Genomic DNA, 288,358 nt, shown 5'->3' with positions numbered 1-288,358 from the left:
GTTGACGTCAGGCAGGCGGCCGGTTGTAGCATCGCGGCTTCACAACTCCGAACAAAACCGCACATGCAGGTATGAGAGAATAACCTTAAACAACAGTATTACAGTATTGTTTCGACATAACAGTCAGAAACCTTTTAACTTAGTCTTAATATTGCCATCACAATGAGTGTGTACCATTTAACCCGACAGTTGACCTGCTAAGTCAGTTCAGGGTGACCACAAGAAAACTTTTATAGGTCTTTGTGTGTCTTACATATTTAGTTGTTAGGACTAATCTAAATACATAAAAGCGAAAAATGTTCACTACTCGAAAAGTACTAGCTTTTATTAAGATGAATTTGGCCGGAAGTTACATTGTGATTTAGAGACGTCCAATAAGATAGTATTTTTGAAAAATGCATCCCTAAAGTGGTGAACGCGGGTAAAGCTGGTTTGAAATAAGTTATAAATATGATTAAATTACACCCATATAGTATATAGTCCATATTATAGATGGGAGGTCAAACGAACTAAAATTATTAATAAAAAAAATAATAGCTTTTGCTTGCGACTTTATATGCAGGTAATAATTCAGTTTTTATTTGTCCCGTTTTGGTGATGCTGTTGTTGCTCTGCTATTAAGGTGTTTACTCCCTTAGTCGTCTCATACGATTTATAAAGGAGTAATAGAAATAAACGTTTCCTATGTCTAGTAGGGGGGTACCACACACAGAACGCATCATTTTGTATCCTAATTGCAGATTACGTCAATCGTCGGACGATAGTAGCTTTATAGAAGTAATATAAAACACTCCAAATACTATTTTACGTCCTTCGCAGTTTATGCAGCTGTAACTCCCCGAAGGGTCACTTTTACGACTTTTGTCGCGAATCTCGGAAGAGAAACGATGACTATGTTAACTGAAAAAAAACTATAGACCTATCATTTATTGATGTATGTAATTTTTCATTACTTTTACTAGCTGTTTCCCTCAGCGAAAATGTATCGGGTGCGTTTGTCATACGAATGCCTTTATTGTCCATGAAGACATTTGAAAAAGGTAGCCTATGTAAGTATTCCAAATTTCGTCAAAATCGATAGATAGTGATTTAGCCGTAAAACAATGACAACATACAGAAAAACTTCTCGTTTATAATATTAGTATGAAAGTATGGATTAAGTACTTGACAGTCTGCAACCACGATTATTGTCTTGTCCTCAAATCGGTCATTCTATTTTAATGACACAAACGTACACATAAGTATAAGTTTACACAAATCAATTTTAAAACTTAACGAAGGCATTGTTTTCGTTGGAGTTTAAAAAATAATTCCGAAGTGCCATGAGTCAGAATCAGACTCCGACAAAAGTATTATAATTCCTAACATGCGGCCCATACATTTTCTTTCCTCTCATAAGCTGGCTTTAGAATCTGATCTGTGACATGAATACTAACAAATAGGTATATGCATCATTTCAATATATTATGTACTTAAAAGGGTTTTTGTTCTTTTTCAAACACGTGAATGTGGAGTGGATTTTATCAATATCAACAGCCATTTAAACGATTATGGATAAGGATATCCATAGGTAAAAGGAGTGATGGCAGTGGGATTTTGTGATATGCATATTTTTCACTTTGATAATCATTTTGGAACATGCATTGACCTCTAACAATTTTTTATTTAACTAATTTAGCTTATTTCCATTGAATTTCAAATTTTTCCGAATATTTATCTTTTGATCTTATCTATTTTTTATCCTAACTTATCCGATTTCAATGCTACGAAAACGTCAAGTTCTTGAATTTGTCATTTATGCTTTGGGTATATATTTCTTAGATCTTTTTAAATGAATCTTTACACATAAATTACATCATTTTGTCGTTTTCTTCAGACTTATTTGGAACGTAATTGGCTTTCCATAATGTATTTATTTATGAAAAGAAGAAGAGTTTAATATCCCTAAGTACTCTAACTTAAGACACCAAATTCGCCAAAAAATACAGGCCATATCCAAGTCGTTTAACTTATTACCGACCGCAAGTTTTCTCGTTAAATTTCGGAGACTCGTTCAACCCAAGTAATAATTGAATTAGGATAGGTGCTTTAACATTGCATTATTTTTAGAATATTTTGGTTTATTTGAATAAATAATTGGAAAAATACCTCTTGAATCACTCTAATAACCTGCATTGAAATATGGTGCGTAGTTTTAAAGATCAATAGGGACATACTGACAACGGGAAACTAGTTTGTTTTGTACTAAGTACATAAGTACTACGCCATGTAACTAGATTTAGCATACTTATTTATAAACGACAGAACTTCAATTGTTTTTGTCTTACAATCAATTTACTACATAATTTGCAAGGTTATAGAAGTTAACAGAATAGTACTACATAAGTACTTTTAGAATTACTTTCACATCCATCAACACTCTATATTGGTTAAAATTCAACGAAATTGCTTGTCATAAAAGACGCACTGATAAATCTTACTTCCTATCAGACGCCATTGAACAGTACAAACAGATAAACAAACAAATGCGAACAATTTGTTATATTGATACAGCTTTATCGTAATGGATTTTATTGGCTACGGATTTCTCCTAAATCGAGCACACTGTAAAAGGTCGTTGAACTGGGATTCCCAAGATATTTCAAGTAAAATCCTTGTATGGAGTATAAAGCTATACAATCACTATATAACATGAAAACCAAACTCACTTCCCTGTTCATGCTTAGATCTTTAAAACTACGCAATGGATTTTGATAAGGTTTTTTAAAATAGATAGAGTGATTAATGAAGAAGGTTTATATGTATATAAAATGCATAATGCTGCACTCGTGCGAAGCCGGGACGGGTCGCTAGTTATAAATAACTTTGTTGGTCATGGATCATAACTGCTTCCTCCAATAAGAAGCAATAGCAGTTTATCCTTGAGTTCAGATTTTGTTCAAGACTTTTCTTTTCCTTTATGTATTATGAATATAGTTCTGTAGTAATGAGGTACAGTGGGCAACACAATTGAGTATCCGGGGCTTACTGTCCTCCTTAATCATAATCCAGTACAGAACCTGAACTGATCTGCATCGCATATTCGTACCATCGAGTTAATTTTGAATACTAATGAGATTCCTAAATTAAACTGCGCTGCATTTGAATCGTTCCGTATAGGTCAAATAATCGCGTAGTCTATACTAAAACTTTAAATCCATAGCAGGAATTTTAGACACGATATTTAGACACGAGACGCAAATTCGTAACGAGAACGCAATTCCTTAATTCCAATGTTGTCAAAGCAAAGTTCAAAATTTATTCAAGTAGTTTACGAAATTATTAACGGGTGCTTTACTTTCAGGCTTCCGGATTATTAATGGTAAAACGTATTCGCGGTAAGGACTTGGAAATTAAATTATTAATGCTTAAATTATAAATTATTAAAGCAATTAGCGGATTCTGGGCTCAAGAAGGAAGGAAAGAAACCAGTAAAACGTTTAGATGAGAGAGTAATTTCTCGATAGGCAAAAAATAAATAAATCGGAAGAGTTAGAAAAACATTTATATTTTTTCGGGCCTTACAATAAATGTTCGATAATTAAGTAAAGATTGTTTTAATTAAAAAGTTCATTCAAAACTGATTGCATCCGTATTCTTCCGACGAAACCACATCCGACTTCTCTATTCATTTAATTTTAATCAAATAAATCTTGTACTAAGTAAAATATGCACATTTCTTTCCCGAGATTAAATTTTTTTGCAAACGCCTGAAATGTGCTAAAGAATCCATTTTTATTGGACCCGGAATCCGGGTCATGCCGGTAAATCTTAACATACCCCGTGTTAAATTAGCAAACCCCGTTTTAGCAATTTATTTTCTTGGCAGCAAATTCTTTATCGATTGAACCGACTGAACAAATTTATCAGGGAGGAAAAAAATGTCGAATAGATAACTCGAAAATGTTATGAATTTAATGTGGCGTGTAAAAACTCAAAACAAAGATTTTAACAGAGAGCACTAAAAATAAGTATAATATTGAATCCATTAAAGGCATGTGTTTACTTTATTAGAGCCTCACGATGACTGTTCAATAATTAAAAAAGAAAATAACACAAATAATTCAATTCAAAAAAGAAATACAACTTCGCGATTCACTTTAATTTCATATAATTGTAAAAGTTAAATACAAAAATTGTAACCTGTTTAGGAGTTGGGAACAAGTTGAAATGTTTGGGGCAGACTGGCGGGGAGTAATATATGCGGGTCCGATTGGCCCCGACCCCGAAGTTCCGTTGTCATGTTAAACCCAATGTGTCCATTTTGTGTGTTGGCAATTTAGCCAAAGCCCCGAATACCTAATTTCAATTGAAACTATAAACACAATAGGTGAATGTTTGTATTCGCTAGCAGTAGAACATTTTTTTTTTGTGAAAATAGGTATATAATAAAAAAATGATTCTTTTACATAACAGGAATTTTTTAAATACTTAAAAATAACTAGCTATATTTTGAACGGTCGTAACTCTTATAGTAATAGTATAAATGAAGGGCGTTGATTGGCTGTCTGTTCCCATAATATTCTTGAGAGTGATGGGCAGTAATGAGTTTTGCCTGCAGCGGTCGAGTCAATCTAAGTTTGGCTCTGCGTAATATTTGATATGTAAATTGGACATTTTGACTATAGTTTAGTGTAGGGTTTTCATGATAAAGGCGTACATGAATATATAATTGTAAATTTGCCGCTATACAGTATGATTTTTAAATACCAGCATAATTTTCACAATATATAAGTCTGTGCTCGTATTTACAAACGTGGAATACATCAAATTTCGTAAAAAAAATGTAGTAAAAGTCGAATATATATTTTCTAGATTCTATACTACATTTAAACAGCTGATTACTTAAAGAAATCTATAGACAAAAAATATTTTTTTTCTTTGTATACCTACTCAAAAAATGTGATGGTTTAATTTCTGAATAATTACTTCGACTATAAAAAATATCTATAATAATTAATATTATGACAATAAAAAATCATATTAGGTAATAAGACTTAAAAAGTGTTTGAGTTACAGCAACGTAATAGAGAAAAACGTCTAGGACCTTATTTAGAACTTGGAAGGTCAAAGACCTTTTGACTACACTTTTTCCCAGCAAAGGAATCCTTAACTTTGATGTCGAGAAACCAAGAATCTAGAACTTTCTCTCTACGATCTCATTATTTATTTCTTAAGAAAGCGATAAAAATTAAGGCTTCAAGTTCTTTTGATATCATTATAGATTTCTTTAAATATGAATATAAAAATTCACTATGTTGAGATAAAACTACGTACCTACGTAGTTTTTACCTACGTAGTAGCTACGTACCTACGTAGTAGCCTAATTTATACCATCTTGACTCAAGTGGAAAACCAATACAGACAATAGGTACAGATTAGAAATGTAAAATATAGGTACCGGTATTTTACGCCGATTGATCAATTTCTTATTAATGTTTCACTAAACACTAACAGTTTCGAAAAGATTGCCTCACTTCTAATATCAAGCTAACTTTTTTGAGAATGTTCAATTCGATGACAGACATTTTTATAGTGACAATAATTATTATGTATGGCAAAATCATGGAATTAGTAGGTACTCCATCTAGTACCTACCTACTAATTCCATGGGTAAAATGCATAAGTACAATTACGTTGTTATTGATAATCTGATATTTTGAGAATCTCTTATTACTCGAATAAAAGTATATCAAATACAGAAGAAAAAAAAGATTTTTCAATTTACCCATACAAAATATAAAACTTTAATTTTTCCAATGGGGATTTAGAGGATGTCAGTCAATGCAAAATATTGAATGCATCAAATGCAGTCGCTGCAGCAGAGTCCATTGATTGCGTTTCTTTGTCGGTTCAAATTGATGTTCGCGGCTGCGGCAGAAGGAAAATAATCGGGAAAAACATTTTTTCACACAAGTTTGTACTGGAACGTTGATTTTATATCGGATTAAAAAAAATACTTTCGAACAAATATACCGACTTCTCTTCATACACAATCCTAAAATAATAATGTGCGTGTGATCTGATCTGAGGGCCCACGTCTTGAAATTCTATGAAAATAATAGTGCCTTAAAATGTGATTTTTCCTAAATCATTATACTTAATAACTCATATCTCTTATAATTCATAACTCTTGTCTCAGTTGTTGTTGCATTTACATAATATCTCTGAGTTCAGTATGCCTCCTGACGTCTTCCAACTCTCTCCACTGCGCTCTTCCCCAATTAATTTTGTCTTCCCATCTCATGTGCTGCCCACCTTGACTTCATTTGGAGTATCAATCGTGAACTTGTCCACACAAACTTACTTGACAAATCACTATTTCGTAGCATACAAACACTGGTTAGATTACGTTTAGTAGGTATTAAAATTAACTAATATCAGACTCTTCTCAATAATAATTTTAATTACAATACAAGTTCTAATTTCCATTCAGTTCTAGTATATTTATGCATGACGAGTAACATTATTTTCTCAAATTAATCCTCAAATCTCTTTATTATTCCGGCGATGTCGGTTAAACGAGATTGGTCGTCTCTCATCTGAATTTCCTGGTTCCAAGCAGTGGCGTAGCTATTGTAGATATGCCCTGGTGTACAAAAGATCTGGAACCCCCACAAGGGTTTAGTTTAGTTTAATTGTTAGTATTATTGTGTGAAATTAAAATAGGTAATACGCTCTGGCGTTTCGTTCCGTTCTAAAATGGGACTACTCCCTATCCACCCGTGACGATGTGACTAAGGGACACGTAGTCTTGGCATCTGAGCATTCCAAAGGAGAGCATACATCAGACAGGCGGCCAAAGGTAAAACCACAGCCGAATCATCGAAAATTTTACGCTTGTTTTTGATACCAGGTTTCGCAATGTCACAGCCTCAAATGACACCGGGAACACGAGAGACAAGTGAGAAAACCATAGCTTCTGGTGCAAATATATCTAGAGCCCTACCCCGACTAAGCTGTTTTTTTTTTTTACTATGTAATTAAATAAATAATGTGCGTAAAAAGATCGCTAGTCAAGCAAGGTCACTTGAGCTTGCGGGCCCCGGTGCATGGCACCGTCTTGTCTTAAGATAGTTACGCCGACAGCTCCAAGTGGTATAAGGAAAATATTATGTATTTCTCGGCAAGACTGATGAGTACATAATCTCATTCGACAAGGAGTGTCGTATGTGAATATATTTTTCGTTTGTGGTAGCTCTTAGCCCATAAAGGTTTTGCCTTGAATTTTAAAATAAATGTAGGTATATGATTTGTATATGTATACAATATAATATTAGGATGAATGTTCAGTGATTTAAATAAATAATCAAATTGGAACACAATCATTCGATATATAAATGTCGTGTACAATTCGTTTTCGAATAACTTGATAGACAAGAGGGATATACATATAGGATATACATCATATAATTTAAGACCTGTGAACCAAAAGATTCATACGATTCCTACTTATGGTTTGTATACCAATCTGACTCACGTATGTTAGTTTTCAATTGACCATCGCTCCTACTCTAGACTGCCATAATTTACATAATTTCAAATTTTTTTGATTTATTTTTATGCTAACCCGAGACGAGAGTAAAAAAGAACACGCGAAGATGACAGAGATATACAAAATACACTATTACACAGTCTTGTTAACATCTAAAAATAAAATGTTCGCAATATGCGAAGCTTAACGCGCAATTCACACGATTCTGATGGATCGCTGTTTGGCTACCTGTTTATTTTGCCGCCATAACCGTGTTGACACTCTGTTCACAGGCCCGTGTGTGATGGAATTGAACCAATATTTCACTATTGGATTGCATACTACCCAGATTGAATGGCGATCGATTTTTTTTTCTAACTGCGTAGAATCTATTTACAACATGTATCATAATTTTCTAGTCTATTTTATAGAGAAATGAATAATGGAAAAACATATTGCAGATCTCTCTCTCTCTCTCTCTCTCTCTCTCTCTCTCTCTCTCTCATCTGAGCGTTTAATACTTCCCAGTCATTAAGCGTTGGAACCCAAGATTCACTTTCCTACTTTTTGTCTCCACACAGTCGTCGGCATCCTTAGTTGTCAAACCAGGTAAATACCGTCAATTTACAACACGAATGTATCTCATGAGTTTGTAAACTGACGAGAAATTGTAAACTTTAAAACTGAAATTAATTTTATGTGAAATTGTAATTGTAATTTGACGCTTGTTTCAACAGTTTATAATATCCATGGCAAACATTTAACTATAAAATAAATGTTGATTACGGTATTTTATCATCAGCATTGTGATTCTAGATTTATTTACATTATTTAATCACAAAATATTTCTAGATTTATAACGTTATTCACAAAATATTTTTTAATTTACATGTTTATGTAAATTGAAAAATATGTATGTATGTTTCCATTATTTTGAACCATATGTATGCCAAAACCTCTAGCAACTCCTTTAATGGTCATGATGTACAATTTGTATTGTTATTTTAAGTTACTTTATCTTTAAATTTGATTTAGGTTGCGTTGTAACTATTTGAGGCGCATATTCAACTGAATGAAGGAATAGTGAATAGTTCGATTCCAAGTGTGCCTTCGTCGCAAGCTGTGACGTCACCGGTACCGTCGACGTCACACAGTAACCTATTTACTTGACCCTCGTGTACACTTTGAACTTTTCAAGCCAAATTACACACGATCGTAAAGTTTTAATTTTACATTCGCATGACGGTGTGTGTGACTGAATTCACTTGTTTCGTCATAAAATCTAATTTCTGAAACGATATCCTAACTAATATTATAAATGCGAAACTAAGATTATTTGTTTGTTACCTCTTCAGTGAAATATTTATATATGCATATACTAATCTTATTCAAATTTTGCATATTGTAGTTTGAATTATGGAGAAGGACATAGAGCACCTTTAATCTCGGAAAGATAAATGTTCCTGTAGAAAAATTACGCGGGCGAAGCCGCGGTCAAAAGCTAGTAAAAAGTAAGTATGTACAACCGATCCGAAAGCGAAATATGTTTTTAGAACTGTATGATAATATAACAAGTATATTTGATCCGACAATTGGATGAGACATTTGTCAATTTATTTTTACAGCAGCAATTTCTCACACCCACGACCACACTGAGTCTTCACATCAAAGTCTGGAAATAAATTTCCTATACACCGAACTATATTAATACTTATTCCTTTCTTGTATTTTGTGACTAGTTATTTTCAAGTTGCCTAAAGGCATCTGACATGACTTACGAATGCCGCTATCAAGTGTCAGTCGCTGAATATTTAGTTCGTTATTGTAGCAGTGTGCAAGATTCTTCACAATGTTTTCCTTTACCGGAAGCAGGTGATGTCTATAAATACTGCTACACATGAGCATTAGTCCAGAGACCTTTCGATCACAGGCATGAGTCTTAACCACTATACCATCACCGCTTCATCTCACAGCAACTCACCTCCAAACTAATAGTCTTTCGCCAGTTACTGATCAAATCAATCACATCTAACGTCATAAAGTTCAGTCATTAATAGTTAGGAGCTCGGAACTTCGGGACCCTTTACTATATAACTTTATCATAATTAAATGTGTTAAAGTGATAACATTCGTGTATCAGAATTTGACTTTGCAAAATAATAAGACAGAGCTACAGATAAGTAATTAATAATATATGTATTACATATGTACTCTGATATAATACAATAAGCAACAAAATTGTACAAAAATGTGAATAAAATGAAAATACTCGTTTCTATAATCCTATATTCTAAAATACACAAGATTGAATCTTCTCTTCGTGTGTGTTAATTGCTAAAATTAGTGTCAGATCAGAAATTATATTCAAATCGCCTCGATCAAGTAAAATTCACAGGTTTTAATGAAATCTGGTATCGTGGAAAAAACACAACGTAAGAAAGAAAAGCTTTATCGGCAAAAAAAAACACATTACAATAATAAGATACAAAAATGAAATCGGTGCCGAAAAGGTGCCAGCTCCGCTGATACTCAGCTGGGCTTTTTAATTTTAAATAAAATAATACAAAAAAAAAAAATAAAACATATACCTAAGTAGTAAAATAGAAAAAAAAATTGTAATCTTGAAATTCCTACAAGAATGGAGCCTCTACTTACTTGATCAAAGAAACAAACTTTTTTACGTGAAATCAATCCCTTTGAATTATATTTTTAAATATAACAATTATACTTTTCCTCTGTGGCCTTGTTAGTCGGCTTTACCCACTTTGTTTTGACTTGTACAACGATGTTCTCCTAATGAGGCATTTCGGGCTCGAGCGTGAACCTTCGTGGAAACGAAACCATTTGGCAACTGTGCCCTTAGATGGGACAATTTAATTGGTGTTCTTTTTTTCTTTGCGGTAAAAGATAAAGCCTACATTAAGCTTAAGTATGTCTGTCTCGTTCTGTCAATTCCAAATTTTGTAACGTGCGATAGTGACAGAACATACTTTATCTAAAAGTATGCTTAGTATTATGATTTAATTATTCACATTTTCTTCGCGGGTTCGCATTTCGAACAGTTCGCATAAATTCGGGGCTGTGAACGTAAAAAAATCCTTAAAATTATGAAAATTCAGCTGTAACTACCAGTCGCCTGCCAGACGTCAACCCTCCTTGGGAACTCTATTGGTGCCTTTCAGCTGCCAAGGTAATTTCCCTCAGTCGCCTCGAATGACATCCAAGGGAGAATATGGAGTGGTCCTATTCTAGGGCGGAACCACAAAGCTTTGCTAAATAAATATTTAACAAATAAGTCCTTTATTAAAGTCAAATACTTATTGAAAAATTATACAAAAGTATTTTTTGATTCGGTTAGCAGATTATTTTTTATTCACTGATGAAGTTATTACATTGAAATACTTTGAAATCACAATTTCGTTATACATTGAGGAATCCTTAACTTCGTTATCCTCGGACATAATATAATTTTTTGGGGGAAAATAAAATTTTCAGCAAATTTTCATCAAATACAATGAAACCTAATTTATCTTTGAAATTTTATTTAATATATTATATTGATTTTATTTACAGTACACAGATAACCTGAAAATATTCATTGTAAATTCGTAAATTAGCCTGTATTTCTGCCGCATAATATCACGGTATGGCCGTACCGTCTTGCGTAGAACCGGGAAATCACGTAGTAACAAATGTCGGGGATGCCGTTCTGGCCTGGTCCTCGTAGAAGAGGCAAACTCAAGAACTGGATAGCGTGACAATGGTCTAACAACTAGACCACGACCGTAAAAAGTAAAGATGAATATTTAGAAAGCGGAACCTCGGCTTCGTCGCTCAACAGCTAGGAAAAAATCCGGAAAACACTCAGATGAGGTATTTTACATATTACACAGTGGCTTAGAAACATAAAATCATGTTTCTTCTAAACGTTGGGGTTCATTTAAATCATATATGAATGCTTGTTTTATGACAATGTCATCAACATACAACACAGTAACAGTCTTCAGTTAAGTTATTACTTAACTGAAAATCAACGCGTTGCTCCCCGAGGAGCAATATTATCGTTGAGCCGTGACCATTTTGTATTGCTGCAGCACACGTACACATAACTTACTTATACGTGTTTAACTGTGCTTCTAACTATTGTACTTGTGTTATTTTTTTTGTATTTTTGTGTGTGTGTTCTGTTGCTGCGAATAAAGTTTTTTTATCTATAACTGAAGACCTTACCAGTTATTTGGTATTATTGTGTAGTAACGCATTCTTATTTTGTTTTTTTTTTCTTGCTTAAATATAACAAATTGTCTTAATTCACCAGAGATATTATAATTTTAAATCTGCACTAATATCATTAGTGTTTGTAAGTAATCTCAAGAACTACTTAACAAATTTCCATGATTTTTTCATCAGTTGGAAGCTACATAAATTGAATGACACAGGGTACAACAGTAGCAAAATGCTAGAATGCAGCTGGTAGGTTATGTTTTTGTTTCTATTTTTTAGAATCTGGTCTCAACTTCCTTACTACAGAAGAATCATCGAATGAAATTGTTGTCATGTCTTCAGCTTAAAATCATAGCCACACACATTCCCGTAGAATTTTATAGGGATACTCGACACGGAACTTTGATATTATTTACGATACGCAAAACCCCAGCCTTTTATGAGGGATCGTAAAACCTATAAAGTGATGTGGTGAAGAGAAAGTCACGCATTCTCACACGTGTCGAGATATTTGGATGTTATTAAGTTTATTTACTGCTTGCCGTTTGGTCACACCTGTGCACCATTGTGTTTATCCATACATACATAAATACATATACCGAGTTATAATCTCTTGATCTTGACAAGACTGATTTTCAGTTTTTTAGTTTAGTTACATACTATTCTGCTATTCTGTCTCTTTCTCTACCTACCTCTTATACAGGCTTTTATCATAAATTTGCAAAAAAAATATTACTCACATAGAAAAGCTCTTTAAGCAGTTTTAATAAGAATCATATGACATTGTGATATAAAAACGTGACAGAATTGACACTCTGTTATACCTAAAATTAATTCATTAGATACATATTTATATATGTATCAATTATGATGTGTCAAATCAACTTTATTATTTTATGAAAATAAATGTCAATCGTCAAATTATTTAGTCCATTTAGCTTAGCTGTATAGTTTCGTTTTCTTTGGCTATAATATATTTGAAAAAAAGGCTACCAAATAATTTGGAATAATATAGAAAATCCATGTTCCTGCTGCTAACAACCGACCTAGAACCCAGGAACTTTATGCCGCGCTCAATGTCAAAGCCAACATTTTATTCCATTTACTTGCACGCCTCGGAATTTTTATTGGCATTTAGTTCTTTACGAGCGACCCTTATTATAGTTCTAATCAAGCATTCCTCCACGGATTAAGTCACCAATACCATGGATTCAATGCGAATCCAACCAAATTCTATTCATAGGTATTTATCAATACCTACATACTTTTTATAACAATAGAAAATAATATAGTAATCATTATGTGATTATTTTTTCCGAAATACATATATTGTAATATAGGCATGTAATAATAAGTAAGTAGATATTTTACCAATTTACAATAAATCATATCAATATGACATTTTCAAAAAATACGCAACTACTATTTTCTCTGGTATCATTAACATGAAAATAAATAATGTTATTACTTCACAATAAATAAATTCAATGCGACATTTTTAAACTATTTATGTAGTTAATATGTACACCAGTTTTAATGGATGTAAATAATCTAACGTTCCGCCAATATTTCAAGTAACTGTTACACAATTTTCAAATGAACATTAATGCATAAATTGCATCATTTCTAACAAAATACACGATAATAAAATTTCAAGTAAATATCATAGAGGGTGTGAGTATGTTTGTGTAAACATTGTAGACTTAAGACCATTGAAAGTTTAGCTTCAACTTAGTTTACGAGCTCAGCTAAAAAAATTACAGTCTAATCATACATAGGGACAGATAGCGAAAAGCAACTTTGTTTTATACTATATAATATAATTATATATTTATGTAAGTTAAGACATTATGTTTTCTGAGTACTTATGTAGGTATTTTCCATATTAATCCTAAACTTCAAACTGATTGTACTATATTCTATTGACAAAAGTACCCACAATACAGGCATTTCAATTTACACAAGGGGCTAGGTATTTCAAGGTTGTTTCATCAAAACATTATATGTTATAGTCTATAGACACGAGACCATTGAAAGTTTAAAATATATAATAAACAAGCGGCCCGTCCCGACTTCGCTCAAAAAAGGCAAGTTATATATTTATGTAGGTAACATATACATGACAAAACTTCTCAAAAGATTTTTTTAGGACATGTAAACTGTTCGTTAAAATATTATTGTGCGGATCGTAGCAGTTTCAGCAGATCGTAAGATATACCCTATGTAATATTCCAAGACACTTTCTAGCCGTGTATCAAATTTCAGCGAAAACCTTGCAGTAAATTTAGCGTGATAGAGTTACAGTTTTTCTAAGCTTCTTTTAAACCTCGTAACGATTTTTTATGCAGAGTTCACTGTTATTCAGACAATTAGTCGCTAGTATTATATAATTCTTTATTTAATAATTAATGAATTCTTTATTCATTTAATTAAACATATATTAATAATTCTTGTACTGTCTACTATTTAAACAACGAGAAAGTGTCACAAGATTTAACAACCTTATTTCTTTAATTTTTCAAATCCCAATCCTAATGTAATTTTCAATTACCTATTCATCTAACACAGAAAATTTCGGACAAAGGAAGATACAATCTAATTTTCTTCCTGTTTATTTTTACGGAGCGTCTTTTGTTTTAAGAAGGTACTTCTCCACAGTTGTTAACCATAACAACCAGACGTGGGCGCTGTAAAAGATAATTCGTAATTAGCGAGTTGTATGTCTGACCCAACCCTTGGACCCGTGGATATTAAAAACCATCCTCCGGAATTTCGTATGAAGTGGTTGAAAATAATCGCTAACGATCCTTTTAAGAAAACATCAAAGATTGCTCGAACAATAAAGTAAATTAAAAAATGTAAGGCAAGCGAATGCTAAATAAAATTGAGTGGACACAGAGATGAAAAAGATGAAAAAAAAATTTCATTTTCATAAGTTTTTCAAAGTAAAGAATCGTTCCTTTCAGAAAAGTAACAATTAACTGCGTAGTACTGTAATTTAACCGTCATTGACAGATCTAGTCTCAGACAACACTAAACAAAGACATCACTATAATGAGCAGAGTAAATAGTGGACTGTAATCGGTTCTAATTTATCTTGCCTTAAGGGACAGGAATTAAGGAAACACCCTGTTTGGCCCTCCTTTATATCATCTAGGATTTGTGCGTTACACAGCAGATTATTATAAACGTTAACAATTAGGCCTTAACAATTTCGCACAATCAAAATAATAACGTCTGCTCGCTGTCATTCTGGACGTTGTGTCCTGGAATAAACACAAGTTATTTTTAAAATGTTTTGGATTTACAACGGGTTAAAAATATGTTGAATGGCGGCTGTTATGCTCGCAACTAAGTGTTTAGAGTCACCGGTGTTCTAAACGACACGGACCCAAGAGAAGTAATATTGTATTTGAACTAGCGGCCTTATGTTACACCTGAACGTTTCGTCCCTGTGCCAAATTTCATCTAAATCGGTCGAGTAGTTTTTTAGTTTAACCATTACAAAATATAAATCTTTTTTTAAATTATATAAGTCAATGAAAGTGAAAAGTCGGGAATCTTGCGACTTACTTCGGTCATCTAATATTATAAATCCGAAAGTCTGTCTTTCAGTCTGTCTAAAACCACTAGGTAGATTTTGTTGAAATTCGAAACAGATATAGTTATTGACCCGAGGTCAAATAGACATCAAATAGACAACCGTGGGTGGAGCGGCACGCAATAGCTAATATCTTTCTTATAATCTTGTCCGATCTTATAATGTTGTTCCGTATACTTTATATAAATACGCAAAAGAAAAAGTTTAGGAGCTTTCATTGTTAACAACCTCCAAGTATTAAAGTACCGGGTCCATTTTGATAACATTGCCCTGATAAAATAACTTTTAATGATTGTTATTGCAACTTTCGTGTTTGACGTTAATATTTTCCTTTATGTATTTTTTATGGTTGTTTTTCGGCAATCGAAAGTGTATTTAGTGGTAAAGTTGAGTAAAGTAATAAGGAATAAGCGGATATATCATGAAAATTATTCTTCTTTTCGTTATAATATAAAATTTAGATTTATTTACATAAAAATAGTAATAAATCCATACATACCTATTATAAAACAAAGTCCTCTGCCCCGTTTATCTATCTGTCAGTGATAAACTCAAAAACGACATCACGTATTTTTATGTGTTTTTCACCAATAATTATTGTGATTCCTGAAGAAAGTTTAGGCGTAATTATATGATTTTACCTAAGTGAAGCCGGGACTAGACGCTAATATATAAATAAGTACTAAATATGAACTCTCTCATCTGAGCGTATTCCTGGTTTCTTCCTCAGCCGTTGGAGCTTGGAGCACAATTCGCTTTTCTACTTTTCTATATAATTGCTTATATTAATAATCTCCCTATTTGTTACAATAACAAAATAAAATCATCTACCTAATTACTAACTAAAAATCTTGATATTCAGGATGCTCTCACAAAATCTGTTTTATTATATTCACGAGTCCAATTGAACATGAAAACGCATTTACGAAGCTCTCGAACATCCATCATGGAAGACAAGGAGCACGTATCGTTTTTCACATTCAAATTTACTACGCGGTATCAGAACCCAAGGCCTAAAGTGTTAACGGATATTACACATATTGGAAAGTCATCTCACATTAAGATGTTTGGAAATTTAATCCTTCCTATTTCAGTATTATTTGTCGGTGTTATTACTTAGATATACCTCTCTCTTTCTATCCTCGCGCGTTCCCATTTGCGTTCTGGGATGTGATGTAAAGAATTATTATGGTTTAAATAACTAGAGATATTATTTGAAATAAAACCATAATGAAAATAAATTAATGCTCAGTATAAAATTTAGTATTGTATTAATTATTTGACAACATTTCTTGACTATATATTATCAGCTGCATTTCATAGCCAATAATAAAAACGTTACCTTATTTAACTTATAGAAGATTTTTTTAATCTCTCAAGTGCGCACCAGTTTTAATTGAAGCTAAGATTCTATGTGAATCTAAAAATCAAATTGGATATTCCTCCGAGCCCTCGCTGGCAAATCGACGATACTCCGCCATTTTATTTTACAAACGTCGACAAACCTTAATACCTATCTCCTCGAGGGCGTTGATGATTAAAATCGATAGACATGTTCTCAGGTACTTGACATTATTACAAAAATCAATATTTTTTGTATCCGGTGATTTATTTCTTTTTCTTAAAAAAATTATAAGTAGTTAAATGGCATATAAAAGATCAAAGAAAGGCAAAACAAAATTAAATTTCTCACTTAATCGTTTTAAGAATATACTTTATTTTATTAGATGGTGGAATATATTATTTTATTATATTTTTTATTGCTCTCTGATTACGCTCCTTACCTCCGGCTGAAAATGTAGGTGTATGTTTTACATGCTCTGCTATCTTGAAATGTTCAAGTAATATTTTTGAACCTTCAAAACTATTTTTATATATATATTTGAGTGGGTTCTAGCAATTCAATTTTGATAGATTTTTTTTTATAAAAAAAGTTATTTCTCCAAAGCCCAAACAAGATACATATACATTATTAGGTAAATAAATTCTTAAATATCGTTACAACTTCATCAATATTGCGCCCACATATCATCATGTTTTGACTCAAATTATAGAACAAATAAATAGGTATGTGTGTGTCTTATCTTTAATTTTTAATCTGTGGTCATCCCTTAAACTGCTGACTTTCTTCCCAATTAGTTTATTCTGATCTGTATTTTGTAAAAATAATTAATACAATATTTTGAGAAAGAAAAAATATATTTTTTGTTACCTTCAAATTGGAATTGTTTTGTAAAATTTGAAGCGGTTTTTGCTTTCTGTAATTATAATTAGGCACCCACAAACAGTACGGCTCCGCCTTTTGATCTTTTGAAAGTGTATCGGTTTTTTGAATGAATATGTTTCGATATATTCCTTGAAATTACGTAAATGTGGAAAAATAATGCCTTTCATTTGACTTTACATCTTCATGTTAAAACGTCGTCTAGAGTTTTTGTTTCTATATCCTTACCACTTACTCGAATATATTTATTCATCAAGTAATGTGAAAATTATATAATAAGATATATATACTTTTAATAACCTACGACGCAAATGTACATTTATAGAAACTTTTAAAGAAATTAGATGATAAATTGCCTAAGAAGCCAAGCCATACCTTCCCGCGTATTTTCAGACCCAATTTCTTCTGCATGTCCCAGTTTGATTCATGGTCTAATTCCTGTAATCTATTGATATATTATTCTAGAGACTTTTAAGCCTATTCAAAATTTTATAATATCCTATCTACGGAATTGGCTCTTTCTGCTATGCGAATTATAAATCTTTCTTATCGCTTTTTATAAATATTAATTGTAAGAGAATTTAATTATTCACTGAACTACCTACTAACTACTAATCATATAAGGCCGTATTCTATTACTTCATAACCTTTTTCATAGAAAAGTTTATGAGATACCATAGAGATATTAGATTAATTTCCTAACTAGATATATGAATAATTACTTAAATTATTCCAAGTAGCAATAGTTTTTTCTAGAGGTACAAACAAACGAAATTATTTCACATTTAAATTTATTAATTTAATCAAATGCAGCAACGTAACACACAGTGTTTACAATACAAAGGAACTCGAAACTACATTAAATAAGATTCCTTGAATACACATTACACATCCACACGACGAAATAATGTTTATTGAAAAAAAAGCTTTAATGCGACCACAGTAGACATACTTCACATTGACAAAGCCAGAGCTGTAAACGAGCTGGCAACGAGCAATCCGCTAATTTGTCGTCGATGAAAAGTATGTCTACAGTGGACGTTTTAAAGCTCTTATTTCAATGAACACAATTTTACCGAGTAGGAGTGGTGTCGAATTGGACTACGACCTTATGATAAAACTTGTACTTTCTCAACAATAATATCACAAAATAACTCTTAAGTCACACCAAAATTAAGGTTATACAACACTATTAAAATTACGTCTTTTAAAATACATGATATATAAATATTTCTTATTATAAAGAACATTTATATAGGTAATTGCAATCATAACAATTTAACTTAAATAATATATATCTTATTATAATGTATCTTAAAATCTTTATGTTCAGTATGGAAATTATTATAATGTACAATAGACAATTGTCTACGTTTTTTATATTCAATGACTTTTTATAACTGAATTCATTACGTTGATAAATAAACATTTTATATATTTTTCATTTATATCAAAAATCAGCTACGTGGTATACAATTAAAGCCACATTACTTAAAATATACTTTTATACAACCAAAGTAAACTATAGACGATGAGGGACAAAAGATATCACTGTCCCTTTCCTCCTCTCATATTTCTTATACGCTTTTATCTTTCTTCTATGAATGAAATGGAAAAAATGACGATGTCTATAACAAAATTAATAAATTATGAATAAAACTTTGAATAATTAGAATTATAATCCTTATTGAGATCAAACACTTTCAGAAACTTAATTATCACAGTAACAGAGTTATTAAACAATAACCAGGCGAATAGTATGATTTAAAATAAGTTAACATACGATATTTAGGTGCCTACCTAAGTTTTAATCAGTTGCATGAAGTTTGTCGCGAGCGCGAATCATCGAATTTGTAAATTGGGTCAAACTCCATCAACTCAATTAATTGAATCTGATAATTTGTTTATCTAAAACAAAATGTACTTAAGTAAATATATAGATACGATGGTGGAGCCTATGAAACTAACAGAGAGACAATATACATAATAGGTACCACTTTTTTTAGGCTCGGTACCATAAAATGTTCAACACTAACGATTCCAAAAAATACATTTAATATTTTATTATAAACTAGCGGCCCGTCCCGGCTTCGCTCGGGTAAAAGTGATTCAAGTGGAAGGTTTAGGTTTACAATTAATTATAAATTGTAAACCTAAACCTTCCTCTTGAATCACTCTGTTAAATAAACCGTTGCATAGTTTTAAAGATCTAAGGTACATAGGGAGAGACAGCGGGAAGTGACTTTGTTTTATATAAAGAAGATAATGTCATATTTTTTACTAGATTGGTTTAAGATCGGCTAACATTAGAACATCGAAAATAAACTGGCACAATACATACTTCTTTTCCAAATATTCTATCAAATATAACTAAAGTAGATAGAAAGAACACGCAAAGACATTACAATCTTAGAAAAGGCAATTTTGGGGTACATTCATTATATCGTAAAGACTTCCTAGAATATGACTGATTACATCAAAGTACCTACATCGGTAAGAAAGGTATGGAAGTATAAAAGATCAGTAAAAACACTACAGGGGCTAAAGTGTATAATACAATAGTATTAATTTTTAAATATTTTGTCATAGACACATAAAATTCTCACTACATCTTTCTGATGGATCGCTTCTGCGATTATCTATATAAGACATAATATATTATAATATTAAGTAACTATTATTACAATCTTACTAAAATTCGGAGGGTCATTGGTCACCCACTATAAACTATATTTTAGTTAACACACAATTTTAATAGTTCTTATAATAATATCTAGACTAAAAATCAATCATCTATGTGCTTGGCACAAGATATATTTAATAGATACTTTACAATAAAATCTACAATGTCTCGTTTATCCAATATTGGCTTAGACCGGACTGTAAAACAGTAAGCGTAAACTTTCATTCATTCAGTCTTTAGGTTTTGCTTTACTTCCATTCTCGTTGACGACGCAATTGTTAAATCTATTTACTACATCCCTTACTTTGCCTTTACTAATTACAAGTTCCTTATCGTAAGTCGGAGTAATGATTTTTCTTTCATTTCCATTGCAGACAGATTTTGTACTCATGACAGAAGCAAAATTAGCGCTCTGTGACTTTCTGAACTCTCTGACAGCGTTATCTATGTTGTTTATTAGATCTTTTGCAACGAATGTTGCTATCTCATGCTTGATACGATCTCTTTCGTTTAGCAATTCTATGGGTCTGTGGTTTGTAATATCTTTTGCATCGTTCCTATCCGGACTCTGACTGTGTGTGAGTGAATGCGAAGCAGGACTGTCTGGACCTTGGAATGTGATGCTAGGATTATTTATAATCCCTGTTTGAATGTGATTTGATTCTTCCTGCGACTGACTATAATTACTTTCTTCTTTCTCGCCAATTAACCAATATGTTGTCATTTTTCCTTTACCCTAAAAACAGTAAATACGTTTTAGTATTTTCCAATAATTTATTTAATGTTCGGAGGTTTGCAACTAAAAAAAAAATTAATAACGTTGTATACATACCTTCATAGTGATCTCTCCTCTGCATTCTAATACGAAACAGTCGTATAGGTCTAGGACTTCTTTTGTTTTTGGACTAACATGGATCTTAAGTGCTTCTCCGTGAGATTCCATTCTCGAGGCCGTGTTAACAGTGTCACCGAATAAACAGTATCTTGGCATTTTTAGGCCTACTACTCCCGCCACACAGGGACCTGTATAGAAAAAATGCTTCATTTCATCGCTTCGTAGCTTCGTAGGACCACCAAACGTGGATTTATTATTATGCAAAGATAGCAAAATTCTTATTTACAAAGTGAAAAAACTGTACATACATAAATTTAAATGAAATTATGTTAAGTTTACAGCTTTTTACAGACAGCTTACTAGCAGTTTTTCTTTATTTAGTGAATATTTAGAGGTCCTTGTTTGGAAACCTCACTACATATTAATTTTCCTTCTCATCTGGGAAAATAAATACAATTTTGATCTAATCTACTTTGGAATCATTGTTGTTGCGGCTCAGCGGTCAATACTTTTAACCACACAGTCATTGAGTGATCCAATTCGAATGCGGGACAAGGCACACCATTAATGCATATTAATCGCGTACCTGTATGCATACCAATCCTCAGAAGCAGTCGTTCCCCAGGCCTATGAGGCACAGTCTTCAGTCTCACCGCCCTGAGCAAAGCCAGTGACATACGAGCGATCTCCGCAGCGTGCCGGTTTCCGTTCCTCATTGGTAGACCCGACACCACCATGTAGGCATCGCCTATTGTCTCCACCTATTGGACACAGAGATAGGTTTACGCCCAGTATTTTCACAATTTCTTCCCAAACAGTCCGGCGCATTGCCAACCCTGATTCCACCATATAAGTATCACCTGTTGAATATACCCACTCAATACGTTCCCTTCTACCCCAATAATGACGTAATATAACCCATAACTGACCCAGATATGGAATGACGTTACAAGAGAAAACCATTTGGCGTAGATATAAATAAAACGTTGCCATTACGTGATCATATTTTACTTATTCTTTTATACCTTCATCAAAGATTTTTACGATATATGATGTCAATGAACATTTCTCAGTATTGGCGAATAGACCACTAACTTCCACTACATATAACTTTTCATAGCTATTATTCCCTAGGGGCTCCGACCCATCTTGAAATATATTTTCTGAGAGCAAGGGTCGAACCACTTTATGACTATGATTGGGTGCAGGTAGATTAGCTACCTACTAACTTTTAGGTAAACCTTCTACAGAAACAATTAGATTGTTTTACGCATGATATTGTCTTAATTTGAAACTTTAAACTGTGGAGGTTCTTTATAGGATTAAAACTCATATGTGAACCGAATACTCCCAGGCTCGAATCCTCCTCATGTCGCATAAGTTTGTTTACAATCGGACTCATGTATGATGATAGTTCTCGTCTACCACTACTTGCTTCTGGTGAGGGAAACATGGAGTGTCAGAAATTTGAAATACGACTATAAGAACTATGTAATCTTCCGATTTAATTAATCTAAATATGTATCTATTATGCGAGTACTCTCTTATTAAACAAATTGTCTAACAAAGCAATTTTTATAAGGTTTCCTGTTTGAAAAAGAGACATCAAAGGGAATATTTTTTATCTAAGTAAACTCAGTTATGTATACTTTTGATCAAAAAAATTGTACTTCGAGTAGTAGAGGTATAATCAAAAATTAAAAATTTTAATAATTAACCAAAAAACTTTTCTTTCAACTTTTCTTCATAACTATGAATCTTTGAAGTTTGGATGTGTGTTACTAAATAATATTATTTTAATTGATCGCATTTTGATATAATTTGGTACATGATTAAAATTCTCACAAGAACAGAATCCCGGGGCGCAGACATTATTTAGTCATGTCACAAATGTCCTGGTCATAACATCTCTCCAACTCTCTTGTCGGAGCCCAGGACCTGCTATATTCAGTGTGAACATTGACATTATTTTGTCTACCGGCTTAGTCCATGATACTTAACAACTTTTCGTACGGAAGGATCCCCGAAATCGCGAAAAAAAAAGTATAGATCAGGTGATTTTTATCACGATTTCGCGAATTTTGACCGGTCATCCTGTAGTTCGTATCCTATAGTTCGTAATCATAACATCATACCTTATAAACATCAAAGTTCTCGATGATAGAATCAAAGCTAGTGTACAGGTCGTTCAGCAGGTCGACGACCTCAAGCGGGGTGGACTCGGCCGAGAGCTGCGTGAAGCCGATGATATCGCTGAAGTAGATGGTCACTTGGTCGTACGTCTCGGCCATCACCGGCTGGCCCATGATCAGCTGGGATGCCACGGATCTAAACATTAGTATATCATTTATTTCTTTCCCTCTCTCTCATCTCCGCATGTTCCAGGATGCGTTCGGGGCTGTGAAGTCGCGAATCCCGGAGTCACGCTTCGTGCGAATGCTATTGTTGCCATGACTTTGTCGATTAAATACGATTACGTACTAACAAATGTAGGATACAGTAGCCACGCTACGTTAAAAATAAGCATAACATATTACTATAAATTTTGTTGGAACGTTATTAAATCCAAATCAACCGCCCATCTAGCGCTATATTAACACAAAAAATATTTTTCTCATAATCTTCATAATCTCTCGCTATAATAAGTTTCCTGGTTACTTCTTACGAGCGGAAGACTGTTCCTTAGTAATAGGATTACGGTTTACAGCCTGTAAATCCGTTGGAAATCGCGACTATAAAGCTGGAAACACTGATTATAAAGCTTCAGCCGTATCTCGTAACGTCGACAGTCTTCTGACATCGTAAAGTATTGGAACTAAACTGTAAGTATTTGACAGAGAACATTTAGATTTTATTACTTTACACTTTTCTTAATATTTTTTTAATAAAAAAATTAGCCTACAAAAGTAAAATACACCTAAATATTTCTTAAATACATACTTAGTGTAAAAGTAGGTTGCATCAGCCAACTATAACCTGCGCAAAGTAATTTTTTTCAGTGGCGCGCTGATTGAAGTCAACGTCAAAATTGACTGGTGCAACTCACCCTAAGTTAAAAAAGGATATAGTAAACCATTTTAAACATTCAACAGAAAAATCGGACCGAAGGATATACACGCTTTACATTTATTTGACCGACAAACATTCGGATAACGAACCCTGAATGCCGGACCAGGCAACTTATTCAATTTATTAAATCAAACTTAACATATATCTGATGACAGAGTAATTTAACATTGTACAATTTTTCACATAATTCATACATGAATTATTACAACTTACAAGAGTAATTTACAGTGAATATTACCTAACAAAAATCTTAGATTTTCCATAATGATCAGCTTTAAAATCGATTTCTTTAGAAAACAACTCCGTTTCATTGCTAGTACAGTAAAAAAACAATATGTACAATGTAGACAGTATCTTACTTGGGCAGCAGTTGGTAAAGGAGTTCTTCACATTTCCTCTTCTCCTCCAGGTAGTCCGACGTGCGTTCCTCCACCAAGGCCTCCAGGTTATTGGCGTACTGCTCCACCTGAGTCAGCAGCATGTCCAAACGGGTCGATGTTTCGCAGTCCCTGACGTCAAATATATATCATGATCTTTATGTGATGCAAGTGTCCTTAAAAATGCCTCTGCTACCTTAAGAAAAATCTCACGCCATTGACAAAATAATCGGTTTAGTGCAGATTCTTCGGGCCTCGTTTGTACTTGTGTAAGTTAATTTTCAATTTTTTTATTATTTATGTTTATCTGTCTGTTCAGCCTTCACAGCTACAGACAGATAGACATACGCCACAGTGAGTTAAGGGAAGTTTCAGACAATCCAGAGCCTTGGAGTAGTAAAGTCCAAAAAAGTCAAATATCCCGAGATATTTTTATCCAACAAAATGATTCATTGATTCTCTTTTATCCACAAATTCCCTAACAACCAACAAACTGGAGAAAGTTTATATTTAATTCTGTATGAATTTTTTTGTCTCTGAAATATTTCAGTCTTCATTAGTTTCTTCATTTTTCTGCCTACATTTGTTTCATTGCCCATATTATTTGTTATTTCCGTCTTGAAACTACGAGTACACAGAGGAAAAGTAACAGTATCACTTTATCCGAAATCCAAATTATTAAATTCAAAGTAAATGCAAAAGAAAAAATAATTTGACTTGACATTGAGATTGCGAAATCTAATAAAATATTCGAAACATTCTTATCTGAAATAAATTTTGACAGACAGAATTTGTCTCAATTTGCAATATCCTAACGATTTCTTTATTAAAACATCTTGCCGATTGAGATGATTCTACGCAAAATTAATTATCAATATATTCCATTTAAATACTGAGAATAGTAGACGTGATTTTAAAAATTTCGCTTTATCGAGAATTTTAAATTTAATTATATGGAATTACATTGCTTGCTCATTATTTAAGAAGTTTTGTTTACTTTTTTCGTCGAAAGCAAATTAAATTCTAACAAAAGATTTCTCCAACAGTCGTTGGATTAAACAGAATTGTTTGGAGGGGTCGACTTGGGCCAGACATTCCATTAACGCAGATGCAGACGTGACAAATGTATTTTGTGGGACATCGGTATGTGTCCGCTTGGCAGCCATTTTGAAATTTAATAGATATTCTAAATTTCGGTACTGCAGCTAACAACCAACTGCATCCACTACAAGATTAAGAGAAAGAGTAACCTTAGTCTTTTCAGCATTTAGTTAATTTTAGCATCTTGATCCTAACGCTCCAAAAGGATTAATTTTTATGTGCATGCTGTGTTCACAGCCTTATTTATGTATGGACATATGCTTGTTACTGTGTTATGTATATTTGTGAATCTTAATAAAAGAAAAATTTAATTATACATAAAAATAAATGCTTGCAGGTGTGTATAGGGGTTTAAGATCCTGAAGCTCTGTACATATGGGTTCCTAACACGTTACATAAAATACATTTTATTTATATACGAATAATTATGGTTTTGATACTTTAATTCAGGCAATCAATCATCGTCATCACAGGTATTATTTAGGTGAAGACACGAAATAACGATACGTGATATCTATAGCATGCTCTCCATTTAAATTTGCATACCTACATACATTTACATACATAGGTACGTAAAAATTATATAATGAAGTATACTTTTTGATATTACATTATAAATTATGTACACACATGTTTTTACTAATATATTATGTTTGTCCTTGAAAACCTACTTGTTAATCCTGTGTATATTCTCCTTGAGTGCAGAAAAGTCTGGTCGATCATCATCAGGCAGCGTCCAGGGGGGTTCCCCCGTCAGCGACTGTCGGGGCGACGCAGATAATGGAGACGTCCCGCGGTTCCGCATCTCCGCGCTCCCTGCAATCACACAGTATTTAAAATCCGGGCTTCACAAATACTGTGCTGTCTTTATATTTATAAAACAATGGAATTCCATAACTTATGACAAACGAAATTCTATTGGTTGTTTGGTTGTTAGTAGGTACTACGTGAGTACCTACTAATTCCATGGGCCGCGCACTAGTGCACCATTTTGTCTAAACGTCAGCGACGACTTTTGAAAATCATTTTCACAGACGCGGGCGAAGCCGTGGCCAGAAGCTAGTTAAATATATGGCGCTACTGTGCATAAAAACGTAAGTTTCTTTTAAATATAATACGCGAATAACACCGCAGCATGCAGTTAATAATTTATAAAATTTATATAATGGACTTAATAGTAAATGCATTATTTAACAGTTAACCGCGTCATGCAGAGATTAAATCCTTTACGTATGTTTTTATTTCTAATAATTTTTAATTAAATAAAACTAAGCTACTATAATCAAACTTACTTCGATTAAATCTACCCAAAGCCACAGCTTCCAGTTCATTTTAAATAAAATGCGATTTAGATGGAAATTCTGAGGTTATACCCATTTTAACTTCAACATACTGAGCTAAAAGTTTTGATGAAAAAGAAAAGTTGTTCTCAAACAATAATCCGAAATTCTCCAAAAGAAAACGCTCAGATGAAAGAGAATTTTAAATTCCTAATTCCTGAAATCCTTTTGGGAGAAAATGGATTGTAGAATTAATGAAAATTGAGATATTATTTTCCAGTTATTTATATCTCTCTTCTTCTAAAAAAACATTTTCTCCTAATTTTTATTATTAACACACTCACACCCAATCTTACGCATCTATATCCCGGAGGAGTCATAAAATAGTTCCCATAGTCGGGATAAAGGTAAACCTGAGAGGTTAACATTGTTATTATTTATTCTAAGTTAAATTAACTCACTAGATTGTGATTACCGTAAAATGTCTGTGTTGTAAAATGTCAGGAAAGAGTTACCTGCATTTGGAAGACCTGGAAGATAAATAACAAAGCCCGTCTTCGAGTACTTTACCCTGGTACATCAATACCTAGATAAAAAAGAGAGTTACGTACTTTTAAACTTGTCTTCGAGTATAGCGGCGCAGTAGTCGCAGGCGAGCGTGCAGTGTGGGCGTCGCATCTCGAGCAGAGGGCTGACCGCGCGCCGCGGGCTCGGGGAGTCCGCGCCTCCTGGCGGCACCAGCGACATCCTTCTGCTGGCAAAACCAGATTTATGTTCTCCATAGAAATTGTTTTTTTTTTTACATACTTCGATTTAGTACTGAGATCACTGATTTGGTATTATATTGTTGTAGATAATCTGACGCCCTATGACGACGACCTCGGTGGCGAAGTGGTAAAGTTCTTGCCTCTGAACCGAGAGGTCCCGGGTTTGATCCCCAGTCGGGTCATGATGGAAAATGATCTTTTTCCGATTGGCCCGGGTATTGGATGTTTATCTATATATGTATTTGTTATAAAATATAATATCGTTGAGTTAGTATCCCATAACACAAGTCTAGAACTTACTTTGGGGCTAGCACAATCTGTGTGATTTGTCCTAATATATTTATTTATTATTATTTATATGAAGAAAGGAACCAGGACATCGCTCATATACGAGAGAGAGATAAATCGCCATCGTCACATATTTCATTATGCACATAAATACCTCTGGTATCATTCTCTCCGGTGCTATGTTTTCGGTGTCCAAAGTGGCATACGCTATGTCTCACTCAGATCAGAAACACGATCATCTACACCTATAAAGTATTATTTTTGAAAAATGCACACATTATTTTTGTTTGTATAAATGTATTCAAGAATTGCCAACATAATATTTCGCATCATTTGAAACTGCAAACTGTCTGCGACATTTCTCTGTAAAGTGCAGCATTCATTCATGCAGAACAAAAGTCCGTCTACACAACAATAACTGTTCCGCAACGTTGCTGGGACACCTGTAACGTTACAGCGTTACAGTCACGTTACAGTTGTAGTATCAGAGCCGGATTTAGGGCAGGATAGGTGAGCCACTGCCCTGGGACCTCTACAAGATAGGCGCCCCAATAGATATATATCCCCCAATATTTAAAGAAAAAACAAAACTGTTACTTTTTATATTTAACGTCAATCTCAAATGAAATACATGTATTTTATAATTAATTAGTATTCAATTAAAATTGAATTTGCAATTTTATTTTTACCTCCCCTATTCTATCCCAGTTGCTATGCCCTAACAAAGCCCACAAATGTATTTTTTTTTACTAAACCTTTTTAACTTTGTAGATGTAATAAAGTATTGAAATTGCTTAATACTAACAAGGACATGATTTTGATTTTTACAGAATACAAACTTTTGCGTATATTTTTCTTTTGAAAATTTTCGCCGTTGATGATATTTAAATCATAGATTTAGAAAGGGCCCCGCGCTTTGATTTGAATAATATCTGACACCAGAGCAATAACTCATTCCATCTATAGAATGAGTTTGACGACCTCGGTGGCGCAGTGGTAAAGTTCTTGCCAGTGAACCGAGAGGTCACGGGTTCGATCCTCGGTCAGATCATGATGGATAATGATCTTTTTCTGATTGGCCCGGGTCTTGGATGTTTATCTCTATATGAATTTGTTATAAAATATAGTATCGTTGAGTTAATATCCCATAACACAAGCCTCGAACTTACTTTGGGGCTAGCTCAATCTGTGTGTACAAAAATAATAAATAATAATATAAATATATTAGGAAATATATTTATTTTATTATTTATTATTATTGTTATATTAAGAAAAAGGCCATAAATTAAATTCTTAACGTTGTTATTGATTTTATATCACTTTCGGTATTCGACACTCTAGCTACCGTCCAACGAACAGCGCAGCGCTGAAATATGATAAAAAAAATTGTCACGACAAAGAACAGATACACTGTCCTGTGAACAGATATACTGCAACAGCTTTTTAATACCTTTTTTTGAACGATAAACCACCGATGCGAAGCATCATTTATTATCCGTATCATTTATTTGCAAAACAAGTGTTAGGTACTAATATTAATTAATAACTAGGGGATTCTACTTCTTCATTGTCCCTTATAAATCTAGTGTTACAGTACTAAATATATGACGACCTCGGTGGCACAGTGGTAAAGTTCTTGCCACTGAACCGAGAGGTCCCGGGTTCGATCCCCGGTCGGGTCATGATGGAAAATGAACTTTTTCTGATTGGCCCGGGTCTTGGATGTTTATCTATACATGTATTTGCTATAAAATATAGTATCGTTGAGTTAGTATCCCATAACAAGTCTCGAACGTACTTTGGGGCTAGCTCAATCTGTGTGATGTTATTTATAGTATTATAGTATATCTGACGAGACTCAGGTCAATGAACCTTACACGGAGATAATAAAAGTTTTCATATAAGTTCGCTGGCACGGCCATTGCAGAAAGCCGGAAGATTTAAAACTAGGACCAAATTTAATATACCTCGCCACACAATCGATTTTATATTAATATTCATGTTTAATATAAAAAAGATTTTTAGATCTTTATGAAGCCCGCGGCAAAAATATCTTGTATATTTTTTATACAATATAAACCCATTGGGACCAATTTGACTTCGAATCGTGAACTAAGAAGTATTATATTATATGTAATATAAGTATATCAAATTTCATAAACATATCTACTACTACGTCTAGTGGTTTAAAGAGAAAGAACGACGGATTTTTAAGAGAAAACGTCTACTGTTTTTTGTTAACCGGTAAATTAATTATTTTAAAAATCTCATCATCTTTCAAGCATATGAATTTGCGTAGGTTTAATTTAGCGCTTAAAAATGAACATACACAACGATAAAGCAATTGACTACAAATATTGCCTAACATTTTTAAACATTGTGTGTCGAAAAAGTAATTCCACATTCAGAATCCGAGGAAAACTGTTCAAAAGTGTAAAAATAAAAATACAAATGTTAACTGAAGCGTTGGAATCTCCAGTGTAGATCAAACGTAGCGCGTGGTCTGAAACACCGCTAACTTTTGTTGGACTTCGAAAGACGTTGAATCTTACTTTTGGATCCAACTTTGCGTAGCTTACTTCAAGTAACAGTCTGTATAGAAGCTAGGAAAAAAGGATATCGCGCCAAATAGATACTAATAAAATTAGTATTATGTGCTTTTTCCGATTCTTTTCTATCTGTAAACCTATTATCATCAGCCATTTTAATATCCCTACTGCTGGAGTTTAGCGTACAGGCCTCCTTTGTGCATGGATAAGGAGTACCAATGGTAATGACATTCGGAGTGGTGGCCAACGCCTTAACCTGCCTTAAAAAAAGGAGGAAGAAAAGGAAGAATGGAAAAGTTTGAGATTGACATCCATAAAATGACCGACCATTTACTTCCTAGCAATATTCTTATTTTTCTAGGAATATTCTTTCCCTTCGAACTACTAGACGGACTTATGTAAATAAGGGAAGAATATTACCTCTCTTATAGAGTATTTTCATATACAATATATCTTCTCTATCTCTTTGAAGTAGGCCTAGCACACTGTAATCATTATTAGCATATGCAACAATGCAAATGACACTGCAGAGTCGCTAGGATTGCATTTTGCATACATTACCCGTAGCGTAACAATCATGCTTGCAGCAAATTTTATTGAGCTATAAAAAAATCATTGACACTAAGAACAGACATTTTGTATAAAATTAATGTGGAAAATGTTATAAAAGATTATTATATCAATAACTACGTCACATATTTTTTTCAGGGATGGCGAGTTAGAGTTTTATTCCGTTTTTTCAACTATATCTACACTTCTACACTAATATTATAAAGATGAATGTTTGGTTTAATCTTTCTCTACTTTACATGTCGCTGTCAATGGCATTTGACAGCGAGAACAAGTCAAATAAATATCTGCCCTAAATTGGGCCACCGAACTAGCTTTACTTTTGTTTTTGCTTCCAAGAGATGACATTTTATTTTATAAAAACATTACATTACATTCCTGGGTGACATAGTGTTATTTTCATCCCTATATTTAAACGACGGCTAAGCACATTAGTGAGTTAATATTAGTTAATTTACAATTTGACAAGGAAATTATTAAAAAGAAATGCTAGTATACACCCAGTCGGAATTAGTAGACTCCGAGTGTACCTACAAATTCTATGCCCAGTCGTGATTCGTCGCTACGATGCAGCACGTTTTAGATTTAATACTAACATGTATGTACGTCAAAACTTCATACAATTTCCACGATTTTCTGCATTGATCCGCCGACGGAAGTCAACGTGACTGAGCGCAACGGAGCAATGGAGCATGGCTCTAACGATTATACGTTTATCTAAACTAGCATGTATATTCCTTCTAAACGAGTGTAGCACATTTTCACTTGTTTGTATTCTTTCAAACTGCACTTGGAATAAAGAGGGGCAATTTATTCCGGCGTCCGTGGTCCAACTTTATTCATTTCAAGCTCAAGCGCCAAGTGGAAGTGTTGGAAAGGAATTCAACAACAACAGACGATATAAATGAAATTTGTGTTCTCGTACTGTTTATGAAACAGGATAGCTCATTTCCTGGACTTTATATTCATTCATTATATTATGCTTGTTTTCAATACCTCACTCTACCACTCTCAATCTACCAACTGTGAATCGCTGTCACTTCACTGCATAGTATAAACTATGTCGCTTCCCGTTGTCTGTCCCTATGTATGCTTAGATTTAGATCTTAAAACTACGATACGACCACGATTTTGATGTAGATTTTTAAATAGATAGAGTAATACGAGGGAAAGGGTTATATATATATATACCATTCATAATGCCCGCGTGTGAAGCCGGGGTAAATCGCTTGTTGTGTAATAATAGATTTGGAATAAAATTCCAATGACTGAACAGACAAACACAACAAATCTGTAAGAGTTTATTTTTTTTATATTCGGATGCGGAACCCTATAACAACACGAGAAGATAGGATTTATTTGTCACCTTTGACAGATGATCGTGATCACCTAACCTGATTGATCATCCGAATGAACGATGAAGGTTCGACGGGATGCTTTTAGTGCGACGATTGAACCCCGGAAGATATGACACTTCTCGTACCTAAGAGTTAGGAGATGCTTCTTGCATCTTACATATTTTTTAAATCTATATAATTTTTAAATTATGGATTTGAATTTATCACGACTGGCATTTTGGTAAATGAATAAAAGAAAAAAAAAGTTAAGTGTCTAACATAGCATAGTATTGTTCCTACCATTTAAGTATTTGTCTGACAGTCAGATTACTTCTGTTTAATTTAGCAAATACAATTAAAATAACAGCCCAGTAATATTTAACCTAGCCGTTTATGTACTCACAAAAGAGCAGTTAGTCCCCGCACGTTAATATAACCGACCGTTTTGCATGCCTCAAATGACTTTTGACGTCATAAATTATACGTACGTCCGTCCTCTCGTAAAAGCTAAACACACATACTTAATTACTTTTGGGGTTAATAGAATATGTTTTTCTATGTATTTACGTTTTTTGTTATTTTAATTAAACTCAAGTTGCCACTGAGCTTCGTTCGGGCAAAGATTTTATAATATTTATGTTCGGGTGATGTTATTATTTGTGAAAACTAAGATATTAAAAACTCCACCTTTCATTTCGAGTGTATACTGTGTGTTTTACACATTGGCGTCAGTTTTTTATAAAGGCATCTGACATGACGTTTACGACCGCCTTACCTACCGACATCTAGCGGCTCGTAGTACTCGCACACATACTAATGAAGTACTGTCAACCAGTGCAGATTTCCTTACGATGTTTTCCTTCATCGGAATCAACTGTTTGGAAGCAAAAATTTCGATAATCATTGGTGATTTTCAAATATAAAAGTATAGTAAGAATAAAATTAAATATCCACATCCAAAACATCTGCGAGCGTAAAACTTATACTTATTATTCTATTTTGAAATAAGCTGCGAGCCATTTATAAGCATTAACCTAAAACCTTTTTAGATACATAATTTTTACCATCCCCGTCCCAGAATATGCTAAAATTATCTGGGTTCATCTACCCGAGACAATTCTGTATTCTGTCTACCCCTTCTGTATAAACAGATGAATATGGATTTACATTTATTTATTTGCAAATGATATAAATACATAGGTAGATACATTTAGATTAAAACTTTATTTTTTAGTGAATAATAAAGCTACCGCCGCCTAAGCGCTAGTTGTAAAGAAACTGTTCAATAAACTCCTCAATTTTAAATTATTATCAAGAAAGAACATTTTGTAAAATAATAATATATAAATATTTTAATTAGGGCTATTACCTAAAATGTTTTGGCTTCTATTACTACCATAAAGACCCCATAATTATTTTTCTTTAATATATTTATTATTGTATAGATTATCCAATTATAACTTCTTTACTTTTTCTTTGTGCGTCGAAGCCCTCCAAAGAATCTGTGTTATATTTTCCCAGACAGGTGTTTCGCCACAACCACAGCTTCATGGATGCCAACATCGATTGTCCCAAGTACAGACATTAAGACACCCCACTGATAAATAATGATCGAGGGGTACATCCTACTGCAATAAGATTTTTCTATGGATGATATTAAAATATTCAGTACACATACTACAAAAATATTGTTGTACAAGACATAATTCCCAATATTATCACTCTGCTAATTATTAAAACGCAACAATTCTGTATATTGGCCGTCAAGTTGGATGGCAGCCGATCGATGTCGAATGCTCTGAAATGGTGTGTAATTATCAACGCTAGCGCTAATCCATTGCATTGCAAATTGGTTTTGGTATAGATTGACAGATATATGTTTAACACCAGTATTTTACCAAAAAACCAAAAGCAAATCCAACGGGCAAGCAAGTTTATATGGGTTTTCTTTTATGCAATAAACCAGAAATAAACTATTTTAAAATTATAATAAGTCTTAGATTTATTGGCCACATGGAGCTGACCAAATTAATTACATGACAAACGAATTGGTTGCTAGTTTCGCCTAATTTCGAACATAAAATACTTTGTTATTTTATCAAAGTATAGTCCTTTTATTAATATCTTAAATTGAAAACTTATTGAACCCACTACCTATATAAAGTTTATTTATAATTATATATACCAACTAGCTTTTGCCCGCGGCTTCGCCCGCGTGAATTACATAGCAAAATCTCAGTAATTTTATCGCGTACTGGTAAACATATATGATTCAAATTCGGATTTTTTCTCATCTTTACTTCAATTTTCTGTTTCCCGCTGCGTGTCTCGTCCCGTAAACTTGTCCAATCCCGCTTCCTGCTATGTAATGTAAAGTAGATATCCCGTACCGTTTCCTACATATTGTGCCATCATGTTTTTTGCAATATGTCCCGTCCTGTTTCCTACTACTACGTGTCTCCTTCCTATTTCCCGCTCCTACTTGAAAATTGTATTAAGTCCCATACAATCATTCACCCCCCATATGAAAGGTTTGAGGGTTAATTTTTAGAAAAATCTGAAACACGTATTCATTACTTTATTGTAAACAATCAAAATCCAAATTTTCAAGTCACTAACTTCAACGGTGTAGAACTTTCATATTTACAGATTTCACCCCTTTCACCCCCTTCGGAGTAGAATTTCCAAAAATCCTCACTTAGTGCTCACCTACACTCACATACATGCCAAATTTCAGCTTCCCGCCCAGTAATTTGCCAGCCCGTATGTTGTCTGTCAGTCAGTCAGCCAGTCAGTCACTCATTAACAAAAGAGTTTTATACTGATATATTGATACATACTGCGCCCATTATATCTATATCAGACTTTAATAGATAAAAACAATTTGTTTATATTCTGTTTACACCTTTCTACAAAATTTTAAAGTAAATCGGCTCCGTGGATTGTTATTTTAATTTTCCTACAGGACCCTCCTCATTTTCCGGGATGAAATATCTATAAAATGTTAAACCGGGATTCCGAGGAATTTTTGATTTTTCAATTATTCTACGGGAACCTATTTACTGGGATCAAATGTATCTAAGATGTTAACCCGGTATATAAGGTATATATACCTACATACCAAATTTCAAGCAAATCGGTCCAGTAGATTTCGAGTGATGCGCGTTCAGACAGACAGACAGACAAAAATTTCCAAAACTATATTTTCGTCATCTATATCAGTAAGTATATTCCATGAAGAATTTTAAAAAATATCCAATGTACAAATTTGACCTTTCTTCAATTTTATTATATGTATTGATGATATAGTATGTAACTTAGTATATTTCGAAACATATTCTTCCAAGTTTTGTTTTCTAAATATTCTAGTCTCGTTTCCACTCGCGGAAGAAACTCCGAAGAAAACAAATATCTATCCGATATCTGCAGATACAATATGATGACAACAGATAAGCAAGAAACGCAAGACATACTTATATTACATACTCTTCTATCATTTATTTATTGGTACTTACAAGTTTCAGATTTACTATAGGTACCCATCATCTTCATCCATATCACTGCTGGCTATTGGCCTCGGGATTCTTCGCATTTTTGTACTAATTATTGTTGTATGTTCTTGGCTCTGTATTGCGGCGCAAGGGATAACTGACGTGATACTGTATCTGGACATTGTTAGGATGATGAAGTGGTTTGCCTTATGTATTCCAGAGTACGAAACTTAACACTTACTTATCATGGGAGAACATAGATATATTAATTACCCTCCGATAGATCGTGGTAACTAATTTTCAATTTTGTAATTAATTAATAGTAATTAAAGCAAGGGAGGATAGTGGGAGGGTAAGTATGGAGTGGATGAATAATATGAATATGTAAATATACCAATTAAAAACTATAAGAATATGGGAATAACATTTTTAGTTATACATATCACATTCCCTGGACAAAAGCCTTCCTTAATTTGCTATATTTTTCGCATTTATATTGTCTTACTGTCCACGGGAGAAAATGGAGTGAGTCTATTCTAGGGCGGAACCACACGCTTCAAAGCACATAACAATCGAGTCACGTCCTCCACATCAACATCCCTGATTCGCTTCCCGCGTGGTCATTTTGCTTCCATTCCGACAATGTAGTGGCCGTTTTCCGAGAACCACACAAATATTGGAAATGTTTTGTTGTACTATGCATTATTCTAATACCTATCGTATGAGGGAATAAACTTCTTATTCCTATCTATCGTCATCATCAAACTATAGTAATTCCCAAGTCACTCTTAATTACTTGAATTATATATAATTTGGAACTGACGTTTTGATTTTTTTTTTTGCAATATTTACTTTCATGGTGAGTAGCGGAGCACGCGTGTTATGTGTGCTCAAAGCTTCATACTACGATTTTGGGTACAAAGTTTTAGGTACCTTTATCGAATTTTTAAAGCATAAGCAGCGATTAGATTATTGACACGTTGTAGTGTGTGGTTTCCGCCTCACACAGTCGCGAATGGAAGTAGAGGCTAAGAGGGGAGGAAGGGAGAAGGCATTAAGACAAATAGTATTTTATTATACTCATTTTATTCCTGGAACTAGGAACACATGATAACGCTAAGACATAGAGGGTAAATGTGTTTTTCTACATATTTTCACTTTAAATTCCGTTTCGTCTCGTCACTTTAAATCGTATAGACCAATAAAAGGTTATATAATAACAGAAAATAAGCATTTGAAACAAAACTGTATAAAATTCAAAAAAAAACTTTGTATAAAATTACAATTTAATCAAAGAACTACAAAAAACGACAATATGAGACGCAATAAAAGTTTGAAATAAGATTAGTTCGTCGTCTCCCACAAAACAATCTAATCACACGCTACGTGATTAAATTCTATTCGTGGAATTGAGAAAGACAAATTGTCATTCCAAAATCATATTAAGAGTGGATTGCAGCAATTAACTTTGATGTTAACTTTAACCTGCGCAGGACAACGTAAAGTACTCCATTTTGTCTAAACGTTAGCGGCGCGCAGGTTAAAGTCACGTTAATGTTGACTGGTGCAACTCACCCTAAGTGAGAGTTTTTCATTAGAACATTGGCATAATTATTATAACTTGCCAGAATGGCCTTATCATATATGAAATTTGGAAATATACTTTTGCAGTATATTAATCATATTATATTACTATCAGGTAACTTGTAGGATATAAATCTAAATCCTTTAAAACTTTTGGCCATAAAATATTATGTGTCAAAACCTTGGAGGGTCCGATGTTACATTCTTTTAGTTTTCTGTTTGTAAACTATGAGTAATATGAAAATAACACTTTTTTGTTGTTATATAGTTGAATAACATAAGACGTCCTCAGAGCACTAAAATAATATTACATAAGGGTATCGGACTTCTTTTAGGTACACCAAATATAACTGAGTCATAGTTTAAAATTAATTTTCTATAATTCACATAAATTATTCTAATGGTGGACATTTTTTTATTATTGACAATTTTTACAATAATACAAACGGACACAATACATTGGTGAGCAACTACGTAAGAGACAAGAAACACTAAAATACAACATTTACAGAAAAAGTAACGTCAAAGTTAAGTATTCAACGCTCCTATAGATCTGAAGTTCGCTTGCCCTATGAATTATTCACGGCCTGGTTCCATGGGCCTTAAATTAATTCTATGTTAGACTTAGGGCCCGCATTTGGCCTCCGTAACATCATTGGCAATTCAATTTTTCCTATTCGTGGTTATTTGTTAAGACTCATTTGCATTAGAAGCAGGTGTCAGAAGGACACTGAAAAATTCATGTTTACATTTCTTGTTTACTTAAAAAAGATAACCGTATCTTCACATATATCGTCATCTTACATGAGTTATATTTTCGAAAGACTTGCAAAAACATTACAACATGATTATTTTAATAGATGAGGTTTTACGTTACACTTGTCGACTTCAAGCTGTTGATAAACTTCGTATGACACACTCATGCATTGGTTTTATTTAAGCGCACGATTTTGCTTCAAATACTTAATCAATTTTTGTAATCTTCATACTGCTCATTTATTTGTCAGCGTCTAGACACCGACAAATACATAAAATATTTTATTTGATGTTCTTTAAAATACTTCATAGATGATAACAATTAAACAGAAAAAACAAATGAACATAACTTCGATCGTTAATCAAGCCAAATGTTTTAGTTATACATTTATATAATCGCGTATTTGTTTATATTATCTACCAAAATCTAAACATTAAATAATTATTATCTTGTTACTCCAAAAGGTTGCTAGCAGAAATAAGGCCTTTGCATTTGCGCATATAATTTCATTTTCAAGTGTGTAAATTTACTTTTATTATGTGAAATAAAGGGTTTTGTATTTGTCTTTCGTAATAATTATTTACCACCTCATCAAACACCAATTGACGCAAGGTCGCCGCGGTTCATTTCACCGCGACGTTCTCAACTTCGCAAAATTTCACTGCAAAATTGACAAGAAACTCGCGCCTGAATACCAATAGATGTGTTTACTGTTTATGGAAATTTCTACTCATGGTTTGTTAATAATAAGTTAATTCATATTCAAAATATTGAATGAATGAACTCTTTATTGTACAGACACCATAGTCATTATGAAGAAAACACAAATACCTAAATATTTTCCAGATTAAACATTTTATAAGTTAATTTATGAACGGGTGTGTATGAATATTACATAATAGATGTAATATTACATGATAGGGGTGTATGAATATTTATATTGTTGGAATCACTTTCAAGTCCTTTTAGTTTAATCGTTATTTTTGATTAGTCATAGTCGAGTAAAGATGCACCAAGGCAAAGTTGCATTTCCTTTATTATTTTCGATATATTTGGTCTAAATTATTAATGGGCTAACAACAGTTCAGGTACAATATAAATGTGCTGTATTTATATTTGTTGAAAATATATCATCTTGCTTTACTTAAACATATAACGTTATTATTCCTGTTAAATAACAGTAATAAAAGACAAATCATTACGCTAATTGAAACTTCTTGCATTAAAGAAAACAAACACTACTAAAAATCTGCACGTGTATTGTATTCTTAACATGTTGGTTAACACATGACTGTTATAGCAGTAATAACAATAAAACCTTTTCCCGTCTCATTGAGTGTTCGCCAACGCGTTGAAAATAAACAAATATAACAAGAAAAAACAAATAACGCAAGCTGTACAAACATGAATAAGCGCGAGATAAAACATTATGGTAGCCGACCTTGTTTCCCACAATAATATGTCATGCAACACGACATTTGGGTCTCACTGGAAGTATTACACATGAAATTATATGCCAGTAATATGTAGAATCACTGGCCGAAAACGAAATAATATATTGCTAGATGTGAAGGACAAGACAGCTAATTTAAACATCGCTAGTGCTCTCTCCGTGATTGGAATTCGGCCTTGATATTACACTGCTGCTGAAATACTAGAAAAACGGAATCTAGCACCAATGGCAGTCGACTTACTCATAAAGAAAGATTAAAGAAGGGATAATACTTATTTATTACAGAAACTAGGCTTCGCTCACATGGGAAGTTTGGGATATAAAGTACCCTATGTATTATTCTAGTTTATATTTTACCCATGTACCAAATGTCAATGTCATGTCAATAGATTTTGCCAAAGAGTAACAAACATACATACATCCTCACAAACATATACCTCAGCAGGATTAGTAGAATAAAATGTTCAAAATCTTTGAATAGTAAGTTTTCATTTTTCACTATATTTTGTTACTCATTCTGTCTTAATCTTATCTAATAGGCGGTCTCTAGACTCCACTCTTGACTCAATTAGTCTTATGCTCTATGGCTGAGAAAGAAACCGGAAAAACGTTCAGCCCAGAGAGAGCTTTCATTATCTGTTTAGAAATTATAATAAATCTATTGAAGTAATAATAATTAGTAAACAATGACGTTTAAACCATCTGTTTTTGTACTTACGAATGGGTAGAACTAATTTACGCGCTACGTACGTGTGATACAATCTACGATCGTAGCAGTGTCGTCTCTACGAGAAACATTTCGTAGCGAATGCTACGAGCGACGTATGCAGCAAGTGCTACGAACTTCAAAACTTATTCATTCACTAGTCTTGCACTTCAACAAGAAACTGATCAATAGTTTTTAGATGTTATTTATGTACACTATCGCTTGTACTGTCAACCACATGTCCAGTTAGTAAAAAAAAGTTAGAGCGAAACCCATGCTCAGTCATGCTCCGTTGCGACGACGCAGAACGTTGCCTCTCCAGAGCTCTGTTGTTTTCTAAAGGTTTTGACATTGTCAAGTAGTAACGTACGTAAACACAATGGACATATAAACGCAACGTAGCAATGGGGCCTGGCTCTTAACCTCGGATCTCTAAACCGCGGAATTACCGGCGAACTTGCAATGAAATTGTGTGGATTGATGTGCTATCCACTGTACAATATAATAATTGCGCGTGTATTTTATAAACACAAATTTTGACTATTTTGAAAAAATCATAACTTTACAAAGACAATTTTTTTTTAACTCTGAAAATTATTCAACCACTTGAAGTTAAGACCAGTTTTAATCGTGATCTAGACCATGTCTAACCTCAAGACGTAACGCAAACCTCATAACAAACCGTTACACATAATGAAGACAATAAAATTAAGTCATATTGCGCATATGTGAGAGAAAGCGCTCGCTGTCTAAAGCTTGAGACTTTAAGCTCGACGACTCTTCATTTCCTGAATCATGGAGGTATAAAGTATTTAGTATATCAAATTTAATGAAACGCATTTATAATAATAGATGTTCTCTCTTATTTCTGCATGAGTGCTGCATTAGAGGCTGGGACGCCGCGAAGCCCGGGGCGTAAAAAAATTTCCTTAAAATTTTAAAGACTCTGCTATGATTTTTGAAGCGGTGGTAGTGTATGGTTAAGACTGCTCGAGGTTCTAGGCCTGTGGATCGAAAGGTCCCAGGTTCGAATCCTACTCGTGCCACATGAGTTTGTATACCAATCTGACTCATATATAGTAGTTTTCATCAACCACCACTTGCTTCCGGTGAAGGAAAACATCGTGAGGAAACCTGCACACTATTTCATTATTATTAACTTGTGTGTGAAATGGACAAGGCAATGGCAAACCACTCCATTAATAATGCCAAGATAGCTGTTGTCTGTGTTTCATTCCACATAATGACCCTCAGTCATGAGGAATACCACTATGAAGAAGAGGTTTTTTGAACCGGCTGCCTGACTGACGTCAACTCTTCTTGGGAATGCTACTGTTACCTATCAACTGCCAAGGCTTTCCATTAGTTGCCTCGTACAAAAAACTCCCGTGTTTTTTGTACGAGGTGATATATGGAATGGTCCAGTTCTATGTAATTTGTACACGAAACATTCTTTGTAAACGTGAAAATGATATTCCTATTTAAAACTAGCGGCCCGTCCTGGCTTCGTTCGGGTAAAACCTTAATAAATTATATACCTAGTCCTTGCTCAGATATCATACTATTCAGAAGAACACCCGCATCAAAATTCGTTCTGTATTTTAAAGATTTATGCATATATAGGTACAGATAGCGGTAAGCGACTTTGTTTTATTTTATGTAGTGATTCATGGTAAATCCGGCAAGATCTCACATTTGCATAGTGATCGGCGTTAGAAGAACAATAAAATTCACCGAATGTTTTTAATTACTTAATAGAGCACGTTTTGTTGTGACATTATTACGTGTAATGTCCACGAGAAGGGCTGATGTGAATTTTAATGAACTATTTTAGAAGCAAATTTATGGACGGTTAGAATAATTAGTTTGTTATTTAAGATATATTACAAAATACGAGAGTTTTTCTCTAAGAATCTATGTTCATCTTTACATGTCGAAGATCTCCAACGAATTACAAAGTATACAACGGATTTTGATGCGGATCTTTTTAATAGATATAGTGATTCAATAGGAAGGTTTATATGTATATAACATGCATAATAACCGAGCGAAGCCGGGGCGGCTCGCTACTATATTTTACATTTCATAAAAAAATATCGTGTGGTTACGACCTAAAATAGGACCACTTCCTACGTGAATTAATGTTGCCGCTCGTTAGTCAACTATCGATTGCGTTTCGATTGACTGTTGATAGTTTGAGAAAAAGAAATAGTATCGATAGTATTGATAGGCCTATCGATAGTATGGCCTCTTTCGATTGAAACTATCGTTAGTTCGGCAACACTACCGTGGATGTCGAATGAGTCACCTATACGACACAATCTTGGCAGTTAATAGACAACAATAGCAGACCCAAGGAGGGTTGAGGTAGACAGGCGGCTGGTAGTAAAATCACAGCCGAATGTTCAAAATTTTTTAATTTTATTTTTAAGCAGACCCTGAGCTTCCTTGCAATGGGAAGACGTAAACATGACAAATAAATATAAAGGAAAAATAGCGGATCCTGTGCTTCAACACCACATAGGCTGTAAATATCTGAAAAAAGTAGAAATATCTAAAAAAAAAAGCGTTTGAGAAAGAGATTACTGTAATAACAAATTAGATTTCGTCGCAACTATCACGTAGAAGAAAAAGAAAGTTGTTAAGTCGTAAGGTAAGTACCTACTATTATACCTACCCTTTTGTACGAAAAATGTCTTAATGGCGTTGCCTCATTAATTGTATCTTAAAGCCTGTGTTCCACAGGAGGGAAGAAAAATGAAGAATGAAGAGAGATATTATCTATTAAACAACGGATACAATTGAATTTTGTCATACGGAATGGATAGAATTTTGTAATTTACTTGCTATATGCCGCCTGCTATTTGCTTCAGTTCTCGTCATCGGTTGGGATGGTTGATCAGAGAGAAGGTGAAAATTTCAAATGAGAAAAAAAGGACTTTATTTTGAAAATGGCACAGATCATGTAAAAACTATGTGTTTATATTTGGTAGAACATACATAGCTGTCATAATACAATTTCTCTAGTCAGCACCCAAAATATCCTCTCTCAACTGAGTGATACGCTCCTAGTGCAATCGATAACATCACATACGAAAGTTCGTTTCGAAATCGAATTTAATTCGACGGAAACACATTGCATTCTCAAAGATTCACAACAGATATCTAAAATCCTCGAGAAAAATTATGTAACTACATCCCTATATTTCTTTTACCTATGTACATCGCTTACATATATTTGTTTTTTGTGATTCTTATTTTTCATTGATGAAATTTTGAGGTGCTTCGAAGTGGCATGAAATCGACATTTTGTCTTTTTGCCAATTAGGACTGCTGTACAAATCTCTTCGGTGTAATGGAATCCAGGTTTTACTCGACATAAGCGAGGCAAATCTGTGTGATACTCGGCCCTCGTAATTACGAGCGTGCGGCCTCGCCTCATTAGGAGCTCAGCCTGGCTTGCCTCGACTGCTTCATGTCGGTATTTATTTTCGTGTCATAGAGACTATTTTCTCTGTTCATTTATAAAACCAACATTCCCGAAAATTTTAATTATTACTCTGCTCTTTATCTTATCTAAGCGATACCCGTTTCCATTCGGCAGTGGCACCCCGAAGCCCGGTAAACCTATGTCCACTTTAAAAATGACCGCCCGCTTGACTCCAATCCTCTTCCTTCTGCAATAGTGTTATTAGCTTTCAAGCCTTAAGTCTTTTCGTACAACGTCTGCCGGGTGATAGAGTAGTCTTAATTTTAGGCGGGAACTACACGGACACAACACATTTCTTTTTTAACCATTCCAATATAACATACTTACATATATTGTATATAGAATCATGATATCGTAAGTGATATAATATGCCCTATTTAGGGTAAGATAGACCCGAGACGCGAGCATAATCTAATTTACTCTCATTACATTCAAGATTAAGAACAAATTCGGCATAGGATAAGTAATGACGAACTATCATCCTTACTCATGCCTACTAATTTTATGACAAAGCATATTAGAATGGATACACGCATCCATTCTATCTAATATATAAAAATTATAAGTTTACGTGAAAATATAGTTAGCACACATTAGTTTCCATAAAATGTCTATAAATGAATCAGATTTTCGATGCACGTGTAGTATTGAGATTAGTCCCAAGTCCGAAGTCCCAAGGCGCAATAAGAATTATATTCTTCCGGTGAAGGAAAACATCGTGAGGAAACCTGCACACTATTTCATTATTATTAACTTGTGTGTGAAATGGACAAGGCAATGGCAAACCACTCCATTAATAATGCCAAGATAGCTGTTGTCTGTGTTTCATTCCACATAATGACCCTCAGTCATGAGGAATACCACTATGAAGAAGAGGTTTTTTGAACCGGCTGCCTGACTGACGTCAACTCTTCTTGGGAATGCTACTGTTACCTATCAACTGCCAAGGCTTTCCATTAGTTGCCTCGTACAAAAAACTCCCGTGTTTTTTGTACGAGGTGATATATGGAATGGTCCAGTTCTATGTAATTTGTACACGAAACATTCTTTGTAAACGTGAAAATGATATTCCTATTTAAAACTAGCGGCCCGTCCTGGCTTCGTTCGGGTAAAACCTTAATAAATTATATACCTAGTCCTTGCTCAGATATCATACTATTCAGAAGAACACCCGCATCAAAATTCGTTCTGTATTTTAAAGATTTATGCATATATAGGTACAGATAGCGGTAAGCGACTTTGTTTTATTTTATGTAGTGATTCATGGTAAATCCGGCAAGATCTCACATTTGCATAGTGATCGGCGTTAGAAGAACAATAAAATTCACCGAATGTTTTTAATTACTTAATAGAGCACGTTTTGTTGTGACATTATTACGTGTAATGTCCACGAGAAGGGCTGATGTGAATTTTAATGAACTATTTTAGAAGCAAATTTATGGACGGTTAGAATAATTAGTTTGTTATTTAAGATATATTACAAAATACGAGAGTTTTTCTCTAAGAATCTATGTTCATCTTTACATGTCGAAGATCTCCAACGAATTACAAAGTATACAACGGATTTTGATGCGGATCTTTTTAATAGATATAGTGATTCAATAGGAAGGTTTATATGTATATAACATGCATAATAACCGAGCGAAGCCGGGGCGGCTCGCTACTATATTTTACATTTCATAAAAAAATATCGTGTGGTTACGACCTAAAATAGGACCACTTCCTACGTGAATTAATGTTGCCGCTCGTTAGTCAACTATCGATTGCGTTTCGATTGACTGTTGATAGTTTGAGAAAAAGAAATAGTATCGATAGTATTGATAGGCCTATCGATAGTATGGCCTCTTTCGATTGAAACTATCGTTAGTTCGGCAACACTACCGTGGATGTCGAATGAGTCACCTATACGACACAATCTTGGCAGTTAATAGACAACAATAGCAGACCCAAGGAGGGTTGAGGTAGACAGGCGGCTGGTAGTAAAATCACAGCCGAATGTTCAAAATTTTTTAATTTTATTTTTAAGCAGACCCTGAGCTTCCTTGCAATGGGAAGACGTAAACATGACAAATAAATATAAAGGAAAAATAGCGGATCCTGTGCTTCAACACCACATAGGCTGTAAATATCTGAAAAAAGTAGAAATATCTAAAAAAAAAAGCGTTTGAGAAAGAGATTACTGTAATAACAAATTAGATTTCGTCGCAACTATCACGTAGAAGAAAAAGAAAGTTGTTAAGTCGTAAGGTAAGTACCTACTATTATACCTACCCTTTTGTACGAAAAATGTCTTAATGGCGTTGCCTCATTAATTGTATCTTAAAGCCTGTGTTCCACAGGAGGGAAGAAAAATGAAGAATGAAGAGAGATATTATCTATTAAACAACGGATACAATTGAATTTTGTCATACGGAATGGATAGAATTTTGTAATTTACTTGCTATATGCCGCCTGCTATTTGCTTCAGTTCTCGTCATCGGTTGGGATGGTTGATCAGAGAGAAGGTGAAAATTTCAAATGAGAAAAAAAGGACTTTATTTTGAAAATGGCACAGATCATGTAAAAACTATGTGTTTATATTTGGTAGAACATACATAGCTGTCATAATACAATTTCTCTAGTCAGCACCCAAAATATCCTCTCTCAACTGAGTGATACGCTCCTAGTGCAATCGATAACATCACATACGAAAGTTCGTTTCGAAATCGAATTTAATTCGACGGAAACACATTGCATTCTCAAAGATTCACAACAGATATCTAAAATCCTCGAGAAAAATTATGTAACTACATCCCTATATTTCTTTTACCTATGTACATCGCTTACATATATTTGTTTTTTGTGATTCTTATTTTTCATTGATGAAATTTTGAGGTGCTTCGAAGTGGCATGAAATCGACATTTTGTCTTTTTGCCAATTAGGACTGCTGTACAAATCTCTTCGGTGTAATGGAATCCAGGTTTTACTCGACATAAGCGAGGCAAATCTGTGTGATACTCGGCCCTCGTAATTACGAGCGTGCGGCCTCGCCTCATTAGGAGCTCAGCCTGGCTTGCCTCGACTGCTTCATGTCGGTATTTATTTTCGTGTCATAGAGACTATTTTCTCTGTTCATTTATAAAACCAACATTCCCGAAAATTTTAATTATTACTCTGCTCTTTATCTTATCTAAGCGATACCCGTTTCCATTCGGCAGTGGCACCCCGAAGCCCGGTAAACCTATGTCCACTTTAAAAATGACCGCCCGCTTGACTCCAATCCTCTTCCTTCTGCAATAGTGTTATTAGCTTTCAAGCCTTAAGTCTTTTCGTACAACGTCTGCCGGGTGATAGAGTAGTCTTAATTTTAGGCGGGAACTACACGGACACAACACATTTCTTTTTTAACCATTCCAATATAACATACTTACATATATTGTATATAGAATCATGATATCGTAAGTGATATAATATGCCCTATTTAGGGTAAGATAGACCCGAGACGCGAGCATAATCTAATTTACTCTCATTACATTCAAGATTAAGAACAAATTCGGCATAGGATAAGTAATGACGAACTATCATCCTTACTCATGCCTACTAATTTTATGACAAAGCATATTAGAATGGATACACGCATCCATTCTATCTAATATATAAAAATTATAAGTTTACGTGAAAATATAGTTAGCACACATTAGTTTCCATAAAATGTCTATAAATGAATCAGATTTTCGATGCACGTGTAGTATTGAGATTAGTCCCAAGTCCGAAGTCCCAAGGCGCAATAAGAATTATATTCCGGAATAAAAAATAAAATCTATGCTTATACTTTATATCATCAATCATTAACGAGACATCCATCAAAAATATTCGAAAGTATTTGAAACATAAATAATTCAAACACGCTCCATTTTACGTAGTCATTATCATCTTGTCGTCATATCAGATTTCAAATTTGTTTTCCATTTTGTTTGTTTAAAGTAGCTTTTTTATCAAAACATCTTTGGACTAATATTTTTATTAGCTTTTGCCCGCGGCTTCGCCCACGTGAATTATCTGCTAAAGCGAAACAGACAAAATTTTCATAAGAACTTTCACACCCCATTGATAATGCTTTATTATTATGGTAAGCATAACTAGATGGTGAAAGCTCCCGACATTAGAACTCCTCGACTTTTTACTGCAAGGACATGTTTTTTGTTACGCCTTGAAACGTATCAAAAAATCATATCCTTGCTTGTGCCAAATATGATTTTTTTTTGTAAAAAACACTTGTTTACCCAGTTGCACGTTTACAGCCAGAGGCGCCTGCAGGCAATGGTAATGTTGATATCGGCAGTCTGCATCCGACGGTTATAAAATCCTCACCAACTATACTCGCGATAGCCGCGGTGTAATGGCGATTGTTACGTTTTGCATAAATGTCTGGAGCGTGAATTTTTATTTTATTTTAGCACAAAAAAAGTGGTGAGAGTGTAGGTATATTTTTTTTTTATTCCAGCACTAATTAACTGTGGAGCATTAAATGAAATAAATGATAACTAGAAAATACGTTAACACCACTTATTTTATTGCGTTTCAGAGTTTATAGCAGAACTTAACAATAAAAACGAAAACTATGTGTAATTTAGATGTAACTTTATGGTGCAGGCTTAGTCGCCAGTCGCCACTAATTGATTTCGCAATGCGCACGCTCGTACATTATGTAAAACAAGTTCATTAATGAATACACGAGCTTCTCATAAAAAATCTGATATTAAATTTCGGTTTTCTTATTGTTAAAAGTCACATATTAATGTACAAAGCTTGTTTTTGTGAGTCCGGTAGCTACAAATACAGAAACGAGCACGACGCTCCCAAAACCGCAGACAAACATAGGTAATTCAATGATAATACAATAGACATAGATTGGTCAACTTATCTTAAGATAAGTTGATCAGAATATTATAAATGAATAAATTTTTGAAATTAGAATAAGACCAAAACAGAAAATGCTATTTATTTAGAGTAGTAGTACCAGTAGTACCATTTTCTGTTTTGGTGTTTAATTTAAATATATTCTGATTTCAAAAATGGATTCATTTATAATTTAACAAGCGGACCGTCCTGACTTCGCTCGGTAAAACCATAATAAATTATACACCTAAATCTTCCTCTTGAATCACTCTATCTAATAAAAAGCTCGCATCAATTATACAGCTTCTTATACTCGTAAAATGAGACAGTTGGTAGGTAACAACAGCATTCCTAAAAAGAGTTGACATCAGGCAGCTCGTGAAATCACAGCTTAATCCACGAAATTAGTGTTATGTTTAAGCGTCCCGGCTCCGTGGCATTCTCACCAAGAATGAACTGGAAACATCCCCAAATTAAGGAGAAAAAAAGACAGCAATGTATTTGTCACGGTCTATCACCCATAAACGCCACAACTATATCACAATTAAGCGTAATAACCGCTGTGACCGAAGCACGAATGATTTAATTAACTGCCCAATGAACTGTTGTATTGGGGTAGCCTATATTATAGGAGATCTGGCAGTATTTATGTGAGGCTAAACTATTTTCCACAGCTCCAAGCGGCAAAAAATCTTGTGTGTTTTCATAAAAACTTTGAACGCAAAGGTTTAGTCTTGGTTTGATCAGTCTTTTTTTTAAGAAAGAAAGTTAAAATTAATACAATTTCATATTTTTTTTTATCCAATACAAATAATTCGGGAATTAATTACCTCAAGCCTAAAGATGGTGCATGGTGTTTAAGTAAAAATAAAAAGGTATTCCTAAGATATACTGATAGATAGTGGTCTAAACGTAACTGATAGGCTGATAGGTGATAATCAATGCTATAAATAACGAATGAAAATCAGTGCTACCATTTTACCATTTGATTTTGATTCTGGTTCGAGTGGTAATGAAATGTTCTCCTTATTACTTTATATTATACTAAAGTATTTTAGAAACACTATATTTTTTAAATTTTTTATAAGTATACATATAATAAAACTGTATGTGGGCTGTCTGTAAGTATTCTTTATTAAATTTTTTATAAGATGGGTATTGAAAAACAGAATGAACTTCCGTATCTTTGTATCAGTAAAAATAGACGGGTGGATTATTTAAATGTATACTTTCTTATCTATAAAAATACAATAGTAACAGCGAGCGATTCGAATAATAAAACCTTTTGAGGTAACTAAACTATTTCTCTGAAATGACATCAAAGAAAATCTCTTTTATTGGAGTGAACGAACCTACAAAAGGTGAGCATTTTCTCTCGAGGGAATGAATAGTTGACGAATGAACAATTGAATGGAAAGCAAAGAATCATTCGGTCAATGAACGGAGTTTGGCATGGTGCCAAAGTAGTTGTAAATTTGATAAATGCTTGATTGGACTATTCTACTAATTTGTGTTGAATTACTTGTAGTCTTACAAAGAAAAGTCGTGTCTCTTATAAAATCTATTTTCACATCTATGCTATCTCTTTTCAAATTTTATTTTTATATTTTTTTCCAAATTTATTTGTAAATCTGCAACACCTTATTCTCATTACGAAACCCACTGGCTTTGTGCCACTGCACAAAATCATTTTTGATAAAATACGTCAAATATTTCACGAATAATAAAAAAATACATGCCCATATATAATGTATGGATTATCTGTTATTATGTACGAATCATTTCAACCGCAAGAAAATGCTCTAAACCAATTACGGAAGAAGAAAACTACAGCTTTATACGATACCATTTACTAAACAATATACAATATTTTTAAACGGACCTTAACATAATTCCGCAAAATGTTTTTAAATCTTACTCAAAAGTGGATATCTACGCATAAGACTTTCAGATAGAATAGATTTATGCCAATCTTTCCGATATATGAAATCCGTCAGATATAAATCGGGTATTTGTCAATTTATCGCCATGACACTTTGAGACTTTTTGTATTCCCAACACGAACAGGGTTTATGTTTCCAGAACTTTCATTTCTAATCGTCGAAGATTTTAAATTTTGACTCGCAGAAAAATTACGTGACCATATTATAGTTGTGCATAGCAGTAGTGTAGGTATCAGATTTCTTAAAAATATATTTTATGTAAGACTTTCTAGTCTTACACAAAATATATTTTTTAAGTAATGTAGTAAAGTACTTCGGAGCATAAATTTAGAATTATAGGCAGAAGCCTATGTTTCTACTGCGAAGTACGTTTGCGATTCGCGTTTGTCACATACAGTCCGGATTTTATAAGCCAATTGCAAATTTCAAACAATTTAGTAGTAGTGCTACCTATGTTACTCAAAATATTACTATTCTCTCAAAGTTTCACAATTATAATATTAAACTCAACGCTTTGACAATTAAAACTTTTAAATGTTGACAATGCCACTGTATTATATGCTTAATAAGTCTTATTACATTTACATTTATGAGATTTAAATTTTAAAGTACGCTTCCACTTTGATACTTAGGAATTTCAAAGCTCTGTCGGTTGAGAGCATTGACATTGATTTGCATAGACGTTATATTATTATTTAGTTTTATATTTCAATCCCATTTTACTTTCATGTTTTCGATATTTGTTATTGTCAATTTTTTACAAGTTAATTATTTAAGATAATATAATTAGATTTATGTCCTCTGTTGCTGCGCGCCACCGAAGCCCAGGTTTATGAGGACTCGGATATGATTTTGTGAGCAGAACTTTCATTTCTGCTGCTATCAGCTGTCAAAGCTATATCCCTTAGTCACCTTATCTACGGGAGGATATAAAGTGATCCTATTTCAGGCCTGAAACCACCCACCACGTTCAACGTTCTTTCCATAACATTATTAGTCAATGGTTGCGAGACGTGAATTTTATAAGAGCTCCTTTTCTCGGGCGGCGAGTAAACATTTTGGCGGAGCACTTATTTTTTATTGCTTTCACTCGCCTTTAGTAAAATTTCTATCAAAATAAAAGAGTGTTGAGAAGAATCAAAGTTTTAAAAAAATTGACAGAATTTGTCTTTCTGTAATAAAATCGCACGTTGCAAAACCGGCCTGTAAATATAACTCGTTTGATTGACAAACTTTATGATATTTACTCAAGTAAGTCATTTTATTATGTTGTTTCTTTAAATTCTCGCTCTTTTTGTAAATGTGGCATCACCATAGAATTGATCTGGAAATGTTGTTGTTCATATCCGGTAGTTGCCACGTGTGGGATAATTCCTATAGAATATAGTGTATTCTAGGGCGGAAAACACACGCTAAATGGCTAGTGATCACCACCTGCCAATTTATCATATAGTGTTACAAAGTTTTCCTACTTGGAAATAGAGCTTACGTTGTAAAATAATGCAATATAAAATCAATCATCTTCCTACACTGCTCGCTTATGGCACTATGTACCCCGGATTATAAAAGTTTGCCATAGAGTTTGCTCAGATAAATGTATGAAGGGTTTATCTTCACACCTTGAAGCCTAAAGTGTCGCATACAATCCGCTTCAAAAGAATTTCCTCCCGCGTATACTGAGGTTGTGGAATGAGCTTTAAACATGGTTTGACAAAAAAAGAAGAAGTGTACAACTTGATTCTAATATTTCACATGTCAGGTCTAGATTTTCTACTTCGACTCGGAAATCTCCTAATGGATAAACCTATCGTTGGACCCTCAAGATTTAAGGGGCCTTGGGACTGAATGATGGATAGAAGTATAAAAACCCGCTTCCAAGTTAAAGCAATCCCACTCAATTTACTTGAATAGTAAAATCCTTTCGTGATTTTATTCCTTTGCATTTTCATCGACATGTCACGTTCACAGTTCACTGTAAGAAACTTATGGATAGATTTCCTTAAAATCAAATCATTTATTTGTAAGAATAGTGTTATATTGAGGTGGTCATATAATTTAGTACATTCATGTATTCTGCCTTTATATTGAGGCATACAAATATTTCAAATTCACTTATTATTATTATTTTGTCATTGCAAAAATTTAAATCTTCAAGATCAAGATCTAGTCTCAAAGAGTAGTCTAAATCTTTTATTATTTATTATAACATAATAACTGGCTTAATATGGCGTCATTGATGAATCATCTACCCCTTGAGACAGCTTCGTCATTACGTATTCCAGTGGCGTGACCAAGTGGGCCTATCATAAATACCGACATGACCTTGTCACTTTCGACTTTAACCTACCACGAAATGTTAGAATTACATGTTTCAGTTTAATGATCTTGAAAGGTTACTACGTTCGATTGTGAAAAAGTACATAAAAGTCACAGATCAACATAAATGATTGTATAATAAAATGACCCATAAAAGTAGTTGAAATAATAGCATATGAGCAAACAATGTAAAGAAATTTAGATACACGAACAAAATATCGTTTTTAATAAAGGCTTTATTTCTAATTCGTTGTTGTTTCATCGTAATCAGGCTTAAGCGGTAATATTGTTATTCGAGAAAAGGATGGTACGGCCGTCGTGCCGCTTTTTTGCTCGATTTGGCGGGGGCACCGCCGTGCCCCCAAATACCGTGTGCATTTCTCCTGAAAATTTTTCAGTTCCATTTAGGTTATTTTATTTATCCGCAACAACTTCCATGCTGAGGAATTCTTCAGTGCTTTGATAGTTTTACAGTCACTGTTTTTCAGTGCATTACATCTATATTTTTTTTAGAAATCTGTCTTTAATATTACGAAAATCTTATTTTTATACGTTTTAATGAAAAAGGAAAAGAATAGATAATATAATAAATTTCCCTATCAAGTTGAGAGTCGGCAGCTAGTTAGCAAGTTGACAGCGAAGTGGACGGATTGTATTACAACTTACAAATGAAAGACTGGCATGTAAAGTGAATGGAGGAAAAGTTTTTTAAAATATAATTACATTATTACAATATTTCGCCAAAAAAACAAAAAAATTGTGTCGTGTCTGATAAAAAAGAAGTAGAGGTCCTTCTTAAAAACCCTTTGGAGCACTGAAAATATGTTTAATGGTCGTCTAACTTCGAAATTATTATGAAATACCTCTTATATATTCGAGTATGGTATTGCTAACACTGATGTCATATTTTATTAAATAATTGATATAGCATCTAATATAACATGATTTTTACGACTATTGCCATCATACCTATGTTATTATAAAATAATTTTCTATAATAATATTCTTTGTAACACGCTTTACTTTATTATAGATTCCCTGTGCTTATACACTACGGCTATATGCATTACTATGGCCATAAAGGAATTCTCGACATTAAATTTAACTTGCAGATTAATTTATTAGGCGTACTACATATGTCGTCTCGTGACATTAATATATCAAAGTCTTCCAACACACGCGCATACATACGAAATTATGTTGTTCGTCAAGAGTTTATGCATTACTTATACTTGTATGGTAAGTTGTGAAGGATCATTGGGAGGGCCGCGACCCTCACAGTCAGAAGTACTCAAGATAGTTCAGATCTCGTCGCAAAAATAATCAATTTATTTGTATATTTATTCCAAAAGAAAAATTTTCTACTTACTCCGGAGCGGAAGTGTTAGTGTGGGGGGTTCGAGGATTTAATTTTTTGTGGTACAAAAATAGAACTGTTTACAAAAATAGAACTGTTTCTAATTTAAATAAGACTTCTTTGAAAAATCTACATACGTATCTTTGGGAGCCATTGTTAATACTCAAAGAATCGCTTCTAATACCTACCCAGAATATATAATAGAATTTATTTTTGGAATACTTGAAGCCTCCTAATATAAATTGAATTGTCTATTTTCTGGAAATCTGGATAACTCTGATTAATGACCAGTAAAACTTTCACAACAAAAAAGAAAATGCTCTATGTGTCGTTTATGTATTATTCACATTATGCAATGGAAAAGTATAATACTTTCTACTAAAATTTTTAGGTGGTGTGGCATAATCTGTTAAAATATATTTTACATTTTGGCTAAGAAATATAATAAATTAATACAAATGTGAGGTGGGCTAGTGTGCGGGGAGATAGCGCCATATATTATTACATTTTATATCATCATCTGTCAATTATAGCTGCTTTAATTGATAGATTGCTATATGTTATTGTTACTGCTACTTGACTGGGTATAAAACAAATGCATAATTAAATGTCACCTTAATTGCTCAGTCTTATTAATTACGAGATTTACTATTTTTTCAATCTCATTAAAGTATATTAGAATTATTGTTTTTTGACGCCCAAATCCGTCATGTCACAATACCTTACTGTCTTATTAATCTAGTCATAGTTCTATATAAAATTTTGCTTTTGTCATTAGAAAAAAAATACCTATCTGATTTAATTTGTGAAAGTAGCCATTTAAAATAGATCTAGACTTTGTTATATGTTATGTTTTTTTTTCTTACAACCAAATTTTCCAAAATTTTCTTCGCATACCACATATAAACGCTACACTGATGTAGGCCAGTTTGAAATAAACCGTAACAAATATTAGTTTAGCTGGTTCGTAGGAGACGACTCCGGGAGATCGTTGACCTACATCCTAGTCCTAACCGACGGCGCACGAGGAGTGTGCTGTCTTCTGTCGACGTGCCAACGCTTACTGCGTTTGTTTTGTATCAAATGTCTTGTAAAATACAAAGGAATTTATTCCTCTTTAACTATGATTACACTATGACCTAATATTTGTTTGTTTGAAGTGTGTTGTAAAATAAATCATGTATGGCATTTATTTCAAATTGTAATGCAGTATTTAAAACTTATTCAATAGATTTCTAAAAACGGATTTGTTACTTAAAAGAAAATTATTTTATGATAGTGTAATTCGATAAATGGACATTTTGAACGTAAATTGATATGAAGCTACTTAAAACATTCATCGTATAATTTCACTTACAATAATGTTTAGGTAAAATACTCAGTATTAAATATTGAACTTACACTTAAAATATATACTAACTCACAACGAGCCACCAATGCTTGACGGCAAAAACATTTTTATATCAGTATATTTAATAAATAGGTACACTCTGTTATGCCCATAACAGAGTGTACCTATTTATTAAAACTATATAAACGAACATTATTTTCTATTCTTAGAATAATAAATAAATTGAAGCACATTTTTCCATAGGTGCTCAAAATATACAATAATCTCTTTACAGACAGCATTTATTAAAAAAAATACGCAACAAAAATATTATCAGAATTAAAATGAATAATACGAATAAAATTATTCTGAATTTAATTAAATTTACTCACAATTTCGCGCCCGGAAACTCCCAAAAAGTCACTGACACCACACAGCCACTTTCCGAAGTCTGCGCTCGTAGAGGTCGCTACGAGCCGGCGCTACGAGCTACGACCGCCGCGCGACTGCCGTAGACCCGCTACGATGTCACGTGATCGATGAGAATTCAGCCACTTTCAGCTATGGCTAGTATGTTACATGTAATATTCACAAAGTGGTTTTGAGTGGTGTGTCTCGTAAATTAATAATTAATCGGTAAAAGCAAAATTGTATGGGTTTAACGCGTTTTGTCGCGTCGTAAAAGGCGACATAGCAGTTCTCAAGGTTGATAAAAAAGGTTTAGTAATGCAGCTATGTAAACAGGGTTCTTTTAGGTGCTATTTTATCGGAAGCTCAGGTAAAATCCAAATTATTTACTGAAACACAATGGGACTAATTTGTGAGCACACCGCTATTGTAGTTATATTGAGGTATATCTGTTATACTGATCCCATTTAATGTGAATAGTGAGACAATATGACCTTTTGCCCTGGGCAAGATTTAACTACCTATAAATAAACCATAAGAGCCTACAACACGGGTCAGTAATTTATTTAACATCACTTGAATCGGACACCGGCCGATCGTAGTAACCCGATGTCCTAGGTCAGCGACGCAACTCTATAATTTGAATATAGTTAATATCTTAATTTTTAACCCCCGATGCAAAAAGAGGGGTGTTATACGTTTAACGTATCTGTCTGTGTCCTAAAGCTCCCAAACGGTTGAACCGATTTTCGTTTAGTTTTTTTTTGTCATAGATAATTTTATCCCGAGTGAGATAATTTTATCTCGGGATAACGAGTAAAGTTATCCCGAGTCTTAGCCATGTTTCATGAAAATCGGTTCAACCGTTAAAAAATTGTAGCGAAATGAATATTGAAAGTCGGGGTTTTTTTAATTTGTCTAACAAATAAACTTGTCTTACACGTTATATAATAAGCTCTGTCTAACTATCTGTATGAACGCGATAAACTGAAAAACTTCCGAACGGATTTTTGTACGGTTTTCACCAATAGATTGTGTGATTCTTGAAGAGGTTTTAGGTGTATAATTTATTATGGGTTTACTCGAGCGAAGCCGGAACGGGCCGCTAGTCCATAATAATATTTTAAATGTGAAAGTATTTGTGGGTTTGTTTGTCCGTCTTTCACGTCAACATGGAGCAACGGATTAATGTGAAAGATAAATATTGGACTAATGTTGCCCGATCGTGAATGTAACTACGAGTATATGCTTAGGACGGCAAACACGCGGACTTCCGGCGGAAGACAGTGTTGCTCTATAACGTAATTAGATTTTTCTCTTAAAACTAAAACAATGTATATATGTTATTACCTATATAAATGTATTACTTTGGCTACATTCATTATTTTTAACTTAGATAAAATAAAATGCTATTGCTACGTAAAATTTACTTAAATCGGAATCTACTGCGCCGACTAAATTCAACATAAAAAAAATAAAGTGTACAAATTATATGATGATTGAATACTGTTCTGTTTGTTTGTTCGAAATAACTTCATTGCTTATAACAAGATACATTACAGTAGGTACATAAATCAAAGAGTATCTTATAGACAACTGATACGAGGAAACTGCACCTCGCACGTCTAGGCTAAACGTTATGGTCATTAAGATAATATCTATCTGGGTGTCGATTTTACTAACGTTAAGTCATTATCGTGTCTCAATAGTAGTTCTTACTGCGTGACATTTAGGGATACAATTGGAAAGCAAATTCTGGCTTAAAGTTACCAGAATAGATAAGCTGGTAATATGGCTTTTGCGGTTCACTTCCATTGTTATACACAAGCCTCCATAATATTTCCAAAAATTGGCATTCTTTAGGCATACTTCTCGAAATTCAATAATATGACATAATTTAGCGAAGGTAGAATAACATTATGTGACGCATGTGTACTAACAACTTATATGAGACATATTATAATAAAAGCTATATCGAGGCGAGCGTCTAGACGAGACGTAGTAGATCTAGATTCAATGAAAGCTTTCAAAGCACTTTCTATCGAACTTAGATCTGGCTTCGGTGCATACTGTATACCTATGATGTGCACAAAGATTTACCAATATTTAACCGTAACATAAGTTACGGTTAAATATTGAAGTGCCTGGACCAAGGTGTAGGATGATCCTAGATGCAGGCAGTCGTCGGTGATTACACTTACCTAAGAGTAACCATATATGTATCGCACTTACCTTAACTTAGATTTAACTTTTGTTAAGTAAAAAAAAATACAAAAATGTTTCGGGATTAGATGTTATAAATTCTTGATTATTTGTTAATGTGCGCAATCTTTGATTATCCTAAAAGACTCTCTAGAATTTTATCTTTTGACAAACCTTGTGTAATATGAAATATACAATTATTTGTAAGTACAGTCTGCCGCAGAGAAATCTGACCCCCCGCGATTTAAACAACACCATCCCTTAGGGGGTCAGATTTATCTATGGCAGACTGTACATACGTAACGTGTAATACCGTTTTATACCGGAAAACACATTTTCTGGCTGAGTGGTTGTAGTGTTGTTGTATTCTGTATTGTGAAAAGGTATGGCAGCTACGAAAAAAGCGGCTTTTCTAGACCGTGAAAACCTGTTGGATTTACCTAACTCTTTGTATGCTAACCTATTATACAAAGAATACACTGTAAGTCTCTGTGGATTAAGTCTGGGTGGAAATCCGGTAAAAAAGCATCTTGTAGTGCCTGAAATGTTGTATACTTTCCAAAACTCTTGTAATATAATTTAGGATTACGAAATTGAGAAAAAAAATTCCAAATATATTTTTTGTGAAATCTTTGAGCAAACATATACCTAGTACTTATATTTCAATTTATACTTGTCTTTTATTCATGATCACAGTTGATATTCAAGTGATTATTATTCAACAGAAAATTCAATGGACAAGTAATTGATATATTTTCGAAATCTATCCATAAAACATCAAAGAACTCAATGTTATTGTAACATTCTGTTCAATATTCATTGCTTATACCCTATGTAATTTTTAATAAAAAATAAAATTGGTAACCTTATTTCTAGAATAGAATAATATAAATATCGTACTTATTGGAAAAGTATACGACAACGAAATCGTATGCGTATGTCATCAAGATATCTTTCGTTATCTTCGGCCATTATTCCAAGAGAAAGTGCCGACCATATTTTCAGCTCGTTTCACATAAATCAAGGAGCATTTCATTACTTACCGCTCGAGGCGCCTTCGGGCTCTTAATCACTGTACCGGTGCTCCATCAGACAAGTACGTGTATTTATTTTAGAGTACTTGGAAACCAACATAGTGGGTCTTCACACATTTTATATAGAAATATGTTGGATCTATGCATAAAATAAGAGGCAAAAATTTCGCGCGACGCGAAGCGGAGCGCAACAATAAAGCCAAGTCGATCAACGACGTTTTTCAACATAGTTGAAGTCGACACCTATAACTTAAAACGTCGAATCACACTAGTGCCGTAAAATTTCAAACAAAATCTTGTTGAAAATATACTTAATTTATATGTATATAACAATTTTTGGTAATGTATTATCAAAATCGTTACCTACATCAATTTTGAGCGCTACATGAATATATCTCCCAATACCCCAAAACTACAACTACATATGGATTCACAGACGCAACAAACTTTGTAACACCCTGTTTATGCCAGGGGTTAAAAATCCAGTCAATTAAGCAGATATATGGGTACCTAAATATTTTCCAAAATTGGGTTGATACAAAAACGTGTGTTTATTTGGCCCAGTTCGACGATATCCATTCCACCCGAGGGCTCCAATCGAGTTATTATCAAACAGTTTTTTTTATACGTTATTCGTTTTTCACGTAAATTTTGGAGTGTTTGTTTTCGGGAACGGCGCTCATTGTAATCGAAATATTTTTTTGTGATATATTATGGTTCTCATATACGTTTTTCTCATCTCTCTCTCATCTCCTAAATTGTAATTATAGAACACATAATTATAATATATGACCGGGACTTAGCACGAACCTTTTTTATTTCATGTAACCGACGTTACAATGTGCCTACAGTATTGTGTTAGTGAGTAGTTAGTGAACTCGTTTCAAGCGAACATTTGGAAGTTACCATACAAATAAACATACCAAATGTTTGGTCAAATGTATGCAAAATATTTTTTTCATTAAAAATCAACCCAAGCCTGCAATGGTATGACAAAAGTTTAAATGAAAAATTAACGAAAGTAGAAAGAAAAATAAGTAACGAAATTACATATTTCCTAAAGTTTTAGCATTCTTAGATAATAAATAACTTCGCGACGTCAGGTACCTCTGGCTGATCGCCAAAGTTGAAGATCTGCCTAATCAGCATTCACTAGAAAACCCGGCTGACGATAAAACAGTCGCCTGGCGGAAAATTGGGTGTTCTTTATGTACTTTAGCTATTTTATGGGCCTTTCTGATCATCATCAGAAAGAAGTAAAATTGTTTACGATGTACATTTTTAGGCTATCTTACACGCCAGCCATGAGGACATTTTAGTTACAGAATACTAATATACCTTTTAAGTTTAATTTTTATTTACACAATAAAGTGCGTGTCGGACACGCACGCAGAGTAGGGTTCCATAGTTTACAGCAACAAACGAACAAGTGCTAGTCGGATTCACTGAGAGAGATTCGTACAGTCAACAACACATCAACCTACCCAAATTCATTGCAAACAAGCCGCTATTACCGCGCCTTAGAAGTTAATGCAGAGTAACTTGATGTGCTGTTGACTGTACCATGCCACCAGTTGTTCGAAGTTTTTTAGTAAAATGCAGTTTGTCAACTATTACTCGTAAACTTATAAAGCCAACTTGATGCGATAGTTTAACTTCTAATTTCGTTATATATGGGTACTAATGCCGTAACGTTTGAATTCCTGACAACAGCCGTTTCGTTGGTAGAAGAGGGACACTTATGACTCTAACGAAAATGGGCACTTTAAAGCTTAATTTACGAACAGTTTACGAAATCCAAACACGGCCTTCACACAACTTTAATATTTTTGAAAGACCTATCCAACAACACCCCACACACTGATAATATGTGTAAGCATAGCAAATTACATCACCCCAGTACCCACTAACTATACTACTAATATTTTGATCTGCCCTTAAGGCCTGCTTGACGTCAATCGTCAATTCTATTGGGTGAGAGCTCGGCGATTACTACAACTACATACAACACCACATACAGCTGTGCAACGCAGCTTCGCTGATGTGGGAGTTACGTAATAACTGTCTTCCTCATGAATTTCTCTATCCACAACCTCAAATGTACTAAATACGAAAAAAGTATTCGTTGTGTATTCGTTATAAAATAAATTACATTTTTGCTTGGTATTCAGTATTTATACGATGCAATTAACGCTGTTAATTATTAAGTTTAATCAACCGCGAAACTGCATTAAATTATCAAAAATTTACTCGTAACATGTAAATCGATTCTTTAGGTACCTACTATAGATTTCAAACATGAAATATTGAAACCACGGCATAGAGATACCGATTGCAGTTAATTTTTAGAACTACTTTATGGTGAATGGATTTAAAATTCTATTTATCTTAGCAGAGACGTTGTCATCGTGTCAGAATCGACGCTGGCTGCTATTATCCAAAAGTTGTACAACTGACATTTTAATTTTTCAAACTGTGAACTTCCGTAGATGTTTCGTAAAATAAACATAGCTTGATCTTTATGATGGCTGAAATTCAATTTGAGTAGTAATTAAGCTAATGAACTCGACGTTCAACGGTCGAAAAGAAAAGTAATTGAATCGGAAGGCAAAAGTTAACCGAATCAGTTTGTTGAAAAGTTTGATGCCTTGCCTTTGATTACTGCCTTGCTTGATGCTTCAATTTATTTTTCACCTATTTTTTTGCTAGGTACTATTATACTCCAAAATATGTCACCTCACGGAATACGTATTCCGGGGTGCATTTTCTGCAATAGCTGTGCGCAAATTCGCTGCCATTGCAATCTTGACTGCTGATAAGCAGACAAAAGAATCTAAGTATACCTACGTTATCATGCCAATTTATTAATGTAATTTCGACAGTAATATACGTTATAAAAATTGAGAATAACCATGAAAACACAAAATAAAATATTTACATACCTATTCCAAATTCCAATTTCTAATGTTGCCTGTTTTGCTTGGTTTTGCATGGGGTTGATCAATCAAATATTAGCATATTAGGCAAAGCTCAGCGCAGATGGCGCTACTGGTACAACTAAGGTATACAAACATTGCCAATGGAGGCAAAACGCGCCAATTTTCAATATTGTTGCAGATTTACGACCAAAAATACCTCCTACGCAATCGTGGTGCGAGTTTAAAGGAAAAAGGAAGGATTTAGTGGATTATCCTGAAAATAATAACACTATTAACGCTTTATAAAGTACATATATAGTGCATAAAACCGTAACTATGTTTTTAAGTAATTACCCGGGTAGCACCGCGGTGTACATCTAGTCTCTTAATAAAGGTTAGATAGGTACTTCACAATATCTCAATTCAGTTTCGTATAAACTCATTCCATTATTCTACAGACAAGTTAATTAAACTTTGGATTTCCGTTCGAATCCTCAGCAAACTAAATAATATTACATTACATAGGTACCTTTAACGTTGTTTCACGTTTAAAAGGGACAAGGGATTTAAGTACCTATTATTTACAAGTTTGTTTAATAGGAGCAACTTTGAAAAAAGCTATGTTTGATAAAGATAGTTCGGTGCTTTTGTTTCTACATTTATTTAATATAAATAAGTATTGTATATCTCTGTACTCCCGGTTCTTTCCGCTTTCCTCTCCTTTTTGTCTCCACTTTGCAAGGTCGTCGGCATTCCTAGTCGTCAAACCATTGGCACGCATATCATCCTTGACGACACCAAGCTAGCATTTCTTGGGTTCTTCTGCCAGGGCCAGGTGGACATTGCTAGCTACCTAGTGTTTCTAAAATAATGCTTCCGGACACTTTTTTTATTACGGCATTTTGTTTATAATTCTGATAGGATTTCTACGAGCTTCTCATCCATTTACCTAGGTACAGTATATGATTGATAGGTACAATGACATTACACCCGTTACAAATATGTTTGTTTCTATAGTTAATTACGTACATAACTCCGCGTCCCAGTGTTTATGTCACAACAATTAGTCGAGCTCGCTCCCAGCGCGGCAAATCAGCTTAAAGTTTGACTTCCGAGTGCCTTACAGCCAAATGGTACCGAAGGCCACTTCGAGAAACATAAGTTTCGTAGTCGTTGTTGGCAGCTATTGCAACGGTCAGCTTTTGAATTTCGCAGTCTATAGATTTGAAGACTAGCTGTTAACCCGCGACTTCTTCAGCGTAGAATAGATTTCGGTGACGTGTTTAAATTTATGTGTTGTAGGTAAAACCACGAGCGTGCGAAAGTGGAGACGAAATATGGTGCTTAGGTAATAATTCAAATGTATAAAAGGGTTTATTTTGTAGACGTTTGAGCAGGTACTGAAAAATTTAGTACAAAGGACTTACATCTCAAGAAGTGAAGATTTCATCAAATATTTTCTCGTAAAATTAACAGTTCCATATCCAAACAACACATAACCCTATAACGATTAACGAGATGCTTATTTACTATTTGAACCACGTAGGCGACGTCAACATGTCTAACTAACGAATATCACCTACGCATCCTACAGCCTAGTAATGTTCTCACGACCTGAATACTAAGAGGGGCGAAATCTCTAGAAAGAACAAGTGAACATGTTGGTGATTGATGGTAGAATGGTAAATAATTAGGGCAGGAATCGTGGGAAGACTACAGACAGACTCGCGCTGAAATTCGCACCGTGAATTTATGTGATCATACTGAGATGCTCCTCTACAAGATCAAGAACTCCGCGGCGTAGTAGTGGTCATCATGCCCGTTCGCTATCTGGAGATCTTGGGTTCGATTCCCCCAGCGGACAAATATTTGTACTTGTGACAGATATTTGTCTGCAATTCTGAGTGTGTCTGTTCTATTGTTATCTATTGTGTCTCGAATCTCCGCGATCGACAAGATATACCTACGCATACTCCGTCCGGAAGCAAAGTCTTTGTTTCGAGTTCGGTTCGGCGACCTCCGATTTCATCCTCTTTTGGTTGATAAGAAAATAATCTCGATTATAACCGCTATCAAGAAATTTTGAATTTGTGATTAAAACAAAATATATTAGACAGTCTTTATTGATACTCCACTTTTGCAATTATTCCATAACATACAACATTCATATCCACTCAATTATGATAACGAAAATTAGCATAATAATAATTTGACATTACATATTTTAAATAGGTACTTCATTAGATTTTACAACAAAAACAGTTTTCGTACAAAATGATGTAAATTAATTTGATATTTTGTACAAACATACAAAAATTGAAAAGCAAAACATTAAATACTATCGGTGAGTATACAAAAAGCCTCCAATATAATACAAATTGTGCATGCCTAGTAGAGGCACAATAAAAAAAAACTAGAATTTGTGCATTTGCTCTTTTAGCGCAAGAAATTAATAATAAAGAATCTAGGGCCAAAGTCCTTTAAAAAAGAACTCATTATTTGAGATCACTTAAAGAGTAATATTACAAGAATGCCCCAAAAATTACTTAATTTTACTTAATTACTCCAAACAAACTGCTTAGGTCTGATAAGAAATATTTAGAAAAAATATTACGCGCAACAAAAATCAATGGTCTGAAATTATATTAAAATAACTATAACTTTAATTGGAAAGTTAGATAGGAATGATATGTTATAATATTCTAGGAAACGCACACACACTTATTCCCGGCAGTCTACTTATATCTATTCCCATATAACAATTATCATTTTACACATATAAAAATATAAAAAGTTACATAGACATCATAATCACTGGGAGCACATTGGTTGTTTTTTTTGTCAATCACGTTATACCTAACTACATATTTTAAATTGATATACTAATCCGTTTTTGAAATAACTGTTAAAACCACTTTTTAGTAATTTTGAAAATATATAGGTACTTATAATAAAAAATAAATAATCACAATTGGTCTCATTTCACAGAAATGTTAAAGGAAACGTTTAGAATCCCAAGATGTACTCCAAAATGATGAGCAAAGTGTACGGTCGACATAAAAAGTTCCTGAAATAAACGCCTATTTTTCATTTAATTTATTGTTTGTACAATGTACACACACTTCTAGTAACTATCATGTCTACGCTCCAAAGCATCCGTCCATAAATAACAATTTCGACTCAACATGAGCCACGTATATGTTGAAAAATATTCAACAAAATATAGTCAAATCTATCGTAAATATTTTTGTAAATATTCTGGCAAAGGCACCTATTTTGTACTGCTATATGTATATGTGGCATATGGAATTACTTTGTATACATAAATCATATATGTTAATATAAAATATCTATTTACATTATCTTAATCTATTTACATGGCACATTCTTGGCTTTAATTAATTTATTTGTTTCTTTAAATTAATACAAAAAATATCGATGCCTCTTATATCTTAAGTTTAGAAAAAATATTCTAAATTTTAGAATGGCACTGGATTTTTACCTACTTATCTAATACACAATCACATTTTTGTAAGTACATTCTTCATATCATCGATACAATATGCTCACTCAACGTAGGAAATACATATTATTCATAAAATTTTAACGACGAACGCTTAAAACGTATTTCAGTTATAATAAATTCAATTAAGGACGAAACATTTCTTTTTTCATTATTTTAAAAAAATATTTTTTTTATCGAAACACATTTTAGGCGTTCTTTTTAATGAATAATATCGTAAATAATCAACATACATTCGTTTCGTTACTACAGAATATCTTTTATATTGCATTACGATAAATTTAAATTCCTTAGTAGGTCTTTCGATGTCACGGACATCAAATCTAAACAACAATAAACAAACAAAAGTATAGTTATGTTTTAGTCAACATAATCACCATTCCTTTTTCTAAGCCCTGTTAAAAAATTAGAAAAAATACTTTCATTTCTTACTTCGATATTACAAAATTCATTACATTATTTATACATAAAATTATTACATTATTTGTGACATTGCAATAAATGAATCTGAATCTGAATCTGAATCTGAATCTGAATCTGAATCTGAATCTGAAATTCCAAAAATGGAACTAAGACATGGTGACAACATAATCCTGTCCATTATTACAGGTCAATTTTATCTTATTTGATTTAAATCAGTTTAAATGTAATGGGTACAATCTGAATAATAGTTGGTATATTTTATGACATCGAACCACGGAAACATTTCCATGAATTCACATTTTAAATTGTTTATTGTATTTCTTGGATTTACATCTCAAGACAGCGGAATCACCATTTACGAATAGCAATCAACCAGTCAGGTTTTGGCGAGCTACCAATTTTCGACGCGTCATAAATTCAAATATGGCTCCACTAATAAAGGAGCAAGGAGGAAATATTATCTTATCCATTTCAGTCGTCGCAGAAATATCAATAAAACTTATCTTCTTCTAAATCCAGGTTGCTCCTATTATTTGGTTGATTAGAATGCCTTTTTAGAGTGCCCATAGAGTCATACTCATTGGCTATGGCTTTAGGATATAGTTTGGGTGTCGTCATAGCGTTGTTGTGGTTGTTAGCATTTGATAAATTGTTGCTTTTTGAAAGCAGAATGCCGCTGGAGCCGCCAATGCCAGTGAACGATGGCTGACGCTTCGCTTTCCGGGGCTGAGGGTAAAATAATGTACATTTAAGATATAACAGCCGTTTAGATTATAATGTGATGGTTTTACCAATTAAAAACATGCATTCACAAAATGAAAAAAATTGCTTGTACAATGTATATACTTATACAATATACATTATTTTTAAGTCAAAAGCACGTACACATGTATCAAAATTCGAAAACGTTTCTAAAGTTTCTAGCGGTTTCTAGCGGCTATTGACATAGCCACAAAAGTGAAACAAAATGTTATAATTAAACTAACAAGGAGAACTAAAAACGACGAGTTAGCGTGAGATGAACATTTCCATACAAATGCCCGTCCCATTACATTATAAAAAGGCAGATTGGGTGTTGTAAAACCGGGCACAAGATAAGGGATTAAATAGTTTACTTATTAGGTATCATGAACTGATTTTATTAACTGTCATTGTTACGAGTAATTTTAACTGTGCAATGTAAACACTTACTACTTCCTTGAGCGGTACGGATACGTAGCTATTCGGCTTAGCTGTGATGTAGTGCGGACTGGAGGGCACCCTCTGTTGACGGCGACACGGCAAGTAAGTGCCGCGGCGTTGGAAGAATATCACCACCGCTAAACAGACCAGGCAACCTGAAAATAAATAATTACTCGCTATACTAGTTCAAATAGATATTATTAAGTTACTATTTAGTACTAGCCAAGGAGAGAGATGTGAAATGGTATGCGTGGAAGAATTTTGGCGTTGTCCAGCAATGGGACAACATAGCTAGTTAAAATAATATTGTATTAATATTAGCTGTAATCTAGAACTAATAAATGTTGATTCCTGATAATTTACGAGATTATCAAAAATAATGAATAAATGTTTATTAAAGCATCTCTGCCTTTGATGCAATACGGCGAAGCCACGGGCAAAAGCATTTAGCTTTTAAATAAAAACTGTAGATAAAATCGTAAAAAGATTAAAAAAATGTTGGTCAAGTTGTGCCTTAACCAATTTGTGTGTTCCATCCTTGTCAAGGGGAGTGCTAACCGTCTCTCCTTTCAATAGACACAACAATGGCGGCGAATCGTATCTTTATATATTTACGGAGTGCAAAAACTCTAACACCGCGTTTTAAAATTTTTATAAGTAATTCATTAAATACAATAAATATATGATTTGTTTGTGCTCAAAATGTTTTAAAAATAGTTTTATAATAAAGAAATAACCATTCAAAATTATTCATATTCAATTAATAATAAAACAGGTGTAAATGTTCAGAAATACAGCAAACAAGCTACACTAGCGCCATCTATTGACATTATAATAATAACATTTAATATGTATGTTTAATGTTCAAAGCTATGAAACAGCTGAAAATACACCCATTTAGTTCACTACATATCCATGCGGTGTCGTACTGTATTATTAACAGTTTTATATCTCTGTATAATATTCTAAATAAAAATCCCAACATGAAAAATTCTTCGAAAAACACAATTTTCAGTAGCCGCGAGCAATTGGTAGTCCATACGCGTATTACAAATGTGAAAAGGTGTTTGTTTTTTTGTCCTTCTTTCAAGCCAATACAGAATAATTGACTATGTGATTTTTGGTGTGAAGATAGTTGAAACGGTGGAGCAACATTATCAGGTCAACTAATACATTTAAGACATGCATAAGTCGTTTTTGTCTGTCATGGCTAAACACATAGATAAACAAAATATTTTATCTATGGGTAATCCATTGGGACAAAATTTGAAAATGATTTAGTTAATGATCCGGGGTCGGAGCTGCAAGCAACAGCTAGTGTATATAGATGAATACATACCGGTAACAAAGGAAGCCACGGCGAATCCCACAATGCTGGGCACACTCAAACCATCGTCTCTGGCGGTCACGAACGAAGCCATCTCCACGTTCTGACTGTAGGCTGGCATGGCATATAATTCTGTATAATATAAAATATTAAATATATGTCTAAATGATGTGAATGGATGGAGAGGCAGAACGAAGAAGAAGTTAGTAAGCAAGATTTGACATTTTTTTTATTCATTAAAACACAATTTATCTTTACATAAAATTTCGCGACACCAAGTTTATGGTTTCGTTTATAAAGCGACATAGCTGCATGTTTTAGTTTTACCAAAATCATCGCGCGTTGTCTGACTGTGTCGCAAAATCATTGAAGAATTAATCGCATTGAAAATGTTGACGTTGAATTAGGGAACTATTTTCAGGCTAGTTTGGCGTGTAGTTTTGCCCTAGATTAGGACCACTATATATCCTACCGTGGATGTCATACGAGAGACACACAGCCTAGGGAGCTGAAAGGCAACAATAGCATTCCCAAGGAGAATTGACGTTAGGCAGGCGGTCGATTGTAAAATCACAGCCGAATCTTTAACATTTTACGGTACTTTTTTACACTGGCTCCGGGTTTAGCGGATTTACAGCCCCGAACGCAACCGGTAACATGCAGTTGAGAGAGAAAACTATTTTTAAGCTAGTGTTTTCGTAATGAAAATTAAGTTTAAGTGGACTGAACATACCATTGTCGAGGTCGTTGTCGTCGCAGCCGGCCACCTGCATCTGTGCGCCGACGCAGGCGCCGCTGGCGCACGACCGCCGCCTCACCCGCTCGCCGCTGCCGCACGGCGACCACTCGCCCCATTCCCCCCAACCGCGGTCCGACGATTCTGTGAGAAAAATTGTGTCTTTAAAATTTTTATTTTATTATTTTATTTATTTTTAGTGGTCACTTACATATAAATCAGAAAGCCAATTATAGGTTCCCACTAATATAAAAGAGATTAGTTTTTTTTTCTTCTGAGCTATATTTTCGCTGCTGCGATATTGATTTGTTCACTCTTTATCTTTAATTATTCGAAAAATAATTTAAAATTTTTGGTTCTTCAAAAATTGGTTTTCCTGTCTGTCTTTATGTTTATTAATGTACCTATTTTTCTTTTATCTATGGTCCCTAAAGACATTTTATGACAAGGAAACATGTTGCAAATGAGAAACCAAACTAACCACAATGGCTGACGCAAGGCTTGCGTTCAAGTGCGGCGGCGGCGTCCTCACAGCCGTCGGGGGAGAGACACATCCTGGTCCTGTTGCGATGACCCATCACTCGCCCGCCCGAGCACCCGCCGCTGCACTCGCTCCATTCGCTCCAGCACGACCATTTGGTATCTGAAAATTGTAATAGATCGTTTTCAATAGTCCCTTTCGTAAAAACAGAGTATCATTTTTTTTTTATGAGAACCAACAGTTGTGTTAGCAAAATCTGCACTGCATTTTTTTAATTTTGATTAAATATTATGCAAAGATTGCAATGACAAACATTTATTCCATAACAAATGTTATCCATCTGATGAGAGAGAGAGAGAGAGAGAGAGAGAGAGAGAGAGAGAGAGAGAGAGAGACTGACTAGCACAGGGGTGCACGTTACAGGCGCGCAGCATGTCGGCTGCGCCGGCGCAGGGCGGGCGCACGCAGCGCCGCGAGCGCCGCTGCTGTCCGCCGCCGCAGGGCGCGCTGCACGCGCTCCACGCGCTCCAGCCACTCCAGCCCGCGCCCGGCGCGCTGGCTGTGCACGAGCCCAGTGTGGTGCAGTAGCGGACCTCTTCCCGGGATATTGACAGCTACAAAAGTGGAAAATAATATATAATTAGACAAACAAAGAAAACTAAAAACGAGGAGTAGCGTGAGATAAACATTTCCATACAACTGCCCGGCCCATTTTACATTATAAAGCGACAGATCGGGTGTGAAACACGATGAGGGATAAAATATATTAGCGCTCTGTCCCTTATGGAAATATATTTCTGAGCTGTTTTTATGAAATATATATTTTGTTTTCATACATAATTCATCACCTAGGTAGGTCCAACAGGTGGCCAAACTTCAATAAATCATAACAACAACGTCACTAATTACGTTAATATTTTGTTCTGTTTCACACTTTGCTTACACAAAAACTGTTTATAAATTTACCTCTAATTGCTCTGCTGACGAGGATTTGCATAAGAACTTGAAGCGTTTCTCTGAGTAATCGCCATCAGAAGAATTGGCTGGAAACGAAAAATATATCTATTAAAATATAATTTAACGCCAAAGCAGTTTGTGGCTAGCCTAACTTTACACAACAGATTTAAAATTTAGAATTCTCTTGATAATGAATGAACATGAAAATGAAAAAATAAATAAAACTTTACTATAATAATACAGGGTGGCCAAATAACAGGTATTACACTTTAGTTTTGTAATTTTTTTCCATGAAATATAAAATATATCAAGAATTCCTTGTTAAATATAGTATTTAGGACCGGCAGTTAAACATGGAAAATGATGTCAGACAAATGTCCACCGTAGCATCGCACCCTTTTCATCGCGATTTCCATCACATTTCCTGCGTTATCTCAGTGACTGTGTCTTGAATATTTTGTTTTAATTGTTAAAGATTCATTGGCCTGTTAGCACAGACACGTCCCTTTAGATAGACCCACAGAAAAAAGTCAGGAGCTGTTAAATCAAGCGATCTTGGGCCCAATCAATGTCATCGTTTCTCAAAATTAATCGACCGGGAAACATTATTTTTAATGTTTCTAATGTGGCTCGTGCCATGTGACATGTGACCCCAACTTGTTGAAACCACATGAAAACACGGTGTTCCGTCGTAAAACGCTCCATAATAAATTTGCCGTATCTACACAAAGTAATTTTCATTCAACAACCTGCCAAATATTTACCGCCAAAACAAAATGGCGGCAAAAAAAGTTGTATACCTCCAAGTTGGCCAAAGTGTACACTGTACATACCTAGTTAATTTTCTGCATTTGTTTTTCTTAATTTTCGACCAGTTTATATGCTCTTGTAGCCAACAACAATCTACAACCAGCCTGCCTGACGTCAACTTTTCTTAGGAATTCTATTATCAGTCAAGATTATGTACCGCTTAGTGCGATAACCTCTAGACGCCACAACATAGACTTCATGAAGATAATTGTACTCACCCGGAATCTGAACCCAGGGCGACCAGGCTGTCGTCTTCCTGTGCTGGCCACACGGCTGCAGCTCACAATGTTGCCTCTCTCTATTGTTGCCGTCGCACGGTTGGCCGCCATGTTTGGGCGCCGGTTGCGAACAGGTCCGGCGCCGTTCCCGGTAACCGACGCCACAGTCGGCACCGGACACGGCGGGCTGACATTCGGACCAGGAAGTCCAATCGGACCAGCCGCCGTCGACCGGCATGCGAGCTGGATCTGAAACAGATTCATTTTAGGCTAGTGTCGCATAGAAAAATGGTAATAGACAAACAAATCTAATCTAAGCAATTAGTTGTACCTGTTATATCATCAAATATAATTTTGAGTGCAACCAACTTTAAATAAATAAAAATACGTCTTTGGATTCATTTAAACATATTTAAAAGCAACAAACTTTTAATTTTTGTATGTATATTTTTAGAATTAAACTACTTTTTTTGTTGTCGTTCGTGGTATCGTTTGTATATGAACCGATTCTATTGTTTTTGTAATTTTGGAATCTATATTGGAATTTTGGAATAAAATAATGGAGTGGCACGCACCACCGCCGGTGTTGGAATACAGAGGACATATCATTCACCTGGACACGGCGGCAAGTTGGAGCAGTACATGTGATCGACATCGGGGCCGACGCACACGCGGCCGTCGAATTTGGGGGCGGGGGACGAACACTTGCGGCGGCGGGACTTGATCGCGATGCCGCAGGACGCCGAGCACTCGGACCACCCGCCCCATGCCGACCAACCGCCGTGCACCGTACAGTTTGTCACTGATATGCTAACTCCTGTTGGGAATAGATAAATAGATAGTTAGATATACTCTTTATTGACAATGTTTATTTCAAGGATTTATAACACGGGATGTAAGTCACCTACAATTAGATTTTAAACTCTAATGCATAAAGTTTATATTAGAACGTAGAAACACGCTTATTTATAATGCAGAGTAATAAATCAATCATAAATCGATATTTCACCTTCGGCGTAACTATAGTAATATATACACGCATTGCCCAAAATTATTCGATTTACGTTTCTTTTCGTTAGATCCCAGAATCACCCATCTGTTGAACTCATTTAAATTCAAACAAAGAATTCCAATTTCAAACAACGAACCTTTACAAGGCTCGCCGCCATTGGCCGGCGCGGGGTTGTCGCAGCGTCGCGTGCGACAGAAACACGTGTCCTCAGGTTTCTCATCGCCATATACGGTTCGCGAAGTACCATCTTGAACACATTTCTCCCAGTCTGACCATGAGGACCAGCCTCCGTCCACTGGAAATAAATATCAGATTTAAAGACACAAAAAATTAAATAATTAAAAATAAACCGCAGTTCGGCTAGACTAACTAACATTGGATTTTTTTGAAAAAAATAAAAAAGGACTATTGGTGTTAATTTTTTTAAATATTCCTTACCAACGGCAGAATTAATAGGGCAAGAACCAGTAGATTGTGCGAATCTAGGTTCGTTCAAATGGTCGGCTGCGCGCACGCATCTGTCCAAAGCATCGTCCCAGCCGCAGTGGGGGTCGGATGCGCCCACGCAGCCGCTGCGGCTCTTGTATCGCGCGCATCGCTCGCTGCCTATGCGCATCACGCCTTTGTCGCTTCCGATGTACACTGACATCTAGACGAAATATACAAGTTTTTTTGTCAATAAAAACAAGTTATTTAAAACGATACATCTCTGATATAAATCTTTTATACATAAGATCTACTAAAACTATGAGGAATCTGCATATCATAACAAGGCTACTAGCATTATTTCAGTCCACCACCTCCATCTAGCAGTTATCAAACAGCTGCTAGATGGAGGTGGTGGACTGAAAATTTTAAATACAGAGGTACAAATGTCAATGGCCTGGGTGAGAGCGTCGCTGTTTTTAAATTGATTGAAAAAAAATCTTAACAAAAATTCTCGCAAGATGAATATGTATATTTTTTAACTATATGGTAGCAGTCAAATCATACTCACAGTGTCCTTCACAAACTGCATAGCCAAAACATTGGCATTCAATCTCCAGATCTCAACTAAACACGCTCGATCCAATGTAGGTAGGACTGACAACTTCATGACGTCACCACTTTGCGTCGACACGTATAGAACGAATTGTCTCTTGACGTCCTTAGTACTAGTGACGTCAGCGGTCACGTGGGTCAGTCGTTCGGAGTTGATCTTGTATACTGGTTCTCCGGATGTGGGCACGATTGGGTTGTTCATGAGCTGGTAGTCGAGGTAGCCGATGGATTGGAGTGGCCTGTGACAAAATAATATACATATGCAATGCTCTATTCTATCTCATCTTCTGTTCCTGTTTTAATTATATTGTTTTTTCTATAACAAATAACTATGCTTCCTCTTGTTATAAATGACATTTTTAGAGCAAGAAATTATATGTAAAAATATAGAGATCCCTTATTATTGGATTTCACAAGCCAGCCTTCAAGCTTGTTATTTTAAATGAAATTCTTTAGATTTACAGTTTACCAGCGAACGAGCACTGTTATAAGGGGGGGCAGTTGCCCCTCCCTGTCCGTACCTTGCTACGCCCATGGGTGAGTAATAGACTAGCACCGCAGTCACACAGGTCATGATTAGAAAAGCCCCACTTGATACAAAGGTACCATAAATCCTACCTAGTATCAGGTACGCATCGAAAATGATCCCTCGCTTCGGCGTCCGGCGCGCGGGGCTCCCAACTCGAAGTAGGCGAGTCTTGAACTTTGAACATTCCCTCGAATGCTTCATGTATGTCTGCTAAGCTGTATATGCAGACCGCACTGCCTGTTATGCTGTTTCTGTAGAGGAAAAGGGTTGTTAATGAAAATACTGGTCACTCTTTCTTTATCTCTTATTTGACCGTTTTCCCGGTTTCTTCCAATTGCAGCCGTTGAGCCTCGGAGCCCAGAGATCACTTTCCTACTTTTTCGTCTCCATTTCGCACGGTCGTCAGGATCCTTAGTTGTCTGTCAGACCATTGGCACGCATATCATCCTTGACATCAATGAAAATACGGGTCACTCACATGTTATTATCATATAAAAAGCTCTCCAAACTCCGCCCGCGGCAGTCTATATTGACATCGTGTCGTTTTTGTCGATTACGATGTTTGGAATATATAAAACTTAGGCGTGAAAGCATGAAAGACACACACAGACTTTCACATTAGTATGGAAGTATGGATTTACCCATACTTACACGGGTGTAGTAAAGGTAGCCACTAGTATCTGTTCCTGTGGCAAGTACTCCACGCTCTGAACCTCGTCGTAATGGAAGGGGAGGTCGCCATGGACGACACATTTGAGACGAGCCTTCAGGAATGTGCTCCAGTTGTTCTTGCGGAGGAAATGGCCGCCGGAGTCATTCTTGCACACTCGAGCGATGCGGGAGTATATTATCTGGTACAATTAATAATTCTATTACTAAATTTGAAGTTCCACCATCACACTACTATTTTTGGACGGCATTTACTAAAAATACTCGGTTATTAAGTTATCTAATAATTATTTTTTATTTAACTCATACCGAAATTCAAAAGCATTTATTTCAAAATCTCAGAAATAGAAATGGATGGATGGATGGTAATTGAATAATAATAGTTACAACAACTCAACACGATGATATTTGCATAGTCAATCGACCACTACATCCTGATATCAGACAGAGACCACTGATTTGGTTTATTTACGACATCGTCACTAGAATCATCAACAGTTCCACGGTGTAACAAAATTTTTAATCACTAGTTCCATTAGCAAAAGTAATATCGAATGCCTTTTAATTTTTCTTCCACATGTGTCTTTCTATTGCGAACCCTGGCATTTTAGTAGGAATTTGTCGATATTGTGCCGTCATCTCCTCCTCGGTCTACCTCTTCTCCATCCACAAGGTGGCCAGTTTCGCCCATCTTTCTGGCATCATACGACAAACGTGTCCCGCCCAGAACCCTATCCCACTTCAATTCATTAATCAGGCTACACTAATATAGATTCGAACACGATTAATTAATTACTCTAGCCAAACAAAAAAGTTAGCCAAATCCCTCTTCAAACCCCGTCTTACCTTGCCACAGTTCATGAACTCGACAGCAATCTCTCTGAACACGAAGTAGACGTAGTTGTCATCTTCGAAGCTGCCGACAAATTGAGGTTCGTTGAGAGAATTCTGATCGTACTGCGTGGTACGGAGCGTCGTCACGTTGTGAGGCCCTGAGCCACGGCTCCTGAGGGAAAAATGGCACGAAATTATATTAAAGCTCAAATTCAAATTAAAATTCAAAATTCTTTATTCAATTTAGGATGATATACATCACTTATTGACGTCAAAAAAATACTTAAACTAATTAAAAATTAGGAGGACGAATTTACATCATTATTAAAAATGTCAAAATTTGAATAAATAAATAAAATAAAATATGTATTTCCAATAAGGTTTAAAATTAATTACACACAATTTATTTTGTAAATTGCATAATTATGAACCAGCAAATGAATCCATGCATAAATGACTGTAACTGGTCACGTTGCGGACTACACGATAAAAAATCCAAAAGTTACCTGCAAATGGCAGTGTCAGAGCTGCTGAAGTCCGTAGGGGTTCCGGCATAGTACTCCCCCCCACTGGCCAAGATGGCCGTCACGTTGGACCGAGGGTTGTATGGACAGCTCGCCACGCCCGTGGACGACTGCGACGCGTTGCGGATCGACTCGATCTGTTGATGTAATAGGTAGGGAAAATTATTAGCTATAAATAAAATTAATCATCAAAATGACGTCATATATCTTTAGCTTAAAAATAAAAGCTTTGGCTCACGAGTTTGAAACGTTCCAAATTGTAAATAATGATTTCCAAATTAGTTTTAAAAACATTATTTACAACAAAAATAAACTTATCGTCTATGGGCTAGTTAGCCAATTTAATTTGAGTAAACTCAAAGGATAATGTTTTCTATTGTTATATATTGTATTTATCCTTTAACTTTATTTATCAAATTGTAAATGCTTGGATCATCTTAAATATTTAAACCCTAAAAAGCATAAGAGGATATCCAATATTTACTTAACAAACTTAACCCGCCTTCATGCGGTGAGAATAATCTGTGTTAACTAGCAAATATGGCCGCCTGAACCCATAACCTTGTTTCAAATTGTTTGCCAATTATATACTATCACTTTAATCTCGATAGGAGATAAGCAGCCTCAATTGTTTGTTAACTAGGGCAAAGTACAAAACAAATTGGCTGATATATTCATAGTTGGATGTAATAAATTTGTTTGCTGTCTACGAACATCGACTGATTAGAAACTATTGACATTAATTGAATAAAATTAATCATGTATTCACCGTGAAAATTCACAAATTATTTGAAACTCAATACATGTAACTGAGGCCCACCACATCAGCAATAACAAACACGATAACAAAAATTAATAATAAAATTCTACTCACTTCTCTCCAACTGCATTCTGGACTGAACGCATTGGTGCCGCACACAAACAACCTATGCTCGTACGGCAGCAGTACTTTGATGTAGTTGTGACAATCCTCCTCAGTCTGCCCCTTCGCCAGGCACAGTTCCACCTTGTTGGGGTCTGCTGGCCAATCAGCACGCTCTAAAGGCCGGAGGCCTCGGAGTGATAATCTGTATAGGGCATCCCTGAGGACAATAAAACAATTATAGTGTGAACATCAGCAGATTCAACATTTGAGGAGAAACTGCACTATAGTAGAGTAATGATAATAGTTTATAGGTTTGGGAAATATTATTTAATTTATACCATAAAGTAGAAAAGTACCTGTAAAGGTCTAAATACTAAACAAGTGAGAGAATTTTGTAGTGTTATTTATAATTATTTATTTATATATATTTATTTCAACACACATTATTATAAACATAACCGCTAGCATTGTACAAAAACCAAATATTTAGGTTTGAACGTACACTGAATATACAAGTTGAATATCGTTAATCCCAACCGTAATTTTACTAACATGAATACAAGCAAAGAGAAAAGGTGATATTATTTAAGATGTGATGTATCTGGATGTACGCACAGCACTTGTCTCATTCAACATTCTAATGTCAAACAAAACAGACTTTGAGCGGATTTATACTCATCGTTATTATCTATGTATTTCCACTTCACTTCTCGAGTAAAATCACATAAAATCTAGGCTTTAAACCAGAAGCCGGATATTTCGGCCTTCGGCTATAAGCAGTAGCGAATATCTTAACGAGCGCATGTACTCCGAAGTCGTGAATATAAATTAGCTATATTTTAATGCAAATGGTAAATATATTATTTTCTAAGAAAACTCAGAATGCGGAGATGTCTAATAAAATAGATAATTCGAATGTCCTCGGAACACGAGAACAAAATTATTGCATGCCATAGGTACATATTGCGGTATCAGATGTCATGAAGTGTACAGTATAAGTTTACGACCAACTAAGTATGTCAATGGTAAAACTGTGCAACTATGAATACCTATAACACATGTTTCCGCTTCCGATTTCACATTTATATTTAACCATGGCGTGTAAAATTATTCAAAATGTATTTTTTTACATAGGATATTTATTTACAATCAAACCAATAAATGAGTTCTAATTGATATGCCCTCAAAAAATAAAGGTCTTTGTTCAATATTGATTTTGGGAGAATGGAGTAATATGGAACGCCTGAATACCCTTTTTCTGGAAGTCTCTAATGTCCATCTATTCGAGAACACCGTATTACGATCTTCAACAAAACAAAACAGAATCACGCCTAGAGGGGCAAATCTATAAATTACAAGAAATACAATATTGGCGTATCAAATATCTGCATTGCACTGATATGATACACTGCCAATACGATACGGAAACAAGATAGTCGTGATTTATATCAGCCATGTGCAACAAATACAACATATACATCTATAACGTACATCTATAAGCACAAAATAAAAATAATACAGAAATATAACACTTTGGAGAAGCAATGAGTTTGAAAAATGTGGACTGCATGCACTGTATGCAAACCGTGTTTATATTTGTTAAAATTAGATAATTCGAAAAATAAACGAATCACTAAATATAATTCCTATACCATATTGTATTTTTTTAAAGCATTAGAACTTGTTATCTCGCCCGTGCACTATCTTGTATTCTGTGAAAATAAGTACCGTAAAAATGAAAATACATACGTGATTTATTTTAATTGGACGCCAATAGCTCCGCTCTGGCGAGAATACATTACAGTCTGTCTATACTATTTATATTTTGTGTGCGTTTCAAAATTTGAGTGGGCTAAACAAAATAGGCCTTCCGCTTACCTTATCCTAAGAAAAATTGTGTGTATTTGTATTCAAGGGTTACTGTATATTTAAAATAGAACGGTGTTGAATTAAAGTACTTTAACGGATGTAGACAGGAAGTATCTATTATCAAACGGCACAATGTTTATTTATATCAAAGACAGGTCCTTAACTTTGTAAAGGTTATAGAATATATTTAAATAGAAAACAATATTTTTTAAATTTTTGACTTCAATTTTGAAACAAATAAGCCCATGGGAGTGGCTCTAAGTGATAAAGTAACTACTGAAATCACATACTTTTTTAGTGAGGGAGTGAGTTCTGAGGGCATTCCTCCTTAACGTAACAAATCACTGATTTCATCACTAGGCAGGCAAGCATAAGCATGGAAAGTACTCAGCCTAATGGCCCTCCATTAGATAAGCATTTATATGCACAAACCACTTGAGCAAACTGGCAAGTGTCGTCGTCTTATTGACATTACGTGGACGTCTTTGATGCAGCCCGCTCCGCACACTCGGACGCTCCAAATACATAGATTATAATAGTACACGTGTCGAAACTTGGTTATATTGGAGATTAAATAATTGAAAACCATTGGTAAAAATATGAGCTCTTGATACTAGTTTATTTATTTTATTGGTGCATACAACAGTTTAACAATATAATGGTAAGTATAGAACTACATAGTATGCTAGGCTAGTTGCAAAACCAAAGTGTCCTTCACACTTTGGTCTCAGCCTTTTTTAAAAGCTTTTGAACCTCTAACCAATTTTAATGTTTTTGGACTTGTCTTGAAGGTTGACTATTAGCCTTTTATCCACTAATCCGTAATTTATTTGTATCCCATTGCAATATTGAGCACTAGCTGCACATGGTATCCTGCACTGGAGAATGCGCCGCTCGTTACTGCACCAAGTAACGGCAGTGGGACTTGTTTGGTCTTTCTGGGAAGCGTGAGAGTAAGCAATACTCTGCTTTCGAGGTTATAAAGAGAAAATGGTGAGTTATAATTTTATTGCCGAATTATATCGATTTTATTTTAATTATCTCTCGATGAAAAAGCGACTCAATCGCACCTATCTTTTCTTTTTAGCTTTTAAAATCTAATAATTTTTTCAAAGGATTCAAATTATTTTTTCAAATATTAAATATTAAAATGAGCGTGAAGGCATTTTTTGAAATATGCAGAAGAGATCCTCATCCTCAATCAGCCCAATAAGGCGTCATTGGGTCGCCATTTTCATCACCTTACATAAGCTATGTAATTTCGCGGGAAACAATAACTTTGCTCCTCACATGGAGCGCGTATGGCGTCAAGATACTATCTTTGGAGAAACCCGTCGGCCGGAATTATAATAAACTGGTTTCCATAATATTTCCTCTTTTGAATCGGCTAAAAAATACAGAAAGTACAGAAAGTAACGTTAAATTTGTTGACTATCTGAATTACTGTATTGTCATAAAGGTTGCGCTACGAAAGCTCAAGAAACATACTATACTACCCTATCCCATTTCCTATTTCATTCTCTTATAACACAGAAAACATAAATTTTATACAAGACAAAAGTGATTAGCTTGTAATCACGCACGCACGTAGATACGTTTTCTTTCTATTTTTCGGCAAAGTTTTAGGGTCGGGTATGAAGTGCTACTTCTGTTCTTGTATTATTTACTGAGTCAGCTATACAACCGTGCAAAATCTTAAAACAGTTGAAAGCTGATAATTTGACAAGTTAATTTATGTACAAACGAAAGCATGAACGAAACATAACAGGATTAGAATGGCGACATAAATTGCTCAGGATATTACAATTTTAATTAATTTTAGCATACGCTGTGTTATTATAAGATACCGACTGGCTAAATTAAAATCGATTTTAAATCGTTTCATTATTGATACATAGCATGGGTTGGAGAAATTCATCCGATGATTAAGTTGATTCAATATGCATGTATAGTATCAAATTATTCTATTCAATTTCTATGTTAAAATAAAAAAAAGTCAAACACCAAAAAAGAAACTGGTGGCGCCATTTGTTTATGCCAATAACATAAATATTTATCTGAGCTAAACTATTTTAACATTTTTGACACAAAATATACATTTACATAAAAGATATATCAAACAAATTCAATATCTGCCGCGCTACCATTAACATTCAACAAGTTTTTGAAACCATGACTGTTGCCTGATCATGAAATCCGATTGCCCTGTGTCCGAAAATAGTAAATCTCAGCTCGCTCGAATTGTCCCGGCAATGTAAGCCTTGCACCTGGCAACCCTAGTGTCAGGAATGTTGGCAACACTTGTGTTACCTTCGGTCGTTAACACAGTTACATGGGTTCACGAGATAAATTGATTGTCCAGTTTAATTGGCGAAATCACTTTATAATGGGTCAATTTGTGGTTTGATTAAAATATCACATTAGGTTAAGATCTTGATTACGTCAGAATTCTGATAAATTCTGATAATGTTAAATTAACTTTTTGCGTTTTACATTCTATATTTTTGACATTTTTACTTTATTTATTGGAATAGAGTATTTCATAGATTACATTCTAATTTTATTGTATGAATATCAACTATCTACTGGAACTAATTACTATATAAAATATTTAATTTTCAAAATTTATTTAAAAAACACAGAAATAAAATATTTATAACAATTGGCCATTAAACGCACACAATTTAAATGGGGGATTTATTATTCAATTGGGCAACAGATTCATTAGTGACATTCCAGTACCTGTTGCTGTCCCTATCTCATATCAGGACGGGTGAACGACTCTGTTTGAACAAGTTGAACAGCGATTAGGGTTGTTAACCGACTGATTATGTAATCTTACTTGAATTTAGTGTCGAATCAAGTGTAAAAGTTAGGAACGCAATCATCGATTTGTAAAAAAAAAATATACCGATTTATATTTGGTAATCGAATCCATATTCCAACCAGACTGGATATTAGGAAATCACAGTGTCATCTTATTTCTGTCACGGGTTGGATTAAAAAAAAACGTATTGCTGGTCCACGATACAACCAAATATAACAATACATTCAAAATAATTTCAATTACATGGGTCTTAGATGTTTATCTATATATGTATTTGTTATAAAATATAGTATCGTTGAGTTAGTATCCCATAACACAAGTCTCGAACTTACTTTGGGCCTAGTGTTTTGGGGCTCAATCTGTGTGATTTCTCCTAATATATTTATTATTATATTTATTACATACTTTTATTATAAGCGTATTCACAAAATATCTCTGTATAAAAAACCACGATAAAATGTACCTGTGAGTGTGACAGCCCTGCCTGTTTGTCTGTTATCTCCATTAAAATTATTATGATTACATTTAACGTTCTTTTTATAACTTGTGATTTACTTTACGTATCGCGTGGACTGTAGACATAATAAAACATAACCAGATGTTGACGGTAGACTGACGACTTTGTAAATCAAGGAAGCGAGCAAATTTATTTTTCACGGATATTATACAACTTTATCACGTGTAATAAACCCCATTTTCGACTTTAGTCATTATTATGGATATGAATCATACATATTAGGAAATCTTAGCAATTAATTATTGAAATAAAATGCCATACATGTTGAGTCGATATGATAAAAAAATTATTACAGTTTAGCAAGATTGTGTCTAAAGAGTAAATACAATATGCACCAGGTTATGTTGGTAGTAATGAGTAGGTCACACAAGGTCACACTCAATATTTTTTTAAAGTATAGATATCGTAAAAACGGCTCGTTCATTTTAATCAATTCTAAGTTCATCAATATTTTTCCGCAATATACTTATTTATTTCTACATCTGAAGGCCAAAATAACACATATTATCAGTTTGTAGGACATTTATGATTTAATGTGTTCACACACAGATCAACATCTAATCTACTTTGTCAACCAATGAAGACAGCAGCAAAGATGTTATCTAAAAGCAATATATCAGATGCTTCATCACAAAATTAATTCAAATAAATATAGATGTGTCTTGTTAAAAATCTTGGCTTGAATGGAGAAAGAAACGTGGGAAGGAAAGGGGACCCTGGGCTCCGATGCTTACGGCTGTGGAAGACAAGTGTTTGTGAGAGACAAAATGAAACGAACTCCACCGACAAGAGCCTCTTTCTTAAATTATGATGATATCAAATCACGATTTCAGGATTGGTCTTTGATTGACAATCCTGACAATCCACGTCGTCATAACATCTCACTATTAAAACCTATCAAATTAAGTTTAAGAGGTTTCTTCCAGATAACTGGATGTGAAGCTCCAGGTAACTTAATACGACCTACCTACTTACATAACACCAAAGTGAGATATAAATAGCTAAAAACACCAAATAACGAAAACTTAGAATTGTTTCTTTTCTGATAATATAATCTACCAATTTATATTTAGTCGTCATATATACGACATTAAATGATATAGTTCGCAAAATCTCTGAGACGCATCCGGATAATATGACATTTTTATACAACAAAAAATAATGTAAATTGAATAACATGTCCCCGAACCAATGGCAATAGAGCATTAGACAGAAGAGCTCTGAATGAAGATCTAGACATTTTGGAGAACCGAATGTTAATTCGTGACGAAAAATTGAGGCGCCTCGATGCCCCATCTTTGCTTCGTGTTAGGCCCTGGCGTCTCAATATTTGTGATTTTATGATTTTGTGTCAAGGCACTCACCTCGCGCCCACAATGAGCTGGTCCCTTGCGACGTCGAACGACAGTTGAGAGAACGATTTACTGCTGTTATCCTCGAACAGGTCCGTGTCTGTGGCCAGCAGATCTGGAAGCATATTATATGTTGTAGATTACGTTAGTAGTCTGCGCCATGAAAGAAGTGAGATAGACAGTGGCGCTATAATTGCTGACAACACTACAAGATAGTTTCCAATGTGGCCGAAGGGGATCGATCCGTTATTAATAGTTCCATCTATGGTGACTGTGCTTTATTAGTGGCACAGATCCTAGCTAGATTTGTTTGCTAAATGTTCCTGTCTTCCCTCTGTCTGTCTCATCCTCGCGTGTCCTTTTATCCTACTTTCATTCTCGGCTGCGACGCCACGCACCAACACCTGTGATCGGCGGGAAAGACATTTCAAGAAGTGTTAAATTTTATTAGAAGAAATCTACATAGTACTACATCTACATGGTCGTAACTAATTGATAATACCTAATAATATACTTATTAATATTTATTTAAATATACCACCAAATAACTTGTATCTATACAAGATTTATTTCATACTGAATATCAGAATAGTGATTGGTTCAATTTTATATCGCTATAATTTATGTCAGATTACATTATACATTTGACGTTCATGGGTAACAGAATCGATTAGGTTACTGTTATAATAAACGTAGGAACTACTATCACTAAATTAACTATTTGGGTTTGTATACATTTGATTAATCACATCATTTCTGAGTTTCAACATGAATTATCCAATTTAGTTACTATATGATTCATCAAGATGAGTTGTTTACACATGCAATTTCATGGACTAATTAATTAACAAAGTTACTGTGATAATACCTAGGTTAAAACAGATTGTGTAGATATGCTCATGCACTAATGTAAAATACATGATCAACATAAATATTATCTGAATTTAATTTAAACAACTAGGTTACTGAGAATTCTTCCAAGTGTTTACAATCTCTTCACTTTCTACATTTAATTACCTTTAATCTGTAAATCCTTTTTTAGTTTCCCGATACGGCAAACAGTGAAAAGCAAATAACTTTAAACTGTTTGGCAAACAGTGATATTGACGATTTTACAAAAGAAAGCAACTTCAAACAGTGAGGTCTACAGAAATGTAAAATTTTACTTAGTAAAATATATGCACATCTATTCTCAAATGAGTATAAGTTCCAAATGTCAATGTGATATCATGTAAAAATAACTTCAGGGCCTTAAATAATATTTTTTTAACTATAGCGGATCTTAGCATATTAAAACTAGTTTTAGTTTCAATTTGCTATGATATAGAACAAATACCAAACAGACAGATTTTTAGAAGAAAAAACTATATAAATATTATATTCTGTATTCTCTTTAATTTTGAGTTCCGCCCACGCGTGAATTTTTGGCATTTCACTGACACTTCTTGAAAGCCTGGGTGTCACCAATTTCCAGATGGTTGAAACACGGACGGACGCCTTATACAAACATTGTGTTAGCTGGCCAAACATCACAATAATGTTTAATGGCCATTTTGCGGTAAATATTTAATGCTTTTATGATTGTTAATTAATGCTTAGCTAAACAAGCTAAATTACGGTAAGTTGAATATTTTATGGCATTTAGTGCTGGACATAAAACTAAATATAAACAATAAAATGGGTACGCACCGTTGGGCAAAGTGGCTCAATACGTGTAGTTTAGTAGTCTGGGCAAGATTTGTTATCCTATGTAACAATGTGAAAGTACTTAACTATATCTATATTGATAAAACAAGATGCGTAAAACTCGAATTTATCTTAACTCCACGTTTTTAATCTTAAGATTACAGTAGCCTGAGCTATTTTCTTAAGACATTCAAAGATACAAAAGAATACTATGAAGAAAGGAAGGAACCAGTATGAGATAAGATAAAGGAAAGTTTAAGCGGATTGACTGAACGAAAGAAAATGTAATTCTTTACAGAAGAGTAACGTGATCTTATAAAATCATTTGCTAGCCATAGATGGCATGGGTGTAAATACTTATTTATTTCGCAAAATAATATGCCTACAATAGAATTTACACGCATTTTAATTCACATCACATGACATTGTTTATAATGTGTGCTCAATGCCAAACTCACTTCATTTCATAAACGGCATCGTCATTTTTCAATCGCGATTCGCGTCAAGTACCAGTCTTATATGAGTTATCCATCCATACTTCGATTATTTATGACAAAGCTCTGCAATCAATGTAAGTGGAGATAAGCGTTTGTGTGAAAGGATTATGACATAACTTTTCAGTGAGCTTAACATTGCCACATCAGAAGTTTAAATCGATAAAATATCGAGTAATAGTTGGGATTAACACATTAAATTGTGAGAAGTGTTATAAGCTCTCGTTCGTAGTGGAGATATATTGATTAAATTGTCGATTTTATACTTCGATCGAAATGATTATACGTACGTTTTCACAACTTTATTATGTTTCGTTTTTTTTTAACTTGCTTATGGGATTATAACGGCAGTTCCTGAATTTATAGCAATTTACTTAAGATATACGCGTTTCATAGGCAGACCTGCGACATTCTTGATTAAAGAAACATTCACTTTGAAAACTTTGCCGTCGACACACATACTTAGAAACAGGACAGTCTATTAATTTGTAAAATTCAATGTCCCGTTCGTGCCAACATTGCCCTTGATTGTAAATGTCCCAATGAAAAGTAATTATTATTTATCACGTAAACAATAAATGAATTCTACAAATATGGTTGATGGCCAACAAGGCCTCTCGTGCTCAATAATATTGGTAAAGCATTTAATATGGACAGTTGTTGCGGCCATGTCACGACTATTTTTGGTCCAGTCAAGTCTAAAGAACGAAAGTCGAAAAGTAAATATTGTATTATTTACATAATTATGTACAATTTGTCCTATATCAACTTGCGATCATTCGTTTTAGTGTCTACGAAATAATTTCTGAAAAATCTATACTACCTAATGATAAAACTTGCCAATATCTGGAACGACCGGTGCGATTTTAAAGATTCTTTGTATTCGTAAGATAGCCACATAGCCAATTCCAAAATTTCCTGGGGAGCAAAACAACGGAGCACAGCCATAGCGTTGAAGCTTTAAACTTCAAGTTTAAGCATTATATTGAAGTTGAGCCAGAACATAATAACGACAATTGAACAAGAATTAGATCGCAGACCGATCGGGCCGCGCAAGAACTAAGTAGTTCAATGGTTAGGCTTACCCTGTCTGTGTATTATCCTGAAGTCGTCTTCAGGCAGGTCTCCCTTGCTGAGAGCGCTGAGCAGGACCAGGGCAGCAACTCTGTACGTGTGCAACAGCATGTTGTGAACTGAAACAAATACATACATACTTACAATATAACGTCTTTATTCCATACGGGATAGTCGAAGCTAAGAGTCGGAGTGAATTATAGTCTTCGAGATACGCATTTCTCACATGAAATTGTAAATATTATATGAAACAGTAAGAATCAGCGTACTGTATTGGCTGGCTACAATAACAATCGAGATCTCTGGCCCACAAACGTCCATCGTTAGCTTCCGTTGTAGAATAAAATGGTGAGGAAACCTGCACACTGTTATATAAGATGCTACTTAAATAAAATCTGATACTCGCTAAGAAGTACGGTTAGTACTTCCGTTGCCGATTTCTTTCGTGATACTTTCCTTGCTTATTTTGCACACTCTACTAGATTGTAGATGTGACTTCGACTTGACATAGACGACAAGTCCAGAGTACTCGGTCGAGTAGTAAAATGGACAAATTATAATCACGGTTTTTACATCGAGGCAATTTCTGCTCAATGACCGCAGTTAATGGACCGGATCCAATTTACGTAAGAGAAAAATTATGATAAGTAAATATGATTAATACCCCATATCCTGCGATTAATCGCAAGTTCATTGCAATTTATTTAATTAATCACCTAATTGCATATATGCGTGACGGCTGGTGACGACGTTAAATTGCCCTATACCAAAAACATCTCCCTAACAATCTATTGCCTAATAAATCCAATTCATATAGTAGCTTTCTTATTAACATATTTTTCGCTAAAGTATTGCGACTTTACTATATTTTATTGAGATTGACAGAACGAGACGAAACATAATTATCTTAAAATAATATTTTTAGGAATAATAGGGCTAGTTTTACACTTGAAATTATATGTATAGGTATAATCAGTGGGTGACAGGTTCTTTTCAATCACTTTGAGGGTCCGACGGCAACATCGGCTGATACAAAGTGATCACAACAAGTGATAAATCACTCAGGCAAATTGTTATGAGCGTGAATCCATGTTTATTGTACGTTGACGTTTATTATTGCCAGCAACATGCATTTTGCAGATGATTATGTAAGTACCTCTACAAGATAAGAGATGCTGTCATATGATAAATCTGATGTGAAAAGAATTTTACTTAATGAGTATGTAGTTAGTTAATTGTAAATAAATGGTCTGTGATTATAAATAAGTTGCACAAGAATCGTAAAAAACTACGTGATTATTATTTTTTATTAAATTAGCTTTTTAAAATTTCCCATTTCTAAAAATATTAAAGTAAACAATAGGAACCATCACTAGCATATTGCGTAGTGCGTGCCTAGTCTTATTGATTCAGATTTATCATTTCATCTCGGTTAAAATTGATTTCGCATTCGATTTCATCCGTTGTTAAATTTTTATTGCAATATTTCCCACCATAATGCCGTATTGATAGTAAAACTTAATATTCACGTACGCAAAACCACATTGCTACTACAACCGCAGCTGCGGTCTCGTTATTATTCGAGCCAGAAATATGAGAGAAGTCATTACCAGTACATTATGTATTTACAGTCATATAATATGGTAAAACAGATACTAGGTAAAGCATTTAGTCGTAGAAAGTCAAATTATCAAAATTTCTCCTGTATCATAATGGCCTTTTAAATGTCTCATAATCAGTGAATTTACTTTATCAAAATATCATCCAATTCGACATTTTCTAATCTTTAACTGCTACATCACAATAATATCATTGGATAATGCTAGAACAAGTTCTACAAACAACTAAGAAAAATATATCAATATATTACCTTCTAAAGATAATAATAGTTAGCTTGAAACAAAATGGAACGGAATCATAATGGTTTTACTAAACTTGATGGTTAGCCCCCAGGAATTTCCAAGGTACTGGGCGATAGCGAATAGCGAATTTGTACTAAAAAAACTACTGTTACTGTAAATGCTACAATTATGTTGAGTTATCCATACAATTTGTCTCTTGACAAAGTTCATAAACTTATGTAAATTTAAAAAACACTATCAAAAAACAATGATGAATGAACATTCCCGTTCGTATCAGTAAGGTCTGGAATTTTAGCGGTAAAATGGAATGAGCACCTGATGGCTCCTATTCCTGCATTCCGTAAATAGGCAAGACGACCATTTAAAGGCCATCACAGTTGCTCGTCACATTAGAGTGCCGGCTTGCAGCATGTCAGTTGCCGTTACGTTAACGTTAGCAGAAAGCAATTAGGTAGTTGCAAGTATTTTAACAACCCTCTAATGATCCGATATGATCCAGTAATGCAAGTCTTCTCTTGTAGTTTAAAACATTATTTTTTTCTGTGTTTCGTAAGTTACTGAACTTAAAAGCATTTATCCCAAGGAAAAAAAAACTTGGTCACATCATAACATCGAAGGCAGCAATATTAGGTACCGGCTAGCTCCTAATCAGAAAAATAATCATCTATCTTCATCCTACATACAGTCAAGTGCAAGTCTTAACTCCGAGTGGACCTTGTGTCGTCGGTGAAAGAGGCTAATTTCCAATGATTTTGCGTAAGTTTATATGCTCTTAGCTATTGAAAGAATTTTATTTTCAATAACAATGAATTTTACTTCAGTTACCCACTCGTAGTACTCTTGACCATGAACCAAGTCTCAACACAAGTCATTATGACCGTGTCGCGAGTAAATTCGATCGTTAATATGTATAATCGATTCTCGTGAGGACATCATAAACATTTCAATTTCTTGTCTATACGACCACACACAGGTTATTGATAAATAGGCGTGCTGTACTGTGTGTGCAGATAAGTCAGCGATTATATTACTCTCAGTTCTCACCTGTAACTCGGAATATTATAATAACAGAACATGAATCTTTATATATGTAATTCGAAATATACTACAAAATATGTTCATTCAAAATATACTACAAATATCACTCACGTGAATATTCACTATTAGTTTCGAACTCTTTAGAAGCCATTCTCAAGACGAGTGCAACTCGGGCCGGACCGGGGCCAAATGAAATGAGAAAGAACATTAATAGATAAATATAAGTCTAACATGACATTTCCTGACCAGACATTTATCATATACAATGAAATTTACCCCTTTATTACATTAAAAATTGAGTTTTAAGGCCGTTAGACATAGACACGAGTACTATTTATTCCATAGGTACCTACAAAAGTAGAAATATATTACCTACCTAGTAAGGTATGCATTTTTGATTCGCGTTCTTATTTTGAGAGGATTTTGCTATTTGTTTTGTATAGTTAATCAGATATATTACACAGATAATAAAATCTTAATCAAGATGCTCTTCATGTGATCCCAGTTACTTGACTTCTGTCTTTAGTATACTCCTACTAGACTCGAAAATAACTCGAGTGGGTTCAACAAGCTCGACCTACATTTGAAGTGAGTTAAATTCGAACAAACATACATTTTAATCTTTATAATTGATATCGATCACAAATGAAATATGGGCGTGGCGCCACACGACTTACACAAGTTGATAGGTGAGTAGGTAGGAAGGTACATTGGTTTAGGGACAGTCACATTACTATAGAAATTGTAGAAATTGTCCATTAAAATTTTACAAAAATGAACTTCAAATTGCTAGTCTAGATAAAGTAAGCCAAAATAAAGATCTCGATGATAAACCTGCGTAAATAATAATTCAAAAATATTATAAAAAAAACTGAAGTCCTAGGTACTTAAGTCACTCAAATAAGTTAAATGTTTAAAACAAAAGATAAAAAAAAACTGTAACGTTTTTATGGATCTTTTGAACTGAACTAGGAGCCAAGTTCTGCAGTTGTTTCTACAAACTTAATTCTAAAATGAAAAAATAACACCAATTATTATTATCTAATCCACTCATTCCATATCCATATATAGTATGGATTTTATGATAACTCAGCAGAAGTTTTAGAAAATTTCTTATGGTTTTAACCGATTGAAGTCGGGTCGAGCAGCTAGTAAATCTGACATAATTATAAATAGGAATAAAAACTCGAAAAGAAGAAGGTTTAAGAAATACCTTATGACGACATTATCTTCATTCCAAACGTTGATTATTCTTTAAGCACTTACCTGATATATACCTGTATCAATAAGTATCTACATGGTAAATAATTTTAAGGCGTTTACCACTGATAGGTGATTCGAAACGATTGACCTGGTTTGATAACAAATGTTTACTCGCATAGTAGTGGAACTCTTTAGATAACGAACGCTAAGGCAATTATCTACTGTCGGGTAAAAAATTACTTCTCGTTGACCGACCATTAGGTAAAATCACATGTGTAAAGAGCTACCGACTTGAAGTCGATACGATTGCTCAAGTAGGTAGGTACCTAATAGGTAAATTGTATCTGGTACATTCAGTGACAGATATATTACTCAGATGCCACCATTAGCATGCTGGCGTATAGTGTAGATTACCTTGATTATTACAAAATGACAGTTTGTTATTCTTCGTCTACCTATTTACATATGAATATCAGAGAACTGCCTTCATTTTCCTTTATCTCTTGTTAAAATCCTGGACACCAGAAAATTCCAGTTAGCGAAAGCTGGGCTCCAACCCTATATAGCTGAGGAAATAACCGGCATGCACTTAGATGAGAGAGAGAGAAACATTCCAACATTTCCCATTTATTTATCTATGTTTTTTTGTCTGTTTCGTGTTTTTGTCTGGACATTGTTAGATGTCCTATCCATTACATAAGCAAGTATGTATATTACCAGAAAAACAGATACATAGGTAGGTACTATCTCTTGAAATTTACTCATATTAGCTACCGCCAAATATAATACGTATTTCAGATGGGTTCTCGTTTACACCATTTTATTTTATTAACATTCGGTAATGAAGACGCAAAATAAAAAGACAACTTAATAAGTTATCAAGTTACACGAGTAAGGTTTGCGAAACAAGTAAACCTAAGGTCGGTAAGTTAATTATGCGAAAATATCGCATGTAAACAACTTTTAATCGCGATTGTACAGATAAGCCTGAGTTTACACTACCGTTTTGGTCTACGTGCCTGGACGCATGTTGCCTTTGAATACTCGTGTGTATACTGGGGCATAACTATTTATTATTATGTAAACAAACGGAAACAAAGGCCGCTCTGAGCTCAGGCCAGGCACAGTCAACTACAATGCTTAGCTGTTTCTGAGAATATCAAGCATTGAACCCACTATATCAGAGTGGGACTGGTTCAGATCATGCAAGCCAAGCGATATGGTCACACGCGCAAATTACGCATAAACAGCGCAACTCTCAACCAACGTTTTTTTTAGACAAAAGTAGACATTGTGTTACAGCAGTTTATAACTTGCTACCAGATAATTAATCAAAAGTAGGTATTTTCATCATAGACACTTCAGCATTTTTTATCAGTTCTCGCTCAATCAAATCCATGTCCAGCTTGGACATCATAAGACTGTTGATATATATATTTTTTAATAATAATATTGCTCATATTCTAATATGATAATTAGTTCAACAAAATTTTTGAAACAGATACTTAATGTTTTCAAATTGGCTATAATATTCTGATTAGGTAAGTACTTATACACCAAAATTTTTTTATGAATGAATCTCAAACTGATTCATTTTGATTAACTATTCATTTTGTTGTTCTGATTAGAAATAAATGCTGATTGTAGATTGTATGTACTCTTTCTCTCAAACCAATTTCAATATTCACATTAAAACACACAAAGCATTTGTGTGTTTTGTTTTTGTGCCCTTTGAGCCAATAAAAATCTTCTATTTTCTTTGAATAAATATTTTCTTTTAAATCTATACATATTCTACTTCACAAGCTGCCATTTATAATGCAAAAAGAGCCTACATTATCTCAAGATGAGCATACAAAATTACAAAAGAAAGTGATACATAGCAATCATTGGAAACAATCACAGTTACATCAATGATTAGTTTGGCCTCGTCTAAATTGTGAAGCAACACCTCAGTAATGCTTCAGCATTGTATTCAATGCTCGGCAATTTACATTAATTCCACACATTTGGAGGGAGGGAGATGTAATTATGTGTTAGTTTCTTCATACTATTGCATGACTTTTTTGCACCAAAACCTACCTAGTATTAAAATAATTAAGATTAACTATCAGATGTTACAAATGAAAATTATGTAAGTGTCTAGTTACTGTGATAATGATGACCTTCTTCTTGTTCCCTACCAAATTATTGATGGCCAAAAACAAAAAATTGCTATAAACAAAGAAGTTAAGTAAAGTGACCCTTAGTCTCAGTAATGAAATAGTATTTTGGAAACCTGTAAACAACTATATACCTATCCCACCTATTTCCTTTGATTTGTATGTGATAATAATAAACCTTTCACTATTCCTAAAATTAATAAAATTTTACAGAATTCATTCGGTAGAACTGTACTTCTTTTGCCACTCTAAAATAGGATTTATGTGTTACTTCATAAACTTTTTTCTCCTTCCCCCAATCAAGCCCCCTACATCCCCTGCTACAGCTTGAGCCTTTCAATCAATTAAATAATAAAACTTAGCACATAACATGTAGGTCAATTTAATAATTAAATGTTTTTTTTATTAAACCTTAAACCTACATATCCTCCCACAAATAAGTTGTAAAGCACTGAGAAACCAAATAAGGTGTTTTATAATCTGTAATCACATTTCATAAATGTGTGGGCACTAATAACTGAATGAAGGCTGTGCATTTGTAAATATCGGCACCCACTTTTAGCCCAACGAACAATAAATTTCCTTAACATATTAAAACTCCTATTAGGATTTTATAAGGCTATAAAACATCCAGGTTTAGCTCTATTATAATATTAATTACGATCCCGCCAGAAATCTAAAAATAAAAAGCCGCGCCGAAAAAAGTGAAGTTACGACACAAACTTGAAACTTTTTACTTACCATAAACGTTATGTGGGTGAAGTCACAACGAAATTCAAGTTCTTAGATCGCATGATATCCTTCAGACATCCAGTTTAGGCCATTGTTTTATTCAACACTTAACTTTTTGTGTAATACCACTAGTTCTCGTCGGATCACTGTTTATTATTATTTGTTGACACCAAACGAGGTTATTGTCGTACGGTGCAACATCTGGACTTTAGATGACAGAGATTTCACTTCGCACTACAATTTAATCTTGAAATGAAGACCACAAAAATAAAGTTTTGTAGACTTCAGTAAACGGTGGGCAGAATATCAAGTGGTTATGGTTAAAACTCTACACAACACGGAAAGAAAAAATACAAAAAGTTCGACCAAGCTTCACGCCATGCAACAACCACAATCACTGCAACAGTGTGCGTGAATGAAACAAATAGAGAACGTGCTGGCTGGCTGCCCCGCCGGTGACGCGGGGAGCAGGGGGGGACGAAACATGCACACAGAACAATGTTGCCAAAGTGTAATATTAATTTCCTTCGCAATGTATAAATTAAGCACAAATTTTAATTATGAATTAAATATAAATATGAAGTTTATCCTGCGGTTCTGCGGTCTACCTTGGTCTCCCCTGTCTAAAGTACCATACGAGAATTTTATTTTAAAGTATCAATATATTCTATACATATGCCTGCAGTCTTTGAGAATGCTACTTATGATAGTGGTCATGGTGCCCAAATAAAATGGCTTATTTATGTAATTATAAGAAATTATAACCGTAAATGCTAATTAAATCTTAGAATTATTTGAGCTTTTATTTTCCTTTATTCGAGAAAACTTGAGTATATTTTGTGAAGCTCACGTAAATACATAAAATTATGATAATAACAAAAAAGTACAGAAGCTGAATACAGCACAGTGGATCTCCAAAATTATTTACATTCCATAATTGTTCGTTATATACCCAAAAACATAAGGTCCTTGAGTTTACTTTACCATTTATGCGTAATTTAAATTATTAAACATTAGATAATAATTTATGAAACTACCTACTAAATTACGTGGAAACGTCTAGTTTCTGGCAACACGCCTAATGTCATTGCCGCGACTATACATGTATACTGACATACACACTATGATACACGGAATCCCATTGGTTAAGAAGTCGTCGAAAACTGCTTCCACCCGCGCACCAACGTCCTTGCGTCCACGGGCCACCGACCGCAGGCCGCAGATATGGTTACCTACCTGGCTCTAAAAAAATAACAAAGCTACAAAAGCTATGGATGGAGAGTGCATCAAATGTTTTTGTTCACGTATTAAAATGTATTACTAAATGAAGGTCTAGTGACCCACACCACACTTTTCACACGGATGACAAAGTCATAGGTAGTTTGTCCCGTGTAAAAAGGAATACTGCCACTGCCCACTCTGGTTTTTTATTTTATTCAATTAAAATGATATCCGAAATTCGCATTAAAATCGGTTGAATCGGGATGAATTTCACCTTCATTCGCATTGTCTAAGAATGCCTATTTTAATTTCAAATTCTGAAAAAATATCAAAGAGTAGGTAATCTGTAGGTATCTATAGCTACCTGGGTAGGTAGGTACCTAGTACCTACTCATATAGTGGAAGACTAAAATCCGTGCTATATCTAAAATATAGAACCTCATTTTCACGTGGGCTTGTAACGTTGATTGTCGTTATGTACCTACTAGGTACCACTTCTATATGTAGTAGGTAGGTAGATTATGCATGTTTTAAATTTTTATATAAGTACCTTCCTACGCATTAAATTCCTACAAATTAGTACATAAGTATAGGTATGCAAATTATAACCACGCCGCGCCGTCAATCTGAGGCTATGCATGCCATACCTATTTGATATCTTAGGTAACTGGTAAACGAATAGAACCTGGATGACGTTATAAAGAATAAAATAATAGAAAACAGTGTAGGTTCATACTTAGTTACCCTAATTACGAGATTAGATTTAAGTCCCTAACCTAAAGTTAGGAAGGTTAGGAAAGGCTAGTCCTACCTACCTACATATTTTTTTTGCTAATAGAGAATAAAACAAACTATGAAAAGAAATATATTAATTCAAGGTTTAAATACATTATGTACTTAATTTGTATTTATTATTTGTTAGATATCAGAATATAGAAAAATACGTATATAAACACGATGTCGGTGGTCCTAAAAGTGTTTAATTAGACCAAATAACATAGACGATCAAGGACGGGGTTATCTTTATCAACTCGTGATTAGTACCTAACACATTTCAACAAATTTTTTAATTAATGATTGGCGCCATGGAAATAACCGAAAATAAAATCGGACAAGTGCGAATAGGATTCAAATTAGAGGGTTTCGTTATCATTATCTAAAATGTATAGTATAGCCACTTACATTCAAAACCTTTGATTACCTAATTACAAACAAATAGGTAAGTACCATCTATATATAATAATACAATAGAATTTATCTATAACTGCAGCCATGATGATCGCTATACCCTGTACCTACTTCCGGGAATAGAAAGTATTTTTCGGACGAAACCTTGGATGTAAGTATGTTCTTTTTATTTACCACTCTTTACTAACATGACAACATGTGAGCTAAATTCCACTACCATTATTTGAGTTTTGAATAGTAACTGTGTGAAAGCGTAACGAACAAACTCATATAACCTATTAGTTGTAAATAACATGATGTTATTTTGCTTTCGCACTAGCTATTCTCTATCAGAAGGACGGGGATTAAATTTATCTAGGTATATTATTTTCAGACCAAGATGTAGATGGCGGGTGACCTCAACAATTTTTTTGAAAGAATAGTCAGACTTTGCCTTGGGCCAAAACGGGTGGGAGAATAAATCTTTGCCCAGCAGTGGGACATGTCAACAGAAGTACTGGGTTATATAATCTGTGTCAGAAGGTTAAAAAAAATATTCTTTGCAAATTCGATGATATTATACCGCTGCGTGTAGAGGTACATGCATGCATGTCCTTACATATTATTAAAAAGAAGATCCTCGGGTCGAACCTGTCTGTATGAAGGAACGCGATAAACTCAGAAATTTTTGTACTGTTTTCACCAATAGATAGTGTAATTCCAGCGGAAGGTTTGGATATATAATTTAACTTAGTAAACGAATCCCTAGTATTGAGTAATTAAGTTTTTAAAAAGGAATCTGTTATTTTAAGTGAGGTATATTTCGACAACGATGGAGTAGGTACTTTGTTTGGAGTTTTACAAAAAGATATAGACAGTACAAACATATATACCGAAATGATTGTTAGATTAGATTAGTAGCCATATCCGCTAGCTTTGGTCGTGCAACTACCGTCCATATCTTATCGTTATCACTGGCCAGTACCTCTAGATTATGAACTAAACTACAACAGACAGACAGTATGGCGCTGGGCCATCTGTGAATAATCCATACTTGCAATACCTACAAATATTATAAATGCGAGAGTTTGTCACGCAGTCACACTTTCGCGGCTAAACCGTGGAGCCAAAATTTTGAAGTAGGTAGGTACTTAATTCATAGAATAGATATAGTAACATGAGCTACCGCGGGTGAAGCTGCGGGCATCAGCCAGTGCCAATATGTGCAAGTTCAAAGTGTATAATCAAAATCATGAAGAAGAAATATAAATTGAAATATAAATTATATCATCAGATAGAAATACCTAAACAAATTTATATTGATTACTAATCTTGAAGATTTGTCTATGGTGCAAGCGGATTGTATGGTGGCTTCGAGTATTATAAATTATGTGTGTAAGCAAATTCCATGTCAATGGACACCAACAACCTTGTAAAGCAACTAGTGGTGCGTCTCAACTTTTAAAAAAGCCAAAATAGCTATGTTCTATTTTCAGAAACAGAAAAAAATTTTAGAAACAGAAAAAAAATATTGATCTTTTGAAGAAGAACATAGCATCGATCAATACACCAATAAAAATACGGTTTCTTAAATTCTAGAATGGGATATAGAACTACCTACTTTGGTAGAGGAGGTATGTTTGTAGATTTATCAGGGTTAGATTCTGGGCATGTTCAAACGTCCGTCAGTATATTCAAGCATAGATTAATAATAATTCCAGTACTTCAAGGTATCTTGATATGATTAGATTAAAAGATATGATGTTATCGTACGATATATTCGTAGGTACCAATTTGTTTGGAATGGGATCAAATATTCGTCTTCGTCGAGAGGCCTTGATGGTCGGATACCACATTGGATTTTTAATGTTAGTAGATACCCATAGGTAAGTAAAAATAGAGGCGATCCTTAGCAGATTTACTTATGATAAAATAGTTTGAATTCGTTTCTTTAATTTAAAGCTTTACAGATTTTGTTTTCCTTCCATAAAATATAATTGTAAACGAAACCTTTGCAGTGATCGGCATGCGTAACAAAGAACGCGGTTGATAATCATGGCAGGCAAACCTGACATCATTCATCTTCTGATAATAATAAAACAAAGTCATGCAAGCCAGACCCAAATTATAACCGAACGGCCCGCCATTAGATCCGGAGCTCGCGCCAAACCAAAGTAGACAGGTTTTGAACTTCATGATCATAAATAACGGGACCGTACGTGGGCAGTCCGTCAGTATGCGCAAGAGTGGATAACAGAACCACGCAGTCTTTTGTAGTTATCGCAAGGACTGCGATAAAAATTGTAGGCACCATTGCATTTGCAATGATTGCAACGTTGTTGTACTGGTGTTAACGATGATGTAACAATAGGTACCTAGGTAGGTACTATAATATTACAAGGTTTATCCCCGACTTTGAAAACATTTATGGGTTCTTCTGCCAACTTGAAAATTTACTTTTTGAACAAATAAGTAGGTAGGCTACAAGAATGTTCATTCACATCGTAACTTGTGAAAATAAATAATGAAATAATAAGTTTGAAGATTATTTTTATTTCTAGTTTGGTTTGTGCATTGAATTGTATGTTGTTGTTTGTATGAAATAAAGAATTAGCTTATTTGCATAGGAATATTCAATCACTAGCGAAACCGTGGACATGACATAATGAACATACATGACATGAAAAAAAACATATTTTTCAAGTTATTGCCCGAAATTTCATTGCAAAGTGTTTTAGTACCTATTTATTATTCTGTCTGATAAATAAATTCAATCTCAATACTTTCATGCATACAAATTCACACTTGTTAATCACATGCAAGTTGACTTACATACTTGCTCCATCAACGACGAGACGCGATTTTTACCCACACTAATATAATATAATCTTCCGGTGATTTCATACTAAATCACGCATAGAAGAACATCTGCCGTCTCATCTTAGCGTTTACTCTGTTACTTCCCGCCATAGAGCCATAGAGTCCCGCACCCAGGGTCCTATACTTTTTCTCCTGCACTCCGAACGATCACGCATATCTTCATCGATGACATCAAGCCAGTACTATGTACATTTCCCCGTTTAGTTGGTTCAGCTCCTTTTGGAAGCGGTATAGCCTGACAATTTTAACCTACTTTACATAAAAGTAATTGTTCCCTACAATCCATTTAGCTGTGTTCTTCCCTATCTCACGGTTGTTCCGGTCACTGACTCTTGAAACGCCTTGATAACTTTACTGCAATCAACTTTAATTATAGTTTAGCTTTTGAGTACCTGTGTAATAATCGTCGTGCAGTCCCATCAAGAGGAGCCAAGGTCGCTGTTGATTGTAATTAGACAATGGCAAAGGTTTAAGGCCAAACTCATCGAAAAGGTGGAAAAGTCACGGCGATCGTTAACTTAGGCATTTAAAACATAAAATTCCTAGCATTAGGTAATTACCTACCTTAATCTAAGAAGAAAGTTTGGATACAAATTGGACGCTAATTCTGAAACGAAGCGGTCATTTCGGTCATCTCTATGCTTTTTTTTAATTGCTTTTATTGCTTGAGTTTTATAGACTGGCATGGACTAGTGCTGTTTAAAAAAATGTCGAGGTGGGCACCAACCATCCCTATTTGGTTTTCATCATAAAAGTTTATTGAAGGAATAAATAAACTTTATTAGCTGACAAACTTTAATATTAGATTGCAAAAATAAAAGAGGTAATTAATGGTAGACATTACTAGGCATAATGGTAAATCGATTATATTTTAAATAGTTCCACGATGTCTCCATTGACCTACAGGATATAGAAGATTTTGTTCTAGCGTGTCGCCATTAAAGGAGTTTGTCGACATCCGCCATCTAGCGCCAAAGTATCGCAGACAGGAGGTCACGTACGTGAACTAGAAATTCTAGAAATTCCAACGCCTAGATTCTAGATGAGTGGCATTCGCATCATTCACTTGAACATTATTTGAAGTTTCTTCCGACGTAATCATTGACTGTATGTTCAATTATAGCTAGTTAGTTAAACAGCTTTATAAATTGGCTATATATAAACACCAACCAAATTTTCGCAGCACTGTCCGTGCTTTTTATCCAAAATTTAGAATCAATGGCATATAATGAAAAAAGAATATAGTACCTAACTTCGAATTTTTTAATTTTTATAAAGTTCACTAATTTTTCATTGTTTCAAGCTTATACTCATCAATCTTCAGAACAAAATCTAACTTAGCAAATGAAACGAGGCCGTAGATCAAGGCTGAATGCTAATTACTCATAATACTCATAGTGTTATCAAAGTGAAGTCATAACACTGCATCTACTCGGGCAATTGCTGTGATAACACCAGCTGTAAGTACCAGGAACTGCAAGGCAAACATAAGACGTAATTAAATGATCTCATGTCGGCTTTGCAAAATATTATCTGCATTTGGATGTCATTATTATATTTACCTCGGCGAATATGTTACATATCAATTTTTTTTCTTTCAATGTTTATGATAATTTCTTTCTCATCCAAGCCTCTTCCTGGGTAGTGATTGCAAACTTGGCTGTGACGCTCTATAGCTCAGGAAGCAGCAGAAGCAGACAAGGCAGCAAAAAAATATCTACTTGTTTGTGAAGATTTTTTTCTTCTTTTTTAAGGTGGGTTGCACCGTCAACTTTGACGTTAACATTAACGCGCGCTGAAGAACGTAAAGTACGCCACATTGTCCAAGCGTCAGTGGCGCGTCGGTTAAAATTAACGTCATATGTAACGGTGCAACTCACCCTTAGAGAGCTATCTAGTAGTCATTTTAGGGCCAAATAAGTTTTTTTTTCTATTAATAATTTATAAGCTCGCTCTAAATAATATTGAAAGTTATTCTCAATGAGTGTTATAAAAATCAGATTATAAATATTAAGTGCTTATAATAAATTATAGCGTGTGTATAAAATCCCTTATTTGGATAAAAAATGGATTTGGTGGGCGAAACCTATCACCAAATTTCACCAAAATGTAGTTCATTTTATATTTATAAGGTGATGAAATGGCATTGAACAAACAATAAAGTTTTCCTCGTGTAACAATTTTGGGCGCCAACGAGTCGCCAGTCTCTGTAATCTGGTGATTTATCGTCTGTCTCCAATAAACTCATAAATTATTTGCCAAAAGTCGCTCTTTTATAATTTAACCATGATACGATTTTTAAACCATGTCGTCTAAGATGAGCGAAGTGTTATGCGTAGTACTTCCTTCGTTTATATAGCAAGATTTAAATATAGGTCATTAAGTACCTACCATGGATTTAGTAAGTACTTCGTACCTACTAATTCCATGATACCTACTTAAAATGTGTAAGGAAGTGGCGTTTTACTTTACTAAAGTAAAGTGTAAAGTATAATAGTAGTAAGAACATATTTAGTAAGAAAGTGAGAAGCAAAGAGTTTCTGCAATTTCTTATCGAAAAAAAAAAGATAAAATTAATCAGTTATTATTATAATGCTAAGTGTACAGGAATTTTGCTGAAATTTAGACCTATATTTCTTCATGGATATAGATATTTCTGACAATGCTCCAAACCTTATACTTATGTTACCTATATGTTACCGACCCACGCTACATTATTTAATTATAACTGGAGATGTTCTGCTATTGATTATTAAGATTAACTGTCATGTTTGTTTCATGTAATTATAAAGTCTGTGGGAGTACTGTAGGTACCTTGTTATGTATTTAGATTTATTAGTCCTTCGGTGTAGATTGGTCCAGAAAATTTTGGTAATAATTACGTTATGGGAACACCTCAATCTCAAATAGGCACATTTTATCATTAGCCCGCTCTAATTAAATTACTTCCCAAAACTTCTTTTACTTTCTAGTCCTATGTGAATTTATTTTGTGGTGATGTGATTCTTACCATTTCGTAGCTTTTTTTTTTTATATTCCTAGTGTCAGATAGAAATTTATCCTTTGCTCTTTCCCAATTCATAAATCCTTTCGCGTTCGAATGAAATTCAAATTTAATTGGAAGCGAAGTACTTATAATATACCTATATTCCTTAATAGATGATAGAAACGAAAAGCTTTCGTTATTCATACAGTCTTAACATTGATATTATTCAGATATAATAATATATCTACAAGCGCATTCAATACGAAATACATGCAGTAACACGTAACAATAAACTTGGCCCCGGGCAAACGGTAGCGAGGAGAAACTAGCATTGCCCATTGTAGCATGACCTCTCGACTCAAACTTCAATAACTATCTGATAATCTTACTTTCTATATTTTAAAAGAAAATAGTTGCGACGTTAAGATCTACAATGCTGATGAAGATAAGACTAGTGTAAAATAACGAGTACAGTATCGTAACAAAACTGTAGATCTAAATGGTAGGAAATCCATCCTTTTTTGGATCCTCACGAAATCTTCAAACGTTCTAACTTTTTGAGTTTCTTTTGGCGTTTCTTTTCAGCAGTAAATCTGGATAAATGATTTGATTTTGATAACCAAACTAAAAATACTATCTATAGTCTATTTTGTGTGGTATTCTACACATCCTGTTTTCCACCGGACTCATCGAGCGGTAAAAATAAAAACTGCTATAAAATGTTTGCTTTATTTAACGGTTCATTATACATTGGTTATTGTTAATGTAGAAAGCAGTGATGTTACCATATCAAGTCGGCATGGCGTCTCACGTCTAGTGCCTCATTAAAATATGTTTTAATAACTATTTCATGGATTGGGTGGTGCGGCATCATTAACTGAGCGTCAAGAGTTTAATAAATTAAAAATTATTATGCGATTATTTATTCCGCTTGACTGCTTCCTATCATGAGATGAAGTAATTATGATTTAATGATTTTTAGATTTCTTCGCAACAATATTTCTACTGCTACTTCAGATTTTTTGAAATTATACATAAATTAGAAAGTAACTACGCGCGAGTAAGTATTTAAAAAAAATTATCTTAAGCGAAAAAGTAGTAGATAATTTTCTGTCTTTTAATATCTCTAATGACTCAAAAAGAGAAGTAAGATTTAAGAAGAAATAAAAACGAATATCATCAAAAATTTTGTTTCGAAAAATAAAAACACTGTTTTGCTAAAGTGAACAAATTTTTCATGACGATGACATTCTGCAAAGTTCTATAAGATCCATGTGCAGTTTATTTTTGCTTAAAATTTTCAAAAGTCGGTTACTTTATTCAAAACGATAGTTTCCAAAAGATGCAATAAGAAAACGACAAAAAAAGGCTAGTATGTACTCTAGAAGTGATATAATCATTAGAGATTCAATGTTAGTTATTACTCTAAAAATAACACCATCATAATCATCATCATTGAATTGTTTTTTTTGTGTTCGAGCGGTCCACTTTTAATTTAATGTGTTTTGTGAAAGTGCTATTATACTTTTCCGTTATTCCATACTTAAATATTGCATTTGTTTTTTACGGATGTAATCTGAGACATTGCTGGGTTTAATTTTATCCTAAAATTTCCGAGCAGTTTTACACGTCTCCAACTTTTTTTCACGGTCTTCGGTATCCTTAGTTATCTACTAATTGGCCTTTTTGAAGACGTAAAACCCAATATTAGTTGTAACCTATTGGTTAAAATAGACTTCTCGCGACTCTCAATATTGTAAAGATTATGAACCTGATAGCAGCAGGCATGTAATTAAAATTTAAATGGAAAAGCTAATTACAAATGTCAAATGCTGCCTTCCGGACTTATATAGTTTCTTAAAAGTTCTATTAAGCTGTACACGTTTCTGTAATGAGCATTCGCTTCTGAACATGAGGTAAGTGTAAGTGAAACATATAGCTGTTTTTTTCGCGCCCATTTTCTGTAGCGGACATCCGCTAGACTGTCGAACATGTCAAAATTCAGAATGACAGCTGATGACAGCCGTGGGCGTGGGTGATTTTGGTGGCGATAGTGGATGTCTACTTTATTTAGCTTCAATTTGAACAGTTTTGTATAAATTCAAGGTTGCTCTATGTCAGTTACGAACTTTACACAGGTGTGTATAATTTTGCACACTGAGACAACACGAACGCTCCAAGTGTATATGTCCCTCCACATGTCATAGCTTACCTTAATCTGAAGTTGGCATTCATGATCATCAAACAGTGTGACCACAAGTTCGTCTTGATCATTCCCACGTAAGTTTAAATACTCAAAATTTCCACATGTTTTTACAAATCCTCATTTATTGTATGTACACCATCCATTATGTTCTGTCCTGAAATGATATTTGGTCATAATCACCATCACCAATAATACATAATATAAATGTTTTTAAATCTTAATCAAGTAAGTAAGTATATCTGTAATTTTTATTTCTTTATTACAGATTTTTCATATGAACAAAAGCACGATATTCTATAAGAAAACATGTTCTGTCAATCAACAATGCAAATCTTTGCTGCCTTAAAGATCTCCCTGAACCCACCATTGATAAATTAGGTAACAGTAGAAAGCCACAGACAATCAAGGGTAAATGACAGGTGCATGAGTACGACTGATTGCAGGCCACGCCTAGTCTTGATAACTGAATAATTAAACAAAACAGTGGTTACATTTTATTGGACGTCATATTGTTATGAGTTTGTTACAATACTTACATGATGGATTCAATTCATTATCTTAGATAGAATATTTTTTTGGGCGTAGTTGTTCCTTCTATAAGTACCGAAACTGTACTGACAACTGAAATTGAAAACTATTGCGAATAGGTACAAACCTTTAAATTTTTGTGTGATTGTCAAACTTCTCAAATATTAAGTATGACTTAATGTATTAATTAGCTTAGGAAAGCAATAAATGTATATTAAACATATACCTATATTGGTTTGATTAGTCAGGCAGGTTCTGTCTTGCCACAAGCACCGGCAAGTATTCAATGGGCATTTTTTATCACGTCCTTATACCGGCTTACACTATTGGCATAATGTTCGCAGGACTTGTCGGTTTCGACGTACATTGCTAATTTTTCCTTGAGGAAATAGCTCGTGACTGACTACGCAATGTACGCTCATTCGGGTCGACATCTTCGTCGTTTGTTGATAGTGTGTAGCCAGCATTAGACGGATGTAGCCATTACCTCCTTCGAGACATTCATTACGGCTGCATTTCAAACTGGTAGACACAACTACACGTCCTGTTACCCTGTATTAGTCTCTTTGCGGCGGTAATAACGACGCATTCGCAATTAGGTAAGTTGGTATGCTGTTGACTTCACAGACGCACGCAGCGTAAATCAAGCTCAGTTACCGGTCACCTAGGCTCATTAACTTTTTAAATAGTTTAATTATTGGTATGACCGGAAAACTATAATAAAAACTCACCGATTGAATTATTTCTTAGTCTTCAAACCTAAACCTTAACACAGATGGGTTAGATTTATTTTGTACATAGAGCGAAACCCAAGAACTGTATTATAAAATCGAAAGTTTGTGGCCATGTAGGTATGTGTGTATGTTTGTTACTCTATTACGCAAAATCTACTAGACGGATTATTATGAACTTTTAGGGTACTTTAAATCCCGATATTCCAACAGGAGCGAAGCCCCGTGACGCAGCTAGTGTAATATAAATGCATACGAAATTCAATATTAAATTTATTTATTTTTATTTGAGGGCACATTTTGTCCCGAAATTCCCACAGGAGTGGAGTCCTATACAGTTAGAATAACAAGACAGTCGTCAGAACCAGAGACCGTTCCCAAACTCAATAAATAGCTCAATTTAAGCCTAAGTAGAGCTAGTTACGAGCAGAGCAGTGCGGGTGCGGAGTGGACGATTTATTGTTCCATTTGTCAGCTTTGGACTGGCCAGCTAACCGATCATCTGTCGTGACAATATCTTGGGTGGACTGCTTTGAGCGGTCTATTACAATACAAGGAAAAATATCTTGCATCAGCGCATATGCACCACAGCGATGTGCCATTTTCGAAATATTCGAGAGTGCATGAAAACGCTCAAGAAACATTGATAACAAAAGATAATTCGAAAGTAATTAAATGTTTTATGCCGATACAATATTAGGAAGATTGAAACAAAAAAAATACATTTTTGATGGACATTAAAAAGAACTAAATCACTAAATTTAAATTTCTTTATTCAATTTATGATGATATACATTACTTTATTGACGTCAAAAAATTACTTAAACTAAGTCTTTCCCTAAGTCCTAAGTACCTACTAATTCCATGGTCTTTCATGGACCATGGATAAAATGTCAAGTTATTTCTCTTTGAAACCCAGACCATAGCTTCGAAGATCTAGTCTAGCTCCACGCTGGTCTAGGTATGGAAGTCATTAGCAAACCGGTAAGGTCGATAATTTCGTCTTACACTAGTCATTGCAGTCTGAATTAAGATTGGAAAGTTGGTGAAACCCAATCACGTAAACGATTGCAAAGTGGTTTTTATTAGTTACGATGTGTCGAAGATCTGTCGAACGATTAGAGATATTAGGGTTCCGTACAAAAAAAAAACAAAAGCGGAACCCTCATAGGATCACACGTGTGTCTGTCTGACCGTCCGTCTGCTGGACCAAATCAGGTGAAATTTGGTAAAATGGTGTAATCCTATGACCCAAACACAGACGTGCAGAGTAAATAAATATTATAGTTGATTTTCGGGGGCTAAAATAGGAAATTTAAAAAAGCTTTGCAAACCTTTTTTCTCTCTTGATGTTTGAGTCCCACTGCTGGGAAAAAGCCTCATTTTCCAAATCTTATTGTATAAGCAAATTACGTTAATCAATTAAGCTATCTGGAAAATATTTAATGGTACAATTAGGTAACGTACCAAGTTGTACGAAGATTATTTTAGCAGTTTATTACAATTCAAGTCAGCTCTATTTAGATTCAATAAGTGCTAGTTACAAATTCAGCAGACGTTTGTCGTCGTTGATCGTTTTTTTGGTAACAATGTGCAACAATATATGAATCCTAATATGTGTAGGTAATAGTCATAGCAAGGTAACATAACACGACGAGGAATTGTACGTAAACTGAGATCTACGTGATTTAATATTGAAAATAAATTGACAAATAATTTAGTAAATTATAATTTAATTAGTAAGTAGTTACTCACTTTTTCATATTTCCATATTTTACATGAATAAATAAATAATTAATGAATAATTAAAAAAAAATAATGCCCACCAGTGAGACATGTCATTAAAAGGTTAAAAATAATAATAATAATAAATTTAAAAATAAGCTGTAAATAAACCAAACAATCTTAAAGGTGGCCTCTCAACATTTTAAAAATTAGATTTTTTAAATGCTGTCGTCGTGGTCGTCATAAAAATCCATGAAAACGCAATAATACACATAATGCGGCACCAATTCGCTAAATTACGATCACTCCGTATCAATTGTTGTCTCAGAATACAACAAACTAAAGTCGGTACTCCCACACGACTCTGTTGATCACATTTGATTGCGTTTCGTATGATTTTATTTCGGTCTTATTATCGTGTCTTGCATTAAAACGTGTTTTTTATCTACAGAAACAGAATATTTTCTTCACCTAAAACGCACGAGTCTAATATCTGTCTCGTCAAATTATGTTTTCTTTACAATTAATTTTTTCAATTATTTACATTAATATATACGTCATGTTTTATTATCATCAGTCGAATATGATTGAAATGATTGTAGTATACTTAACGAAATCTAAATGAGTTCAAAATAAACATTATATAAGTTTATTTCTTGGTTGTCTGTCTTTTTAAAAGATTAAAACTCTCCTCTCATGGGTCTACCGGAAGAAATTTCATTTGAAATAAGCAGCGCCTTTGTGCTTACTTTTCTATTTACTGTCCGTTTCTATCTTGTTTATCCTTGTACATAAATAAACTGTGTAAGTATACATATCTGTCAAAATATTAAAATAGAGCTTGGAGTAGAAAACAAACTGAACAACTCCACAGCTAACAAAACTGTACTAACTAGTAAATCATAAAAGAGATAAAACGAAAACGGCAAAGTCCATATACATCATCCATGAATGAGGTAGAAAGCTAACGTCATCTGATAAAATATAAACATCATAGAATTTGTATTTAATTTAATTAAAATCAAATAACTAAATCAAAGAATTCCAAGTCCTATTGTGTCTAACGTGGATTAGGAAATTGCTAGGGTAGGTAGGAGGGCCGTCCGTGTCAATTAGAATTACATTTAAGATAATTTTCACCCATATACAATTAAAATTGATTTGACCCGCTTGTGACTTTTTCTTCCATTTTTCTTTCTTTTCTTCAATTTATTAGTAAATATCCCCAATGAGCAACTTTTACATTCCCTTCATTAGGCAACTTAAAAACTATTACAACATTTTATTTAAATTTCTCCCCATGGTTGAAATAAGTCTTCGTTATTTCAACTAGGCGATATCAACCAGAGGTGATTTTTAAATATTAATTGTGAGTTTGACAGATCTTGATTATTTGAATAAATAATATCAGAGGTTATCCTTCTGTCCTCTCTTACAGTCTAGCGAAATAAACCGGGTTGACGCATGCGCGAGCGCTCCTTGTAGGGCCGGGACTAACTGGTAACTGTAGCCGCAAAAAGGGCCTTAATTGATGCAGGAGACAGCGATATTCTGGAGCGGTTCCTATTCACTACCCGGCTAATACCAACTGAATATCAATGCTTTTACTATTTGACATATCTCCAGGCCGAACTAGTCGTCATCATATTAGATGAAAGAAGTTTATGTAAGAACTTATTTTTTGAACTTAAATGAAGGTGTAAGAACTTAAATATTTTGTCAAATAAATGACTAATTTTCTCCAACACTTTGGCCCTCGTTGGATTATTATAAAAGTCTGCAAACCACTCGTTTCAAAATGCCGATCAAATGCTCTTACTTCAGTGAGTTTCGGATGTTATTCATAATATAGCTATAAATTAACTTTTTTACTACATCTTTTTTTGACCTAACCGCGAAAGTGCGAAGTCGCATGCTGATCAATCTTCAGTTGCTAATTGACAGCTTCCGGTATAGAAACATAAAAACACCGTCACTCGATTCTCGATCAGATTGCGATCGATTGCGAATCTGGTGTCATATTGCCACTCCTGACACCTTCTCTTGGGTTGTCACATCGCATAACTGCATCCTGACGTCTTACTGGACCAGTTCAGGTTGTCATTATCATTCCAACTTTGCAACTTACTTGACTAGCTTATTGACTAGCTAATTATCGTCTCACTGTGTTCAAATCACTCAAAAATGGAATCAAAAAGTTAATGTCCTGATTTATATAAATCAGAAAAGTGGATTAAGGAAGTGGAGTAAGTAGAATACCAAATGCGAAGTGAAGATAAAAAGTAGTAAAGCCGACCCAGAGTTTCGACAATAAACAGCTGAAGAAACGCTCAGATGACAGGAGATAGGCTATCGCCAAAGTAGTAACCGAAGTATGGAATGCCAGCGGTTAGGTCGACGGTCGTTGGCGAGAAAGGTTTTCAAAAAACAGTGCTATTTCACGACTTCAGATTATACCTGTATGTATTATATATGTATACCTATTCCACCTGTTGTGTGCCAAATTTAATCTGAATACAATTAGTAGAATTTATTGATTTCAGATTGTTCCAACACTCCCAACCAAAGACATAATCATATAGGTACTTATAGATTAGTTTTATATCTCACTACTTTTACTGGAATAATTAATTCCTCCTAATCCTCATTTGGTAATTGGGAAATTAAAATATTCTCCACAAATAGGTATTTTTGAAATATCGCCCTGGTTCAAAAGAGTATTGTCATGTCAGGCATCGTCTCGCTCACTCACGGCCAATTCGATGTCGGACAAAACTCATAAGTGATCTTTGTCAATGACAGAAAATGCTTTTAGTATGTATATGCTATTTAACCATTTGGTAAATGAAGTTTTAATTTTGTATATACATAGATTATAAACTACTAGCTGCGCCCCGCGGTTTCGCTCCTGTGGGATTTTCAGGATAAAAACCTATATTCTACCCGTGTACTAAATTTCATAACAATCCGTCCAGTAGACTTTTAGGCGTTTATTACTTTTACATCGAGAATTAAAATGTAGATAGAACAAAATATTGTTAAAGTGGGCACGTAGCGCAGCAGCTCATTCATGACATAAAGCAATTATATACTTTGATGGACAAAAAACGTGCACGACTCTAAGCGTAAAACTTTCGCTAGATTATGTAAGTGATGTATATTTAACATCTGAAAAAGTACTAGTTATTATTGATTGCCGATAGTTATTTCAGTGGAAATACTTAACCTGTTTCAGCATGTAATTTTTAAAATAAAATTCTAAAACCGTTCTGTCATATTTCTGTAATGTAAATAAATTAGTTATATTAATTACGAAAAATTAAGGAGTAAGAAGTATAGTGAATGTAGCACCCAGCCTGCTATTAAAGCACCCGTGGATGTCGTACTAGGTGAGTAAGGGATAAAAAGGCTATGCAACAGAATAATCATTTATAGAGAAACCAGGCATCTTTTGACCTCAAATATTATATCACATAGTAATTTCTGAAATAGCTACAAACTACTGACATTTTGGAATGACCACTGCTGATAACAACTGCTGCCGAAAGACTGACTTAGTATTTAATTTTTTGGTAACTACGACGTAATGTCTCTCTATTGGCAATAAATAATATATTGGCAATCTATACTATTATTATAAAGAGGTAAGCGTTTGTGAGTTTGTATATTTGAGGTTTGTTTGTAATCTCCGAAACTACCGAACCGATTTTTAAAATTCTCTTACCATTAGAAAGGTACATTATCCAAGATTGCTAAAGGCTATATTTTTAACTCAAAATTCCCACGGGAGGGAAGCCCGGGCAACATCTAGTAAAATATATTTGTATTGCATTGTAAACATATCCAGAATAATACCTCGGATCCAGGACACGAGGCAGGGTTTTTAGAAGGGACGTGACACGCACAACAACTATGTTCCATCGAGAAGGATTCAAAGATGGCTGCCATATCCAGTCCGTCAAGATTCTCGACTCCGAATTACTGAACTGTTGAATGACATTGCCCATTCATGATCAACTGACAAAAATAAGGTGATTGACCTTTAATTGCCAAACAAACGTACATCAAAGGAACATGTTTTTTTAAATTGTTTCATTGTGTTACGAATAATTTCAACAAGCTACTTCGATTTATAGTCCAAGTTCAATAAACACGATATAATTAAACGATTAATTAAATCCTTGTCATTTGTATTCGCACCATGTACTTATTGTTAGCAATTATTACGAATCGTAGCATAAATTATTCTAAGTATTATATTATTAAACAAGAAGAAGTTTATTGTCTACATGTCTACAGCTGACGCATTAGAATATAATTATACCTATACTTAACCTGTGACTGGACCTTTAAATTGATAATATGACATAGTTATTTTCTTTACCATTTCTCGTAATAATTGTAACGGTAGGTTCGTAAAGGTCATAACAGATTAATGCGACTAGAATAAAATCTAACACCAGTGACATCAATTAACACACACGAAAACAAAGACTATAAAAAGTAGCATCAGAGGTACCTATAAATCCTTACATATTATAAAACAAAGTGTCTACCGCGTCTGTCTGTTCGTGATAAACTCAAAAACTACTGCACGAATATTCATGCGGTTTTCACCAATGGATAGAGAGATTTCTGATGAAGGTTTAGGGGTATAATCTATTATGCTTTTACCCGAGCGAAGCCAGAATGGACTAGTTAGTTATAACTATCAATACGATACACGTTGGAAAGAGAGAGAAGATTACCGTGAACTATGTCGAGTAGAACCTAGTAATTATATAGCACTAACTAGCCTAATGATAAGGCATTCCGTTTTTAGAGATCGTTTGCGAGATGTTAGAGCTTCTGTCAACTTGATTACTTGTACCTGTAGTGATGCAAGGTTGATTCAGTATCGATAATTAACTTATATTTATCGATATTGAATCTTATATCTTTATATCATACTTATATCGATAATTACGTAATGTGACATGTTATCGATATTGACTAATACGATCTTAATCGATAACATCGTCAAATTTTGATTTATATCGCTATAGCTAATAATATGATTCATTTAAATGTGAAAGTGAATTTAAACACGTATGTTTATCTACTTATAATATGTTGTACAAGAAAATGGAGTTGATGCATTTATTTAAAAACAACAGTCATTCCCTACCATGACTTAATTCGCCTGGCTGATATTCTTATATATAAGAAAGAAAGAAAAGGAAGAAAGAAAAAAAATATTTCCAAAAACATGTGTACAGTATACAAATTGATGTTAAAATGAATTAAACCTACATGTTTTACCGAATATAGGTATGCAAATATAAATAAATAAATGAGGATGCTATCCACTACAAATAACAAAAAAGTAATATTGAACTAGCTCTAAATTATATATTTATATAATTATCGATATATGCCTACTTATCGATGTTATATATAAACCCTATAAGTGGTAAATGATGATTGGATACATCGGAAAAGGTGTTTTCCCTGTCTCAGCTTGTCCCGCATTCCCTTCATTATGAATAAGTAACTTAATCATGAAAATAATGAAACTATTAATAGTGGGTTGCACCCGTCAATTTTGACGTTAACTTAAATCAGCGCCCCAGCGTCGTTTTAATAAAAGATCCTAACTTTGCGTTTTTCTGCATAGGTTAAAGTTAACCTAAGAATCTATTATAGAATATTTAGTTTAGTTTCTAACAGTCCATCAAGGGAATTTTTGGTGTAACTTTCGTTATAAGACCAAATAGTATTCATTTAACTGCATCAAATTTAATATTTATGAATTTGTTTTTCACAGGCAATTACTTTTTACGTAAAATTTGTTTTTTTAATTATCATCTACTATTGAATTATGTCGATACGAAATATAATCAGTATCGACATAATTCATATTATAATCATACGGAACCAAAAGGCGTGTTTTCTTCATTGCAACTTATTTTATCTGTAGTGTATGTACGGTATCTCAATGATATATGAAACTAGAACTGGCTAGGAGAGACATTGAAATAAAATCGTCTATGGCATGTATTTTCCGCACTAGAATAGGACCACTCCAAATCCTTCTCATTGTTGTCGTACTAGGCAAGTACTAGAAGAATAAAAAATCTTCTGCCTTGAAATCTCAGTGGCAAATACAGCACTCTCAAAAAAAGACGCCCTGTCGGCCTAAAACCACAGCCGATATTCAAAGTTTTCAATTTTATTTTTTAAGTTGACCTCGCGCTACGTGGCTTCACAGACAAAACATGAATGGAACCGGGTTGCGGATAAGAAAGAGAATAGTCTGTAAAATAAATGAAAATGAGGAATATCCAGTAGGCTGTACATCCGCGTTCGATCGCACTCATAAACAGCCGTTTTAGAACTTGTAACGGACTAAAGGTGTTAATTATCGCTTAACTACTTCCTACATGCTAGTTATTGGCTGGTGCATCGTCATGTAGATAATATAAATATTTTCATTTTTATTCATAGATTCACTTCGTAAGGATAAGAATTAATTTGAAAAATTTAATTACCTAGAAAAACGAACTAAACGCAAAGAATCAAATTGTTTAAAGATACGATTTTTTTCTTGCTCTATACTACTACTACTTTTACCTTTTTTTGATTTATCTTGAATCGTGGAAGGAATCTTGACTTATGAAGAATGGTAGAAGGAAGGAAAGAAATAATTATATTTGTATATTATAGAAGTAATCTTCTCACTTGTCTGCATGTCGACTCGAAAAGACCATGTACTAAATGCCTTAACTATGAGCGTACACTTGCGCGAAAGATATTTGCGCGCAAAGACACTTGCGCCAAAGACACGTGCGCGCAAAGACACTTGCGCGCAAGATATTTGCGCGAAAGGCAAAAAACTGGTTAAGGGATGACTTACTTTGTGCGCAATTTTCTTTTCGCGCAAGTGTCTTTTGCGCATGTGTCTTGCGCGCAAAAGTACCAAACTCAATTATGAGTCAACCATTGGTTCATAAAGAGAATTCTATAAGTGGATAAATGAATTCGAAATCCAATTTTTTTATTCAAATTGCGATGATGTAAAATATCACTTATTGACTTCCAAACGTAGGTGAAGAAGAAGACCACAATTGACAAATATAACCAAATTTGATTTTTACTGCATATTTGTCAGTTTTATTCTGAGATGAACTCTTAAACTCGTTTCAAACAAGGTAATGCTGTTTTCAACTGGTTGCAATTGCTCTAGTATTTGTGTATCTATGAATATTTATTCCATCAGGAAAGTTTCCAAGCTTTCATGGTAATTTCTACCGACTGGGTTTGAAGTCATAAAGCATTTATTACCGTCAACCTTCAAACCCAGTCGGTAATATCTACCGACTGGGTTTGAAGTGATATCCGCAATTGAAATCTGAAACCCGATATCCGAAATACAAAACAACACTAGCCTTGGACGGTTTTCTAAAATTGTTAGACGTTATTTAATATTTACCGTTTCTGAATATCAACTCCACCATTAGGCACACTATTATCCAACTATTCCTTCGATTTTCCTTACTCTGACTCTGAAAAGGTGATTGATAATTTAATCTTACACTGTAGAGCCCAACTATCCATTCCTCCCTGGTATAACGGATATCCGTAATAAAATCATGCTCGTAACGGTGTGTGTAGCCAATACAATAAAGTTGACGGATAGGTAATATAGGTATGTCCCTATCCAGATCCTAAATTTCGTATCCATTACATCCGTGACTTTAACAATCTATAGACATAAAACATGCATACCTAGGTGTTAATAATTCTGACTAATGTCTTGCTTTCTTATCAACTTCTAACCTTTGTTATCGACAATTCGCATAAATTATAGCCTGGTACATACTACAAGTCTTTTATTACTGTATAAAATAGTAATTGTAAACTAGCTGTTAACGCGGTTTCACCCACCATTTAGTTGTATTTGCATATTTGTGTTTTGTATCTATCGGTGCCACCGACATAAAAGATTAGCTACTGATTTTCAATTACCCTGGTATTTGAAAATGTGACTGAATTATTTGACCTAGCTTTGCGAATAATATAAAGCTTTATACAATTTTTTGCATCCTATCTATTGGTGAAAACGGCATGAAAATCCATGCAGTATTTTTTGAGTTTATCAACAACAGGCAGAGAGACGCGGCAGAGAATAAGGAATAAGGATAAGGAGAAGTATGTAAGGATGATGTCACTCGACCAGCCGTGTCACTCTGTACATCTGTGTTTGTTCTTAATTAAATATACCTATGGATTCTATAATCCTTTGGCAGATTTTCGGCGATTTTTTGTTACTACAGGAATGAGGCAAAGGCACTTGTCCAAAGGTGTCTTGGACCTGTCTGTATCAAGTCACAGGTATCAAATAGTTTACATGACAAATAACAGATAGATAGTTTACATGACAAATAACTCTGGTTGTCTGTTGTCTACTATCGCAAAGCAATCGCTCAAAATGTGGAAACTCTGCCTACGCGCCCCTTCACTGCGAGTGTCGAATAACTGCGGAGGACGTTGTACCGACAGCAAATCAGTTTCTCCCACTTCTTGCACAGCACTAATCTTAAATTCATCACTATCCACGCGACATTTGTTAAAAAAACTTTTTCTGTCTTTTATCTAGTCCGTCTTTTCACTCAAACTAACAAAAGTAACTTCCTAAGTGAAAAGGATTATGATGAGATAGGATTAGTTAGGGATTTTGTATGTTAGAAAACGTACTTGTTACATGTGTGTGATGGCACTTGGCTCTGATGACCATGAGAGATGATGTTGACTATTGAATAGATATATTGATTTGTGTTCGAGTCTAAAAATTATACATACCTATTAAACAGGTACTTAGTAATTATTCAAATAAATGTACTTACATAAAATAATTCAGCTTAGATTTTCAAGGAAAAATCGATTGGATTGGCGCCCGCCGGCCGGCACCGGCGCCGGCGCATGCGACCTGCTGCAAATTAAACAATATACAGATATTTAACTCAGATGAGGCGCTCAATTGTATGCTTGATATTTGTGATGAAAGTATACTGTGGAAAAAATACGTTCTTCATCCACTTCGCACGGTTTTCTGCATCTTTACCAGATTATTGGAACGCATATCAACCTTCACAAAGTACATAAAATTAGCACTTTTTGGATATGTTCTGTATTGTTATTATTAAGAAATAGGTGATCAATAAAAGTTATTTTTATTTTTATTTTGCAGTAGCACATAGCATAAGAGCACTCATGGAGCTTGTCTTATGAAAGTTACCACTAATTCGAGTGTTCTATACCTCTGTAGACCCTTTAATGTGTACCGGCGGTCTGTATAACGCAGCTAGTATTGTAATGCGACCTAATCTGGTGGTATGCACCTGCAATCTGCGATCTACCGTTGTTGCACTCCACATTTACATAGAGACTAGTTCTACCACGTCTCTAGTTGTAGATGTTTCGATAAAATTAATACTAATCACACAGATGGATTAGGAAAACACATAAAACTCTCCAAAATCGTGATTATTTTCAAAAGAAAAGTCCTAAGAAATATTAGGAAAGAATTCTCATACTATTCAACGATTCGGCTATTCGACTGGGTTAAAAATAAAATGTAAAAGTTGATCAGTTTGAATAATTACGAGATTTACTATTTTTTCGGTCTCGTTAAAATATATTAGAAATGCTTTTTGACTCCAAAATCCGTGTCGTCACAATACATTACTGTCGTACAAGCTCCATATAACATTTTGTTCTCGACGTTAGAAAAAAGAGTTCTTTTGGTTTAATTCTAGTTAAGTAGTTTTCATGTATTTTCTTACTCCCGGGGCTTCGCTTCAGTAAGAAAGTAACTCATCAAAATGTATCGAGTAGAACATAATGGAGTTAACATATTTAGACCATATAGGTACCTAGATAGTGGGTAAAAATTTAAGAAGTGTAAAATCACTTTGTTGAAACAAAGTTAATATTTTCGTTAATTTTGCACATGCTCTGCGAATAAACATCTCTTTTTATTTTAGAAACTTACACGGCAATAAAATACATAACGAATAGTAGTACCTACACACTCGCGTCAAGTCACTCTTGTGCATTTATTTGTACCTAAAATCGTTAAACCTAAACTTGGTGTTTCGTTTAGTCACAGATTACATAATACCGTTTAGTGTTACATAAGGTCAAAGTACCACGGTAGTTATACCAACTTAATGTCGATTAAATGTAGTGGCCCGTCCCGGCTTCGCTCGTTTAAAACCATAATAAATTATACACCTAAACCTTTCTCAGAAATCAATCTATGTATTTTAAAAAAACCCGCATTATAATCTATAATGGAGTTGTAAAGACCTAAGCGTACTTATGGGAAGAAACTTTATTTTATACTATGTAGTATACTAAGGTATTCCGATTTGTTACTCAAATATTAAGATGTTAAGTATTTATTTTGTCCGAAAACTTAACATAAAAGTTACAGGCAGTAGCAAGAACCAGTGCTCATTTCAGCATCAACATAATGGGTATCGCCCTGTATTTTACGCGAACGTTTTTATTTATAATATGTATTCAAACTAGCTAGTAAACTTAGCTAGAAGTTCTAAAATTATTAAAATAATTACGAGAATCATCAATAGTCTAAGATTGACAATAAGATACGAGTGGATATAGCTGTAGATTGGCCAATGTGCCAACCTGTGGTGCCAACAATTCAAAGGCCGCCTACAACAAAATTAGCATAACTTGGTGATTATTTCGAATGTCCTGTAGCTAGGTATGGATTTTATATTTAATCACAGACATTAAACATCTTAACTATATTGACAGTATTACCTAATGAATTTAATGAGGGCCAGTAGATCTTGTGAAATGATTTTATGAGTTTCATGGCGCCGGTGTACTTACAATACAAAAAGCCCACGTAAGTTTACAGATAAAATTCAAGCATTCATATCATTACAGTTAGATTTTGAAAATGAAGAATATTGATAAAATGAAAATAAATAAAGTAAGGAATGTAGGATATATTTGATTGTCAAGGAGAAATAAATTATGTCAGTACTGGTGTTGATTTAGTATTTTGTGAAACAATTTACCATTTAAATACGGTAGAGTTGATGCACACAATCTTAGAATTAGTACGTACTTAAGTAAATATTCAAACACTTATTACACAAATTGTATTGTGTAATAACAAATGAAATGATGCTGTAGTATTTACCATCTTGAGTCAATTACATTAAATTACTCACTTATCGACGCTAACTGCTTTAAAATCTCGCATTGGAACCTTTCCATGACTTGGTTCACGCATTTACCCAGTACCATGTCAGTAAAATTACAAATGCGAAAGTTTCAAACGAACCCTGAAACAGCATAAAGCATACTAAGGTCTAAGTTAGGTACATTTTCGGTAACTCCAACAAAACTCCTTAATTGTCTCCAATTCGACTTGGAGCAAAAATATATTATATGTATGTTTGTAACGCGATAAATTTCGAAGCGATGGTCTGATTTAGATGAAATTTGAAAGGTATGTAGGATCTGTCAATAGAATTTTTAAGTTCATGTTTTAAGTTCATGATGCCCATCATTTGAAATATTCACAATTTTGTAAAAACTCATCAAAATATATCGTGTTCGCGAGGTCTAAGTTCGTGGCGAACAACTAGTATAAATAGCTAGTAATAATACTTATAGTACTTACAAAAGTTTATGGTCCGAGCGTTTACAGACACCGCTCAAGCTCAGACTTCGTGTGCTTGGATGTGGCTTGTGTAGCCAATCTTATGGTGGAGATGCGTATCTCCACCATAAGATTGGCGTCAACAAAAATAAATTATATTAATGAGTTAGCGCCGGTGATCGGTCATTTGCGTGTTGTTAGTTCATGTGGGTCCTGCCTGTCTCATACATAGAACCCAAGCTTAATCTTAGCTCATCCTTCTTGGTTATCCATCTAGAACAACTGTTAGAACAATAAAATGGCTATGTATATACTGCAAATAGTTTTACAAATCATCATGGGCGTGCCGTGGGCGTACCTATGGGTACTAATTCTGGATCTTTATTTTTTCTAAAAGTACAAAACAATTATGATTGACATTTCGGTCGCACTGACCTTATCGGTGACATCCTGTGGATTATGCGTTATCGTAGCATCCTGCCTGTCCTAATTGCGAAAATAAATCACAACTCCACTCGATCTGGTGTGGTTACAATGTCACTGCCGGCGTTCGTTTTAGCGGTGTTTGTTGGATTCCTGGCATTTCATGTGAATGGTGAGTGGAAGTCTTTATGCTTATGACATCATCATCAACAAATTTTTGAGCGAGGCTCTTGTCGATGGAGATCTTACAATTTGCTTTCTCACCATACCTACCTAATTCCTTCACTTCTTGATACAACTTATGTATCAGTGTACCTACTTATAATTATGAATCAGATTTTATTTTAAAACTTTACCTATATAATGTAAAAACCATAGTAAAAACGGTATCAAAATTTACTCAGTTGTAGAAATAGACAAAAATAATTTTAAAATATGAATAGGTTACCCTTTCTCCCTCGTACATTAAAAAACATATCTTCTTAAGTTTAAAAGACAGGCGATTTATTAAATATGGAGATATGGATATGGTCAAAGGGAAGCTATAGTTATGGTGATGGTTTGTTGACAGTGGAGGCCACAGAGCCACCATGGAAGGAACTGGAGTCAGAAGGTGGCATGCGCGTGGGGAGCAGCCGTATGAAGAGATTCGTACAGATTGATCCCAAAAAGGCAAGTTTAATTTTTGACTGGTTATTGGAGTACGTCTATTAATGAACTGAAGAAAAGGCGTGTGGTTCCGCCCTAGAATAGGAACACGTCATATCCGTGGATGTCATACGAGGCTCCTACAATTTGCACATGCAAATAGGTACTTCGTCTTTATATATATGAAGACGAAGTACCTATTCATTTTATTTTATTTCGTTCCATGTAGCCGAACGTAATGTACCAAGAATGCACGCTGCCGAACGGGAAGATGGGCCACTGCAAGCACCTGCAGTATTGCATCAAGGACAAGATTGTCGACAACTTAGTGCACTTTACTGAAAACTTGTGCATCATTGAACAGACGTAAGTTCGCAGCTCCTTTTGTTCTTTGCATTAAAAAAAAACAGGTACTGATTAACCCGTATAAATTTTGTTCCTGTTGCTATGAGGTTTATGAGAGGTATTTTTATCCCGAAATTCCGACGAAATCGAAACTCGAAAGCGCAGGATATTAAATATACCTTAATCGCGCTGTTTCCACATATCCCTGTTTCGTTCGGGGCTGCAACGTTGCGAAGCCCAGAACCCGCGTAAAAAATAGCCTCAAAAATTTGAAGATTCGGTTGTGATTTTACAACCAGCCGCCTGCCTTTGGAATGTTATCGTTGCCTATCAGCTGCCTATGCCCTGAGTTATGAGTCCCTTAGTCGCCTCGTACGACGATTTATAGTGGTATTCTAGGACGAAACCACACGCCACGTATGCACTAGGTACATTATATCAACAAAATGAATGAATTCTAGTGATACTCTTCAAGTAGTTTTGCAAATATTGCACTTTGAATCACCTGCATACCGATTATGGGAACACTTGCGTCCGACGTGACATATCATTCTCAGGAAGTGGAACACAGAAGGGAGATTACTAAATGCAAAATAACTTGGTCTCTTATAAGGTCTGTCTGTGTGTCATATGTGTGATTATGGTCTCGGGAACTATATTATGAGTTCGCCTTCTAATCATAAATACTTTTTTTATAATCATTAATACATTTCCGTGTATTAAACCGTTGAGGAGTCCCCACGTCGTTCCTGGGTGCATCATGTTATCATAATAATGCATTGTCATCCAAATTAAACGTATGTACAAAATTTCAGCTGAATCGGTTGAAGATATCTGATTCAAAATTGAGTTGCAAGATTTCACCCGAATAGACATTGCAAGTAAGGTAGATAAAAGCTTGTAATCATAATCTTGTCTTCTATTTTAATCTTGTAGGAATATCTTCCACACATATCTACCTACTGATCTATATTGTAGGTCGATCGGAATATGCTGTCCAGACGAATCAGGTCATATAGGCCTGGCGGGTGACCTGCCCGCCACTGCACCCAGGGAGGAGAGGTTCGAATTATTACAGAAACTACTCGTGCGGGCTGAGAATAGAGGTCAGTCACCTTCCTTTACCTTTTATATTTAACTAATATATTTCTGATTGACATTTACAAAATTATGTATAAAAATAAGATACCTCTAGATAAAGTTCAGTGACCGCTCCTTATGTTGGTGAATTTTCATAACTTTCGACGTTAGTGACATTCGACATTCAACCTACCGTCCAACGCACAACACTCAAAATGCGATAAAATATATTGAACGAATGAATGAGTTTATTGCTTTAAAGATGGTACTGGATTTTTTCTCTTCTTGTTGATCTATGAGTATGGTACTCATAATTTCAAAATATTTAAAAAAATCACTCGCGTGATTGATGCCGTCGTTACGACGTTATATACGCGTCGATGTCAGTATTCATGTTTTCTTTTGACATTTCTAATAACTCATAATATTTTAAATGAAGAAGGGTTTGTATGTAGCGGGTAAACTTCAGAAAATGTAAGATTATCCATCTATTTGGACTGTTTGAAGTGGACAATAAACATTTCATTTATAATGACCGTTTACAGGTTGCGGCCTAAGCACTCGTCCTCACGGGCGCATGACGGGCGCGCGGCCCGCCAACGCCCGCGAGTGGCCGTGGATGGCCTCCGTCACGCCCGAGGGCATGAGGCAATACTGCGGAGGAGTGCTCATCACTGACCGCCACGTGCTCACTGCTGCCCACTGTACTAGAAGGTGTGTCATGGCTTTGTTTGCATTAAAAATGTTATGCCATAATTTTACGGGTGTCTGGCAGAGATTTTAAAAAAATAAATCACTAGCGGCCCGAATTTGCTCGGCTAAAAACATAATAAATTATACACCTTCATATACATATTAAACCTTCCTCAGGAATCTTATATCTATTGTTGAAAACCGCATATATTACATAAATTTCACTAAATTGTATGCAACCAAAATGGTCCTCTTCTCAACTCTTGGTCATGAAACTGAGATTGATGATGATGAGATTTATAATACGAAAGTTAAATATTAAACACATATTTCCCCAATGCCACCATGATGCGAACTTAATTTTCGCTGATCACTCTTTCCAAAAATTTTCAGCGTTTATAAAAAAGTCTTCTTATTCCTAAGATTTTTTCAAAAAACATGCAACTGGTAACAATTAATAACTTTCCATCCACAGGTGGAAGGCGGAAGACTTAAGAGTACGTCTCGGCGAATATGACTTCGATCGCAACAACGACACGCGCTCATACAACTTCTTAGTCACGGAGATCCGTCAACACGTCAACTTTGAGCTCCCCAACTACCATCATGACATCGCCATCTTGAAGCTCCATAGACCTGCTGTGTTTAACTCCTACGTATGGCCGATATGTCTGCCGCCAGTTGGTATGGAGCTGACCAACGAAACTGGAGTCATTATTGGTAAGAAGCTACATATCGTTTCTCACTTGTTTACATATATTTCTCACTTTGTTCACATCACTTTGTACTCTCTTATCCAGGATGAATTTCATTAGTAAGGCTCGACTACCGGTTCGTACCTCTCGTCATCTTAACATATTTGTTCCACCTCGCTTCCTCAAGAACTATACTCAAATGAATTTTTTCTACCGCAGTTTAAACCTTTTAAATAAGTACTTTCCAGATATCGATATGTTCTCACAATCGCTGCAGACTATAAAAAGTAATTTATTTAAAGCACTGTCATCAGCTGAGTAAAATTAATAAAAATTATGAAAAATAAATAAACAAGTTTATATGTATTTTATGTATGAAACTATTTATGTAATGTATTGTAAATGCGTCATTACTGTTACTTCTGTTGTTACTTCTTCTTATATAATATCTGTTCTTGTTTTATATACAACTAAATAGTACCTATATTGTCAACACGCTATACTTATTATGTTTTTCTGTTAAGTTTTCGGAATTATTTTGTCTATATCTACATGTTATTTTTATTGTAAAATGTTTCTTATAATGACTGTTTGTGCCAAAAAAAAATCACAATTTCTCAACTCAACGACTGTGTAAGTGTCAAGTGTGAAACAAATTATAATTCCTGTTTCTCACTAATTTGCATGTATTTCTCGCGCCTTTATGTACAGGTTGGGGTACAAAATGGTATGGTGGACCACACAGCGACGTCCTGATGGAAGTGGCCGTACCGATTTGGGATCACCAACAATGTACCGACGCTCTGGTCAATACCGTGTTTGAGGAAAACATCTGTGCTGGCGGCTACGAGGGCGGCAAAGATGCTTGTCAGGTAAGTCGCACATCTAAGTTAACTTATAAGTTATTAAGTTTTGAGAATATTTCTACCAGAATTTTTGATATCATGTACGAAAAAATCTGACATTATTCCCAAGGCGTTTATATCCTAATCGTTTGTTAGGTAAGTAAGTAAAAACATTCTATTCTACCAAATACATGGTATAAGAATACAATTTAAACTAGACAACTAGGAAGGTGTACAAATCGGCCTTATCGATAAGTAGGTAATAAAGAGTATTTTTCTTAGCCTAGCCTACATATGTAGACAAAGTCTGTACATCAAAATAGGTATACTACAAGTGAGAAATGGATGTTCTTACAGGGCGACAGCGGCGGCCCCCTCATGTACCAGCTGGAGAGCGGGCGCTGGACCATCGTGGGCGTGGTGTCGTGGGGCATCCGCTGCGGGGAGCCCGGCCGCCCCGGCATCTACACCCGCGTCGACAAGTACTTGTCCTGGATCGTGCAGAACGTGCAGTTTTAGTTTTACCTAATAATAATTTTCGATAGTTTCTCAGTTGTTTTACTCTCTCTTATCACCGCATGTTGCCCGTTGCGTATTGTTGTGTCCGCACACGCTGTTACGGCGCGAAGCCCAAAGTCAGCGTATTTTTAAGATTCGACTGTGATTTAACAGCCTACCTGACTTGGGAAAGCTATTTTTGACTATCAGCTGCCTAGGCTATGTGTCCCTTATTCGCCTCGTACCACATCCCATAAGGTGGGTGAAGGGGTAGACGATGAAGACGAAGGTATCTGTAAACATTTATTCCAAATTATAACATGTGGCTTTATCAAGCACAATTTAAATACTTTGGTAACTATTTATAGGTTCACGAAATACATTCTTAAAGTTTTTTACCACCGTAATATACTATATTAATATTATACTATATTAATATCAAACTTAAATAATGGTAGTTATAAAACAATACATAATGATAAAATAAAAGTAAGCGAGTGACTGCGACTACATTTAATGTAACATTTCCAAAGTTACTTTTTCTCCGCACTCTTCAATGGCGTCCAACATATCTACCACCTGTTTCTCGTCAATGACCGGGTGGAAGGTGAAGGCCAGTCGGAAGAAGTTCTTGTAGTGTCGTAGTGGGGAATATGCTACCATGAGGCGAGAGCTTAGGGTCAGAAGTTCCTTTATTTTGGGGGTGATCTGTAAGGACATTAAATACAATAAATATTTTTTTAAAGATTTGAAAACCTACTCGAGTATAACTTGTTTAAGTTTGAAAACTATTGTGACTAATTTAATTACAACAATTTCTTTTAACAAATCCAAAAAAACTATGTTAAAATATGACAAATGGTTTATATGGTCGTCCCATAAAATTGGCTGATTAGTTAATTGTCGATTTGAAAATTTAAATTTAATGATCTTCCTCGGTTTGTTTTTGTATTCTATTTACTGAACATATTGTTGTTAAAATATATACAGTTGAAAAAATACCCCGGTTGGAAACGAAGATTGTGTAACGTGATGTTTACGTAATCGTTTAAGAATACCAGTCACTGACAGCAAAAATAAAATTTTCAAATTATCTCAAAGCGAGAAATAACTTCAATATGCGAGAAACTATATAAACTTTAACTAATAATTATGAATACGAAACAATGAATTATTGTTCTCCAACTATAACTTGGACGTAGTTCAATCCTATTTTCTAGCTCGAGTTTACTAACCTTATGCATCAGTTCCCACCACCGATCGTCCTCCTCCTGCCCTCTCATAAAGCGGGGGATGTACCAGAAGCACACGTTCGGGCACTGCAGCGCGGCAGTGAGCAGCCTGAAGCCGCGCCGCGCCGCGACGGCGTCGAGACAGAACTCGGCCGCGGACAGCGTGCGCTCGGCGAGCCGCGCCAGCCCGGCGTCGCCGCGACCCTTCCACATCACCCACAGTTTGAATGCATCTATCTGTAATGGATACATTGCGGTGGTAAATGCCTTGTTCTTTTGGATGAGAAATCTGTTGATTATTAGCACTACAAATACGAAAAGTATGCGTATTATAAGGCTTCATTGATTAGTTTTACATAGAATATGCAGAGTCTGTGGAAGTTGACATCTAAAGACTTCTATATATTCAAAGAACAGGGAGGAAAAGGGTGTTTTCTTGTTTTAATTTGCTTTGTGCAGCAAACATGAGAAATACCAAATACATCAATTCTAACGAGAAACAATGAGCATTACAGTGTGAGCTGACCTTCCTTCCACATTGTATACTCTTATCTCCTGTATCATAGTTGACGTCATAGAACTTGTCTTGCTGGAAGAGATAGTTGGCCGCGGCGGAGTTAGCTTTGTGTAACAGCCCGCGGTGTCTGACGAGAAAAACTGAACACTGCAGCGGAGCGCCCGCCATCTTGTGCGGATTCCACGCTATCGAGTCGGGCCTGAAAATGGAAATATAGTATCATAGAAAGTGTGTTTATTTGTCCGGCTTTTAAGTCAAAACGGAGCAACAGTTTGAGGTGATTTTGGTGTAGTAATTAGAGAGCTGGAGAGGGTCATAGGCTTTATTTGCCGCGGGTGGAGTCGCGGGCAACATCTAGTAGAATAATTCTTAGCCTCGCAGAATCGTCGGAATATATAAAACATTTTTCGAGGTTAGTATTTCCCTTTTATCCCAAATACTATTTTCTAATATGACAAACAGGAGAAACAAAAAATGTCGAACACTAATATCGTATTGTATCTTACCTTTGGCCCCATTTCAATTTGCTCTTGAGCTTTGGTGACAACATCAGACTCCCACCCCAGCACGCCTGAAATTAAAAAAAAATTTAAAGATCAAAACGTTATTCTACTTAAGAATTTTGTATGCTTGTTTATCATAGCTGTATTATAAGAAAAAACTAGATAGATTTATATACAACGGCGGCAACGACCTATCCCATATAGGGATCTAAAATATGTTGTTTCAATCAAATTTTTGCCCATCGAACCAATCAAACATTTTAAGTTGGAAATGATAAATAGTTGATCTGTTCCGGTTAGTCATAAGGGAAAAGACAAAAAAAATATTGTACTTAAAAAGGAACGACAAAACGAAAGAGTTATAAGACTATGAATATGAAGTACCTTATATCCAATAAGGAAAGGCGAGGCTTAGGCAATTCAAATTGTTATATTTGTTTTATATAGACAGATAGATACATTTTTATTAGTTCTGCTATAACACACAATTTATATAATTTAAAAAAATCTCAAACTAAATTAATCATATAGAATAAAAAAATATACGAAGTTTACTCACATCAACATTCATCCATATCCCATATTTCGTACACACATCAGCAATCGCTCCAAGGTCGTCAATCGCCCCCAACACCGTGGTGCCAGCGGTAGCATTCACCATCACTGGAAATCTGCCCATCTTCCTCTGTTCCTCAATGGCTTTCTCTAACTCAGACACAATCATTTGACCATCGTGATTGACTTTTATAGTGTGGACGCTCTCGGTGCCAAAGCCCAGCCAGTGAGCTGCTTTTCTTATTGAGTAATGACTCTGTAAATAACATTAAAAATTCTGGTAATGTGGACTTAAATAAATTCTACATGGGAATCAAAACATTGATGTAAACTTTTTTTATACTACGTGTGTGAGTATAGGACTTCATATTCTTTGCGGTGTCACACAACTGAATTATAACAGGGAACATATAAACAACAGAGAGAACTCATACTTACATCTTCAGAGGTGAAAATAACCATCTCCGGGAGGCCCCTCATGCCCTTACTTTTGACCTCAGGGAAGGCCCTGAACCTGGCCGCAACTAGGGCGTACAATATGGACATGCTGCCTCCAGGGCTGAATATCCCGTCTCCTTCTGGGATTCGGAACAGCTTCAAAATGTGGTGTATAATCTTCAGCTCGATTAGCGTAAACACGGGCGCTACTTCGTACGTGTATCTGGAAGTTTTCAATACACTGGTGTCAGATTTTAGTCGCCTAAAATAGATATGACTTTTACGACTATCTACGACCATCTAGCTAAATAGTCGTTAGTGTGCAGGTTTCCTCACGAAGTTTTCGTTCATCTAAGTCAAAGTAGAATTTGAACCTAGGACCTTTGAGCCTTAACCACAAAGTCATAATTTTCTTAACTCCATAGAAATCATATGTTAGACGCGAAAATTGCAAGAATACAATACATTAGATGTCCCATCTCTACGGGGTGGTCACAGCACTAATGCCGTGTTGTGATTGGCCGACGGCATGCTGCATTCAGTGGATTAGGATTCAAGACCCGACACGTTTTGCTATTGCTTTTGTTAATTTGATTTATTTATTGATTCTGTATTATATCCAAGATTATATGTAGATATATTGTAATTGAGATGAAGTCAGTTTCATTTAAAGCTTCCTAAAGTACCAAGACACTTATAAAAAAATAGTCTTATTAGAATTACTCGTACAGTGCTAATTATGTAGATTTAGGGTAAACAAAATACTAGTCTAGACCTAGGCAAGGCAAACTAGATTGTAGTACCTGACTAGATTGTAGACATACCAGTCAACCTTATATTTATTTACCAATAGGGCAAACCGTTTGAACTCATGGACATTAAACTATGTGAAACTTCGTATGGTAATTTATAATTCCAGCTTTTTGGCACGGATGTGCACATTGTGCATGTTTTTTGTCTCTCTTCATAAAAAAACAGGATAAATACTATAAACTATTCTTATATAGGTGTAGTATAGCTATCGAGTAACAACATATGTAACACTTGCTAGTTAATAGGATGAAATATGTGATTATGAAATGCAATGACCTAAATCTGCATTCATAAATATAAATAAATTTACCATTATCCAGAAATAAAAATAAATTCGTACTAGATATTTCCTTATTTTTTTATTACAAATGCGTATCATTTCAGGTTCGTAAAAATTTATGGTAGGTCTGTTGTTCATTGATTTTAATTTTCTCCGTATACTCCCGCCCCGTCACAGCACCGAACACAATCGGGAACGCGCGGAAATAACACTACATATATTGAACATGAACACTCACTGACCAGTATTGAAAGCCACAGCGACCACGAGCTTCGAGGCGTCACAGCCTCCAACATGCAACTGGTGAGAGAATATGAACACTCACTGACTAGTATTGAAGGCCTCAGCGATCCACGCGCCGGACAGCCCATAAGGATCGCAGGCCCCATACAGCTGGTTCCTGAACGTGGGCTTGTCTGTCTTCACGCTGTATTGCAGCACCGTCCTTACACATATCTCCAGCTCTCCGTCTGATACGCCTTGGGTTATGTCCAGATCCACTAGTTTCTGAAATCATAATATTCCCAGTTAAGACTGAACTAACCTACATACTAGCGCCAACATTTTTTGTTTGTATGTATGAGGCGGGTAATCTCCGAAACTACCGAACCGATTTCAAAAATTATTTGACCATTAGAAATGTCCATTATAGAAGACTGTTATAGACTATATTTTATCTCAAAATTCCCACGGGAGCGAAGCCCCGTGCAACATCTAGTTGGTCATATTTCTACTACGCAAATCGATGAAAATCCGATTCCCATAGTTTCACATTGTCAAACTACACAAGAATTCAAATGTGTGTAAAGAAAGTCCCTGGCACGTCCTAGGCTATTGATATTTTTACAATGTAAAGCTAAAATGGGCTCTAAAATCATAACATAGAGTACCTTTTTGCATCAAGATTTATCTTTTATTAGCACTGTCCATAATGGTTTTCTAACATTTAGTAAAGATTTTCCATAATTACTATGTACTTAGTGAGTGGAAGGGTGTCAGTTTGCGGAACGTGTGAGGAATACGATAACACACAAGTGTAAACATACAATATGCTTGGCATATTCGTCATCAATTAATTTCTTGGGAATATTGTGAATCAATGATTTTTAGGGTTTTGTATCTTCTACTATTTGTCAAGATCATTTTTGTTTGATTTTGAAAATTTATTAAAAACTCAGGTCTACACAGTCTTTATTAGCAATCAAAGAAATGTGTGTACTTCGAATATAGGGAACTTCCCGTTGACATAAAATATTTATCAAAAAGTAAACTATTTGGATTGTAAGCCCTTACTTGGAAAAAATACCCGTAAATTAAGTAAGTACGGTGCGCGAGGACAACTCGCACTTGACCGGTTTTTTTAATTCAGTTAAATTTTTGCAGAAGTAATAAAAGTGCTCAGTTTTTATTATAAGAGAAAATATAGTTTATTATATTTGCTATGAATCTACGTAACTTTGCCACCACTATCATAATTGCCTCGGTTGGTATTCCTATTTATCTTTTTACATAATATTTTATCAAGTGCGGGTCAACAAACCCTGAACGACCTACTATCAGAGTTTCTGAACCATCTCAAGGCCTTGGTTTATTTGGGTTCTAAGTCTATGTTTGTGATCAATATTCTGACAAAGGCATGGCTTTTGTTTCTTAGCGCATTAATTTGGCGGTTTGGTCAAATTTGTATCTATTTATAGATATAAATGATACTTTCTGTTACTAAAATACTAAGTATGTACTAATATATACTTCCAACCCCATGGGCAAGTATTATGCCGGCAATGTTGTGTGGTACTTCAACTTAGTAAATATACACTTTAAATGTTTACATTTGATAAAATGATTGATTTGTGTAATTAATTAGCAAATAAATGACAATGAATGGCAAAATACATTAAAGAAACAACATACACACAATGAGTCATTCGTCAACAAATGAATGTAAATACAATATAAAAACAAGTTATTAATATATTAAAGAATTTGTTTATGATTTTTCATTGTTTTACTAAAAACATCCATTGTCTTCCTGTTACGCTGTCACATATTTGAGTCCTCTGAATGGTTTCCCGGTTTCTTCCTCAGCCGTTAAGTTTCGGAATTCAGAGTCAGTTCCTTATAATTATAAGTTCCGCCAATACACAGTGCCACTGTTGCTTGTAACAATGTATATTTTTCAGTACATAATAAATATTCTTATTTTCTAATAAAGAAAGCGGAAAATTACTAATTAACGTAGGGCCAGAAAAAGCCAAGTCCGATTACCTGAAGTATGGATACTCGTAACAATACTTTTGAGAAGCGATATAGATATAATATTTAACAGAATTGACACCCTGAAACTTTTTTATTCTTCAGTAAACACTGCCACCAACAAATGTAAATTATTAACATTGCCATGTAATGCGTCGAAATATTTTACAGACATACGGCCAGACAACAATGAATGATATTATCTTTTTCACTTTATATAATAAGGTATGCACTTATAGATTAAATTGTCATAGTCTATTGTCGATAACATGACATTTTTGTCCAAAGATCTTTAGATGACCTTGTACTACGACAATGGAATTTTTTTAAGACTCTCTCCCGGTTCCTCCCTCAGCCATTGTGCGTGGGAGCCCAAAATCCGCTTTCCTACTTTTCGTCTCCACTTACTATTTAGAATATGGCGTGAAAAAATGCCTGTGAAGGTCTAGTTTCTTCCCATTCTTCTCTAGTTGTAAGACTATTGGCGCAAAAAAATATCATCTTTGACGACAATTTTTTGATGACATAATGTAATTCTCCTGACAAAATATAACTCTCCTTTCTCGTCTATCTATAGCTGTTTATTGAAAAAAAAATAAAGCAATAAAGCACTTAATGGACCAACATTAAAGCCTATTAGAAACACTTTTGATAATGCACCCTAGGTTTTTAGGACATACATACACACGCGAACAATGAATTACACCTTTAACTACACCTTTTATGTCAAGTCGAGTAAAAATTAAAAAGTCTTACTTCCAACTCCCTAGGATGCCTAAACTGTATCAACGGCTGATCATGTTCTGTCTCCTCCTTAACTATTTGTAGGATCCTGTCCAGAAAGCTCCAACGATCACTGTTAGAGTCCATTTCGAATACACGCACAATAAATATTGTATTCACACATACGCACGGTGTTGACAAGTCAAAGTACGGAGTTGAACTGAATTGTTGTGTTAGTATGCAGCTGCCTTTAGGCAATGGGCACGCGCATAATGTGATGTGGCAGGCAATCGCTAATAGATCTCATCCGTTTCAATTCCCTAAATGTGATATTAACATTATGATACCATTAAATATTAATTCATATAATGCCCAAAATAAACGCCACGCAATTCATTCAGAATTTCTTGGCGTTCCTACTTCCAGTAGTCCGGAAGTAGGAGAAATCTAACTGGCAAGATTTGATTACATATAGATAGACAAACAAACATCGGGACAGGACCGATGCCGAGCCGAGCCGAAGGAACACTTTTCAACGGTTTAACGTAAAACTTAAACCCAACATGGGTTTGCGTTTGGAGTTAAATACCCCAAGATCTCTCTGACGACAATAAAAACTTGTGGCAAAAATGATATTTTTGTAAAAAACTTGTAATACTAGAGGTAGTTAATAATGTAAAGTTGGTAATTTTCCCTCTGACAACCCTACAGATAGCCTCAGCACAAGCTCAAGGGTGAAACATAATTATTGTTGTTTATTTAGTTTATTAAATTAATTAGGTACTTAATTAAAAGGGTTATTGCTACTACTTTATCTTCATTGCATTTATTGCTGCACTTTAATCTTATGATATCTACAATGTGCCACCCAGCTTCATGCAAAGAGACCATGTTTAGAATTTTACATAACCAGTAGATTCTCTCTCTCTCGTCTGAGCGTTTACCGGTTACTTCCTCAGCCTTTGAGCTTTGGAGCCCAGGGTACGCTTTCCTACTTTGTCGTCTCCACTTCGCACTGTCGTCGGCATCCTTGGTTGTCAGACCGTTGACCGCATATCATCCCTAACGACATTTCTTGGATTTGCCTCTTCTGCCAGGGCCAGGCGGAAGCGGCATAGCCAGACATTTGTTCCCTACGTAATTTGCCGGTCTACGCAAGACGTGGCCGTACCAGTGCAGGCAGCACTGCTGGAGTTTGTTTGCTATATCACGGACATGACAACTGCCGCGGATGCGCGAGCTCCTCGCCCGGTCGGTACATAACCAGTAGGTCCATGGAATTTACGTACGTATTTAAAAAAAACCTACTTCAAAATTTTCTTTTTCATCTTCGGTAGTGAAAAACTCCAGAGCGAGAATGAATATTAGCTATCATATAACGATTTTTTTTCGATTATAGAAGTATTCAGTCATGTCTGTGAGTCATGCACGGAGGACTTAAAAATTGTTTATGGTTTATTATTTATACTGTTTATATTTTGATATATATGTCATAATTCATTATGTCAAACATATACATTTCATTATGTCAAACGCAGAAATAAACGCAAGAGAATAACTTAGACAAACATTCAGCGAACTTTACGTATACGAGTCAGTAAAAGCAAGACCTTATAGATTTAGACAATAGATTGTAAGCGAAGTTTGAAGTTTGGTATATTTTCGGACATACGATCAAAATTCAAGTTGTTATCTCAAGATGAACTTCCGAAAAAGTAAGAAACACCGGAGGAATTCTATGAACACAGTGTTGAGCTCAGAACGCTGGCGGCATTATGGGAAGAGACCGTCGAGAATGGACGTGGCGGTGGACACGCAATCTGATGACGAGTCAGACTCGGAGTATCATCAGATCAAGGACTGGATGGAGGAATGCTTCGACCAGAACAGCCAAGAGAGCAAATCTGACCAGGACATAGAAGCGGAGTTGTCCAAGAAACAAACTCTCATATTATCGACCTTGGTGCCGGATGAAATATTGTTGATGGATAAGTAAATGTTACAGACGATACTGTTCAAAGTTTTCCATAACTTGGTTTTCTGAAGTGTACTTTTCAACTATTACATGCACTCAGATATACCTATGCATTGTACATTAATATGGTCCAATGATTATATTACTTACATTTTTTCCCCGAAAATATATACAGTTCCCGTGGGAGAATTTACTTATTCGCTTGACGGTCAAACGTCAGTTCCCACATTATGCATCCGCCCATAATTTATTATTGTCAATATCTCGGATTCTAAGTAACATATCGCGATGTAACTTTACCAGATTTTAAATAAATCATTGTATAGCACAACTGTGAAAACACCATTCAATTCCATCCAGTAGATTTAGCGTGATGCGCGCACAAACAGGCAGACAGACAAAATCAAAATCAAATTACTCTTAATTTATTTCAGTTTTGACCCAGGAGCCACAAAACGCTTTGTCGGAGTTTTGCTGATGGCTGACGTTTCTGGTTACACGGCGCTGTCCGAGAAATACAATAGTTTGAAAGGGGGCACATATCGTCTCACAGTCACTCTGAACACTTACCTGGGCTCCCTCACTGAACTCATCTACAGCCACGGAGGAGACATCATCAAGTTCGCTGGAGACGCTTTCTTAGCGTTGTGGAAAACAGACAAAAGAACCTTCTTGAGTCACACGATTCACTCCGTCATTGCATGCGCATTAGTAATACAACATTCATTCTCGTCATACGAAACCGATGTCAAAATAAACCTAAAAGTTAAATTAGCAATATCTGCTGGCAATCTCCTTTTCTCTCCCATTGGTTCCGGAATAGACATGAATTACGTTATATTTGGACTACCAGTGATCGAAGCTAAATTAGCAGAAAGTCTATGCTCTTCAGGAGAAGTAAAATTGACACCTGCTGCTTGGGGTCATTGCTATTCCAGAAATTATGACCATATTGTTCATCCTGATGGCCATGTTACAATAAGGTCTATATTATACGATCCCCGTGAAAAAGACGTTTCAAAACCCTTCACTGGCTTTGGCGCCGCAGCTAGGAAAATTAAGAAAAACTTTATTTCAATCGAAAACCTCCCAGACGATTATTTTGAATGCACTAAAAGTCAATCTGCTGCAGAAGAACAAAAAAATAATGAAGTTTTAAGTCTACGTAAAGCTATTCTACTATCGGAAGAGAAGCAAATTGGTTCTAAAATACGTAAATTTATGATTCGACCTGTGCTAACTCAAATAGATGCTCATCAGCCGCTGGAATATTTGACTGAAATGAGATTCGTTTCAATTTTGTTTATAACTTTGAAACCGGCAGCATGTCCTCTTCTCCAATTGATAACAATAGTTAACAACGCGTATCAAATAACTTGTGAAATTGTTTATAAATCTATGGGTTGCGTTAATAAAATAATTCTTTTCGACAAAGACGTGATGATTCTAGTAATTTTTGGATTGCGAGGATTCAAACATGAATCTGAAGCTCAAGCTGCGTTAAAATGTGCTTATGGTATAAGAAAGTCTGTATCTGCTTTGGATGGCGTGCAAGATGTATCGATTGGAGTAACCACAGGTCAAGTCTACTGCGGAGTCGTTGGTCATCCCTTGCGAAGAGAGTTCACCGTCATAGGTGCAATAGTCAATAAAGCGGCCAGACTGATGTGCGCGTTTAAAAATAAAATTACCTGTGATGAAAGTACGTTTGTGAAAAGCAAAATGTCAAAAAATGGATTCACTTTGATGCCCAAAATAAATTTAAAAGGCATCGGATATGCCGGTAACATTTATGAATATTCAGAAGATTTAAGAGAAAAAGAATTGCATGATATATCCATAGTACCACCTCTTTTGAATCGTAATGATGAAATGGAATATTTTAAAGAGTGGTTAGAAACTTCAAAAAAGATTAGAGATTTTGACGCCCTTTTATTAGTTGGTGAATCACGAATTGGAAAAACGCGGTTATTAGAATGGATGGCTCGATATGCAAGAAATAATAAGTACAAAGTTAGTTACATCAATTTAACGTCTGTACATTCTGCTACTTCATATCTTGCATTGACACAAATAATGAATCAAATATTAGGAGTAGAAGAGCAAATAAATGGCTTTGTCAAAGAAGAAAAAATTGTTCAATTGATCAAAATGTACGATGAGGATCTGTGTTATTTAAATAATGTGATCAAAGTACGTTTCGCGTATCACGAAGGCGTTTACGGCATAAATGAAGTTCATAGGATTAAAAAGGCAAAACATATGTTTACAAAATTGATAAACGCGATAAAAGAAGTTCATGTAATATTTTTAGACGATCTACAGAATTTAGATCATCAATCATGGGAATATATATCACTTATGTTTGAATCCATCAAATTTTTTACGATTTGTACTGTTACACGTGGTAAATTTAATACCGTGAATAATTGGCTGTATGATGTATTTATTAACGGTAATATAAGAAAAATAGTTCTTGGACCTTTGTCCCCAAATTGGATTTCTGCACTAGCTTGTCAAATTCTAGATGTCAATGCAGTACCTGCTGATTTAAGTACTGCGCTAAAGATAAAATGCAATGGAAATCCCGGTTTAATTGAGAGTTTCATTGTACATTTATTCTCAAGTGGAGCTCTTGAAACACAAAAAGTTCCGGAGAACGAAATTGATAAATTCAAAGATGATCAATTGCAATTTCCAGATAAAGAATTGTTACATCCTCAAGCAATTAATTCTGAAGATCAAGAACTTCTTGACGCATTATTGGAAGAAGAGAATACAGGCGAAATAGGAATATGCTTGGTAATACAAAAAGCAGAATTAAAAACGAATAAAAATGTTCAAAATATAGATGCTTTGATAATGATGCAAATAGATACCTTATCGCCATATCAACAACTTTTGCTAAAAATATCTTCGGTAATTGGTAATGTCATTCCTAGAGAACTCTTAGAAAATATAATGTATGAAAATAACAATTTAACTACTGCAAAAGCTATTAAAAAACTTTTTATTGCGAGGTTGTTTTTATGTGCCAACGCTCAAAATAAAACGAAATCAAGGTTACCATCATCCATAAGCATTTACTCAACAGCTCCTCAATCCAATGACGTATTAATTTGTGAATGTCCATTTGAATATGATCCAGAAAATTTCGAGAACCTTCCGAAATATGCTTTTTGCAAAATAATGAAATTCCGAAACAGAAATTCACAAAGAACATGTTATGAATTGCTGCCAATGAATCAAAAAAAGGAATTTCATACCCGTATTGTCAATTATTTGGAAAACAATGTCATAAAATGCATAGCTTGTGGCGGTACATTTACAATAGTACAAGCTAAATCTGGGGAAGATAGTCTAATAGACGTAGAAAACAAATCAGATGATTCTATTGAAGTTTTCAGTACTGATAGTGAAGATAACAGCGTTCAAAATTCTCATGAAAAAATACAAAGTATATCAATCCAAAATGATGAAATACGTGACGTTAAAACGTCTGTATCTGAATCTATCAGCAGTGTGCAAAAAGAAACTGCAAAAGTTCAAATACAAAGATCCAGTAGTTTCAATAACAATTTTTATCAACCGCCACGTCAATCGCCGTCAACTGACCGTGATGCTTCTGCATTCACTTCTATTTTAAAAAGTAAAGACAAAGATGATGCACCAAAAAACGCAAGCATTACCCTTAAAAAAGTCACCATGTCCCGACATTATGTTAAAAAAAATTGTTCGCAGGAAATTATGAAACCACATATTTTCGATATGTTACGAGCAGTAGCAGAAGCTAACGATATGGACGATTGGCATAATCTCGATGTCGAAGATAGTAAAGATGATATCTTAGGAGATTTAAAAGGCAAAAACAGAAAGTCATTTTGCATACAAATAGAAAAAGGCGTTTCACAAACAGATTTCAAAAAATGCACTTGTTCGGATTTGGGTATAGATGTTTATGAACAACTAATACATCATGCACAACAAGCTGAAATGAAAACTAAAAGTATAGAGTTTACGATTAGGTTTTGCTATCTATGCTCCGTTAACCATGATATAGAAAACTGTTTTAAAAAACTTGATGATGCTGAATCTGCATGTAAAGAGGACAAAACCAGTGAAAATCCTTCACTTAATAAATTCGAAAGGCACAGATATTTGGCTCAAATTCACGCACTTAGAGCCACTTTTCACTTAATGAAAGGAAATCTACAGGAATCCAAATTAGAAATGAATAATGCAACTAAAATGTATGGTATCAATTTAGCGAAAGGTTTAAAGTTTGTTTCTTTCTATAAATTTCTTAGGGATATTAAATCTAAAAACCGTAAATACCGTTTGCATAAACAAATCATAGACATAGATTCCATATTTTGCTTAAACACAGCAACATTATTATATTCCTCACTGGGAGACGAGAAAACTGCGAGAATATCTGCTTTATGGGCCATAGACGTAATTATGAAAAATGAATGTAATGTTATAGACATATGTGATGCGTTTACCAATGCTATACAAGTGGAACTAGAACGTGATTCGCCTGAAACTACATCGGAGATTGAACGACTGGCCTGTCAAGTTTTAAGACAGCTGCCTCAACCAATAAAGGCGCATGAACTTTGTTCAGTTGGGAAACTCTTCATGTCTACATTTCGAGCTCGTTCGGCGAGAGGTGAATTAGCATGCGCGATTCGCGCAGGCTTAAGATCCTTGACGATAAGCCGATTTCTGTTAGCCGAAAGCATATCTTTGGACATAATTCCAGACTTGGTGTATGTTCTGCTTGCTCGCCGTCGTGTTGAAGATACTATCAATATATTACAGTTGTCCTTACGCATGGCAAATAATCAAATGTCATACGACTTTGAGACTTGGTATTATGCTCTTAGCATGGACTTAATTTTGGATGCTGGTTTCCAACTGGAACCTCCGCTAGAAATTAGTCGCTACGCCGAACACGCACTTCTAAAAGGCAAGTCGGCGGGCGCCAGTCGACGCCGATTGGTTTTAGGATTGTGGACGTATTGGATGCGATCAGACAACGATAAAAGAGCTAAAAGATTTGAATCTGAAGCCTTAAGTTGGTTAGGTAACGACGTAGAGTACGGGTCGCTCACTACCCTTTTGAGCAATATGAGACTAGTGGAGGGTTTACTAGAGAATTTAGGCCGAAAAATAGACGACTTAAAGAAGGTAGTATAAATACAGATGATTAACATAACATTGTGTATCGGATATCGTAAAACTTATCTAACTGTTATGTGCAGGTTGTTGACTTGATGGAGTTGCGTTCCATGGCTGACAAACAACTGTCAAAACTAGAAAAGGACGCACGGCTCATGCGAACTGTTTATCCCAGATGGCTCTTATTAAAAGCATATTCCTGCAATATATCTAGTCGGAAAGCTGGATATTTCTTTAATCAGGTTAGCATTTGTTTTGACTTGTACCTTTATGGGCATGCAAGCGGACTGCTACACGGCAGGTCTCTGGTTCGATCAGACACATCAAGATGGACAGTAATCTTTTTATGAAGACCAATAAAACGTCACCGTTACAGCACTAACTATATGTCCGTAACCGTATGTATATGATCATTAGGTCCTTTTTCAGAGTCCTGGGTTTTGGATATTTTTTCTATATTATAAAGTGTTCATCTCAACTTAGTAGTCCAAGTATAAACTATTTTTAAAGTAGTTCGTCCCACTCCGTGCCCAAACCGTCGCGTCGACGGGAATTAACGTAGTGACCACTGATATCATTACCATCCAATAAACAATTCAACCAAGATATTACATAAATATTTCGATAATCTATTGAAACATACATCCATACATCTTGTAACGGTTCATGCCTTACCTCAGGCCCTGGAAGAGTCAGTGCGGCTAAACAACCGCCTGGAAGAAGCGCTCGTACGGGCGGCGACGTCCAACTCCCGCGTGTGGTTGCAAAATGCTCGGGCCGGCGCTTTTCTGCCGTGGCAGGAGGCGATTGAACAGGTGCAAACGTCGTGGCATCAAATCCTTTACAAAATAACCACCAGTAGGCAATAGCGTGCGTACAGCAACTGGAAGGTAAGAATTGGAAATTAGTACAATCCGCGCTAAGAAAGAAGCAGTAGACAATTTGACTGCTCGATGGAAATTATAATACCGGTTACACACTTTCGCCGAACTCGGACAGATGCCGACGCGAATGCGCAAACGTTACGTAGATTGTATGAGCTTTTATTTAGCGTAATGAAAAACCAAAAATGTATGCCGGATCCGCCAATGTTTGGCGAACTTTATCGCGATAATGTATAGCTGGCATAATGTATTTCTCTATTGACTTAAAAATAACCAAGCTGCCAACTGACCAAACTGACTGCTGCCAAGGAGAGGAATAAGCATTATATTATATCAGTTTTATGCTAGCTCTACACTGGCGCCGAACTCCGACACATGCCGACACGAATGCGTGAATATTGCGTAGTAAATATGAGTGCTTTTATTTACCGCAATAAAAAACCAGCAATGTATACCAAATCCGCCAAAGTTTGGCAAACAACTGTTGGACGACAGTGTGGAGATGGCATAAGGATTTTCAATAAGGGCAATGCGTATCAGAACCATCTAGCGACGAATGCTAAGATTAACTCGGACCTTGAAGCAGAAATCAAGTTGTAGCAACAAGTAAACAATGTCGAATATTGCGAGACCTCATTGCTTTGCGCTGCGCACATTATCTATAGTGCTATGAGAATGTAGGGAAACGAGTAGTTGTATATTGTTGTAATAATATTATTATTTACTATTCACAAAACATTGTTACTAAAACAACTTTCATAAATAAACTTGCGATCTTACTTAGATTGAAAAAAAAGAAGATTCTTTTTTTCATCATATTTTTTTATAATATCAAAGATAACCTACAAGTGAATACTTTGATTTATTCAATTAGAAGTGTTGCTTCTCTCTTCTTCACTAGGGCATTGATAAAGACAGTTGTTACATATCTATCAGATAAGGTTATCAACCGAATCACTTGTTATTCCTTTAGTTTGTGCTTAGCATTTGTACAACACGCGTTGTTCGAGTCATGGATGACCAAAATATTGTATTTGTTGGTTTATTTGCTTCGGCCGATTCTTTAAAACGGCTGTCTATTTGTAGAGGATTTTTGGTTGTTGAAAATGGAAAGGTATTTATGTAATTCAGTCCTAGAAATTTCATTGAAAAGTAATAAACACCTGCTCACAAAAACTTTTGGGCCCAAAAGGCCAGAGCATTCACTTTTGCTAATGAAAACTCATACAATGCAAAATAAGTAGGTACACTCTATGCGGATACAGTCCTTTCACTTTAAGCTTAAATTATTTAATTTACTTTTGATATATTTTTTTAATAAAATATTATTTCATATTTAAAAATCCAGATGTAGGTAAGTATAAGTCGCTGAAATAGTTTTATACTTTATTATATCCATCAGAGGTAAAACTATAAAATCACAGTGAAAGAACTGTACAGTACTTACATAACTGTACTATACATAAGTATTAATTAACACTCGTCTGTAAACTATACCTAATGCCACCTCTTTACAGATTACAAAGAAAGGAACACCGAGCGAATTTGAAACTTTAAAAAAGTCAGGAACATATTCGAAATTCAAAATAGTCCATCTTAATGCTGGCCAGTTCATTATGCCCGGATTTGTGGATTGCCACACCCATGCGCCGCAGTTTCCCAATATTGGGCTTGGGCTAGATCGCCCTTTGCTCGAATGGTTGGCTAAGTACACATTCCCTTTGGAAAGTCGATACGGTGATGTTGACTTCGCATCGTCAGTTTATGACAAAGTCGTTGTAAGTATTAACTTCCTTCGTATTGTTAACTTCATATGTTAGTCCAGTTTTCTTTATAAACAGACTTTACATTGTACTGTACTTGATTTTTCCAGAAAAGACTTCTGACCAACGGCACCACGACAGCATGTTATTTCGGCTCTCTTCACCTGGAAGGCACGGTGGAACTGGCGAAGAGTGCCATAAAGCACCGCCAGAGGGCGTTGGTCGGTAAGGTCAGCATGAATCTGAAGAACGACGCGGGATACTACAACAATACCAAAAAGGAACTGCAGGAAGTGGAGACTTTTGTGCAGAAGATTCTGGAATTAAAGGTGTGCTAAAATACTAATAATGTATATTGTATAATTCCATTCAAAGTAGTACGTAGGTACACTATTTAAAAATTATCATTTAATACCGGCTACACACTATCACGAAACAGTTCGCCGAACTTTGACGGATTCGGCATACGCTGTGGATTTTTGATTGCGATAAATAAACTTTAATACAAATAACGCAATGTTCATTCATTCGCTTCGTCATCTGTCCGAGTTCGGCGATAGTGACTAGCCGGCATAATATAACTGATAATACATTTTGCGCGCTCCTGATATGTCATTTTGTTGCAAGCTATCTTGTTTCAGAATGAACTTATACAACCTATAGTGACGCCGCGGTTTGCGGTTAGCTGCGATGCAGAGCTGCTCACAGCATTGGCGAAGATCTCTAAAAGATACGACTGTAGGATTCAGGTACTTACCAGCATTCGATTTATTTCACGATTTTATATTCGGCTAGCCCTTGGTACCCACGTATTTTTTGTCACAGTGGTCTGACAACTAGGTTTGCCAACGACCATGCGAAGTGCAGGCGAAAAAGTAGGAAAGCGGACTCTGGCCCTAGCGCTCAACGGCTAAGGAAGAAACCGGGAAAACGTCTATATATGAGAGAGAGTGGGCAAACGAGCTTGCAGTTTGTTTGATGGTAACCCGATACGAGTCAGATACTTATGTTAAAATAGAAACTGAAACATATTAAAAAGGGAGATGTCATAAAAAATCTTCTTTTCCAGAGCCATATATCCGAAAACCTCAGCGAAATAGAATACGTTTTACAACAGTTCCCCAGCTGCAATAGCTACGCGGATGTGTACGACAAGAGCGGCATTTTGAATGAAAAGGTAAACTATATTCTGTTGCGTAAGTACTGCAACTCATGCCACATCCACAACTTATCTATCTTCATCAAGGCGATTATTTGATCGTAGATATGTTACTAAGTATCAAAAACAATCCTACTAATAACTATAAAAAAAATAATAGCAATAAAAATGTTTTCAGTGTATCATGGCGCACGCTGTCCACCTGACAGATGACGAGATAAAACTCCTGTCTTCGAGGGGAGTGTCCATCGCCCACTGCCCCGCCTCTAACACTCGCCTCAAGTCTGGTCTCTGTCCGGTGAAGAAGTACCTTGATAGTGACATCACAGTTGGACTAGGAACAGGTACTTATTTACAATTAATTTCATTGTAGAATGACAACTTTTGAGAACTTGTGGCTAGTTCAATGCTTAAAAAAGCGTCAAATAGTAAATTGTTGTTATTTTCATGAGCCATTTATGTCCTGCAGACCGACCAATTCTAATATGGTGTATGACTTCGAGTGACACGTGCAACCACGTGAAGATGAAAGAGAGCTGTAAATTTACTTATTTATTCATTCAGACGTAGCTGGTGGAGACAGCGCTACGATTTTAGACGCTATGAGGAGGACCATGGACGTGTCCACACATTTGGAGCTGAAGGGAAGTGCGGATTATTCTCTTGACTGGACTGCCGCCTTCTACCTCGCGACTCTGGGAGGGGCTAAAGGTAGCTTATATATACCTATTTATAGAAAATCACCCCTAATCCTAAAACGAACAATAGCTTGGTAGCAATATATAACCATAGATAGGGCCTTACGTATTTATTAAGCTTTGAAAAGGTGAGCAAATGAATACAGAGCTGATCTTTGGACATATCCAGTTACATGGCGTTGTTTACAACATTTTCAGTTATTATTTCTTTTTTCTATAAAATAGTTCATAATGCGTGAATTATTTACATATCTGCACCGATATTTACATTATTTACTTGGTGATCCTAAACAGACATGAAAATTTACTCTTTTCAGCTTTGGGACTCAACAATAAAATAGGTAGTTTGAAAGAGGGGAAGGACTTCGATGCCCTGCTCATAGACATGTATGCCAAGGACAGTGCCATAGACAACTACAAATCATTTGAGGGCGCCGAAGACTTCGATATAGGTCTCATACAGCGATTTGTCTATCTAGGAGACGACCGGAATATTCTACAGGTCTATGTGAAAGGAAATAAAGTTAAAGATATAATGACGTGAGACAATTCTGCCTTTGTAATCTATAGAAATCACCAAAATTGATAAACCATTCAATTATAATATTAAGCATTACAACGTATATCTACTAAAATGAAACGAATAAAATAAATTGTTATATTTTTATTATAGTGTAATTCTTAATAATTTGTGTAGAAAAAATGTGCAAATATAATGTGACAATACAAACTGAATTTATGTAGGTATGCAAATACCTTAGTACAATAATACTTAACTGAATTATATTATCAATTCCAACATGACAATTACAAACAAAACGCGTTAAATTATTTCCCAACCTGTCCCACTTTTAATGGAACATTTGTTCTGAATACAAATATTCTAAACCAAAAAATCAACATTGACACTGCTATAATTTTGTTAAAGCTTTGAGATCTTTGTTAATAATATAATAAAATTTTATCAAAGAAAATAATACTCAAATGCATCTGGTATTGATAAATATTTAAGTCGGTGGAATGGATAAGTATGTGATGTATTCGAGTTTTAGTAATAAATAATAATAAACATACGAACAGTCTTACAAAATTAAAAATATTCTATCTAAACATTACAGCAACTTATATTTTATTGTACAAAAAGTTATACTCGTAGTTAATATGAAACTTCAAAAACGTTAATTTATTTAAAAAATATAGGACGCACTTGAATAAGAAACTATGAAATACGACTAAAAGTTAACAGTTTACAAAAAAATACCATTCGCTGCTGTCGCATCTCGGACGTCGGTAGCAAGCGTTCTGGAAACATATTTTTTACATAAAGAAATCACCACAATCCACATTTGCATGAAATCCATTTCCTTAGAAACGGTTCACGCAAATGAATTCTGTAATTTCGTTCACTGAAAAAAATATCGCTTTAAACTACTTTTACTGTGCAAATCTCGTCCTTTGCAAAAACAGCAAATTTCCCGACGTCCAAAATATCTTATTTTAATATTATATACTACATTCATTTACCCTATTGCTAACCAATGAACACAGGGACTTGGACAAGCTAATCCAAGAAATGCAAGCCAGGTATCGTTTACACATTCTCTAATATTATATCGCTTGTATTTCAGTTCGCTTTGAAATGTCACTTGAAGATCTAAATCTTCCAACTATTTACAACTTGTACCAGCCCTAACCTATATTTCTTGTAAAAAAATTATCTTCTTTTATTTATTTATGTACTTAAAAGTAATTAACTGCAATATAATATGAATAATGAGGAAATGGTACAAGCCGTAAATATATCCTAACAATACAATGATCATACTATAATACTAATTAGTACAGTTAGTTACATCATACGGCCGCATGTGGGCTTCTAAAGCAGCATTTACCAATACGTTTTAAAAAACTATTGAGCTGCCTAACTAACATCTCACCACTTAAGCCGCAATTCGGTTATGTATACAATCGACTTGCATTGTATTGATTATAATCTAAAACAGTCTTAAACATATGATTACACAAACAGGGATTATTGAAAACGATGTGCGTACAAATGTGCATAATAATATGACGTGTACAACGATTATTTCCAAACACATTTACAGTTAATTTTGTAACAAAATATCTGTCAAGATACAAATAACAGGATTCCAACAACAAAGTTATTAGGAAAGAACTTTTTTAAAGATTTCTCTAGCACCTACAAAATACGCTCCAAAACCTTTATTAATATGAAAAGTAAACTTGTGTAACTCAATGATGTAATAGAAACATAGTTATTGCAACATTTGATCGTAATGTTTTGAATCAACTTTCAGTTTTCTTCTACGTTCAGAAAAAAATACGAAATATATTTCAGTCTTAAATTGTACCAAATTTTGGCGAAAGACCTAAAATAGATATATAAAACTATAGAAAATGTGATTTGGCTTAGTGATGATGTCCGTGAAGTGTGAGCGATGATAGAATGAGGTAGAAGGAAATGCAAGTTTCTCATCCCAGATGGAATCGGAATAAGAATATAAGAATGTTCTAATAAAATAAGACGACTATCCATAGTAAATTAAAAACTAATTCGTTATATAAAACAATTAAGCTAACTAGATAATTATATACAGGAATGTATTCAGTCGCACTACTTGCACGTTTGATGTTTTAGGCTCCTAGTGTAGTTATTTGATTTGAGCGTCTTCTAATAAACAGTCCATTCACACTTCAAATTAGTTACCTCTCGCTAGCTAAGGCGAATACCTATATCCATACAAGAAACGTCGAATTAGGCATAACGTTAATATAGATAGATAATCAGTAATATTATTTGACCAACCGCATATAGGATCAATTTGACAACTATGTATGTAGCTATCAAAATAGTAACTGAACGAACGGTACAAGTTCAAAGTAAACACCTGATAACAACAAAACTCTATTCATAGATGCTCATTGCAAATTAATCTAATTTTTCGTTAATATTATCTATATATTCGTGTAACGCACACAAGCACTATTTAAACAGCGACTTCATGGCACACAATTTTTCTTTATAAAGTATAGGTACATACCATATATTCTTCGCAATCGGTTGGACTATTATCTACTTTGCCAATACTCAGGTCTATTTATAACAGCTTAAGATTATTTTAATTTCCTTCAATGACAACGGTTTGTAATGAAGGATAATAATAAATTTCTAATAAAGTTCTGATCTTGTGACTACCAAAATAGAGAGCTCAAATTATTATCGTTAGTCTTTCGTTGGTTGGAAAATGGCTATTTTCGATCGAATAGTGTCTCTTCTAAAATCTCAATCAACATTTCGTGGAATTTGAGAAAGCACCTTTAATTTCAAAAACACCTATATTATTAGAACAATATGCGAATTAAAGGTACGCAACCACATCTTATTTGATGTATTAAAATAATTGCAAGGATAATGATTTAATAAAATATTATTTAGGCTCATTTCTTAATATTAAACCCCTCTATAGGCGAAAATATTCAAACAAATAGTTTAGATGACTTGTTAATAAATAATAATTTTTCGTTACAATTCTCTGAAATTTTAACACTAGTTAAGGTCATCTACACCACTAGAAAACGTATTCTATACCAAACATTAAACTGGATAAATTTGAATTAAAAAAGATTCTTAATGAGATATTTTAAGATCTTACACGATTAGGCATAGGACTATATTTAGGCAAATAATTTCATGTGTCGTAGATTTTACGAGTCGTTATTACTATAATCAAATTATTTAGACAGGTACATAATTAATTCTGATATACATACAGTACTATCTTTGTTACGGGTTACAATCTGGCTACCAGTTAGGGCCTGACAATTTTGTTTAACAAATAGATATGAGAAACGAGACAAAGTGATGGTACAAATAGCACATCTCATATAGTACAGTATATATAGTACAGTATAAGCTATTCCATTGAATCTGGAGTATAATTTGACGTAAGATTAAAATGCTATTTTATTATTATTTTTCTATATCCTATTTCTGCTAACACTATTCAATCATACTTATATACCTGAAGGTCTATGGCCTTGAATTATAACTATCGATCACTTCATCTCGATTCTCTTAAGATGCTTGATGGCTTTTGAAATGACTGAAGGATGGAGTATTTTTCCCATCTTAACTGGTGTAAAGGCTCAATATGAAGGTGAATAGGCCGTAGAATAATTTGAGTAAATAAGAATCATAATATGTATGTATGAAAAACGGTACTAAAACTGCGTGCCACTAATGAATAGCTAGATGAAAAACCAGTATCATCCAATTTTCGGCCATATTTGACATGTAAAAATAAAACAAATCCGTAGAAGCTAAATTAATAACTCGATAGAAGGGATAGGGTACTAGGCCGGGCACCGCAGACAGGAGCAGTCGTGTGAGGCGGCGTCGTGTCAAGCGGTCACTTTACGAGGCTGGAGAGCGAGCGGGATCTCAGTGTCGGAGTGAGTGAGGGCGCGGCAGGCGCCGCCGCCGCACACGCGCGCGCGCCGCGAGCGCCGCCGAGAACTGCGCCGCTCGCCACCTGAACCGCCGCCCACGATTTCGAATTTAGAATAGTAATTCAAATTCGACACGATATCGTTTCGAAATTCAATTTTAATTCATGCTTATATCAGGCCGAAAATTAAGAATAATAAACTTTACTAACCAGCTTTGAAATAGAGAATATTACTGCAAGTTATCACGCGAGAGTACAACACTAAAAGAGAATGAAAACCATGATCGATTATATAATACTGAAGCTCGCTTTGTATATAAAATTAAAATCCGCTCCTTCTTGCACTGTAAATGATGATGATTATACGATATAAGTATAACGTATGTATGACATAGGTAATGGAGGCTCCAGTATTATCAATAGCTTCATGATGTAAACGGCGTATTTTGTCGACAATGACAGTCTTTCAAAGCATGACAAATGTTATTGACCCGTGCACGCGCTGGTGCTGCCAACTGCGCTGAACTTAGCATAGTATTCCCTGTTGTTTTAATCTAAACAGGCATAATCTTCTTAAACAAAAATGTTTTTAATTTCTTTTCAATTAATCAAATTGATTTTAGAAAATAATAAACATTGTAGAATAAAAGCAAACTAAAATATCTTTGCTATAAAACCTTTTTTGCCTTTAAGTAGAAATTAATTTCAGACGATATCGTGTCTATATATTTAAGTTATTTTTAAGTTGTGAGAATAAAATTGAACAGAAATAGGTAATTCACAAATAAATACTTTAAAATTAACATATATTTTTATTGAACGATTAATTGATTTTAACATGTCTGTTCAACTTTATAGTCCGCATTCTCAAAATTATTTATATTAAAAAAAAGGATGACTAATGATTGTGTAATGCAAAGAAAACGAAAGCAATGTATTATTAATACAAAGGAAAACGCGAACAATAAAACAATCAGGATTTAAAAAAAAACCTTTTCCTGCTCATTTGTTTTCAATACTTATTGTTCACATTTTGTTCAATAAGGAGTTTTTCTAAGAATAAAAATTAAAATGTATAAAATTATCCCGTGTGTTGGAACTTTGAATTGAATGTTTATTTCTTGCGTTGGTGACATAATCTCCTTTAAGCACACAAGCGCCACCATCATATTTTATCTACATTTACTACAATACTTTGTACTAAAAATAATTATTTATAGAAACAAAAGTAATTGGTAAAAATATGATGGTGGAGCTAGTGTTCTCAAGGCGCCTAAATTAACATCTTAAAAACCCCTTATTAAATCGAATTTTTAAAACCAAAACAATTCGAATGTTATCAAAAATATCTAGTGGTTTCCATGAAATGCACAAAATCATAAAACAGGCATAAAATGCACACAAAATGCCCAACTGAAATGACATGACATGATTTCCAAGCGTATCAGTCCTCGAAATTTAAAATTCTATGAAAATTATATTACGCATGAACATAATATAACACATTTAGTGCAAACACGTTTTGTGCATTCAAACAAATAAAAATCGGCAGCGAATGTGAGAGAATGGGAGTCTTTATTATGCTGTGAACTTCCAGTTAATAATCCAATATCAATTTATATAACAGAATTTTATTTATATATACAGATAGTACCAGTATCGTCTCAAAATGCTTTGACTATACCCCAAGCACAATCACTCCAATAAAAAAATCTGACAGACTTATGAAAATCTTATGAAGATAATGGCACAATCACAATATTTACACATGACATAAAACAATGCAACGAGTGCTCAATGATTTACAGTTGATTTTAAAAGTATCGAACTGATGCGCGATTAAGTCTTCACATGACAGGACTTAAGACACGCAACGAATATATTTATTATTATTTAGTATGAGACGCATTTGTGCCTGCAGTCAAGAAGTTTTAGCAATGAGTGTTTTCTGAACACACACTCTAGATGTCAGCACTAAGACGTAAGGTCCAACGTTAGACAGATAAAACTATAAACATCGTAAATGTCGTTTCGCTCGTACGAGAAACGCGTACTCATTATAAATACACAAGAAACGGGACAAAACGCGAATATTGTTTATCCATACAGCACAACATAACATGTGCCCTGTTTCACAACGCCTATCTTGCCGTTTTGTATGAGATAGACCAAAGTTGTATGGATATGGTGTATCTCATTTGGCTACGATAACTTGTCTTTAGTTTTCTTTGTCTTTGAATCAACGCTGTGTTACCGATTTGACACATTCGGTTAGTTGCCAAATACAAATAACTGTCAGTTTTCCGGACTTCACATTCAAATAGCGCAATCTGGTGGTGAATTCAGGAAACTCTCATTGTTAGTTAAATTTATTTGTTGCAATTTTAAACTAATTGTCTAGTTGATGATTAGCCTAATTCATAAAGCACACATATGATTTGAATCGTAAATACAGATACAAATGCAATTAGTTTTAAAATAAGTTTAATGCAAAAATAGAGGACCAATCACTCAAAGGATTTTAAGAGATAAATAAAAGTAATTTAGCGAGAAAACATACCTAAATACCTCAAATAACCGGATTAGTTGTCGGCGTACTTACATAGAGACCGGTTTGTGACCAAATAAATAGTATAGACCTAATGATAACAAAATATATCTTACTATTTACGAACTACATAATTAAGATATTAGAATATGGTTATGACTAAGCGATGAAATAAAATATAATACATGTGTACAACATATATATAATACGTAGGACAACATTAAATGCATACAATACGAATAACAGACATGCATTTTGGAGATGTGCGACGAAGGAGATAGTGAATTGCATGCTCACAAGCGGAAAGCGGGCCCCTCAGCTTGTACACCGGTTATTTTGTAGAAGGCTTTATTACTCCGTTATTATTCGACTGATATTGCAGTATAAATATAGTGAGAGAATAATTCCTCAGTAGAAAATAACACTTTATGGAGATGCTATTGTTACATCTCCCAAATCTGTGGCTACAAAGATGAATGTACTTCTGGAATAGATCCAACGAGTGAAAACTGAATGCCATTGAAGTCAGTTTAACATAGCCACATGTGAAAATCAAGACGGGAAAACAAAGCCTTCACTATCGCCTGTTAGTCCTCCGCACCGAAGCGAACGAACACATGGGACAGTACCGGTGCGAGGTCAAAACAAAAACTCAAGGCAGGCGACAAGCACGTAGAGAGCGACGCTCTCGGCGCGGCGGGGCCGGGGCGGGCGCGGGGCGCAGCGCGGCGCGGGGGCGGGGGCGGGGGCGCGAGCGGGGGCGCGGGCGCGGGCGGGGGGCGGCGTACCGGCGCGCGGCCGGCCCGTGTCCAGCGAGCTGGCGGTCTGCAGGAACCACTCCGAGCGCGTGCGCATGCGCGCGCGCTGCCGCTCGTGCACCTACGCACCACCACCGGTCAGGGCCGCAGCCGGAGCATCCGAGTGCCCACAACCCATTGCAATGTCTATTCTGTAGCACCCCTTTACTAATATCAGACGAGGCCAAATATTTTCATAAACAAATTTATTGAAATACTCCCTTTGATTCCAAACATTCTATTAGTAAAGAGGAACGTGTGCGCCGGTATTTACTTAACAACCTACATGTAAAGAGACAAAAGATTTTGCCCTGGCTACGGCCCTGTACCAAATTGTTATTTTACAAATTCGCGCTTACGATTCTTATCACAATACATGAACAATTTTCTAGATTTCCTTTGTATAATATATTATTAATAATCAAACATCACAGTTTTATTCAGCTAAAGGTATTAGTAATATAAATTTGAAATATAATGGGATAAATAATATAGAGTTGTATAATGAGTAAGTATTGTTAACGTATTAATTTATCTATTGACAAAACAAAAACTAAATTGCATGGTTAAGTTACTTGTTAGATAGAATTAGTATCCACACAGATCTACTGTTAATTTTGATGTGATGACAATTTATTTGCACCACAACCTTATTAGTTAAGGAGATTTGAGCCTTGTCTATGGCAGGTCGAACATTCCTATTGACAACTAAAGATATAGGAGAAGTAACATCGTACCGACGATAATTTGCATTGATGCGTGTTTAGCATCGATAGGTGCAGCTGAAGCCTTAGTGTTGTCCAAGACACCCAGTTGTGCTCATTCGATGTCTATAAACATCTTTGCCATTAAAATCTTTAAACTATTTTTAAGTGAGTACTAATTACAGAGGAACTAACAACCACAAGTCGCTTCAAGGATACATAGATTGCTCATGCATTTGTCGACACGGACCGCTACCAAATAAAACATATGTCATTCATAAATATGCTAATGTGTCTATGAAAAACTCGACTTGCAAAGGCGTGAAAAATTAAAACTGTATAATTAATATCACGTCCAACAGTATGTACCATTTTACGCATACATTTTGTTGCATGTCAGCATACAGTCACAACTTTAACAACAAAATTACTAGTGCATTTATTCCGGTCAATCAAATAAACTAGATATTTGGAGAATTAACGTGTCGTATTATTACTCAATAGATACTAAAATGTTCTACAGAACGTATAATGTATTGAAGGTACAACTGTCAAAAATGTATATTTTGAAAAAAAAACATTCAATGACTTTACAAATACGATAGTTCATAGACACGGGGTGGAATAGGGTTCATAACTCAGCATTAAAGTCAAAATCTACAGGTTGCCAAAATCGATCTTATTGCTTGCAACATACGGTTTATTTTCCAGTGATCCGTGTTAGAGAGAGAGGGCCAGATGACAGTAGGTGTAAAAGTAACTCGTCACCATCGATTAATAAAAACGTCCTTTATTGGAGCGCTAGAATTTAAACATATTTTTTTTTTACATACATTGACATTATGAGATCTTTTCGGAAACACCAATCATTACTTCAAGGATCATGAAATTTTAAAAAGAAACTTTACCCATACATATTTTTAATATGTACATATTTTTAATATGTAGAACTATTTCGTCTTTAAAAAATCATAACTTATGAGCAGCATATACCAACAATATGTAAACTTGTTTCAACAAGTTTCAATTAGAGGCATCTAAGTAAAACTTATTACAGTTTGCAATATCATTAACTTAATGACAATAATCTTAATTTATATTAAATATATAAAAACTTTAAGTGTAATAAGTTTTACTTAGATATTTTAAGAGAAAAGAACTAGCATTTCCCCACGACTGTACCTACGTAAAGTATGACATCTTTCATCATTTTAGTGGAGTATAATCTGCATTATCATATAATAATACAAAAATTAAAAAAACAATTCAAACCAAACAAACAAAATTGAAAACATTTTAATTGCTTTATAACTACATCTCGTGTACAACGCACATACAAAATTGGGATCTAGAACACATAATGTACCATCGGATCAACACAACAAATTCATAGGGGCAAACGATCATTAAAACTGACATTGACAGACGTACAACCTTAAAAAGGACAAACTTAAAAAATATTCAGTCAAAAAATAATAACAATGTATCCTAAACTCAAAGTTGACAACTGTCAAGTCATGATCTACATATCAATTGACAATCGGAAACAATTTATCAACATTTTAAGACATTCGTTCAAATCAAACGTTCAGAGGGTAAAACACACGTATACAGATGGCGCTAGTGTCCTTACCTGAGGGAGATAGGAGAGGCTCTTGGTGCTTTCCGCGTACTTGTTGATGGCTCGGAGTTCCTCCAGGGTCATGTGTGGACTCGAGTTGCTGCGGGACGACTGCGAAGACGAACTCACGGATACCTGCAATTTTGACGAAAAGAATCTTTAATATTTATATCGATTCCCAAGCTGAAGAATTTCAGAAATTAGTCCTTTATTTTCATCTTCATATTTTTCCACGTTAACGACTATTTCCACCCCGAAAGCAGGAAAACCATCTCGTAACATATATGACGTCGTGTCCCAACTCACCCGTTCTGCTCTATGGAGAAATTAAACTCGCGTGCCAATGGTCTGACAACCAGGGATGCCGACGACCGTGCGAAGTGGAATCGCAAGTCGGAAAGTCGACCCTGGTCTCCAACCCTCAACGGCTGAGGAAGGAATTGGTAAAACGCTCAGAGGGGAGAGAAAGAGAGAGAGAGAGACCTTGAAGACGCTCTCCTCGAGCGATATGGAGAGGCGCGTGCAGGAGTCGAGCAGGCTGTGCTCGGGGATGACGCCCAGGCCGAGCCCGGCGCCCGCGCCCGCGCCCGCGCCGCCCAGCAGCGCCGGCATCGACTGACACTCCTCCGATTTCGTTAGACCTGCAGGGTTCACCACGAGTTATCGGTGATTCACTCGATTGCAATTAAAGATGAAGATTGCATCATTTTTGATATCCGATTTGTTTGTAGTTATTTAAACAATAGAGCGTAATATGATATATTTTGTAAAATAACCTTAATGACTCATAAATGATTTAAGTATATAAAATATAAATATTTTTAAAATTAAATTATCATACGTTATAATTAAATTGTCTGATAAATCGAATAAATAAAAGCAAAAAGGTCACTTTTCTGAATCATAAAAACACAAAATCTATTAAATGAACATAATCATATAAAATTTACATATAAATATGAAAATCTTTATGAAAAAGTATTTAAAACTATGAAATACATTTTGTAAATATGTGTATTTTAAATAATCATAAGCTATAATTTCAAATAGTAACATCACATAAAATATTATTAAATATATGAATAATTGTACGTTCTACATATCCATTACACTTGATACATTTGAACCCATGTTAGTTAAACAAATTTACAATGGGTTACTAGTGATAATCATATGGTATATAATATAGTAAGTGCTACCAACCCCACCAAATCTACCAAACAATTAGACGATGATTGAATAAGGTAATGAAACGTGATTGTTATTGTCTTAAATTCTGTAAACTTGACTCACCAAATTATTATGATACAAAATTGACTAAAAACTTGTGTATTTAATAACTTAAACGATTTTCTTTGAGTGGACCTGCGAAAACACGTGACGTTTAAGTATATTTTTAAAGTAAGGGATATATTATAACAGAAGGGAAATGTAGAATCATATAGGATTACGAACCTTCTAAATTGAATTTGTTTCCCCAACGGTCACACTCGCACTGCAGCCAAGTTTTCTCGGCTTCCAACGATAATTGTCCTGTATAAGAGAACAATAAAATATTTATTAGAGACAATGCAATTACAGGGTACTGTGGCAAGACCCCAGGCCATAAAGTCGGCGACACGCGTGTGACACTTGAGATTTTGCAAGCACCCATAAGCTACGATGACCAATTCCCATCGGGTGGAGTACACGTATCCGTTTACTTTCGAAATAGAACAATAAAGTACCGAATGTAAACGACTGTAGTCGATTAGTCATCAACTTATACGAATTAATTGCAAATTTACAGCTATTACCGTGGGCCATAGTCAACTTCTTCTTCTTTTAAAATAGAACTTGAGTTAATAGAATTTCAGTTACGTAAATACGTAAAGCAAATTCATTATCTCTCTTTAATTTAGCCGAGTAACCCTAGTATTCCATCAATTTAACAAAATATTACCCTGCGAGTTATTTTAAATAGAATTATGCAATGACAATAGTATGCTTAGTGTTTAGACTTTGGCGATTAAATTAGTGACGCCAAGTATTCAGCCACTGCCAAAGCATTATTCATGGCTTTGGACAAGTAATTAAATAATTTAATGCCTAACAATACTTTTGCAACTATAATGTCGCGACACTAACGTGCCGCATCAATTACTCAATTCTCACAATTAACGATAACACAGTCCGTCCCTGTCTAAATATAGCTGTCTCAGATCTCAAACAATGACTCCGGCTCGACCCGTTCTCATAACATGAAAACGTTTCCTTGTTTTTATACATCGCCGAATATTATGTTTTTATCGCTACGTGATTATCTCAAGAGATCTATGTTCTCGATTCGTGAAGGCGTGAGGTTCCCGCCTTATTCTAGGGCGGGAATTAATGAAGGCGGGAGATAATGTCAGCTGAAGGGCTACCACAACAATATTTCCCAAGAGGTTTAACGTTAGACAGACGGACGGTCGTAAAATTACAGTCAAATTGCCAATTGTTTATTGCTTCAATTGAATATAATAACTTTATTAATAATATCATACGAATTAGGTCACGCAAAATCTCAACCGAGAATATAAAATAAATTTAATCGCGAAATTCCTACGGGAGGAATAATTATTTTATTATTAGCATAATACTCACTAGCATAGGCCTCCTGGTCGCGGTGGTGTCGCGGCGGCGGCGGGTCTCTAAAGGAGCAGATCCACTCGTCCTTTACCCGCAGAATGCGCCCCGTCACCCGCGCGTAGTACTCATAATTTTCGCGACCAAATAGATCCCCCGCACTAAACTGCTCGATCAATTGGCGCATTATACGGGTCGCCACCTGGTGGCCAAATTTGCATTTAATGACGATGCTAATAACAATTGACAAATGCGGGTTGATTTTGTGAATTGAACTATACTGACCAAGCGATTAGCGACCTTATTCTAAACAGGAAAAGTTGTATCTGTTAAATAATAATATAAATAGAGAAGAGCTCACCCAAAATCAGTATGATAACGCCGTGATATTTATAATGTAAAAAAAAACTACATCAAATGAAAAGTCACCAAATGTTATAAATACGTATATTATGTTAATTAATAAAAGTTGTCTCAAAATAGAAAAGTTTAGGATGCAACGTAACTTCCTCAAAACAAATTATAATAAGAATAGCTCGGTTATTTGAAAATACTCGCCCCACTTTATAGATAAGCAAATTTAAATATCTGTGTACACTGTAGAAAGGGGCTGTCATTTCATCTAATGCTATGTCCACACTGAGACAGCGATAGCCAAAGAATGTATCTTTATCTCTTTTTAGTACACTGGGAAATCCTGCAAAGAGTAAGGCATAACTTCATTGGTAATATTCGTTGTAATTAAATATATTCGTTGTCGTTTATTGGCTCGGTGTGGACAATTTTATACGAGCTATACTAAGACTACTTGCAAATAATAACTTCACGAGAAGTATGATAAGCGATACAAGGTAATACTAATAGAACGAAATACTAATCCAAACAAGTGATAAATTGCTACGCTACGTTATTCGGCAAACAGTTTTAATTAAATTACCTCTCATAACAGGTGAGTCAGTGGCTTTACGATATGAGTAAGAGTCGTGAATCAAGCTTTATCAGTCTGCTCAAACTAAGTGAAAATACCAAAAGAATGATGATACTATTTTTTACTAAAATGAACTTGAATGACTTGTTGCCTCGTTTACACGAGCTTAGTTCGCAGGCCAAATGAACTCCAATCCTGAACTGTTCTCACTACTCTACTCTCAAACGAGAGTAGTTGAGAATTGGAATTAAGCAAGCGTTGTTGTTTATGATGTTAACTTTCTAGTGCGAGGTTTATTTATTATTCAAACTTTATTGATTAAGATGGACAAGAGCAGACATAATGCTAAAATCATTCTGTACCAGTCAAGTTCAGGAAAAACTGAAGGGTTGCTGATGTTCAAACTTTATTAACTGACAATTCATACACAAAAGCGTAAACACCAAAAGCATTACATATGAGATGATGATTAAAAGTCTTGTATACCTAAAAGATATAATTAATAAACCCCGTCATATTTTAAGTTTTAATTTAGTGTTATATGTAGACAAAGGCTAAGCTTATGTAAACGAAGCAAAATACAGTTTGCACAGCCCAGTTTCATGTTTTCACGAAACTGCGCACTGCGTCTAGAGCATTATTTGATTTATAATAAGATAAGTTTGTTAGCATTACTCATCACATTTCATTTACTTATATTACAGCACAGAGAGGTGTATAAAACTAATATTTTAACTTGAATTCGCACCAAATCTTTTAATCGTATCGTTATGAAATTAAGAGACATTCTATTAATTCAAACACGATATCACTCTAGAAATTTCTTCTACTTTACTTAATTCTACAGTCGGTGTCGAAAATCGCGGGGGCCCATAACAAAATACCATCGCGACTTACACGAATGAAGTAGCCATTTATTTGTCTGTAAGGCGCCTTGAACTCCTGACAACATGACATGTGATCTGGCACGTAACTTATCATTAACTTCAAAATTAATTCTCTATTTCAAATATTATGTTATTCTTAAAAACCTTTGAATCTGTCTCGTTTTTTCAATGTCAAATGCAATGCTGAAATGAGATAAAGACAAAACAAGGAATAACTTATTGCACGCCCAATATATACTCAAACATGACTAAATGTACTCATTTTTATACTTCAACATTTAAATACTATATATATTTAGACAGTACATTAGACTTTGTTATACCTAGTCATTATCAATTTTTGATATTAGTCGCCTGACTCACTTCATACAATAACCGTGAATGCCGACACTAATGGCAAGTTACGTGGATCACTATATAGATCACGTGTTACGTTGCTTAGGTGTACACAGCGCCTAAACACGACTTAGGACTGTAAAATTTTTTTGCTAAGACCGTGAAAGTGCAAGCTAAGCTGTAAACAAGCCGGTAGGGGAAGCTACAGTATCGTATGTAATAAGTACTCACGCTCACTTCTGCCTGTAGCCGCATGTTCAACAATAACAATTAAGCTATGTACAACGCCTATCGCACTTACTTCCTATGCATCGTTGTAATCATCCGGCATGAAATGCTGACGTTCATGTTTAAAAAATATAGGTTTTTGTTGGGTTAAATAAACAGATTAAATAGACATTGTCGTCATGGCATGGCATGAATATAAGAACTGACAAAAGAAAATTTAACTACATCATCATCATCATCAGCCATTTAAACGTCCCCACTGCAGAGGCAGAGACCTCCTTATGGATGAATAAGGAGTATGGGCCATGACATGGCCATGACAGGCCATTGGGTCATGACCCAACATGCGGGTCCATTGCGGCAGGTATTTTTTTTGCAAATACAATGCTTTCTGAAGCAGAGAAGAGCTCTGGATAATATATTTTTGGTCACTTCATTTTCGGATGTCAATTAAATAAAAATAATAAACCAAACAAAAATCGGTTCAGTACTTTTTTCGGTGAACTGGTGAAAGAGTGGACGTTATCTTACGAAGTTTTCATGATTATTATGTTAGTAGTTCTCAAAATACTTCCTAAAAACATAACATCTTAATATTTAACCATAATAAGGCGACGTAAAAAAAAAACAAGAACACAAAATAAAGAAAGCCTGTAGCCCCGTCCCTAGCCTCGCCGCGTATCATCTGAATTACATTAAACTCGGTTATCTGATAAGGTAACACTATTAACTCTGGTCTTACTGATAACGCCTTTATTGTCATTTGGTTTAGTAATTCTTTTGTTTGAATGTTATTCATCTTTTGCAATACAAAAATGGTGACATATTTTAAAATTACAGTCATAAAATGTTGCAATAGTTGTTGTTAGAATGAAAAAAGAAAATGCATTGTTAAGCTGCTTAAAATATCAGAAAAAAAAACACAGACGAACTAACAGTTAAGAAATCTATTGAGTAATCTCGGTAAGTTTTTCAGGAATCTACAAATTTGAAATGTAATGGAAATAACTGAAATGATAATAAATTAGTAAACACATTTTCCATTGCTGACTTTAACCAGTAACATGTCAGATGCCTTTAGGCGACTTAGATAATTCTGATGTGGAGACAAAGGCAAAAGGAACGTTGTTTTCTGAATTTTTGGTATAAGAGAAAATAATCATCTCTACCTACTAATAAACTAGCTATTGCCCGCGGCTTGTCAATGTGAATTACTTACTGAAAAGTACTGTTCCGGAAAAAAATACTATGTTTACTTGCCCGTAGTATTAGCTTCATAACATAAACATTTTTTATCATGTCGAATATTAGATTAGATTAATTAAGCCACACCATGTAGTGATTGATTAAAATTAGGAATTCGATTAAAATGAATCAATTCAGACCTTATCTCCCTAACATAAAGTTCATTGATAAGTTTCAATTGTTTATTGTTATGTTTCCAAACAATATACGTACTGGCATAACGAAAGCCGATATCTGTGACCGGGAGATTAGCACAGATAACGAAGGTACGTTAGCACATGTCACGTCGGATGATTATGACTAACGCCAATGTTTTCATTAATCGGGATATGGTGCAATGTTTATATTCATGTGCACATCACTAATTGCTATATACATAATACATATTTTTATTTTTATTTGATATTAAAATAGTTCCAAAAGGTATCTATTTTGCTTATATATGTAGCTAACCAATATAATAAAGTAAAAAAATAATAATAATTTGAATAGTATTTAGTGCATCACTCATTGCACAGCTGTAAATTCACCTCTTAAGATAAAATTGAATCCGTAATCAGTTTCACGAAACTGAAATGCAACACTTCCGGATTCCATATAATTACAATCATCTCCATCTAACCATTAAAATTCTAAACAGAGCGACAAGGACAGAAAGTAGTGCCGACTCATTAAACACGGTAACGGCTGTAACTACCGACCTTGAACCGTTGGACATCCTCCATAGTGGCCGTTTTGCCGTCCGACACGCAAGAGTGGAAGAACGATGGAGCGACGGACACTCCCAGCGCTTCAGATGTCATTCCTGTTCCTGAAATCATGAGATGTCATTTCATGTGCGTATGTTGGTCTTACAAGTAATGCTTGTGTTATGTTACATTTTGTAAATATGTCCTTACAAATCTATCGCATATAGATTGTGATTTAATGCTACTGTCCACAAAAACAAAATTATGACTATATAGCTGTTTCACATAATTCCATAGTTATATTTTCATCTTCGCAACAGGACTTCGTTTAACCCATCTAATTACTGCAAATGACAACAATTAGAGGTGCGTGTTTTAATTTAAAATCGAGATGAAAAACTGCGACGCTTCACGCAACACCCTGAGAAAATTGGACGATGAAAAACAAAATTTGAATTGGAATGACATGTTCGAACATTTAGCAACTATTTCGAACAGATAATTAAACGGTATGCGGTAATGACGTGCTGGACTACAGGCAAATGCGTGTGTGCGCGGTCGTGCGAAACGCACCATATTGGTCGCACAATGGTTGAACGCGTAAAGGTCATAGCTCATTAGAGCCACCCGGCACCCGACCCTCACCGCCTCAACTAGTGCGGTTGATATTGTTTGTATGGATTTCTATGGATGTACGCTCATTACATCAACTCCGGATCGCCTCGCTCGCAAGTTGCCCACGCGCGGGCGGCGAGTGGACCACTTGGTGACAACTCGCAACTCGCATGCTTGCCGCACGTTGATCGCGCGTTGCCGACGAGTGGACCGCGCGCTGCCTGCCAGTGATTCACTCGAGGGCGATGCGTTGGCGATGCGCCGCTCCCCACCCTCCCTTCATTCCCAGCCTTTCTTTCGAACGAAGCGGACGTATCGTTTTTACTTTTAAAATGAATAAAGAAAAACTTATCGAAGAAGTTCGTAAATATACTTTATTATATGATCTAAGTGACTCGAAGTACAGTGACAATGTAAAAAAGGAAGAAGCATGGACAGAAATAAGCAACACCTTAGCGGTAACAGGTAACGGGTATTATTTATGTATTAAAAATATTAAATAAAAGATAGTACAACAGATTGGTGCTTAATTCGGTTGTCCCTTGTTTTGCATAATGTTCATTTAGTCTAATTTTAATTTGGTAACATTGCAAGCTAGTAATGGACAAAAATGATATGTAACCTACAATGTAAATCAAACAAGAGACCATATTGTTTCAAACGTTGTTATGTGAAACAAGGTACTACCACATAATTCGTTATTAACTAGAGATCCACATATATGACATTTGATGATTAGTGATTCATAAAAAAATTGATAATACGAGTAAGCAAATTAAGTATTCCATGGAAGCTGTCCAACCGATGATTTGAAATAAGCAGCAAACGAATCACGTATGTTAAAAGCAGTAGTGATTCCACCAATGTGACGTAGATCATTGAACGCCTCCTGATGCAGGTTATGATGCGCTGGCCTGGGTCTGGAACAGTACTCTTCGTTACTTTCGATATTATAAGTTCGCATTACATTATGCAATATACATGTTGTCAAAACAACATTATCAACCATGTCTGGATTTAAACGAATATTTTTATTGTATATTTCAAACTTTTGGTATAATATTCCGAATGCATCTTCGACTACTTTGCGTGCGCGTGACAGGCGATTGTTAAATTCTTTTTGGTCCTGAGATAGTTGTTGAGAACGAGAATATGGCCTCATTATGTTCTTTTGTAACGGAAATGCCTCATCGCCCACGAAAACATGTGGAAGTGCTACGTTTGTCCCGGGCAATGCTTTGTCACTTGGAATATTGAACCTATTATTTTGAATTCGTTTTCCAATTTTTGAAGATGCAAAAATACCACCGTCGCTGTTTTTGCCATAAGCACCGATGTCAACAACTGTAAATCTGTATTTATCATCGACTATGGCCAAGAGAACTATCGAAAAATGTTTTTTATAGTTGTAGTAGAGCGATCCGCTGTTGGGTGGAGCTATTATATTTATATGCTTGCCATCTATGGCACCAATGCAGTTTGGGAAATTCCACCTGTCACTAAACCCTTCCGTAATTTTTTCCCAATCTTCAGCTGTAGGCGTTGGCATATAAACACTCATCATTTTGTCAATAACAGCTTTGCACACTTCCTTAATTATTGACCTAATAGTTGTTTCGCCTAATCTAAAGCTTGTAGATAAATTTCTGACTGAAGTGCCACTCGTCAAATATCTGAAACAAAGAAGTTTTTAATTTTGTATTACACAAAATAGGCTGTAAAAAAGTGAATTGTATTTAATTGACTATTTATTTTTTTCAGTACCAATGTGCAAGAAAACGTGGTCCAATTTAAGGGAAGCTCATCGTAGGGCTATTAAGAAAAAAAATACCAAAAGCGGTCAAGCAGCAGTCTCAGTTAAAAAATGGCAATTCGAGGATGAAATGAATTTTTTGACACCCTTTTATAAAGAAAGAGCAACTGTATCTTCACTACTCAGAGATAGTGATGATACAGAAAGTACCGTCAATGAAGATTCGCAGTTGTCTGCTCCCGATTGCCAATCGGATATTTCAATAATAGAAGATCGTCCAACATTATCTGAGTCCTCTACAAAGAAATCCAAGTTTTCAAATATAAAAAAGCCCAGAGTACTTGACGAAGACAGATCTTCTGCATCGTCATTGTTAATGAAATATATATTAAAAGAAAAAGATGAAAAAAATGAAGATGATATTGACAAATTTTTTTATGGTATAGCTGCAACGGTGAAGAAATTTAATGAATACAACAAAGCAATTATGAAATCTCAAATTTTTAATATTGTTTCGCAAATGGAACTCCGAGAAATCAATGAAAAAGGAAATAATTACTACGACAGTAATAATTATTCAACGCCAGGACCTTCGGGAAATTATTTAACAGCAGGCCCTTCTGGATACAGTACTACAACGAATTATGATACAGAAAGGAATGCCACAGAGGTGAACACACCAGTCTTGACTAATACTGAAAAAAATTTACCTCATTTTTAAATACTGAAAAAGATTTACCTGATTTTTAAAAATGTGATTAGTAAGTACTTAATTAGTGACAAAATTATGTCAATATTACGAAAATAAAGGTTGATTTAAGATACTCTTACATTGTTTTACTTATACACACATACATACTTACATATATACCGGTCAAAAACTAAATTGTTATTAAAATGACACATGGATCATACCAAGAGGTAAAAAAAACTAAAGTAATAACTTTATTTACTTACTTTAAAGTCACAGCCAATTTCTCTTCGGGTGTGATCGCTTCTCTGAATCTTGTGTTTTGCTTAGATATGGAGTCTTCAATATGAGACAGTATGTTATAAAACACACTTTGCGGCATATGATAGTAGGAAAAAAATTTTTTCTCGTCGGCTAGCAAATGCCTACGAGCTGTCCAATATTCGCCCTCTTTTTTTCTTTGTTTAAACATTTCGTGCACCCAATAAGCTTTCCTTTTTCTCTTGGGTCTTTCATTTTCTTCTGCATCAAGCGCTACAGCTATGAGTGCCAATTCACGGTTTGTAAAATTTAACATTATGAAGCGCACGTGTAGACGTAGTGCCAATTGTTAACAGACTACACGAAAATTCCTGGACTAACCGGTCTCCAGTGGTAGACCACGCGGCGTCCACCAGCGGCCAGCGCGGGGTCCACTGGGTGACGATGCGAGGTCCACTGGTTGACCGCGCGACGTTTATTGGTGATAACACGGTGTCCACCCGTGGACCACCTGTCGACAACGAGTTGACGCCGTGCGACGAGGCGGTGCGGAGTGGGTGCCGGGTGGCTCTAATGAGCTATGACCTTTAATGTCCTCATATTGTTTTCGGGAGCTATGGCTATGAGTGCGATCTTATTATTCATAACTTATCCATAATAGCAGTTGAATGGACAAAGCAAGTAGGTCTTAATTTACATTAGCGTCATTTGCAATGTTGTCAGTTTCCTTAAAGATGTCGTACGTTATGATGCCACATGTTAAAGCGAACTTTTTTCTGTTTTCTTGTTTATCGGGGCCGATTCACACCCAATTAACAATGGATGTGAACTGGCCTCGTTACACGAATGAAATAAAACGGAGGCACTATTTTTTCATCAAATTATGTCTCTATCAATTTTATGTATAATCTTTCTCATATAATTATTGCAAGGTATTTAAATATTAAAGCGGACCCTGGGCTCTGACGCTTAATAGCTGCGAAAGAAACCTGGGAAACACTCAGATGAGCTAGTTTTATTATACCGGAATATTTTACAAAACTAGGTGACCTAGAAAGGAGATACCCACAACGACATAAAAATAAATTAGTAATGCTAATAAACCGTCTTCGATTAAATTCAACAAGTACGTTAATAATGTCTATAAAAATTTATAATAAATTGCCTAAACAACTGACAGAGGAAAAAAAGGATAAATTATTTTTGAGCAAATTAAAACAATACCTTATAAATAAAGCATATTATAGCGTCAATGAATTTTTAAATGAAAAATTATAAACAAATATGTAGGTTCGATATATAAAATTATTTATTTACTTATTTAATTATAATATCAAATGAAATATAAGATAAATACTGAAATAATTATTTAATTTAATATTATTATTTGAGTGCGACCTCCTCTTTTCTAACCATTTGCTGTGCCCGACAGGGTCCATAAATGTTCTAAAATGTATTGTTGTGATCTTATGTACTTTATGGTTCGCAATAAAGTATTGAGTATTAAGTATTGAGTATTGAGTATTTTTATATTATAAAAAAAAAAACTACAAAACGATTTAGAAAATGCATACTTAGATTAAATTCTTAAAAAATCAATTTATACATTTTAAAGTAACAATGACGTCATTATGGTCACGACTAGTGATGACACTGTGTGCGACCTTTGAGAACATTTGGGAAGTGGTCCGGGACGCTCAATTAATTGACAATGAAGCGGCTCACACGAGGGACGGCTGAACTAGATGATGTAAAGCCAGGCAGGCACGTGTTCGAATTATCTAGTCCAGCTTTACATCATACATGTGAATTAAAGAGTACTTGCTTGTCAATAATAGTATTCCGAAATTGGTAGAAATATTAAGTATTTATACCAATATTCAATAACCATACTTCATTGGTTTAACAAGTGGCAAAATTTCAAATATTTGTGAGTCACACACACATCTATAAGTTACTTCCGTCACTATTACCCTCCATGCCATAATTAATACAAAATTTGTGACATTTATGGTATATATCTTTTTTCATATAAACATTATGTCAATCACTATGTAATCATAATATTAAATTTAATATTTAAAAAAAGTACACTGATAAATCGAGGATTTCCTGATAAAAAGGCCCTTGACTGACAAGACGATTTTGTCGCCTGGTGCCTGTTTGACAAATTGTGTATGTGTAAATTAATAAACAAAACATTAAAAACCATTTATGCAACACAAATCCGGCGCACAAACCATCACCGTGCACAATGTAAGTTGCAGTTGCAGTCATGGCATAACAAGTCTCGTAAACCAAAGTAGGCCAGAGAACAAGTGAAGACGTAACTCGCATGAAATGTGTTGCATCACGTAGCCACCCACGCTGTGTAATTGCTATGATTAACTTATTCTTGGCTTATGAATAACTACGACGGGCTAAAGTTCCTTATTGACGAAAATTAAAGATGTAGGTTTGATTCAGAATTAGGAAATTACATGTTAGAAACTTGCAAAATTTGATTGAACAGAAATTGCTACTGCTATTTTTTCATTTAATATAGCAATATGTCCAGAATGCTGGCTTCGGAATGCCTCCTTAAGTCTCGCCACCCAGCTAATTCTCCAAGCCAAAACTTCATTATACTAAGAAAATACTTAATTGATGTCCTTAATCCATGCTGTCAGTATATAACACGTACATGATGTTTTCTAATTTATAGCAATGTTTCGAAGCATACAATCGTTTTCTCTTTATAATTTCTGTTTGGCTAGATTTTATCCCATGCATTCATACGATTTAAAATAAAGCCTGTTTTTTATCAAAAAATATATTTATGATTAACTTGTTTAAAAAGAAGTGGAGGCAATTGTAAACAAGTGGGACACATAAAACAAGCTATAAACAAAAGTTGTCTCAAAAACTAAGAGGCATTTCTTAACCCGTTCCGTAACTTGCAAAGTTGAAAATGCAGTTGACAGCTAATATTCGAGGAAGTTCCATCAAATGCACCGCACTCCGCCCACACGTGTCGCCGCGTGTAATTGGCATAATCAACTTATTCTTGGTTGGTTAACGCGAATACGCGACTGTGTACTTATACTCTTTTTTACTTTGAGCAAAGTATTCATGTCAATGCAATGCTAAAGGAGACAAGCAAAAATTGAGAAAAATCAAGTAGACTAACGTTGGGCTGGAATAACATATACTTTATATAATACAGATACATTATCGTTTCTATCCCTCACGTGGTAGACATGAGCCAAAACTCGCGAAACCCGAAGGACCGTTTAGGATATAGGATAGCGGGCTTATTGCTCGATAAAATTCTGAAATCATCATTGTCATCATCTCAACCCTTATCTGCCCATTGCTGAGCATAGGTTCTTTCCTTTTACGCAAACTTGAATTGCGACAGGTAGTATTAAACTAGGACTATTACTTCTTACTGAATATTATTATTTATGGATAACTTTTTAGGACTTTAAACAACTCCAACTGATCATCATCAACAATTTTTCATTCCTAACGGAACAACTTGTTTGGTCTGATACGTAGTACCTGACTTCCACCATCCGTCCATCTAATTCGACTCAAAAAGTACAGAAGTTGCAAATATATTGAAATTGATTATTACCTGCTTTGTCAGCGTTGGAGGCCATGACACGAAACGTGCCAAACAGTAACACCAGCAGTCTTTGCGTGCACACCGGCAGCGACAAGAGAAGTCTGCAGACAAATAGATAATAATTGGATAAACTAAATATTTATTTTTATACTATCAAGCAGGTAAACAGGCATGCGGCTCATCTGATTGGAAGTAGTCACCACGGCCTATCCACGCCTACAATACCAGGGATGTCACACTCGCGTTGCCTAATTTCTGGCCTAGGATCTTTTGCCACCTGACCGTGTAATTACACAGCCTCTCCCTTTACACTGGGACACAACAATGCAAGCACTGCTATTTAGTGGTAGAAATAGATGAGAGTGAGGTAACCCCGCAGGCGACCTTTCCACCGAGGCCTATCTCTGATATGGCAAATATAGGTGAAAGTGAAGTATACAATAGTAATCATCTTACAAAACAAAAACAAAAATAACTTTGAAATGCAAACGTTGTAATGCACCACAAACAGAGATTTTAAAAAGATATCAGGGCCCTATGATGATATGCCCTAGGGCTTCGCTCCCGGGATTTCGGGATAAAAAGTACACTGAGTTATTACAAGTTAAATTTTTACCAATCTTATTTATTTATACCTAGATTTCTATTTTTGTATTATGAGTTTGTCTTTTGTGATACGAATAAATGATTCTACCAACTTTAATTGAGATCCGTCCAGTAGATTTAATCATCCTCATCCTCGCGTCACAACTTTCGCATTTATAATATTGAGCAGGATTAGTAGGATAATCCCTGGAGCATTTAGATTCATAAATAACAATGAGCGGACCTAATAGAAATGAAACTTCGCAGTGCACTATTATAACATGCAGTTGGAATGGACTCACCTAGTTCTAATAGGTTTTATCGTGGTCATCATAGCGTCAAAACTAGGGCGTTCTAATACGTGTGAAAATGTATATTTTGTTTTCCTATTTATAAGCAATAGTTCACATCGATCGCTTTTTAACAATTCACTATTCGTATCCATTCCCATTTAAAAATAGACTTCCATAATGGGTTGATCGATAACGCAAGTTATGATAATAAGAATGAATCATTTGCAATAAAATAAAAACATAAATACATCAGACAGACATGAAAGCCACAACAATGGTTTTATCGTCACTAACCAATTAAACAGGAAAACTATAAAGAAAACCGGGGGTTATTGCTCCCGCTGTGGCCCAAAATAAGAATTTACAGAAGGATAACCAATGTAGGTACCTACAACATCTAATAGGTCTCAGTTGCCATTACTATTAAAAAAGGCTATCAATCTCCACCTTTCCAAATATCTTCACATAAAAATACATTAACTAATTGCTCCGTTTTGACTCAAAAGAAGGACAAATAAACTCACATTCACCAATACTAAAAAAAGGATATGGAAGTATGGAATCATATCACAAGCTATACATATTCTTAGAAAACTGAACCCGAATAATTAAGTTTCACAGATCGCCAAACCAAAACACGCCTATACCACTTGTCGGCTATAACCGATGGTGGTATAGACGTGTTTTAGGCGCTCTGATAAAACATAAACTTGGATTTTAGTTCCACAAAAACGACATCCGTAATTCTTAATCCCCATATAAATTTTACATTCTAGCAAATGAAATTCTTGTGTTTTTTTCTTTGTGCAAGTATTTGGATATTTTCGATTCAAATCCGTCTTTTTAATTAGTTCTCAAGACCTACTTAAATATCAGTTTATGTCGTATGCAAAATTAAACACATCGGACCTTCACATCTGTCACCACTCCAGTAATTTGTGTTGGTGGCGAGCATGGGAACGGCTTAAATAGATATTTATCAATGAATAGGCCGCATTGACGGTCCGCAGCGAACGGGAAGACGCCGACTTGCTAATGGGGCGTTCAGTACCGATGAGTAGATACCGTGGATTGTGGCCGCAATAAACCGAAGCATTTCGAGAATCGGACTACTTGAAGAATGTTGCCTGATTTAGCAATGCCTTCTCGGACACAATCTACAGCCCTACGCCTTTGGGTGGGGTGTTTATACCCAGTATTTTGCCAATTTTTCTATAAAGTCCAGGGCAAACCAAAAATTTTGGAGAAGTGGACTGGCGCATAAAGTCATATATAGGATAAAAGTTAAAAAACATATTGTACGGTGTTAAAAGAAATATATGGTATTTCTGAACTGTCTATTCTATCAAGAGGAGTGAGTACGCTGTAGATAAGGATGGGACCTGTTACAGCCACTACTACTACGACTACTAAACTGTCACATGAGCCAGATTATTTTGAAATGAATAATGATTTCATCATCATAGTCGTATCCTCAAGGTTGAGGGCCTTCCAAAACTATATGATTTGGAATTGCCGAAAAATTGCAGTTTGCAATGGTAATGTGATCGACTAATACAGACAATGCCCCACCAGGCGAGTCTCAATATCGACCAGTCGCACCATTGGGAACTGCATCCCGGTGCCCCGCCCGGCCGCGCCCGTCCACATACTGTTAACCAAATAGCCATAACCATTCATTGTTTATGGTAGTCAGTTTTAACTCAATGTTAACTGCTCGGCACAATAATTTAATCGTCTTCTTCTTGACCTTTGACTCTCTGCCATTCAGCTCCTGTCACTTGCCATTCTATTCCCTTCCTATTCATACTTTTTCTGAAGCCACTTCCAACATATCTTTGATTTTTCTTTGTTCCTGATTCATAAAATATACATTATACATACATCATACATATGTATATGACAGATACATTTAACTTCCAGTTTTGTTAATTTAAAAATCATAATACAACATGACTTTTACGACTACCGCTATTTAGTCACATACATACAAGTACACCAGTAAACTAAACAGTCAACTCTTCGACGATATTTTTGTTCACCGATAGCCAGTGGTCGTCTATAAGAATACCTATAAAATAAAATACACAACTCATGAAAGTTTTGAACCTGGGACCTTCCGATCACAGGCGTCTTAACCACTGGACCACCACCACTTCAATATCTATTTACGGTTAGAAAAGCCCGTACGTAAATTGATCCCTAGCCTAGCAACTGGTACTAGCGATTGTTTAGAGAAACGCGAGATGTTCGGCCATCGCAATACACATCAATGACTCGCCATGACAATGCTGTTTATGGTCAGGTTCCAACTGAAATCCACGCAGGATGTGCATGCTTTGTTACGAGTTACGTCTTCAGTCTGTACATACTTAAACATGAGGTAAGCACGAATATTTACAAGTATGTGATCGTTTCGCCACTCGAAAATTCGCCACTCACACAAAAATTATATGTAAAATGAAAGGCATCTATTAGAAAAAATTTTTTTATACAAATTTTGAGGTTTTCGATACGATTACGTTCTCGAAAATATTCGAGCTACTTTTTGTAACCCCACTACCCGATTAAATTTTAGGTTCATACATGTTAGATTACCTAAATGGGTAAAGATATAGTTAAAAGTAACTACGAAATCAGTCATCATTTTTTCAAATATTTATTAAAACCAAATATGCTTGTCGATGGCATGTATGCCCCTCAGCGGTCGCGATCTATGCATTGATGTAGGTCAGTTCTGGGTATGACAGTGTTTTTTATCCCGAAAGTTCAGTACGGAAGCCCAGTAGCATAGATAATAGACCTACAAAATGCATGCGTCATACTGCGAGCGGGTTGTTAGACACAACCTGTTATAAGATAACACCTCGCTAATAAATGCTAATTAATGATATGTATTGAATACATTATCGCCAACTCACCGCCGTTGCACGCATATGTTAAGTAACAATTGTCAATTGTTGTTTAATTCATAAATTGGACACAAATATGTGTTTTTTATTTAAGATTCAGGTCGATAACCTCACGTGTTTCCTGTAATATACTTATCAAAATTAGAGAATTGTTATTTGTTTAGTTGTTTAGCCATGAGAAGATTTCATATATCATTTTAATAAATATTTTTTGTTCTGCAATAATCAATTGAAACTATTATTATTGAAAAAGTGAAAATATTATGGTTTAGTGGAAGTGAGTGACATTTGTCCGGATTCTGGTATGAGGATATCCCTAGTCCCTGCCTACTCCATGGGAAACAGAGGTGTGATAATATATATGTATTTTTGAAAACTAAATGTGTTTGGAGTTTTAAAACTTCTACAAATAACCATAATTTATATTATTTGTCAACTTACCTGCGAATTTCATGCACCTGCTGATCATCAGGGAGCTCCACTGCGGAGAACAACTGCATTTCCCCATCTCGCCCAAACACACCTCCTGGGATTTTCCTAGATAAATATTTAACATTTACAATATGACGCAAAAGTGTAAAACAATGGAAATATACTGTTAGCATTGTTATTTATGTTAAAATTATAATGATATTTAAAGTAACTGTATTGTACAAAAAACAAAACATATGTACACAACGTGCTTCCTAATCTAACCTTTAATTTAAGGAGGCAAAATCTCAAGGGAGCATCTTAGAAAATGGGAAAAATCTCATTAAATAAAAATATGACCAACACCTACACAACCTGAGTTGGTGTGTAATGATAAAAACAAAAAAAAATAAGAATTTATTTGCAATGCTTTTGCAGACTTTTCTTATCAATGTTTACTTCAGAGAAATAAGCAAACATACTATTCCACAAATCATATAAAAATTGCACATTACAAAATACTTGTAAGAGATTATTAGCTTAGCTACCCTGCACTCTGATAGTGTCATTGGGTTTCAAATACTTTGTGTTTGTGACATTTTTATTTTCTGTAGAAAATATGCAAACAAACATACACTATGTAATTTAAGAAAATGAAAATACTTTGGTCTTGATCCTTTCACAATTAATTGACCCACCAAATAATAACACAAATATTGATTTTAACATAATTATGTGCATAAAAATACTAGCATGGGGTATTGAACAACAAAATGCTTATTGTTATCTTATTGCTTGGATGTCAAATAATATTTATTGCTTAGATGTCCAAAGTGTATAAATCCTATAAAAAGTATAAATTTGTTTTATTAATCAAGTCAATAAATAATTAGATGAAGCAAATAATAAGCTCTCACCTGAGAAATTTCTTCAACACACTAGCAATAGTGTAAACTGAGTAGTTATCCACATTGACTAGCCTGCCAGTCTGAAGGAAATGTATGAGCTTCTTCATGGCACCCTGATGACCTGGTGCACGGAACACGTCGCGGCGAAGTGGAGCCTCCTTATTCAACTTCAGTATCAATACCTAAACACCACCAAAAATTTACAAAACTGGCATTTATTTTAATCACTGAAAATGTAGTTTGTTTAACTAAACATTATAACACTAAAAACTTTATATACTAACAAGCAATGGCCCGGGTATGTCATCTTTGCAAACTTCTTGCAAGGGTGCTCCGAATTTCACTTTTTCTAATCTTCGAGGGTAAGGCAGGGTGTTTGGATGACCACAAGAGGTAACCACATTGCTCAATGTAGCTGCTCGGCGGTGCATCCTCCTGGCCCAATTGCTCATGTTGAAGGGAGGTTTTGCTTATTAAAAACGCATAACCCGATATATTCCTACGGGTTCCTGTAAATAATAACGAGATGTGCCATTACGATGTATGTCAGGGCTTTGTTCACTGTTGAAATTCGACAGGAGAAAATATTTTAACACAACACCGTATCCGTAAAACCAACTTTTCAAGACTCGTCTGACTGAACAAGACAGACAAGACAAGCAAGCCTATCTTGCTTCAGGATACTTCTTTCTCCTTCCTTGCTTTGTTATTGCTTGCTCGCTTCTGCACTGCAATGATCGGCGGCAGTGTTGCCATCTGACTAATAGGTTTTACCCAGTTGCTAGATTTTCCAAAAATGTGTTAGTTTGCAATTTTTTATCCCAAAGAGTTTCTAGATGTAGCTAAATGTTACAATATGTAGGTGGTTACAAAAAATATGTAAATATGTCATTGAATACAAAAAAAAAATGGTTGCCTGTAAAGTCGGTTTTACGGGCGAAGATTTTACGTGACAACGTCTTTTTACGCGCGCGGCAGACCGATCATAGTTGAGTGGGAGAGAGACGCAAGGCATTCGGCGGGCCTTTCTCTCGATCGGTGACTCATCGTAACGTTACCGGGCGTTACACTTTTTCGTAAGTGACTCCCAGCCGCAACCTAATTTAAGACGTTGTCACGTCAAAAATAATAAGATTGTTGTATTTTGCTTGGTTATTAGAGCGTTAAAATAATATTTTCGAAAACGACTAACGTTAAATGACTTGTGACGTGACTATGAAAAAGGAAGATGTCGATTGTAGGGGTTCAGTAAGCACCTACATCTATACTATCTGTGTACGATTGTTTACCGATATCGAAATATTGGCGATTTTTTTAATCTGCTAAAGATGTCTCTCCATTAACTATTATTTTTTTAAGTCCTTTTTCTTGATAGATAATCGATCACACAAGTAAAAGAAGGTGAAAATTTTAATTACCTTCAAGTTTCTTAAAATAATAGCTGTCACTAAAAATAGTTAGATCTAGAAAGGTTGCTATTTTGGCAACACTGTTCGAGGGCAATCGACGCTTCACGCGTCACACTCACACTTCCTTCTAATTTTGTGTTGCCATCACTTCATGTAAAAACACCCACCCAAAAAGTGATGCTAATATGTCCTGGCATACATATATACATTCCACAGAAATTGATTGACCCCGATCTATTTATGATATTTATGATCTATCACTCCATACTGACCTAAACCTGCCTGACTAAGCAAATCCAACGAAAGATATTATTCGTTTATACTTAGCATTTTTAGTCGCGAATTTTAAAAAAAGAAAAATTAAAAAATTAAATTATTAGAAATTTTAGAAAGAAAACTTTTTAACAAAAATTGCCTTTTTGTTTTGACATAAGCTTCGTCTTCTATCAGTTTATGACCACAGTTGACCAAATAATGCAGAACATAACCTAAAATAGTGTTATTATTTTCAGGATAATCCACTAAATCCTTCCTTTTTCCTTTAAACTCGCACCACGATTGCGTAGAAGGTATTTTAGGTCGTAAATCTGCAACAATATTGAAAATTGGCACTTTTTGCCTCCATTAGTATGTAACTTAGTTGTACCAGTAGTGACATTTGCACTAAGCTCTGCATAATATGCCCTATTATACTACAAAATAATGGTTAAAAATGGACGACTGGCAACAAACTAAAAGCACCACAAACTAGCCGGGCATGAAATGCCATAAACTATTAGGTAAAAAAATCCATTCAATACCTAAATAGATAGTAGGTAGGTACCTACCCGAATTACTAAATCCATGGGTACCTACTAGGTACCTATTTCGATTTCTCATGAACATGAAATGAAACATCCAAACTTTTTTCTCTATTTTTATCTGTCATTGTCATCCGTCCTTCATGTGTCACAGTCAGTCAAACCGACCGGCTTGACCGGCTTCTTTCTTTCTGTTCAGTCCAGTCAGGTCAGGGCGGGTTGATTGAAGTGAAGATCGTTTTCCCTTGTTTATTTCCGAATTTCCGATTCCATTTAAGATACTAAATTCAGCAGCGACCAAGCTGCAATATACATTTACCATTTGCTAAAGCTAAACCAAACGGACGACAATGGGAGATTTTGAAGACGAGTGGTTAGAACATGATGAGATTCAAGGGGCTCAAGCTCCGGCGCCTAGAACTTATAACAATAATTCTCGCGTGTATCGTCCCAGTGCTGGTAGAGGCAGAGGAGAACGAGGTGTCAGAGGCCGAAGCAACGAAAGCAATTGGAGATCACGCGGTAATCCTGCTGGCGGGGACTATCAAAATACGAGACGTGATTTCCCTAGGCGCGAAGACGGAAACAAGAAATCTATGTATGTTTCTTCGCAAAAGATTGGACGTATCATTGGCAAAGGGGGATCTAAAATACGAGAATTAGAATCTGAATCTCAAGCAAAAATTAAAATTGGCGACTCAAGCGGCACCGAGACCGAAGTTACTCTTATTGGATCTGATGAAGCCATATCTAAGGTAGAAGATTTGTTAAATGACCTTTTGCAGGACTATAAGCCGCCACCAAAAGAGAACCACAATCAAAGTGCTGGCAGTGGTGGGTCTAATGAATTTTTCAAAACAAATGAGTCAGGTGTACAAGTTATTGATTGGGATAAATTAAACAATTTTCATGATCAACACCAACAAGAGCGATGGGAGAACTTACCACCTATTATTAAAGACTTTTACAAAGAAGACCCAGAGGTAGCTGCTTTGACACCGGCAGCAATTGCTCATTGGCGTCTTGCTAACAATGATATCCAAGTGAAGAGGACTTTTGATGACAAGCCAGGTTTGAAACCCATTCCAAATCCAGTGATGACTTTTGAACAAGCATTTAAACACTATCCAGAAATTTTAGATGAGATTTATAAACAAGGCTTCACAAAGCCATCTCCAATTCAGAGTCAGGCATGGCCAATACTTTTAAGAGGGGAGGACTTGATTGGTATTGCTCAGACTGGTACTGGGAAGACATTAGCATTTTTATTGCCTGCTTTGATACATATTGAAGGACAAGTGATTCCAAGAGAAGAGAGAGATGGCCCTACTGTGCTGATCATGGCACCCACTAGGGAGCTAGCACTTCAAATTGACAAGGAAGTATCCAAATATCAGTACAAAGGAATTAAGTCTGTTTGTTTGTATGGTGGTGGAGACAGAAGGGAACAAATCAAAGTGGTGGCTAAAGGAGTTGACATTGTGATAGCTACTCCTGGTAGACTAAATGACTTGGTGATGGCTAGGCATTTGAATATAATCAACTTTTCTTATATAGTGTTGGATGAAGCTGACAGAATGTTAGATATGGGTTTTGAACCACAGATTCGTAAATCCTTATTTGATGTTAGGCCAGACCGACAGACTGTTATGACTTCTGCTACTTGGCCACCAGGTGTGCGTCGACTGGCAAGTTCATACATGAAAGATCCAATTCAAGTCAATGTAGGTTCTCTAGACCTAGCTGCAGTCCACACAGTAACCCAGAAAATCATGTTTGTGGAAGAAGGTGACAAGGAAGCTGTATTGCTAGAGTTCCTGAACAATATGGATCCTAATGATAAAGTTATTATATTCTGTGGCAAGAAAGCTACAGCTACACACATTTCCACAGAGTTGGCTATGAAGGGTATCGAGTGTCAATCATTGCATGGAGACAGAGATCAAAGTGACCGTGAGGAGGCATTAGCTGACATGGTTGATGGTAACGTCAATATTTTGGTAGCTACAGATGTTGCTTCAAGAGGAATAGACATCAAAGATCTGACACATGTAGTTAACTTGGACTTTCCCCGGCACATTGAAGAATATGTGCACAGAGTTGGCAGGACAGGGAGAGCTGGAAAGACCGGCACTGCTCTGTCATTCATAGCTAGGAATGATTGGGCACATGCCAGAGATCTGATTAAGATACTGGAGGAAGCCAATCAGGATGTTCCAGATGAGTTGGAATTGATGGCTCAAAGATTTGAAGCTATGAAGCTTAGAAGGGAGAAAGAAGGGGGTGGGTATGGGGGCAGGGGAGGACGCGGCGGGAGAGGCCGACGTGATAGATACTAGTTTTTGATACCCTTTGCCAAAGTTGTGTTAGATGAGGCAAAATATCCAACAGTTACATTCCTATCTGCACAAATTTGGTTAAATTTAGTATTTTGTTGTTAGAAAATTAGTTTGTTTTTACACAGTATAAGTGTCTACACATCTGAATTAGTAACAACTATCTAACTTACTACTAACTATACAATATTTTCTCTGAACAACTTTAAGGTGTTTGAACAACTTTGTAATACAATTACTAATCTATTTACCGTTAGTCTTGTACATTTTTTTAATTTTTTTTTCTTGTAAGATTGTGTGGAATATACTCTTAAAAACATTTATGAGACATTTGTTGATTAAAAATCAGATATGGAGACACTTTCTAGGTACTACTTAATGCTGTGATATATTTTTGTGTTAAGTATATTTTCTAATAGTTCTTAGAAACTTCTTTGAGAAGTGAATGTCAAAGGCAATAAATGATGTAAGAAAACTAAAGAGTAGGTAATACGTGTGTATTTCTTTTACAATTTTTTCAACCATACAATACAACAGTAAAAGCGTAGTCAGGAAATCGTTTTGAATATCATATTATCTAACGGAAATTTGATCGATATTTTGTAACACTTATATTTAAATACGACACTTATCGCCTATCATGGACTAAAATATAAAGTTTGTAAAATATATAACAAAATTGTCCATGTCGCCTATTACATAGTGCTCAGCTAATAATGTCGTGCATTCAAAGTTTTAGAATAAGATTTTGGAATCTAAATTTATGTGGATGATGATTACATGGTTGTAATAATAAACATTTATCGTTTCTTCAAAACGTTTCTTTTCCGGATTCGAACAATATCACTGACATAACAATAGGAAATAAATAATTCTATAGACTATACAGAATAGACATACAATCTTGCGGTAAATATAAGCGTTACTTAGACGAGTTCTAGTCTTTTCATTTCTTTGAATAGTTCGGTGCCCATTTTGGCGGGCGAGCGTGTGACGATGACGTTGGCTTTTTCTAGGGCTTTTATTTTGTCCATGGCGCCTCCCTTCCCGCCGGAGATGATGGCCCCGGCGTGACCCATCCGCCGCCCGGGCGGGGCCGTCAGCCCCGCGATGAACGAAACCACGGGTTTCGCCTTTTGTCCCTGAAATAATTATACAACTGCATATTCACTTCAATTCTTTAATTTGGTTGTGTTGTGGTATGTATTTTATCGATTTACACTACAAAATTAATATTATGACAATTTCAATATCCAACTGAACCAAAATGTGTCGTGACTCCTTAAATATAAATTATATTATTACACCAGTTAGGTATTCAACTGCAATATTTTTGCTAAGATTACTTAAAACTATGATGATCATGTTAGCCCCCCTTTTTACTTGATATATTAAATCTATTACTACATATACTAAATCTAAAGAAAAGCTTAACAATATAGCAGAGAATGATATGCTTATCTAAATTAAAAGTCTAAAAACAAGCCGATATGGATTTCCGAGACAATTATTGAACAAGCATCAATAATAAATGATGTGAAGTAATATAATTCTTAGAAATTTTCGTGAGAGCATATTTACTTGCTAATGCAGGTATGTGCGTGGGATAATTTGAAGGTAGTACTGTGTACTTAAAGTAAAAACATTACCATTATGGTAAAAAAAAGATATTTAGGGACAGACAGAAAATAGACAACTTTATAGATGTTTGACCAGCTCAGAAATAATAACAAAATGCCACGATACCAGTAGAATCAAACTTGTATAGAAATTAATATCAGAACAGGATATAGATCCATTCATGAGAAGATATGACGTCATATCAATCAATGCCATTCCCACGCATCTATTTATAATGAATGATAACAAAATACAAATAATGACATGATACAAATGTAGGCTAGCGGATATAAGATAAATAAAACCTGGAGGCGGGTCTCACGCGTTTACCTGTCTGGCCTGTGCGAACAAAAAATAAATCATTGTGTTAAAGCAATAACAAATATATAATAACTTCGGGAAATCATAAAGAACGCAAATAATACTGTTTTGATGTTTTGCTATTATGTATAAGCAGATAACCAAAAAGTGATTTGGTTTGTATAAATAAATAGATAAATAGGCAAAAAATACTTAGCTTTATTTTAGCGTGCAAATAAAACATCTATTCTAACTCAAAGTCATAGATTTTTAAAATCATTTTCGTTTTCATTATGTATCTCAAATCATAACAATAAAAACTGCGAGGCGTGGGTGCAACCTAATAATGAAGAACTCACTGATTTCTGTGTGATTTATGTCTCACTGATGTAAATGATTTATTCATCGAATAATTTTAAATTGAAATAAAAAGAATAGATCATATAACTCATATAACATAGTCGTATCACGAAAAGTCATTGATAAAGAACTACAAAACAGATTGTCGACATATTGCTGCGGGATTAATTTGGCGCGCACTCATGGTTCTAGTTCAGTCAGAAGCACATCAACCTACCCAAATTCAATGCAATTTTACCGCTATTGCCACTGTATCGAAATTCATGATGGTTAAGTTGACTTGACATCAGGTCGACTGTACTTTTAAACGCCCTGAGAAGCTGTCATCGATTTTGAATGACAAGGGCAGTAAATAAATAAATAATAATATTCTATTTAAACTTTCTCAAGATCATTGTTTTCCTCCTATTATTTTAATTCTATTCATACGCCTTAAAATTATCTGCCTAATATTATTGCTATCTCTTTCGTAACGTTACTTACGTAACATGAAAAAGCAACATTATTGGCATTCATGCTTTGCATGACATCTTTATTCACTTAAGCTTGCATTGTTTTAGTTTTGCCGAATCTGATAAGGTTTGCAAAACTTTGCAAATATGTTCTACCTTTTCACCAAGTCAATATTGAGCTCTATGAAAGAGATCAGGCCAAGTAAATGATATAAGGTCAAAATCTAGCAGTACTGTATCTAATATACTCTTAAGTAGTGATAAGTGAAAAGTACAATAAACTTACAGTATTATGCTGAGTGAGGTACTCTGAGGCGAGTTCCTCTGCATTGCCTCCAATCTCCCCAATGAGGATGATGCCCTTCGTCTCAGGGTCAGCCAGGAATACTTCCAGGCAGTCGATGAAATCTGTGCCGTTGAATGGGTCTCCGCCGATGCCAACACACAGGGTTTGCCCCAAACCAGTCTGAAACCCATACACAATCAGATGTTTATGTATGATGTCTATGTTTTAAGACATTTTTGTTAGCCTATAGACATGTCCCACTTCTGGGCAAAGGTCCACCTTCCTTTTCCCACAAATCGCTATCGAATGCAGCCTGTTGTCAGCCCCACAGCAAACCATGATATTTTAAGACTTCTGGTTTTTGATACATTTCAAGACTGAATAATTTTATATTTTACTGGTGTCGAATTTTATTCAAGTCGCCTAAATGCACCTGACATGACTTTTGCGTCTACCGACTTCTACTGGCAAATAGCCGCGTAGACACTATTATATATTTACATAATTATTTATCGTTATTAAAATTTATTATACATTATTTGAAACCAGTTAGAGAAAAATAACGACTTTTCAATATCATGATAGCTTACGCAAGACTGTAACAACAATGTCTGCATTATAAAACTAAGGTCATTTATTTTTACGTAATCCTACATATTATAAAAACAAGTCCACCTGTCTAGTATCGCGTCTGTCTATGCGCGATAAACTCGATGTAATATCTCTATAATTTACTATGTGTTTAACCGATAGAAGCCGGGTGAGGCCCCTAGTTTTTGTTTAAGTATAGGGCACATGAATATTATATAATATACATGAATCAATCCACGGGGTAGTGATAAAGATCGTGCCGCAGATAACGTGACTTTACTTTTAGTCACCCACAGCTAGATGACATTAACCACACATACATAATGTTGTTATCTGTTATCTATGCTTGTGATAATCTAAGTTTTTTCAAATATTATGTAAATAAAAAGAAACAAGAGATAAAATGTATCAAAACAAAAAAAAAATACATCTTATTGTTATGCATAATTCGTTTCCTTTTGTCCAAGGCAGGGTTTCTCAATGACATATCATTTATAAATACTTACTAGTTAATAAGCTAATAAATAAGCGTACTTACACGCAGAACATATCTTTTAGAATTGGAAAGAATATCAACCATAGGGTTTATATTACTGTTTTATCGACGCGAAATCGGATGTCCTCAGAAAAACCATTTAGGCGGAGACTGTCCAGTGTTCGCAAAATATGCAATACTAATCATTTAGTCAACCCATCATTAAGTGACCTTTTTTTATATGTACAGTATAAGGGTGTCGCTAATACATATTTCGATAACACATATGCATCGGATAGGCGCGGAAGACCCAGGCCGTTGCACGTGACGATAAACCTAGCAATGAACCAACTAAAAATATTCATATCAATTTCATCCTTATAAATACCATAAAGAATATCATACCGATGTAGTTTGATGGCAAGCTTCATAAGTCAGGGTACCAGAGCGAGACACCACACCGATGCAGCCTCGCTTGTGCACCGCAGCGGGCATGATGCCAATCTTGCATTTATCTGGAGCAATGATGCCGGGGCAGTTGGGGCCTACTAGGCGAGATTTGTTTTGCCTCAGCAGAGCGTGTTTGACACGCACCATGTCCTGAAGATAGACAAATGAACTCTTTATTGCACCATTTACAGAAGAATCATAAGTTTCAACTAGTTATTCAAACATGGATGAAATGAAGATTGTCAATTTTATCTTTTTAAATCATCAATAATAAAAAAAAAATCAGACTTTGTTCACATTACAAAGTTCAAGTGTCAAGCATTATAAAAACTTATTAACATTTACCATTTCTAAGAAATTTTCTGCATTATCCAAGTCAATTTGATCTCATAAATGAAAATAATAAAGATAATATTTAATTACAAAAATTGAATACTGGGGTTATAATTATTGGATACCAATCCATTTTGAATTGAAGCTAGGATAGAAATAACCATAAAAGGCAAGGCTATTTTCACATAGTGATAGATTCACATAGTGGCTGGCCATGAGACCAGAAGTGTGGTCTAAGTCCAATGCTGTTGATACCTATGAGCTACCGAAGAGTATATCTCATAATCGCTTTAAACAACATCCCTGAGAGGAAGGTGTAGAGATGTAGTGAACTTATTCTAGGGTGGAAATCACATGCCCAAATGGTTTGATTTAATTAACATCACTTTGAAGGCAATATATGAACTCTAAAAAAATTTGACAGAACAAAATTATAAACAAGATTTCCTGATTTGGATAACTGTTAATAAGACTGCAGTGAAGTTTGTTGTGATGCTGCTTCAACTGTGCTTAGGACTTACGCATTAAACTTTATTTTTTATAAGTGTAATATCAATGTTATTGTACCATAAATAGAAAATAAAAATGTCGAATTGAATACTTTACCTTTTGAAATAGAAAATGTTTACACTCAATTATACTTACATGTTGTGGAACTCCTTCTGTAATGCAAACAATCAAAGGCATTTCCGCCTCAATGGCCTCCAAGATTGCTTTTGCTGCTGCGGGGGGAGGTACATATATCACTGAGGCATGTGCGTTTGTTGCAGCTTTCGCCTCTTTCACTGTTGCGAACACTGGCTTGCCTAAGTGTTCAGTCCCTGCTTTCTTGGGTGACACTCCACCAACCACCTGTGTTTTATAGTCAAGTGCTTGTTGGCTGTGGAAGGTACCCTGCTTGCCAGTGAAACCCTGGACAATGACTTTGGTGTCAGCATTCAGTACCAAATTTTTTCTGGTTTCCGCATAGGGAGAGCCTGAAGAATATCTTACATTGCTGAGTTTCAAGCCCTCTGTAACAGAAAATAAACTATTTTAAAATTTATTGTAATAATTATTGCTGTCTATTTGTTTATGTGTAAACTGAAGGTATAAGGTTCCAGTCCAGTATACAACTGGAAGTTAACAATATGTACATATTTTTTTCAAAAAATAATTAGTTAAGTGTCATGGTATTTATATACCAGAGTATAGGTACATACAAAATGTAATGACTGTCCGAAAATTCTAAATACCTAAGTTATGTAGGTATTCATGCTAAAAACACATTGTTATTTCAAAGAAACATTAAAAGTAAACCTAAATATAAATTGTTCTAGTTTACATAAAACACAACATAATGCAGTAACAATATGTACCATTATTTGTTATATCAGCTGAACAATGTAATCAGAATACTAATTTATGATGCTGTCAATGTACCTAGATGTCTTATTGATTCAGAGCAAAGGTCACACAGATCTATGCTTAGGCTTTTGTAGTACTAGTTTTACAGCATTGCAGTCAAATTGAATAAGTAGTTTCAAGGGCATGAATCACAATAATATAAGCGTGAATTAACGAATAATTTCAACAGCAGTACGACATTATTTTTAGATAGGATGAAGGTCTCGGTTACGATTACACACAATGCCTTAGCGTTAGTAAGATGAAATAAAGACATGTTTTATACAATTGTAATCTTCAAAATCAAGAGTAAAAATGCGAATCAAAAATAATTTTATCATGTAATAGATTCCAGTCAAATTACAAGGTTATCGCCAAAATAGGTACCGAACACAAGCGAAAATTTGGGTGAAAGCACAAGAGACATTGAAATTAGCGAGGATATATAATATAAAGATATGAATGCGTTAGATATAATTTACCTCTCAAACGGGAAAAAATCCGTACTGACACAGCCATTGTTTTAGCTAGAATGGGAGGCTGTGGGGAAGAAAAGAATAAATAAATTGTGGCAGTGTCACACTGCCAGCCATTACATAATTTTTATTAAATTGACATAAAGTGACACTTTTGTTGACAGTTGACACAAGATACTTTCATTAATTTTTCCATGCAAATAAATTAAATAAAAAGTATTAATAATAGATTTTCCTAAAATAAAATTCATAGAATAATTTTAATTATTCAAAAAAAACTTAAACATAAATAGCTAGAAAAAATTGGTCTGCACTAAATACTTATTACATAACGATGAATATAAACTTATCCCTATAATTCTTAAAGTGAACAACAGGAAATGTCTGAAATACGGAAAATGGCCAACAAATAATAACAACGTGGGTATATAGGTTTCTTTCTTACATTTATAGGTAATTTTTGAAATGCTAACTAAACTCTGAAACTATGTTTACTATGGAAATAGTTGTACGAAGTACTTACTAAATCCATGATGTTTACAAACACAAAGCCATAAAAAAGGAATAGAGACAGCTGTCATCAAGTGACGTACGTAATACGTGTTCTCATTTTGTCATTTGTAGGTAGGTACATAGTACTAGGTATATAGTTGTTTACAATTTTTATTGTCATTATAAATAATTTCTATACAAATACTATTTTCCTACACGTTATCATTCCAAAAGCGTGCGATCCGTGAATAATTTCTGTCCACTAGCGCACATATATCGGTGCCACGTATGAAGATAAAGTAACCGAGCGAGTTGTTAGTGTGCTAAAGTTTCTTGGAAGATTTGCCGATTTAGTGAAAATGTGTGGTACAGACAAGAAATTGGGTGAAATCCGAGCTCTGATCCTGGTTGGTGGCTACGGGACTCGGCTAAGACCTCTAACTCTGAGTAGACCCAAGCCTCTGGTTGAGTTTGCAAACAAACCAATATTATTACATCAGATAGAAGCGTTAGTCGAAGCCGGAGTTACACAAGTAGGTAATTGAAGATTACTATAAAAAACAATAGAAAGTGTCGATATTAAAATATTTACCTTTACAGTAATTTATTTCATTAAAAAAATATTCTAAGAGTTAATCTTCTTAAAACTGATTATCAACTTTTTTAACAAAAACTTATTGGCAAATATAGAAGTGGGCACTGCATAATGTTTAACTTTGTTAATTTTATGTTTTCAGGTAATATTGGCAGTTTCATACAGGGCAGAGGATATGGAAAAAGAATTAACAGAACAGGTGTCTAAACTTGGAGTGTCTTTAACTTTTTCACATGAGACTGAACCATTGGGAACTGCAGGACCTTTGGCACTGGCCCGGGAACTGCTCAGCACTAGCACAGAACCCTTTTTTGTTCTGAACTCTGATGTAATATGTGACTTCCCATTCAAAGAGCTTGCTAAATATCACAAAAGCCATGGAAAGGTAATGTATTTTTTACTAACTACAATCTGAGATGAAAGTATGGTTCGATTTAAGATACATAGGGAAAATAATGTTTTATAACAGAAATGTTAGTAATAGAAACACTATAGCATTTGACAAGCAAGGTGTGTCTTTTATCTATGAGTGTGTGATGAGTCATAGTTTTGTTATCTATAACTATATTATACTATATTTACTTGTGGTTTATTATTTAATTAAAACTAATATTTATTTGTAAGCCTTGTGCTTTGTAGAACACATATTGTTTTAATTTTAACATCTACCTTATGAAATGGTGTAAATGTGCCAGTCAAACAATTGTTTACCTATCATGTCTTGATTCTGTGTGATTGAATTGTTAAAACAAAATCTGTTCTACAAAGCATTGGTTAATAAATTGTGATTAATGGGATGGATAAAGTTTAAAATTGACTTTAATCGAAGGCATAGATTTAACTGAATGTTCAACAAGCCAATAATTCTTGCTTCTGGAGGCTAATGTATTAATTTTATTAAATAATTTTCAGGAGGGAACAATAGTTGTCACAAAAGTCGAAGAGCCCTCAAAGTATGGTGTGGTGTGTTATAAAGAAGATGGTGTAATCGAAAGCTTTGTAGAGAAACCACAAGAGTTTATTTCCAATAAGATTAATGCAGGTAAGGATCATGCACAATACTACATTATTGAATTCCTATATCTTAAGAAAATTATATTTATTATGTTTGTAATATTTTATTATGCAAAGAACACATGCTAAAAGTTGTAATATACTTTTAGCAAGTGGGTAAATATACATTAGAGAACTTATTAACCATGAAGGGATGTCTTCCATCAGCCACCAATAGTTTGAGAGATATAATAAGTATAGTTGTATGTGTGACTCAGTGTTGTAGGAGTTGATAGTCTATGGTGATCACTTACCATCATGCCTGTTTGCCTACTTGATACTTAGTATAAAGAAGTAGTTAGCTTAGTTTTTCTTTGATCAAGATTTTACAATGAATCCCGATTTCATATCACCTTTATTTTTCACAGGAATGTACATACTGAACCCATCTGTGCTAAGCAGAATAGAGCTGCGACCAACGTCAATAGAAAAAGAAGTGTTCCCGTTCATGGCCCGAGATGGCCAGTTGCATGCTATGGAACTTCAAGGATTTTGGATGGATATAGGACAACCCAAAGACTTTCTCACAGGTAATTTTGTTTGTTTTTTTATTTATTTCAGTCTAAAGTATTAGGTCCTTGCATATGAAATTGGCGTTTGGTATAGGAGGAACAAAATGTCGAATATTTTTTAATGTAATATATTTATTTAATCAAAGTAAGAACCATTATTTTTGCCATCTCATAGGTAGTTCATTGATCCCTTTACTAAAAAAACCATTCGGATGGGAATCAATAAAATGGACGTCTGTCGTAATCGTCTGGCCAGATTTGAGAAAACTGTAATGAATGACACACCGGCACTAGTCCACTAAACACTTACAAGTAACTTTTTTGGGTCAATTTTTGCTTGGGGCAGGATTTGGCTGGCTGTCCAGCCATTGCGATGAGCGTTTCCGATTATCGTAGAGAATCCACTTTTCATCACAGGTAATGATTTGATTTTAAAACCCTTCATTATTGTGCTGGTTAAGTAATGTAACGCAGCAATCGACACGCGTTTGCCGGTTTGCTTCACTCAATTCGTGAGGTACCCACCTTTCAAGTTTCTTAATCTTCCCAATTTGCTTAAAGTGGATTAAAATAGTTTTATCACTAACACCGAAGCCTGAATCTAACTCTGACGTGGTTTGCGATGGATCTGCTTCCACAATAGCCTTCAATTCTTCATTATCAACTAGGGTCTCCGGCCGTCCACAGGTCTTGTTCTGCAGGTCTAAATTTCCAGAACGAAAACGTTGGAACCAAAAACCCACTGTGTTTTCTTTTGCGACACGACCACCATACACATCATTAACCCTTCGAGCCGTTTCCGCAACACTGGTGCCACGGTGGAACTCGTACTCGTAAATAATGCGATATTTCAAGTTTTCCATTTTGTAAACTGAGTGACGAAAACAGAAAAATCAGAAGAAAAAAAAATATTTTTTTGGGTCAATTTTTGCTTGGGGCAGGATTTGGCTGGCTGGCCAGGGTCCAAATGAATGACGGTTAACGAAACACGAATACATGTGTCAATTTGAATTTGGAATTCCTAACCAAAGAGGAGAAATTTGTGATTAAGTGGCCAGTACAACAAAACGCTAATTTCATATGTAAGGACCTAATATTAATAAGTAGTGCCACTACTACCATACGTGAATTCTATACCATAAATGAAAATCACTTTTCAACTTTATTGTGACTTTACTCCTATTTTATTGTCAAACAAAATCTGAATGTTGTTTGTATTTAACATATCTTTAACTAGTTTACTCTTATAAAGCCTTATTGTTACAAGTGCATATTAATTTTTCTAGGAATGTGCCTATATCTCACTAGTTTAAGGCAGAAAAATTCAAATAAACTTTACGATGGCACCGGCGTCGTCGGCAATGTCCTGATTGACCCCACCGCTACTATTGGGAAAGGGTGCCGAATAGGACCCAATGTGACTATTGGACCGGATGTTATTGTTGAAGATGGTAAGGGAATTTTATATACTATTAAATAAATTATATTTCAGAGCTTTTTCTTATAATATTCAACTCTAATAAAACAACTTGAATTATTCAAAATTTTAAGTTTATAAAAAGTTTTCCAAAAAAGATTTTCCAACTTCAAAATAGTTTAAAACTCTTCAATTCTGCTTACATTCAAAAGCGTGATATAATAAATTAAGCAGTATTAAACCAAGAGACATTTTTTATGCATCACCCACCTGCTGCTGTTCAGTGACTATTTGTATCATTGAAGAAACACTTCCTGATTGTCCACACATACCCTTGACCGTAAATCGTATTTCTTGATTTAATGTTAAGTTAACGGCACATGGTCTCCGTCTGTAGCATACAACACAAAACTAATTTTCAAATGTCTACTACAGGTGCCTGCATAAAACGAAGTACAATTCTCCGAGGAGCTTGCGTGAGACAACACGCATGGCTGGACGGCTGCATCGTCGGCTGGCGGTCCGTGGTGGGCCGCTGGGTCCGAATGGAGAACTGCACCGTGTTGGGGGAAGATGTCATTGTCAAAGATGAGTTATACGTAAACGGGGGCCAAGTCTTGCCGCACAAATCTATTGCATTATCTGTGCCGGAACCGCAGATTATTATGTAAAGACTGTCTTATGTGTAAACAGTGCCATATGCACATTAACTTAAGAACGATTTTAGATTTATTATTTAAATGCGTGTTTGTAGACGTAATGTAACAAAGTCATGAAGTGCAATTAAAAATATTAATTTTCCTGATTATTTTCTCTATAAATAAATGTTTCCTTCTAAATATTACAACTGTGTGGCATTTTCATTAATTAATTAATTTTTTGGCCAAACTGCCACATTTATTATCACAAGATAATTTTTTTTTCGAAATAGGTAGACAGGAAGAAATATTTTCCATAGTCAAAGCACACAAATTTATAAATTGTCCAGTTTAAGATGACCGTTACTTAAGTTAATTTTAAAAAAGCAAATATTTACTATTATCACAGAAACTCAAACTTCTGTGACTATCATATTTTATTGTAATAACTTCTTCGTTTCTACTAAGTTAAGTATTTTATTTACATAATAGATTAATTCGATTTCAAATTATTTACGCATATGTTAATTTTTTTTTTTTAATGAAAATAAATCTACATTTAGTACCTATGTCAAACCAAATTGCACAGATCACATCACAATACATAAGAGTTGAATCTGTTTGTTCATTTATTTCGTTAGTTGATAGACTCGGGGCTTAATCAGAAGATATACAGATAACCAAATTTATATTCGAGTTATTAATAGGTCATTTTAGTTTCTAAATATAGACATAATATGTTGAATGTGAAATGTAAACATTCCCTTACAAGGCAATTCTTATAAAGATGACTCTTCTTTGTATTATCACTTATTTACACCAAATTTATTAGAATAATGTTTTTATTTTAATATGAGAATACAAAATAAATAACATTCTGGAGGTCGCATTTTTATTATTATTACTATTAAGTACATCCTTTTTTAAACTTATGTTAACACTGGTTGGATTTATGGATGCCTTTTCAATATTTCTGTCATCCATGGGTCTGGTGGCAGTGAAAGATAACAATATAATGTGGTGCCAGGCTTTCCTTCCCACGCAGATTGTAAGAGGCTGTTGTATAGCATGCTAGAAATGGAATTGAGATTAAATAGTGATAGGCTGCAGTCTGTCTCCATTCCACAAATAAGGCAGCAATACTATCGTTAATAATTCCAAACTAGTAATGACTCTGTCGACCACGTACTGACGTGATACTTGTATTGTCGTGTATTTTTAAACGTAAGAATTAATTTCCCAGAGCGAAAAGCAGCCGCTCTCTTGTCAGCATCGATGGAAATCAGTCGTATTGCAGAGAAACCATGGATAAATAGAGAAGAAACCACCTCCCCATAGCCCAAGAGAAGTAAATGGCCTTGCTAAAAAAAATTGAATAGTTTGACATTGACAGTTAGTTGTTTGTGTTGTGTTGTTGATTTGACATTTTGCGCCAAAAGTCCGATGTTGGTCCGCCAATCCAAGAAAAATAGCAAAATTGAAAATTTTGCCAAATTTAAGTAACTAAAAGCGTGAAAAAGAGTTTGTTTTTAACTTTTGGATTAAAAAAAAATTACACAATGTCCAAGCGTAATAGCGTGGGGACGTCTAATACTTTATTTAAATACTTCACAAAGACTCCACCAGCTAACAAAAAGGCAAAACCGGCAGAAGATTCCAATGACCCGGTAAAATTGGACACCACTGTAAATGGTGCGAAGGAAAGCAAACCTGATAGTAAGAAGAAAACATCAATGTCCCTAATAATTTACAAGTATTGTTCACTCTGTAATGTTAATTTTGTATCTGTTACATGTAAACAGGTAAAAAGCGCGAAAGGCAGCCTACATCTTCACCTAAAGATAAACCCGACAGTGATGATGAGATCCCAATTGCTTCTAAAAGACGAAAGAGAATTCGTATCAATCCAGTTGATTCTGATGACTCTGATGTGGAAAATAGAGGTAACCAGTAATGTTTAAGATTAAACAATAGGTATTTGTTGCTAGTTATCGCTGGCAGCTCCTGGGATCATTAACTATTTCTATTCTAAATTTCATCAAAATTGGCCCAGCAGTTTAGCCATGAATAACAAAATGTGTCATTACAATACAATAAACATAATGTTATGTAAAATTTTACAACTAGTTTAATATATGTAATCGTCTAAAGTAGCCCTATAAATTTAGAAATCGAGGAAACCCCCAAGAAGAAGGAATCTGTAGAAAGTAAACTGCAAAGCAGCTTCAAGTTTGAACCCAAACAATCTCCAAAAGCCAGCAAACCAGTGAAGCCTGCTACAAAGAATGGGTAAGATATTACTTTTCTACTTGCATATTACTTACTACCTGCCTTGATATATATTTTTTCAAGGGACACTTTAGCAAAAAATCATAATGCTTAAAATTGCTGAATACTTACACATGATGTTTTGAGTATACTTGCTAAAGAAGTTAATCTGTTGGTAAAAAAAACAAAATCTTTTGGTAGCTAAGGAGAGTTCTGCAGCACAGAATATACTCAAAATAAAATAGTGACAATTCTTATATAAAATATAAAATACTTCCATTGATACTTTACACATAGCTAGATATGCTATTGAGCAATCAGTGGCTGGATTAATTTGATTATTATTATCTGGTTGGATATACCAGTGACTAGATAATAAGCTAAACTTTGTTTTAGAACTTCTACCCCACAGTCCAAGACAGAATCTCAGTCAGAGATAACGGCAATTGTAGATGATGGCAATTGGATTCACTGTAAGTTGGAGTGGTTGAAACCAGATAAGATCCGAGATGCCAAGAAAAGGAGGCCGGAAGATCCGGACTATGATCCAACCACATTATTTGTTCCACCTGATTTTTATAAGAATCAAACTCCTGTAAGTTCTATATCTTTTTACTATGTACATATATATTTGTCATGGAATTCCCCAAGTAGACATCCTTCTTTCCCAAGAGGAAAGGTTGGTCTTTCAGAATATGATGTGAAACCTTTTTCATATTAGAATTAGACTTTCACAATCACTTGCATGTGATGTTTTAATTTCTTAATAAAGGCTTTTATTTTTTTACTACTTTTCTTTCCCAAAGGATAATTATGTGTTAGCTAAGGTTAAGAAACATGAATAATGCTGTGAGCTAAATATATTTAAATTTATTTCACAACCAATTTTTTTCACAGGCACATAGGCAGTGGTGGGAAATTAAATCTTCACATTTCGATTGTGTTTTGTTTTTCAAAGTTGGAAAATTCTATGAGTTATACCATATGGATGCAGCTGTCGGAGTTAATGAATTAGGATTTTCTTACATGAAGGTAAATCATAACATTTTGTTAAAAAAATTAAACATGAGCACTTTCTATGTAACCATAACAAATAAAACTTAGTTTGTAAGTATTTGCAGAATATATACTATGTTATACAAAAAAACCATTGATTTTTAAAGCCTATTTTTAGTGTCCTGAATATTGTTTAAAAAAAGTTGTTTATTACATTGGTATGAATTTTAAAGACCAAGTAAAGCAACAATATAGTCAGTGATAATATATTTATAGAATCCTATTTTCTGATTTTAGGGAGAATTTGCCCATTCAGGATTCCCTGAGAGTGCATATGCGCGAATGGCATCGACTTTAGTATCAAAGGGATACAAAGTGGCGCGCGTCGAGCAAACTGAGACGCCCGACATGATGCAGGAGAGATGCAAGAAAAGTATGTCAGTTGTATCACAATGCAGTAAAGTACGATAGTAAAACTAATTCATGTCTTTGTTAAAATTTGAAAAATTGTAACTACTACATGCAAACTAATGCTATGGGTAGTCCTATTGCATTGTTTCTGTGACCACTTACCATCAGGTGACCTGCTTGTTCGTTAGCCAACGTAAAAGAGTGTTTCGCTCAATGTGCCATTGTTCATCAGCGGGCCAGAACAGCAAATGGGACAAAGTGGTGCGGCGCGAGGTGTGCAGCGTGGTGGTGCGCGGGGCGCTCGCGTGCGGGCTGCAGGAGCCGGGGCCGCCGGACGCGGGCGCCGCGTACATGCTGGCTGTGGCTGAGGAGGTAACCGGGGACTGATCTTCACTGAGCTCGGCATGAGAGAGACATGGACCAGAACTAATATTGCCGATTTCCTTCTGAATAAATTCAACTTTATATACTGTAAATAATAAATAATTCTCATGAATGAGAAATGGTGTCCAGGTATTAAAGTGCTGTTTACCAGGTCGCCAAATGCCCCAATCCTTTCTACTTTTTAAATTGTAGTCTAATAACCATATATCTCACTATGGGTGAAATCGTCCCACTATTTAAAATTAGTGATGATACAAAAAGCTCATTAAAATCAAATCACACATCCAACTAATATTATAAATGCGAAAGTTTGTGAGCATGTATGTTTGTTACTCTTTCATGCAAAATCTGCTAGACGGATTGTTATGAAATTTGGTGCACGGGCAGAATATAACCTGGAATAACACTTAGGGTTTTTATTCCGAAATTTCATGGGAACGAAGTGAAAATAATATATGTGGCGTTCCAAACAAAAGGGTACCGCTGGGCAGATTCTAGTCCTTGCAACCATAGGTAAAAGCTTATTTAGATTGAAATCCTCACATTTCGCACAGGAGCACAACAGCTGCAGTACATACGGCGTGTGTTTCGTGGACACCTCCATCGGCCACTTCCACCTCGGCCAGTTCCAGGACGACAAGCATTCTTCCCGGCTGCTGACCACCTTGGCTCACTACCCGCCCGCTTTGGTAAGTCTCTCATCTTCGCGCGTGCATTCCCGGCTGTGAAGTCCAGGGTACAAAATAATCCTTGAAAGGTCGGAGATTTGCGTGCATAATTGCATGCTTAATAACAACTCTCTTTGAGAGGGAGGGGCGAGGGATCTCTGCAAGTCGACCGGCAAGCGAAAGAAGAAATACATAGTAAAACCGACTGTTGGTTATGTGCAAAGAGTAAAAATATTAAAAATAAATATATATCCTTACATATTATAAAACAAAGTCCTCTACCGCGTCTGTCTGTCTGTTCGCGATAAACTCAAAAATTACCGGTTTTCACCAATAGAGTGTGATTTAATGAACAATTTATTATGTTTTTACCCGAGCGAAGCCGGGGCGGGTCGTTACTATATGTATAAACGAAAAACTATATCTTGTTTCCAATAAACACAACTGCAAATTTACAGCTAATATTCGACCGTAAGACAACTACAGGCCGTACGTCCAAACTCCTCGCGTCGCATTGCTATAGCGCGCGGCGGGAGCCCTGCAACATGTGGAGTCCTGAGAACACCCTCAAGGTCCTGGCCGAGAAGTATTACAGGACCAATGCTGATGGGGATTGGCCTGAGGGGATCAAACCTTTTTTGAATGAAGGTTGGTTTGTTGGTTTAGTGTTGTGTAAGAGGTGTAATTAAATAAAAATAATTAAGTTACTGGCCACAAGTTGATTAGTTGAAGATTTTACATTTTTGCTCTAGAGTGTTTTTGTATAAAATGTATTAAAATTACGAAAATTACGCACTTGAGCAAACAATTAATTCATAGATGAAGTTTCTACCTTATGTAATAGAGCTTAGGATCTAATTTTACGCAATCATAAAGGTAAACTTTACGAGCATGAGAATTGAAAAATATCGTGTTTTTTAAACTTTCGCACTTTGAACACATAACTACACGTCAGCAACATTAAATAAAAAAGGTTCGTGCCAAGTTAATATAATTTATGTAGTTAAGTGAAAAACCTATTTTTTTACAGGTGACGCTTTAGGCCTCACCCCAGCGCCAGACTGCTACCTAGCAGTGAAAGCGCTAGGCGGCTGCGTCGCCTACCTAACCGACTGCCTACTAGACATACAAGTACTAGGCATGTCGCAATTCATCTCATACCTGCCCCCCGACATGCTGAACAAGACCTTATCGCAAGGGGATAAGGTCGAGAGTCGCTGGGAAGGCGGCAACACTATGGTGCTGGATGCCATAACGCTAAGGAATCTGAGGATAGTGCAGGACGAGGGCTGCTTGTATGACAGGTTGAATTTCTGCTCCACGCCTATGGGGAAAAGGTAATTAAATTTGCTAGTGCAGTATCATAGATATGGCATATGATCGGATCGAAATATATGTATAAAACCATTTTAATTCTCAGTACAATACACATAAATTTATACGCAGTATCTAATCTATGCATGCCCAAAGAGAATTAGAAAACTAATAAGCCGCGAGCGGCTCTGCTGAGCGGCGTATTCAAAGTGATAACTAAACAGTAATTAAAAAGTCATATTCTGTACTTTTCCATTCCAGAATCTCTCATAAACTGTTGTATGTCTAATGTGTAGGATCATCATATCTATGTTATGATAGTTGATTTTTTTTCCAAGAACCATCATAATATATAAAGAAATAAAACATAAGTAGAAAATAAAACATACACAAAAAAAAACATAAATATCGCAAGTTTTTCAGTTTGAAAATAATCTCGAAATATCTTCCAGATTGCTATACCAATGGGTTTGCGCTCCGAGCTGCAACATAACCGTCATAAAAGAGAGGCAGCAAGCCGTAAAGTTTTTACTAGAGGACCAGGAACTGAGCCAGGAAGCCAAGACCATTCTCACCTCCATGCCTGACTTGGAGAGATTACTGGCGAAGTAAGTTTTAGACCAGTTTACCCAGACCAGCTTACCCAGTACCCAGTCCAGTTTACTCACCAAGGAAGCTCTGAAAAGCCAGGGTACAAAAATGGAAATATAGCCAGTTCCCTATGCAGCCAGCTGATCTGTAAACAGCTGAGAAACTTCTACCTGGTGGTGATCTCCGCTGGTCAGTCTGGAGAACTCTAAATAGACTACAGGCTGGTGTTATGAGATACCTAGAAAACAGTGCTAAGACCTAAATGGGGTTTCTATCTGACTTTGGAGTTGTGCATACCAAGGCTCATCTTTTATCATGTCAATGAGGATCTCAATTGGGCTAAGGATAAAGTGGTTGCTCTTTTCTATCGCCATTAGAATAGTTTGACTGGACAACAACTATATTACGTGCGTACATACGTGTGAGTAAGATGAGACGTCAGGTTTGGCGCCAAAATCGCATGTGTTCGAAAACGTATGAGGCGGCTTGTCTCTCAATCCTAATCTGGGGAAAAATATTATGACTGAATGTGAATGTGGAACAAGCGGGGGGCAGAGAGTGGCCGTACAATACTCTTTATTATAATGTGCCTATGGTTTCTATAAAACTTCCTTTACAGAATACATGCAATGGGAAACTTAAAACGCTCGAAATCCCACCCGGACTCTCGCGCGATATTCTATGAAGAGAAGACCTATTCCAAGCGGAAAGTTGTAGACTTCGTGTCGGTCCTGAACGGGTTCACGGCCGCCTTGAGGCTGGCGCCGCTGCTGGCGCGCGCTGGCGGCTTGCTGCTGAGGGTCAGCCAGTTCACTCCGGTGGGAGAGTTTCCAGATTATAGGGAGACGTTGAAGTTTTTCAAGGTAAGTTTAATTTTTCAAAATTCTCAGATTCTAAAGGTGAATAAATTGGTTTTAATTATTTCGATATTAATAATAATCGTCTGTGTGATATATAATATTGTTAGCGAAATATTTTATCTCTTTTACTATCATGCCTATAGAAGTTAAGAAGATTCAAACAAAAAGTACCTTGTTTATAACAAGACCGTGGCTTCGATCCCATGGAAGTTTTGAGATAAAATACAGCCTATAGCAATCTTGGATAATGTAACCTTTCTTATGGTAAAAGAATTTTTGAAATCGGTTCGGTAGTTTCGGAGATTACCCGCCTCAAACATACAAATTCACAAATGCTTACTTCTTTATAATAATAGTATAGATCACGTTTTTAATTGATATAACAAAAAAAACTTATTTTTGTTTTTTTCTAAAGCGCCATTTTTTCTGGGCTAATATAACAGGAACTGAAAATTTCTTATACATGGTGTTTATGTTTTGTGTATAGGAGGCGTTCGACCAGACTCAAGCAGAGAAAGAAGGTCGTATTCTGCCCGGAGAGGGCGTGGACGTTGAGTACGACAGCGCCCTGGCCTCGATCAGAGACATCGAGAAGGAACTACAGGATTACTTGAAGGAGCAGGAAAAATACTTCAAGACGAGGGTAATCTACTTAATGCCTGTTATATACTAAAATAACTGCTAATTAGAGTTCGTTTTTTCTTACCAGTTCTAACATGTAAAGAAATTTACACACACTTTGTTGAATAGAAATGAAATTTTAGTTCAAACCTATTCTAAAGTAAATTTTAGTAATACTTATTTCCTTAAAAATTATATTATTGTTACAGTTGACATACGTGGGCACAGACAAGAAGCGCTTCCAGTTAGAAGTGCCGCAGTCGGCAGCAGGGAAGGCGGACTCAAACTACCACCTGGAAGGCGCACGGAAGGGGTTCAAACGGTACTCCACGGCTGAGACTAAGGTATTATAATATTTCTTCAATAGTAGATGTATTCAAAATGTTGAATTTACAGCATTTATTTATTTATTTTTTAAATACGGTATTCTATAAATCAGGTTTAGAAGAGGTTTAAACAAGTTATTTTAGGGTATATTGAAAATCTTGGTTCGAAACCGGTATTATCATTAACCCGGCTGATACCCACATGCGCATATCAAGGACCACGCTATGTTTTCTGTCTTTCGAGTCTTTACTCGAAAGACAGAAACGACCCACAAACCAAACCAAACGATCCCACAAAGGTGGGATCGTTTGGCGCAGTGGTGGGTGCGGAAACGAGCAGAATCATTTTGGGTTTAACGATATGAATATGCTTTTCGATCAGAAGTCGAATATTATGGGTTTTTATTATCTCCGAATTTAATCATAATGGTTAAAAAATCAAAATCATAAAAAAACAGCTACAACGAGAATTTTCTTGACGTTACAATGCTTTCTAGTGCTATAATATGATAAAATATATAATAACCTATTATCACATTTGTACAGGAGTTCCTAGCCCGCATGATGGCCGCAGAAGAGCAGAAGACGAGCGCGCTAAAAGACTTGAGCCGCAGAATATTGGAGAAGTTCTCCGCGAGCTACGAGCAGTGGGCGGCGGCGCTGCGCTGCGTCGCTGCTCTGGACGTGTTGCTCGCCCTCAGGTGCTCCACTAGCGCCACCATCACATTTTTAACATTTCACTTGCATCCCATTTATATATATTTTTATTTTTTCATTTTACCCGTGAGTAATTCACGCAGACGAAGTCGTGGGAATATGTAAATTTAAATTTTAGTACAGAAACGGTTTTTCTTACAGTGAATTTGCCAGACAACAGAGCGGGGATATCTGCTTGCCGGATGTTACTTTTGATAAGGATGCAGAGGTGAGCTTTCACAGGAAATTTCATTCATTTGATTTGCAAAAATATTTCTCATACAGGTGCAAGGTTAAAATTGTTTTGATATTTACCCTTGTACACACATAAATATGTTTTGTCTGTGAAATATTTTAAATAAGCCCTGCATACAAATTGTCTTTGTCCTGGGACAACAATCGTGTGGGTATTTCAAATCGAAATTTTTGTTTTTATTCTATACGTGTACGCAATGAAATCGGAATCGGAGTTAATTTCATCAAGTTCCTAATTTTTTTTTTCCAAAATTGCAAATTTATAATCTGGAAAGTTCGATCGATACCTTGTACTGCTAGAACTGTAGCTGAGAGTATGCTTCACTGTAGCTGGCTGAGCTGGGGAGTAACTGTTTTGTCTTCTATTGCACGACGTTCTTGTTAGTTTTAATTATTTTCATTTTTTAAATTTGTTTTGTTGGTGATTGTGTTAAGTGGTAACAAATGTGGTCGTCCAAATCAAAAGGGACCTTATGCAGCCATAAGGTAGCACAGCACTAGCACTTAGGTCTTTATTGCCGTTGTTTTGTACTGGAACAACGGCAATAAAGAGGCTAGCCGCCATAAAGTCCCTTTTGATTTGCACGACCACAAATTAAGTTATCTAATTAAACTATGTATATAACCTCTACATAAATCCCCAGCCGTACATAAACATAGTGGAAGGTCGGCACCCCTGCATGACGCTGGCGGAGTTCATCCCCAACTCCACGGCGCTGGGCCCCGGGCCGCGGCTGCTGCTGCTCACGGGGCCCAACATGGGGGGCAAGTCCACCCTCATGAGACAACTGGGGCTCATTTCCGTGTTGGCCCATTTGGTAACTTCTTCACAGACTTTCTTGGCATTATTTTATTTAAATTTTGTTTTATTAAGTTTATAATATTTTGGAATTATTACTACACGCATGGACTCTGAATGTTTGCATGCCTAATTGTTGGCGCAACACGCTTGATCAAATGAAACTGACATTTTGTCCGAACATGTATGTTTACCGTGTTTGAATGCAAATAAATGTATAATCATTTATTATGATGAAGAATGGCAAACCACTCCATTTAATGGAGTGGTTTACCATTCTTCATCATTATTTAACACGCATGTGGATAATCAACCAGTGTGCAGGTTGCTTGAAGCATAGCAATTATATATGGTAGTCTGTAAAAACTACTATACATGAGTCTGATTAGTATACAAAATTATGTGGTTCAAGTAGGATTTAAACCTGGGACCTTTCAAATAGATACTTTATCAACAAGCGGTTTCCACCGCTTGTTGATAGCCATTAATTATTACTTACTTTGTTTATTTGCTTGGTTGATTTACTTTGTTATGTAACTAGCGACCCGCCCTGGCTTGTAAAGCTGGGTAAACTTTTCTCTTGAGTCACTCTAACTATTAAAAAACCCGCATCAAAATCCGTTGCGTAGTTTTAAATGTAAGCAAACATAGGGGTCAGACAGACAGCGAGATGAGGATATGTTTTTTATAAAAAGTAATTTATTTACTAAAAGAAATAGAATTTAATATATTGTAATTATGGATAAGTCAGCCCCTCTTCGATTGCCGCGCCCGTAAGGGTCCTTAATTGTCTCTATTATATATAATAAAGATTTGTTACTTACACACTTTACTTACTTGATGCAAATAAAGAACTGAGAATGAAATAATTTTGGAATAATGAATTTGGAACAGGGCAGCTACGTGCCAGCACAAGCGTGCGGCCTGAGCGCAGTGGACCGCGTGTTCACGCGACTGGGCGCCGCCGACGACATCCTCAGTGCGCACTCCACCTTCCTGCTGGAGATGCTGGAGACCGCCGCGGTGCTGCGCCACGCCCGCCGCCACTCGCTGCTGCTGCTGGACGAGCTAGGTGGAAACACTGTTTTAACCTTCCAACCGACTTTTAAACGCCTTGGCACGGTTCCGTGAGAAGACTTCGTCACGACTTTATCGCTCAATTTTATCATTTAGTTAATGCGCCCCGAGGCTTCGCTCCCATGGGAATTTCGAGATAAATATGGTACCCTATGTGTTATTCCAGGTTATTTTCTACCCGTGCACCAAATTTCATAACAATCGGTCCACAGTAGATAATGCATGAAGAGGTAACAAACTTTATTTTGCATTTATAATATTAGTTGGGACTAGCTATTGCCCACGGGAACAGGTGTTTTTCCGAGATGAAAGGTACCGTATGTCCTTCTCCATACTTCAAATTACACATATGCAAAATATCGAGTTGACAAAACTTAATTTCGCATTTATAATGTAAGTTAGGATACATGCCTTTTTTAAACGCGATCACACACACTGGTCACTACCCCGCCGCTATCTGAAGGACGTGAGTTAGACTCCAAGCGCGGCCATTTGTAGCAGTGACCTCAAATATTTATCGGCCGATCTAGATGATGAATCCGTTTCTGTTTGCGTCCATCGAACCCGCGATACAGCGTAGTGTGGGCCGTTGAGTGTTGTCAATGGACAACACTGACATTGCTGATACATAGGTAATAATGATAATAACACATTTATTTAAACATATTTCTTTAGCCCGTCAAGAACAGTTCCTATGTATCAGCAATGTCACATTCACGACTAAATTAGAAAGGTCACATAAAAACGACCGCTTTGACAGTAGTGAACAACAGCATGTCTGAAGCGGGATGACGTTAGGAAGATCGTAAAATCAGAGCCGAATCTTTAAAAAGGACCATGTGAGTTTGACAGAGTTTAAACACAGTTTAGGAAACTTATTTCTTACAAGCACGTGGGTCCTATTCATGAATGTCTTATCACTATAGAGTGATAATTGCTTACAAACATGATTCATGACAGTTATGAACCGGAAAAACCTATTTTAAGATTTAAAAACGTTTATTGACAAAATTTTATCACCATAAAATAATAATCCTATCAGCGATATTTATCACATTATTATGTAAACTGAGTATGTTAGACGAAATATATCAAATCGATTTGCATAATTTACAACGGATGCGTAAAATAAATTTGATACAGGCTTGGTATTTCATTCGGTAAGCGTGTGGCTCGTTGGTCTAGGGGTATGATTCTCGCTTTGGGTGCGAGAGGTCCCGGGTTCAAATCCCGGACGAGCCCGCTTTTTATATCAGGATATGTTATTTTTTTATTGTATTTCTATAAAATCTCGGTTATATCTCTAAGTAGGTTAAATTTTCTATTATGAGCAATTTATAAATTGTTCTAATTTGTTTCCTACAATTTATAATTTTGTAATTCTTCAATTAAAATAAGTATTGATTTTATTTACAAGTTGTTTGATAATAATAGTAGTAGTTTTTAGAGTATTTTTTTAATACTGAAACCGCTTGGTTTAGGTATCTTATTATGTTCCAGTCTTTATGGCTATTTATATATGTTACTTACTAATTAGACTTAAATGATATTGTTATTAATTAGTTCAATACAGGATGTAATGTACCTGCCTCTTTAAATATATAACAATCTCATGTATCGTAGCGATATAGTCTTACTCGAATACATTATGGCCTAAAAATATAACGGTATAAAATTCTTCCCACACATCAGTTTTGGAAATACTCGCCCAACACCTTTCACTTTATTGCGTAGTATACTGATGTAGTATTCAAAGCATATTTTCGGCAGTTTAGTCAGCTGGCTCGTTGGTCTAGGGGTATGATTTTCGCTTAGGGTGCGAGAGGTCCCGGGTTCAAATCCCGGACGAGCCCAAATCTTTTTTTGTTTTATTTTACTTTTAATATTAATAGATTTTAATTATTAGATCTTTCAGATTAATTTTACTTACGGACACTTGTCCTGCAGTGTTGAACATTTTCAACATTCAATTCCCACGACGATACATGATAAGAGACGTGTAATCTGTTGGTTTGTCAAACTTGTGTAATTTTTTTTTCTGTAAAAGCAAATATTTTTTATTGTTTTCTCTAGTTGTGATCATCCTCAATAGCATCTCAGCAGTAGAGATGGGTTTTAGACTCAGTATTTTACTATTTCGTGGCACAAACCCAATTTGCTCCAAATATACTTGCGAATAAATACAGCATAATACTCATATGACTTAAGCACCTTATTTCCTGTTTCGGCTTTTATTATGTATAATCATTTACATAAACACTCCCACTTATTTAATTTCAATACATTCATTTCAATTTTGTATCTTTAGGTGTAAAATTAGGTCGATATTCTTTTAATAATTATTTTTGTAAACCTTTGCCCGCTATCTAAGTAATGAATTTCCCCCAGGCCGCGGCACATCGACATACGATGGCACGGCCATAGCGTCCAGCGTGTGCGCGGAGCTGGCACAGCGCGGCTGCCGCGTTGTCTTCTCTACGCATTACCACTCATTGGTGCACCATCTGTCCTCGCATCCCGGAGTTGTACTGGGGCATATGGTATGTTATTTATATTTTTGAACACTGAAGACCACGTTTAGTTAAGACCATCAAATCAATCTTCACTTTATAGCCATTTCATCTGACACATTCTATTTTTCTTTCGCTCCCAGATAGACCTGCGCAGTTCTTATTAACAATTATATAATGTTTATTTTGGTATCCTATCCGAACGGATGAACGCGTCATAATGGAGATCAAAAAATATATATAATTCACATAAAACTTGCTTATCACTAATTACAAAAAAGAGAACACCAAAATAGCTCTATTAGATAGTATATTTAACAGATAGACTGATATGCAAGCACCGCGGAACTTTATACTGTACTTACCTAAGTTCTACTGATGTTAGTTGTAGGTTGCGATGTTTGCTTTGAAATATTACATAACATAAATATTAATTCGCAGGCATGCATGGTGGAGACGGACGAATCGACACCCGACAGTGAAGACCACATCCCAGAGGAAACAATAACATTCCTATACAAACTTAGTCCGGGAGCTTGTCCCAAGTCGTACGGCTTCAACGCAGCGAGACTGGCTGGTATTCCCAAAGAGATCACCCGACGAGCGCATGAAATATCCAAGAAAATCGAAAAGGAAACCGACTGTGCCCGCGTCTTTAGAGATATTATGAAAATGGAAACCAGCGCTAAGGATGTAAGGGAGTTACTGGCTGGTTTGAATATTTAAGTTCTTTTTTACTGGTTTTATAAAGTCCTAGATCAGGAAGGACATTTTTGATTATCTCGAATTGAAAAATTTTAATCAATATTTTTATTGCCATTTTTTATTTTAGTCTTTGAGAAAGCGAGTTAAGAATTTTGTGACACACTTATTTCTCGAATCTCGTAATGATTGTTAATATGCTACTTTACAAATTGTTATATAAATTGTCATAAGCCAGTTGTATCATTGTTCTGTTTAGCTTGAAGTTATTATTGTTACCACTGTTCGAATAAACATTTACATTCTGTGATTATACATATAAAAAGTCAATCTACCTTTAAGTACCTATCCACGAGTATTTTAAGGCATTAATAGAATAAAATCTTATATGATTAGTTTTGTTTTTATTTCCTTAAAATAATTGGATATGGAGCCAGTTTGTATAAAAATAAAACCGGAATGTGTGACGGCAATACTTCGCGTCGTAACACACAATTGTAGCTACCTGTATGCAAATCAAACAATATGATATTTTTTCTAAGTTTATTTTCATGTCATAGCTAAATTACAAAAACCATTGCACATTTTGTTTAAATTGTACAATCTCTAATAAACACACATGGATAGAAATATTTACAACACAAATACACAAATGAATATAAACATATAAAAGAATATCATTTATGTAGTCTGAAGAAAAAAAATTGTACAATTTCAAACATTCACACAGTATAGCCATACAAAGTGCATTAAAATGACTAGGTTCATTTTTGTATGGACACATAATTAAATAATCCGGAAAGTTTTGCGTACAAAAACTTAAATTAGGTACCTTATATTAAACTAATATTAAAAATATAAAATTACAAAAGTTTGTGACAATAGTGTGATCAACAAAATTCAATATGCTTGGTATAAATTATGATCAAATAATATTATGATGAAACATGTGTGATTACGAATGAAAATAAAAATACACAAAGTTCCTGTAAGCGGAAGTATAGAGAGGATTAACAGATCATTACGTTACAGATGTAAAATAGTAATTAATTCAACTCACAGTTGAAAGAATAACAATAGACTGAGAAGTAATTAACAATATAAATATTTATTAAATATTTCTACTTACACTTGAGATCCCGTGCTCATAAATAAACGCATAGATATTATATACGTATTTGGTATAAGGAGAAATATTCATGTGTAATTCAGAAACGGGAGTAAACAAGATAATAAAATTTGTCAATTTAAGAAATGAAGTGACAACTGTGTGTGTTTTAAGAATAATTATATCACTAAAATGGAATAATGTAAATTATAGCCAAAATGTCGTAAGAGCAATCTAGATTTATCCACAAGGATACAGTAAGAGATAAGATGCAAATTGCTGTGTAAAGTTCACAAAATCCTTTGCGCTAAGTATTGAAAATAATAAAATAAAGCTTACTTTTATTATGAGACAATCGGCATTTGTCATGGCATAATAATTCGTATCTACGTAAGTACACAAACATATTCGAAATATTTCATTAATACTGCTAAAGGAAATCTATAATAAATGGATCGGAATGCATTTCCTACTTATTGGTACGTTGGCAATTTTATTACTTAAAATTTGTCTAATTTAATTACAGATCAGTGTGCCGGTTGAGAAAAATCAATGAAATTTTTCTAATAATTGCGAAACACACAAATAACCGTGCCTAAGTACATTCATAAATTTCGATCTAATCTATACTTTCACAGCAGTCTTATAATTTAAAAGCACTTTTATTTACATTATAGTCGCTAAATATGTATGTACTAATGAATTTGCAACTTCCTAAAAATATTTAAAAATTAATTCTGATTATTAATCTTCATTTAAGAATTACTTTAGGAAGGTATATGTATTGTATAATAAGTAAACAAAAGAGATCACTCTAATAGGTCCAATAAGTCACACGAACAACACACCAAAATGGCAGTCCCACTGAAATGGTGCTAATACCGTCGATATAACATCCTATAACGATTGCTAACACTGAAATACACTTTATATTATTTTTCGGTTTACATTTTGAATAGACAGACTTATAAAATGTGGATCAACTTTCAATTAATTACTTCTACAATATTCACAATGTAAATATTGTTTTATAGGAAGTTACAATTATACTAGGCTGTACATTCAACAACAAAAGTGTTACAGTTAATATTTGAAAGCTATGAATCACAGCTTGACGATTATTATTAATCAAAATTCGAAAAGCTGTAACACACTTCTGTTGTTCTATGTACCATCTCATTCAGCAGCCGTTTAATACATCAGTCAGCACCAATATACCCACAGTCCATATCACGGAATGGCACTTTCACTCGGCCACGTCACTTGTGCAGGCTGTTGTCTACAAAACTACAGGTCTTAGGATTATAAAACATCTACAGGGTCATATTTTTCGAGTCTGATTATGAAATAACATCCTAAGCCTAAAAAGAGCGATTTACGCTTCATATACTAAAATTACCAACAGTATTGCAGCACTCATATTCAAGAACACTCTTATTATTTCATCAATATCAATTTGCGTGCTCAATCGAAGACTGAGTTTCAAGTGACAAGTAGTTGATATTGTCTTTCACGATGATAAGCGAGTGATTGGGCTGAGAATAAAAACTTAAAATAACCAATACAAAAGAACTCAATGCTCTTTCCATTAACTGTCATTAATTCATATCAATGAAATTCAGACCAATGGATATAAAAGCGAGTTTAAGTATAGAAATGGCAACCCTGTAAAACTAAGCCCTAAGCCTGCACTAGGACATATGGCCGGATTTACACTCATAGTTCGTCAAAGGAGGAGCTCTCTCGCTCGTCGAAGGGCCTCGCTCGCTCGCCCCACCGCTCCCATCGTTCAGAGCTCAACAAAGACTCCGTGTCTTCATCTTGCTGAGGCAGTGGGTACACGATGCCGTCCCCGAAGCTATTTCCACGATACAATTCAGTAAAATGTTCTTATTCTTAGTGCTGAAAGTCTATTCATTTCATGCAAGTGTATGACTTAATTGAAATGTCTACGCGAACGAGAAATAGAAAATTATTTTGTTTTTTATTAACTTGATGTTTGTCACAATCATGCTATAAATTAGTCCTAGTCATTCATTTCTATTATGTTTCTTCTAGAAAATGAGAATAGAACTTAAAATGCTGAATTTGTTCAAATTACCTACTTCGTCCAGATTATTCGCAAAAGTTTTAATATTTTTAAGTAAAGCATCGAATGTTTGTTAAGGTGCAATTTAGACATGGCAATCATTTAAATGTTTTTTACAGGAAATAAAATTAAAAATACTATGCAATCGGTTTTTTGGCAAAATTTAAGTTCATCTGTTTTTCTCACATGAAAACCGTATGAAATTTGAACATACTAACAAATAGATCCTATTCTCATTTACCAGAATTATAATGTGTTTGTGCGTAACTTTATTCCAGGGCGTGTGCAAATCATATTTCTAATAACCAGGCACTATGTATTCCTTACATGGGACTAGCTAAAAACCTATTTATGAACTTAATGTTCTTGCTAAATAAAATTAGCATGCAAAAGGACACTTTATTGTAAACGATAAAAAGTTTATAAACGATAAAAAGAAGTGAATGACGAAAAATTTTGAATAATTTCCAAAAAGGATGACGTCGCCGATGAATGAAAAGCATGTTATTTTGGACATGTTTTATTAAGTAGTATTGTAATAAAAATATTATGAAAAAAATGGAATAGAATTATTAGAAGAAATGTGTTATCCTTATACTATTTGTGGTACAGTCCGGCCCTTTCGGGGGCAAAGTCTCCATCTCTCAGTCTCGTGTCCCGCCTCAGAGCTAAAATCGTAACAAAAACCTCATTTCTAATGGCATCCTTACAAGTAGATTAGAATAGTATTCAAAGACAAAGATAAGCAGGACAACACAGTTTGTTGGTGCTGCAGATTATTGTTCAATTAAACTGATTCTTCAAAAAACTTGTATAATAATTATATTTACATGTAATAAGAAAGACAACTTGATAACCAACCCAGAAAAGTATTTAATTGCAGTTTGCTCGTATTAACAGATAGATATAGATAGTTTCGTATGTGATCCTCGTAGATATGTGGGCACTTTTGTATAATTTTGGTAAATTTATCCTATACAAAAAGGCTTTTAAAGTAAACAAATCTACGGCGTAGGATGTTCCCCAAACAATTGATATTGTTTATCTACTGTTTCAACAATCTGATGATCAATAATTGATATTAATATTTAGATTTAATATTTTTTTTCTGTAGGTACTAAAAGTTCAATAAAACATTTTTGAGTAAAATAATCTGTAGCACCGAAAACATGCACAAGAAATAAGACTGAGAGAGTAAGAGAAGAAGTCTGGAAAGAAGAGTTTAAAGCCTAGTAATATACATCACACAGACGTCAGGTATTTATAGCCAATGGTTTCGTATCCGATTGCTTGCTAATTACAACTTAGAAAGTTGATCCAAAATGTGCATTTTAACGTGAAATTCGCGCTAAATTTGCATTACACAATCATTGCGCTTCTGTAAAGATATGTTTTTCCAGAAACGACAGTGAAAGGTGTTCTTTTTTTGAATATATTTTTCTTGAAAATTGAAGTATAGGTGAAATAATAATTAAAAAAAAAAATAGAACTGTGTCGGTTTTGAGAAATGCATCTGCGAAATACAGATTTAAGTGCCATTGCTCATATGCTACATTCTGTATCAAACCAGTGTTTTTTTCTACATATATCTGTTTCCTAGGAATGGATCAAAAGGAACTTCGCTGGGGGCAGCACTAGTTTTGGTGTACATAATTATTACCTTAAATTTATATATGTATAAAATGAATACGCTTCTATCATCTTAAACATATTAAGTAATATTACCTACACCCCCTACAAGTGCTGCCCCTATCGGACTTCGTTTGGAACCATCAAAGGAATAATAATTCGACGTTGAAATATATCTAAATTGATCCTAGTGTTTTATAATAAAAAAAAAACAGGCAAAGCCCCTTTGTACAAAATAACCAAAAATAAAAAACCAAAATAAAGAACAAAACATTTTATTGTGCACAAAACATACTTACAAAATATGAACATTACTCTCTCTAACTTTATCAGTCTTGTGTGGTGTATATAGCTCAGAAATAATAAATGCATTAAAAAGCAATTTGCGGATAAATAACAATTATATTTCAACATTGGAATCGTTAACGTTAAATGTAATAAGTTCTTTTATTTCAATATTTTGCATTATAAAGACACACGTCAGCCGGTAGCACACAACTTGAGTATTGAAACAGTTTGACAAAATCTAATTATTAATAACTCGCGAGACAACCGGTCAACAAAACCTTAGAGATTTATGATCATACTGACGCTAATAATACACTTCGAATCAATGAGACAAAACTACTTCCAATGTAATTTAATTAATTCATCACTACAACATACATAGAAAAATACGAAACCTAGCACCACTTGGGTTATTTGAAATATAAACTAGGAAGACAAGACAATACGATTTTTAATTCTAATAACCTACCTAAAGTTTATAGGTACTGTAAAATAAATTCATAATCTACATGGAATCAAATTCGGAATCACTAGACAAATTGATCGCGAAAAGGTGACAGTTTTGAGACTTGAAAAAAAAAAAGTAGTGATTCCATTAAATTTGAGAAAATGCTTGCGAAAATCTTATAGTTTTGAGACTTGAAAAAGAAATAAGTGATTCCATCAAATTTAGTTTTTATACTCAAGGTATGTGTTTTAAATCGGCTAAGGGGCGCCCGTCCAAGGGGTCTGACCTTGACCTCGTGGTGCCCATGGACTCGTAGCCATGAGGGAACTCCTGGGGGGGGGACGTGAACGTCTGTAGTTGGTGTTCGCGGCGCACTGGGAATTGGCATCCGTCCCCGAGGCTGACAAAAGTACCATCATTTCAGAGGACAGCGGACAACATACAGGACCGACCTGTCTTTTACTTTTGGTATAGATAATACGATGTCGTATGCGGGGAAATAAAGATATGAAAATCGGATATGGTTCAGTCAATGGACTAGACGATAAATTGAACATTTCAATTTTATAATAATAGTCATAATTTATCAGCACAGACAGATTTGAAAAAACAAAATATCGTGGTTAGGTTTATTCTTAATTCAAAATGAAATGTCATGCAATATTATTTAGAGGTTAGTTTCAATATCCGCTTGAATTAATGGATGTCATAAAAACTTCGTGATATGAAAGCAGTGCATGTGAAATGATTCATACTAAATTGGTGTGAGCTGATAAAGGTGTTATTGTTGGCATAATGTGTGCAAGGGAAGTTAGATATTTCTGTGATTATTACATATAAAAATTCTAGCATTAGATATTTTAGCGATAAAGATAAAAGAAAGATGAAGAAGAAATTTCGAGGACAAATTTGTCAATGTTTTAATTAATCTCGTCATTGGTTACGTTAATTTCAAACACGAATAATCTATCTTTGAGACTAGCATGGATATTAGCGTTAATTATATTATACGTAAACGTGTCGCCATTGAACGATTTTCTAAGGAAAGCAGCGCCTCTATCGTACGTAAAAGGAACTGTTTTCCTTACAAAATTTGTCTATAACGATACGAGTATATTCCCGCGAATATTCGTGCTCGCCCCTCTTGTTAGACTACGAAGACTAACAATTTAATTATTATGGTCATTCACTTCTTTTTCACACATTTATAAACATGCACACATCTTTAGTTCACACGCGCTCTATTGTCTAAACATTAGTGGTCTATGTCTTGCACATGCATAATTCGTCTGTCAAGTCAAATTAGGGCGAATCTATCTATCAATGTTTATATAATCATAGGTCAAATGACATCAGTTCAGTGCATTTGTACTAGATTCAATAAGTACCTGTAAGATTTTAACAGCGCAATATTCTTATTTACTTTGCATGACATCTTAAATAAAAATTCACGAATAAAATAGCACATATATTTTTTTTATTTGTGACGTCGGTTTTGGTAAAATCCCTGGAGGACAAAGATTAAAAATAACTAGAGTCGTTACCTGGTGAACACCGGCAGCAACCACAGGTTGGGGCTATTGCCGAAAACCTCTTTGAAATTGTTGTATGCGCCGATGGAGAAGCCATTCTTGTCGGCACCGCCTCTGAACATCGGTGCACGGAACGCCTCTGAAATATTATTAAAATTATGTGTAACTTGCAATGTTTTTTTGTATCAATATCTTCTCAGGTAACCAGAATAAAAAAAATCTCCAGCTCTATAGGAAAAGCATTCAATATTACTTTTGGGAGGAAATACACATTCATACTGTCCTAGTTAGACCTAGGTCTGCCCAGTTTTAGTAAGTGTAGCCTGCATTGTTCGGCTAGACCCAGGTTTAATGATTACGGCTAGAAGGTCTTCAGTGGATATACCTAAGTGTATCCATGCTGGTAGCTGGTATAGTAGATGACAACAATTTGCTTTACTGGTATGCGATATGAAGGAGAAACGTATGGTGTGCAAAAAGCGGGAAGAATTCGTAACATTTAAAACTCTCATCTGAGCGTTTTTCCGATTTCTTCCTCTTACTTTTTCTCCTCCACTTCGCACGGTCGCGGGCTTAATGTCAGACAGAAATTTAAATGTTGGAAGGAATTTTTGTCCGCGCGCGCATGTGACCTAATATTAGTTCCGTGTAGGTATGATAGCCGCATTCTCTACCAAAGCTATATAGACGTTAGATATAAGTTATGAAACGTTTGTAAGTACCTATATTTTCATGGAAATACAAAATCCTACTAATATTATAAATTCAAAAGTATGTGTATGTTTGTTACTCTTTCACGCAAAATCTACTAGACAGTTTGTTATGAAATTGGGTACACGGATAAATGTAATCTAGAATAACAATAGGGCACTTTTTATCTTATTTATATTGGAGGTATGGATAGATCCAAATCCGAATGATGGAAACATACACCTACATCAAAAATAGTATATTTTTTTTATTAACATACGATGACCTGCCCCACTGCTTGGCAAAGGCCAAATAGATTGAATATATTTGTATTTTTAAACGTGCACATAAAAAAGATAAATTGATATAAATGGGATACAACGTAAACTGTCGTATCTTCTTGTATGATAAAACGGAAATGATTCAGGTTTTCGTCAAAGCCATGATGACGAAAGTAAAATTACTATAAGTAGGTCGAATCAACAAAACTTATCTGCCTGCGTTAACATTAATCGTATCATGAGAAATCGTCATCATTCTATTGCCTTTTAATAAAAATTGGTAATTTATTAGTGATTTTTCTAGGTAGACTATACAGAGCAGTGCGGGAAGAGAGCCGCAGAAGGCGGGAATAGCAAGACTTGATGTCTGACAGTTCTCAATTGTCAGAATAGGGTGCGTTCTTTAAACACCTTTCCTTTTATTTTCCAACACCATTATAGGATAAGACATGTTCCATACTATAATATTACAAATGCGAATCTGACACGCATTCATGACTAAACAGCTGGGCAGATTTTGATGAAATTTGCAATAGATATCGTTTATGACCCGAGATCAGAAATAGGCTACCGCGGGCGAAGTTGCGGGGAACAGTTCTAGTTAATCAACATTCAACTAAATTGAGAAATACACATGTACGTAAAAAATATTTGTCATGTACAAAACTATAGTTTTATTAATATATGTAGTTTTCTTTAACTAAAATAATATATTGATGCACAGCACATATCTATTTTCTGATAAAGTACTAACAAGGTTTATCTAATTAATGATAGTGGTCTAAATTAAAATGGCCGCAACACCAATAAATCTATTTTGACACGTTGTGATATAAGCTACAGCGAAGGGCATCTCCACTAAACGTGTTTTAAAGTTCATCTAGTAATATAAGTACAGTGGGCTACAGTGAAGTGACTGCATTTCCACTAAATGTGTTCTTAAGGTTCATCTAGTCTAGTTATAAGTACAGTGGGCTACAGTGAAGCGACTGCATTTACCAGTGATCAAAGTTTTAAGCACAGAGTTAATTATTTGGCCTGTGGGTGTGCCCAACCGATTGTAATTTATCAGCATATCTGAAACCAAGCTTGTCGTTAGTTTCATCAAATCTACAGATACAGTGGCGTAGCGTGTCTTGTCCTGTGCCAGAATTAGTCGGGGGCCCAAATGAAGGGTAAAGATTACTGGGGATTCCCCCGTTTAGTGAGGATAAAAGGGGAATAACATTTCACAAATTTTTGCTTAGACACGTTAGGGCCTCTTTAGCCCGGGGGCCCCGAATCATCTCTACGGCTGATACGGCGCAACCTTCGCCCCTAGTATCACGTCTTATCCCTTACAGGGTAGACAGAACTAAAAGTTGCGAAACTCGTAGGTAAGCCAAATTTAGCTAAGTATATGGCGAGCTTGTGATATTGTAAATAGCGCTACGTTAAACCATATCGACTTTGTTCAACAGATTTAAGGAGTTTATAACCCTTTCCCTTGATCGACTGTTACAGCCTGCGCGGGAGAAGCAGGTGACACATTCCATGGTTTTCTTTCGGTCCCAGTCCCAGAACAACATGGATGACTCCATATAAGTCGATAGGGATGAAAGTAAAACCATAGAATTATTATATTTAATAAAAAAATAAGAAGAGTCTTTCATAATTAATCTTATGAATAACTATAATACCTAGCCCTGTAAATGCAGTCACTTCACTTAATACTACATATGAAAATAATTTTACAATCAAAGATCAATTTGTAATTTTGGAATAGCGAGCGCAAAATGGCAATACCAAACCGTCATACATATTTCTTAACTTCTACATTATACCTATATACTCAACTGCAATTCAATTCATACCTTGGATCTCTATTCCACGGTAATAGCGCTGAATTTCAATTGAATTTAGAATAATTTGCATAGATTGATGTTCTGCTGACTGTACTGGTAAATGGCAAAAGGAACACTATTACATGAACACTCACCCAAAGTGGTCCTATTGTGAAGAACAAGATAGCAATGGTATCCGAACAGCGAACCGAGCGAGATAGCGAACATGAGGGACACGAAGAAAGCGAAAACGATGTGGTATCGGCCGGCGTTCGCCGCGGTGCCGAAGTCACCCTGTTTGTTAAATATATATAATTAGATAGTTATCAACACGTACTTGATTGTATGTCTGTATGTATTAAAACTGAAATAAAAAATGGCCACTTCTAAAATCCCTTGTCCAGCAAAAAATTGCATATTTTATGGACAGCTATTTATAATGTCAAGTAAAAGTAAGATTGCAAAACTAAGCTGGTAGCTTAAAATTTGCACTTTTTGCATAAATTATGAATGTTATTCATACCGTTGAAAAAATTTGTGGAATTTGCCTAACAAAATATTTGAATAATAGGAATCAATATCAATACATTCTACACATACAAACTACGATCGTACTAAAACTCTAGCGACCATACGATCTCTCTATTAAAGACAGTGTTTAGAATAAATTAATTGATTTGTATGTACTATGAGTTTGTACATTCCACATTGTTTAAATGTTACAACATTTACAGAAATACCATGAAAAATTAACATTCCCACTGCGAGTCCGGAACTACGAATTTAAACAATGTGGAACTAGCATATGTAATGAGTTCAATTTAATGTTCTACTGAGCTAATAATAATAATGTTTGTTTACAATAATAACGGAACTACAGTTATCGATATTTACATTAAATACTCGGCGATAACCAATCGCCGAAACGTGGATTATGACGTCATCGCACAAGAGTTGTGAGATCATTTGAGAGTTGCTTTTTAAGAAAAACTAAATTTTTAAAAATATATCATATCAAGAGACGACATATTTTTTTAAATTTGGTTTTGGTGTGGTCAATATGCCGTCTCTTTTTAAACAAAAATAAAAATTTTAATAAAAGCCCATCTGTTTGAGAGCTACAATACCACAAACGGAGATATAAGTTTTACATGTAAAACTTATAATCACCCCTCTGTTTGCGCCGGGGGTCGAAAAAGAGACGAAAGGCCAGGAAAACTATCTTATTTATACAAGTTACACACAAATATTTGAATTAGTTAAAAAAATGTGCTTAACTATTATACTGATGGACGAATCAGTCATTAATCCTACTTAGTATTTTTTCTACAATATCTAACAGCTATCTCAAAACGAGTAAATCCCATTTAGATTATGTATTCATATATTAGCACCACGTGTAAGTCGATAAAAGCAATAATTTACCGTGTAATATATGCTACAATTACTAAAACAATAAACACAAGTTACATTGAGCATATCGATGCATTGTTTTGTAAAATTCCCAGTGTCTATTAAACGATCGCAGTGGGCAAGCTTGTATTCTTGGTATATCTGCAAATGAACCTATTTATTTATTATATAAATGAACATGAACATATGCACCACACCCAGCCAGCTCGAAGCTGAAACGGACGAACCGAATATAGGCCGTTGGCCGTACCTATGCGACGCTGCTTCCATCCATCAAAGTCACGTTTGCTGGAATATACGTCCTTCGTCTACATGCTTCACCTTGCCAACAAAACAGCGTCGAGCTCGCTTACTTTTGCTGTCAATACGAGGTATCAGAGGACGTTCCCAGCGACCGCTACCTTGCTGGGTGGAAGCGGTGGCGTCGCACAAGCCCAGACCCACGACCCCACACCAGGGGGCACGGTTTTATAAGGAGTGACACGCTCTGGGATGGGAGAGGACGGTCGACTAGCCGCAACCGGTCGACCACAATCAACCGACTATGCAGCCTGTAGCCAATATTGGAATTTAGGAGGACGGGTTATTCGATGGAGGAGAGCGTTGGTGTGTTTCGTTTTCCTCGCTGACTTCGTTGTGTGTGTTGGTGACGGTTTCGTCGTTTTCTATTTCGCTGTCCGTTTCGTCCATTTTGTATATTTCTCTAGCCGCTGAAATGAGTTCTTTCTTGTCTGTTGCGAGCTCTATCCACTCTGAAGGGCTTTTCTTATAGTATTCCATGTCCTGTTGTAGGGAATTTTTCCAGGTATAAATAGGTCGACCTATTTTACGATTTTTTGCTTCATGTTTGTATGCAGCGTGTAGTAGATGTGGGTCTCTGCGTCGTAGTATGTGTCCATAGTAACACATTCGAAGGCATTTGATTCTTTTTGTGATAGTTTTTCCATCCAGAATGTCGTGTATCTTGCTGTACATATGTGCGGGGCCTGCATTGTCTAGCATGTCGCGTAAAATCATTCTTTCGTATCTTCTAAGTTTTGAGCGATTCGCTTTTGTTAGTGCTGCGCATTTGAGGCCGTAGGTCATAGTTGGTTCTATCACCATTTTGTAAAGAAGTTTTATTGTTTTCCCTTGCATGCGGGAACTCTTAAATAAATTTTTGTAGAGTCTTCGAATTTTTGATCGCTTGTTTTCAGCGGGCATTTACTGTACCATTCCTGTTCAGTACAGGTGAGATGTAGGTCCCTAGATACCTAATTTCTTTAACGGGAGATAAAGTAGTTTCTCCCAGTACAAAAAAGTTCCTGTTATTTATGTTTAGTGGGTCGCGAACTAGTAATTTCGTTTTTGTATCGTTTACTGTAAGACCTACTGACTTTAATAGACTTGTGGCCTTTACAAAAATTTCGTTTAATTATTGAATATCATTTGATATTATGATTACGTCGTCCGCGAAGGCTAGAATAATTGGTAGTTGAATTTTGTCATCTTGATTAATTTTTATATAAGGTAGTTCTTCCGCTAGTGTTTTGAAGACGTCGTCCATAACTATTGTTCAGAGTCTTGGTGATATGGGACAGCCTTGTTTGACACCCTTACCTTTTTTTATCCATTTGGTTTGTTGTCCGAACCATTTAATGCATGTAGATTCATTCAAAGTGGCTTTTATGATTCGATTTGTCATGGATTTATTTGTTCTAGACGCGATTATATCTCTGAAGCTGAGTGATCCACGGTGTCAAATGCTGCTTCTATGTCGATCAAAAGAACAAAAGTTTTTTCACCCGCTTTCCATTCTTCATCCAATATTCGACGTAAGGTGAACATGTGGTCATCCGTGGAGCGATTACTTAGAAAGGCGGCTTGGTAGTTGTCTATTGTTTCAATTGTTTCGTCCAGTCGTTTTAGTAAAAGGTTTGCATAAATTCTGTATCCCTTACTACATATTGATATACGTCTGTAGTCATTTACCTGTTTCGGGTTAGTTTTTTTAGGGAGTGGCACTTGAATCGACTGAGTCCATGAGGATGGCAGTATGATTTTTTTTTCATGCAGTTCGAATGTGGTTTAGAATTTCTAAATTTAGCTCTTCTGGGTTGGCTTTGTATCATTCTGTTACGACTTGGTCTATTCCCGGGGCTGTTTTATTGCGCATTTTTTTTTATTATTCCTTCGATTTCTTATAGTGTAGGTTCCGCGCCTAGTTCTTTTTTTTGCGTTTTCGCCTGTCAATTCTTCTATGATTTGTCCTTCTGTTTTTGCCAGTACTTGTTCCCATTTAGACATAGGAATAAAAGTCTGCTTTAGTCGGCGTCTTTCTGTTTGCTTATGATTTCTATAGAATTCGCATGTGAATTTCATTCTTACTGAGGGGTGTCTAGTTAATAGGTCACTGAAGAATGCACGATATTTTTCTTGTTCCTCGGCGACCTCTATTGCTTGTAGGTGATATCTGCACTTTTTCAGGATTTTTTGGTGGATTGGGTCAGAGGGCCGCTAGTTTTTCAAGCATTTTGCTTTTTGTAGTTTTGTTAGAGCTAACCTGTATATCTCTGGAATATTTCCGATAAGATTTCAGGATGTTCGTGGCTGCTGTTTTCATAGTTCCTGTTATTTCTTCCCAGGAAAGATTGGCTTTGATTTTGTTCTGCTGTCTTTTATTTAAAAGTTCAATTACTTCCGTTTGGTATCTTTCTTTTGTGCCTTTACTTTGAAGTAGTTCATAATCTAGCGATTTATATTTAAATGTGTTTAGCTCCTTGTTTTTGGGTGTTGTTGTTTGAGTATTAAATTGGTGGGTCTTGTTGGTATTTCTATTTAAAGGTCTTAGATTGCCCCAGATGATTTTAAGGTCCGAAAGTGGCGTATTAATATTCGTAGTAAGTATTCGCCTTTTATATAGTTAAATGATGGTGGAGTTTTAGCTTGGGTCATAATGTGGTCGATTTGTGAAATATTGCGGCCGGATCTGTATGTCGTTTTACAACTATTGCGGCCGAAAGATGTGTCCAGTCGGAGGTTTCCCATTCTTAATAGATCTGTCATGATTTCACCGTTGTTGTTTGTAGTTTTGTGATGCAGGTTTTTACCTATTTGTTTTGGATTATGCCGTGTCTTTGGGTTTTGGTAGCCGACGTGTGCATTGAAGTCGCCCAGTATTATAATGTATGAATTTAGCTAAATCATTTGTTGCCGCTGACGTTGAGTTTGAGACACGTATATTAACTATAAATAGTGTAGTTTGGTTATCTAGGTAGATTAGCGCTGCCATGTTGTTTGTGTTTGATTTTGTCCATTTTATTGTGAGACCGCAATTTTTTCTGATTAGGATGGCTAATCCCCTTTTTCGGTTTTCACATAGAGACCAGAGGTAGTGTTTAGATTTGTAAGAACCTGTTTTTAAGTGGGTTTCCTGTAGGCATGCAATGTGAATCAATTTATCTTCTAGTATCGAGTCAATGTCTGCTTTTTTGTTTAAGGTCGCTGCGCCTCTTACGTTCCATGTAGCGATATTGATGTTGTCTATTTGTTTTATAGTTGTGTAATGAGGCTTCGGTCTTATTAGTCTGTAGCCGGTTTCGTCAGTTATTTCTTCCGGGGTGCATTCGTCTGAGCTTTCTGTCTTTTGTGTGGGGTTTAGTGAAGAAGCGCCCAAATGATTCTTGAAGCAGTCGTAATGATTTCCATTAAATATCAGGCCTATGCAACCTGCTGCGTCATTATTTTTCGGGCTGAATTGTATTGTTTCTTTTAGCGGATAGCCTTGGAAGATTTTGACGTTGATGCTGTAGTATTCAGCTGCTGCTATCAATATATCAGTCCCACCCCAGGTACCTTCTTTATATTGAGCTTGTAGGTATTTGTTGATTTGAGTCTGTAGATCTGTTAGTGTGTCATTTAGGTTACTCCTAATAGCTTGGTGTATGTTATCGTTGTGTTGATTATCCTCAACGTACTTAGCTAAGTCGCGTCGGATTGCTAGATGGTCGAATGTAATACCAAACAGATCGTTGATTTGGTATGCGATTGCTCTATATAGACAGTTACCATCACCTGGGATTTTTGTTATGGTGTCTGCGTATATCTCCATATTTCTATGCTGTAAAAAGAGCTTAATTTCTAAAACAGCTGTGGAGAAAAATGTATTAGTTTTAGTTGAATATGTTATGAAGTTTGGTTTGTGGTACCTAATGCCAATATTAAATTATAACGTCGAATGTAAATCTCTGGGTTGTGCCAACTTGGTGAGTTTGTTAGGTAGGTAATAAAGGTTTATAATGCTCGGGGTTCCTTTGTCTATAGAGTCGTTTGCGTAATAGGGTATATTTTTTGCTAGCTTTCTATTTTGTAATAAATTGTAACCTTCATGCCTTTTTTTGTTGTAGGGATCAATTGCTTTGTTTTAATTTATGGTTTGCGTCAAGTCAGACGATGTTATTCATTTATGGCTTGCAGCTGTGGATTTGTTTTTGTTCTACGTGTTAGCTATTGTGTTTGTTGTGTTTCCTGGTTTCAATGGCGTCTTTCTAATTTCTTATCTTTTATTTTTATATTGGGCCTTTTTTTTTTATTGTTGCAAGGGCGAGTTGCGCCTAGGAATGTTGTTTGGAATTATCGGTATGTTCTATGTTGGGTTATAGAATAAGTATGTAATATTAGGTTATTTAAGACAAATGTTGGCGGAATATCTGAGGTGCCATATGAGTTATAAGCGTGACGAGACTCTTTTATCTTCGTTTTATATTCGTTATCGAAGTATATTATGTGTTGTGATTTAAATATTTTTAATTGTCTTAAATTTTATCTGGGATGCCTTTATTTGCTACCGGAATTCTTTCATTTTGTTTATCTTATAGCTTTGAGGTTTTCTTTGAAAAAACAGGTTATATTTTATTTTACTTAGTCTAGGAAACATGTAAAACAGTACAATACATAATATATATATATATATACATAAATAAAGACTAATGTGTATTTTTGATTTGATTTTGGCACTGCCTTGTAGTATTCAAGCAGTGGGACAAGATTATTTCTTTGAAATATAGTTGCTTTTTGTTGGCTTGTTGGTATTACATGTAACTCTAAAACTCAGACAAATTCACCACGCTCTAAATACGCCAATAGCACTTTTTTGTATTCAATATTTATGTATTTAAATGAACCCGAACGCGCGTTGTCTATTTATTTCTTTTATATAATATTTGAACTATTAAATTACAACACTAGAACAGGTTCATGTTTTATTTTACTTAATCTGGCAAACAAATAAAGCAGTACATCTATACATAAGTAAAGACGAATGTGTATTTTGGATTTGATTTTGGCACTGACCTTGCAGGATTCAAGTGGTGGGACAAGATTATTTCTTTGAAGTATAGTTGCTTTTTTGTTGGCTACTTGGAGAACTTGTTACGCTAAGGGTTTGTTTACGTTATGGGTTAAGTATATAGCTCTAGGTAAAGATATATTTATGAAGGGGGATATTTTATAACATGGAACGCTCTCACCCGTGTTTTTCAGCTTGTGTAGTGTTGGCAGGCTGCAGGTTCACTTACGAAGTCTTCAGCATTGGAGCTGTTTTGTTTAGATACTTATAAATGATATGTTTAGGTAACACTAAAATCTCAAACTAATTCACTACGCTCTAAAATCGCCAAATGCACTTTTTTGTTAAATATTTATTAATTTAAGTGAACCCGAACGCGCTTGGACTAATAATAGATTTGTTAAATATTTGGTTAAATTGGAAGTGAGTATAGGTACGGTCACAAACACTTTCAACATCTGCAAACACTTTCAACATCTGGTTGCGCGGTCTATTGTCTGCGTTCGGAGCTAAAGGGACGTCCTTTCGCGACGGCTACTCGGTCGAGACTCCACCTATTTATTTATTATATAAATAGTACAAAATACATTTTCTAAAAAAAATTTCTCTCTAAAAGTATAAAAACGACAAAGAAGTGACGAGGGACAAAAAATCTCAGCGCTGTGTTTAGTTTCTTCTCATATATTTCTAATACGCACATTTATGTCATGTACGAGAATAGAAAGTACGACGGCGTCTATAGATTTCTCTGCGATTTTAAAACTGTGCCCATACATGTACCGAATGCATGCGCCAAAGGCAGCCTACTGCAAACTGTTGCAAACCCTTTCATTTAACTATGTTAATGAAAGGGTACGCGAAAGAGATGAAATGATTAGCGACAGCACGAAGTTCTTGGCCACACACATCGCACAACAATATGCACAGAAATGTGCGCACACTATAATCAAAATATTACTTATATCTAATAGGGAAAATTAACTATCGTTTCAGGAAATGGAAATATAGAATATTTTATGGCATGTGAAATTAATCTGCATGAATAAAACATACAGACTAAAAGCATTATCCTCGTTAATCCGAACAGAAATCTAACTTTTTTTTTTAGATTTATGGGGATTGTACGGAATAGTAGTGTACACGATCCTTTACAAAAACGTAGTCAAAAATTAAGAGCTCACCTTCCAAAACTTGATGAAATACGGCAAGCAGGTACCCATGATGAAGATGCAGTACAAAAGCGCATAGCCCAGGAACAGCATGAAAAACTTGTAGTTGTGGTAGCAGACACAGTTGTTGACCCACGGACAGTGGTGGTCCATCTTGAGGACGCAGCGCGCGCATATGCTGCAGTGGTGCGCACGGTCCGGCTTGACCAGCACGCAGCGGTTGCAGTACCGGACAGATCCTGACATTGTCCTGTCAATTCAACATATTAATTAAATAAAAAATTAAGAAAACACCCTTGGAAGTTGCTTGTATCCATAATCTGCTAGAAAAGAGCTGATGGTATCTAAACAGCTGAATACACAATATCCAAACAAAGCTTAGAACACTATTTAATTTTCTATTAGAAATAAATCGTTCCATTTGGCTGCTACTATGCCATGACAGATATACAGATTCGTTAAACTTGTAACCTATGTGTCGTTAAAATGGGGGTTAAAAATGGGTGTCATAAAATCTGTTTTTTACTAAGGCATTGGGGTATGTACAAAGGAGACAAAGGTTCAACGTGGCGCGTTATACACGCGTTTATTATTATGTTTTTTTTAAGGTTCTGCAACTGGCAAAAAACGGAATTATTATAAATTCGTCATATCTGTGTATGTGTAGGTCTGTACTTCCGTATGTCATAGCAAAAAAATATTTCAGAGGCAGAGTATACAATTGAAACTTGTTCGTCAGATGAAACCACTTTACGATTTTTATATAGAGCTCTCCAACAATACCTAAAAATGAAACAAAAAAAGCTACATATATATTTTCTTGTGTCTATAGATATCGTAAATAGGTCTTTAAAATTATGGTGAGGTTCATAAAACCATTTCTTTTCAGACTATTTACACTGAGATACACATCTAAAGTAGTAAAATGTTATCAGTCTTATAGTTTATGTTAGATGTCTTCAGACAGCTAGAAAACTCCAACACCATGTATGGTCTACCTGACATGAAAAGAAGGCTAATGAAATGCAATGCACATACAATTTCTATGTTTCCATTTAGCCACAATGTTGTACTTAACTTACATTTTAATTGAATATGAAATCAATATAACTTTTGGTTAGGGGTTCTATTGAATTCAGTCTGTGGTTAGTGGGTTACAGTTGCAAAGGTATCCAGGTCTTACTTATCTGTGATTTGTGATGGCTATTACAATGTTCACAAATCAAATGTTGAAATGTCACTTTTTCAATTAAAAGTTTACAGTCAGCCATGTGCATTAAGCCTGCCTGTGTTTGGTAATGACAGTCATACCAAAACCCTGCTTCCATACCGGTACTCGATTTTATTTCACAATGGAATCTGTTTTGTAATGAGCACATGTTTTGCACACACTGTACATCATTAAGCCATAAATCCTGTTACATTTTGACTACAGTCAATTGCTACAAAATATTTTCTATGGCAGTGACAAACCTTGTTAGAACATGTACAGACTTAGCGAAATTTTCGATAATTTCTTTTTTCGTTTCCTTATTCTTTTTAAATAGACGCGCGCTGAGAATTTTTAGCGACATTTTCACTCTAGAATTGAGAAAAATGCTAATTGTAATGATTTATAATAAGTGCAAAAAGTATGCAATGTCGACCGAATTAGCACTACATTTCAAGGCATGTACTACCAACCTTAGCCACTATAATAAATAATTAAGGCCACAAAAAGTAATTCAACATAATGATCTCAATGGCCAGATAAAAGGTCAAAGACTTGTGTGAGTGATCTTTCAATATTAATTTTTATACTTATATTTATCAGCTGTAGATGGAAACACAAGTTTTTAAAGCTATTTTGAAGCTTTACAGTCTCTATTGTGACCAAAACACAACTTTTTGCAGTTTGACTAAACCTGTAGAAAAACTCAGTACCATACTGTAGGAGGAACAGGTTCTAGGATAATAAAGTATAAACAAATTACCTAGTTACTATAGGGAGATCCTTGGCAAAATTTTCAAGTATTGACCTCTGTGAATCCTCTGAATCTGCACTTAAAAGTTTCTCCAGTTCCACTTCAGGCAATTTGTACTAAAATAAAACATGTTTTACACATTTGTTAACTATTGCGGGAACCCTGGTTATGAAATCAGTCAAACCATCATTTTCATCTGCTCTCCTCTATGGAACACTTCCCACATCAGAGAAAATAAAAGTGGGTCATCTTAATATTATCACTGAACCCTGGTAAAAAATGGCACAACATTAGACCCGATTTAATTTTGTATGAGATTTTTGTTCACAGTTTCAGTTAAAAAATGAGGCCTGATTTTTTGGTGATGTGTTATTTTCCAGATTTTTTGTTGCAAAAATAATGCTTGCTTGAATGACGTTTTACAGTATAGTAGGCAACCAATGAATGCATGATAGTAAGCAAGCATCACAGTCCATGTACGCCAGCAACCCATGAAAATTGTATCATGAATTTTGATGAACCAATGTATTGTAGATTTTAAATTCGATTTTCTTCTCTATAAGATATATAGATTATAGTGTTCAAACATTATCTAAAAAGGACCATACTTTCAAAAGATTACCGAGGTACCCTACCTTGTCTGGAATAGGCTGTATTTCAGCAAATATGGTCCGCCAGTATGACCAGGCAAACATAATCAAGAGTATATGGTATATGATCAAATAAATAACTTGTTGTGCTGTATTCTCAATTGTATCTGCAACAACAATGGCAATTGAGATTAATATTAATAAAAGAGAGTAAATACATTATGAATATAGGCAACTGATGATGTCAATTCAAAAATAAACAGTATTTTCATTTTCAGTTTACTCACAAATACACAGCTGAATAACGTAGGCGTAATATGACCAAAGTATGATCGACACTATCAACAACACAGGGAGCCATTTGAAGCCTCTCCAACACCACCTATTGCATACTTTACAACATGCACAGTACCCAGGGGGTGACACCCTATTATTTTGCACTGAAGAAGACATAACTAATTATTATAATTTACTTAAAAATTGAATACATCCATGATCGTTCCTTTTCTCAAGACAATAAAAAAATTTGACAGACAAATGAAAACTAAAAATGAAAGTTAAAAAAAAAATATTGTCTATGCTATTCATATTTGTGCGATACTAGCTTCTAGGGATTTAACTATAACATTCTTTTTTTATTTGATAAAAACCGGTTAGTTTACCGGTAGCGGCATTTTAGGGTTAAACCAGAGACAAGAGCACAGGAAACTCAGTTTCACCATACCAACCTACTGAATGAAATTAAAAACGTCAAACAACTTGGAGCGACTCTTTCACTTGTGAGCGTCAAAAATTTTGTTGTTTTCTAGCAAACGATTTTCAAAACATAAAAAACATAATTTTCATACAATACTAAAATCATGGAAGTGAAAGAGTGCAACGATTTGGCCGAAGAGGTAAGTGCACCTGCACATTGTTAAATGAACCAATGTCAATGTGCTGTAGTTTATTGATTCACTAATACCGACGTCGTGTTTCAGAATCAATTTATTGTGGACGATGTCAGTAAAATTATCAAGGAAGCCATAGAAAATTCTATTGGTGGTACTGCTTATCAGCATAACAAAGTAAATCAATGGACATCTGCGGTGGTGGAATCATGTTTGGGACAATTGACGAAGTTGCAGAAGCCTTACAAATACATAGGTATGTGTCATTCATGTGTAACCAAGCATAGCCGCCGGTACATGCGATCTGCTTCATCAGTGATTTGTGGTACCTATGGCAACAAGTGCTAACACATGAGCTCTCAATGGTCATTACCTGCATAATTTGATACATGTTTTGTTTTGTTGGTAGGTGCAAATCTCTTGTATGCATAGTGCAAATCTCTTGTATGTTACAAAAATTGCATTTAGCATTCTTTTGATGTATTATACATGCAAATATAAGTAAAATATATAAGAAAATGTATTTCAGTGACATGCACAATAATGCAGAAAAGTGGAGCTGGACTACATACAGCATCGTCATGTTTTTGGGACAACAACACGGACGGATCCTGCACAGTCCGCTGGGAGAATAAAACCATGTACTGCATTGTTTCTGTATTTGGCCTTGGTATCTAAAATAACTTTTGTTTTAAGTAAACTAAAATGACTCTACACTGTTGTCGCTTGCATCTTGTCTCGAAGAAATTAATTAGACATTTCATGTACTATGAGAGTAGTATTGTAAATTTTATTGGAAATGGAGATATAAAATTTACTGTTACAGATCAGAAATTAATGATTAAAATGTTATAATTGCAATTAATACATTAGAATTAAAATTCCACTGTAAATGTTATGGATAGAATGCACTTTTCATTTTTTTTTCAGTGAAGATGTTTGTTTTCAAATCATGCATAAATAGACGTGATTGACATTATACCTGCTTATCTCTGGTATATATGGATGGAGGGAGGGTTGGGCATAACTCATGCATGGTTTGTGAACACTGCAGACTTTAGTCATACTTAATTTTAAGTAATTAGGATATATTTTCGTACTCAATAAAAATATATCGGAATCCTTTTTGTTTTACTACAATACAAAACTCAGTGTCGAATTCTCCAGTTCCACCACTTATAAGTAGTGCTTATAATTTCCAGACAGTTTATTTGCCCCAGTCATAAAAAAAAAATTCCGGCCAGTAAGGCAACCCTTGTTATGCTAGCATTGCCGAACTATCGATAATTTCAATCCAAAAAAGCCATAGTATCAATAGCAAGTTTGGAGTACCCATGGATTTGATAAGTACTTCGAAGTACCTACTTATTCCATGGAAGTACCTCATGCTATTGATAAAAAAATAATTCTATCGATCCGAACTTGAAGACGAGTGGGCTATCGATAGTATTGATTTGCAAAATTGGGTACACAATCAATAGTGATAAATAATATTGCAGAGCAATACTATTTATAGTATAATCATCACGGTTCGATAGTATTGATAGTATACTAGGTATCGATAGTATTGATCTTTATCAATAATATTGCACCAAAAGTGATATGCAAAACTATCGATACTAATGATTTTTCTCAGACTATCGATAGTTGACTAGGCAATACTATACTTTGTGCTGAGGCAGGTTTTAGATTACATTCCGATACTGATTTAGTTAATCCTCGCTTTCATCTAAGCATTTTCCCGGTTCTTTCGTCAGCCATAAAGCATAGTGGCCCAGGATCCGCTTCTTCGGGGCTTCGCTCCTATAAGAATTTTGAGATAAAAATAGCCTATAGCAATCTTGGCTATAGCTCTACTAATGGTGAAAGAATTTTTGAAATCGGTTCGATGGTTTCGGAGATTACCCGCCTCAAACATACGAACGCATAGTATAGACACAGATTAAATAATACCCCAGTAGTATAGATATATGTACTAGCAACCCGTCCCGACTTCGCTCGGATAAAGAAAGAAGATTGGTTGAGTAGAGCGGTAACAAACTTAATTCCCTATTTATTTATCAATTTATGTACACAAAAAACTTAAAATATTAATTAAATTTTAAAAATGAGTAAGTACAAGGGTGCTACTTATTTCAAATGAAATCTCTTCTAGTAGACCCGCGAGAGATGTGGTAGGTACATAGAGGCAGACTGGCGTGTAAATAAAATACAAAAAAATGAAAGAAAATAAAACGAAAATTTAAATTAAAAAATAAAATACACATACATACTAATATTATACATAAGTACTTATATACATACATACAAGAATAAATATCACATGTACCTACTTAACTGATGAACTGGACAGGTAATAATCTTTGACGCATCTTTTGAAAATAGAAATGGATTGAGAATCGCGAATATCAGGTGGAAGGGATTTCCATAGCCTGACGGCTTGATCCGAAAAAGAATACGAAAAGAAATTGGAAGTATGGACGGGAAATTTAAGGATAGTACGACGATGGGACCTGCCAGGAGAGTCGGAGGAGTGAACAAAAGAGAAGCGCTCTCGAAGGTAAGATGGAAAATGTGGATTAAAGAGGATGTTGAACAGAAGACAAAGAATACAAGAATTCTCTCTATAGGCAGACACGTGATCATACTTTCTTAGGCCATAAATAAAACGTATAGGTACATTAAATTATATAATTAAGATACCTGTGCGAAATTTCAAGAAGATTGGTTCAGTAGATAACAAACACGTAAAGAGGTAACAAACTTACTTTCATATAGAATATTACTTAGGATTATGATACAGTTGGTCGAATATTTAGAGGTGTGTTAGTTTTAATTTCGTTATAATTGAGTACTAATGTAGATGTCGTAGGTGGGTGAATTTCATGACCGTTTGAACACGGCGTGTAGCGTTTCATTAATGTCGCATTTTTGTTAAATAATCGTTTTTAAAAATAAAACACTAATGACACCCCGCGGCGGAGTTCAAAACGCTCGTGAAATTCACCTAGGTAACGTTTGGATTCCTAACAACAAGCGTTTCGCTGGTTAGGGGGCTATTTGACTCTTACAACTTAAACAACGAAAATTGGCACTTTGAAGCTTTGTCATTAACGAAATTTGGGACTTTTTTTTATTAATGATAAAGTTTTAAAGTCCCAAATTTCGTTCGGACGAACGGTTTTCTAAATATAAAAACGGTCTTCCCATACCTCAAATATTTTTACATCTCTCATGAAATCAAAATCAAATCATTTATTCAGAAATTAGGCCTTCACAGGCACTTTTGCACGTCATATTCTAAATTAAATGATGTTTACCAAAGCTACAAACTACTAGCATTTCGGAACGACCACTGCTGAGAAGAAATGCCGAAAGAAACTCATTCAAACAGTGTTGGTCCCTATTATGCCAGAAGGGCTTACCATTTTTTAAATATAAATTTATGTATAATTTTTTATCAGTAATATAACAATGTAAGTACACAATAAAGTACATGGTCAAAAGGTATACTGAAACATATTATGATTGTGATCAAGTGCTGATGAAAGGAAAATATATATACCTATACATGTTCGGTAAGTAGGTCTTTATTACCCCCAAATGGGGCTTGTAAGTGACCAATTAGCGCTCGAGGGTAATAATGTAGCTAGAAAAGCCCTAGGGCGGTAAGTAAATAAAAAAAACACTTTACTCTTTCAAAAAGTTCTCGTACATCTAACCATCATATTAGCAATAGACATCACGCATTCAGCCCAATGACCAAAGAGGTCGCTTCGCTATTTAGCCTTGTCTTCGTATAAATATAAATATCTCGGGCTGCATATGATGCCTTACAGCCCTTGGCTACTGATGTACTATTGAAAGTAGTAGAACCAAAAAAGTAGTTTTTGAGTTATATTACAAAAAAAATTTTTTTTTTTTTTCTCTTTATAATATTTATATGGATAATGGACCAATGATAGGCATTGCTTAGCCATATTTTCTAGCCTACCAATTTAGGTAGAGAGAATGACAGAAAAGGGTGCAGCATACAGAGCCCACTGTCTACGTTGGTTCAGGTTCAGTTTGTGAAAATATGAGCTCGATCTTTTTTTCACCCCGAGCACAGATGACGATCGAACACAATGTGTGTGTATTTAGTAAGTACTTTCGTACAACGTAGTACTTATTTTCCATGGTGTGAACCCTGTGGTGGGAACAAAGAGAAACAAATTCGAATTTCGCGGTTATTTTGTGCTGAGCGACATATTTGTGTCACGTGACCTTCATCGATCCAATGGTTGAACGCGTCTCGGGTCCATTCAACTCGGTCGCGGCAGAGCCGGGGAGGGATACTTCAAAACACCGATTCTATTCATACATAGGAAATATTTATATATTTCTATCCCTCTCGCGCGTATTGAGAAATAATTAAATGAATGGTGAACGAGTGAAACAGGAATATGTTCGAGTGGAAATTATTGAAAGCTGGCCCAGGCTAGTCGCCATGTAGAATTTTTTGATGTGGGTGTTGTGAGTTGTGTCTTGGGACGTCAAACGCTTCAATGATTATTATTTTCAAGTGGACGTTAATTTTTGCGTATATCGTCATCTAATCGTACGTTTTGTCGTATTTAACAGTGTTTTATGGACATTTATCTTTGTGATTGCGAACAATTCTTTTGGTGACGGCAGATAATAAATTGGAGGGGGGCTGCTAAAATACTACGACAGGATAGTAACAACGTTTTACAACTCAAGAGAAGAGAGAAGTGTTCGGATCGCTCATAAAATTTCTCATCTCGGTGCGACCGATTTGGACTTCCATTTTGTTTTATTATGTGGTTAGACTGTGTACAGTGTACGTTGTATACGAGACAATGGAAAGCGACGGTGAGTGCCTAATAAGTAGTACCTAAGTATTTAAAAAATGTGATGTCTGCGCATGTAGGGCGCATATGACAATAAACATGTAAGTGAATAAGTAATAGTATTCGATCTTGTGCATTGTCGTGACGCAGTCGTCGGTGGTGATGGATATTAGTCATAGGCAAGACTCAACATGAGCACGCGCTGCCTGAGCTTGGCCGGGATCACGGTAGGCTCGTCCTAAGATTGATTCCTGTTAAAATCTATAAGCATGCGCCGCTGTGCACGGTAACGCAACGTTTACAGTACCTTATCAGCTGATTACGCTACAAATGCATCGGCTGCTGCCGCATTTTAATGTTTTTCGGTCGACCAATACCTTAGCGAGGCACAAGAATTGCTATCGAACGTAAACATTAACTGCTATGTAATTTTTTGTCATTAAAAATTATCTATCGTCTCTGGCGTATTATCTATCACACTTATCATAACATTATACATAAGTACCTATGTCAATGGGTGTACTCAACTACTGCTGTTCATGTTTAATCTATTTTACATACATCATCAATTAGCGAAAATTATTCAATTGCAGAATAAATTGTGTGGACTGAATAGTGTCATAACCTTTTAAAATGTGTGTTAACCAAAGATTAACTTTACCAAATTAATCCACATAAAAATTCATGAATGTTGTATACCAATATTTGAAGCTACACATGACCAGATCTTTTATTTAATTCTGTACCAGTATATTTACATGCCACATTGTTATGTGGCATGTAAATTACTGAGACATTTCTCATGCACACAGCCATAACAGAACATTTATAATCTCAAATGTAAGGAAGTCTTGAGATTGTTGTCAAATTACTTTGTTTATGGTCTTGCAGAGATTTATTATATTTTGCACTCCTTCAATTCCACATTGCCATCAGAAGCAACTCTAGGCTGTATCTTAATAACAGCATTTTAAAAAGATTTAACTAGGTACTGTCAATCTCAACATTTTCAATTTAATCCTAAAGCATGATACATATAGTATGTGTTATTGATTTGGGATAAAAACAAATTAACTAAAAGACACAGTGTTCATTAAGTCATTTTACTGATACACATGAAATTTCCAGTATAATAATAAAATCAATGGGTTCTGATGCTCAACGACTAACAAAGAAACCAAGAAAAACACTCAGATGGGAGAATTGAGAATGGTGAAATTCCAAAGACAAATTTTAAAGATTCCACAGTTTTTCAATTTCGATGTGCTGCGAAGGTAATGCATTGGATCCCATTGAGACCCTTGCTTTGGAGCCTTGGTTTTTATTAGTATCATAGTTTACCCTTGGATGCAGCTACTCAAATAATAAACTCATTCTTGCTTGTAATTTATAGTTGTTTAGAATGATAAAACTTGTAGACTGATTTAGAATATTTACTGATCACAAGTTGCTGGCCAATATATATAGGTATTTTTGCTACTTATATTGCCTAGCTATATTTTAATTGTGACCAATATATACCTTTTTTGGTCACAATTGAATATACTCACACAGTTCTTTCACAGTTTTTTTGTGTTTATCAAATCACAGGAAAAGGCTACTAATATTAGTAGTTAATAGTAGTATAGTTATGAAGTGTTGTGGGTTCTTATACTGCATCAAATCTTATTGAATTTTTTAAAGATTACTTAATAATTGTTATTATTTTAATTATGCCAAAAATGCAACATTTGCAGTTCAAATAGGACTTTTAGCACTTCAACTGGTTAGTTTGCCAAAACTTGTTAACAGTTGTAGAATTTCAACAAAAAATTTTACATCAAATCTATCAAAATAAATGCTAAGGCATACAATCTTGCCTCTCAGTTTTTTTTATCCTATCTAGTGTCTTGATTTTGGGCAAAGGCATAGGCCTAACAATTAAAAACAATAAATTAATAATGAAGTGAAATTTAGATGTAATAATGACTACTAAATTGCGATTGGCACCTATTTTTGTAGCACCTGTATTTTTTTGTCTATATGTATATGTATTTTTGAGTAGTGGCAGGCGCCACTACTCAAAAATACGATTACGCCGACCTTGTGATAGCCCTTACTGAACATGTTAGAACTTGTTCTAAGTATGTTATGCTTGAATGAAAAGCTTGAATCATTGTGCAATGTATAAAATTTTCCAATTTCGTTTGTCCATCTGTTTTGTTTGCCATTGGTTATAGAAGAGAAGGTGAAGAGAAGTAAGCTTTCTTGAAATGTATGCATTGTACATATAAAAAAAAGCACGGAGAAGGACATTTTGCCAAACCCAGGCGTAGGCGAAAATTTACGTAGGCGAACCCTGAAAATCTAATTGAAATAGGTAGGTAGGTACATTGAAACATTTAAAAATGTACCGATTTTATTATGTAACAGTAACCGGTAGTTAATGCGGCTGAATAAAACTGTGAGATAAAATAGTATTGCTTCACGTAAAAAATGAAACAAGAGACCTCTAGCGGGTTATTGATCCGAGCTAAATCTACTCTGAATTAACGTTTACTCGAAATAGCTCTACCGCCAACGCTGATGCAATTCTAGAAAAAAAATCTCATTAATAAATGTTTAATTTCTAGGAAGGTTCTTCTCTAGAAGTTGGATTTTATTACTTCGATATCGTTTGCAAGTCAAGTCGTTTCTTTTTTGTGAATTTTACTTCGGATTGAATCGATTATAACAAGTTTACGCGTTTATTTAGATACGTTATTTGCTTCCTACTTGTGATGCATCTTCCGCTGCATATCTAATCTTGTTCTCTTATTGCTAAAGTCTTGTTTGTTTCTGTAAGCATCCACGATGCTCCTTATAACAGTAAATAATAACGGCCTTTGATATTGCACTTTTTCCGTGATGTTTCTTAATTGAGAGTTTTCCAGAGTCCTTCCTCAGCCGTTAGGCACTTCCGCTTTCCTACTTGTTTTTCTCCAATTCACACGAAGTTTGACATCCTTTGTTGTCAGACCCTTGTTTCTTTCGTGTCTGATCCATTTAATATGTCGAGTAGACTGTGGAAGAAAATTTGTTGACAAATAGCGTGGAATTCCATAATATGAGAAATTAAACGAAAATGTTTAATCAAACAATACAACAGGCCGCAGTGAAATTACATTTATCAAGATAGTTAAATACCTGTCAATGAGTCACAACTGGAGGAAACAGAAGTGATGTAAATAATCTAGAATAGGTATATTACAATTACGCTTTAGGTTTCACATTATCTGTTGCATAGCTATATTATAGTTACAACACACGTGTCTCGCTCAGGCATCGTCAAGGTATTACTCATTAGTTTAAGGTGTTTTTGTGACTGGAATAACTGGTTTACCAGAATTTGTCTGAGTTATTACTAGTTCTAGTTTAGATGTTATTCAGATTTTGATTAAGTTTTTATTTTGGTACCTTTATTGTATTCGTTATATTTACATTATTTTGTTATAATTAATTAAAAAAGTATGTATAACTGCTTTGAAGAGGGAAAGGTAAGCCTAGAAAGGCATTTTTTTAATGGAAGAGAGAAGGTAGAGGTTGTCTTTGTTTGTCGTATAGGAAAGTAATTTCCAAAAATCTATGGCGGAAAACAGACAGTTTAAAAAATAATAATTCTTCGATTACATTACACTGCCCTGCCACTCAGAGAATGATCATCGTTTCATATGCGATTTTGTCCTTGAGAACCATCATTCGCCTACCCTTATACCACGTTATGTAGGATCGGTAACATAGGCCGGTAATTTGTTGTCACTCATTTAATTTAAATGTTCATCTTGTAGTTTTCAAAAATCAAGATATTTTGCCCATTCCACGGTCGAATGTGTTAAGTCTATTAAATTGCTACTTAATGGAAGGAAGTGGCATTACTTATAAGGTGCTTATAAGTAAATAAATCGTATGTTGTCGCAAGTAATCAAATGCAATAATTATTCAAAATAATTATAATCTTTTTAATCATATAAAATATATTAATACAATTGAAAAGTTTACTATTCAACCGTCACTGTCGAACACAAGTACAATCACATGTAGATAGGCTCTGTTATCAATGTAATCATCGTCATTCATGGTTGTGTGCGTCATTCTATACACAGTTTGTATTGGTTACAGTGATGGATACAGGCGATTTCAGAAACGTGTACATGTGTCTACGACGTGTGCACTAATTTATTTTAAACCTAATTAAATTAAGTATAGAAGTAGCGATTAACTGCTAACATGAGTAATGTTTAAAAGGTGATTGTCCATTGTCCTATGTTGGTCCTGTTTTATCTGTACCATATGGATTTCTAAATTATTGGTCAGATAGGAATTACAATTATTGAAATAAATGGAGTTTCGAAGATGCTTTTCATACATCAGAAATCTTGTACCTAACGTGTTTGAGGATCCTGCTAAAAAGCGTGTGATTTTTTGTTTCATTTTATTATATCGATGGAGAGCCTATCAGATATGCCAGGTAGAGTGTGACTCTAAACCCTATTAATTAACAACTAGGTACTAAGTAACGGTATAAAAAGCAGCTGAAGAGGAAAGGGGTACTATTTCCTTATTCATTGTGATGAAGCCATTGACGCGCCTTAGTTTTAGCAAGATTTTTTTAAACTATGTTGTGTTTCTGTTTACCATCGCCACGCAACGAAGAAGCATTTCCAGTGCCGGTCGTATAATCACAGGGTAACCTTAAAATTTTAAGTTAATTGGAGCGACTTTGGGCCATTCACAGCCAAGAATGAAACCGGGTGAACGATCATATGAAAGATATTCTTAGACATTATCAGGCTGTTGTTTCTATGATTCCTTTTCACCCCCAGGCAGCGACGGGCATGAGTGAGCAGTGGTAGCGGGTGGCGGTGATGCAGCGAGGATACGCGGGCGCCGCGCCGCCCCCGCCCCCTTCCACCGTCCCTGCTCACACGCACACGCACCCTCCATACCGCACGCACGCACACGCAGACATCGACGACCAGGTGACGTCACTGTCAGATGTTTATTGTTTACGATATTACTACGTGCTCTTCCCATCGCGCATCGATTCAACGGTTAGTTTTGACATTGTAGCAGGTCATTCAATACTTCGTTTGTGGAGGAATATGATCATCGTTGATGGAAGACGTCTCCCTTAAGGCCAGGAGTACATTGACTATGTGAACACCTGGCCTTAAGAGAGATGGTCGGTATATAGCTTATTCATGAATATTAACAAGCTATAGACCGACAGTCCAATACATTGGCACTATTTGTTTACAATTAGCTACATAGTGAAGTAAAAGTACTGGTTGGTTATACAGACTTTGTCTCCATCGAAGGGCTGCGATCATATAATTATACCTGACATGAAATTCTTGTCGAATGTCTGTTTTTTTCGCACCTGTTTAGTATTTTGCTAGAAATACGTATTTCCTTTTGTTTCTAGATCCCAGCATCAGTGATAAGCAGTGTTGGGACAGTGAGCCTCTCACAGTCGTCGACGGTCCCCATCCCAAACATAACCATGGCCAACCCGACCAACCCTGGCAACGCGAGTAGCGGCACAGCCCCTCAGCCAGCGGCCCAGCCGCCGACTCAGGCCCCCGTCCGAAACCTCCCGAAGAAAAGGAAATTCGACCCTTCAGAACTCGAGGAGATCGAGAGAAACTGCATGAACAATGTGGCCGTCTCAGCGCCTCTGCCGCTCGACTTCCAGCAGAATACTCAGCCTATTCTACACCCGTCCCCCATAGTACAACAGTCTTCTCCCCCAGATATCAAACCTTATCCGATCCACTACCTGAACATCGACCTGTCCGAATGGCGCGACCACAGAGTCCTGGCTAAGCAACGCGGCCTCTATATCCCCGGAGTAATACGACATGCTGAAGGCTGCAAAGTGATCGTCGAATTGGACGGCCAAGAGAATGAGCCTGTGGAGTACAGTGACATTTTCGGTAAAAACAAGTTCGACATAATCAGTGATGCTAGCCCCCAAATGGTCCACCTGCTGGCGGGGGCCTTGTGTGTGGTGAGGACTACAGATCCGAGCCGGGAAAGTGTGCAAAATGTGTTTGTGGAAGGATTCGTGTCAGAGGTCCTTAACTCGCCGATAAGGATACGTGTTAAGGTGAGTCAAATTTATCAAAAGTACACATAGACTAGACATAACTTACGATAAGTGGTTTACCTACATTGACTGTGCTCTGCTATATGATCATATAATGCACTTAAGTAGCTTATGATATATTGTAAATTGGAGAATTTTATTGTGTTATTTGTCCTTGAACCAGTATTAATTCATTCAATAGATAAAAACTGCTAGTTCTGTAGGATAATAGAGTAATAAATATAATAATAAGCATAATTACTTTGTTGCATGAAATTCTAATCTAATACTGAGTTTAAATGTGGTGGAAAAGGATTTAAATGTTGCTGTTTTCTGTATTATTGATACAAAAATAATGTTTTTGTACAGAATTTATATATAGTTTCCCATTTAATAATTAGATTAGCTGTAACAATAATCCGGATTCCGTTTATTGATGAAAATGTGTTACTTTTGTGTAGATACTAATATATACCTTATTATAAATTTATCAGTCAGTGCATGTCGCATGTCACATATCCTGTTAATTTCACTTTATTTATAGCCATTATGTTGTGATAACGATTACAGTAACCATTTAGGTTTACCTCGAAAAGTATAGTTGACTTGACGGTAAGGAATTGATACATAATTATTATGTGATGATGATTGCCATTTCTTGTAAATAGTGAAAACAAGAGGCCAACTTTTGATGAGTCAGTGAGTTATACAGAAACATGACATCATGTCTAAGCTCCAGAGATCATGCTATCTACAATATGTAATCTACATAATTTGTATTGACGACCTTGCTTGTGTAACTGTTCGCCATTTGTATGTAGATGTTAGGGCTCGAGTCCCGGTATTACACTATGATTAACCATGAGTAACAATTACTCATCTCTTACATGAAAATATATTGATTTGTAAGCTCAGCTTGATTGTTGATTAAAACATGTATTGTGCTGGGTGTAACCCCTATATTATGTAAATATATGCTTTTTAAAATACAGATAACTTGAACTTTGTTACTGATATCAATAAAACACATGTTGAATCACTTATCGAATATAAACGTTTGGCGAAACGCAAAAAAAATTCGTCGGTATCTATTCCATTATATTTCATTATTATCATATGAGGGAGCTTTGTGCCATAATTTTGTATTATCTATTGATCAGTCGATCAAGGTCACCTGTCATTCGCGCTTTATGAATTTACTTTGATTATGATTTGACCAAAAACAATCATCAACCTGTATTTTATGAGGACGACGTGGCGCGAGTTTTTAAATGAAAACGTTAACACACAGATTACGACGGAATCGAAGCAACTCTGCCTATTTGCCATAGAAATAATTATGCGCTAAGTAAAAACTAAAGCTTGCGACTACTACTAAACGGTCTAATGTCTATTATTGTAATAAACGTAGTTGATGTAACATAGACGATTTATTTTTTGTTTACGGTCTGGGTGAAACAACGTCACACCGGCTGTTTTAACCAATATGTGAGAAATAATGTCAACCTATTTCATCATTATACTAATTAAACGCTCAGTCCGACCATCTAATTCGCTTATCGAAACATAAAGCGGCAAAACAGAACATAAATGAAATGTTTTGAAATCTGACTTTTTCTTTGAAAATTTCTAAGGATAGACGAAAAGACGAAAAAGACTTCTTACAAAGCGGTGTATTATATACACTAATTGTGCCCCACCTCTTCGCTCTCGTTCGAAACTCACCATTACACAGTGCATTCTTCATGATTGTATATATAACATATAACATAAAAATATTTTTTTGAAACCGGTACAGTAGTTCCTGAATTTGCGCATTCAAACTTCAGCTATGTATATGTATGTATCATCATTATCTAAGCCCTTTTTTCCCCACTGCTGAGCATAACCTTCTCTATCTTGTGTAATCTAATCCATGAAGGACCTGCTAAGTATAAATTGTAGGTTTCGTCCTCGAAATTCGCTTTATGTTAGTTTTTTTTTTCGTTTATAAACAATTACGTACTAATTACATCTAAATACGATCTTAAACCACGAGTTTGTCTAACCGCAATGTATACACATGTTGTATGTTGTAGTTTGATATACACATGTTGTTACACATATTCTGGCGCCACAACTGTGTGAAACCTGCAAAGTATAAGTATGTGGTGTGTATAGGTGGCAGAGATGGACAACGAGCCAGTGGAAGTGAAGAGAGCTGATATAAGACTGCTCCAACCTCCTTGGGCTGATGAGCTGGAAGATGCAGGATCACATCACACGCCCATACATCCGCACCTACACGTGCAGCATATGCCTGTACCGGTAAGTTGACTTGAAATTACTCGTATTATCATCATCTAGTAATTTCCCAAAAGGTTTCCTGGAAGAAATGGCTTACAGCGATAAGGCCGCCTTTTGCGTATACTATGTAATTAATTTGTGCAATATTTCACCGTCATTTTGTAACCAGATTTTTCAGTCGCCTTTGCTTTGTTTGAATTCTGACTTACGTTTCTACATTAAATTGTGCAATAAAGAGTACATCTACATATTTTCTTTTTCAGTCGTTTCAAATGGGGGACGGTAATTTCTACACGTCGTCCCCGATGCCGGGCGCCTGTCAAGTGGTTACCGTCGGTGCTTCGTCCAACGGCTCCATGGATTACGGCGAGAGTGACGACGACCTAAGACGGGAAGACATCATGTTCCCCAACGACTCTCAGATGGGTCAGTGGCATTGGCTTTTATACACCATAAATGCGCATTCTCTGATGGTTCACTTGGGTCGGTAACTGCATTTTTATTTTGTGTGTAAAACATATATTGTATGTATATTACAGACTGTAGTAACAGCAAACGCAGCAGCTTGCAGAGTCGCGGCAGCACCTCGAGTCTCATCGAGCGCTCTATCACACCTAGATCTCAACCGCCTACTCCCAGGTATTTGGACTAGCTTGGAAAATCATATATTACAAGAAAGAATAATAATTTGAAAACAGAACCTTTATGTCACAAAGTAGAGGCTGGTTAGAATACAAAAAAAGAAAAAAGTATATTGCGCGTTAGGAAGTTTACTGCACCATCTTGGTTCATTTCTTTCTCTTTTAAAGGTTGGCTGGAAGATATTGTTTTTACGTTTAGTGCGCGTTGCGCTCATTGTAACTTGTGTAAATGGCGTGATAAAAAGTTCATCTGTCTATCTCAACTCAATCGGTCGGTTCTTTCGTAATGCCATCTACCAATCGAGATACAAGTTTCCTAGTCATTAGACGGTTGAGCACGGTACCCGACAGAGTGCGCTTTTTCAGATCTCAAGCGGCAACCCCGCACAAATACAAGAAGGGCGACGTAGTGTCGACGCCGACAGGTATAAGGAAGAAGTTCAACGGCAAGCAATGGCGGCGGCTGTGTTCCAAGGACGGCTGCACGAAGGAGAGCCAGCGGCGCGGCTACTGCTCGCGACATCTGTCGCTGCGCGGCGTCGCCTCCAACACGCCGCTTGCGCAGCCTTCGCAGCATCACAGGTGACTCTTCTCTCTTACTCCTCTGGCTTAGTCATTCCTTAGTGAATCTTCTTATCTTGTCGACTCGGGTCAATTTGTGAGGACCAATACAACGCCATCTAAATAGCACTATCTGTGGCGTTAAATAGGTCTTTCAGTGCGCAGGTGGTAGGATGGATAGAACGATAAGTGGAAGAGGCACTAAGTAGAAGGAAAGTGGATTTTAGCCACTGAAACGAGAGAATCCTTTGTCCTCTGTTCTGCGGTACGGTTCGACATTAACAGATTCCAATTGACAGATCAGCCTCCACAGTCGTAGATACCGCTGGAACATCTCCAATAATGTTTATTTAATTTTTATCATAACAAGTTAGAAAATAATCCATTAGAGCAGTAGTCTGTATAAATGACAAATATTTAAACTTTCATAAACTCATTCAAATGGTAATTGAATATATCCATATCATCACGTTGATCGTGTACAGTAGTAGCATAGCTGACCGACTTACTTGGGGACTTACAATCAAATTTCAAACGCCTCCACATAGGCACACTCGAAAGGAACAAATATTACAAAAAAGCTAAAACTCATTTGAGCGTCTTCCCAGTTACTTACTTGACCGCAAAGCGTCGGAGCCCAAAATCTATAGTGCTAAATATCGATACGATTTGTTCCAGAAGCAGTAGTAAATCGCTATCATCAAGTGGCACCGGAGTTGAAGGTGACGAAACTTCGAGAGAATCGGACACAACGCCGCCGCACTATCGCGTTACAGGCCGATTCGATTCCGACGAGACTGAGGCAGCCAATATGCTGGGTAATGTGTTTTTCACTTCCCATGTAAAGTTTGACATTATGATTGTATGTGGCTTACACTCGAAATAAGTGCTTTATTTAGATACTTTATTAGAGAACACTTTAGAGCAAAAAAGTAAAATCTTCTATAAACTTCACGAATATTGGATTACTTATTTATAATATTATTGTTAATTTCCTTGGAATAGAATTTACTATTTTGATGTGGATCATTTTTTCACACGAAAAACATACAGTAAATGTGCCGTTCAACAAAAACCACGCAGGGTTTGTAGAATAGGCTGTTATTTTATTTTTACAATTTGAAGGATCGCACATATTTGTGAAATATTCACTTCGATAAGCCTAATGTTATCAAAGATGACGAAATAAAAATAACACATTATTGGATTCGCCCAAACGCTTTGCATGTGCCGTCACACGTAAGTAATTTGTTTACAAAGAAGTCAAAAACCACGAAGTTTAGTCGAGCATATGAAACCGGGTATTATCTAGTGTAACTTAACGTGAGCCCCGTATTACCTGCGCCAGTGTCCCTGGGCAGCTCGCGGTCGGGCAGCCCGGGCGGGTCGCCGGGCGCGGCGCAGTCTCCGCCGCCGCTGCGCAGCAACGTGTTCGTGCCCATCTCCAGTCCTGCGCCTCTCCGTCCTCTCCTCGACCGCGCCAAGCACACGCTCATCAGGTCAGTCCCGGCAGTCCCTAGAACAAGCTCATATCCAAGGTAAAGATGAAAGATTTATTTGCAAAAACACGTGTAAATTAAAATCAAATAAAAAGAAAATATTCAAATCTTATACAGAAATTACACCTTCACAGTTTTCCACCGTATCCTGCAACGTGTTCCACGCCCGTTTGCCACAACGTATCCCATTTTATTTCCCACGAAGTATCAAAATTTTTATATGTCTTTCTTAAAAAATAATGAAGTTTCACTTAAACTTCCACCCCCTATTATAGATTTTATTTCCAGACCCGAGTTAGTTCGGCCAGGCCCAGTGAGTCCCTCCGCGAGTGGAGTGGCCACCAGTGTCATACGAGTTTCCCCTTCGCATTACCATCAGGTGAAAACATTTTCATGTTGAATTTAAAACATTCATTTATGCAAATAAATTAGAATCGATTAGTATCTAAGATTTTTTAAAATGCCTTTTTAGAATTCCTAATAGCTGGACTAATGTGGAATACTTGAATTAAAACAAGATTTTAAAATGTCTGTGTTTATACTAATTGATTATTTCATTCGATCATTAGGAAATAATAACAAATATACATTTAAATATTTCATAAATATTCACTTTTATAATATGTGCCAAAAAATTTTAAGATTTGTGTACAAAATTAATTAAAAAAGTGGCATTATGACATTTGATTTTTTCAGCCGGAAAACAGAAACGGGCCAAGTCTCCACAACACAAGCCAACCAAACGCATTAGGCGTACAAAACTCAGGGCTGTCCATACAGAGCACCATCCAGTCTACGATCAGTCAGCAATATTCTACCGTACCTTCAAATTTGACTCTCCCATCAAGCATATCCCTGAGTATCAACAGCTCAAATCTTCAAACCAGTATCGGCAATTCTATGAGGAATGCAAACGAACTACCACACAATCTTATAGTGCATCGGGCAGTTAATGGGACGAAAGAACAAATGTACAGACAGACTTTGAATTTGCGGAATGGGATACACGATTACAGACGCGAGGAATCACCGCCACCGCCATTAAATAATCATGAGAATTTTTTAAATAGAAGAGTCTCGGAATACGATGAAGAGAATGGATTACACAGGTATTCGTCCACTTGTGTTAACTATCGGCAAACAATTGGCTGAACTTGGCGGTCTCGACGTACATTGTCAGTGTTTCTTGCGGTAATAAAAAGTTCACATACAAATTACGCAATGTTCGGCGATACTCCGGGAGTCTTCTTGTGTGGGAATTTCAGAGTAAAAACCAGTTATGTGCTATGTCAGATTGATTCTAAAATTGTAACTAATTTCATCGAAATCCATTTAGTAAAGATTTTCATGTCTTAGGTGAATATTAATTTCATAATAATCAAATGTCAAAATTTTTTTCCCTATTTCTCACTAGGACGTCGAGTTACACTGTATATATTTGTATTGCAGGATCGAACATCGGCCGCCGGAAGTATCCGAGACTCGCGTGCTAGAAGACAAGAGGATTATCAAACCGGCGCCGCTGCAGGCCAGATTCTACGTCCTGCCGCAGACCATGGAAAATAAGTTTGTGCTGATCAAGAATGAGCCAGTCGAACCTATTCATGTGAGTCATATTTCTATATTGAGAAAGTTGTTTACTTGTTACATAACTTATCTACTTCAGTTAAATGGAAAATCAGTCAATCAACATTTCTTTGCAAGAATACATTGTAAACAGATGCTGTATTTTACAGTAAAGAACATGAAGTCAAATAATTTATTCAGAAATTAGACATGTACAGGCATTTTTACGTCACATTTTAAATGATATAATGCTATCTGTTGCCCGCAGCGTCGCTTGGGGTAGTCTATGTTTACATTAAAATTGCTTGGTAGACAGACAGACTTTCGCGTTTGTAATTTTGGTATAAATATGGAACTATTTATTGAGCTACGAATTAGGGTTCACACACACCAATGTAAATTATCGGTCGAAAATGATGACTAATATGAACTTTTACGTTTTACAGATAGAAGAGAAAATGCCACAGCAAATAAATAATAACGAACCTGAAAATGAACAGGGGAAAAACAGGGATAGGGGATTGGATAATGGCGATCATGTAAGTACAAAATTTTGGTATTGGAATATTATTTTTTTAAAAGATTTTTTTGTTATCTAATGTTCGTATTATTTTCTATTACTATCAATACAAGAACACTTTTGTTATTAAAATCGGCTGTATTGTCTAAGTGTCTGCCCTATCTCGCCATCAAGGTGGGTTCCTTATGGAGTCCGAAAACTAACAAGTAAATGTTCTCATATAATAGTTAAAATTCTCTTTTCTTATTCTGTAGTTTTAATCAATTTAGTATGTTTACGTTTCCTATGAAAGGAAATCCGAATTGTTTCGGAAACTTCGGAATTGTTGGATATAAAATGGTTGTGATTTTCCTCAGTTGAACAACAGCAGCGCTGTGATAGTCCACCCGAGTCAGTTGCTGCCAGTACTACCACCCCCCACTTCGCATACTGCTATTATAGGTGAGTCTATATAGATATTACATTATCATATGGATAGTTATGTCTTTAGGCGACTTGAATAAAATCTGACACCAGTGTTTGCAATAACACACTCGATATAATGATGAGTCATGTCCATAAAAAATATATGCGTAAAAGTATGTCAGTAGTAAGAAACATTAACAGTAACTCGTAAGAAAAAACGGAGTACGTACATACTATTATACGTGCAGTAGTTTTTGAGTTTATCGCGGCAGAGGACTTTGTATAATATGTAAAGATAAAGCGCTCCCACACAGCGTGTTACAAACGTTATACATATAACACTTGCTGTCTTGGACACTCTTTTGTCAAGAATGTGTATAAGAAAAGAGACAACAAATGTTTTACAAAACTTCGTAAAACGATGTGTGGCAGCACCTTAAGGATATTTGATGCGATCAGCATAAATATGTCCATTTTGTTACCATGCAGTATCGACCGGCGGAGGAGGCCCGGGCGCGGTGTTCCCGTGGCAGTCGCTGGTGCCGCTGCTGCAGGGCTCCCCGCCGCCCTCCCCCCGCACACCGCGCACGCCCCGCACGCCCCACACCCCGCACACGCCGCACACACCACACACCCCGCACACGCCCCACACGCCACACACGCCACACGTCAAGACCGAAGAACAGATTAAAAATGAGCCTGCCGGTGAGAAATAAACATTTACACACTCGTTAAAATTTGCGAGACAGTTGAAAAGACGCGTTTGACCTTTTTTAATTTTTTTTTAAATATACTTATTTGGTGTAGTCTTTCTTTGCCGATTCCGAGTATGAACTTATTTTCTACGGAAAATTTCAGATGTCACCTGAGGTAGACTGTCAATATAACGGTCGTTTTTATTGATACCTCATACTCATTTATTTCTGTCGCCCAACAGTGCTTGCATTGTTGTGATCTGGTTTAAAGGGTGAGATAGGCAATATAATTACAAGGTACTGTGATATCGTCCACGCGCAACTTACCTATAATTTGTACTAATTGTAAAGTATAATTTCGGGATGATTTCCTACTAACTTGATGGAAATAAAGCACAATAATATGTTGTCGCAGGCGAAACAGCGCCCCCTATGTGCACAGAAGAGGACGACGATGTGTTCGACGTGATAGAGGACACGACTGGCGGCGACGATTCCAGTAAGAAAAGGTCGCAGAGTCTGTCTTCGCTCAACTCTCCCGCCGCCGCCAGTGACAAGGTAACTATCGATCACAGTGAGGCCACAGTGTAAAGATTTAATATATTTGCAAATTTGATATTTATTTGAAAAGACATACTTGCAAATAAAAAAACATAGTTGTAAAAGGCTCTATCTTGAGCCATTTGTTGCCAACCACGCGGCAACTTGTCTAAATCATCCCGCCTTCTTATTCCTTGTTGTTCCTAGGAAGACAAAAGTTGAGGTATTTAAACAAGCTGTTAAACAAAAGTTGAAAAAGTGCAGTAATTACCCTTAAAGACGAAACAGCCTCCAGCGTTGACAATGCTGTCACGTTTTCTAACGCGATTCTGTGTCTGTGTTAAATTTTTTTTTTTCTAAAAATGTCAACCCTTGATTTTTATCCTGACACGTTATATGAAATGTTTATGTCCCTGCATGGGAACCAAATACTGCATGGGACAAACGGCCTCACAAATAAAATATATTTTATTTATTTGTTCAGTAACTAAACCTATCCTACCCTATAATAATTACTAGCTGTTGCCGCGTCAGTCTGTTCGCGATAAACTCAAAAACTACTGCACTGGTTTTCTCGCGGTTTTCACCAATACATAGGGCGATTCATAAAGATGTATATTTTTTATGTTTTTATCAGGGGCACGGACCGTTAGTTTATAACAGTATAGATATTGATTTCGATTTGGATATTTTATGTAATTTCACTTTTTTATTTTACAGAAAGAGCGGCGAATCCGGAGACCAATGAACGCGTTCATGATCTTCTCCAAACGGCACAGACAAATGGTACACCAGCTGCACCCCAATCAGGACAACAGGACTGTCAGCAAGATACTGGGAGAGTGGTGGTACTCGCTCAAACCCGAGGAGAAACAGAAATACAACGAGCTGGCCAGCGAGGTTTGTACTTAATTTTTAGATATGTATCTATCACTGTTCAGTGTTTGATATTGAAAGAACAAGAGATAACAAGGAGTAATTGTCCTAGGCGTAGATGGATTAACATCCTCATATTATTATTATTATTTGTTGCGCTCATTCGACTCATTGAAACGGAAAATAGCGCTAAAAACGGAAAATAACATTAATTATTATTATATGACAAATAATTCATATTTAAATGGATTTGTTATACTTGTCACACATGCTTTTTAACTGTTTTTTGACAATAATAATGAGATGAAAAAATTCTGGAATCGAGCGGGAATTAAGCCGCACTCCTGTATCCCCTGTCTGTCTATATATTACGTCGGCGCAAGACATAAGAGATGAATTAATTCAGCCGGACTGGCATGGTCTCAATAGCTCAGTGGTCAAGAGCACTGTTCCGGATAGACAGGGGCGCGCTTTTCACAATTTTTGTACTAAATAAATAAATAGATATAACAATATTTCGATTAGAATATGAAGCTTGGTTTGGTTCGGTGTTTCGCGTTTTAATCTAAATGCGATACGTTGCTTAGAATCCGAGATATCGTTAATAATAAGTTAAGAGCGGACGCACGAAATAAACGCGGGCGAAGTTGCGGGCAAAAGCTAGTATCTTATAATTTGGATTTTCCAGGTGAAAGAAGCTCACTTCAAAGCGCACCCGGAATGGAAGTGGTGCAATAAAGATCGCAGGAAATCCTCAAGCAGTCGAGACCCGACTGGATCAATGCCGCAGGTACGATTTCATACTTCCTTACTTATATTATCCTTGATTCCTTATATTATCATTGTGAAAATCTTTATTTCTATCTGTCAATTTCAAATTGGTTTCTCATGCGTAACTGTAAAAAGTGGCGCGAAAAAAGGGTGGCCTACCAAGCAGTGGGTTGATGTTGACTGAAAAAATTATGATGAGAAGGTAATTTGCTGACGTTAGCCTCCTACCGTATAGTATATTGATGATTGTAATGCAGAGTCCTCGGACGCCGTCGGAAGCCGCAACGGCTGCTGTGGAACTTCCGGTCACGGTGGCTTATCCCGTCGCAGCTTCACCACAACTCAGCGATGACGAACAGGTACTTTATATTCTTATCGAGTGTTTGAGCTTTTCAGATCTAAATCAACTTACCGCAAGGCATCTGACAGGACTCTTATGAAATAATCTTGCTACGTAGCTATAATTATGACTTTATCTTCTTATAAAGTGTATTTTGATGTCAGATTTTATTCAAGTCGCCTGAAGCCAATTGACATGACTTATGGCTTATGTCAAAAGACATTATATGAAAACAGTGTGCAGGCAGCTTCGCGATGTTTTCCTTAATCGGAAGCAAGTGGTGGTATATGAAACTAATGAGTCACATACTTTGGGAATTTTTAATTGTTAGCGTCTTAACCATTGAACCATTATGTATTCCTAAGTAGTAGTGGCATTAAAACGGCACCTCCAGTTCTTAAAACTGTAAGAATAATAATATTTATTTGTGAAATATAGGACATGGGAATTAAATCAATAGGTCGATGTATAAATCAATTTGTTTTTTTTTCTGCTACGCAGCTACTCGTCGAAAAACAATACTTAAATGATGTTACGTTTCAGATGCCACAGGCCCTGATGGCCCCGTCACCGTCGCCGGCGCCGGCGCCGGAGTCGCAGCCGCAGCCGCAGCCGCAGCTAGACCTGACGTGCGTGGAGAAGGTTGCGGACTCTGACTCCGAGGGGCTGGAGGCCCGCGACTACGTGCCGCACCGCGACCACACCAGGAGGCCTAAACCGATCAAGGCCAGGTAAGGGCAACGTCAAATCATCCGCCTTTTTATTTAGAAGATGACCTTTTTCAAATTGACCTGTGTCTGGGAAGTTTATCTGTATATGTATATGCTATAAATACAGTATCGTTGAGAGTATCCCATAGCACAAGTCTAGAACTTACTTTCGGGCTAGCTCAATCAGCGTGATTAGTCTATATATATGTACTTAATACTAGCTGTGAATTTCTCTGCAAAAGCGATACAGACATGATTTTAATACAAAGTTTCACCTCCCGATTATTGTGTTTTGGGTGTGGTTTAATAAACCGTTTAAAAAAGGAACCTATGTTTGAACGGACTTCTTAACTACATGCATACCAAATTTAATCAAAGTCGGTACAGCGTTTTAGCCGTGAAAGGAGGAACTGACAGACTTTCGCATTTATAAATTAATATACATAACATGGATTTATTTTAGGGCTGGCTCGTCGGATAATCTTCTGGGCGGTATAACAGCGTCGAGCCCGGGCGGCTCCAAGGTGTTCCAGCCCACCGGAGGCGCCTTCAAGTCTACTCATGCTGATACAGGTATATATACTATAGATAAATTATTTACACAAGAATAATTTATGACATAAATGAGCGCATAGGGGAACTTATCGCAAAAGCAATAAGTTAAAAATAGACCAAACAGGAAAGTAGACTGATATTATTTTTAATATAACCGTTTTATCTATTCGAATAAAACGATTGTCTAGTAAAAATACGCGTCACTCAACTGTAATTTATAAACGGGATCATCTTATGTAATAAATTAAAATGTAATGAGTAGAAATTATTTCCATCAATAAACTATTTATTTTCAGTTTTAATCTATTTTATTACAATGTATACTCTATTTTCTAGGCGATCACAGACAATGGACAGCATTCACTACCATAAACAAAAGCATGCCAAATCAAGTACCAAGTTCCCCTCACCCCTCGCAGTCCATATCGGCTAGTACCCAAAGTCTTACAAACAGCGTGCAAGGAATATCCCTTAGCACCCCTAATTTAACAATTCAAGCAGCTTTAGACAACGCTATAGCATCGATAATGAATGTGCCGACGACATCGAGCGAGGCGCAAATGATATCGAGTGGGGTACCGATGAAACAATCGAATGTATCGATGAATCAACAGAGTATGATGAATACGCAAGCGCCGACGTCGATTGCGCTCACGAATGCACTGCTGAAAAATGTTACGTTGATGAAGAGAAATATTGGTGATAATTCTACAGGTGATTATTGTAATATTTATTTCTAGTAGTGTGCAACTTTTGTGACGTCCATGTTTAATCTGGGAACGGTAGAAAAAAAAATGTATGTGGTTTCTGCTAAATTTAAATAACTGATATTTCTCCTCTCGCGCAAATAATAAAAAGGAAAGAGCTGGAGAATCTTAATGGGCGCTATGCTTGCAACGTGTTGCTATTTCAGAATCTCAATTCCATTAATAAGCACGCCATCCATTTTAAAGTGGCCACTTTAAAATAGATGGGTTTTGAGAGATTTAATCGAGTTAGCATTTGGCTATAGGGGAGGTTATAAGAAATTTGTTAAAAATCAGTTTTCTTCACTTGACAGACTGTACATCAACCAAAGTTGATTTTGAATGTGAATTATCAGGTCCGCTGACGTTGTCGCTGGACGCGTCGGGCAACTTGTTGATAAAGGCGTCGCAGGCGTCGCCCGTGTCGCCCGCGCCTCTCCACTGCGTGCAGCTGCCTCGCATCTACGTGCCCGCCTACAGCGGTCTGGGTTACATATTGTTGATTTACATAGAGAGATAGATTATATTATTTATTTATACCAAAAAGATAGACATTTACAATAAGAAGTATGTACGGAACTAAAAAAAGGCCGGTAAAGTCTAGATTTCAACAAACGTCATTGAACATTTTGGTTTTATTTCATCAATGACATCGAAATCTATGAAATTTATTTCCAAGCAAAGATAAAAAACCATGCGTTCTATATGCCTATAAGCATAGCATGCGTGTATAATTTTGAAACTCGGAAGTTTGAAATGGTTGTATTATATACCTATTCAGAAATAATGTAATAAGATAAATAACTCATTATTTCAAATTTATTCTTGTTATGTCTAAATAATTTATAATTATCCACATTACTAATAACATCAAACTAGGTAAGATGTTATAGTAAAAGTCGAATCAAAATGATTAGGTGTATTGATTCTAACCGATAGTTTTTGTCCACAGAAGTAGACCAAACCCAAAACACGAATAAGCAGCCATCGAGTGGCGCCAACACGCCCTCTGTCATCGTGTCTCAGAACCACACTGTTCCCAAACCCAATGCGTAAGATATTAGATTGTGTTTTTTCGAAAAATGTTTTCATCATCACCGTCGTATTCTCATGACTGACGTCCAGGAACATGTTACAAAAATGTTTTATGATTTTATATATTATGCAAGTTTACATACAAGGTTCCGTTGGTTTAAAGTACTTTTGGAACAACGTTTACTTTTGGTATTTTTCATTTCCGACGTTAGAAAAAAATATCTGATTAGACTAGTTTGAAAAGCCAATTATTTAGTGATCTAAATATAAATTTGGTCATCAGCCAATGGGAGACGTCTCCGGAAGAGGCGCGGCCGTTCCCGCTGGCGCCCACGCCCGCGCAGCTGGGCCGCGCGCCGCTGCAGAAACGACTCAGCAGAGGTAACTACATTTTTTACTATCTACCTTGTTGTGGACGTGCCAATAAGGTATAATTTTATTTTATCTATTAGGAATAACAATTAGAAACATCACAAATAGTAAATATAAACAGTGGTGTATAATATTGTGTAGTTCTCAATACGAGTAGTGCTCATTTTGCGTCAGACCCGTCTAAAATGCTTTACTATTTTGGTTCTCGTTGTGTAATCTACTGTTACACCTTATGTTATATTTAACAGGGACATCGACAGGTTCCACCGGCAGCGGCGACCAAGCGGTGCCGCGGCCGGAGAGCGGGCCCGCGACGCCGCTGGACGCGGAGGCGCCGACGTCACCCAAACCCGACAACCTGCCCAGCCCTTCGCTCAAGAAGAGCTTGTTCAAGAAGGGCAATGAAGATGGCAGAGATAAGTGAGTAGAATAAAGATCCTTCTAGAAGATCTATGTAACCTTTATAGTAAAAGGGAAGGACCAAGCATTATCTTGGTTAGAAAACTCTTTGGATGCTAGTAGCAGTGGTATTTTAATAGTTTTAAAACTTTGATCCGAAGCTCCCAGGTTCGAATCCTACTCTGGAACGATAGGTCAACTTGTCCAAATAGTTTACCTCTCCGGTCGGTGTACCTTTCCAATAGGTATTCGTGACACATGAAATTGCATTCCTTGTATTAACCAATGGACTTGTATTAACCAGTATTACATAGCCGGTCTATGATAGAACACTGCAAACGGTAAGGGAATTTTGAAGGAATTCCATTCAAGAAGAAAATTCATTTTGAAGAAACCTGCACATTATTGGCTTTTAAGTTCACTGGTGTGCATTTACTGGCACTTAATGGCGGTTTTCGTAAAAATCATGTCCTTAAGACGAATAAGATGACACCAACAATAACACATTCCATAAGAAGGATCCTTGTACCCTGTTATCTTCTTAACCCTCCCGATAAGTAAAATTTACCTTGACATTGTATTTTTACTTTGATATAAAAAAATACGTATACATTTTCAGAGTATTGGAGACGGTGAACTTCGAACAGAAGTTTAGCACCTTGCCTCAATTCAAACCGGAGGCATGCAGCCCGAGCGCCATGGTTGTACCGCGAAGCCCGCAACTCTATCTCAGAAAGAAACACAACAAACTCGGCATCGGTTTGTACCCTCTTATTGCATATTCAAATTTATATTAACTGGTTAATCCCCAATCTAGGAAATAAAGGGCTTTATTATTATCATTAAACCTAGTTTCCACAAAATTAATTTTTTCTTTAATCTATGATGCGAAAATTTTCATATAATCGTACCAAGCATATTAAATTATCAAAAATCTCTTTCTGGAATAAAAAGCTTTTTTTTCAAAATCTTTTTAAAAATTTGTATGTATATTCTGAAGAAACGCTTTGACATTAAAAAGTTTGCAAACAAATAAAGATTTATATGATTTGCTATTTATATTCATAAATCAATATATTGACAGTACCTATATTGTATACTTAATTAAAATTGCGTAATTATTTATATTTTCCAGAGGAAGACGGCACGATAGTGTCGACTCCCCAACTAGAAGGAGAGATGATGAACGGCGCCAGCATGCCGACCCCGATCTCGTACGGGACTCCGCACACCACAACCAAACTGGTGGGGAACACCTTCTTCGGGCCTGATTTCAATCTTGACAACTATAGAGGTAGGACTTTCATTATATGACAAAATATTTTTATATATGAAAATCAGATACAGGATATCCAGATGGAATACACTTTCATAGCTAAGTCAATTTTGATGAAATTTGGTACGTATGTAAACTAAGAGTTATATCTACTTCTAAAGATGAGAGAGAGGAACTTCTACCTAATAAACTCAAAAAATACCAAACGAATTTTTATACGGCTTTCGCCGAAGATTTTACCCGAGCGAAGCCAGATATAAGATTCAAAAAATAAAATTTCCAGCGCCAGAGAGTCTAGAGGAGATGTCTCCGCGCACGCCGTGCTCGGGCGCGGGCGGGGGCGCGGGCGGGGGCGCTGGCGGGGGCGCCGGCGGGGGCGCGGGCGGGGGCGCAGCACGCGGCGAGGCGGGGCACCGGCGCACGCTGGAGCAGCGCCGGCACCTCGTCATGAAGCTGTTCCACGACCACGGCATGTTCCCCTCCACGCAGGCCACCACGCAGTTCCAGGTACCCTCAACACTATTACGGATTTCAGACAGATTCCATTCTACAAATCTGTTTGTTTAGAATTTCAAATAAAGTACATTTTCATTTGTAGAATTTCTCCAAACAGCAAAGATTTTTAATTATTTATGTATGTTTGTTTGGGAAGAAATTTTCAAATTCACAAAACTATAGATTATTTTAACACATTTACTCTTTCAGGCGACCCACATGGACATATTCCCGACGAAAATGTCTTTGCAACTGAAAATCCGCGAAGTTCGGCAGAAACTGATGGCTCAGAACAACCTCACGCCGCATTCGGAGGTTAACACACCTACCAGTAAGTCTATAATATTATAAATGTATTAATAGTAGACAAATATTCCCGTGATGAAAAGGAACCAACATTTAAAAAAAAAATGCAAACTTAAAAACAGTAAAAAAAATTAAACATGAACAAGAAATATTTATTTTTATTGGCAACTGTCATATAGAGCTATTAGTTCTTATTGGTTGAATAACAATTTATTTTTACCATTTTTCAGACGTGAACTCTCCAATAGTGACGTCGACGGCTAGTTAGCGATGCGGATACACTATCTCCATTGTGGTGCAAGAGTAGGCGAGTTGTTTAGCTGTTTACACCGACCCAGCAATGTAGGAGGTACAAATGTTTACAACCGCGCGTCGTTTAGTTTGAAGGTTATGGAAAGTGTGAAAATCTTTTGGCTTATATCAAGTGAATTCATAAAATTGATGGTTTTGTTATGCGATTGTATAAGGGTCTGTCAACGGCTAAATAATATGAACAGAAGTCTACATTGTATTGAGTGCAGTGGAGTATGTGTGATTTTAATTTGTGTATGTAAGAGGGCCTATTTTATTACTGTGAGGTACTTTTTAATATGACACAATGATGAAAATTCGGATATGAACGCATTTAAATTACACTGAATCGAATCAGTATAGAACTAATTGATAGTCGTGTTTTAATATCCAAATTGTAATTTTAAGAAAAAAATGTTAAAAAATCTATAAAAATAACTCTGTGAAATGATTGTGATGCGTTATCGATACTAATATGGATTATTTAAAAATCGATTTGAACGAAGGTCTATTCACATTAAAATGTTATGGAAATTAGTTAATGTGAATATACTAACTTTGCGAATGAAAGACTACGAAATATCGACTATTCCAATAGCTTGTCTAAGCTTCTACAGTTCAATGCTTTATTTAACGAAATATTATGATTTGAAGCAATAATTACTTTATTTCTTTTTAATCTGTACATTTAAGTTTATAGTGTGTTCCGTGCTATCGTTCGTACCTTTGAGAATGGTAAGGGAATTTAGACTCAAACTGTCCACTTGGACAAATATTGGGGGAATCTTATTTCGTATAGCTATAGGTGGAAGTTAGGGTTTCGGTAACGGTTATTGAATTTCGCGGTAATAATTAAAAAGTTATTTGTGACGGCAAATAACATTGGCAGTGTAACGGCGAGAAATGTTTATGACTATGATATGAAATAAAAGCGGTTTTACATACACGTACAGATAGTTTGCTTTATGATAGGTACGATATCTTTAATTCTTTCATGCTAATGCAATTTGTAATGTGTTCGTGAGTCATAGCAGTTTTGGAAGAAAAATAAATACAATATCCAACATGCTGTTAAGTGCCAAGATCGTACGTAGTATAAAGCAAGCATCTTATATCCAGTTCTGTCAAGTGGTACTGAACTGAGACCATTTTTATATAGTATTCACAGATTTGGACTGCATTTTATAAACAATATTGTTAGTCTAATTTTCCATTTAGTGAATAACACCACCAACACAGAACACCACGGTCATTTTGAACGCAATATGTTACAGTACAACTTGCCAAAGAGAACTTACATTCCTTGTATATATGTCTTGAATGGTATCGTCGACAAATGCATTCTGAAAATGATAGACAAAATAACCAGATTCTGTGAGTGACATTATTATACTATAAATGCCCAATTTTTGTTAACAATGTGTTTGATGATGTCTGTTACAGAGGCTTTGATTTCTTCTGTAATTTCCAGATTTTGGCACTTGTTGACGATACCAGTCGAAGGTATTCGATAGCCCTGGAACATCACTATGATTATAATTAGTTCATTAAAGGCTGTATGGAATTTTCGTCCAGACAAAAAAGAAAAAAAAATACAAAAAAATATCATCATTCGAAATGTAATTAATGCCATACTTATGTATTTATTTCTCGCTTTATTCCTACCCTTCGAGTAGGCGGTCATTAATGCTTATGTCATCAAATAAATAACACAATATTGATTGTAACTGGAGATTATGATCATAATTGCGTGTTTATTTTGGGATGCTATAGTATAATGCACAATTGAGTTTAATCATCTATCAGTAAGAAAAGGTTTTTGACATTTAATAAACTATCAATACAGTAGCTAATTGTGCATTAAACTGAACATCTAATTAGCTAGCACTTTACTCATTATGGGCACGATCTCAATACATTAATTTGTGTAATCTTATGTAAGTCCTTATTTGGGTTGAAGTGTATTTACGGTTGTATAATGTCGCAATATACTTGTAATGTACGTCCATTCTGCGAGTGTAATATTTTATTTATCGTATTCCACTGTTGCTTGCCTTAGTTAGGGGAGGGATATAATGACATGGTTAAATAAGGACGCCGAACTCTCAATGCAAAATATAGTCAGCCAAAATCACAAATGATCCACATTATTTACTGTTTTCGTTCAACTTTATTACTGATTTTTTGGTTGATTTTACATTTATTAGATAGCGTCGTTCGTTGATCAGTCTGTTATTTGTTTTTAGTTTCTTTGCATTTAAAAAGATTATAATAAACGGCTTTTGACGCACAGTGGTTCCTTGCGTCCTTGTTTTACATAGTGAGTACCAATAGTCAAGTAACGTGTACAGTACTTCCGTCAACGATACTCCTACGTTGGTTTGAATGCGGCAAAAAGCATAGAAATATACGCATGTGACACTTTATTTGTCGATTGGTATAAATATAAATGCAAAAGAGAAAAATATTCACAGAGCAAGTTGAAAATTGGTGCGTACAATATTATTTAAGTCTTAATTATTTTGTATCGTTTGTATTTATGTTGTGATGTTGGTCTTCCACATGTTTGAAAAAGAAAACATTTTTTATTAGATGGATATCTACTTATTTAATTATTTCTATGTACAGTGATTTACTTTTAAGCCACGCGGAGTGATTTTAATTACTTTTTGGATGCCATGTTTGATTAGATACGAGAAGTGACAAAATACGACAGTAGTTTGAGTATTTCAACTCATCTTTGCTTGTTGTGCATGGCTACATGGCTTCAATGGCTATAGCTGGTTAATATTATCTTAATAAACAAAAATAAAGCCCTTTCAATGAGTTGAATAATCAGAAACATAAATATTAGACAAATACAATACAAAATTGATATCGGCGTTTTATCTATCAGTAAGTGAAGTAGTGATCATTTTGGAACATAACGACAGTTGGTCAGCTCAAACATTAACGACACTAGATAAATCAATATTTATACAATAACATAATCTCACTGTAAATATTAAATTTTACTTTTAAACTAGTGTTAAGAGTTCCCGGCTCTCAAAGTAATTAAGTTTTATTTAGATAATGCTAATTAATAATAATGGAAGGAGAAATATAATATAATATATATTTGAAAATTTTCGGCCAATACAAATGTTATGTATATCAAAATTGTATTTTTAATGATCTCTTTGGCGTTATTAGTATTTAGACATTGCTTTAGGAGTCCGGAAGTGGAATGAATTTATTAAAAATTAAACGTAAGAGATATTTTCGCACTGTTAAACGTATCGTAATAGTTATAGCGTTGGTTGACATCGAGTTCTGTTGATTGTATAGCTAAAGCAAACATTTATAGTGCCCTTTTAATATTAACACTATTGTGATTACATTAACAATGACAACAGTGCTTGATTCCTGTAAATGAATTAAAGTACTACAATGTGAAAAAGAACTATTTTATCCACTCAAGCCTACAATAAATCAAGATAACTATACTAAAGACAAGAACTTGGTGTCAGTCATCGCATAGTCAATTGGTCATTGTCATAATCATTGTTGTTATACAACTCGTACAAGATATTCTATTTTATGAAGGTATGTCTTGATTAGCAAGTGATTGTATTTTTACAGGTCTGCCTATATTGAAGATGTTGTTAATGTCATTTTGAGACTCAAGGGCTCAGATTTGTCAAGATACCTAAATATTATCACGCCTGTTTCCCGATATGATAGTCACGTGTTACTATTAGTCAGTGGCAACTCTGTAATGCAGACCACCTATTTTTTTTGTAACGAGATAATACCTTCATAATAATAGTATGTCATTAATAAAGACGTTGTTACCAGTAATGTATGTAGTCATGTTTCACGATAATAGCTAGTCTGGACTTTTAAATTTCTCGATCCATTTTAGAGTGTCGTTTCCAGTATTAGACAAATATGCAATAGATAAACAATTATATTTGTTCAGATTTTAGATTCGATTTCTTTAGGCGCAGTACAAATATTTGGATTGTATTTTAATAGGTCGATTTGTGCATTATTATATCATTAAATGTAAGCCTCAAAATAATTATCGTGATAGCTCTGTGTAAACAGACCATACATTTTATACATGAACTGTTACCATAGAGCTGAAATTTTAATATTTGTACTACACCTGGTGAAAACAAATAATATTTAAATAAAGTTCTAAAATAATTGTATGAATAAGTAACATTTTAAAAATATTTCCAATTCAATCACGACAGAATAGTGTCAAATTTTAAATTATATGAAGCATATTTTGATATAATTACTCCTTACACGTGAATCAGCATAACACTTAAGGACCATTTATTTTACCAGTTGATTTAATAGTTGTTGACATCAATCTTTCAACAATTGTTTTATTTATATTTTAATAAATATATTTTATCATGTTTGTGTCTCCACACAAGTCTAATTTCAATGTGCACCTAAGGTTATGCATATGTTAAGATTATGTTGCAATAAACTAATGTAGAGTAAAAATAACATTTGTTTGACAGTTGTTGATGGTTTGTACTGAATGTTTTCAATTTGTTTCATGCTGTCCATTGGTTGTTGAGTACTTGGGTGGATGTCTCTAGTGTGTTATTATAATTGTAATAACAAATATGAAACAAATCGTAAAGGGGATGAGCTGCATATTACTAGTGCCTTATTGACTTTCAAACCTTAGTTGATTATCATTTTATTAAGTCTTTCTGTCATTGATTTTTGTGTAGTTTATTTCCTAGGCTTTGTTAGTCAATAAACAATGGATAATAAGCAGTTTGTTTATTAGACTGAATTCACTGTGTTGCATATAACAAATGTTAAATATTAAGGTTATTAGCAATTATTTCAAAAAGGACATTTTAAATAAAGCATTTCATATTCGTTATTTATTTCTTCTACATAAGGCATTAGTCTAATTGTTTAGTCAAAATGGTGTAATTGTAAATATCTTGTTTAGAAGTTTTATTTAGTGTTCAATTTAATGTATATGATTGAATTAGAAAAGAATCATCAGAAAAATATCTGAAATAAACACATAAGCAAGATTTTTTAAAATGTTTATGAATCCAACTTATGGACCAAATAAATGGCACTTTTAAACTTAGACATTGTAACAACAAACAAGCAGGCAGACATTGTATGCAGTATCATATTAGTAAATTAACCATAGCATTTGTGGACAGTTTGTTCAAGCATATTGGATCATTGTATGAACTTATGTTAAAACATAAAAACCTCGAACACATATCAGAATTTTATTTATTACTGTTTCACCCTACAAATAACATATACTAAATTTACACATTTTGTACTATAATTTGATTATTCTTATTTACAATTTATAAAGGTTTATGATGGGTTTGCGCCCGGGCGAAAAGGGGCGTAAACGTTTGGGCCCAGCAAAATCCATCTCTGAATAGAGACAAATTCAGGCATGATACTCCTGAGGTTAACCTTGTGTACTTGGCTATATATTGTCTGGTGTATCACATAATCAAACTATGCTTTCTAATGACTGCTTTTAGTACATTCACTATTCTTTTTAAGTGGATTGTTTATGGACTCAGTTTTTTGTCTGATTTTTTCGAAGAATCAATCTTTGGTTCTAAGGCTTTTATCAATAAATGTGGTTTACTCTGCTCGAGCATAGAAATACCAGCTTGAACTTCTACATCAGGTCCTGGGTCTGTGATAACTAAATATTTCAAAGCACTCATTCTGGATATAGCAATAATACATCCTACACATAATTTACAGCCACTGATGTCAAGGAACTCAAGAGATCTACCATTCTGTACAGCTATTCTCTCAAGACACCACACATCAACATATTTATTATTCTTTAGTGAAAGCCATTTCAGGAAATTCAATCCTGCTAAGTTCTCAATTCCCTCAAAGCGTATGCCATTGTGGTGAAATTTTGTACAATCTATTGCTTCCACATAGTGGCCCTCAACATAGCTAGAAGGTAAATTAAGTGTAAAAACATCTCCCGACACCCATTCTTTTGAGCCTTTCATTCTGAAAGAGGAAATTTCATATTACTGGAGTGAAGATTCTTAATTAGGTACAGGTTGCCAGCCCATAACCTTTATTCCCTAGTTTATTCTATCTAAGGGTGGTTGTAAGAATCAATCAAGATCTTTATTTTTTATTTTAAATATTTAATCAACATGTAACCTGCAGACAGACATGGACACATTCTAGAGTACTTTCTAGCATGCAACCCAATTATAGAGCTTTAAATAGGCTTACCCTAGAATGACTCTTTGACTTGAATTTTACAAAATAAATTTAAAAAAAATAATACCTGACTGCACATCCTCTATATGTAAAGAAATGAAGAGCAGCTAAGTTTGAACCTAGGGTTGCAACTCTCTCAGGCAAATGCTTTTGGTTCTGTATCTCTTGTATTACTTTCATGTCAGCCCACCATTGTCTTATGTCATCTATAGTTAGGGTTGGTAATTTTGATAATGCATACATAACATCTGCAAGAGAGAAATAAATAGTCCAATAAAAAAGCAGATAAATATTTTAACTCTGTAAAGTACATACTATATATATTGCCATGTTTAAGTGATAGAAGTGTCTGAAGAGCTGCAGAGCTGAGCAGACAATGCAAGTTGCATGTCATACATGGGTGAGAGGCGCAGGATAAAGGAGGATAGCATAAGTGACGAGGCATGAGCTCAATGGCTAAAATTATGTTGATGAGATATTACAACTTGGATAAAGTTTGAGAATTTGGACTGACATAACTATTATGAATATAACATTGAACATTTCCATAAAATGGAAGACCAATTTCACAACCCCTTTAAATATGTCGTAAAGTATTTGTCACTTAATGATAGTTTTGGGTCAGTACAAAAACTAAATTACAGTTTGAGTTACCTTACCTGGGCTAGGATTTTTCTCTATAAATGCTGAGAATTTACTTTTCCATTCCCCGTCTCGTTTAATCCAGGGTTTCCGCCATTCGGGGTAAGGTTTCCCTCGCACCATCCGAGTTTTCTCGCCTTCCTCATCTCGTTGATAAATAGATTTCTGTTGGCAATAATTTCGAGAGGTTAGGAAAAGAGGCCGATACAATTTTCCGAGGTGCACTACGCAAGATTTCATGTTAACCACTAGTAAGGTACGTATTTTTAAATTATAAATAATAGAGCCATGGATACAGTAGTAATTTCAAGTAAATTAGGTATAGTATTTATTTTATTTTCCAAAACGTTAGAGGATTGATTGGTTCTTAGAGAATAGAATCTAGATTGGTTGGATACCTAATGACAAATGACATGACAATGAAATGAATGAGTGAGTGATTATATCCTCCCTCTTTGAATGAATGAATGAATGAATTGTTTGTGACGGACGTTTGTTGCGTTTGTGCATAGAGTATATACAGCAGAGTAAATTATGTACAGAGTGCTAGTGCACCGAAATGCACTAGCACTCTGCTCTTTATTCCGTACAACTCGAAGTGAGCACTTTTTTAATACCTATACTACTTAATATTATATAAATGCGACAATTTGTGAGGATGTACGGTTGTATGTATGTTTGTTACTCTTTCACGCGAACTCTACTGGACGGATTGTTATGAAATTTGGTACACCCAAATGGTGGTCAAAATCCCCCACGGGAGCGAAGTCCCCCAGTATAAACTAGATGTATTAGTAAAGAAGACAGATGAATTAGTGACGTTGCACGATTGATTAACATTTGATTATGGAAGATTTTGATTGTGGAATGAATCGTTGCAGAATCTCATTACATTATGTTGTAGTCTAATGACTACACTACAATCAGTTTCCTAGAAACATTTAATGCCATCAAAAACATGCCGTATAAAACCCAAGTCTCGCAGCTCAGTTTTTCTACCGTAAAAAGTTGTGAGATCCATGTTACCAAGTCGCGTAATTTATTTAGTCCCTAATTAAGGGATCTTCTATCTTAAGTTATTACGCAAATTATCACCATTCACTAATACTCTTTTTCGCCTTTCTCATTTAAATTTTAGGACCATTAATTTCTTATAAGATACTCACCTAAATCATCCCACATCGGAAGGACTTTGGTGAGAAACCAGGTTGATGGCCCGTAGTGTTGTATCGTGACAATCTAATCATGCGATGGCCAAGTCGATCTATTTATTTAAAACCTAAAAGATTTTTAATATTGATATGATAATAAGTTGCGGCCGTGCCTTTTTTGCTCGACTTGCGGGGGCACTGCCGTGTGCCCAGATTTTTCAGAAATCAAGTCATTAGACTAAGTCAACATTACTACATCACTCGCTAAGCCGCCTGGCAATGGCAACACGTTCACAACCGTTAAGTTAGTGTATAGTCACGTGTAACCCTTTTCAGTCATAATCATCAGTCTAGTATTTGTAGTAAGTAGATAGTTGCATGGAATTAGTAGTACTAATTAAATAAATATATTAGGGCAAATAACACAAATTGAGCTAGCCCCAAAGTAAGTTCGAGACTTGTGTTATGGGATACTACCTCAACGATACTATATTTTATAACAAATACATATATAGATAAACATCCAAGATCCAGGCCAATCAGAAAAAGGTCATTTTCTATCATGACCCGACCGGGGATCGAACCCGGGACCTCTCGGTTCAGAGGCAAGCTCTTTACCACTGCGCTACCGATGTCGTCGTATTCCATGAATAGTTATGAGATTGTCTTGTGTGTGATGCCTATAGTGCATAACAGAGTACTTACCTACTAATTCCATAGCCCAGTGAGCTATCAATGTCACGTAGTCTGAAATATCAAGTCAGAGATGAAAATGCACGGATATAATACCTATATATATTTTCTCTGTACCTTCACTTACGTTCTCTACAGTCTTTGGCCTTAGATCTGTATCCAATTTACTGTGACTGTATAGTAAATGTAGTAAAAATATTTAACACTAGCTGGTGCCCACTGCTCCGCACGCTGTAGTCTTTTGATCCACGACCCACCGTGTTAACTAACCAATCACAATTACCCACCAGAATTGCTGATAGATAGCAAAGAACTCTTATTAAGCATCTAGTCATAATCACAATAGAACACCACAAGCATGTTTTCTTACTGTTTCTGCCACCTTAAAGCCACCTTGCGTATAATCATAGAGAATCCAATACCAAAGGCTCTGCCACTTCACTATAATCACAAAGCTAGTTATGGCTTTGTTCATATTGAACAAAGCCATAACTATCGTGTGCACACACCAACTACATAATTGACTTCCCTAATAAATAATCTCAAAGATCACACGACCACTTTGCGCGACAAGTGAATCTTCAAGAAGGCAACAACCACAGGCAACAACCACAGGCAACAACTCACCGAACAAGATTTGAATCCGACTCTTGTTCAACCGTTTCATTCATTCATTTTATTCGTTTGCTAACACTGCTACTGAATATTTTCATTCTACCTTCTACCAAAGACAAACTGTCACATGCATGGATTTAGTAAGTACTTCGTGAGTACCTATTAATTAAATGGTCACATGTCAGTGTGACGATATTGTGTTTTGAATGAAATCAGTTAACAAACTACAAACTAGATGGCGCTAGCAGCCACTTTTATAATACTCCGACAAATATTTATTTGCAACAACAAAGAAGGTCGTAGGTTTTGAATCCTACTTGTGCCACGTATGTTTGTATACTAATCTTGCTCATCTACAATAACTAGTAGTCATCGACGCCCACCTTCCTTCCGGTGAAGGAAACTACCACCTTGAGGAAACTTGCACTCTACTCGTATTTGATAAATTTATCGTCTAATGCGTGAAACTTGTGTATGAAATAGAGAATTCAATAGCAAATCACTCCATTATTATTGCCAAGAAAGTCGTTGTGTGTGTTTCATTATGACCAGGAAGTCGTGAGGAATCCTAACTAATATTATAAATGTAAAAGTAAGTTTGTTTATTACCTCTATTGATTTCTCTTGAAATTGTTCATACAAATAGTTTTCAGTGTGGAGAAAGACATAGTGTACCTTTCACCCCGGAAAAATAACTGTTCCCGTGGGAAAATACGCGGGCGAAGCCGCGGGCAAATTCGCTCTTGCAAACGGAGTTAAAAAAAAGGAGAGTACATAAAATTAGCCTTGATCTATAAGTACTTTAAGTAATATCTTTAACTTAAATATAGTACTTAACTACTAAGTTAACTCGTTTTATAAAAGTCATCAAGGAGCACTTTATGTGAACAGGCTGACCAGGCGACTAAACAAATTACTGCCGTTGTTGTTTTTTTTTAATAAAACAATATAACAGCTAGACCCAGCAAACAGTCTTTTCTTTATTCATTTTAACTAGTTTTTATTTCACCGTGGAACCACTGAAAGCAAATTTAATTATCTCGAACGACTAGAACATAAAGCTTTTATGCTTTCGCGTTATTTTCAACTGAGATATTGCTGCGCGATGCTTCCGTTTGTTTATATAAAAACTGATTTTAATAATATGTTGAAATCCTTTAATGTTACGACGTGGTGTGTTTTTGTTTTCAGAACCGGTAGGTATATCCTGACAGTTTTATTTCTTAAGTTAAAATATTATTAAATTATTAAAACTTCGTAGGTAGAATACTCTCCGTTATAACATCTCTACGGTCTACACAAGGGACTGCTGGAAGATATATAAATACCTAGTATGTACCTTGGCCTCCCATTATATTTTTTATATTTACCATGTTATTTTGTGTACATAAATGATTAAATAAATTAAAGTAAAGCCAAGGAGTTGAAATGATAATTAAATAAATAATATAAATATGATCAGATATTTTGGAAGGGTCAACAACCCGACCATTTCTATCACTACGTCGAAATTGACAAACTTGATAATCCGGTGCCTCATTCCAGAGGTTCCGTGAGTAGTTGTGCCCTATAGTTTAATTTTACAATCAAATTTTGATTTGAAATCAAATCAAATATTTTTTTCAGAAATTGGACCTTCACAGGTATTTTTTCACGACAAATTTTATATTACTTATTAGTAATTTCTAGCAAACTACTAGCATTTCGGAATGACCACTGCTGAGAAGAAATGTCGAAATAAATCTTTTTGTGAAATGATAAGAACGGAAATATAGATAAATTCCGGTCGCCGCGTTTATCCATCTTTGATGAGTCCTGGTTCCTTTCTCTCCGCTAAATACATTTATCTTTGATATGAGTTTTTAATAAAAAAAAAGCGGTGATTGTATACGGAGACATTAGCGTATTGGAAACTAATATTATTTGTGAACAATCCTGTGCTATGTCAATCAGAGCGAGTGACTGCGCTGCGTCGCGGGGGAAATCCGCTAAGTGCTTTCACAGTTTCGTGTGTCAGATACTATGCCTCGTTCAGACGCCTGTCTGTTAACGACAGCCTTGTCGTTAGGACAAAATGTATGACTATGTTTCGGGATGAAAAATACCCTATGTCCTTCTCCATATTAACTACATCTATGCAAAATTTCAAGAAGATTGGTTGAGTATATAAAGCGTGAAGAGGTAACAAACCAACTTACTATCGCATTTATAATATTAGTTAGGATTAAGATTCCATGAGAAAAGGTGCTTTACGGAGGGAAGTCGCTTAAGACGTTTTACCTGCTCATTATTAACCCCTAACGACAGGAGGGGAGTTATAAGTTTAATGTGTCTGTGTGTATGTCTGTTTGTTCGTGGTAACGTAGCAGCCAAACGGCCGATTTGGATCGAGTTTTTTTATTTGAAAGAGTATTCTTAGTTATATTTGGAAAATGTGCATTCGTCGTGTGCGTTTACGCCTCTTTTCTAGCAGATGAGATGATGCCAGCAACGTGGGTTTCGTAAATTTTTAATTTAGTCTTTATTATTATCGATGCGATTAATACGTCGTACTAGACTGTTTGTTTGTGCTATAAAATTACGTATATTAAACAATATATGAATTAGTTGTAATTTGCATCTAAGATTATACTATTCTCTATGATGTGTGTGCTGGCGATAGCGATAGAAATATTTTATTGCGAAGCATGTTTTGCCACATAATGTGGCAGATAGGTGTGATTGTGGATTTTCACACCTATGTGTACAATTAATAAACCATTAAAGCAAGCATTGACGACCTGGGTGGCGCAGTGGTAAAGTTCTTGCCACTGAACCCAGAGGTCCCGGGTTCGATCCCCGGTCGGGTCATGATGGAAAACGATCTTTTTCTGATTGGCCCGGGTCTTGGATGTTTATCTATATATGTATTTGTTATAAAATATAGTATCGTTGAGTTAGTATCCCATAACACAAGTCTTGAACTTACTTTGGGGCTAGCTCAATCTGTGTGGTTTGTCCTAATATATTTATTTATTTATTTAAGCATTCAAACGCAGCAAAGACGTGTAATATCAAGTCTGCGACAAGCATAATGTTTCTGCATACGTGAGCAGCCCTCAATGATTTCCAACTAATGGTCGATTAGCGTTTGACGTTAGCTCTCCCTCGCGACTAGCCTAACCTTCACGCAATCAATTATAACTCTGGCTTCAAGCCATTAACACAGAATCAATAATATACACATACAGAAGGCTTTGATTATACAATCTTCATAAAGTTGTCTTTCAATCAAGCCAAAAAGAAACTTATTGCGTGGCACGAACGTTTATAATTGGAGAGATGCTTCCGCCTGGCAAGATACTGTTTAAAATAACGTATTATTACAACTAAACGATATATTCAAAATATTACATAGTAAAACTGCAGATGCCATTAAAACAAAGCCAAGTATTTACTTTTTTTCAGACATAACTTTTAACTTAATGACAGTGCCATTCAATCAATGACTCGCTTGATTTTGTGTACTAACTGCTACCACGTCCTGGACTATGGAGGACTTCAACGAAGCCAACGATAGAGGGATCTCTAAGTCTGATTAAGTATCGTCTGAAAAGCTATTTTGACCCGATAAGAAAAAGCATGTAGGGTTGAAACTCGCAATAAAAATATGCCTATTGTTGAACGCGCATGACAACTGGCAGTCGGTAACCTAACTGAGATATTTCTCAGTTGGGTTACCGACCCGTGCCCGTTGCCCCTCGCAGGGTCCTGTGTCTTTTCGTACCTAAACTGCAGATTGCCCCCTTGCCATTATCCAGAATTCAGGATTAACTTCGGGTGGATGGAGTTCAATTGGCCCAAAATTGTCTTTGATGGGTGGATTAACACGTTCTCCGGAGGTACTTAGACGGTTTCGCGGTTAAATTAAATTTTGAGCTGATTAATTTAAGTCTCTAGATTAATTTGAAGATAGGTATCTAGGCACTATTGTATCTATTTTTTGTTTAAGTATTATTTAATTTGAGGACAACATAATTACTGAATGATGAACACTCATATACATTCCTAATGAAAGCAACAATAACTCTTTTTATAGCTTAAACCCAATTCTGACCCAATCCAGTTCGCACAGAACAAGTCGCGAACATAAGTCATTATTATGATATTTCAAACTGCACTACATTAAAAAACCTTTTGGCGAGGCAAACAGAATATTTTATTTCCAAATTACAAAGCAAGGACATAAAACGCTCCATAAACAAGACTTTAATATGATTGACTTTACAAATATATGGAAACTGGCTCAGTTTTCTATTCCGGATAACTTTAATATCGTAAGGTGCATTTAGCTAAGTGAAATTTATTCAAGTTCCATATTGTCTGAAGAGGCGGGGGATTTTCATTGGTCATCCAAGCAAAGGTCCATTTGCGTTTCGTTTGGCCCACATGCCAAACTATGCGCTATGTTACTAGAATTTATTTTAGTATTTTAGATATGAATTACGTGTTTAGTTGAAATTTTCAAGACAAAATAATACCCTGTTATAAATTAAAATTCTTCAAATCAAATGAACAGAAATATATAAAAGAGTTATGTATACATAATCGTGTATTTTGATTTTTATTTGCATTACCAAAATACTAAACTAATTATTAGGACCTAAACAAAATAAAAGATAACAAATTGTTGCAAACATGTTAAAATTTACAAATTTTTTACTGTTTTAGTTATTGAGGTTTTTATTTCTTTTATGTAACGTGAGTGTATTTTTATGTGGTGAGCATAGCGATCTAAGCTGGTAACGATTTAAGTGGATACTCGCCTTTATGTGCAATGGCAACACTGAACAAATGCACTACCTGCTCGGAAAGCAATTCCTTTTGAATCGATGATGCAAAGTTATCTTTATAAACAGTTTACTGGGATGGGTCCATTCACTGGCTACCTTTGAGAGGAAAACAAAAGAGAGTAATGCAAATGCAATAGTTCAATTGTTTGAAAACGAAATAAGTATTTATGAACTCTTGTTTTTTTGTTTACATGTTAAAGATGAAGAAAATCGACATCTCATTCATAAATTCGAATACATCATCGATATATTCGAATTGAATTTATTATAATATATAGAACTTGGAAATGATTTCAGGAGAAAATATTTATTTTTCACATACCTGTATATTCTACTATTATCTTTTTAGATCTGTCTCTCTCTCATCTGAGCCTATTCCCGTCTTCATCCCCAACCGTTTAGCGTTGGAGACTAGGGTTCGCTTCCCTACTTTTCCGTCTCCACTTCGCATGGCCGTTGGCATCCCTGGTTGTCAGACCATTGGCACGCATATTACGCTTGACGACCCAATTTTTAGATATAAGTGTCTAATCTATATCATTCTATGTCTGCGAGCCCTGACCGGCCACGGTGTAACCGATACACCGAATCCACTGAATGCACTGTTTAGAGCAAGTTTATGAGTGCACTAGATTTTGTTTTTTTCTTAATAATTCTGCAGACTACAGTTGTATATCAATAATTAATTAATTTATCCCTTATATATTTATTCGATTGTTCATTAAGTCTAGACTGGTGAAGTTTTATTTATCGACATTCAATCCTTATCAAACGGAATAGATATTAATTGGCTGAAGTTATTAAAGATTGTGCCATCCACAGGCGCCATCTCATATTTGAGTTTCCATACTACACTATGCACGCTACATACCCATACCTATTTATGTATTAAAGACTCATCATTATTTTTTTATCTATAAATGTGCTTGCTCCTGAATATCATTCAATATTTATAAGCTGCTATATACTTATTGTATTTTGTGAAATTTCCCCCTAAATTACATTTCCTTCACTTTTGTTTTATATGAAGAACAATTTAACTCGTAATCGTACAATTTAACCATATTATTTTTGAACCATGGAAAAATTTTCTTAATGCATTCCGATCGCAAGAGTAACTGAATAGTATTGTACCTCAGCTCAGTATAGCTGCGTATAGCAATGGACTGCCGCTTTATGTTACTGCCTGTCGCGAGTTCGGAACGCAATCGTTTAGTTTTATTTAAATGAACCTGTTAATTACTACTGATTGAAACTGAATGCAAATGGTAAATTCAGCTGTGAACCATTGGCAGTAATAATGAACTCCCTGAATAATAATTAATTGGTGTGGTGTCGTGTGCAATTGAAATTTTAAATTGATCGTTTAATTTTACATGTAAAAGGACATATTAAATGTGAAAGAAAGAAAGAAAGAAAGAAAAATCGTTTATTTGGTTACATGGTTAACAGTTTTATGTGCCATTAATTAAAGTACATTTTGTATGCGAAAGCGTCTCAGGTCTCAAAGAATCATAGAAATGGAACTACACTACGCTGCCTATTATTACTGTAAATAATTAAAAAGGCTAGACAGATTTGTATAAAGCAACAAAGAGAAGATAGAAAGTCCAAAAACGGACGTTTGCCTAGCAACAACACCTTTATTAAAACAAAATATTGTTCCTACCTCGTAAGGCAAATAGCTACGAGCTACGTTAGTCTTCGTAGCGGTTCGCTACGAAGAAGTTTCGTAGATGTGTAGACGTCTACGCGTGTCGAAACATAGCATTGATTGATATGCGTAACTATAGTTAGGTGATTACATATAATTTCAGAAAATCGAACAAGGTGAAATATCTAGATACGATTTTTGGATAAAGTAATATTTTATATATTTTTAATTAATTTAAATGTTTTCGATCTTAAAATAAAATACTCGTAACACTACTACTGTACCAAAGTAATAAATTGAACTTACGAAAATTTTATAAATGTTTCACCATTTTAAACGATGGGGGCTTTTACGCACTACCGCCGTCCATTTGTCGAGAACATTTTAAAATATATTGCATGTTTTATGTAAAATCATTTTGTTTTTAAGTGAGCGCTTAAGTCGACTATTTTTCATAAAATAAGTTTTAAAAGTTTATTGTTCAAGTTTTTCCCATTTCAGCTGCCAAATGTTCGACCAGAGTGCTTAAAATGTCTAGTTTATGAATATCTGCTGGAGCTACGAGTATTACTGTAATTAAGTTACGAGTCAAACTTTGGAAAGACAATGTTTCCAAAGCAGCCCGAAGTGCCGTTAGATTCGGCCGGGATACAAACTTTTATTTTATTGCCCACCCATCTGAGATAACGCTTGCAATCGCAATATTGATACACTTAAAAAGGGATTCGATAATCATTTTTGTTTGACAATCGCGTCCATTGTATTATACAGAAATATTTTGTAAAGAAAAATATTAAAATAAATAAAAAAATAAACATTCTTTTTGATTTTTTTTTGATGACAATCCACATTGGCCAGTGTTTAACAACACAATCTGCCTTCAATCAAAAAGGCGGTCTGAGTCGAGCCCAGATTACAAATGTCGGGCCACACTCCATTTTCGGGACATGTTGGCTTAATGGCGCTGTTTCTGCGTCCAGTATAATGCTGTTCTTGTGGTCAGACAAACACGTTCGTAAAGATATTTCCGCGCCGCTCACTCTCGCTAATTTAATCACAGAATAATCAAGTCGATGCACGCAGTTAAAACATAGTGGATACATAGTTACGTACAATTACGTTGATAAATTATGTTCATAATAAATGACAAAAAATAATTTATAAACATTAAAAGCCTGTCTGGTTTTGTTCTTTACCTTGCATGAGAACTAATTCACTGATACCACATTCATTCTAAACACTCGCTTTATGTAAAGAAATTATATTTCTAGGCTAAATACAGATTTTCTACGCAGGTCAGAAGGAGAACCCGAAATTGTTTGATTTATCTTAGTCCCAAGGCCCAGCCAACTCACAGCAAATAATAAAACCAAGACAAACGGAAGTCTAAGCCAAAGATTTGTTGGCGTAAAACATTACTGGGCCAATTGTGCGGCGAGTTCGCGGCACGCAGCGGCGAAGACAAACACACAATCAAACTAGTGTTTGTTGTTCGCTCTGAGACGCTTGAGTGACCGCGGATGTTAAATAATAAGTGTGTAGAATAGTCACCTGCAGTGTAAATAACTAAAATTAAATAATTAATATAAATAAATAATAATAATTTACTTAATAACTAAATATCATACTCACAATATGGGTTTTTGTGTAAAACTTAAGTTCTATTTGTCGTGAGTCCAGCGTACATATAAATAGTAAAAAACTGAATTTTTTGGTCAGTGTTTAAGAAGCATATGATAATTTTATGTAAATAAGTGAACACAAAGAAAACTCGCCCTCGAGTGAGGGTTTTCCCGGTTTCTTCCTCAGTTGTTAAGCATCGAAGGACGAAGCCCACACAACACGAAAGTAAGTTAACCGTCTGTGTCTTTATAATTTGGTGACTTCCGCATATATTCGAACTTCTGAACATCTAAAAAGTTTCACCTCAGACATCCAAACTCACAAACGCTTACTTTTTATAATAATAGTATAGATTAGAGGCGACCGTCTAACGCCTGACATGATGATGATGATACTTACTTCCATGAGTAAAGTAAAGTAAGAATTTAACAATAATTCCAAAAGCAATTTTTTATATATTAATTCAATCGATTGGCCACAATCCCCCTTATTATACTATTATAGGGAAAAGTTTGCAAATGTACAGTCACCTACGAATCAAATTTTCCAGCAACATAGACCTTCACGCGATGGTAATAGCGGCGAATTTACAATGAAATTAAAGGTTGATGTGGTGTAGATTGTACTCACATCAGAGAAGCCGATTAATTCAAAGTTTAATGGAGCGAGTTGGTTGTTTCTACGTATTCCGCCCTTGTTCTCGTAATCAGATTAAATGGTTGTATTGATAACTTGTTGATAAGTTTGTGTGGATAAAATATTTATTTATAAATCACGATCAGAAGTATCGCTAAATATTGCCTATATAGATATGCGTCCCGGGGCTTCGCTCCCGTGGGAAATTCGGGCGAAAAAGTACCCTATGTATTATTTCAGGTTATATTAACCCGTGTACCAAATTTCATAACAATCGGTCCAGTAGATTTTGCGTAAGAAAGAGTAACTAACATACATACACACATACATCCTCACAAACTTTCGCATTTATAATATTACTAGCGGCCCGTCCCTGCTTCACTCAGGTAAAACCTTAATAAATTATACACCTAAACCTTCCTCAGGAATCAAATATAAATAAAATAAAACCCGCATCAAAATCCGTTGCGTAGTTTTAAAGATTTAAGCATACATAGGGATATAGGGACAGAGAAAGCGACTTTATTTTATACTATGTAGTGATTAGGATTCATTCGAAAATACAATGGTCGAATACAGGTTTTGCTTTCTCTCTGCATAGTTTCAAAATAGTAAGTGATATGGATACATATGACATCTCTAAGTTCAATTATTTATACTGTATTGATAAAAAGCTTTGACCGCTTGGCAACAACAGCATTGCCAATGCGCATTGCAACGTCAAGTAGGCGGCCGGTTGTAAACTCACAAGTAACTTATTTCTTTTTAACGGGCCACCAAAAAGTTGCGACGTCAAAGTCAAGAATGCAACAGTCAGTATGTATAGATTAATGTTATGATGAGAAAGAATGTCATTTTCAAGTCAGTCAAATTGTGAAATATAGAAAAAAGAATTACATACCAACAAACAATTTAAAGATTGCAATACTATTTTGTCAAACCGCATAGGAGATTTAGCGGCGGCCTCATTGTGCCGGCCTGCCTCGGACACATCTGTACGTCGGAATTGAACCATGGACCGGACAGACCGCATTTGCATGTAGATTTGTACATAATTGCCAAAGGGTTTTGGGGGCAACGATCTATTTGGTTATTATTGAGTCAGTCTTAGAAATAAAATTTCCTAACTAACGAAAGTATTAACTAAACGCACACCCCACAACCCTACACCCTACAACTTGAAATTAGTGTTGAAAAAAAGCAGACAAAACAACTACTAATTAGCTAACAGGACATTTAAGAAAGTGCAAAAACGTGCGAAAATTAAAAAAAAAATCATCATTTCAGCCCTTTTCCGCCCACTGCTGAGCATAGGGTTTTATATAACCTATGGAGTACCCATAGGTTATCTACAAGTTTTCTAGTCAAATGTTAAATCAATTAATTATTAAAGGAATTAATAACACAGTTCAGCACATAATATTAAAATTATTAAGACCTCAGATAGGACGTGACAAGGCAAAGCTTATTTACTTTGTAAATGAACATTAAAATGTAGCATCCTTGCTCTGGGGAAATCAGATCGCGCGGGAAAATGGTGACAACACCAGCGATTCAGATTTCACTGGCTAGTCTTTGAGTATTAAACCAACTGGAGAAGCCGCGGGTGTAAATCCCGGCAAACAAGTCTGTCACTTTCAGTTCGGGTGAGGTAATCATCATACACGCAATACATTGTCCAACCACGTTATTTTAAGTACGCAAAAATAATGACGACTACTAACCCGATTAAAAATTACGCATATTTTTAACTGGTATCAATGTACATCCGTCTAATCTCTACTAAGAACTTCTGGAGACGTCTTTTTTCGTTATCGTAGGCAGAGGGGAACGCGTTTAAGTGGTATCTACGGTTGGTTTAATACTCAAAGTGGCTAATATTAGGACAGTGACATTTTGTCTCTGGAAATGCTTCACAGCACTCGCAATGCACGTTACTGTATACACGTAAGGACATGAATATTTAAATTTGTCATCAGGTAATGCTACCGAGATATGTAAACCATAGTGTACAAAGTGATCTCTCTGAAGTCTCTAGTACTTACTATAATCGATGTAAATTTTGTGGTCTACTTAGTCAAAACCCTTATTATAGTTCAATATATTACTTACTATTATAGTTAAATAGGTTATTAAATATTTACTTATTATAGTTAAATAGGTTGTTAGATTTCCTTAAATTTTCATTACAAAAACTTACTCAATTTTCTAAAAGAATTCGATCTTGAAAATTCGAAAGTATACACGGAGTTCGGGATTTCACAGCAGGTAATGAAGTCGGAAACACGGGGATTAGAGAGATTCATTAGAAATTAGTAATATATTACTGAAATTAAACCTGAATATGAATTCGAACCAAGTTGATGTTAATGACACAGATTATATAATACTTTGCAGTACAGATACACAAGTCCATACAAAAATAGTATCTACGAGTACGCCTCCAAAATAACCAATACTTTTACTAAATACTCGGCATTGTTCTAGTTGGGAGCCCATAAGAAATCATAAAACTAAAAACAAACAATATTATTGTTTGCCACAAAATGTTTAAATAAATACAATAATATCGAAGAAAATGTCTGAAAATAACAATCCGTTTGACAAAGTTGAAATATCTTATTCTCGGATTTAATCTGAACAGAGTTCACTGTGCAAAGAAAAATATTTGCGCTCTGGTTTTCAATAAACATCCAGATTAAATGCATGACGTCTCTACTGCTTCCAAAGAAAGTTATCTACTGATAATTCTCAAGAAAAGTTTCTTCTCCTAAGTTGAGTAGGTCGCTTAGACTAATTGCGATCAAAAAATTAAAACGGATCGAATGCAGAAAAATGACATATCTTACCCAGAAACTCCAGAAACATATTCTAAGAATTTCAATGCTAATTCTACTTTAGCCTAGGGCGTTCAAAATACTTGAACAGTCGCCGTTTCTCTAATTTTCCTGGTACCTTTCTCTGCTGTTAAGCATCGGAGCCCACTTCTCTAATTTACTTAATTGGTATCGGTACCTAACTGATCTTTTCATACAAAGTTCACTAGCAGACCAGTCTATATATACAAAGTCAACCAAATTATCACATCAAAATAATACGTTTGTCATGATTTATGCAATGCATTTTCCGAGCGCTCAGTGCACTAAATTGCATTCGTGTAAACTTATAGACGTGTTTCCAGGGTACCTGTTATAGTAATCTCCCTGGGGATAGGGGCGGGGGAAAGGAGATGTTTGTATACTGGAAATGTATCACGGATACAATGTCGTGAGAATCGTGAGATCTGCAATGAGACAAAGTTTTTCGGTACCACATTTACATTAATTACCTACATTTTCTTTTATTAATTTTATAATTTTTCTTTGCTAAAATGAAATAGTTCATTTTGTGGAAGTTGCTAGAAGTACCAGTTTGTTATTAACTTTTCAAAAGAACAATGGATATTCGCGCCATAAATTAGCAGGCTCACATGTGGAGTAGAAAAAGTGTACTTAGAAACTATTAAGTTGATAACATGGTAACTGTTTACTCAGTCTATTTTTATATGTTCAAGTTAAAGTAAATATTTAATATTTACAAGGCTCCCAATAAATAACAACGAATACAGAATCGCTTTACGATTTTAATACAAAAAAGTCTCTCTTTCTAACAGAAATAAAAATACATATTTAATCTATTTTTTTCTTATATATTTTGTAAAGAACTAAAGTTGAGTTTTTTGTAGTGTTATGTGTGTATGTGCAGGTATAATGGTATATCAAGATGCATTGTAGACTGCATTCGAGTCAGCCTCGGCTCACAAGCAAGGCCGGACGGAACAAGTAACACGACACTTCCGCTCTCCTCTGCGTTGTCTATGGTTACATTCTGACGGACGAACACGGAGTATATCCTAAAAAGTTACAAACTTATATGTGTTGTATGAGACAAATCATATTTTCACTAAAGATATTATTTGGGGTCGTCCATTAATCAGGTGATGTTTCTTTTAGTATTTTTAAAGTAAAAAATAAAATCATTGTTAATTTTTCACCTATATCCATGAGTTAACAAGAGATACAGAGTTGAAGCAGACTGCACGTCTCACTCTGATTGCATCGTCCAAACCTAGTTTACAGTATTTCCTGAGTTCCTGACCTCGCTGACTCCAAGAATCGAATCTAACTTGGTCGAAAACCCTTGAGAACCACCCATATTCGCCACCGAGATTCACCCGCAGAAATCATGTTTATTTTCATAGGCAACATACAGCGGCGTAGTTAGATAACCATAGACTTTAATGAAAAATGTTTTAGTGCCCTATCGCAACTAAGCTGTTTAACTACTACGCCCGCGAGTACGTTCGCGTGAGTTTTCCATTAGTGTAATTATTTTTCCGGAATGAAAGGTGTATGTCCTTTTATTTATTTAAAATTACATGTATACAAAATTTCAAGAAGATTGGTTGGGTAGATGTTATCAAAGGTTTGGTATCAAACAAACAAAATATATAAATAAACTGTCTTTCGCATTTATATTATTAGTTAGGGTTAGGATGAAATGTTGAGTAACCATAGGCACTGAGGCTCAACCCCAATTAAGCGGTCGAAGTCGATTTTTCCGTGTGCGATTTAAAAAAAAGGTTAGAAACATGAATGAAGCTGTATATAAATAACATGGGCGCGGCGCTAGCACTGTTAACAACTTTTTGATGCAAAGTATATTGCTCTATTTCATATGTTGCCTGACCACGTCTTCTAGCGCGGTGAAAGGTATAACGAATCTATGTATATTACTCGTAATACATAAGAGATGTCGGACTACAGATGACAGAGACAGCAATATGTATCTTGCATCAAAAGGGAATGCGAGTTCTAGTACTCTACCATCTATAGCTTCATGGGATCTAAGAATCCCCTGATCCTAAGAGCCCAGTGCGCTTTCTATGTAGCTACGCCACCTATTACATACTGACTTCCAACTGTTTGACTTCTCCGGGAAAACTTGCAACGGAAAATATTGAATTTCGTAAAGTTTATCCGTAGTTCTGCATCCCACTTATGAGATTGCATCGAGCTCGGGCCAAGAACTGATGGAGTTGTATTTTGTATGACTAATGAAGACGTTGAAGTAATATTTTTCAGTTTTCACATTCCATTCGCCTAGTTCTTATTTAAGTTTCGTTTTTGACGTAGAAGTTTTTGGGATGTTACTATGTTTTCTCCATTAGATGCGAGTGAAAAATTTATCAAATCATTCCTTCACAGGCACTTTGGCACGTCAATTTTTATCGATTCGTTTTTTTTAAATTTATTTTTGTTTGTAAACTCTGTATTGCACGAAGAAAACACATACAGAGAAAGCAATAAAATAATTCGTATTCCTTTAAATGGAAGTTTCTGAACTTATAAGACGCAAATGATGCGGAGCGGCGGACTTTTAATTTGTCTAATAAACAGACGTGTAAATGAGATTAGGAATGTTGTTAGGTAAGTTTTAACTACTAAAATTATAGGTTAAATATAGTATAGTAAAGGTAATATATAGTATATGATGAAATTACGATTAGTTCAGTTACAAACCGCGTCGGTTTACATTTACAAAAGTCTCACTAATTTAGCGTGAAGGTGTCTTTAGAAATTAAAAAAAAAACTACATAATGTGCCTGTTTATGATGTAGTTGTCCAAAAACATTAAATGTGTACATAAACATTAAATTAAAAGTTAAAAAAGAAACCCTACGCCTATAAAGCTAAAAAAAATTAATCTTTAATGTCGTCGACAGTACTATTGTTATTTGAGAGGAGTACGGAGGCTATACAACAAATGTAATTAAGATTTTTCCGTCCGCCATGTGGAAGGGATGCAAAAACGCGGTATTTGCATCACAAAGCGGGTTGCATCCTAATGAAGACTAATTGTATAAATACACAATGAACTACCGGCAATTATATAACAAACAGATTGATATCAATGTTGTGGTGGTTGTGAATGATGACCAATAAACATTACATCGAAATACACATGTAATTACACGGCGACCACAACATTCCTATTGGTACACATCTTTTCAAACTCGCCCCTATTACCATAACATAGATGTCCTTGCAGTGTAACTTGACATTGGTTGACTGTGCCTCTTAATACATCATCTTATCAAGTGTATTATTAATAACACCACTACTGGTGTCAGATTTTATTCAATTTGAAAAAGGTATTTGCCATGACTTTTACTAAGACCGCCATCTAGTGGCAGTAAACAATACACTAGTGAACTTTACTCTAAGTATGCAGGATTTCCCGCGATGTTTTCCTACATCGGTGGTCGCTGGGGTGGTCTATAAAAACTATACATGAGTCCGAATGAAATACAAACTCTTGTGGTAGGTACGTGGCGATCATTAACCAATGTGCTTTTGGTGGCTACTATATAAATACAATTCAATATTCCAATTAGCAAGCACTATTCGATATTTTGTTACACATTTGTCTTAATCCTATTTAATTATTTAATATTTTAAATGCGAAAGTAAGTTTGTTTCTTACCTCTTCACGTTCAGAGTACAGAGAAGGACATAGGGTATGAATTCATGCCGGAAATCTCAACGCGGACAGAGCTTTGGGTAAAAGCTAGTATAACTATAAGTTGCAAAGGATACTCGTACATCGATCAAAGGCCAGGTGCTAACAACATTTTCGGGTCAGCACTCCCCAATGCAAATCAGTGGCATCAGCTATCGGGTTCCGGGCCAGTAATCACCGCCAGTAAATGACTGGTCTTGGTCATTACTCGGTGCATTACGCAGCGTCCTAGCTGAACTGCATTACACTGCGTTATGCGATGTGAGGGTTACCTAATACTGATATTTTCTTAATGACTACGAATTGACGGACAATACATTCTAACATAGAAAACAATTTACACAAATTTTTGATCTTTTTTGGCACTTTTATAATGGTCAAGACAGGTCTTTGTTTGTTTATACAGTAATATCCAAGGGTAAGTTTGTTACGTATTGCCTCAACAGCAGACAGGAGAAGATAATCCGAGCTAGCTAGCTCTAGCTCTTTTGATTATAACTGAAACAAGTGGTTATCGATTAAATTTCCAACGTTTTTGTGCAAAAGACACATAATCTTCAATTACATTCCATTTTCGGTGGCTGAGAGCACAAACGGGCTACGACCGCGCCTTCTTGCTGTGTTTGCAGCTCAGTCATGCCGCTGGATCACACTAATAATGCATTCATGAAACCAGCAGACCTCCAGACAAAAGCGGTAATTGGGGGACAGGCGTTATTACACTTGAATATCGCATAGGATCCACACTTACATTCAGATTCAGTCTAGATCTAGACAAGGCTGCTGGAATGTGCACGTAGGCTTATTGTGGTTAGGAAACTTAAATTACTTGAGTAATAATAAACTACAAACTTGCGTCAAATGTTTAGTGACATTATTATATTTCTTTATTTAAATAAATAAATATATTAGGACAAATCACACAGATTGAGCTAGCCCTAAAGTAAGTTCTATATTTGTGTTATGGGATACAAACTCAACGATACTATATTTTATAACATATACATATATAGATATACATCCAAGACCTGGGTCAATCAGCAAAAGATCATTTTCCATCATGACCCGACCGGGGATCGAATCCGGGACCTCTCGGTTTAGAGGCAAGCACTTTACCACTTCGCCACCGAGGTCGTCAAAAGCTATGTGATAAGTGCGGCGATTTGTAACATAACATTCTTGTGGAGGATAGACTAAATTGATGAAATAACAAACACACACAGCTCATAAAATTGAAATAATTCAGTACGAGCATCCAAACTAGCGAACGCCCGTTATCCAACAGAGTCAATGACGTAATAACAGTAGATGAGGCAAATGTTACGATATAAGGTAATGAATCAAAGAAAGTACTTACATTGCTGGTGACTAAAGAGATGATTGATGTGTGATTATACATTTTGTACTTATGTATACTATGTAATTAATTTGTGCAATAAAGAATTATGTGTATTGTATTGATTTCCTTAAGTAGGTATTTCGCATTCATTTAAAACCACATGTTTCAACATGGTTCTATTTGCTTTTAAAAAAAATATTTAATTATATCGGACAACAGCATAGCAATGGTATATGGTTGTAAGAGCCAGAATATTTTTGCATACATTATCTTATGGATTTTAAATTCAATGGAAAAATAAGTAGAGGAAGTCCAAAGAAGAGTGCATTAAGCAGGATACGGCAGACAGGGAGAAGTGGAGGAGACCGGCATGCTGTAGCCGGACAGAGTGGCGGCGGATGATCATGGTTTTCAAACATTTTTCCGATCTTTTCATTCAAATGTTTAGTTAAAGTTAGTTTGAAAATTAAACAAATTAGTCTACAAGTAAAGGTGTTCCTTGACTTAAACGAAATTAAACGTAGTCGGTGCCGTGCCACCTCCACGCCCGCGGCGGAAATTCGAGGATGTTATGGCTTGCAGGGAACTTGTAGTGGCAGTTCTACACAGCGCGTTGCAAAATGTTAGATTACATTTGTTGAAATACGAAATGTCTATTTTCTTGTAACTCTAAACTGTGACAAAGACTGTTAGAAAGTTAATTTTATAATATGATTCGTGGGCGTACCTTTACTCCGCTGTCCGTGGATCTGTCCGTCCGTCTGTCACCAGGCTGTATATTATGAACAGTGATAGTAAAACATTTGAAATTTTTACAGATATGTATCACTTGCCTCTATAACAAAATATGAGTGATATTAATTTATTCTGTCGTTAACTATGCTTCTATGTATTTATATCATATTATCATCTTTAAATGCACTATGGTAAAGTTATTTACGGTTGCAGGACGTAAAATCCTATTTTCATTTGATATAAAATTTTGATCGCTAAAATAGCTTATACTTTTATGCCAAATCCTCTATTTGCTTCAGGAGTAACGGTAAATAAATCCCTAACAAAAATATTAATTATGATTTTGCATAGTGGTTAGTAAAAGTTTAAGCTTGCATTTTAGTATTAAATTCCGCGTGTGAATCCACGGCTTTAAAAGTGTGGCGTGTTACATTTTGGCGTATGTGAGTTTAGTCAGGAATTTGTGGCAAATATTTATATCAGAGTTGAGTTATTTTAATTCTAGATTAATTCACTGTACTATTTTCGCCTTATCTAAATACTTGCCCCGTTATTCATAAAAAAAGTTAAACATATTTTAAGATAAAATAATGTTTTGTCACTAGCTTATGTATGTTTTAAATAAGCTTTATAGCTTTTCTCTGAATACCAGGCTTAGTATTAGATAATAGTCGACGTGAAAATGTCAGTAATCAACAAACATTTTTTTTTATTTGACCAAATGTAACCTACCATTACAGAGAAAACATTATATATGTTGGTTTATTTAAAATTAGAAAAAATAAACAAAAAATATATCATTGGCAATGAAAAATAGTTGATCTATATCAGTCAGTTTTATGTACACCTTGATGGGAATGTATCACTAGTTATATAAAGCTCAAAACAAAAAATATCCATAAATCTTTAAATCACTTAACACATTGGTTACCTAGTGTGTCAAAAACCAAAATCGACTGCCAAAAGCTTTGCATAAAAGAAAGTAAAAAAAGTGTGCTGATTCCTTTTTCATTATTTTTTATATACGTAACTAGCTTCATAATACTCATAGTAACTCAGATGAACGGAAGGCAGTCTTCATAAATCAGTAAACAATTTGGCGCCGGCACACTGTTGACTATTAGTCATTCGTGGATTAGTCATTAACCACTAACAAATTATAGCTACACCCTGTCCCGAAATATCCGGGCACAATGGAAACTATTTTGTTGATGTCTTGTATAAATGTTAATCATTCAATTATGGACAAAATGTGAAATACACCAAAATATGTATAATCAAGTAAACTATGTAATATTACATAAAAATATTTGCATTTTACCATATTGTTATTATTATATATGTTATATATTTAATTTATTTTATATATTTAATTACATCCAAACAATCCCTTTGTTATAATACTGATAGAATTCATTTCAACCATCCGAGTGCGCGTGGAAAAGATGTATATAATTAATTACGTGAAATGCATAGTGCAACCACTAATGATATGTTAAATTTCTCATTAATCGTTAATGATGTAATCGATTGTTTACGTAGGAAATTGGTGATATGAATGCGGAACCCTTTAAAAGTAGGTACTTTTAAAATGATGATGAACAGGTGTTCATACTATTATTATATAATAAATAGATAAGCAATGGTGAGTTTGTATGTTTGAGGCGGGAAATATCCGAAGTTACCGAACCGATTTCAAAAATTCTTCTAGCATTAGAAAAGTACATTATCCAAGATTGCTATAGGCTATATTTTATCTCAAAATTCCCACGGTAGCGAAGCCCCGGGCAACATTTAGCAACGAATAATAGACTACAAATTTTGCCAATTTTCGTCACTCAGGACTTTTAGAGATTGCGTTGACAAAAAACTATGTGAGACAAAACAATTTTCTGTTCTTGTCTATTCCCATTATTTGGGGCCTGTCCTAATCGTTCTCATGCGCCAGGTTGGTTGGTCCTGGGTTGTCAAGTATTTCGATATAGTAGACCACCACGTAGAAAGCGTGCCAAATCTGCTTCTCTTGTTCTCCGGTAGGGCGATGGCTTTCTTAAAGACATGGTCTTCGTCGCGACTCACATCTGTATCACATAACAATAAATGTATACTTTGAGATATAACAGCATTTCCTCTCATTCTTGTCGCAATTGCAGTTTAATTATTTTTATTAACATAATAATAACAAACACTTGTACTTAATAACCAGTTGAACTAGATGCAGTAATTTTATATAAGGCCTGCATGTACTAAATAGTATTACACAGATTGAGCTAGCCCCAAAGTAAGTTCGAGACTTGTGTCATGGGATACTAACTCAACGATACTATATTTTATAACATATACATATATAGATAAACATCCAAGTCCCGGGCCAATCAGAAAAAGATCATTTTCCATCATGACACGACCGGGGATCGAACCCGGGACCTCTCGGTTCAGAGGCAAGCACTTTACCACTGCGCCACCGAGGTCGTCTATTGTATTGAATTAACTGATCTACTTTACCTAAATGAAGTGTCTAAGATGTAGGTCTTTCATGGACTTATCTTTACTCATGTGTCTATGGTACAATCTGCCATAAAGATTTTAGGGACAGGTACGTTTTGGCGCCACATTTGTTGCCCGCAGTCTTGGCTCTGAAAGCCGTTTCATCATGGAACAGGGATATCTCATAGTAATATAGACTACGAACGTAAGGTTACTGTGGTTCCAAACAATTGTCATTTGCGACGTTTTTGTTTAGAGTTGTTGCGGTGGTGGTGTAATGGTTAAGACGCCCGTTTGTCGATCGAAATGTCCCAGGTCAGACTCATCCATACATGAGTCAGATTGGTATACATGAGTTTGTATACCAATCTGACTCATGTATGGATTTGTTGTTAGTGTAATTCTTCAGATAGACCTAGGTCTTGAATGTTTATCTATAAATGTATATAGATAAACTAAAAAAAAAAATGTCATTGAGTTAGCATCCTATGACAGAATTACATTGGGGCTAACTCAATCTGATTTTTCTAATAAAAAAAAAAGATTTTTAGTTACTAATTATTTCCCACAAAGCTGCAGTAGCGAACCACTGGAATTCCAGAGAGTTGCGAGACAAATATTGCTCGTGCAATCGCGGAGTTTATGCTCAATTTCGGCGATTTCGATCTCGCTAGTTTAATATTGTTACATCTGTTTGCTTTGCTCTCGTATTATTGTTTAAACTCTGTTGTTCCTTCTTCATGAATATCATTATTATTAATACAATAAATGTTTTATTTATTTATTTATTATTCTTTCTTTCAAATAAGTACATAATCTCAAAGTTCTGATAAGATGTGTCCACAGAGATGTCGAAGATTTTAGTCCTGTTCTCCTGATTCCGTTTATCTTACAGGGTTGAATTGAAATTTTTAGGGTATAGTCAACAGCACATAAAACTACCCAAATTCATGGCACTCGTCGCAATTACCGCGTCATAGAAGTTGATGATATATGGGTAACTTAATGTGATGTTGACTGTACCTCCCCTGCAAAATGAAGTGGAAATGATTTGTGTGTGATGTCATTGGATAGGTATTTCTAAAATATGAAAAGGTGTGGGAAGACCGTTTTTTGATTTTGTAAACCGTTCGTTAATTGTTATGTTTTATAGTTCTAATTTTCGTTAGAATCAAGTGTGTGTCCCACCCCTCCTGCCAAAAAAACGGTTGTTGTTAAATTGAAGGTTGGCTTCATACGTTTACGAGTAACAGTCAACCAACTGTATTCTATAAAATTTCGAACTCCAGGAAAAATACGGAACCCTACACTTTACGAGGCCCGATTCGCACTTAGCCGGTTATTCTGGGAAAATGTAACGAATTTTGGAGATTACTTGTTTTAGGACAACAATAAAACTTAACAGTAATACCTGAGTTTTATTTACCCAAATCCTTATGGCTGGAGGAGAGTCATTATACTTACGATGCAGTTGCACTAACCGTTGCCGGGGCATCTCAATTCGGGAAAACTGCACCCAATTTGCTAAAAACTAAAATTTTCTTATTGTACACCTTATGGTTAAGACTTAAGGATTATTTTTGAAGGAGAGTAAGCTCAACTATAATTGTTGTGTAGTACATGTTGTAGGAGTTAGGTACTCGTAAAAGCGATGAAAATTAAATTGACGCTAGTGTCTATTTTCTTTGAATGAAAACTTCAGGTGTTTTGTTTTAGACAGACATTGGGAACTTTTTAACCACAGCATAGAAATAGGATAAAACGACCTCGAATGATATGCTTGTATGTATTTTTTCTATTTCTATTAGGCATGTTTGAAAATTCCGTTCGAATAAATGCAAAAGGAGCCACAGTACTAAAATTTTGACTGTACAATCTTCAGCCATTGTGAACCTTATATCATCGACGTAAGGTTGAAAGTAAGGCAGCTGTGGGCAATTTGCTTGATGGACCATTATCTGCGAAGCAACCGTTATGTTATGGTTAGCTTTGAATTGTCCACGTAAACCTGGTACTACATTTTTATCGGGAATCTTAGTTTTTGTTGTTTCATTTACATAAATAGGTTAAAGTAATATCCAGTTTTACCTGTTTATACAAACGAAACGTTTTTGTGGAGTGACTTCTGTAAGGGATTGTATAAAGGTTTGTGTAGGTTGTTGGGTTTCGAAATAAAAAGTCTATTTGCGAATAATGAGCTAATTAATTATATAGGCGATCTTGTACACTTCTTTGTCTAACACAGTTCGACGTTATTTTTATTTTATACTCTGTAAAAACTTCTAAATTTTGAATATTTTGTTGTGATTCCAAGATCGGGTCATCTATAGTCTTTGGGAATGCTTGAATTTCTCACGAGAATAGTAATTTTCCGGTACTTTAAACTATATTACCTATGCTAAATTATAAGAACATTGGCTGAATACTGATACTTACTACTTCTTAGAAGAGATTGGATTTTTTTAAGAATAGAATTGGATGACAACAGATTCATTACAAAGAACAACATAAAACACTGCGGTTTTAAAGAGCGGATAAATATATTTCTGAAAGAAATTACACACATTGTTAATGTAAACTGGCTATCATGTTACACGATGCTTGTTTCAAGTGTTGTTCAGGTTGAATGGCTCACCGCCATGTTGATATTTGAAATAAAGTTATTTTAAATAACGTGATTTTCCCACGGGAGCAGTGATCAATGGTTCTTCTCGTACTTCAAACTACATATATGCAATATTTCAAGAAGATTGTTTGAGTAGATAAAGCTTAATGGGAAATTGCAATGCATGCAGATGAGAGAGAGAGAGAGAGAATCCGGCCGGATAGTTAGTTTAATGTATTTAGTGAGTTAGTTTTACAAGAGACTTTTAAAAGAGAATCCTGTTCACTTAATTTAAAGAATTTTACGATGTACGCGGAAAAAGCATTACTCCGAGTAGCATCACTATTACGAGTATATGGTGTGATTTACTTTTGTGAAACTAAACCGGAAAACATCATGAGGTAACTTGAGCCGTAAACTTAACGTAATATGAATGAATCATAGTAGATTTTTGTAAAGAAATTCCACTAATATTATAAAGGCAAAATTTTGTGGGTAGGTTTGTCATCTTTTCGGACAAACGGCTGGGCTAATTTTTATGAAATTTGATATTGAGGTAGCTGATAGCTTGGATAATCACATAGAGTATTCTTTATCCCCATAGTACGCGATTCCCATAAGATTTGGTCATATAGTCTGATAGTCAATGGCGCTTTATAAGTTAGATGGCGCTACTGTGCATATAAAAGGTATGGTATCTTTTTCTATAACAATTACGCTAGTTAGCTAGTTGCTAATAAGACAAGGACTGTCAAATGAATGATAGGATACCTTGCACAGTTGTATGATGAAATATTTACAGAAAAGGTCAGTAGTGTTTGCAATAGAATAGGTCCGCTCTATATAACCTCCCGTGCTCGCATAAGAATATAGAGTACCACTGTATTACATGTATTTGTGCATATAAGATGCCTTAATGTCATTCCCAAAGAGGGTCGATCAGATAGACGGCCGGACCTAAAATAGAGCCGGAACATCCAAAATCGAATGGTTTTTACATTACTTTTTCTAAGGTTTAACATACACAATACGTAAGTACGTGTATTTGTTTCACATTTTGTATCTATTTTCGATATTAAATCCTTCTCAGGAAGTTGACGTTAGGTGAATTCAAGAGTACAAGAGTATAGAAATAGTTTCGAATATATGCGAACGAAGACATACTAACTACCGCTGGGAAATCTCTAACAGAAATTGTTTTGAAATAGCTCGCTTTAGCTTGCCTAGTCTTTCAATATATAGCCTTGTATATAGGCGTTATATATACGATCTTCTATCATTTCTTTTCATTGTATGTTACATAAAGAAAATATATAAAGATAAAAATACCGTGTATTTAATAAAAATAATGATGTGATAAAGCATACGAGATTGAGCTAAAATTGAAAAAAGGCTTTGACACGAGAGTTTATTGATCGCATACAAAAAACCAAACACAACTTACGTAATTACTGTTTTTTTTATTTGAAAAAAAAAAACTAAGAAAATATCGAAATAAGATTCGACATGAATACAATGCGAGTAACCGAAAGTGTACAGGGAGAAAAAGAAGACAACAAAAATACACCCGTCACACAATACATCTGAATTTGACGCAATTATCATTCACCTAGTACACTGGGAGAGCCGAATTTCACACGTATTGTACCAACTCTTGTGCAATTCAGAGTTGTGAGACAAAGGATATCGACGGCAATCGAGCAGCTCGCCCAACTTGTTGGCATTCCACTCGCAAACATTCCCCGCACCGTACAACTTTACAATTAAACTTCTCATGTCGACTTTGGGCACAGACAGACATACAATTGGACAGATGAGCTAGATTACGTTGTGTAGTTAAACCACAACCGTCTGAACCAAGAAAAGCGAGGAAAAAATAAAAAAATAGACGAAAGAAAGTAGTGGCGATCTACCTAGGTACACTCTGTTTTTTGTTACGTGTCTTTAATTGTAAATAATCGTCACAGTCGGCAAACACATGCGACTGTGGTGTCTCCCCGCAAACAATGCTTGTTTCGAGTGACCAACACTCGAACTGATCTGATGGCTGATGAGCTACCGCATTTTTGGTAAGACGTGAGAGAGAGAATGAGAGATATTTGGTAAGACTTGAGAACAAATCAAAAGTAGAGGACGAAGTACTTATTGTTGAATTTTGTCGAAAATAAATAAAATAATAATTGAAGCCTACATTCTAAAGTTTTTTAATTTATTAACCATGTAAGTAATTTCCTAAAAAGTTTATTTTAATGTGTATTGCTGTAAAATCACATACACAAAACTTGGTAACATTGTTTTTAAACCCCGACGACAGAAAGCGGAGAGTTACAAGTTTAATATGTATGTTTATCTGTATGTTTGTACGTGGCATAGTAGCAGCCAAAAGGCTGAATCGATTTGGATCTAGTTTTTTTATTTCAAAAAGAACTTTAATCGAATATGTTCTTAGCTGTGTTCAGAGAATGTGCGTCCAGCAGTTTGGAAATTATCAGCTCTATTTTAGCAGATGAAATGATGCCAGCAACTTTGGAGAAGGGTTTCTTAAATTTTTAATTTATTTTTTATTAGTTATTGTAAGAAAAAACTGAGTTTACCTACAAATGGTTGGGGATGGTGGGTATAGAGAAAGAAAAAGAAATTATGAAGTAAGAATAAGTAATGTAAATGTGAATAGTAAATAAAATAATTATTTTTTTAATAGTAAAATAAAGAGGCTTATCCAGCTAAATGGTCTGTGGCTAAATCGAAGGGTAACGTTGCAAATGGATCAAACTTTCGGTCGTTTTTACAAATAATAGAAGTTTTTATTTCTTTTCCAATATAAGGATACGGACTTACTTGTAGCAGCAAAATCGTTATGTAATCGTAGATGTGTGCAGTTACAGGGCAGTTAAGATATTATCTAGTCAAAATAGCAGACAAATTATATTAATAACAATGAACAAACAGACGAAAAACACATTACCCAAATTCAGAAACCTTATGGCTTATGGGAAACACAGACCAATTCCTTTTTTATTACCTCTAACCATATTTGCATTGCCTCGCCGGCCAAGATAATATTTCTATTCCGCTTGGCCTCAGACGCATGGCTGTGATTAAGGGTACATTATTGCGTCTTGGCCCATATTTCACCCGCCAGATTATTGTTTGTGGACTTGGCCGGCCGCCAGTCATAAGTGATGTATTCCCAAACTTCCCGTCTATTAATCATAACTCAATGATGTCCACAAATGAATAGTCTTTGGCAGTAATAGAGATTTGGACTAATATTGTGTAACACGATCTGTTTACTTCCCTTCTTCTACAAGTTTCGATAACTTGGAGCAATAATAGACAACTTTTGTACTGTTTTTCATGTCATTGACTACTGATAATAACTGAGTATAAGTTAGTATGCGAATATATGATAGTTGTGAATTTGTTACAGGAAACATGAACCTTAGTGTGTTTGTTTTTTGAAGGTACAGATAATGCTGTCCTATTTGGTCTTCACTAATTTGATTTTCCGAGTCGACACGATAAAAATAAGTTTGTTTAGTTTTTATTCTCTGAATTAGACAGGGACAGTGCTTCCACAGAGCTATCGAGAAATATAATATTAATTGTCACAAAATCATTATCATTATAATCATATACAACACTTGCATAAACATATACTTATTATTATTAAATACATAAAAAAACTTAAGTACTGAGAAACATTACAATAAATAACGACTCAGTTTTACGAAGAGCTACTGCCAAGTTTTAATCTGTAACTGGCTTTCAGCTAACCTAATAAAAATACAAATACTTGAAAAAAATGTATATTTTACGGTAACAGCTACAGCACAAAACCTTAGTAACCATATTTATATCTCCTCTTAGCAAAACATCACAAACCCTAACCTCAAATAATGAAACAACCACAACTCCAACTTCTACAACACGCAATTTGTATTCCAACGTAATAAATACACAAACAGACACACAGGTAATTGTCGGAGCCCGTAAATCAGCATCTAGCAATTTGCCGTTCAATTTGAATGTTTGTCCGTCTCGCAAAAAGGCTGAACGTGATATGCCTTTTGAATGAATTGACGGCACAAAATAACGACGCATTAGAGAAATAACACTGTTTATAAAGTGTCAAGCGGTTTTGGTGTAATGGTTAAGACGCCCGCTTGTGAACCGAAAGGTCCCAGGTTCGAATCCTACTAGTGCCATATGAGTTGGTAGTTTCATCGACCACCACTTGCTTCCGGTGAACTATATTCTGGTAGATTATCAACTTGTGTGTGAAATGGAGAAGGCATGGCAAACTACTCCATTAATAGTGC

At 35.2% G+C, this 288,358-nt stretch overlaps 15 protein-coding genes and 3 non-coding genes across 38 annotated transcripts; 10 read left to right on the top strand and 8 right to left on the bottom strand.

Moving 5' to 3' along the window:
• Positions 1 to 18,346: 18,346 nt before the first annotated feature.
• LOC128678370 (atrial natriuretic peptide receptor 2-like) lies at positions 18,347 to 56,227 on the bottom strand. 2 transcript variants are annotated; one of them, XM_053759852.1, is made up of 8 exons: positions 56,117 to 56,227; positions 27,519 to 27,661; positions 26,299 to 26,443; positions 24,509 to 24,658; positions 23,216 to 23,408; positions 21,667 to 21,841; positions 21,078 to 21,268; positions 18,347 to 20,981 (listed from the first exon to the last, which is right to left on the bottom strand). In XM_053759852.1, exons 2-8 carry the CDS (start codon positions 27,652 to 27,654, stop codon positions 20,475 to 20,477), a joined length of 1,497 nt encoding a protein of 498 aa, XP_053615827.1. In that variant the 5' UTR covers positions 27,655 to 27,661; positions 56,117 to 56,227; the 3' UTR covers positions 18,347 to 20,474. The 2 variants fall into 2 exon arrangements, with proteins under 2 accessions (XP_053615827.1, XP_053615828.1); XM_053759853.1 differs by having other exon boundaries at positions 27,519 to 27,658; positions 56,117 to 56,225.
• An 8,166-nt stretch (positions 56,228 to 64,393) lies between these two features.
• Sema5c (Semaphorin 5c) lies at positions 64,394 to 94,659 on the bottom strand. The gene is made up of 20 exons (XM_053759565.2): positions 94,243 to 94,659; positions 87,248 to 87,355; positions 83,995 to 84,097; positions 77,427 to 77,634; positions 76,535 to 76,689; positions 76,041 to 76,200; positions 75,177 to 75,376; positions 74,615 to 74,776; positions 73,953 to 74,235; positions 73,394 to 73,604; positions 73,092 to 73,250; positions 72,557 to 72,760; positions 71,944 to 72,192; positions 70,925 to 71,001; positions 70,359 to 70,572; positions 69,959 to 70,120; positions 69,475 to 69,621; positions 68,754 to 68,873; positions 67,424 to 67,569; positions 64,394 to 66,958 (listed from the first exon to the last, which is right to left on the bottom strand). Exons 2-20 carry the CDS (start codon positions 87,345 to 87,347, stop codon positions 66,722 to 66,724), a joined length of 3,297 nt encoding a protein of 1,098 aa, XP_053615540.1. The 5' UTR covers positions 87,348 to 87,355; positions 94,243 to 94,659; the 3' UTR covers positions 64,394 to 66,721.
• LOC128678508 (U6atac minor spliceosomal RNA) lies at positions 67,904 to 67,994 on the bottom strand. Its single transcript, XR_008405647.1, has one exon. It is a non-coding gene; the product is annotated as a U6atac minor spliceosomal RNA (small nuclear RNA).
• A 25,152-nt stretch (positions 94,660 to 119,811) lies between the features above and the next one.
• On the top strand, positions 119,812 to 124,637 carry LOC128678402 (venom protease-like). Its single transcript, XM_053759916.1, has 8 exons — positions 119,812 to 119,955; positions 120,355 to 120,455; positions 120,661 to 120,797; positions 121,755 to 121,882; positions 122,402 to 122,570; positions 123,025 to 123,269; positions 123,956 to 124,116; positions 124,447 to 124,637. Exons 1-8 carry the CDS (start codon positions 119,820 to 119,822, stop codon positions 124,606 to 124,608), a joined length of 1,239 nt encoding a protein of 412 aa, XP_053615891.1. The 5' UTR covers positions 119,812 to 119,819; the 3' UTR covers positions 124,609 to 124,637.
• A 240-nt stretch (positions 124,638 to 124,877) lies between these two features.
• LOC128678399 (uncharacterized protein) lies at positions 124,878 to 132,136 on the bottom strand. The gene is made up of 8 exons (XM_053759914.2): positions 131,935 to 132,136; positions 129,251 to 129,432; positions 127,833 to 128,055; positions 127,399 to 127,650; positions 126,843 to 126,907; positions 126,346 to 126,535; positions 125,823 to 126,056; positions 124,878 to 125,295 (listed from the first exon to the last, which is right to left on the bottom strand). Exons 1-8 carry the CDS (start codon positions 132,046 to 132,048, stop codon positions 125,101 to 125,103), a joined length of 1,455 nt encoding a protein of 484 aa, XP_053615889.1. The 5' UTR covers positions 132,049 to 132,136; the 3' UTR covers positions 124,878 to 125,100.
• Positions 132,137 to 133,479: 1,343 nt separating this feature from the next.
• Positions 133,480 to 139,929, top strand: LOC128678396 (adenylate cyclase type 10-like). Its single transcript, XM_053759903.1, has 4 exons — positions 133,480 to 133,893; positions 134,311 to 139,069; positions 139,144 to 139,302; positions 139,741 to 139,929. Exons 1-4 carry the CDS (start codon positions 133,601 to 133,603, stop codon positions 139,927 to 139,929), a joined length of 5,400 nt encoding a protein of 1,799 aa, XP_053615878.1. The 5' UTR covers positions 133,480 to 133,600.
• DhpD (Dihydropterin deaminase) lies at positions 139,810 to 144,383 on the top strand. Of its 2 annotated transcripts, none has more exons than XM_064436589.1 (8): positions 139,810 to 139,950; positions 141,462 to 141,722; positions 141,818 to 142,036; positions 142,349 to 142,456; positions 142,777 to 142,884; positions 143,045 to 143,210; positions 143,431 to 143,577; positions 143,882 to 144,383. In XM_064436589.1, exons 2-8 carry the CDS (start codon positions 141,561 to 141,563, stop codon positions 144,106 to 144,108), a joined length of 1,137 nt encoding a protein of 378 aa, XP_064292659.1. In that variant the 5' UTR covers positions 139,810 to 139,950; positions 141,462 to 141,560; the 3' UTR covers positions 144,109 to 144,383. The 2 variants fall into 2 exon arrangements, with proteins under 2 accessions (XP_064292659.1, XP_053615890.1); XM_053759915.2 differs by lacking the exon at positions 139,810 to 139,950 and adding an exon at positions 140,628 to 141,058.
• On the bottom strand, positions 144,214 to 173,399 carry RhoGAP71E (Rho GTPase activating protein at 71E). 10 transcript variants are annotated; one of them, XM_053759906.1, is made up of 14 exons: positions 173,285 to 173,399; positions 172,950 to 173,174; positions 172,675 to 172,847; positions 171,788 to 171,883; positions 167,566 to 167,657; positions 160,639 to 160,748; positions 158,696 to 158,707; positions 156,332 to 156,515; positions 155,162 to 155,239; positions 154,190 to 154,347; positions 153,719 to 153,841; positions 152,119 to 152,211; positions 151,373 to 151,463; positions 144,214 to 148,120 (listed from the first exon to the last, which is right to left on the bottom strand). In XM_053759906.1, exons 2-14 carry the CDS (start codon positions 173,115 to 173,117, stop codon positions 147,990 to 147,992), a joined length of 1,509 nt encoding a protein of 502 aa, XP_053615881.1. In that variant the 5' UTR covers positions 173,118 to 173,174; positions 173,285 to 173,399; the 3' UTR covers positions 144,214 to 147,989. The 10 variants fall into 10 exon arrangements, 9 of the variants coding, with proteins under 9 accessions (XP_053615881.1, XP_053615879.1, XP_053615885.1 ...); XM_053759904.1 differs by having other exon boundaries at positions 172,950 to 173,395; XM_053759910.1 differs by lacking the exon at positions 151,373 to 151,463 and having other exon boundaries at positions 172,950 to 173,394.
• Positions 173,400 to 175,026: 1,627 nt separating this feature from the next.
• On the top strand, positions 175,027 to 178,144 carry LOC128678151 (uncharacterized protein). Its single transcript, XM_053759497.2, has one exon. The coding sequence runs from the start codon at positions 175,225 to 175,227 to the stop codon at positions 177,211 to 177,213; it is 1,989 nt and encodes a 662-aa protein (XP_053615472.1). The 5' UTR covers positions 175,027 to 175,224; the 3' UTR covers positions 177,214 to 178,144.
• Positions 177,694 to 184,090, bottom strand: Scsalpha1 (Succinyl-coenzyme A synthetase alpha subunit 1). 2 transcript variants are annotated; one of them, XM_053759498.2, is made up of 5 exons: positions 183,946 to 184,090; positions 182,723 to 183,090; positions 181,700 to 181,894; positions 180,229 to 180,408; positions 177,694 to 178,352 (listed from the first exon to the last, which is right to left on the bottom strand). In XM_053759498.2, the coding sequence occupies exons 1-5, from the start codon at positions 183,980 to 183,982 to the stop codon at positions 178,137 to 178,139; spliced, it is 996 nt and encodes a 331-aa protein (XP_053615473.1). In that variant the 5' UTR covers positions 183,983 to 184,090; the 3' UTR covers positions 177,694 to 178,136. The 2 variants fall into 2 exon arrangements, with proteins under 2 accessions (XP_053615473.1, XP_053615474.1); XM_053759499.2 differs by lacking the exon at positions 177,694 to 178,352 and adding an exon at positions 179,134 to 179,169.
• A 455-nt stretch (positions 184,091 to 184,545) lies between these two features.
• Gmppb (GDP-mannose pyrophosphorylase B) lies at positions 184,546 to 189,528 on the top strand. 2 transcript variants are annotated; one of them, XM_053759847.2, is made up of 6 exons: positions 184,546 to 184,964; positions 185,169 to 185,411; positions 185,939 to 186,068; positions 186,448 to 186,609; positions 187,878 to 188,042; positions 188,444 to 189,528. In XM_053759847.2, exons 1-6 carry the CDS (start codon positions 184,791 to 184,793, stop codon positions 188,677 to 188,679), a joined length of 1,110 nt encoding a protein of 369 aa, XP_053615822.1. In that variant the 5' UTR covers positions 184,546 to 184,790; the 3' UTR covers positions 188,680 to 189,528. The 2 variants fall into 2 exon arrangements, with proteins under 2 accessions (XP_053615822.1, XP_053615823.1); XM_053759848.1 differs by having other exon boundaries at positions 184,835 to 184,968.
• Positions 189,529 to 190,059: 531 nt separating this feature from the next.
• Positions 190,060 to 203,519, top strand: Msh6. 2 transcript variants are annotated; one of them, XM_053759841.2, is made up of 20 exons: positions 190,060 to 190,338; positions 190,449 to 190,589; positions 190,815 to 190,935; positions 191,311 to 191,509; positions 191,812 to 191,946; positions 192,208 to 192,343; positions 192,554 to 192,693; positions 193,260 to 193,394; positions 193,832 to 194,021; positions 194,404 to 194,710; positions 195,140 to 195,295; positions 195,898 to 196,141; positions 196,626 to 196,781; positions 196,969 to 197,103; positions 197,632 to 197,786; positions 197,944 to 198,010; positions 198,681 to 198,854; positions 199,730 to 199,907; positions 202,301 to 202,452; positions 202,864 to 203,519. In XM_053759841.2, exons 1-20 carry the CDS (start codon positions 190,206 to 190,208, stop codon positions 203,146 to 203,148), a joined length of 3,339 nt encoding a protein of 1,112 aa, XP_053615816.1. In that variant the 5' UTR covers positions 190,060 to 190,205; the 3' UTR covers positions 203,149 to 203,519. The 2 variants fall into 2 exon arrangements, with proteins under 2 accessions (XP_053615816.1, XP_053615815.1); XM_053759840.2 differs by having other exon boundaries at positions 190,060 to 190,362.
• On the top strand, positions 201,083 to 201,154 carry TRNAP-UGG (transfer RNA proline (anticodon UGG)). The gene has a single exon. It is a non-coding gene; the product is annotated as a tRNA-Pro (tRNA).
• TRNAP-AGG (transfer RNA proline (anticodon AGG)) lies at positions 201,694 to 201,765 on the top strand. Its single transcript has one exon. It is a non-coding gene; the product is annotated as a tRNA-Pro (tRNA).
• Positions 203,520 to 203,653: 134 nt separating the features above from the next.
• Positions 203,654 to 224,016, bottom strand: LOC128678364 (uncharacterized protein). Of its 4 annotated transcripts, XM_053759842.2 has the most exons (9): positions 223,762 to 224,015; positions 223,520 to 223,641; positions 222,894 to 223,000; positions 220,933 to 221,170; positions 214,483 to 214,566; positions 213,168 to 213,306; positions 210,231 to 210,357; positions 208,973 to 209,086; positions 206,112 to 206,989 (listed from the first exon to the last, which is right to left on the bottom strand). In XM_053759842.2, the coding sequence occupies exons 1-9, from the start codon at positions 223,925 to 223,927 to the stop codon at positions 206,914 to 206,916; spliced, it is 1,173 nt and encodes a 390-aa protein (XP_053615817.1). In that variant the 5' UTR covers positions 223,928 to 224,015; the 3' UTR covers positions 206,112 to 206,913. The 4 variants fall into 4 exon arrangements, with proteins under 4 accessions (XP_053615819.1, XP_053615821.1, XP_053615817.1 ...); XM_053759844.2 differs by lacking the exons at positions 206,112 to 206,989; positions 208,973 to 209,086 and adding an exon at positions 203,654 to 206,090 and having other exon boundaries at positions 223,762 to 224,016; XM_053759845.2 differs by lacking the exon at positions 214,483 to 214,566 and having other exon boundaries at positions 206,115 to 206,989; positions 223,762 to 224,013.
• A 193-nt stretch (positions 224,017 to 224,209) lies between these two features.
• Dlc90F (Dynein light chain 90F) lies at positions 224,210 to 225,486 on the top strand. Its single transcript, XM_053759849.2, has 3 exons — positions 224,210 to 224,370; positions 224,455 to 224,620; positions 224,894 to 225,486. The coding sequence occupies exons 1-3, from the start codon at positions 224,335 to 224,337 to the stop codon at positions 225,040 to 225,042; spliced, it is 351 nt and encodes a 116-aa protein (XP_053615824.1). The 5' UTR covers positions 224,210 to 224,334; the 3' UTR covers positions 225,043 to 225,486.
• Positions 225,487 to 228,718: 3,232 nt separating this feature from the next.
• On the top strand, positions 228,719 to 257,465 carry cic (capicua). 4 transcript variants are annotated; one of them, XM_053759237.2, is made up of 31 exons: positions 228,719 to 229,239; positions 234,059 to 234,286; positions 234,661 to 235,344; positions 237,484 to 237,630; positions 237,873 to 238,035; positions 238,149 to 238,248; positions 238,617 to 238,832; positions 239,493 to 239,629; positions 240,160 to 240,310; positions 240,599 to 240,689; positions 241,007 to 241,419; positions 241,760 to 241,916; positions 242,323 to 242,415; positions 242,753 to 242,837; positions 243,291 to 243,506; positions 243,912 to 244,054; positions 244,757 to 244,936; positions 245,601 to 245,702; positions 245,941 to 246,042; positions 246,567 to 246,754; positions 247,197 to 247,306; positions 247,625 to 248,002; positions 248,391 to 248,516; positions 248,987 to 249,086; positions 249,353 to 249,450; positions 249,690 to 249,861; positions 250,460 to 250,599; positions 250,976 to 251,134; positions 251,400 to 251,623; positions 251,822 to 251,942; positions 252,148 to 257,465. In XM_053759237.2, the coding sequence occupies exons 2-31, from the start codon at positions 234,101 to 234,103 to the stop codon at positions 252,183 to 252,185; spliced, it is 5,220 nt and encodes a 1,739-aa protein (XP_053615212.1). In that variant the 5' UTR covers positions 228,719 to 229,239; positions 234,059 to 234,100; the 3' UTR covers positions 252,186 to 257,465. The 4 variants fall into 4 exon arrangements, with proteins under 4 accessions (XP_053615212.1, XP_053615210.1, XP_053615213.1 ...); XM_053759235.2 differs by having other exon boundaries at positions 228,721 to 229,239; positions 239,490 to 239,629; XM_053759238.2 differs by having other exon boundaries at positions 228,725 to 229,239; positions 234,059 to 234,214; positions 239,490 to 239,629.
• On the bottom strand, positions 257,462 to 261,439 carry LOC128678021 (uncharacterized protein). The gene is made up of 4 exons (XM_053759239.2): positions 261,320 to 261,439; positions 259,123 to 259,270; positions 258,531 to 258,711; positions 257,462 to 258,241 (listed from the first exon to the last, which is right to left on the bottom strand). The coding sequence occupies exons 1-4, from the start codon at positions 261,437 to 261,439 to the stop codon at positions 257,776 to 257,778; spliced, it is 915 nt and encodes a 304-aa protein (XP_053615214.2). The 3' UTR covers positions 257,462 to 257,775.
• Between the last annotated feature and the right edge of the window lie 26,919 nt (positions 261,440 to 288,358).

This window comes from Plodia interpunctella, chromosome 19 (assembly GCF_027563975.2).
Source record: "Plodia interpunctella isolate USDA-ARS_2022_Savannah chromosome 19, ilPloInte3.2, whole genome shotgun sequence".
In the NCBI taxonomy this organism is placed as follows: domain Eukaryota; kingdom Metazoa; phylum Arthropoda; class Insecta; order Lepidoptera; family Pyralidae; genus Plodia; species Plodia interpunctella.
The sequence above is the reverse complement of the archived record's forward strand: the minus strand, read 5'-3'. Positions and strand labels throughout refer to the sequence as shown.

Coding starts and splice junctions, on each gene's coding strand:
- LOC128678370 (XM_053759852.1), bottom strand. CDS start 27,654: ATGTCGCTGGTGCCGCCAGGAGGCGCGGACTCCCCGAGCCCGCGGCGC. Junction 24,659..26,298: donor AATATACACAGGATTAACAA/GTAGGTTTTCAA, acceptor ATTTGACGTCAG/GGACTGCGAAACATCGACCC. Junction 23,409..24,508: donor CTTTACCAACTGCTGCCCAA/GTAAGATACTGT, acceptor ACTAATGTTTAG/ATCCGTGGCATCCCAGCTGA.
- Sema5c (XM_053759565.2), bottom strand. CDS start 87,347: ATGCTGTTGCACACGTACAGAGTTGCTGCCCTGGTCCTGCTCAGCGCT. Junction 74,777..75,176: donor GCTACCTTTACTACACCCGT/GTAAGTATGGGT, acceptor TTTCCTCTACAG/AAACAGCATAACAGGCAGTG. Junction 71,002..71,943: donor GCCCTGGGTTCAGATTCCGG/GTGAGTACAATT, acceptor TTTCGTTTCCAG/CCAATTCTTCTGATGGCGAT.
- LOC128678402 (XM_053759916.1), top strand. CDS start 119,820: ATGCGTTATCGTAGCATCCTGCCTGTCCTAATTGCGAAAATAAATCAC. Junction 122,571..123,024: donor GCTGCCCACTGTACTAGAAG/GTGTGTCATGGC, acceptor TTCCATCCACAG/GTGGAAGGCGGAAGACTTAA. Junction 124,117..124,446: donor GCGGCAAAGATGCTTGTCAG/GTAAGTCGCACA, acceptor ATGTTCTTACAG/GGCGACAGCGGCGGCCCCCT.
- LOC128678399 (XM_053759914.2), bottom strand. CDS start 132,048: ATGGACTCTAACAGTGATCGTTGGAGCTTTCTGGACAGGATCCTACAA. Junction 128,056..129,250: donor GAGGCCTTCAATACTAGTCA/GTGAGTGTTCAT, acceptor GAAAACTTCCAG/ATACACGTACGAAGTAGCGC. Junction 127,651..127,832: donor TTATTTTCACCTCTGAAGAT/GTAAGTATGAGT, acceptor TGTTATTTACAG/AGTCATTACTCAATAAGAAA.
- LOC128678396 (XM_053759903.1), top strand. CDS start 133,601: ATGAACTTCCGAAAAAGTAAGAAACACCGGAGGAATTCTATGAACACA. Junction 133,894..134,310: donor GAAATATTGTTGATGGATAA/GTAAATGTTACA, acceptor AATTTATTTCAG/TTTTGACCCAGGAGCCACAA. Junction 139,070..139,143: donor AAATAGACGACTTAAAGAAG/GTAGTATAAATA, acceptor TGTTATGTGCAG/GTTGTTGACTTGATGGAGTT.
- DhpD (XM_053759915.2), top strand. CDS start 140,957: ATGGATGACCAAAATATTGTATTTGTTGGTTTATTTGCTTCGGCCGAT. Junction 141,723..141,817: donor CAGTTTATGACAAAGTCGTT/GTAAGTATTAAC, acceptor TGATTTTTCCAG/AAAAGACTTCTGACCAACGG. Junction 142,457..142,776: donor GATACGACTGTAGGATTCAG/GTACTTACCAGC, acceptor CTTCTTTTCCAG/AGCCATATATCCGAAAACCT.
- RhoGAP71E (XM_053759906.1), bottom strand. CDS start 173,117: ATGAGCAATTGGGCCAGGAGGATGCACCGCCGAGCAGCTACATTGAGC. Junction 152,212..153,718: donor GCCTCTCCTATCTCCCTCAG/GTAAGGACACTA, acceptor AGATGTTTATAG/ACATCGAATGAGCACAACTG. Junction 148,121..151,372: donor CACGGGCCGGCCGCGCGCCG/GTACGCCGCCCC, acceptor GCGGCGGTTCAG/GTGGCGAGCGGCGCAGTTCT.
- LOC128678151 (XM_053759497.2), top strand. CDS start 175,225: ATGGGAGATTTTGAAGACGAGTGGTTAGAACATGATGAGATTCAAGGG.
- Scsalpha1 (XM_053759498.2), bottom strand. CDS start 183,982: ATGGCTGTGTCAGTACGGATTTTTTCCCGTTTGAGAG. Junction 183,091..183,945: donor GATTTTTTCCCGTTTGAGAG/GTAAATTATATC, acceptor TTTCTGTTACAG/AGGGCTTGAAACTCAGCAAT. Junction 178,353..180,228: donor ACCTCACTCAGCATAATACT/GTAAGTTTATTG, acceptor TAATTATTTCAG/GGACAAAAGGCGAAACCCGT.
- Gmppb (XM_053759847.2), top strand. CDS start 184,791: ATGTGTGGTACAGACAAGAAATTGGGTGAAATCCGAGCTCTGATCCTG. Junction 186,610..187,877: donor ACCCAAAGACTTTCTCACAG/GTAATTTTGTTT, acceptor TAATTTTTCTAG/GAATGTGCCTATATCTCACT. Junction 188,043..188,443: donor GGATGTTATTGTTGAAGATG/GTAAGGGAATTT, acceptor TGTCTACTACAG/GTGCCTGCATAAAACGAAGT.
- Msh6 (XM_053759840.2), top strand. CDS start 190,206: ATGTCCAAGCGTAATAGCGTGGGGACGTCTAATACTTTATTTAAATAC. Junction 190,936..191,310: donor AAGCCTGCTACAAAGAATGG/GTAAGATATTAC, acceptor ACTTTGTTTTAG/AACTTCTACCCCACAGTCCA. Junction 197,104..197,631: donor ACTCCACGGCTGAGACTAAG/GTATTATAATAT, acceptor ACATTTGTACAG/GAGTTCCTAGCCCGCATGAT.
- LOC128678364 (XM_053759842.2), bottom strand. CDS start 223,927: ATGTCTTCTTCAGTGCAAAATAATAGGGTGTCACCCCCTGGGTACTGT. Junction 223,001..223,519: donor TACAGCCTATTCCAGACAAG/GTAGGGTACCTC, acceptor GTTTTATTTTAG/TACAAATTGCCTGAAGTGGA. Junction 206,990..208,972: donor ATGGGCACCACGAGGTCAAG/GTCAGACCCCTT, acceptor TTACGATTTTAG/CTCTGAGGCGGGACACGAGA.
- Dlc90F (XM_053759849.2), top strand. CDS start 224,335: ATGGAAGTGAAAGAGTGCAACGATTTGGCCGAAGAG. Junction 224,371..224,454: donor GCAACGATTTGGCCGAAGAG/GTAAGTGCACCT, acceptor GTCGTGTTTCAG/AATCAATTTATTGTGGACGA. Junction 224,621..224,893: donor GAAGCCTTACAAATACATAG/GTATGTGTCATT, acceptor AATGTATTTCAG/TGACATGCACAATAATGCAG.
- cic (XM_053759235.2), top strand. CDS start 234,101: ATGCAGCGAGGATACGCGGGCGCCGCGCCGCCCCCGCCCCCTTCCACC. Junction 245,703..245,940: donor CGACTGGATCAATGCCGCAG/GTACGATTTCAT, acceptor ATTGTAATGCAG/AGTCCTCGGACGCCGTCGGA. Junction 251,135..251,399: donor CAATCTTGACAACTATAGAG/GTAGGACTTTCA, acceptor TAAAATTTCCAG/CGCCAGAGAGTCTAGAGGAG.
- LOC128678021 (XM_053759239.2), bottom strand. CDS start 261,439: ATGGCTTTGTTCAATATGAACAAAGCCATAACTAGCTTTGTGATTATA. Junction 259,271..261,319: donor GCTTTAAGGTGGCAGAAACA/GTAAGAAAACAT, acceptor TATTGCCAACAG/AAATCTATTTATCAACGAGA. Junction 258,242..258,530: donor TATAGAGGATGTGCAGTCAG/GTATTATTTTTT, acceptor TTCCTCTTTCAG/AATGAAAGGCTCAAAAGAAT.